The 288,358-nt window shown below is 43.6% G+C and overlaps 1 protein-coding gene across 1 annotated transcript; it reads left to right on the top strand.

The window, feature by feature from the left end:
• Nucleotides 1-93,757: 93,757 nt before the first annotated feature.
• Nucleotides 93,758-222,579, top strand: LOC124711820 (leucine-rich repeat extensin-like protein 3). The gene is made up of 3 exons (XM_047242047.1): nt 93,758-93,902; nt 172,384-172,605; nt 221,279-222,579. Exons 1-3 carry the CDS (start codon nt 93,855-93,857, stop codon nt 221,327-221,329), a joined length of 321 nt encoding a protein of 106 aa, XP_047098003.1. The 5' UTR covers nt 93,758-93,854; the 3' UTR covers nt 221,330-222,579.
• The last annotated feature ends 65,779 nt before the right edge of the window (nt 222,580-288,358 follow it).

Here is a 288,358-nt window from a genome sequence, read left to right as displayed (position 1 = left end):
TCTACAGACGTTAAAGTAACCTCTGCCGTGCCACAGGGGAGTGTTATGGGACCATTGATATTCACAATATATATAAATGACCTAGTAGATAGTGTCGGAAGTTCCATGCGGCTTTTCGCGGATGATGCTGTAGTATACAGAGAAGTTGCAGCATTAGAAAATTGCAGCGAAATGCGGGAAGATCTGCAGCGGATAGGCACTTGGCGCAGGGAGTGGCAACTGACCCTTAACATAGACAAATGTAATGTATTGCGAATACATAGAAAGAAGGATCCTTTATTGTATGATTATATGATAGCGGAACAAACACTGGTAGCAGTTACTTCTGTCAAATATCTGGGAGTATGCGTACGGAACGATTTGAAGTGGAATGATCATATAAAATTAATTGTTGGTAAGGCGAGTGTCAGGTTGAGATTCATTGGGAGAGTCCTTAGAAAATGTAGTCCATCAACAAAGGAGGTGGCTTACAAAACACTCGTTCGACCTATACTTGAGTATTGCTCATCAGTGTGGGATCCGTACCAGATCGGGTTGACGGAGGAGATAGAGAAGATCCAAAGAAGAGCGGCGCGTTTCGTCACAGGGTTATTTGGTAACCGTGATAGCGTTACGGAGATGTTTAACAAACTCAAGTGGCAGACTCTGCAAGAGAGGCGCTCTGCATCGCGGTGTAGCTTGCTCGCCAGGTTTCGAGAGGGTGCGTTTCTGGATGAGGTATCGAATATATTGCTTCCCCCTACTTATACCTCACGAGAAGATCACGAATGTAAAATTAGAGAGATTAGAGCGCGCACGGAGGCTTTCAGACAGTCGTTCTTCCCGCGAACCATACGCGACTGGAACAGGAAAGGGAGGTAATGACAGTGGCACGTAAAGTGCCCTCCGCCACACACCGTTGGGTGGCTTGCGGAGTATAAATGTAGATGTAGATGTAGATTAGTATTTGTCACTTATTGTCAAGATTTAATTTTATGGATACAGTACAATTTAAATTATGTCAATAAATAATATTGTTATTGACTATTGTATCACGTTTTATTCAACGTACGAGGGTCACTCCAAAAGAAATTCACACTATTTTTTTAAAAAAAATCAGTTTTCATTCTGCATGTGTGAAAGTTTTACAGTTTGTAGATACATCCTTCCCGTTTGTTTTCAAACCTAGTCCAACCTGTTCCCATGAGTGGCGCCTTCACAGCATGTCTTCAAGATGGCTGCTGAAAACGAGACAGTGGGTGTGGTGTCACCGCCAGACACCACACTTGCTAGGTGGTAGCCTTTTAAATCGGCCGCGGTCCGCTAGTATACGACGGACCCGCGTGTCGCCACTGTCAGTAATTGCAGACCGAGCGCCGTCACACGGCAGGTCTAGAGAGACGTACTAGCACTCGACCCAGTTGTACAGCCGACGTTGCTAGCCATGGTTCACTGAGAATTACGCTCTCATTTGCCGAGACGATAGTTAGCATAGCCTTCAGCTAAGTCCATTGCTACGACCTAGCAAGGCGCCATTTATTCTTTGCTATGTATCTCATGAAGCATGTATAGTAACAAGACCAATGTTCACCAATTGGGGATTAAAGTTAAGTATTCCAGCAGCTACGTACTTTTCTTTATAGCATTCATTACGTATCCTGTTTCAGACCTCACGCCAGCCTGCTTGAGTTTAAGCGCGTGCCTTTCGGTTACCCGTCACTGTGGACTGGCTGTCTTGTCAGTCCACAACAGTGGGAAACATCCACAAGAGATTGAAAAATGTGTATGGAGATGCTGCTACCGATCGCAGTGTAGTTAATCGCTGGGCAAGCAGGTTACGTGATGAAAGCAGGCACGGCAATATTAAGGATTGTCCTCGCAGCGGCGGGCCTCGTACTGCACCCACTCCAGACAATGTGCAGAGAGTTAACGAATTGGTGACTGCTGACAGACGCATCACAGTGAACGAATTGTCACGTACGTTGGGATAGGGGAAGGAAATGTTTGCAGAATACTGTAAGTGTTGGCGTTAAAAAAGGTTTGTGCCAGGTGGATTCCCAAGATGTTGACAGTGGCTCACAAAGAAACAAGAAAAACCGTATACAGTGAACTTTTGGAACAGTACGAGAATGGTGGAGATGAATTTCTTGGAAGAATTGTGACAGGTGATGAAACAAGGCTCCATCATTTTTCACCAGAGACGAAGAGGCAATCAATGGAGTGGCATCATGCAAATTCACCCAAAAAAAAAAAAAATTCAAAACCACACCTTCTGCTGGAAAAGTTATGGCTACGGTGTTTTTCGATTCGAAGGACTCTTGCTTGTGGATATCATGCCGAGTGGAACCACCATACATTCTGATGCATATGTGACGACACTGAAGAAACTTCAAGCTCGACTGAGTCGTGTTCGACCACATCGGCAAAAGCAGGATGTTTTGCTGTTGCACGACAATGCACGGCCACATGTCAGTCAAAAAACCATGGAAGCGATCAGAAAACTCGGATGGACAACACTGAAACAGCCGCCTTACGGTCCTGACCTGTCTCCAAGTGACTATCATCTCATTGGGAAACTGAAAAACTCTCTTCGTGAACTAGGTTTGAACATGATGACTCCCTTGTGCACGCTGCCAAACAGTGGTTCCAACAGGTTGGTCCAGAATTTTACCGTGCGGGTATACAGGCACTGGTTCCAAGACGGCGTAAGGCAGTTAAGTGGGATGGAAATTATGTGGAGAAATGAAAATATTGTTCCTAAAGGATATATCTACACACTGTAAAACTTTCAATCATGTAGAATAAAAGATGGATTTTTAAAAAAATAGTGTGCATTCTTTTGGAGTGACCCTCGTAGCCGGCCGCGGTGGTCTCGCGGTTCTAGGCGCTCAGTCCGGAACCGCGCGACTGCTGCGGTCGCAGGTTCGAATCCTGCCTCGGGCATTGGTGTGTGTGATGTCCTTAGGTTAGTTAGGTTTAATTAGTTCTAAGTTCTAGGCGACTGATGACCTCAGAAGTTAAGTCGCATAGTGCTCAGAGCCATTTGAACCATTTTTTGACCCTCGTAGATATAAGACTTAAAATTTTACTGAAAGTTTGTGAAGCTAATTTTCGGGAGCGTCGAAGAATTTTGAGAAAGATATGTTGAGATGGTTTGGACATAGGGAAAAGATGAACGAAAGAAGGGAGACGAAGCAAGCATAGAAAACGATTGTGGATAGGAGATTTAGAAGGGGTCGGCCTCTGGAACGTTCCTTAATCAGACAGACAATTTTTTCGTCAAAGACCAGCTTAGGAGTACCCTAATTAAGTTAATAACGATGTATCTACGTATATAAGTTGAAATAATTTGATTCTTCTAAGCAATTTCGGTCGTTGTACTGTTGACGTTTGGCTCTGTTGACTATTGAATTCGCCGACCATTTGCATAAGGGACCCGTGGTCATAATCTTGTATTTCCTTCGTTTTTAACCTCCTTTTATTTTTGTATCTGTACTGCACTGTAAATACCTGTACAACAGTAGAAATGACGACGTTGTGTACTGTGTGACTTTTGTGAAAAAACAAACATGTTCCCCACACTCACGGTGCTTGCTGTTGACAGCAGTAACGCCCAAATTACTCTTCGTCCTCAAGCTTGCATTCAGTACTACTCTGTTCTGTCTCGGGCTTGTTTCTCCGGCAGTGTCAGTTATATGCTAACAGTGATACAGGGCAGTGTTTACAGGTTTTTCCTATGAAGAGTATGTCGGTATGCACCTCGCATATGGGTTCACTCAATGCAGTGGACGAGAGGCAGTACAACGCTATCCTGGGATGCTTCTGCATCATCGGCAATCGAAGTGATATAAATGTACGTGTTTCGTAAAACCTGTTGCATTACTGTGTGTTTGGTGATTACGTATTACAGGCATTTGCACTGTTGTGAAGTTATTTTCACAGAAACAAAGCTAACAGGTTGACAAAGCAGATAAATCATAATTATCCTATTACTTTATAACGAGCCACTAGAGACCACGGCACCCTGAATCCAAAATACTCCGTAAATATCCCTGAACAGTTTTGGTATTTGTGAGTGGTGTTCGGGCTGATCCTGTATGAAAGATGTAACAGAACGTCACTGACGAACTGCAACGGTTTATAGAGGCTGTCTTCAGGAACAAGCTGAGAAGAGGAACCCATGTTCGAAAGAGTTACTTAGCGACAGTGCGGAATTTCGAAGTTATAAAGTGAACGTCTGCCGCTGGGTCACCTCTTAGCCAGCGAACGTCACATTAGCGCTGTGACAGACTGTAACCAATAGTGTTGTGACTGACGTGGACGCATTCGAAGTCATCTAACAGTGAATTCTGCGAACCCATTGGTGGAAGCTGCATATACAGTCTCATAACGTACAATCTCACGTTTGCGGGCTGGCTCAGTGATTAGACAACGAACGCCTGTTCGGGAGAACGGCGTTTTTAACCACCGTCCGCCCATCCAGAATTAGATTTTCTGTGACTTCCCTAAATCGCTTAAGGTAAACACTGTTGAAATCTGGTTTCGCAGGACAGAGCGGATGAGGTTGTGGAAAGGGCCCAAGACCAGTTACTGTTTATTGCTTTTAAAACACAAACAAATTCCTCTTTAAAACAACAAGAATCAATTCAGGCTGAGGGCCCAAATAACTTCTCAGTAACAAAGGGTTTAAATAATTCATTTTAAAACACTAATGATTTAGACAAACGGCTGAAGGCCTTACTTAAGTAAAATTAAAATATCTTCTAGATTGAAAGCCCAAATAATATTTCGAAATAATAAAAGGCAACCTTTAAAGACAAGCATTTACACAATACAACAGGAAGCCATCTTAAGAAAAATTGAAATATCTTGACGGCTGCAGGCCCAAACAATTATTCAAAATAGTTAAAGACAAACCTTAAGATAAGCATTTGCACAGTACGACTGAAAGCCATTTTAAAAATTCAAGATAATTAAAGAGAAACCTTAAAGACAGGAATTTACACATTGCAGCTGAAAGCCACAAATTTTAAAACAAACGCGGCTGAAGGCCTAAATTCAGAGCAAACCAGAACTTTAAATAAAACGCGGCTGAAGGCCTAATCTTAAAATACTTCACATAAGGTTCGTCTGAAGGCCATAAACTGAACATAGACAAAATTAATGCACGGCTGAAGACCTGGCACAGTACTTGCGACAAAAGAAAATCACAATCTCAAACAACAGAACAGTGGTGCTCAGAAGGGTTCCAAGGGTCGGCCTGGGGAGGAAACTAACATAAGTTTAGGTGAGACACGCAGCCAAACGTAATACTAAATAATCGGATGGCAACACGACCTAGGGTCGGCTGAAGGACCAACCAACAACCTAATCAATTCCCTTCACCCGACCAACGGCACGACAACCGAAAATATCAGCGAGGACGAAGATACCAGCAGCACTACGTCTTCAAATATTGGCGTCTAAATACAACAAAGGCGCAATAACTACTCAAAAATATGAACAAACACAAAGTTGTCGAACTACAAGCCGTCCCGGACAGCATCAACACAGCGAGGAAACACACACTCGCTGCTCTGTCGCAACTGACCGACTGCCCACTCCAGTACGCAGACAGCATTCATCTGCTCAGTGGAAATCACAGAAGCTACACACAGTTCCACGTAAACACTTGCACCAAGAACTCCGACAATCCTAAAACCAATCACCGTGGAACAACAGGGAGAAAATGACAAGTCGACACACACACACACACACACACACACACACACACACACACACACAGAGAGAGAGAGAGAGAGAGAGTTTCCGTAAGTGGTCGGCGACCAGATAAGCGACGTCCGAGTTGACGACCGACCGAAGGACCAACGGAGGTCGTCTCCACTCAAATTATGAGTGTCGGCAACGGTCGGGCGAGTCTTGGTTGTCCGGAGCTCACTACAGCTCCCACCCGACTCAACTCGTTGTCCGTTTGGAACTCAAGAGACACGGTACCCAGGTACACTGGCTCGGACCCGCCCACTCTTGACAATCGACGACGACATCTCTGCACGAGGAAGGAACCGACCCACGTCCGACAAGATGACCAACTGGCGAGGCCCAGAAACGGTCAAAAGACCAAATACACGTCGCCCAATGAGACGACCAACCGAACGACTAACCGACGGTCGTTGCTGCTCCAATCTCCTTCCATCGGACATTTCATGTGTGTGTGGCCAGCGGTTGCCAGATACTGGCTGACCGCGCCTCACTGGTGCTCCGTCCCCGACTGAGCTCCAGACACACGACGACCCGGAAATAATAGCGGTCGCTCCAGAGATGGTACGACAGCGCCCTTATCGATAAGCGCTGCTGCTGCCATTCACAGGCAAGCAAACCAGCAACCTAGAGACGCCAGTAAATCGAATTAAAAGAAAAGCGAGGCGACAGAACAAAAAAGAAAACGAGATGACGAGCAATAAACAGCATAACCGCGAGCCGCGCAGGGCTCATCTGCGACGGTTCCTTTGGAAAGCGTAGGACCTACTTCCCTCCGCATCCTTTCCCAATCCGATCTTGAACTCTGTCACTAATGACCTCGTTGCGACGTGACGTAAAACTAATCTTCCTTATTTCCTTCCTCCGCAGTCGTATCTCAATGCACTTTCGCTAGAAAACGTCGTATCCGGATGCAATTCCACCTGTGAAAATAGGTTTGATGACCAGTGGCGCGTTATCTCGGAACGCTGAAACGCTCTTAGCTAGGATGTATACACAGGCCATTTAGTTATTCTGTGCTAAAAGTGTTCAGTAGTTACAAGTAAAGCATAAGAGCCTCGTTTGCTTTTTGTTGGTCAACGCAAAAACCCGATTTCAGTGTTGCGCTGAAGACAGCTGCATCGTGTAACTCGTCAGTAAAACCGGTCTGGTGGCGTGAAGAGGCTCATCGGTTTCTGCCAACCCCACCTGTTTCTTGACTGTAGTGCAGCTGTCTGCTCGAAATATGTGGGGCAGCCACATGTTACACGGTAGTATGAGGTCACTAAATATTAGAACGTGCATCTGTTGTGTACAGAATCTTTATACGTTATTTCTTTTATTTTATCCCTTTTTTACAGTGGCCGAAACTGGCGCCGTCCAACAAGAACATTCATATCCGAGAAGTGTGTCTCAGATCTCTTGGCACAATTCTTAAGTGACTGATTGGTACATCGCTTTTTATTTCTCACCTATGAGGTATTGTAGATTTGAACGGCAGAAGACTTAGGGAAGTGCTGGGAGACCTGCAGAGGATCGACAAGTGGTGATCTGACTACGGTTAAACAAGTTTATATCAAAAATTTTACCATTTTAATGCATCAATATGAGAAGAAATATAAAATCAGTCTGTCTTAAAAACAGGGTTTAATCTGAAAGTGATCATTGTTAGTCAGTGTCGTTTATGACCCAAATGAAGAAAGTCATGTTACTGACAGAGTTGAGTTCAATAATGCTACGAACGTCACTTCGTGCACAAGTTAATGTTTTTTCATAAACCTGTTAAGACCAGGGCCTGTGGAGGAGACACACCCAATTTACTACGACAAAAATCGAGATAAGCACGTTTCTTTACTGTTGATCACAGTTACTTTTCCCTCTTTAAAACATTATACGTTTGTTCGTCAGTTGATACTGACAGAAATGACAAAAAATTCAGTTATCTATAGTTCATTATCTTGTTCGAAGCCCTATGTAGGTACGGTCGCAGGTTCGAATCCTCCCTCGGGCATGGATGTGTGTGATGTCCTTAGGTTAGTTAGGTTTAAGTAGTTCTAAGTTCTAGGGGACTAATGACCACAGCAGTTGAGTCCCATAGTGCTCAGAGCCATTTGAACCAGCCCTATGTAGGCTAACTAAAGCTTGTCTTTCATGTATTACATTTTTTCTGTGAAAGCTGAAAAGAAAATGATAACTACATTATTATAAAGAATTTGTTTTGACAGCTGCCAAATGGCTCTCTTCGACCATGATTTTTGAAAATAATTTCTTCAAATAAGTAAATACAAATTAGGTGGCGACCTTCACTCACTCCATCGGCATTCGTGTTCTTCCTCTACTGTAATTTGTAAAAAACACTTACTAACCAATATTATAACATAGAAGCAAACTGAAAAGCTTTTTTTTTTCTTGTTTCAAACATTGATTAAAAACACTTTAGCGAAAACATGTTTTTATAGAGAAATTGTATCAAACACTTTTTAAGACGTGGAAACACCTAGCTTTAAACACTCCTGTTATTCATAACTGTAGGACCGACCGACAAAAAGGTTCCTGAAAATAGTGGGTCTAACTGTTTTAACAGATCGCTGAAAAGTGGATCATTTGCTCATGTAGATTATTGTCACTGAACCTTAGTATTCATATGAAAGGCAACATCGTTTGTACCGTTTTCCGAGCGTTATCGTTACGTACCTTCTCAATTTCTATATTTATATGATCACTAAGAGAATTCTTGTTAGTGAACTGAGTTTAGCTTCCTTTCACAAAAGATTAACATCTCTCTGCGACGTTTGTTTCGACATGCCAGAAGGCCAATTAACACACACATTATACCCGCGCAGAGTGGCCGCGTGGTTTGAGGCGCCATGTCACGGATTGCGAGGCCCCTCCCGCCAGAGGTTCAAGTCCTCCCTCTGGCATGGGTTTGTATGTTGTTCTTAGTATAGCATTTTGAGTTCGTTAAGTAGGCTAGGGACCGATGACCTCAGCAGTTTGATCTCTTAGGAATTCGCGTACACACACACACACACACACACACACATTATAAAAGTTTTGGTACAGATTTATTTTAAACACAATAACATACGTATGTGAGCTGCAGATTATCACGAATCTTTCTCAACTGACATACGTAAATTCGGCCGCTCTGGGTGGTAACTTCCCGAATGAAATTTGGCACTTTTGCGACACGCCTTTCAGTTAGGGGAATCCGGTGCATACTAACATATAATGCACTCAGTTCAAATCACAGTCTACATAAAGACTGATGCGTGCTTTAATATTGTCTATGCTCGGAATTAATTGTACAGAAAAAAATGTTATCTTATATAATAATGTTTTTTTTAGTTAAAAAGTTAACGTGAGAATTTAATTATCTCCACTTTTAAATGAGGATTGGTGAAGTTTTGACGGACTAATTTGTTCCACTTTGAGATCACGTAATTGATGAACGTTCACTACAACAGTAATTTTTTGGTAGTAGGACCTAGGCTGATCACATGTAATGGAATTCGATTTGAACTGTTCGTATCATTCTTCCATATACTTACCCATGGCTACTTCACACGGGAATGATATTCACGATGAAGGTGGGATACATGCAAATGCGAAAACGACATTTGATATGAAAAGCAGGTTCCTGGACACTGGTTTCAAATACATCGGACAGAGCGTATCCACTGCTGGTAGATGTGTGTGTGTGTTGATAACCGGCTCTGTGCACCTGAAAAATCTAGTAGTTACTCTGACTCGGCTAACTGAGGCCATTACCAAGGCTACAAGCGGCGTAACAAGGTACAGCGTGAACTGTCGTGGGGGTGACCAATTTTTCGTTTAGTGCGATTATGTCAGCGGATGTACGAGACTGAGCAGCCTCTTTGCCCGTAGCTAAGCAACGGCCTACTTTGCGTCCCACCTGGGGTCACACGCGCTGTCTGACGCTTCCTGGACACTTAGAATTCGCTGCTGCAAGAAAAAGAAAATAATAGCGGAATAATCGCAGGAGATAGAGACTGTTATGTTATAGAGGACGTTAAACGAGCCAAAGCAAAGCAGGGAAAAGAGAGTGTTGACTATCGTGGACTAAGAAAATATGGCATTATTAAAGTTGAAGGAAAACAAAAACTTATTGCACCAGTAACAGGAGATAACAGCGCTATTTTGTACTATGCCCATACAGAATAATTGTCCAAAGTACAACACGATATTCACTTGAAAATAGGACATGGAGGTCGCACACGGATGGAAAAAGAACTGCAGTTTAAGTACAAAAAGTCTCCAAAGAGGTAATTACTTCGTATCTTCGCTTGTGCAAACCTTGTCAGACTAAATTGTCTAATCCTAAGAAAGTTTTAGTTTCCAAACCTCTAATATTTAAAGATTTTTAATTCTAGATGCCAGGTAGAATTGATAAACACGCAAAGTAGCCTTGACGGGGAGTAAAAATTCATACTCAGTTACCAAGATCACTCAACCAAGTTTATATTATTGCGATCCCTGAAAAGGAAAAGAGCAGAAGAAATTGTTCACCATTTGCTTGACATCTTTACCACTATAGGTGTTCCAGGTGAGCTGCAATCAGATAATGGTAGAGAGTTTTCGAACCAAATTGTTAGCTAAACAACATGTGGCCTGAGCTGAAATTGATACATGGAAAACCAGGACATAGCCAAAGGCATGGTTCCATCGAACGGGCCAACCAGGTTGTTTAGAATATGATAATGACGTGGATGCAGACAAATAACTCACCACATTGGGCTGAGAGTCTTCGATTCATCCAGTTCATGAAAAACCGTACTTTTTATCAAGGAATTCAACAGTCGCCATACGAGGGAATGTTCGTCTGTAAAACAAAAGTGGGGACTGAATACTTCAAAACTGCCTAAAGAAATTATTGAGAACTTGGAGGCAGAGGAAGACCTAGAGAAAGTCAAACAAGATATGGAGGATGCTATAAATTTAGGGACTACTACCAACAATGCGACTTCGGCCGTTGAGGTCGAACCATCGGAAAGTCGATACCAGTTCCCTCACAATAACAAGGCGAAAATATTTTGTGTGGATTTTGAAGAAGCGTGTAGTGCAGTTCACTGTTGTATATCCTGCGGCAAAGATATGCATGGAGTCTGTGGAAGAAGTAATGAAGTAAATATATGTAGGGAAAATCATTTGCAAACTGTGTTATAATAAACAAGAAATCAGAAGGAAGAGGGCAGGAACTCACGACAATTTGCAAGCACAAGGTGCAAAGGTGTTTAAAAATTCAGATGCAAAATTCTCACCTGCTGAAGTTGGAGACAATGTTCGCATCCGTATACCAGATGTTGACAGAGGTCGCGGATATCTTAGAAGGGTTCTTGCAGTTGTCGTGAACGTCGAAGCCACTTTCTACAAGCTGGGAACAGAACACGGTGTTCTGAAGCAACTACATTCCAGAAACTAGCTCTCTATTCTGCACGAGAAACTGCCCACGCAGGAATGCACAGCCAGCGAAGAAAAATTATTACGAAGCATATCATCTTTATAGCCACTGGCCAGTGGCCAAGGAAACAATGAAACTGCTCTACTAAATGCGCCACAAATCCCTACAAATGCAGAAATAAGAAAATATTGTGTAATTTCAAATGTCGTATAAGATTTTCTTGTTTTATTAAGTGAAAACCGTTCGTATTAAAAATGTTCGTAAAATGAATATATTGTATAAAGTTCATATTTTTTTATAAGTGAGAGTGATAGAACAAATAGATCGCATAAGCTTGAGTTTACGCGTATTCATTCACTCTTTATTTAGCTTCCCATTCTGGCCGACCTGTCTAAGCCACTTCGCAAACTGGCCGACCGGATCCCGAACTCAAGAAAAGATCGGACGTTGACCGGTCAGCTTACGGTGACGTTGGCCATTTTCTGACTTATGCAAATTGAAATTGTTCTTTATTCGAAGTTTGACCTATTGGTCCGTGCCACTTCGCGAAATGGCCGACTGAATCGCAAAATCAGGAAAAGATCGGATATTGGCCGGCCAATTTGAAACAACATTGGCCACTTGGTGACTTGGCCGGCCAGTTCCCGCTTTGGCCGATTTCGGGATTTGGCAGTAACAAATACATAAAAATGTATAAAAAAGTGGCTTTTCGTTATATTTCTTAAAGTAAAAAAGGACCTTCATTAATGAAACACAGTGTGTGGTTCGTTAGTTTTTGGCAAACTACCTGTTTTTTTTGGGGGGGAGGGGGGGGGGGATGAATGCAAGGCCAGCTGGCAATCAACAATTGTGCTTAGCACTAGCCTGTCTCCGATTTCCCTATGGACAGCATTGCCTCTGGCCGTATTATAGGTCTCCAAGTCTTTTGTCAGCACGTTTCTGTCGCCTATATTTGAGTGTAACCACAGCACCTAAGATTAAATTTTTGTAACTCCGTCATACAGATGTGGATGTGGGTTGCTGCTGACCAGTAACTCGTAAAGAAAATATACCAACAGCCGTAATTTTTTTTACATCTACATCTACGTGATTACTCTGCTATTCACAATAAAGTGCCTAGCAGAGGGTTCAGTGAACCACCTTCAAGCTGTCTCTCTACGGTTCCACTCTCGAATGGCACGCGGGAAAAACGAGCACTTAAATTTTTCTGTGCTAGCCCTGATTTCTCTTATTTTATCGTGATGATCATTTCTCCCTATGTAGGTGGGTCCCAACAGAATGGTTTCGCAATCGGAGGAGAAAACTGGTGATTGAAATTTCATGAGAATATCCCGTCGCAACGAAAAACACCTTTGTTTTAATGATTGCCACTCCAATTCACGTATTATGTGTGTGGCGCTATCTCCCCTATTTCGCGATGTTACAAAAAGAGCCGTCCTTCCTTGTACTTTTTCGATGTCATCCGTCAGTCCCACCTGATGCGGTTCCCACACCGTACAACAACACTCCAGAGTATGGCGGACAGGCGTGGTGTAAGCAGTCTCTTTAGTTGACGTTTTGCACCTTCTAATTGTTTTGCCAATTAATCGCAGTCTTTGGTTTGCTCTACCCACAACATTATCTACTTGATCCTTCCAATTTACACTACTAGCCATTAATATTACTACACCCCGAAGTTGAAGTGCTACAGACGCGAAATTTAACCGACAGGAAGAAGATGCTGTGATATGCAAATGATTAGCTTTTCAGAGCATTCACACAAGGTTGGCGCCGGTGGCGACACCTACAACGTGCTGACATGAGGAAAGTTATATGGAATCGGTGGGTTCAGGAGGGTTAAAACGGAACGCCGTGCTGGATCCCAAAGGCCTCGTATCACTAGCAGTCGAGATGACAGGCATCCGCATGGCTGTAACGGATCATGCAGCCACGTCTCGATCCCTGAGACAACAGATGGGGACGTTTGCAAGACAAAAACCATCTGCACGAACAGTTCGACGACGTTTGCAGCAGCATGGACTATCAGCTCGGAGACCATAGCTGCGGTTACCCTTGACGCTGCATCACAGACGGGAGCGCTTGCGATGGTGTACTCAACGACGAACCTGGCTGCACGAATGGCAAAACGACAGTTTTTCGGATGAATCCAGGTTCTGTATACAGCATCATGATGGTCGCATCCGTGTTTGGTGTTTGGTGTTTGGTGACATCGCGGTGAACGCACATTGGAAGCGTGTAATCGCGTCGCCACACTGGCGTATCACCCGGCGTGATCGTATGGCGTGCCGTTGGTTACACGTCTCGGTTACCTCTTGTTCGCATTGACGGCACTTTGAACAGTGAACGTTACATTTCAGATGTGTTACGACCCGTGGCTCTACCCTTCATTCGACGCTGCGAAACCCTACATTTCAGCAGGACAATGCACGACCGCATGTTGCAGGTCCTGTACGGGCCTTTCTGGATACAGAAAATGTTCGACTACTGCCCTGGCCAGCACATTCTCCAGATCTCTCACCAATTGAAAACGTCAGGTCAATGGTGGCCGAGCAACTGGCTCGCCACAGTACGCCAGTCACTACTCTTGATGAACTGTGGTATCGCGTTGAAGGTGCATGGGCAGCTGTACCTGTACACGCCATCCAAGCTCTGTTTAACTCAATGCTCAGGCGTATCAAGGCCGTTATTACGGCGAGAAGTGGTTGTTCTGGGTACTGATTTCTCAGGATGTATGCACCCAAATTGCGTGAAAATTTAGTCACATTTCAGTTCTAGTATAATATATTTGTCCAATGAATACCCGTTTATCATCTGCATTTCTTCTTGGTGTAGCAATTTTAATGGCCAGTAGTGTAGGTTATTTGTAGTTGTAATCACTAAGTATTTAGTTGAATTTACAGCCTTCAGATTTGTGTGACTTATCGCGTAATCGAAATTTAGAGCATTTATTTTAGTACTCACTTGAACAACTTCACACTTTTCTTTATTCAGAGTAAATTGCCACTTTTCGCACCATACAGATATCTTATCTAAATAATTTTGCAATTCGTTTTGGTCATCTGATGACTTTGCAAGACGGTAAATAACAACGTCATCCGCAAACAATCAAAGACGGCTACTAAGATTGTCTCATATATGGTTAATATAGATCAGGAACAATAGAGGGCCTATAACACTCCCTTGGGGAACGCCGGATATTACTTCCGTTGTACTCGATGACTTCCCGTCTATTACTACGAACTGTGACCTTTCTGACAGGAAATCACGAATCCAGTTACAAAATTGGGGCGATATTCCATAGGCACGCAATTTGGTTAAAAGACGCTTGTGAGGAACGGTGTCGAACGCCTTCTGGAAATCTAAAAGTATGGAATCAATTTAACGTCCCCTGTCGATAGAACTCATTACTTCGTGAGTTTAAAGAACTAGTTGTGTTTCACAAGAACGTTATTTTCTGAATCCGTGCCAACTATGTGTCAATAAATCGTTTTCTTCGAGGTACTTCATATTGTTCGAATACAGTATTTGTTCCAAATCCTGCTACAAATCGACGTTAGTGATATGGGCCTGTAATTCAACAGATTACTCCTTCTTCTAAAAATTTTATTGCTCTAGCAACCAGTATTGACCCTTCGTTAGCGACGTCTTCAGGCCCCCGACGCGAAAAACGAATAGGAATATCGCAACATTGGCACAACTGTTGTCGTGTCTTTGGAGTATACACGTTTAGTATAGAAGCCCAGGGTATTCAGGTCAGCACACATTCTAAGACGGAAAGAAAACGCATCACGAAGGAAATATCCGAATGGGACGGAAATCGGGGGATGTGACGTACATGTGCAGACAAATGATTACAATTTCAGAAGAACTGGATGATTTGTTCAATAGAAAGTGCTTCACAAGTTGGGAAAGTCAGTAACACGTTGGTCCGTCTCTGGTTCGTACGCAAGCAGTTATTCGGGTTGGCATTAAATGATAGGGTAGTTGGACGTCCTCCTGGGGGTTATCGTGCCAAATTCTGTCCAATTTTCGCGTTAGATCTCCAAAACCTCAATCTGGTTGGAGGGCATTGCTCATAATGCTTCAAACAATCTCAGTTGTGAGAGATACAGCGACCTTGCAGGCCAAGGTAGGGATTGATAAACACGAAGACAAACAGTAGAAACGCTCGCCATGTGCGGGCGGGTATTATTTGGCTGAAATGTAGGCCCAGGATGGCCTGCTATGAGAGGGGAAAAACGGGTTGTAGAATATCGTTGATGTACCGTTGAGCTGTACGGGTTCGACGAATGGTAACCAATGGGGTCCTACCATGAAAATAATTGGCAGCCCTGGTTTTACATCTACATGGATACTCTGCAAATCACATTCAAGTGCCAGGCAGAGGGTTCATCGAACCACCTTCATAATTCTCTATTATTCCAATCTCGTATAGCGCGAGGAAAGAATGAACACCTATATCTTTCCGTACGATCTCTGATTTCCCTTATTTTATCGTGCTGATCGTTCCTCGCTATGTAGATCGGCGTCAACAAAATATTTTCGTATTTGGAGGAGAAAGTTGGTGATTGGAATTTCGCGAGAAGATTACGTCACAACGAAGAACACCTTTTTTTTAATGATTTCCATCCCAAATCCTGTATCATTCTGCGACACTCTCTCCCATGTTTCGCGATAATACAAAACGTGCTGTCTTTCTTTAAACTTTTTCGATGTACTCCGTCAGTCCTATCTGGTAAGGATCCCACACCGCGCAGCAGTATTTTAAAAGAGGACGAACAAGCGAAGTGTAGGCAGTCTCCTTAGTAGGTCTGTTACATTTTCTAAGTGTCCTGCCAACAAAACGCAGTCTTTGGTTAGCCTTCCCCAAATTTTCTGTGTGTTCCTTCCAATTTAAGTTGTTCGTAATTGTAATACCTAGGTACTTACTTGAACTTACGTGTTTTAGATTAGACTGATTTATCGTGTAACCGAAGTTTAACGACTTCCTTTTAGCTCTCTTGTGGATGACCTCACAATTTTCGTTATTTAGGGTCAACTGCCACTTTTCACACCATTCAGATATCTTTTCTAAATCGTTTTGCAGTTTGTTTTGATCTTCTGATGACTTTATTAGTCGATAAACGACAGCGTCATCTGCAAACAACCGAAGACGGCTGCTCAGATTGTCTCCAAAATCATTTATATAGATAAGGAACAGCAATGGGCCTATAGCACTACCTTGGGGAACGCCAGGAATCACTTCTGTTGTACTCGATGACTTTCCGTCGATTGCTACGAACTGTGACCTCTCTGACAGGAAATCACAAATCCACCCACATAACTGAGACGATATTCCATAAGCACGCAATTTCACTACGAGCCGCCTTATGGTACAGTGTCAAAAGCCTTCCGGAAATCCAGAAATACGGACTGCATCTGAAATCCCTTGCCAATAGCACTCAACATTTCAAGTGAATAAAGAGATAGTTGTCGGGCCGTATGGGTGGGGCGACAGTCATATTGGTATCGCACCGTTGTCCAGGGTGTCTCCAGACACGTCTCCCTCCTGGAACCTCGTTGACTGACGTAGAACTGTCTTCACTAATCAATCCTGCTCTGAACTGAACTCCGATTATCGGCGGTGACGTGTATGGAGACGCCTTTGGTTGTCATCCGCGGGACCCTTACAACACAGCGCTAAGTCGACGATATTCTACGCTCCGTTTTATTTTTTGTTGCCCTTCGTGGCAAGCCATCCTAGGCTTATATTTCAGCATGACGATACCCACCTGCACAGAGCGAGGGTTTCTATCGCTTGTCTTCGTGCTTACCATACCCTACCTTGGTCGTAAGATCGCCGGATATTCTCCCAGTTACCCTCCAACCACATTTAAAAGAGATCAACACGTTATTAACTTTCTTAATTTGTGAAGCACTTTTTTTGAAGAAATCATCCAATTCTTCTGAAATTGTAAACATTTGTCTGTACATGTACATCACATCTACCTATTTCCATCCCATTCGGATAATTCCTTCGTGGTGAGTCGTTTCTCTTGTCTTAGAGTGTACATGGTACGTATTCTATGTGGTCAACGTTTGGATGTTTCCATTCGTTTTTCGCAGAGGAACCCGAAGATGATGCTAATGAAGCATCGAAACTGATCCCTTAAATACTATTTTAGAAAAAATTACGGCTGTTGGAATACTTTTTCCCCTAGTTAACATTAAAAATATTGAAAAGTTTTTTCAGAGACCTACTTAAACAACTTATTGACCTATTTAAATTATTAAAAGAAGCAATTGTTAGCTCGTACCCTGCTAAATTATGCCCTTGGGAAGATAAAAAGTGTCTTTTAAAGGGAGCTAAGAAGTGACCGAAGACGAACTGACGAACCTGGCGTATCTAATATCTAGCATAAACAGGTGTATCTGCTTACTCAGCAGCTCTCATGTGGAACGGAAAATAACCAGGGTACTGGAGATGGCAGTCAACGTCAAGATACTGGACAAATACAGTCACTGCGGGTAAGAGATCGGTACTACAACAGAGTCCGCGAATTTAAATACGTGGGAGCGCTTTTCACGGAGAACTCGTCATGCGAAATGGAGATCAATGCAAAGATCCAGGCAGAAAGCCAATCCTTCTGCAGCCTAACGCAACTGTTTCGATCCAGATGTCACTCGAGACGGCTCAGGATTAGGCTATGTAAAGCCTTGTTTCAGCCCGTGATAATACGAGGGTCGTTTGAAAAGTCCGTGCAAGGTCAGAGAAATTGCACCACCGGCGCGTATCGAGGTCATGTTTAGTTAGTAACATCTTTGGAAAGAACGCACACCAAGTTTCAGCAATATTGGTCTATTTCTTTGCGCTTGGCATTCGTGTGAATCAAGGAAGTCGAGTGATCGTCAAAAATAGACGAAAAAGAATTTCGTGTGGTGATTAAACATTACTTTATGAAAGGCAAAGCGCCTCAGGAGACTAAAGAGAAGCTTGATAAACATTATGGTGACCCTGCACCTTCGATTTGAACAGTTTATAAGTGGTTTCAAAATTTTCGGAGTGGCCACATGGGCACAAGTGATGCTCAACATTCTGGACGCCCTGTGGAGGTTACGACACCAGAAATCATTGATAAAATCCATGATATGGTGATGGATGACAGAAGAACGGGTACATAACATTTTGCATAAACATTTGGACATGAGAAAGTTATCCGCAAGATGGGTTCCGCGATTGCTCGCGTTTGACCAAAAACGGAATGTTTTGACGTTTTGCAAGGATGATTTGCAGCTGTTCAGGAAGAACCCGCAAGACTTTAAGCGTCGTTTCGTCACTGTGGATGAAACGTGGATACATTATTTTACTCCTGAGACCAAACAATAATCTAAACAATGGGTTACCAAGGTAGAATCTGCACATAAAAAGGCGAAGACCATTCCTTCAGCTGGAAAGGTTATGGCGACTGTCTTTTGGGATTCGCAAGGGATAAACCTCATCGACTATCTGGAAAAGAGTAAAACTATTACAGGTGCATATTATTCATCGTTATTGGGCAGTTTGAAAACCGAGCTGCAAGAAAAACGCCGGCGATTGGACCGCAAAAAAGTCTTTTTCCATCACGAAAATGCACCAGCACACACCTCAGCAGTTGTGGTCGCAAAACTATTGGAAATAGGATTCCAACTCGTTTTACATCCCCCCTATTCTCCAGACTTGGCTCCCTCGGACTACTGTTTGTTCCCCAATTTGAAGAAATGGCTGGCGGGACAAATATTTTGTTCAAACGAGGAGGTGATTGCAGAACTAATAGCTATTTTTCAGACTCGGACAATTATTATTATTCGGGAGGAATCAACAAATTAGAACAGCGTTGGACGAAGTGTATATGTCTAAAAGGAGACTATGTCGAAAAATAAAAATGGTTTACCCCAAACACGTAAGTAGTTTTTATTTTTGCACGGACTATTCAAACGCTCCTCGTATATTTCTGTGAGAGGTGGAGTATCCGAAACTACGACTTTCATTAACTTCTCGTGTTTGAGAGAAAAGTGCTGTAAGATATTTGGTTCGAGACGCAAACACGGGTGAATGGGGACTCAGACACAACCAGGATGCCAATATAGCAGCACTCATTAGAAGCAAGCGAGTACAGGGGCTGGACATTTGGCTCGGATGCAGAGCTTAATTTTTATAATTTTAAAATTTTGTGGGTCGGGACCCAGCTGTTAACGTAGTTTATCGTAATCGAAACGAGAGAATCACAAGATTTAATATACACTAATATCACTTCGGTCAGTTTTTCTGCTCGATACTTATCAGCACAAGTCGGTAGTCTTCTTGACTATGACGTCATGTTTTCAACTGCTGACAGACGGAACATTCAAACAGTTCCATTTTAGCTGCTCGGTGAACTTGTGTCCATTATTAATTAATAAAGCATTTACCGTCGAACGACGATGAAAATATTCCTTGCCCATCAGCTTCGCGGAGAATTACGAAAAAGAACACACGATGTTACATGAGACACGAAGTTAGACGTTTAGTAAGTGCTTTAAATAACACTTGACTTCTTCTAAACATTGAATTGTATTAAAACTGGACTTCACCAAACTTTAATTCGGTGTGCTATTTTTACCATAGCAGCTGATCGGAGCGTTGCTCCGTACGCACATTTGCTCAGTACCTGTGGCTTAAATTACGCCACGGAAGAAACAAAATTTCGTGAAAGCACATTATAAATCGCTCACGTTCAAACACTGCTTGCATTAGCTATTTCTCAATGACACACAACACGGGACGTCGCCATGTTGCTAGACCGCCGAGGTTGCTGGAGTCGAAACAAAAGGCGATATGTGAGGATCACAAATTCGGAACGAAGCCCAAATTATCTTGGATATACTGTACACGCACACACACGCACACACACACACACACACACACACACACACACACACACACACACACACACACAGACAGATTACCTCTGCCCAAGGCTGTGCCCATCGCATCACGCTGGATACTCCTGTCACGTTCACTCGTTCCGGCGCAGCGGCAAATTATAGTTACGTTCCGTCTAGTACCCGTATAGTATTCAAAATCTCCTGTGCCGACCTGTTCCAGTTTAAAAAAAAGAAGTCCCTGTGAGGTATCGGACGCCGTTACGACCGAAATAAAGCCCTCCTCAGATGAAAGACGACAGGTGGCCACGGAAGCTCCTGGATATCATCCCTAGAGGTTGGACACCCCTGGAAGGCCAAGGATGAGGTGGAGGGATCGCTTCCATGAAGACTTGCGACAATCAGCGATAGATTTGGTTGGATGGTAGATGACAGCGATGAACAGAAAACGATGGGAAAAGAAACGTAGCAGCGCACTGTCTGCTTGGTCTGATCGCGTAAAAGGAACTAACACCTCATCTTCAGGCTACAATGACAGTACAAAAACATTTAACAAAAGATCACATAGATATTGACCGATTCAGTGCATAAATCCATGCCAGAGGGCGGTCACCGTCACACTAGTAAGTGGGCTCTTCCTGCCAAGTTATTTGTATATTTGTCTTGATTTTGTAATCACTGAAATAACATCACATACACTCTCAATCCGTGAAGTTTTGTTTCCTCCTCTGTTTCTCCACATTTTGTTTTTCTTTTTCAGGCAGCAAATAAAATTCCACTATCTTAGCTTTCGTAATGATTAATTCCTTCCTCGGGTGGGAGAGAACGTTAAGTCAGAGAATGTTTGGAATGTTCAAAAAAGAAAGTTTGTCAGCTCTCAGTACAGTATTAGAGTGAGTTACCGCTAGAGATTTTCCTTATGCGGCCCGCCACGGTTCCACTCCAGTGCCAACGTTTTCATCTCAGAGTAGCACTTACAACGTACACCCTTAATTGCAGTATTTGCTAGATGTATTCCAATCCCGGTCATCCTCTACAGTTTTTACCCTCTACACCTCCATCTAGTAGTACTGTAGAAGTTATTCCCTTACGTCTTAACAGATGTCCTATCGTCCTGTCCCTTCAGCTCGCCAGTTTTTTCCATGTATTCATCTACTTGACGATTCTACGGAGAATCGCCTCAGTCCTTAACTTATCAGTCCATCTAATTTTCAACATTCGTCTGTAACACCAAATCCCGAATGTTCGATTTTCTTATGTTCCCATTTCTCCTCAGTCCATGGTTCGCTACCATATAATGCTGTGCTCCAAACGTACAGTGCGTTCTCAGAAATTTCCTCCTCAAATGAACGCCTATGTTTGATACTAGTAGACTTCTCTTTGTCAATACTGCCCTTTTTGCAAATGCTTATCTGTTTTTTGTGTCCTCCTTGCTCCGTCCATCATTGGTTTTTTGCTGTCTAGGCAGTAGAATTCCTTAACTTCAACTACTTCGTGACCAACAATCCTGATGTTAAGTTTCTCGCTGTTCTCATTTCTTCTATTTCTCATTACTTTCATTTTTCCTCGCTTTACTCTCAATCCATATTCTGTACTCATTAGACTGTTCATTCCACTCAGCAAAATATGTAATACTTGTTCACTTTCGCTCAGGATAGCAATGTCATCAACGAATCGCGTCATTGATATCCTTTCACCTTGAATTTTAATCCAACTCTTGACGTTTTCTCTTATTTCCCTCATTGCTTCTTCGATGTATAGATTGAACAGCAGAGTCAAAAGATTACATCCTTGCCTTACACTTTCTTAATTGGTGTACATCGTTCTTTATCTTCCAGTCTCCGGCGCAGCGGCAAATTATAGTTACGTTCCGTCTAGTACCCGTATAATATTCAAAATCTCCTGTTGGTTCTTGTACGTACTTTAAATTAGCCGCCTCTCCGTTACCTTACTCTTATTTTTCTCAGAATTTCGAACATACTGCAGCATTTTACATTGTCGAACTCTTTTTTTTCCGAGTCAAGAAATCTAATGAATTGTCTTGATTTTTCTTTAGTCTTTCGCCCATCATCAACTACAACTTCAGAAATACCTCTTTGGTGCCTCTTCCTTTCCTAAAACTAAACTGATTATCATCTAATAGATCGTCAATTTTCTTTTCCAATCTTCTGTATATCATCCTAGTCAACAACTTGGATGCGTGAGCTGCTAATCTTATTGTGCGATAATTCTCGGACTTGTCAGCTCTTGCAGTCTTCTGAATTGTGTGGATGATGTTTTTACGAAAGTCTAATGGTACACCACCAGTCTCGTCCAATCTATACACCAGCGTGAATAGATGTTTCTATGCCACCTCTCCCACCGATTTTAGAAATTGCGGTGGAATGCCTCATTTGATATTAAGTCTTCTACAGATCTTTGAATTTCTGATTCTAATACTGGATCCCCTATCGCTTCCCTATCGACTCCTATTTCCTCTTCCATAACATTATCAGACAAGTCCTCCCACTCACAGAGGCCTTCAGTGTACTCTTTCCACCTATTCGCGCTCTCCTCTGCTTTTACCGAGCGAGGTGGCGCAGTGGTTAGCACACTGGCCTCGCATTCGGGAGGACGACGGTTCAATCCCGTCTCCAGCCATCCTGATTTAGGTTTTCCGTGATTTCCCTAAATCGTTTCAGGCAAATGCCGGGATGGTTCCTTTGAAAGGGCACGGCCGATTTCCTTCCCCATCCTTCACTAACCCGAGCTTGCGCTCCGTCTCTAATGACCTCGTTGTCGACGGGACGTTAAAACAACACTAACCTAACCTAACCACCTAACCTCTGTTTTTAACAGTGGAATTCCGTAGCATTCTTAATGTTTCCGCCCTTGCTTTTAATTTCACAAAAAGTTGTTCTGACTTTTGTGTGTGCTGCGTCAGTCCATCCTACGATCATTTTGTTTGTCAATGCCTTCACATTTTGTATGCATGCATTTAGCCTCAGCTTCCCTGCACTTACTTTTTATTTCATCCCTAACTGACATGTATTTCTGTATTCCTGATAATGTGTTATAGCCGTAAATACGTAAATAACTGTCAGCCCCTTCTCTTCTTAAACAAAGAGGTGGTAGCTTCCTCAACAGCCGTTAGCCGTGATGTTAATGAGCGGTAGATACATCTAGCAGCAACCACATCCCCATCCCGTTACGGTGCACATCCGGCGAGCGCGGATGCCCTAGGCTTGGCAGCCGTGAGTCGGCCTTGTCCCGGCAAGGTCGCCTCATCTGGAGATACACCTGCTGCACTCCTTCCGCACCGGCGAAAGCCGCCTACCTCCCTGCGATCCAGGCCGCGTTTTGCATCCTCCGACCCGGCACAACGTTCATTACGCCGCAGACTCACCAGAGTCGCGCTCCCGACAGCACAAATAACAGCCACTGGTGTTTTTTTGTGTGTTAATGGCGAGCTACTTCTCTCTAACCTACTAAGTCGAATCCACGCTGCATCGTCCGAATCACCGCTCTCCCGTTTACGACGCCGTGATCATAGTCCGGAGAGATTGTCCAGATGTCAGTGTAACATGCAAGGGAATCACCAGCGGTGGGATAGAGTTTTTGAAGCCATCCATACGGTTATGTAGGTTAAGATCCCAGGTATCACACACTGCAGCCATTCGCTCTGGTTGGCCCTCATTTGCGAGTAACTGACGAAAAAATATCCGATTTTTGTGTAACTCTCAATAGCGTTGAAAAAGTTGCTGTAAGCTGTCTGGTTGCCTGCTGTAGCTTCACCTGGAAGAAGATGTTGGTTCGAATGTCGCCAGGAGCAACAAATATTTTTATTTTTAAATGTTTATCGAAATGACTTTGATCATTACTTTTATTCATTTAACTGATTTAAATGAAATTTTTATTTCCACATTATTTTAATCACAATATCCACTTCTTCATTTGCTCTCATTTTTCTTCCTATCATTCTTTTTCCACTTGAAATCTTCGATCATTTGTTTTAATTAATTTTCTGTATTAATTTCGATTTAATTTCTTTTGTTTTATCACCCTACTTTTTCGTCCACATTATTGCGTTCATTATGTCTATTTCTCATTTGGTTTGAATTTCGTTAAACTTATAAACAAGTCTTTCATTTAAATCTTCATCTGCGTTATTTCTCCACTACTGCAATAGGTATTTAGATTGTGTTTTAAATGTTTGTTTGACGATTACCACGCAAAAAGATCGTACAGTTGTTACAGAAAAATACATTTTTCACACCACTGCACAATCGATATAAATAGAGTATTTGGTCTTTTGCTTTTTAACTGATGATCCAAATTATTACATTATAAGAAATAAATATAATTAATTCATATTCACAAAAAGTCCAATTGGAAAAAGAATGATATGAAGAAAAATGAAACAAATGAAAACAGTCCATACAGCGATTAAAATAATGGCACAAAGGAATAGAAATAAAAATTTACATTTAAACCAATTAACTGAATAAAACTAATGATCAAAGTCATTTAGATAAAGATTTAAAAATAAAAAATGTACTGCATCTGACAAGATTTTAACTCTCAACCAATTGCATATAAAGATATTAGCCCATCCATAACACCACCCAGCAACAATATGTAATTCCACTTTTTTTAATGTTATTGAGCATCGCGCAAAATTCAGAAAACTTTTGTCGTCCGTCACTTGCAGACGAGGGACCAATGGTTGCAGGGTGTCGTATCTGGGATCTTAACCTACGTCACCGTGCATTTGATTTCAAAACGTCGATCCCACCGCTGGGGACCTCTCCTTGTTAGTGCACACCGCCGGCAGATACGTAAATGGTTATTATAGCTGCAAAACTGTCACAGGTAGGACGGCCACTACTGTCCGTTAGCATAGTTCGTGTTTATTGTTGTTACCAGACCTTGTAGGCCGTCAACAGCATCAGATGATGAAGTATCAGTGTGAACAACATGAGGCGAACATAACGCGTCTGGAGTGAGAGAGCGTTATCAGCACCAGAATTTGAAAGTTGCCTCATTGTGTGGTCTCCATTTGTCGGGCTGATATAATGGTGCAATATGCAGATTTGTAGAACAGTGCCGGCCGAAGTGGCCGCGCGGTTCTGGCGCTGTAGTCTGGAACCGCGAGATCGCTACGGTCGCAGGTTCGAATCCTGCCTCGGGCATGCATGTGTGTGATGTCCTTAGGTTGGTTAGGTTTAACTAGTTCTAAGTTCTAGGGGACTAATGACCTCAGCAGTTGAGTCCCATAGTGCTCAGAGCCATTTGAGCCATTTTTTTGTAGAACAGTCAGGTGCGGCAGTGGTCCAGTGTTGAACTTCATGGGGACGTGAGGGCAGACATACTGCCGTCAAAGTGCTAATCGACCACGTCCGACCACCACAAGGTAGGGTGGCCACACTGTGCTCCAATCACACGGTAGCTCCTTAACATCTGCGCCTGCCATCCGAGAACAAGTGACGAACATTCTGCGTCATCGTACACCACTGATCAGTGTTTAGGACCAACCGGCTAGGGAGTTACCGTCCCTTGCGTAGACTGCCGTTAACAGCGGAACGCAGACGGTTGCATTTCGAGTGGTGCCTCGCCTCGGAAGCGTGGACTACTGAAGAATTGTGCCTCACTATGTCCACCGATGAATCACGGTAAGGCGGCGACCTGTGGAAACGTTCCGTTCTTCCAGTGTCTTGGAGAGGCACAGTGATGTTGCTCCTGGTATGAAGGTGTGGGATGCCAGCAGATATGACTTCAGGTAACGACCAGTAGTGCCTGAGGAACTCTCACAGCATAGTGGTACATCACGGAAGCCTGCCTCCTCATAAGGTACCTCTCATGCGATAGTATCGTTGTGCCATATTACAACGAGACAATCGTCGACTACCATAATACTTGTCTCTGTGAACTGTGTGGATGATGATGAAATATTCTCGTGGCCAGCGCAGTCCCTACATCTTTTTGTGACAGGACATGCGTAGGACCAGCATTGAGGAAAAGCTAATTTGATAACTGTTAAAAGTGTGGGATTAAAAATTACAGGGGCGGGGCGGGGGGGGGGGGGGGTGCATTGCTCGGCTGCAGTAAACAGGCTCAAGCAAATGTAGGTTCCAATACACAGATATGAAGGGACTTGCACAGAATATACTAGCGTGGAGAGCTACATAAAACCTGTCTTCGGGCTGAAGACCGTAACACTAGCAAAAAAAAGGCAATATTTTGAGGAGATGATGGCTTGCAGCTTTAAGAAATTTTTGGAAAATCGTGCTTTGCACACACCTATATTCTCACTTTATTAAACAAGTAGTTTTGCTCAAAACAGGACGATCCTCAGATATGATGTGACATCATTAATCAGATGCATGACGAATCATAGCTATAAACAAGCATAAGGAGTCAACACCTTAAAACCGATTGTAATACTGTGTGCTGTGTGTTCTTCAGTATTATATTTGGATTTAACATGTTGGTTTGTGGAGTGAAGCTTGTTTATAGTTGTGATGTGTCATGCATCTGATTAATGATGTCACATTAAATCGAAGGACGATCCGTTTCTGACCGGAACTGGTTGTTTATAAAGAAAGAGTACAGTTGTGTAAAAACCGTGATTTTCCAAAAATAACAGAAGCCATCTCCAGACCGTGACGGCTATGACGAAGAGGCAGCGTTGGCCCCACTGATGGGGGACTCTACCTCATGCAGGTACCGGTCAACTGGGAACAGTAGACAACTTTATGCAGCTAACTCGTAACTAGAGCTCCGACACAAACAGTGCTGTTGCCAGCTTGCAACTGTGATGAGCAAATGTCTGCTGACAGTTCTGAAGCTACATGACTGGAAACAGTAGTCGTCTATATAGCTGCGGCAACACTAAAGCTAGGCGAAAAACGTATGCAAAATAGATTTATGTGGTTGGAAGCAGGCGCGCCTGGCCCACTTTTTTCAGAGCTATTCTTTTACCATACGTAGAACACAGTGGAATATGTGTATGATGAGGTGGCTGCAATCGTAAAGCAACACCTGATACTAGGAGCAAGTCAACTGTGAAACCAACTTCGCGTATTACAAGATGGCGTGTCATCATGTGTGTCAATGCTTCCTCCTCACCAAGGATCTCTTAAGGAGAAGATAGTTATTTAACGGAAAATTCTCGTGATACGTAAATAAAAAGCTACTTGTTCTCTTTTGAGAGCAGTTTCTTACAAGATTTTTTTTTACGTCCCATCACTGATGTGTCTTCAGAAATAGAGTTGAGGAAGGAACCTGGCCGTGTCCTTTTCAAAGGAAACGTTTCGTCCTTTGCCTTAACTGAATAAACGAAAGCACGTAGGAGATAAATATGGATATCTGGTTGGAAATTTTAATTCTAGAAGATGAGTCTAATTCCTTTACCACTGTGCCATCTTGTTCAGTGAGGGTTGATTGTGTTGGTGCACTGTATGTCGAACTAAATAGATACTAATGTCGTTCAAAGTATACATCAGATTTTCATTACATATTCTGTGCCCTCTAAATACCTTCGAATGTAATATATAGAATAAATTGTAATTGGACTTTAGTTGTGGACGAAAGGATGACGCCCCAGAATAAAAGTAAGAGAAAACTTACAACTTTTTGCTGGTATTATGTCTGTTTCCCATTTCCGCGCAGGAGAGTTGTTAACTAAGCCTGGATTTTAGTTACTGGCTATCATTGCTTTTGGCATATCAAGTACTTTAGCATAAGATTTGAGGTATGGAATCATGTAATGTGTAAAACGAACACCAGTCGCCTTCGGGAGAAATGAGTTTCGAATCCCCAACCGGGTACTATGTGGTGTCCTCAAATTGATTTACATGAATGTCGGGATGTATATCTTAAAAACGGTCCAATTTCGTTCCCCATCTTTGGTCAGCTTGTACTTGTGTTCCGCACTTAATTGCCTCACCATAAACTTCTTTGCTTCGAATCCTATAATTTATGCTCTGTGTATTTCTACGTTGTAACAGAGTGACGTGTTTCTGAGGAAGTAGTGGTCCCATCCGGGTTTGAATGAAAGTGAAAAATTGGCATCGAACCTTAGACTGATAGATGTACCTACCCCGCTGCGCGAATTCGAACTGGCTCATTGTAGACAGCAGAGGGCGCCATTATCAGACTGTTTCACAGGAATTAAAGCGATCACAGACTGCGGTGTACCGCAATGATCGTCGCTGGCTTTGCTTTTCACTTAAACTTCATAAGAAATCTCCCAATGAGTTTGCATGACGGTACAACAAACTGTCATATTTTCCAGTGACACAAGCAATCTAACCCCGTGTCTAAATCTTTCCAGACACTGATCATACCTGAAAAAGCTTACAACCTATTCACAGTAAGCAGCTTAAGTCTTACAGAGACTCATAGTATACAATATCAAACTATCAAAAGCGATCTGCTAGCACTGGAAGTAGCCATTAAGATTGGTAACACAATACTGCTTGTAAACTTCATTCCTAGGAAGTTTACAACTGGATAACACTTTAAAACTCATTCAGTACAAAATGGCTCTGAAGTGGTGAAGAGGCCGTGGGAATTGGGTGAAGGTGACAAGCAATGGGTGAAGGGGAACAACTCTTCAACTTCATATACATTTGAGGTAACAGTATCGAACAAATTTAACTCGTTACCTGAAGTAGATAGGGAAGAGCCTCAACCAGCTGAAGGTCGTAGGGTGCAGCAGACTTTTAGCAAAGAAATTCAATGAAGGTCAGTACCAAAAGAGATTAGGAAGAAAAGAGATTTGGTGCTAGGAAGTAACCATCGGTGGTCGGGGGGGGGGGGGGTGTAGACGCAGGTGCACAGGAAACAGGAAAAATTAGGAAATTAGGAACAGGGAACCAGTCCTGGATAACACCTTAAAACTGAGTCAGTACACACATGAAGTAATGAAGAAGTTCAGATGAGCATGTTTTATTCTTAGAGATACTGTTACGTGTCATTGTTTTGCATAGCTTGACAGTGGCACGTAAAGTGCCTTCCGCCATACACCGTTGGGTGGCTTGCCGAGTATAAATGTAGATGTGGGTGTAAATTTAGTCCAAAAATTTTACCTCAGTAATTAATTTCCCAACATAGGTAAATAAAGACATTAGGATTCTGATTGATAATGTTTTCTCCGGTGAAGCTGAAAGCAAGAAAATAGCTGTTTCCCAGTAGCAAATGCACACTCTGATCATGATGCCGAGTTACGAAAATAACATAGTGCCTTACAGTATGGATACTCCTCAGTGGAAATCAGTTAAGATGATTAATGACTCAAGGACAAATGTTTTTGAGTATAGTTCAAAACAGATGACGTGGAATGAGATTCATAATGAACCAAATGCTAACCTAAAATTTAATTTATTTCCTGATAAATTTATATCATTATTTGAAAAGAGGTTACCACGTAAACTAATTATAAAGGACTTTAAATACGCGCATAAAAAACCATGGATCACTAGAGCGATTACAGTATTTTGTGAATGGGAAAGGGAAATGTATGTTGTGGCAAGAACAATCAGAGATCGTGCAGTAGCTGCACATTACAAAAACTACTCAAAATTACTAAAATAAAGGTCATTACAAACTCGAGAAACATGCACATGATGTCAGAAATCAGTAATCCCGACAACCGGCTTAAGGCTGTTTGGAATGTAGTGCAACGAGAGACAGGACAACCTGCCGCAGAACAGATTCACCTCAGGACTGAATGAAGGGGCTATAAATGCCGAGTAGCAAATGTGTTTAAGAATCATTTCTTAAATACAAGGTGTTCGGAAGTTCCCGTTACAAACTTCTAGCACTTGTAGAGGGGAATGAGTACATAATACTAGGGTTGGAACTTAAATAGTGGCAGCTATTTATTCACAACCGATACAAAAGAGTTACATGTTTTCACCTGTTACCTGTTACAGTCCCATCGACCGAACAGAGCAGCCACAGCTTGCGCTGTATGCGCCCGCGCATTGTCGTGCAAGATGATGGGTGGGTTGCGCAGAAAGTGTCGCCGCTTCTTTCGCAAAGCTGGTCGCAGGTGATGCTCCAAATACGAACAGTAATACGACTTAAGTCCTTGTAATTTTAATTTGATTCCGAAGATAAAGGAACCACTTCGTGGCATTCGCTTCAGAACTGTTCCAGATATTCGACGGTATACTACGCCTTCCACATCGCTGGCAACGGGTTCTACACGACGCTGGTGACTACTTTGAAGGACAGTAACAGCTGCAAACATGAAACTCTGACCGAGCGAGTTGGCGCAATGGTTAGTACACTGGACTCGCATTCGGGAGGACGACGGTTCAATCCCGCGTCCGGCCATCCTGATTTAGGTTTTACGTGATTTCCCTAAATCACTCCAGGTAAATGCCGGGATGGTTCCTTCGAAAGGGCACGACCGACTTCCTTCCCCGTCGTTCCCTAATCAGGTGAGACCGATGACATCGCTGTTTGGTCTCTTCCCCCAAACAACCTAACCATGAAACCCTTTTGTATCGGTTGTGAATAAGCAGTTGCCACTATTTAAGTTCCAACTCTTTTGAATAGAAAGTCGTGTCCGTAAAAGTACTCCGTCCATTCTGCAACGGTTTCAGTTCAGATTATTAACTCATCCACTTCTGCTTGAGGAACTGAACTAGGCTTGACACAGTATAATTATTAGGCAACAATTCGAAAGGCAACATAACGAAACATCCATTTTCACTCAAGCCCATTTGTTTACATTAACACTTACACATTACGTGATTACATTATTCCAAAACAAAACAGAACCCAGCATATTGTACGTACAGAACAGTACTGATGCATTACAACAGCGGCTCGATGTGGCAACCACCAACTGTGTTACGGACATTGTACCTACGAAGCATATTTGGGTCACACTTTTCATCCCACCTGGTGTCACGTCTATTTCTAGCGCAGTGGCTAGAACTCGTGCCAGCGGATCTTCCTCTTTCTCTAAAGGAGTCTCGTAAATTATGCTTTGCATACAATCCCACAATAAGTTGTCCACAGAAGTTAAATTTGGCGATCGCGGCGGCCACGCGGTTTTACCACCTCGGCCTGTCCATCTTTCACCATATTGTCTGTTGAGATGTCTCCGAACCGCACGTGAGAAGTGAGGTGGTGCGCCTTCATGCTGAAACCACATTTCCTGACGGACTTTCAGTGGCAGAGCTTTCAAGAACGAGTCCAATACGTTCTGTAAGAAGAACAAGGATGCAGGATCAGTTAGCTTCAGTGGAATCACATACGGCCCAATCTACGATGTTCCCCCAAGTGTTAGCGGATTTCGTGACTATGTGTCTTCGCGCTGTAGCGCTAGACGATTTTAGGGCTGAAAAAAAGACACTGTGATTGCAACAAAATTAATATTTCTGTAATTATATTATCTATGTAATTTAAGCGAACAAGGACTCGGAATCTTTTGTTCTCTCTCTTCTTGGTCAGCCATTATCTGGTACGGTCAAAAATAATTATTACTTTCTCAGTGTTATGCAGAGATGTTGTTATTTCTGCTCATTTTGCATAACAATAACTATTTAATTTCATTGTGTTTGTTATTACGACTAATCATACCTTATTTTCCTCAGCTTTTTTCAAGAAATTGATAATTAAATGTGGCTTACTTTGTGTGGGGATGTCTGTTAGTGAGTGATCGCGTATTAACGGCAACAATCAGTGCAATACCTTTGGTTTACTTTCAGAATAGAACTTGCATCTAGAGTTCACAAAACGAAGTCCGATAGCTTTTAGGCGTGAAACACGTCCCAAAATTATATTCGCCAACAGACAATCCCGGTAGAGGAGCCTAGCTTAAAAAAAAAAATTATCATGATGGTGGTATTTAAAAAAATATTTTTACATGATTTTTCAAGTACGTAATTTTTCATTATTTAATTGAAGATTCAATCAGCCAAAGTCAGAATAATATAAAATTAAATAACAATTACAAAACCCAACAATAAACAATAATATAAAAAGCCACCATTAAAAATCACAGGACCGTCCGGAATACTTGCCCACACCTTAATTTCAAACAGGTGATGAAATGTCTGACATGCGTGGCACGACGGTTATCATCTATCCAGACATGGCTGTTCCGCGAATTCGAAGCACAGTTCCTAATGAACTTACATTCATCTGCGAACAGAGCTCGACTTGGAAACAGGGGTGGGTCGATGCAACGGTGAAGGGACCACGTGCAGTGGGCAATGTATTGTGGAAAATCGGCTGGACCCATAGCGTATCCTTGTAAGTGGTACGGATGCAATTGCTCACGCAGAACGTCCCAGACGATACTGTGTCTAACACGCATTGTATGGTCTATTGTTGGAGTGCTCGTTGACGAGCTCTCTTTAACGCCGTGCAGTGCATCTTCTTCAAATTCGGGCATGCGATGTTGCCGTGGACCACCATATTCCTGCCTTCTCACGCTGAAGGTACCTGTTTCTCGGAACCGCTGCGTAAATTAGGCAAAAAGTTTGTGCGATGGGGGGAGGGGGGGGGGGGAGGGAGGGGTGGTTGGGCTGCGTAGAGGAAAACATGCCAGATACAACGAACTGCCAGCTCTTCTGTTACCTCGAGCTTCGCTGTACACAAGCAGCATGTCTGCGTTTTCCGAAAACGTGTACCCAACCATGTTTACCGTATCGTAGACGTCCAGGTATTGTATAGGTCTCACAGCTAGGCAGGCGTTAACGACATCTGGTGACCGTGTGACGCAATACACGTCACACTGTCTACCCTGCTGCATACTAACACGAAGTACTCTTGAGACTTTTCTCTTTCTTTCAGCAGAGGCGGATGAGTTACGCATCTGAACTGAAATCGTCGTAGAACGGAAACGGCAAGTTTCCGGATATAGGTTCCTGTTCGTACTCACACCCATCCGAAAGTCCTAAAAGTTTTTAACGGGGATTTCCAAACACCTCGTATACTAGAGAGGGTAGGAACAAACATTTCAAGAGCAAAATCACAGCAGTACGTTGAAAATGTGACGCTCATAAAATTTAGTCATATGAATGTATCATCAACTTCTCCTTCTGAAATGAAGAAAATTATACATTCTCTCAAAAATAAAAGCTTATATGGTTTTTATAGTATTTCCAATATAGTACTAAAGATTTTTTTCCCATATAATAAGCCTTGTTTTATATGAAACATATAAAGCATCACTAACTTAAGGCATTTCTCTAGAGAGACTGAAATATGTCATTACAAAACCCCTCTTTCAGAAAGGTGACTAGACAGATCTTATAGCTACCGACGTGTTTCTCTGCTAATATCGTTTTCCAAAATTTTTGAGTAGGTGATGTATTCTAGAATAGTATCTCACATTAGCAACAACAATGTCCTCAGCTAATCATAGTTTTGGTTCCAGAAAGGTTGCTCTACTGAGAATGCCACTTATGTTCACAAACCAGATTTTTTACTTAAGTAGTAAAATAGCGCCAGCTGGTGTTTCTTGATACCTGCCTAAGGCATTTGGGTGTGCGAATCATAACACTCTCCTCGGTAAATTGAAATTTTATGGGATTGACGGTAGAGACAACCGATGGATATTGTCAAATCTAACCAAAAGAATGCAGAATGTTGTACTTAGTAATTCAACCAATATAATCTGGGGCCATAATTCTGACTGGAGAGTTATCACGTATGGGATTCCACAAGGCTCAATCTTAGGTCCACTACAGTTCACTGCATATGTAAATGATCTTCCATCTAACATACTGCAAACAGAATTGGTTCTTTTTGCAGATGATACTAGTATCGTAATTAAGCCTAGCGTATATACAGAAGCAAAATAAATGGTAAATAAAGTTCTTAAAAGTATCAGTAATTGGTTTCTGCCAAGGGTCTCACCCTCTGTTTTAAAAAGACACAATGTATTCAGTTCTGCACATCTAGGGGTACTATATCAATAATAAGTGCAACACGTGACGAGGAAATAATAATTAGGGTGAAAACTTCAAAACTCTTAAGATTCCACATCGATGAGATTTTAAACTGTAAAAACCACACTTTGGAACTCCTAAAACAACTTAGTTCAGTCACATTTGCACTTAGAATCATTGCAAGTCTTGGGGAGAAACCAATCAGTAAGTTGATATATTTCGTATATTTTCATTCAATAATGTCAAAAGCAACAATGATGAACGTAATTACAGTACCAGAAGAAAAATGACATTCCTTACTCCACATCAAAGTTGTCTTTAGCTCAAAAAGGGGCGCACAATGCTGCGACAAAAATTTTTCGTCACTTTCCCAGTGATATAAAAGTCTGACAGACAGAAAAGTAAAATTTGAACACAAACTGAGAAAGTTTCTCCCTCGAAACTCCCTCCCATTCGTAGAAGAATTTCTATTATTGTATTGTGTAAAAAAAGTCAGATTAGCCACTCCTACAATTCCTCTAATTATACAGACTGAAGCAGTGAAATTTTCTGTTTACGACATGTCATGTAGCATAGTTCATTGTAAGGCTTCATGACAACTAGGAACGTACTGAAGACACACCTACGTCGTTATAGTTGTAGTTGACTATTATCTTTCAAAGATATCAAATTACCAAATAAATATTAAATCACCAACAGAAGATAAGGAGCAATTATTTAACCTGTGCCGTGATAATCGCGGCACAATAGAGGTCCCTCTCCTCCCATTAGGTAGCACCTAATCATCAAACAGTTTTCCCACTATGGGTGAGAGGGCGCTGGAAACAACAAAGATTTGATGTTAGTTTCAGAATATATCCCTTCTACTTGCTTTTTTTTTATACAATGCCGTTGTCTGAATTTTACCCTTTGAACATTTTTTTAATTGGTTTGACCTTCTAACGACCACATAAAATAACTTTTATCTTCTACCTTATTTCCTTTCTTTCTTTTCAGTCCTTCTTCAATCTTCCGCAATTTTTTCTCTTCTTTCTTCTGTCCACATTGCACCTCTTTTTCTCTTTGTTTTCTCCTGGAAGCTTTTTAATGTTTTTTACTTTTGCTCTGAGCTTTCCTCTTTCTCCTATTTCTTCTCCTATTTTTCCATTTCCCTCAAGTATGCTTGAACTTCTTTGATCCCCGCCGTTGATGCTTTTGGGCTTCTGTCAAAAAAGTTAACAATTCTTTTCTATTCTACATTGTGCTTAATATTCGTTCTATTTTTTCCTTAACTTCTTTATTACTTCTTAATTTCCATTTCCCGTTGTCATATTTTCGTCCTAAGACTACCTGCCTTTCCTTCTTTTCTATTTCACATAATTGTTTGGCTGTATTTAACGAAAGGTATTCTGTAGCGTAAAGGCATTCTGGTCCAATGAAAGCATTTCAGTGCCAGAGTTTTGCATTTATGGAAATAAAGTTTTTGTTGTACAGTCCTTTTGTTAGTTGAAAAGCCATCTCCACTTTCCTTTCCCTTGCTATTTTAGTTACTTTGTCCACAGAATTTTATTGTTTTATTTCACGTAGATATTTAAATTTTGTGGTCCTTCTGTGATCAGTTGCCATGTATGTCGGTGTCTCCTTCGTATCTGTCATATAGTCTGTTTTTCCAGCCGATATACATAGGCATCCTTTCCTTCTTATTCTGTTATTTTCTTACATTCCCTGCTTACCTTTCCTAGTACACAACTGAAAAGCAATGGGGATAATCCATCTCCCTGTCTTACACCAGTTTTGATGTCAAAAGCCTCGAACATTTCAAATAAAATTTTAATTTTGCATATTGTATTTGTTACTGAGTCTTTCATCACTGTCACTGATTTATTGTCAGTTTCAAACTCTCCTAGGGAGCTGAATAATGTTCCCCTGTCGAATCTTAATGTTTTTCTGAAGTCCAATAGATGTTAAATAATTGCTTTTGGCTCTTATTCTTCTATATCTGATCATAAATATTTTGATATTATTGTCTCTTAATACCCAGCACGTATAATCGAATTCTCGTCACAGTTCCATTTGGTTTCTGTAATAAAGTTGTGTGAGCTAGAAAAAAATATCTGCGACGCAACAACTGCCGGCCACATCCTTTCCACAGCTCAATGCTTTTGCAAAAATTTCCATGTCAAACGTAACTGGGGAAACAACAGGTATTACTTTCTTTTTTCGCAGTAGCGACTTTCCTTCTAATTAACTAAGTTTGAGCATAAAATACCTTGACCCATTCTACATACTTTCTTGATGGGATGTATGGAATACGATGAATGTATGAATGAATTAATGGATCTAACTTCTTGTCTTCAAAGCTAAAGCTCTCTGCACAGCGTAAAAATAGCAGGTCGCGAGATTAATGCATACTTTGCGTCACATCATATTACATCAGACGTGATAAAGTACACGTAGATGTAACGGGAAGCAATGGAGACCAGGCAGTATAAGGAGAAGCCAGTTGCCATAAAAATGTGTGTTGCTGAGGAGTTGTGCAACCGAGGACTTAAGCGAAGGACATAACTAGAATAGATAACGTCGCGATTCCAGTGTTGGTAGTGAGGTGAAAGGAAGAGGATACAAGGACAAGGACAAGGAAGCGACTGGTTTATGGCAGATGCGGAGGTTGCCTGCAGTAGCAAACGTCCAGTAAACACCGTCGTAAGGTAAAGGGCAAACGCACAACCAGGGTGAGGTAACAGGCGTTTTGAAACAGCGCAGTAGAGAATTGACTTGAAGATCATTTTCATCTACATGCAGATGCAACTTACAGTGATTAAGATGAGACTGAGGCTGTGACAATAATGCATTTCACAGATAATGTATGCTGCAGCGAATCTCACCCATTTTCAGATCAATGTACAATCATGAAAAGATACTTCGTACGGTCTACTCGTTCGACTTGGCCCAGCAAATGAAATTTTTAACGAGTCTCGACGACCGAAGATGAGGGAAAAGTTTTAGTAAAACTGAGAGATAGCTGATTGACACGCTTTGTGAGCAGGAGAGTGTTAACCATCATCCAGAGCACTAGATGTGTGGACTACAGAGAAGCTGGCAGTTTTATTACTTTGAGAAATACTGCAACCACCTACTTTTTATACACATTCTAAGATAAAAAAAAAAGACACGCCATGAAGGAATTATCCGAATGGGACGGAAAGCGGTAGAAGTTATGAACATGTACAGACAAACAAATGATTACAATTTCGGGAAAATGGGTAATTTATTCAAGATAAAGTTCTTCACAAGTTGAGCAAGTCAACAACGCGTTGGTCCACGGCTGGTCCTTATGGGAGCTGTTATCGGACTGGCACTGATTGACAGAGTCGTTGGATGGCCTCGTGAGGGATGTGTGCCAAATTCTGTCCAATTCACGAGTTAGATAGTCCAAATCCTGACCTGGTTGGATGACACTACCCATAATTCCACAAAAGATCTCAGTTGGGGAGAGATCTGGCGAACTTGCTGGAAAAAGTAGGGTTTGGTAAGCACAGTGACAAGCAGTAGAAACTCTCACCGTAGTGTAAACGCGGGAAGGTTTGCCATGAAGGGCAGCAAAAGAGTGCCACGGATGGTGACTAAATGGGGTAATGCTATGAAAATTAATGGCACACCAGACTATCACTCCTGATCGTCGGACAGTATGTCAGGATACAGTCAGGTTGGTACCCTACTGCTGTTTGGTGCTGGTCATCGGGGCTCAGTTACAAGCGGCACTCATCACTGGAGATCAGTTCTACTCCAGTCAGTGGCTGGGTGGCCGAGCGGTTCTAGGCGCTACAGTCTGGAGCAGCGCGGCCGCTACGGTCGCAGGTTCGAATCCTGCCTCGGACGTGGATGTGTGTGATGTCCTTAGGTTAGTTAGGTTTAAGTAGTTCTAAGTTCTAGGGGACTGATGACGTCAGAAGTTAAGTCCCATAGTGCTCAGAGCCATTTGAACCAACTCCAGTCAGTGAGTTTCGACCGGATGTCCCGGACACCACTGTAAACGGGCTTGTTGGTATCCAGAGTTCAATGGTCGTCAACGCAAGGGGCGCCTTGAGCTCAGTCCCTTTCTGTGAACCGCCTATCAACGGTCCTTATGGCCAGTGAAGCATCTGTGGCTGCCGAAAAAGGCGACGCTTCTCATGCTCTACCGTTAATGAAGGCCGCACCGCACTTATTTTTATGTTTCCTAAAAGGATTCCTTCCAGTGTCCCAGATAAGTCTGTTCTTATGGAGGATAGCCGCGCCCCCCAGACGCCCCCTACAAAGGACTGAAACTAAGAGAATTCTGCATTCTTTGCCTACTCTAAAGAGTAGTTTTCAGCTCTGGATGAATTTACGACTCTCTCCCTCTTCCTTTAAGTAAATTCTCTTGTTGTGATCCGCCTAGAAAAAGCTCTCCAAGGCTGCTGAAAACAAGACCCTCAACATAATAAAAAGGAAGCAAGAGAAATGTTAAATTATATACGCAGTCAGTGGTAGTAATGAATATTGTCTGTAGTTATCATGCAACATTTACAGTTTCAGCTATTTTGAACATGGGGACGTGCATGTAACATTATGAAACACGTTGTGTGACACTTTAGGATAAGCTGCCGTGTAACAACTAGAATGAAACAGCTCTTTTTCAAGGCTCATCAATTACAGTTCACTTATGCAGTTTCCATTTTAATTCAAGGTCACTACACGTGTATTTTTACCTTATTTGAAAGCATGTAGGAAGAGGATTCGTAATTTTCCGTTACGTCCCTTGCACTTTTATGACTTTCGAAAGTTCCTACACGTCTTTTCCAGTGAAAACTAAAAATATCACAACAAAATTCTGAATAAAATTTTGGGAAATTACAAAAATAACTTATTCTTGTTACTTTTTTTACAATTTTATGGAGAACAAAATGTAATACAAAAACGTAAATATATTGAAATTAAGTTTCTACTTCGTCAAATTATCTACAGTTGTCATTTACATTCAACGTTATGTCTAGTTTGACAATCGCTGCAGATCGATCGTGGTTTCCTTGGAGCTGACTGATGATATCATTGATCATGTTCCAAATTGAAGAATTCTCACACATTATGCCGATAATTGGTTGGTGATTGGTAGTTCTTATACGTCCTGTGTATTTCAAGATGTTTTCTTAAGAAAAAGGGACTCTTATTTGAAAAAATAACTGCTTTTATGACATCATCGACAGTTTTTCTTTTGTACTGTTGCACAATGTCATGTAAAGAGTGTGATAAACATGAGATGTATGGAAGAATCAAAAACATGTCAGATGACTTCATATTTCAAGTATTATCCACTGCTATGATAATGATTTTAAACTTGAAATTATATTTGGTCATAACAGCCTTTACCCAATTTGACATTTTTCTATAGTTTGCTTAATTCCGACTGGATGCATTCTAGAGCATACAACTTTAATTGAATCTCATCATCTACAAAATGTGCCGTAAATGCATACAAAATAATTTTATTTATGGTTGTCTACTTGTCATGGACCATCAGTAACAAATCTAGTAACGACATTAATACCAACCAATGACTATGTTATGAATAAAAGTAACACACTCCTATAATAACGTTATTTTTAGCCTATTTCTACTATACAACCAGTATGAATGTTAGCAAACTACAAAAATTGGTTATGCATGTTGTTGACCTTGTACTATTTTTTCCACATTTCGTTGTATTATGGTTTGTAGATGCATGAAAATTACTTAAATGCAGAAAAAGCAGTAGTTAAATAATAATAGTAACAGCTAAAAGTGAATTCGATGTCATTATATATATATAACTCCGCCAAAGCCGGTCCCAAGCCCGGTTGAAAAAGGAGGAGGGGGAGGAGTAACACCTCGTTAAAAAACCTTGGTTCACCTGGCCCAGGTGATAGTACCTCGTGAGGGTCCCTAGCCAGGGAAACGGTGAAGACCTCAACGGCAGTGAAGGCGGCGATGAAGATCATCAGAACGGCGGAACTGGCGGAAGAGGCAGGCTTTTGTATAAAAGCACCAGACTGTAGCGTCTGTTCCCACAGCGGGCGGCTGCAAAAGGCGCCTGTCCCACGTGTTAGTGGCGGCATCACTTATAATTCTAAGCTAAATGCTTGAATTTTTATCATCGAAAGGTTCAACTACCTTTCCCCAAACCAAACTTTAACCTAAGACATGATGGTAAATTTCAAAATGGAAACTACTCCAGGAAGTAACCAATCTTCCATCGCTATTCATGGCGGTGCAACTAGGCCTTTGGATTCTGGAGAGCCTAGAACATCATGTAAGGAAGAGTCGGAGCTTCCGAGTACTTCTTCAAAGATAAGACCCAAGAAAAAACATCTACTGGGGACTCTGAATATCAACACACTTATGAAAGTTGGAAAACTAAAACACCTAACGGACGCTCTCAATCAACGCAACATACTTATATTAGCTCTTCAAGAAACAAGGTATCTGGATGAAAATGCATTTGAATCAGGTGGATACAGGATCTACAAAGGAAAACCAGCCATTAAAAATTCCAATAATACGACTATATTAGGGACCGCATTTATGGTCAAACAGCAACTTACGGAATCAATAACTAATTTTAGCTCCCCTTCAGAACGAATTTCATTTCTGACGTTCAAGTCAGGCAATAAACGCTACACTATTATAAATGCACATGCACCTATTAACCAACATAACAGAACAAATGTTGACAAAGTGGAAGATTTCTGGGAAATGCTTGAACACGAAACATCCATATTACCTAAAGAACATATAAAAATTTTAGTGGGAGACTTTAATGCACAAGTTGGCAAAGAAATAAAATTTAAATCAGTAGTTGGAGATTATCCAGCACATGCAAGAACCAACAGAAATGGGGAAAGACTTATAGATTTTTGTAGACAGTTTAATCTAAGATTAATGTCGACATGTTTCAGGAAACTTGCAAGAAAGAAAAAAACGTGGGTATCACCTAATCCAAATCAAGGTGAATATCAGTTGGACCATGTGGCAATAACGACTCGCAACTACAAGGAAATCTTGGATGTCAGAGTGAGGAAGGGCCTAAACATAGACTCAGATCATTATCTGACAGAAATAAAGACCATGTTCCAACCAAACAAACCTAAACCAAAACCAAGCAGATTTCCAAGAGTAAACACTAAATTTCTCCTGCAAAAGCAGGACAAATTCTGTCATATACTAAACACAAGAAAAATGGATAATTGGGAAGAAATTAAAGAAACAATGATAGAGTCAGTTAAAGAAATGGGACAGCCACGAAGAATACCAAAACACAGATGGTGGAATGAGCTGTGTGATGAAGCAATTGACAATCGACTAAAGGCATGGAAAAAATGGACCAGCAATAAGAAACACGAATACTGGGAAGAGTTTAAGGAAGAAAGGAAAAAGACAGCAAATATCATCAGATCAGTGAAAAGAAAATATGACAAAGACAGATTAGAAGAAATGGATTCTGATTTCAAAAGGAACAACACTAGAGACTTCTATAAGACTTTCAGAGAAGTTTTAACAGGATTCCAGTCACCAAGTTTACATTTTAAAGATAAAAATGGAAAAATGGTTTTAAGCAATAAAGAGAACTGCCAAATCTTAGCTGAATACTTTGAAAATCTATTAAATTGTGAGGAGCCTAATGACAGGTTACAATTTCAAAAACCACAACATGAAAATCCACCGTCGGAACCACCTACAGTAGAAGAAATAGAAAAGATTATCAAAGCATTGAAGAATAACAAAGCACCAGGTGAGGATGGGATAGTGGCAGAAATGTGGAAACTAGGGGGCTTATCCGCATGTCAGAAAATTCACAAAGTAATTAAAGACATTTGGACAAAAGGAATCATACCCAGTGACTGGAAACAAGCATTGATCCGCCCTCTCCATAAAAAAGGAGATAAAACAGACACCAACAACTACAGGGGCATATCCTTGTTACCAGTGACATACAAAATACTTTCTAAAGCACTTTTAAATAGAATAGAGGAACAAGCAGGACCTAATATAGGAGATTATCAAGCAGTATTTAGAAAAGGTAGATCATGTGCAGAACAGATTTTAAATTTAAAAACAATTTTGAGAGTGAGAGCTATACAAAATAAAAATACAGTAGTTACTTTCGTAGACTTCAAGAAGGCCTACGACTCAGTTGACAGACAAACACTATTCCAAATACTTTATGAATCAGGGATAGATGAAAACACCAGAAGACTTGTTGAACAATCGCTCACAGATACAATATCAAGAATTAAGTTTCAAGGCGAAATTTCTGAACCATTCAAAATCAAAACAGGAGTTCGACAAGGTGACGGACTGTCCCCAATTCTCTTTAACTTGGTTTTAGATAAAGTAGTAAAAACATGGGAAAACACATTAAAAAACAGAGGCACAAAGGGTATAAGCATGGGCCAAGGAAAGAACAAATTTGAAGTAAAATGTTTAGCCTTTGCGGATGATATGGCATTGATAACTGAAAACCGAACAGACGCAACAGTTATGCTTGATATGTTACACGAGATTGCTGAAAAGACTGGGCTAAAAATATCCTACGAAAAAACCGAGTATATAGAACACAAACATAATACAGAAAAGTTTATGAAAACAAAGTATGGAAAAATTAAAAGAGTTGATAGATTCAAATACCTGGGGGAGTGGATCCAAGCCAATGGACTGGATAACACAACAAATAAAAAAAGAATAAAAAAGTTGGAATTTGCATATAAATTAACACAAAACTACTACAATAAGAAATCAATATCCATACAAGCAAAGATTAAACATTATAATTCAGTTATTAGGACACAAGTAACATATGGATCAGAGTGCCTAACATTGAATAAGAAACGCGAATTAAGAGAACTAGAAAAAAGAGAGAGAAAAATATTAAGAAAAATTCTAGGTCCTGAGAAAAACAAGGAAAACAGGTGGGTTAAAAGGAGAAATGAAGACCTATACAAAAATACAGAAAAGATCACAGATACAATGAGGAAGAGACGGCTAAAATTTTATGGACATTTAAAAAGAATGGAAGAAACACGAATTACAAAGAAAATTTTTAATTACGTTAGTAAGCTGAAAAACACCGTAGGATGGATAGAAGCAGTAAAGAAAGACGCCAACAAAATAGGTGCTACAGAAGAAATAATACGTGACAGGAATAACTTTAGGCTACTTATAGAAAACGCAAACTATGAAGAAGATGCGCCAAAACCTCGACCCAAGAGAGTGTGGACAGATGAGCAGAGACAAGCAGTTGGCGAGAAAATGAAGAAGTACTGGGAAGAACGGAAGAAAAACAAACACCATAAGTCTTAAGTTGTATGCGGTCCATAGCTGGCCAAATTCATAATTTAAAAAAAAATAATATATATATATATATATATATATATATATATATATATATATATATATATATATATATATAAGGTGTTGACGCATAGTGGAAGAAATTAACAGTTTTATTTAATGTGACGAGCTTTAAAGCATTGACAGATTCACTTACGTGTTGTTGCAAACGAAAACCAGTTGCGAGGTTGGCTGTCGCAAGAGAAATTAAACCAGGATCTGGCTGGGGATCAAATGACAATGGCAGGCTGGAAACAGAATCATTAGATGAATGCAATCGTGATGGGCTTCCTGACCCACACTGTTGCAGAACTTTAGACATTTGTTCACGTTTTATATTCCTGACATTGTCAGTAGGGGGGTCATCTCAATGTACGGTAACTGAAGAAAACTTCACAAGCCAAGATCAAAAAAAAGTATTTCACTGGACGACCGGTTCGACAGAGTTATACTGTAATCATTGGATCTTATGCTTTAAAATATTACAACGTGCTGTACTTTGGATGACCGCTTTCGACGTATGATGCGATGATCACAGCGTAGCTCTGTCGAAACCACTCATCCAGTAAAATGTTTTTTTAGCGATCTTGGTTTGTTACTATCGTCTTCAAGTTTAATGAGGAGCCAGAAGAATAGAAAGTTATTGCTGGCGGTAACAGCATTTTCCTTTTTTTATCCAGTTTGGTAAAATGATACCATATATCACTTGAAATTCTTCTAGGCAAAGCGGTTTAGTTATTTCCTATAGTTTTCAAAACTACTTTATACGGAAAAATTAAAATAGTGACTATGAAGATGCACTTTTCAAACAGTAAAATTTTAAAATGGAAAAAATATACGCACAGTGCATTCCATAATCTATAAATACCCTAATATATACATAAAATTTAATAATGTAACATACATACATACTATTATTGTCACAATGAACAATATACACAGTGAGCTGAACTCGATTGGAGAGTGGTGGCTGTTAATATTCAAGTCAAACTGTGAGCTGAATCAGTGAACAAGCCAAATCAGTGAGTAAGGTAAGAATGCAAAGGGCAGGGTGACTTTAATCGCCTTCTGATCCACTATGTGTTGAGTCAGGAGCACCGATCAGCTGCCGGAAACTGAATCAGTGAATGAGACAAAACTGTAGTGACTCGTGAGTCACCTGTGATCCTTTCTGATTTGGAAGTGGTAGGGGAGCCAAGCATTTTTGCATTGAAGAGCATCATCTCCTATGATGAAGCGTCAAATGATATGAGCTAGAAGATCGTTGCTCACTGTGTTTTCCAATAAAAAGCAAACCAACAGGCGAAAACGTGTTTTCTGGGTTAACACAGTGTTCTAAGGGTGTGATCTTTCTTTGTTTTCTGTTCTTTTCATAGTTGACAGAAGCTGTTCACAAAGTAAAGTAAATAAATTCATACATAAAAAACTGTGTATAGCATGTTTTTGCAGCATAGTCTGTGTCATAACGATTAATTCAGCATGTTATTTGGAATGCTGGTGCAGCAGCCTGCCCTAGAATGTTCATTCTGTGCACTGACGCCATGGTAGTGGCTATTTGGATTCGAAGAGCTACCACTCCTTTTTTTCAAGCCACTCTGTGAAAGATCCTAGCTCCTTGACTAAGTTAAGTCGTTAATCGCTCATCACCAGAGCGGTCAGCACTACCATCCCCGTGTTGTGCTCCCAACTGGACGGCCACAGCACTGTCCTACTGCTCGCTTGTCCTCTTGCCAAGCTGCCAGCGCCGATGACCAGTTGTCCCATGGAGACGGGTGGAGCTAGCTGCAGGCTCATTTATGATTCCAGTGCCCTCTCTAACGCTTCGATAAAACTGATTTCATGAGAACCACCACGAATTCCTCTGTTGAATGTATTCCAGTCTCTGGCTCCCCCTATAGTTTTTACTGTCTACAGTTCCCTTAAGTACCATGATACTTAAACACATGTCCTCTAATCTTGATACTTTACCGTATGTCCTTTCATCTTGTCCAACAGTGCATACAACTCAACGACTCTGCGTTCCTACTGCATTCTCCATAAAGAGCTAGAATATGTTGACAGAACAGAAAGGTGTAATTTCTGTGTAATTCCTTTGTACTAAGTTCGTAGAGGGTCTACACGTTTTCCTTCTTATTCAGTGTGATGTATTTCCTTATTTGGATATAGAATCACAAACCCACATAAGGTGGAGTGAGTAGAAAAGCTGTCAATAGCCCGAAAGTTAGTTTTCGCATCAAAGTGCATCGTCCTATTGGAGGTAGTTTACCATGTCTCTCTCAGAACTTTGAGCTGATATAGGCGGATCCTACGGTTTTATGTGGCCACCAAAGTACGGTGCAACACGGCACATTAGTAAAGATTTCCAGAGGTCAACAAAATCGACAGATGTGAAGGTAATTTCAGATGTACTTCAAAGAAGTGTAATAGGACAGATACCGTTTAAAATATACAGGGGTGAACAAAAATAAGAAGCCCATTTCCAAAAGGTACCAATTTCGAAAAACTGAAAAACATAAGAACTGACATCTTGGGTTGTAGGGTGTTCTGCCGGATATCAGCGTCGTACTTGCACGATATTTCGGTCACGTAGCTCGTAACCTTCATCAGGTGCGACCTGAGACTGCTCCTCGAGTGGACCTGGTCCAGTATTTATGCCTATGGCCTTCCCCCTCCACCAACGGCTGCAGGCGCTTCCTCTGTGGTCCGCGCCCATCCCCTGCGACCTGCTGGAGCGTTGCTGCCCCGTTTTCCGTCCGCTGCGGTTCTAGGTGTTCCCTCTGCGGTCCGCGCCCACCAACCCCGCTCCTGGGGGTTTCATCTACGGTCTGGGGTACCAAGCGTTCCCCCTGCGGTCCGCGCCCGCTCACCACGACCTGTTGGAGCGTTGCCGCTCCGTTTTTCGTCCACTGCGGCTCTGGATGTTCCCTCTGCGGTCCGCGCCCACCAGTCCCACTTCTGGGTGTTCCATCTTCGGTCTGGTGCTCCTGGCAGTCCGTCAGGGGCTCGTTTTCCATCTCCATGTCTCAGGTTCTTCTGTTTGTGCAGTGTTGCAGCTGGCCCCGTTGCTCCTTTAACAATTACAGAGGCGGATCCCAGGCTCTGCTTAGCTGGTACCCTGTGTCACGGTTCATAAGATCGTCAGCCATTTTAATTTCTATCGATTCTCGTATAACACTGTCCCAAAATCTGGGTGTTTGTGCTAGAATCTTGGTATCCTCATACTTCATGGCATGATCTAGTTCTAGACAGTGTTCAGCAATGGCTGACTTAGTCACCTGTCTTAATCTAGTGTGCCTCTGATGTTCTTTGCACCTGATCTCCACAGTTCTTGTCGTCTGCCCAATGTAGGACCTGCCACATTGACAAGGTATATTGTAAATCCCTGGTTTTCGTAACCCCAGGTCGTCTTTGACACTCCCCAGCAGTCCCCCAATCTTGTTGGATGGACAGAAAACACACTTGATATTGTGTTTACGGAGGATCCTACTGATTCTGGCAGAAATAGAGCCAGCATAAGGCAGATATGCCACCTTCTTTGTTTCATCTTGGTCTTCTTCAGGAACCTGTGGTATGGTGGCTGGTTGGAGTGCCCTCTCAATTTGTCTGTCCGTGTATCCATTCTTGGAGAAAACTGTTTTGAGACGTTCTATCTCTATAGGTAGATTCTCTTGGTCTGACAGGGCATGTGCTCTGTGGACCAAAGTCTTCAGAACCCCATTCTTCTGTGCAGGGTGGTGACAGCTGCTGGCCTGCAGATATAAATCAGTGTATGTTGGTTTTCGGTACACACTGTGGCCAATTGATCCATCTGCTTTCCTCTGGACTAGTACATCCAGAAATGGCAGCTGGCCATTCTTCTCGAGTTCCATGGTGAACTTGATATTAGGGTGGCATGAGTTAAGATGTTCAAGAAACTCGTTGAGCCTGTCCATCCCATGTGGCCAGATCACGAAAGTGTCATCCACATACCTAAAGAAGCATGTGGGTTTAAATGTGGCTGTCTCCAATGCCCTCTCCTCAAAACTCTCCATAAACATGTTGGCAACCACAGGGGACAGTGGGCTGCCCATAGCTACACCTTCAGTTTGCTCGTAATATTGGTTTCTGTACAGGAAATACGTGGATGTCAGTGTATGACTGAACAGGTCCAACAGAGCACCGTCAAATTTCTCTGCAATCAGTTCTAGTGAGTCCTTCAGTGGGACCCTGGTGAACAGCGATACCACATCAAAACTGACCATGATGTCCGAATCTGTGATGTGCAGTTGCTTGAGGCATTGCAGGAAACCTTCTGAGTTGCGGATGTGGTGAATACATTTGCCCACATATGGAGACAGGAGACCTTTCAAGTACTTGGCTGTTGTGTACGTAGGTGCCCCAATATTACTGACAATTGGACGTAGGGGCACGCCCTCCTTGTGTATTTTAGGCAGACCATACAGTCTAGATGGCACTGGCGCTTTTTCCCGTAGTTGTCTGATGATCTTATCAGGCATCCCTGTTTCCTTCAAGAGAGCACTAGTCTTCTTGGCCACCTTGTCCGTGGGGTCACACTCCACAATTCTGTATGCAGGGTCCTCCAGAAGTTGGCGTACTTTCTCATCATAATCCACCCGCTGCAAGATGACAGTGGACAGGGGGAAGGCCATAGGCATAAATACTGGACCAGGTCCACTCGAGGAGCAGTTTCAGGTCGCACCTGATGAAGGTTACGAGCTACGTGACCGAAATATCGTGCAAGTACGACGCTGATATCCGGCAGAACACCCGACAACCCAAGATGTCATTAGATCGCCGGGAAAGCCTGAAGAGTTACAACATAAGAACTGTTATGTACGCCAAACCGTACTATATCTGTTATATATTTCCCCTTGAGACTTGCGGTTCATGGCGAAGAGTACCAAATCCAGGCTTATTTCGTTTCCGACAACTATCAAATCACGACAGCTAATCGTTGCTCTTCTTGGTAATGACGTTTGTTTGCATGACACTGGGTGTTGTGAGGAAGTGTCTGGCGCTGTATTTCTTTTTTTTTTTTTAATTGCGAATTTTTAATTGAATTATGGAGTCTGATATATGAAATGAGGTGAATAATGTGACTCACTAACAGAAACTGAAAATCCAAGGAAAAGGGTATGTGGACCGGAAAAGTGGAACAAAAATGTCGCGAAACAAAATAAACATGCAAAAAAGGCTAGTATTAGGCCTTGAGTTAGTTGTGAACAGGACAGTGGCTTCCGCAGTGCTGAACGTGTATTACCAACTGAAATTCAAGAGTTCCATGGCAATTTCTGTGAGAATAAAGATTCTATTTCACAAAAGAGGTCCAGACATTGATGTAATTTCACCAGAGAGGTGCATACCCAATCAGGGAAATGGTAAAGGTGTCAAGAACACAGTGTCTGTAAAATGTAATGAAGAATATCAGACTGGAGTGTGTGTCGAAATACATTTCTAAGTGTATTTAATATGTTAAATATGCTTGCCATCATTGGTGACGATGTGACGCAGACGCATTACCCGATGAAGTGTCGGAACATCGATGCTGTCGGTAACCTCCTGAGTGGCTGTTTTCAGCTCAGCAATGGTTTTGGGGTTATTGCTGTACACCTTGTCTTTACTATAGCTCCACAAAAAGGAGTCGCATGTTTTCAGATCCAGAGAATATGGCGGCCATCGAGGCCCATGCCAGTGGAATCTGGATACCCCAGAGCAAGAATGCGGTCCCCAAGCTACTCACCCAGAACATCAAACACTCCCCTGCTTCGTCGGCCGCTGTGGCCAAGATGTTCTAGGCGCTTCAGTCCGGAACCGCGCTGTTGCTAAGGTCGCAGGTTCGAATCCTGCCTCGGGCATGAAAGTGTATGATGTCCTTAGGTTAGTTAGGATTAAGTAGTTCTAAGTCTAGGGGAGTGATGACCTCAGATATTAAGTCCCATACCGCTCAGAGCGATTTGAACTCTCCTGCTTCGATAGGGTCGAGTTCCGTCTTGTATAAACTGCGTCTTGTCGAAGTCAAAGTAACTTGGGATAATGGGAATAAAATCATGTTCCAAAATCTTCACATACCGTTCGGTAGTCATAGTCCCAGCATGGAATATCGCACCGATTATTCCGTGACTGGACATTGCACACCACACAGTCAGCAGTTGAGGGTGAAGAGACTTCTCGACCGCTAAATGCGGTTTCTCAGCCCCCAAATGCGCTATTTTTGCTTCTTGTCGAATCCATCCAAATTCGTCGCTAAACCAAACCGTGCACGCGCATACGAATTCCCATTATGTCCCGCTGCCAACTAGGCACTTTGAACATCCTAACGCGAACGGTTCAGAAGTTATAGCGATTTCATTTCATATAGTTCAATAATTGTCGTCCTGTAAGTAACGGCAGGAAAAGCAGGTTCCAGGCTCATTCATTGGAAGAATCTTAAGTAAATGTAATTCATCCACGAAATGCGTGGCTTACAAAAAGTTGTTCGACCGATTCTAGAGTATTGTTCATCAGGATTGGACGTTTACGTGGTTGGATTAATGGAAGAGACAAATGAGATCCAACGAGGCAGCGTGTATCGTCACAGGATTGTTGAGTCGGCGCGACAACATTAAGGAGACGCTCAATAAACACCAGCGGCAGACGGAACAGGAGAGGCGTTGTGCATCACGGAGAGGTCTAAAATTAAAATGTCCAGAGAGTACGTTCCAGAAAGGGTCGAGAAACATACACTATATCATCACAAGTATTCCAACACCTGACTGAAAATGAGTTACAAGTTCGTGGCGCCCTCCATCTGTAATGTTGGAATTCAATATGGTGTTGGCCCACCATCAGTTTTGATGACATCTTCGCCGAGCGGTCTAAGGGGCTGCAGTCATGGACTGTGCAGCTGGTCCCGGCGGAGGTTCGAGTCCTCCCTTGGGCATGGGTGTGTGTGTTTGTCCTTAGGATAATTTAGGTTACGTAGTGTGTAAGTTTAGGGACTGATGACCTTAGCTGTTAAGATTTCACACACACTTGAACACTTGAACACTTGATGACATCTTCCACTCTCGCAGCCATACTTTCAGTCAGATGCTGGAAGGTCTCCTGGGGAATTCTTCAAGGAGTGCTTCTCTGAGGAGAACTATCAAAATGGTTCAAATGGCTCTGAGCACTATGGGACTTAACAGCTATGGTCATCAGTCCCCTAGAACTTAGAACTACTTAAACCTAACTAACCTAAGGACATCACACAACACCCAGTCATCACGAGGCAGAGAAAATCCCTGACCCCGCCGGGAATCGAACCCGGGAACCCGGGCGCGGAGAACTATCGATGTCGGTCGATGAAGCCTGGTACGAAGTCAGCTTTCCAAAACATTCCGAGGTGTTCTGTAGGATTCAGGACAGAACTCTGTGCTGGCCAGTCCATAACAGGGATGTTACTGTCGTGTAACCACTCCGCCACAGGCCGTCCATTATGAACAGGTGCTCGATCGTGTTGAAAGCTGCAGTCGCCATCCCCGAATTGTTCTTCAACAGTGGGAAGCAAGAAGGTGCTTAAAACATCAATGTAGCCCTGTGCTGTGATAGTGCCACGCGAAACAACAAGGGGTGAAAGCCCCCTACACGAGAAACACAACCACGTCATAACACCACGCCTCCGAATTTTACTGCTGGCACTACACACGCTGGCAGATGATGTTCACCGCGCATTCGCCATACCCACACCCTGCCATAGGATCGCCACATTGTGTATCGTGATTCGTCACTCCACACAACGTTCTTCCACTGTTCAATCGTCCAATGTCTACGCTCCTTACACCAAGCGAGGCGTCGTCTGGCATTTACCGGCTTCATAGGTGGCTTATGAGCAGCAGCTCGATCATGATATCGAAGTTTTCTCACAACCCGCCTAACTGTCATAGTATATGCAGTGTATCCTGATGCAGTTTGGAATTCCTGTGTGATGGTCTGGACTATTACATTACACATTACGACCCTCTTCAACTGTCGGCGGTCTCTGTCAGTCAACAGACGTGGTCGGCCTGTGCACTTTTGTGCTGTACGTGTCTCTTCACGTTTCTACTTCACTATCACATCAGAAACAGTTGACTCAGGGATGTTTAGAAGTGTGGAATTATCGCGTACAGACGTATGACCCAAGTGACACCCAATCACCTGACCACGTTGGAAGTGAGCCCCATTCTGCTCTCTCACGATGTCTGATGACTACTGAGGTAGTTGACATGTAGTACCTGGCAGTACGTTCCAGAGCAATGCCCCTAATATGAAAAACTTATGTTTTTGGGGGTTTCTGGATACTTTTGATCAGATAGTGTATTACTTTCTACCACACATGTCTCGCCAAATGACCACACAAAGAAAATTCCAGAAATTCGAACTAATACGGAGGTTAACAGACAATCAATTTTTCCACGCGTCTTTCTCATATGGAACAGGTAAGGCGGCAACAAGTAGTGGTGCAAGCAGTACCCTCCACCAAAAACGTTAAGGTGGCTTTTGGGGTATGAAGGCAGATGTAGATCATGTATTACTGGTGGTGGAAAAAAATACGGAAACATCAGTACAAATGCTGTCCAAGCCTGCAGGTTGCGCTGTTTCATTTGACCACGAACGGCATCTGTGTAATGTCCTCAATACGTTGCAAGTGTCAGTCATTGTCATAACAGTATTGTGTGTGTTTATAAGTGTGTTATCGAGGAGGCCAACGCATTATAACGGGGGAAAACATATGTTGCACGTACGTTGAGTGCTTCCGTAACCAAGAGAGCCGATATGGTCGTGTTTCAAGAGAGACCGTATCAAAGATTTATATCGCAGTCAGGGAAAGCGGAAAAACATCATGCGCTAAGTCACAACTAGGACGAAAGGGTGTGTTGAGTGATCGTGACAGGTGATCATTGAAGAGGATTGTCACTAATGATAAGAGCACAAAAAACACTGCAGAACTTGCGAACCCTCTCAGCACCAAAACGTCACGAAGGGAGCCCCATAAGCAGGGAATTTCGGGGTGAGCTGGAATACCACTCATCAGTGATGCAAATACCGGTAACGGGGAAACGTGGTGCCGAAGACATAACACGTGGGCTGTCAAACAACGGAAGAACGTCACTTGTTTCACACTCTTTCCAACTTCTGGTTGAGTTTACGTCCCTAGAGTGAAACATAGCGGGGGTTCGACGATGATTTTGGCGGGTTTACCATGGTATTCCATGGGCTCCATGGCTGCTCTGAAACGTCGCATACTGCCAAGGATTATGTGACCATTTCGGCTGATTACGCCGTTTCTTTGCCAGTGGTGACGCTGTGTTCCGAGACGACAGGGCCCCTGTTCAAACAGCTCGCATCGTCCGGGACTAGTTTTGTGGACACGAGGATGCCTGTCTCATCTCACTCGGCCGCCACAGACACCAAATCTTAATGTTGTTGGTGCATTGAGGGTCTGATTTGAAGAGAGAAGCGCGTGATCGTTATCCACCTCCATGATCGCCATCCGTATCCACAATCGTTACATAAACTCAAAAAAAAAATGTTCAAATGTGTGTGAAATCTTATGGGACTTAACTGCTAAGGTTATCAGTCCCTAAGCTTACACACTACTTAACCTAAATTATCCTAAGGACAAACACACACACCCACGCCCGAGGGAGGACTCGAACCTCCGCCGGACATAAACTCCCATCTATTTTGCAGGAAGAATGGTATAGTATTGCCTTGAAATGTATTCTGACCTGTATTCATCCGCTCCAAGATAGCTGAAAGATGTTTTGAACGCCAACGGTTTCCCTACACCATCTCTTTGTGAGTTAACGAGCACTGCGGTCTCATTTAAATATATGGCCGAAAGAGTCAGCCTATAGGAATTGTGAAACGAACCCTGTCGTGCCACAAAGGGCGCAGATTCATCAGGAGATGGAGAAACTTACAGGCGCCTAAAGTCTCTTGAGACCTAAGCGCTGTAGTGTGCGGGTGAGAAAGACGGGAACCTACGTCATAGGGAAACCAAGTAGAAGACATTTGTGGCCAAGGAGACGTAGCAGTGTTAAATATGGCGGACCTAAGATCAGCCATAAAGGGAAGCTTTTATGAAAACTATTTAGTTCTGTAGTAGTGCAGGGAATCAAGAAACAGTCATTTTAATCTGCCATCCTCCATAAATTTTCATGGTGATCCCAATAAAATCTGATTATTGATCATATCATTAATATTTTAGGATTTACTGTTAAAGTGAAATTAACAAGTTTTGTAACAAAGACCTGAGTGCTAAAATCTGAACGCTTTGGTCGATCTTAACGATCGATATTTCATGTAGAAGAGCATCGTCAAAATGGCAAAAGTTGTAAATATGTACTCTGTAACTTTGTTTGTTTAAAAGATATAGTAAATTAAAATTATCAGTATTTACAGTTAAGCATCAGATCATTTCCTCCACAAAAAACACATTGAGCGATGACAGTATGCCACCTTATTGAATCATTAGGTAATAGAACATTTGTTGTAAAGTTTAGTGCATAATAGTTACATTTGTTCTTTATTTATTTATCAGAAAGCATATTGGTGCAAGGCTACTGGCCGTGGCATTCAGAGCTAAGAAGAAAATTGTACTGGTTTTATGTAAAAGAATTTAACGTTTATTATGTAATGAATGTTATTGTTACTTCGTTTAAAACGTGAAACTGGTCAAGCTTTGATTATTTAAATATGTTAAAATGTAAAATAATGTAGAATAAGTTGTAACCAATCAGATGGACAGCTTCAGGAAAGGGTATTGCCCTAGTCTGTTGAGCGAGGATATTCGGCGCGCGGGAAACGCGGCCGAGGAGGGTCAAAGGGACAGTGCTGTGCAGACGTGACAGCACACAGTTCGGCGGGAGACACCAAAGGGTACAGTTAGGACTGAGACGCGAAAGCGGACAGTGGGTCTTTAGGCAGCTAGAAAGTGAAACGACGTAGAAAATTTCACGTTGTGTGGTATCAGGGGACCTAGTCTCTGAACGGTGAGCAGACGCGCGCGTAGTGTGAACTCTAACTTTTCGCGTAGATAATTTGTATTCCACGATGAGATTATGAATGATCGAACTGTGTCAAATGGATATGCGCTGGAGTGTAACAGTAACTCTAAATACGACCACTTTCGCTATTAGTTTGTTTTTTTAAATAAACATTATTCTAACCAAATCGCAGCTGTGTGGCCTACATCATTTACGGGTCGTTAATTTAGTTCCCGATATTATTATTACTGTTATTATATGTTATGTTAACTTTGTACATCGCAAACTTGACATCAGCCAGACAATTTAACCAAAGGGTCACAAGTGTATAATCGAGGGCGTGTAATGCGGTGCCTGAGATTCAACCCCTAGACGAGTTTGAGCCAAGACATTTCGACGAAGAGGAATCGCATGTGAGCTCGAACATCTTAGGGATGTTAGCTCGCATCATGTAAGTGCCAAAAATGCTATGTATGGACGGGCATCGAGCACGAGACCTTTAGATTCATAGCCTTCCGCTATACCATTTTTTTATCTCCTTTTGTTCCTTCTAGTTAGTTCCATTCGTCCGGAGCGGACGTCCCATGACGCTCGATCAGTTCCATAGTTGATCCATTAATTCACCTTTTTTATTACAGAGAGCAGCTGACTCTCTGACCGAACACGCTGAGCTACCGTGCCGGCGACCAATGAGCTACAGAACTCTGTGTACTATGCCGTTGACAACAGGTAAATCATACTGTTTACCAGACTACTAATGATATTTTGGAGAGAGATGTGTAGCTGCATTCATCACTTTTAGATCTACGACATCGGCAGCAGAAATTACTAGAGTTCCAGTTGAATAGGCGAATCTAATACCGACTGCTCTACAACGAATATAGCTTTGACAGATACTATACGGCCTTTAGTGAGGACGTTCTCGCAATTCATCTAAGTGGAAACAAAACTGCGATACATTGAACGGTTCCGGAAAATTTTAAGTGAACGGCTTAGCCGACTCACACTGTGTGCATCACAGGGTAACTGGAATTTTCTTGAGATATGACGGATGCTGCTTTCACGTCTTACCATATTTCTTCATTAAGAAGACTTGCAATGTCTTGTTTTTTCAGATTATCATCTTTATTATCTTATACCTATTCGCATATTCAACAAGCACATCCTTTGTCTATCAGGTGTCGATATGGAACCGTATGAATGACTTTACGGGCATTAACAAAAGCCATGAACCGCGTCGCCACTATTTACAAACTACACGTTCTCGGGAACGAACACACAAAGCTGAGTTTCAGACGCTCGGAACTTGCGAAATTCGTAAGGACTTTTCTAGACGAATTGATCATTGTACAAATTAATCACTATTTTCGTGCATAACTGCTGTGATAATGGTACTCAATTTCCGTGTCCTTTGCTTTATTTTTTCTCAAGTCCGTTGTAGCATTTCTCATCGATTTATGTAAACCAGCCTACGCTCTCCAAATTATTCTAGCAAAACTATACTTCATTTTTAATCGTGAAAGAAAAGGAAGGCCATGTGACTGCTGTTTGACTGATGTACCCAGAAGTAAGAAAGAGCTTCATAGCTCTACGAGTTACTTAGAGGGATCGTGTATTTAAGTGAATGCAGCATTAGGATCAACTCCCTCTAGTCTCCTGATACGATCTGCAAGCATATGTTTACTCTTTCTTATAGACAGAATACAGGCAATGAGGACGTATTACCTCACTTGTCTGGTCTAACATCGATACATAATGAAGACGAATGAAGGACAACAATCACTTCGAACATATTCAGGATCATCAGGATTACCCGAAGGTCTCTGCAACACTAAGCTTCCTTTTACTTGCAGCAAAATCAGACAAGGAATAAGAAAATAATATTATTAGCTTATCTGAAAAATGATTCGCCTTGTAAATTGCGCTTGCATCGTCTTCCGACTTCGGAGAGAATACATGAGCGCATGGGAAATTTCAGAGGAACATCTTAATTTGCAGAAATGAATGTGAGGTGAAAATGATTCAAGATAAATTTAGAATAACTTATTATTATTCAATAAAAAAGTGAGAAATTGTCGCAGAGAGGTTACATTTATCCTCAAATGGATCGCATAGATAACAACTGAATTAGTACAAAAAAGGATGCCGTATCAACCTAGATTCCAGTACCAATAATGAATAAGTGGGACAGCAGCTTACACCATGGGCTACTTTCACGTTCACGGATGAATACATGAAATACCAATAATGGTCCTTGGGCATGGGGCAAAGACTCTCGGTTTAAACAACGGATTTAACCTTTGGTACAAGGATGGTATATCTATAAAGCTAGAAACTCTGCGAACGAAATGTTACGTCAATTTGCGTGTGTGAACTCACCATAAACTACAGTACGTTGCAGGATAGAAAACGGCTATCAAACTGAAACATCAGACAAATTTATCGAAGTAGTGAGGACAGTGTCCTCCTCAGGAACGGAGGGTTCCAAATCATTGGAAAAGAGCACAGGTAAGCCCAGTTTTCAAGAAGGGTCGTCCAGCAGATTTGCAAAACTATAGGCATATATCTCTGACATCGATCTGTTGTAGAATTTTAGAACATGTTTTCTGCTCGCGTATCATGTCATTTCCGGAAACCCAGAATCTACTCTGTAGGAATCAACATGGATTCCGGAAACAGCGATCGTATGAGACCCAACTCGCTTTATTTGTTCATGAGACTCAGAAAATATTAGATACAGTCTCCCAGGTAGATGCCATTTTCCTTGACTTCCGGAAGGCGTACTATACAGTTCCGCACTGTCGCCTGATAAACAAAGTAAGAGCCTACGGAATATCAGACCAGCTGTGTGGCTGGATTGACGAGTTTTTAGCAAACAGAACACAGCATGTTGTTTTCAATAGAGAGACGTCTACAGACGTTAAAGTAACCTCTGGCGTGCCACAGGGGAGTGTTATGGGACCATTCCTTTTCACAATATATATAAATGACCTAGTAGATAGTGTCGGAAGTTCCATGCGGCTTTTCGCGGATGATGCTGTAGTTTATAGAGAAGTTGCATCATTAGAAAATTGCAGCGAAATGCAGGAAGATCTGCAGCGCGTAGGCACTTGGTGCAGGGAGTGGCAACTGACCCTTAACATAGACAAATGTAATCTATTGCGAATACGTATAACGAAGGATCCTTTACTGTATGATTGTGTGATAGCGGAACAAACACTGGTAGCAGTAACTTCTGTAAAATATCTGGGAGTATACGTACGGAACGATTTGAAGTGGAATGATCATATAAAATTAATTGTTGGTAAGGCGGGTGCCAGGTTGAGATTCATTGGGAGATTCCTTAGAAAATGTAGTCTATCAACAAAGGAGGGGGCTTACAAAACACTCATTCGACCTACACTTCAGTACTGCCCATCAGTGTGGGATCCGTACCAGGTCGGGTTGACAGAGGAGATAGAGAAGATCCAAAGAAGAGCGGCGCGTTTCGTCACAGGGTCATTTGGTAAGCGCGATATCGTTACGGAGATGTTTGGCAAACTTAAGAGGCAGACTCTGCAAGAGAGGCGCTCTGCATCGCGGTGTAGCTTGCTGTCCAGGTTTCGAGAGGGTGCCTTTCTGGATGAGGTATCGAATATATTGCTTCCCCCTACTTATACCTCCCGAGGAGATCACGAATGTAAAATTAGAGGCTTTCCGGCAGTCGATCTTTCCGCGAACCATACGCGACTGGAACAGGAAAGGGAGGTAATGACAGTGGCACGTAAAGTGCCCTCCGCCACACACCGTTGGGTGGCTTGCGGAGTAGAAATATAGATGTAGATGTAATGCGTCTAGCCTCAACACTCGCGGAAACACCAGTGCTCAAATTCTGCCACGCTGACACTAAATTGGTCAGACTGCTACTTCTCCAAGGTATAGCGTATATCTTTTACCTTTGCTACGCATCGAAAGACTGTGGCATTCGTAGCAGACTAAACACGAGCACGGTGTATTTTTGCACGTCGGCAACGAATAATATCTCGCAAAAAAGATAACTGAATTAAAAGACGTTTTCTAATGTACAGCTCTCACATATGAATGAAAATGCAGATTATTTCAGAAAACTGCCTGAGAGCCTTTATCATTTAGCTACAATATAGCAGGTCAGCAATTGGAAGCAGTTAATTCCATAAATTATCTGGGAGTAGGCATTTGGAGTGATTTAAAATGGAATGATCATATAAAGTTGATCGTCGGTAAAGCAGATGCCAGACTGAGATTCATTGGAAGAATCCTAAGGAAATGCAATCCGAAAACATAGGTAGTAGATTACAATACACTTGTTCGTCAACTGCTTGAATACTGCCCACCGGTGTGGGATATGTACCAGATGGGATTGATAGAAGAGATAGAGAAGATCCAACGGACAGCAGCGCCCTTCGTTACAGGATCATTTAGTAATCGCGAAAGCGTTACGGATATGATAGATAAACTCCAGTGGAAGACTCTGCAAGAGAGATGCTCAGTAACTCGGCACGGGCTTTTGTTGAAGTTTCGAGAACATACATTCACCGAGGAGTCAAGCAGTATATTGCTCCTTCCTACGTATATCTCGCGAAGAGACCATGAGGATAAAATCAGAGAGATTAGAGCCCACACAGAGACATACCGACAATCTGTCTTTCCACGAGCAATACGAGACTGGAATAGAAGGGAGAACCGACAGAGGTGCACAAAGTACCCTCCGCCACACAGCGTCAGGTGGCTTGCGGAGTATGGATGTAGATGTAGAAGAAATCATCTCCAGTCGTCAGTTGACTAACAATGTCTTCTTGTAACAAAGTTGGGGCAGTTTATTACTCATCTTCAGGCTAATACTGAACCATTTCGCCAAGGTAACGTTGTTACTCGGTTCTTAACCCGCGAAGATTTCGTCAGTTTCAGACGCAGTCTTTGTTAGCTGTCGGAAACTAGTGCTTGCTGCCAGGTGCAGCGCGTGTCGCGTGTACTTGATCTACGCCGCCGGCCGCTTTCCTGAGGTGCTGGTGACGCAACGAGCGTTGCTATTGGCGACGCCCCGCTGGCGCCTAGCTCCGGACACAACGCTTTTTCACTGAGCGCGCTCTGGTCGGCGGCCGCTGACTGGAGGCAATGACCGAGTAAAAGGCTCGCGCCTACTGGGTGAAGGGGAGGCTCGTGTTACAGCTCTCCAGATGCGGAGTAGCGCCACTGCACGAAATTAATCGCTAAATTATATGTCCCTTTATAGCGCTAGCACAGCATATTTTCTGACGTCTCGATGCTTTCCCAACCTGCGAAAGTAAAGGACACGTTATTTTATGAAGTTTAGCATAACCATAGGCAACTTAGGCGTTATCTAGAAACGCATGGTAGAAACTAAATGCAAAATAGCTTATATCGACTCGGGCAACGAAAAGCGCAGTAACGAGACAACGCCAGAAAAATGGCTCGTTGGAAGTTGTACAGTTGTTGTTGTTGTTGTGGTCTTCAGTCCTGAGACTGGTTTGATGCAGTTCTCCATGCTACTCTATCCTGTGCAAGCTTCTTCATCTCCCTGTACCTACTGCAACCTACATCCTCCTGAATCAGTGTATTCATCTCTTGGTCTCCCTCTAAGATTTTTACCCTCCACGCTGCCATCCAATACTAAATTGGTGATCACTTGATGCCTCAAAACATGTCCTACCAACCGATTCCTTCTTTTAGTCAAGTTGTGCCACAAACTTCTCTTCTCTCCAATCCTATTCAATACCTCCTCATTAGTTATGTGATCTACCCATCTAAGTTTCAGCATTCTTCTGTAGCACCACATTTCGAAAGCTTATATTCTCTTCTTGTCCAAACTATTTATCGTCCATGTTTCACTTCCATACATGGCTACAATCCATAGGAATATTTTCAGAAACGACTTCCTGACACTTAAATCTATACTCGATGTTAACAAATTTCTCTTCTTCAGGAACGCTTTCCATGCCATTGCCAGTCTACATTTTATATCCTCTCTACTTCGACCATCATCAGTTATTTTGCTCCCCAAATACCAAACTCCTTTACTACTTTAAGTAGTAACCTAATTCCCTCAGCATCACCCGACTTAATTCGACTACATTCCATTATCCTCGTGTTGCTTTTGTTAATGTTCATCTTATATCCTCCTTTCAAGACATTATCCATTCCGTTCAACTGTTCTTCCAAGTCCTGTACTGTCTCTGACAGAATTACAATGTCATCGGCAAACCTCAAAGTTTTTATTTCTTCTCCATGGATTTTAATACCTACTCCGAATTTTTCTTTTGTTTCCTTCACTGCTTGCTCAATATACAGATTGAATAACATCGGGGAAAGGCTACAGTACAGTATTGTACAGTATTAACACCGATACCATGAGTACGAAGACAGTGGCAGTAGGAGTAACATAGAATACAAGCAGCCCTATTGCATCAATCAACACAACAAAGGTAGTGGTGACAATAGTGAACATTTCTTGTTTTGAATTAAGATATTTTTACACAATAATATCGAATTAAGCTGCCTAATGCGTAAAAATACACCATCTCACCATCATCATTTTCTAGGACCTTTGTCCCACTTCAACATGGAGCCGGCCTTGTTACTATGGATTTGGCGATGTTTGTGTCGCCGGCCAGTATGGACGAGCGGTTCTAGGCGCATCAGTCTGGAACCGCGCGATTGCTACGGTCGCAAGTTCGAATCCTGCCTCGGGCATGGATGTGTGTGATGTCCTTAGGTTAGTTAGGTTTAAGTAGTTCTAAGTTCTAGGGGACTAATGACCTCAGATGTTAAGTCCCATAGTGTTCAGAGCCATTTGAACCATTTGATGTTTGTGTCGGAGGGTGGCCGGATTCCCTTCCTGTCGCCAGCCCGTACCCCCCCCCCCCCCCCCAACCCCTGGGCGGAATAAGAGTACCCCAACTGTCTGCGTCCAGTGTAAGGCATGAAATAGTGCGAACGTTTTTCAAATATCTGCAAGTCGTTTAAATGAGGCGGGACATGGGTACCTGCCCGGTATTCACCTAGTGCGATGTGGAAACCGCCTAAAAACCACATCCAGGTTGCCCGGCACGCTGACTCTCGTCGTTAATCCGCCGTGCTGATTCGATCCAGGGCCGGTGCACTTACCCGAGTCCAGGAAGCAGCGCATTAGCGCCCTCGGTTAACCTTGCGGGTGTAAACGTACATCATCTTGTCAAAAGTATTCGGAAAGTCCTATGTAATGCGGAATTAACTCCTACATGCCGCGAGAGGATGATCCGCCAGTGTAAAAGGAGGTGGGGAGTACCGTGTTGTCAGTAGAGAAGCGGTAGCAGCAGTACAAGTCAATCACAACAGCTGAGAGACTTCGAACGTGAACTACTCATTGGATGTCAGCTAGGCAACCAATTCATCGGGGGCATTTCCATCCTTCTGAAACTGCCCGAGTCATCTGCTAGTGATGTGATTGTGAAATGGAAACGCGAAGGAAAAACCGCAGATAAACCAACACGAGGCACACCTCATGTAATGACGAACACGGACCGTCGAGCAATGCCGAGGTTAGTTACAGAAAAATCGGATGAAATTTTCGGAGAGAATCACTCGTGATTTGCAAAACGTTCCCAGCAGTCCAGCTAGCACGATGACTGTCCCTATGGAGTTAAAAAGAATCCGCTGCAGTGGTCGAGCAATTCCTCATAAGCCATAGATATATCTGCAGTCGGCGTAATTGACACATCAGACGAAGTAAAGTGCGATGCCACTGGACAGTGGATGGCAGGAAACGAGTGATTTGGGAGTGTTCAGTCACACTGTTCACTGTAGCAGTCTGGTGGAATGGTCTGCGTTTGGCGAATGGACGGAGAACCTTACCTGCCATGATGTGTCGTGCCAGCAGTTAAGTACAGAGGAGATGGTGGACTCCAAGGTCCAACATCAGTGCCTTCTCTGCTTTCGGCTCTGAATGGGCCGCCATTCCTCCACAGACACTCAGACATTGCGTTCAGTGTGTCTCCAACAGAGCTCAATCCGTCATACAGGCGAAGAGTCGACACACTCCACATTAATTTCCACTAATGTTGATCAGATAGTAAATTTACAGTGTTGTGAAACTCGTATCGGGTATTACGGTCCATATTCAACGGTGTGATTAAAATAAGCAAAACTGACAAAAAATTTGACACCCCAGGTGTAGTCTAACAGTCTGGGTAGCCGTGTACCTTCGCCTCTGGATTTGACAATAGGCTCAAATCGGCGAAGAATATTTACCACTTGTTTCTTCAAGTATGGCGTGTCCATTGGAAATTTGTGCTAAGTCCCAATGGGACTAAACTGCTGAGGTCATCGGTCCATGAGCTTACACACTACTTAATCTAACTTAAACTAACTTGCGCTAAGGACAACACACACACCCATGCCCGAGGGAGGACTCGAACCTCCGACGGGGGGGGGGGGGGGGGAGGGGAGCCGCTCGGGCCGTGACAAGACGCCCAAGACCGCTCGGCTACCCCGCGCGGCTGGCGTCTCCAGGTACTCATTATTGACTGGATTCTGTAGAGCTACCATATTAAGCGGATGCTGTCTGTTTCATTTCACCTGCTGATCCAATTAGTACAAGAAATTTTCTGTGCCAGTGAAATGCTGGTTGTCAAGTGAATACGACTGTTGCCATCTTGGAAGATGGTTATGTCCACAGCATACTCAGCATGCCGAACTAGAAGAAAGGCCAGAACTTGCTAGCACAGCATGTGAAATAAACATCTATATTCTTTTCCTCAGAGACCTAAGAAATACAGCCACTTTTTGGTACGAAAACGTCTCCAAAATATCACGAAACCATCTTAAGTCTGAACCACGTCTCCATAGACCGCATGTCAGACGCCCATGTCGCATGTCATACGTTGGTTAGTTCTCAAGACCATGGAAGACCGGTGTATTGAGCATAAGTAACAAACTGTTACTGAAAAACTTTACCTTCGTACCAGTCAACCCATGGGACAAACTTAACAACAGAGAGATTGTGGTGTGCTCTGCTATTGTGACAGTGTCATTCATGAAGCAACTGAGATTAAATTAGCAAATTAGAGACAGAGGATTTTGCTCAAATTCTGCTTGGAATCCTGTTCTCTCTTTGGTGAAATAACAGAGGAACAGAGATAATACTACTTGCTAACTTGTTGGTGATTAGTATTCTTTATCTATTACTTCTCATGTAGGTCATCTTCGGTTGTGAGGTGGTGCTAGCTGTTTAAAGTGTGTGTGTGTGGTCTTCCTGCATATGGCATATTATGGTTCTTGTTTGGTGAACCGCACCCCCCCCCCCCCCCCCGCCGCCGCTGCTCCCCCCTCCCCCCCCCCAAAAAAAACCTATCGATTTTGTAAATTTCTTGCACAGCACTCTATCGCTGCATTTGTGATTTGAATATCAGCAGTTGTTGGAGATGTCACCAGGCTGCATTTCCGTAGGTTCTCTGAACATTTTAAGGGCCGGGAGAAAATCAAGTTTCATAAGGAAGCCATGTTCACGTAGCGTTTTTAACGGAGTAATTTCATTACCCAGGAGGGCGGAAGGAGAAATCTGTATATCTTTTTTGAAGGACAGACCCTGCAATGCGTGTAAAGCAGCAGAAACGTACTGACAAACCGAAGCTTCGGCACATGCCTTCGGGCGGGCGCAGATGACGCAGCTAGTAACAGCTTCGCCGGAAGAAAGCAAATACCAGATTCCTTGCTAAGACCTCAAACATACCTATAATCTTCTGGAACATCGTTAGAGTTTAAGCATAGTGAAATATTCATTTAGCAATGCCGTATTTTCATGCGATTGCAGTCTTTCTCGGCGTATTCCACTGATCAGTTCTTCTCGGGTTATCAGCCGAGTGGTGGCATCGTCTTGTCGCAACGTTTCAACGAGTTTCCTACCCATCATCTTCGCCAGAAGGTCTTCTGGCGCAGATGATAGGTAGGAAACTCACTGAAGCGCTGAGACAAGACGACGCCACCACTCGGCTGATAACCCCAGAAGAATGCCGTATTTACTCATTTCATCTTCATTTCGGCTTATATAAGGGACAGCCAAATGGAAACGAGACAGATGGATGAAAGTAAATACACTGTTCAGTATTTCAAAACTAATTGGCACAGCTGTTAACACATTTACCTCACGGTGAGACAAGATGGTTAACTCATGTAGGCAAAAATGTTTGCACAGGCCGGCAAGTGGGAGAATTATCGCACAATCAGCTCAACAGCTCATGGATCCAAGTTGTTGACAGCAATAATATACAGAAGAATGGAAACGAAAATTGAGGATATTTTGGATGACGATCATTGCTTCAGGAAAGGTAAGGGCGACAGAGAGACAGTTCTAACATTATGGTTGAAAATGGAAGAAAGACTGAAAAAAGTCGAGGCACGTTCACAGGATTTTTCGACCTGGATAAAGCATTCGACAATGTAAAATTATGCAAGATGTTCGGAACTCTGAGAAAAATAGGGGTTAGCTACAGGAGGAGGCGAGTAATACACAATACGTACATGAACCAAGAGGGACTAATAAGACTGGAAGACCAAGAACGAAGTGTGTAAGACAGGGGTGTAGTCTTATGCCCCTACTGTTCAATGTATATGTTGAAGAAAAGTTGAATTAAGATTCAAGGTGGAAGGATATCAATGTTAAGATTCGCTGATGACACTGATATCCTGAATGAAAGTGAAGAAGAATTGCAGGATATGGATTGAGAGTAAATCGGAGAAAGAAGAAAGGAACACGAAGTAGACGAAGGAATTCTGCTATGCAGGCAGCAAAACAAACTACGACGGGCGGAGCAAGGAGGAAATAAAAAGTAAACTATCACATGCGAAAAAGACATTCCTGGCCAAGAGAAGTCAGCTAGTATCAAACATAGGCCTTAATTTGAGGAAGAAATTTCTGAAAAAAATGGTTCAAATGGCTCTGAGCACTATGGGACTTAACTTCTGAGGTCATCAGTCCCCTAGAACTTAGAACTACTTAAACCTAACTAACCTAAGGACATCACACACATCCATGCCCGAGGCAGGATTCGAACCTGCGACCGTAGTGGTCGCGTGGTTCCAGACTGTAGCGCCTTCTATAGCACCACATCTCCAGGGACTCCAGCCGTCTTCTCTCTTCTCTTACAACTGTCAAAGTTTCACATCCGTGTAGTGCCACACTCCAAACAAAACCTTTCATGGTACGTTTCCTTATTTTCAGACTGATGTTGTTGCTGGTGAGTAAGTTCCTCCTCCGATTAAATGCAATTTTGGCCTTTTGTATTCTGCTCGCAATTTCTTTCCGGCCTGCCGGCCGGTGTGGCCGTGCTGTTCTAGGCACTTCAGTTTGGAACCGCGTGACCGCTACGGTCGCAGGTTCGAATCCTGCCTCGGGCATGGATGTGTGTGATGTCCTTAGGTTAGTTAGGTTTAAGTGTTTCTAAGTTCTAGGGGACTGATGAGCACAGATGTTAAGTCCCATAGTGCTCAGAGCCATTTGAACCATCTTTCCGGCTTCTATCATCCGTTGTGATTTTGCTTCGCAGGTAAGTAATTTCCTCTATCACTTCCAGCTCCTCTCTTCCAATTCTCATTCTCAGAGGTTCATATTCTGCTCATGTACTGCATACCATCACTTTAGTCTTTTTCTTGTTTATTCTCATTCCATGCCGACTCCATAGATTTTTTTTTTCATTGTTCTGAGGACTTCAGCTAGATCTTTTGTCTCCATGACTATAACAATATCATCTGCCCATTGATTTTGATCCCCGCCTCAGTAGTTTCTCAAACTTGGTCTATAGCTTCCTGGATGTAACCATTGAATATAAGAGGAGAGAGAGCACATACTTGTCGTGCCCCTTTTCTAATAATGTCTTCTTGTTCCTGGTGCCCGTTTCTAATCACTGCCACCTCATTCTTATAGAAACTGAGTATCACACAGATGTCTTTGTACTTTATTCCATTTTTCCTCACGACTCTGAACGTCTCTTGCCAGCTAACGTTATCAAATGCCTTTTCCATGTCTACACAAGCAATATATGTTGGTTTATTTTTCTGCAATTGCTTTTCGATAACGAGTCTCAGTACCAGAATCGCCTCTCTTGTTCCCAGTCCCCTTCTGAAACCAAACTGATCTTCACTCAGCATATCCTCCACCTTCTTTTCGATTCTCTTCAGAACTATTTTTATGGCAATTTTTGATGCATATGATATTAGGCTTAGAGTTCGGTACTGTTCGCATTTTGCAGCTGCTGCCTTCTTTGGTATAGGAACAATGATACATTTCCGGAAGTCTGTCGGTATCTCTCCTGTGTCATAGATGGACCTAATAAGTTTAAGTAGTATCATTTTCATGCTGTCACCAGCATTCTTTATTAGTTCTGCAGGGATATCATCAATACCCGTTGCTTTGTTGTCCCGTAGTTCTTTTAGAGCTCTGTCAAATTCTTCTTGCAGAATGTCATCTCCGTTGTCATCTTCGTTTACTTGCTCTTCTCTTCCTATTACTTCCTTCGAAAGAGGTAACAATAAGTACACTAAAATAAAAATCATAACTGTATCACCGAGCTACAGAGGTGTAAAATACCTCAGATACAGTACATCCACTGCTGTCAGATGTATGTAAGTTGATAACGGGTTCCGCGCGCATGAAAAGTCTTGTAGTCACTCTTTCTCGCCTAATTGAGGCCATTACCAAGGGTACAAGTGGTGTTACACGGTATTAGCGTGACGTGTCTTGGGGTTGTGATCAATTTTTCATTTGGTGCGATTATGCCAGCAGATGTATGGAACTGAGCAGTCTCTTTGCCCGTAGCTAAGAAACGGGCTATTTAGCGTCCCGGCAGGGGGCACGCGCGTTGCCTACAGCGTCGACATAATGCCACCCCTGATCAGCTGGGTCTCGGTGGTTACCGACCGGTAACAGAAGGATGGCCGTCCAACGGCAGCGGTTGGCGCTTCTGTGGGACATGGACGCTTCCAAGCAACCCTGCCGGAATGAGTAGTACTTTGGCTGAAAATCTACTTCGCCAATCTGTCAGAATACATTCCTGAGAAATACGCATCTGGTAGAACAAGGCCTTGGTAATGCGCCTGCTGCGTCGTATCTACAGAAATTACAGGCAGGGTAGACTGGCTGAGCTATGTGGACTTGATAGGTGAGAATTTTAATGAGCAGACTTTACGAGGAACTATTTAGAGTTATCTGCTGCGCTATAGAGTTCTTATGCTGCCTATTAGGCTTCAGTTAACCGTTGTGTTGTTAAGAGACTTTTAGCGGTAGTTATGCTGATAAACTTGGCTTTACTTCATGCTTATGCTTTTCTTTTTTCTTAGTGTTCTCTTGAGAATTTATGAATATGACGAGAGATTTCTGTAATGTGAATTCATCCTAAAGGTAACTTCAATTGTCTGTCTTAGTTGAAGCCGTGTAGGGAGTCTGGCTAAAATTTCATTCACACACCTTTTTGGGGTAGTTTTAAATCAAGCCATGTACCAATGATCTCCATCTACTCATGTTACAAAGATTCCAATTTATTGGGTGTGAGCCCAGTTGGTAATTCAGGAATGTTATTTATTCTCCCCTGGGCACGCACGGTTAATATGTAACTTGTCGTTGAAACCAGCAGGGTTTTTCTTTCTTAATTTTATTTAAACGTATTTCATCGTTGCCTGCTTGTTTTACAGTGTTCTTTACTAGTGGCTCATTGTCTGTTCTGAGCTGATAACTTCATTTGAGAGTCATTGGTATATAATATTTGCTAATGGAGATGGTTTTCTCTCTGTTTTCGTTCGCATGTGCTTGTTTAATCTATGTTGGAACAGAACTACTGAAGAGCTTAAACTCAACAGTTGGTTATCCCAAGTTAAACTGTACAGTTTCTGAAACTTCCTGGCAGATTAAAACTGTGTGCCCGACCGAGACTCGAACTCGGGACCTTTGCCTTTCGCGGCCAAGTGCTCCACCAACTGAGCTACCGAAGCACGACTCACGCCCGGTACTCACAGCTTTACTTCTGCCAGTATCTCGTCTCCTACCTTCATATCAGCGCACACTCCGCTGCAGAGTGAAAATATCTCATTCTGGAAACATCCCCCAGGCTGTGGCTAAGCCATGTCTCCGCAATATCCTTTCTTTCAGGAGTGCTAGTTCTGCAAGGTTCGCAGGAGAGCTTCTGTAAAGTTTGGAAGGTAGGAAACGAGGTACTGGCAGAAGTAAGGCTGTGAGTACCGGGCGTCAGTCGTGCTTCGGTAGCTCAGTTGGTAGAGCACTTGCCCGCGAAAGGCAAAGGTCCCGAGTTCGAGTCTCGGTCGGGCACACAGTTTCAATCTGCCAGGAAGTTTCATATCAGCGCACACTCCGCTGCAGAGTGAAAATATCTCATTCTGTTCAGTTTCTAATTCTAAAACTGTACTGACCTTATCCTTGCATTTATGGAACTTTCTCTGACTTACTAAACATGTACAAAACAAATATAAAAATATCTAAAGTACCATATTTTTATAAATAAATTGTCTTTTATGGTTCAGATGTTATTTTTTGGAACTTGACACTTTGTCACTACCAGCTCCTCGCTAGCTACAGCAATTCAAAATCGAAATTTGGAGCACCTAACAACGGCTTCTAATTCAATGCAGCATGGCAGTCTCTTTCTTAAAACCTTGCTTAATATTACATAGTTTTAACTACAAACTTTTGTGGGAGTCTCAACGTACCACTCCATATTTCGGCTCACATATTTCTCTGTTACCATTTTCTGTGTGCATGGCGCCTGTTACTCACTTCATCGATGAAATGGAGTTTTGTCTGGCATAGTTGACAGAAGTGCACTCTTACAGAAATTGGTGCCTGAAGATGGAACTGCAGCATTCTGAAATCGATCACACTGTAAATAAACTACCATCAATTAATTTTAAACGGACTCATTATATGAAATTATAACGAGATTGACCTCATTGCTTCTGAAACTGGCCGTTGAAACTTGTAATGTTTCGAGTTTTCCCATAATTTTGGTAACTTTCTGCAAGCGTAGGAACCCTAACCCCAATTTCATCTCGAATGAAATAAATAGTCTTCTTACTGACTGCCATTACTTGAAGTTGAAGTTAATGATCACAGCGAACTTTAATCTAAAATCTAAGGACTGATTTTTAAAGATGTCAAACCACTTAAGTATTTCTCTTTACTCATTATATTACACCACTGGCCAACATCTCCGTCCTCATTGTTGGATTCATTCACATATTCTCGCTTCACTTTAGCAACACGCAAATTTATCTAGAATGCAAATCATGTGCAAATTTTACGCGACACACATACCGCAGGCTTTGGTAGAAGTGAAAGGCAGGTCAACAGCTTTTTAATATTCCACCACAGCGAGGGTTCGATCTAGAGTCCTTTCACCCGCAGTGGAACACCTCGCCGCTAGGCCACCGCGGACGCAGTTAATTCCAGTGACGTTTACGTGTCTCAAGCGGAGATCGAGTGCAGCATCCATTTTTCATTCACCCACTGCTACAAACAAAAACCTTCAGTGTTTTATAATTAAGGTCTAATGCAAAATAATTATGATGGTAAGGCCTGTCTCCTAGAAGCAAGTCTTCAAACTTTTCGGTTAATTTCACTAAAAGCTATATTTAGGCCTGCGATTCACGGTATATCGACTATAAAAAGAGAGAGGAAATGTACACTGGTGCAAGAGATAATGGCCACCTATTTAAAAGCTTGTTCATCCACATTTGAAACGCAGCAAAGCAACGATTCAGCGTGGCCTGGATTCCACAAGTTGTTGCCACACTTCCGGAGATATGTGGTACCAGTTATCTACGGACAGGTCTGACAATTCCCTTTAGTTACGGGCCACAGACTGATGGCGGGGAACTGGCGCCCGATGGCGTCCCAGATGTGTTCCATTCCCTCCAAATCAGGCGAATTTGTTGGTCAGAACATCAACTTGAATTCAATATCGTTCTCCTGAAAGTGATGTAGTACGATTCTGGCTTTGTGACACGGATAGTTGTCCTGCTGGAAGATGCTACTGTCGCTCGGAAAGACTACAAGCTTGAAGGGATAAAGTGGTTCGCAGTAATGTTTATATAGTGCACAGCTGTATATAGTGCTACAATTTTTGTCACAGGTCCCATGGAGGTCCAAATGAATATCCTTCTCTACAGCATAGCTCCACCAGCTTGCGCCCGCGTCGCAGTGCACGTTAGTAGCAGCTGTTCACCTGCATAACGACATATTGGGCACGACCATCGACCTTGTGTAACAAGCTACGTATTTGATGTGGCCAGACGACACCTTATCTTTGATCTAGGGTGCTGTCTAAATAATCTTGTGCCCACTGAAATCGTAATTGACAGTGTCACTGAGTCAGTACAGGATCTCCCCTGTGGAGCCGATTACTCAGCAATCTGCTCTGAAAAATGTGCTCCGTAACACTTGTACCTGCACGAGCGTTATTCTCTGTCATCAGATCTGCCACTGATCGCCGTCTGTCCGGCTTTACAGAGTGAGCAAGCCTCCGAACTCCACATTCTGTGATTGGGGAAGGTAGTCCAAAGCCTTGTTGCCTCCTCGTTGTGTCTCTGCCCTTCAGACATTTTGGATCTTAGTATCGGCCCAAGAGTACAATCACACTAAACAATACTGTCGACACAGGGTACTGTATGGGCCAGGATGAACACAACAAGCAGGCCTGGGTGGCTGACGACTGAGCAGACAAAAATGGTACGAGGCCCACGGTGGTTGAGCCCAGCGTTAGAATAACCCCACCCAACTTACCATAACCTGTAGGTAAATGCTTCCGCCAGTGGATCTGCCAGTAGAATAGTCATGTGTTCCCCCCCCCCCCATGGCAAATGTCCACTCATTTCCCGCCATCGTAAATCAGTCCCACTGAAGAGGTCACATAATGCCGAATGACCAGGCTTTGGGCCATGATCTCCAGCACAGAACTGGAGTGAATAGTGGTTACCTGGGAGCAGAGCATCCACTAAAGAAGAAACGCTGATGCCATTGATCTACTGGGGGAGGGGGGGGGTATAAGGTGTGAAGGCTGAGGCAATGGTCAGTCCACCAGCAGCAGCAGAAACAAAGCTACTTCCACCAGCAACGGAGGAGGGGATAGGAGCTGCATGAGGAGTAGGAGGCTAGATCAAATTCCACGGGCTTCACATTGGTAATCGTGGGAGCAAGTCTCGCTGTGGGCCAAGGCTGCAAGAGAAGAGAGGTAGACAGAGGGTATGAAGGGGATGGCAACAAAGAAGCACCCTGCTACAAGCGGGAGTACAAACCTGGAACAATGTCGCGACATACACCGACGTCCAGCTGACTGAAAGACTGCAGTGGTGATGACGCTATGGGTCATGGGTGCAATTGATTTACGTGACAGGTAAGCTGCTCCCCACCAACATCCACCACAAGCAATTGTCATCCTTTGTGGCCCACCACAACTCCCACAGCCATCCCTGCTGAATGCCCAAACGGTTGTCCCAGGGGAAAATGCAGGAGGCCACAGTAGTCTGGGGCATGCAGCTCAGAGCACAAGAGATCTACTATTCCCTATGGCTGCCACCCGTGTAAACGTTATGCCAGACTGCATCCTCTGACTGGCGTTGCCCACTGCATAACCAGAAGACTATGCATCGTCTCAGGAAAGGCAGACAGATTTCTTCAATTGAATCTTGAACGTATGTATGAAGTGCTCCACCTCTAAGTTAGAAGCCGGGTGAAACAAGATGATAGTTAAATGCTAGATACCACTGCAATCACAAAAGTCTTCAATCTCCTGTGACACAAATAGCCAATTCTTAACGAACAGAAGGGTCCTGGAGGATCCGTCAGTGCCACAAATAATCGAAAAATCATATACAGTGGCAATCGATCACATGGAACACAGCTTTGAGACGTATGGGGAATCTGATAAGGTTTTGGCCACCAAAAAGGGCTGCCCAAAAAGGGACCCATAAAAGCGACATCTGTGCTGCCGCAAGGGTGCTCCAGGACCAGCCAAGGGGAAAACTGTAACAGCATAAAAGCAGAGTTATGTGCACAAGTACCGCGAGCTCACACCAGATGTTCGAAGTCGTGGCCGATCGCTGGTTAGTAGATGTGACGTTGCACCAACACCTTTATACTAGTCACGTCGCGGTGCGACACGTGCAGCAGCTGGAGTATGCGAGGACACAATGCTGAGAGGACGACCCGATCACGGAAAAGAGAACTTTTATACAACGCCAGATACATACGCTCCATCCACACGCTCTGACCAACCCACGTGGAAAGCTGAACGATTTTCTAGAAAGGCGGGTAGGCGGCCATGGCAGTCGCGACCTCTCACGTTGTCAACGAAAACTCCAACAAGGTCCCCTGCAAGGTCTCGTCCAATGTGAACACGAGAGCTTGCTACCAATCAAATTCCGGATCGGGCCACCCCAGCAGCCGCGCCAGTGCATCAGCATTTGCACGTTGAGTGATGGAGCAGTAACAAATGTCAGCAATAATTACTGTGAAAGAGACCCCACCTCTTCAATTAGTGGCCAGTATTATCAAGTAGCTTGGAAGGCACAGTTGGCTTATGGTCACGGATGAGGAGGAACCTCGCCCCAAGAAAAGAAAAGTGATTTTTTTTAAATTCCGGCAACAATAGCCAGTGCTCCTTCTCCACCTGTGAATATGTTACGACGAGGTAAGCATCTACGAGGTGTAAGCGATGGGCTGTTTGATGCCACCTGCGTTCAGATGGGACAGAATCACTCCAGTGCCTTACGTATTTGAATGCGTCATAGACCAGGGTTAAACGTTTACCTGACGTAAATGATGCCAGACAGGGAGACGCGCGCAAACACTGCTTGAAGGACTGGAAAGAACATTGGCAATCCGCAGAACAGACAAACTTAACGCCCTTTTGAAGAAGCCAGTTAAGAGGATGGCATATGCGCACAGCCTGGGAAATTAACTTAGCATAATATGAAATCTTGCACAAAAACGGTTGGAGCTCCTTCAGGTTCTTGAATCTGAGCAAGTTGTTGATGGCCTTGATGATGCCCTCTGCAGGGAGAAGGCCACCTTTGCTAAGCACATGTCCCAAAAAAAATGGTTCAAATGGCTCTGAGCACTATGGGACTGAACATCTGAGGTCATCAGTCCCCTAGAACTTAGAACTACTTAAACCTAACTAACCTAAGGACATCACACACATCCATGCCCGAGGCAGGATTCGAACCTGCGACCGTAGCAGTCGCGCGGTTCCAGACTGCGCGCCCAGAACCGCGAGACCACCGCGGCCGGCCACATGTCCCAAAAAACTACACCTTTCCACGAAGGATATTCTCCAGAAGGCGTTGGAAAACCGTCTATAGGCTTCGTAAATGCTCCTCTCGCGTACAGCCTATAAACTAAATGTCATCAGACTAGTATCGCAGCAGGGAATGTCCTGAATCGGCTACTCCAAATAACGCTGATAAATTCCCAGCACAGGCGCGATTCCAGACGGCAAGGAATTAAGTTGGGAAAGTCCGAAGACGGTTTTGTGAACCAAGAAAGTCCGAGGAACTGCGTCCAACGGCAACTGCAAGTATGTGTCGCGCAAGATGGTGCGTGAAAATACTAGCCCCCTCACAACTTCGCCAACAATTCCTCGAGTCGCAGAACTGGATAGGAATCCGTGACAATTGCGTGTTCACGGTCAGTTTAAAATCGCTTCAAAGCCACACGGCGGCTTCTGGCTTCGAAATCACCACCATAGGAGTAACACACTGATTCGGCGAAATAGGAGAAACGATGCCATGATCCTGCCAATTCTGCAACTCTGTCTTCACCATGTTGCGCACGGAGAAGGGAATGAGGCGGAAGCGACAAAATTTAGGCACCGCCGATGGCTTAAAAGAGAAGTGTGCCCTGAAATTTCTGCACGGCCCATGGTACTCTCATATTCCTGACTGTGAAACCGCAGTAAGTAGTGCAAATCTTAAAAAGGGGCTGATAGAGACATTAAACGGACTTCATCAGTTATCTGTCCGCCCCGATAGCTGAATGGTCAGCGTGTCGGACTGCCGTCCTAATGGGCCCGCGTTCGATTTCCGCTCAGAGACTGGGTGTTGTGTTGTCTCCATCATTATTTCATCCCCTTCCGTTGCGTAGGTCACCCAATGTGGCGTCGAGTGTAATAAGATCTGCACCAAGGCCGTCGGACCTGCCCCGTAAGGCGCCTCCCGGCCAACTACGCCAAACGCTCACTTCCATCAATTATCTGAAAGAGAATAGAAAAAGCGCGTTACACAAAAATATTTTGCGACAATGGGGAATTGACCTCTGACAATCCCCAATGAATGGAGGGAGAGCGACACCGTGGTCCCGAAAAATGCTGGAGGCGGGAATTACGACCGATTGACGTGTGGACTAGCTGTGTAGCGACGCCACTGCACCGGAATCGTCAACGGCGTCAAGACACGGAAAGTCGGCGGAGGAAAAAACACCTGAGGAGCGCCGCGAGGCACTGGGATTTGCTTCGATGCGTACCTAATAGCGCCATCTACCAATTGTCGGAATAAACGTCCCTTGCGCCACTGTAAGCTCATGTGGTTCCACAATTTGGGCAACGGCGGCTAAATATGGATCAGACGAGGTAAACACCGTAGTGTGGACGTCAGGGTCAGGTGCTAACAGAATTAGCCCATCGGCATACGAAATATTGCGAGAGATCCTGCAAGTCGGCGATCCACGTCGCATACGACTGCTCAGAGTGATTCTGCTGCTGGTGTAAGTAGACTGTTGAGGTTTTTATGTTGGTAACGCCAGGTAGCGCTCTGTATGAAAATCACTGACAGTGCTGTGTGCAGTCTGTGGCTGGTTTGCATTGTTGGAATTTGCTATTGTCGTGTTGGGCAGTCGGCTGTTAACAGCGCGTAGCGTTGCGCAGTTCGAGGTGAGCCGCCAGCAGAGGTGGATGTGGGGACAGAGATGGCTGAGTTTTGAGAGCGGATGATCTGGACGTGTGCCCATCAGAGACAGTAAATTTGTAAGACTGGATGTCATGAACTGATATATACACTCCTGGAAATGGAAAAAAGAACACATTGACACCGGTGTGTCAGACCCACCATACTTGCTCCGGACACTGCAAGTGGGCTGTACAAGCAATGATCACACGCACGGCACAGCGGACACACCAGGAACCGCGGCGTTGGCCGTCGAATGGCGTTAGCTGCGCAGCATTTGTGCACCGCCGCCGTCAGTGTCAGCCAGTTTGCCGTGGCATACGGAGCTCCATCGCAGTCTTTAACACTGGTAGCATACCGCGACAACGTGGACGTGAACCGTATGTGCAGTTGACGGACTTTGAGTGAGGGCGTATAGTGGGCATGCGGGAGGCCGGGTGGACGTACCGCCGAATTACTCAACACGTGGGGCGTGAGGTCTCCACAGTACATCGATGTTGTCGCCAGTGGTCGGCGGAAGGTGCACGTGCCCGTCGACCTGGGACCGGACCGTAGCGACGCACGGATGCACGCCAAGACCGTAGGATCCTACGCAGTGCCGTAGGGGACCGCACCGCCACTTCCCAGCAAATTAGGGACACTGTTGCTCCTGGGGTATCGGCGAGGACCATTCGCAACCGTCTCCATGAAGCTGGGCTACGGTCCCGCACACCGTTAGGCCGTCTTCCCCTCACGCCCCAACATCGTGCAGCCCGCCTTCAGTGGTGTCGCGACAGGCGTGAATGGAGGGACGAATGGAGACGTGTCGTCTTCAGCGATGAGAGTCGCTTCTGCCTTGGTGCCAATGATGGTCGTATGCGTGTTTGGCGCCGTGCAGGTGAGCGCCACAATCAGGACTGCATACGACCGAGGCACACAGGGCCAACACCCGGCATCATGGTGTGGGGAGCGATCTCCTACACTGGCCGTACACCACTGGTGATCGTCGAGGGGACACTGAATAGTGCACGGTACATCCAAACCGTCATCGAACCCATCGTTCTACCATTCCTAGACCGGCAAGGGAACTTGCTGTTCCAACAGGACAATGCACGTCCGCATGTATCCCGTGCCACCCAACGTGCTCTAGAAGGTGTAAGTCAACTACCCTGGCCAGCAAGATCTCCGGATCTGTCCCCCATTGAGCATGTTTGGGACTGGATGAAGCGTCGTCTCACGCGGTCTGCACGTCCAGCACGAACGCTGGTCCAACTGAGGCGCCAGGTGGAAATGGCATGGCAAGCCGTTCCACAGGACTACATCCAGCATCTCTACGATCGTCTCCATGGGAAATAGCAGCCTGCATTGCTGCGAAAGGTGGATATACACTGTACTAGTGCCGACATTGTGCATGCTCTGTTGCCTGTGTCTATGTGCCTGTGGTTCTGTCAGTGTGATCATGTGATGTATATGACCCCAGGAATGTGTCAATAAAGTTTCCCCTTCCTGGGACAATGAATTCACGGTGTTCTTATTTCAATTTCCAGGTGTGTAGGGATTACTGAAAGTCAGATATTGTGTGTGAGTTTAAGCACAGTCATTTATAATTTTTCTAAGGGGACGTTTCACTGGTTAAACTGCAGCCATTTGATTTCCAAAATACTGCGTAAGTAACCGACAAAGTTCGTCAAATTGAAGTTTCACCGGCTCAGTGGAGGGCTTGAAATTTTACATAACATGATATAACCCCCCACTACTGGGCAATAGCAAGGCGGCTTTATCGAATGGATTGACGATACGACTTACTTGGCAGTGTAGCTAGAACTGGCGCAGGTAATTTTCCCACCTTTCCATGGACTCAAAACGGCGTCGAGGGTGTGGGAGAAAACTCCACAGTGGGCGCCTGGGTCGCCACCTGTGCTGAACTGATGAGAAGCAGTTCCGCAGTTTGGTTTAGAACCACCTGCATCTGCCCATGTAGCCGCTGCTGCTACTCCTTTGTAGGCGTAATTGTTCCTGCCAGCATTGCAGGAATGACGGGTCTGTGGTGACCAAAAGTTAAAACTATGAAATGAAAAGATAAAAACAGAAGTGTGCCAAACACTATTATTCCCCACTCCCTTGGCTACAAAACCTTATTTTTCAACATAATCTCTGTACAATGCGACGGCATTACGCCAACTTACTTAGAGGGCTTGTATGCCCACATCACTGGTCGACGTCGGAGCCAACGTCTTGCTGCATCAAGAACCTCCCAATCATCCACATACTGCTTCCCGCAGAGTACATCCTTCATAGCGTCAAACCGATGGAAGTCGGAAGGTGTGAGATCAGGGCTGTAGGGTGGATTAGTAAGAGCAGTTCAGTGAAGTTTTTTCAGATCCTCTTGGGTGCACATACTTCTAAGAAGCTAGTTGAGTAGCAAGTGTTTGGAACCGTAGATCACCTCCAATGAGAGTGTCCGCAAGTTCCAGCATTGCAGGAGTCACAGCTGTGGGCAGCCGGCCAGCACCTGGGAGATCGGACAGAGTTACGTGACCTCGTTGCGATGATGAGAGCCGCCACGCGCAACGACTCGCCATTCTTCTGTTCAAAGCCAGGTCCCCGTAGACATTCTGCAGGCACCAATGAATATCTGCGATGCTTTGGTTTTCCGCCGAAAGAAACTCAGTGACAGCTCTCTGCTTGAAACGCACCTCCATTACAGACTTCATTTTTAAGACTACGTATAGCGCCGCCATCTATCGGAACTTCATGAAACTATAGTGGCTGAAGCGGGAATATTCCACACTGTCCCACAACAATACCGCATTTTTCCAATCAAAATTAACCGAGAAAAAAGGCTATTGCTTTAGTTATTCAAAGTCTCTCGTATCTGCACACACGTGGCAACATCCCTAAACAAAGCTGTTTTCGAAAGGTACCGAACAGGCCGATGGTGGCTCGACAACAAGCTCGGGAACAGAACGCCGCAGGAGGGAATGAAAACTCGCCGTGCGAGTCAATCTACGGGTAAGCAGGAAGTCCGAAACCTCTTAGAGACGGTCACAGGGATGAACACAACATATTACACGCGCGGGCAACTGATGACTGAGCACAAGGAAACGGCCCACGGGACGAGATGCAGTGCGAGGTCTGCATTGCAACTACTTGTCACAACTGATCATTACAACTACTCTGCCCGGCGTCTATGTCAGCGGGTCTTCCAATGCAACATGTCGCGTGCGCCCTCCCCCTCCCCCCCCCCCCCCATGGCTGTTTTCAGCACTAGTACCCTGCGCTACCCACGCCAGCTTGTCTGCTTCCATTGCGATGTTGCTGACGGGGATAGTGAACTACAATACTGACCTTTAAAATTGTACACCAAGAAGAAATGCAGATGATAAACGGGTATTCATTGGACAAATATATTATCCTAGAAATGACATGTGATTACATTTTCACGCAATTTGGGTGCATAGAGCCTGAGAAATAAGTACCCACAACAACCACCTCTCGCCGTAATAACGGCCTTGTTACGCCTCGGCATTGAGTCAAACAAAGCTTGGATGGCGTGTACAGGTACAGCTGCCCATGCAGCTTCAACATGATACCACAGTTCATCAAGAGTAGTGACTGGCGTATTGTGACGAGCCAGTTGCACCGGCCACCACTGACCAGACGTTTTCAATTGGTGAGAGATCTGGGGAATGTGCTGGCCAGGGCAGCATCCGAACATTTTCTGTATCCAGAAAGGCCCGTACAGGACCTGCAACATGCGGTCGTGCATTATCCTGCTGAAATGTAGAGTTTCGCAGGGATCGAATGATGGGTAGAGCCACGTGTCATAACACAACTAAAATGTAACGTCCACTGTTCAAAGTGCCGTCAATGCGAACAAGAGGTGACCGAAACGTGTAACCAATAGCACCCCATACCATCACGCCAGGTGATACGCCAGTATGGCGATGACGAATACACGCTTCCAATGTGCGTTCACCGCGATGTCGTCAAACACGGATGCGACCATCATGATACTGTAAACAGAACCTGGATTCATCCGAAAAAATGCGTTTTGCCATTCGTGCACCCAGGTTCGTCGTTGAGTACACCATCACACGCGCTCCTGTCTGTGATGCAGCGTCAAGGGTAACCGCAGCCATGGTCTCCGAGCTGATAATCCATGCTGCTGTAAATCTCGTCGAACTGTTCGTGCAGATGGTTGTTGTCTTGCAAACGTCCCCATATGTTGACTCAAGGTACGAGACGTGGCTGCACGATCCGTTACAGCCATGCCTGTCATCTCGACTGTTAGTGATAGGAGACCGTTGGGATCCAGCACATCGTTCCGTATTACCCTCCTGAACCCCACCTCCCCCCGATTCCATATTCTGCTAACAGTCATTGGATCTCGACCAAAGCGAGCAGCAATGTCGCGATACGATAAACCGCAATTGCGATAGGCTACAATCCGACCTTTATCAAAGTGGGAAACGTGATGGACGCATTTCCGCTCCTTACACGAGGCATCACAACAACGTTTTACCAGGCAACGCCGGGCAACTGCTGTTTGTGTACGAGAAATCGGTTCGAAACTTTCCTCATGTTACCACGTTGTAGGTGTCGCCACCGGCGCCAACCTTGTGTGAATGCTCTGAAAAGCTAATCATTTGCATATCACAGCATCTTCTTCCTGTCAGTTAAATTTCGCGTCTGTAGCACGTCATCTTCGTGGTGTAGCAATTTTAATGGCCAGAAGTGTATACATGCTGACGACATAGCATACGTACTGCTGGCCAGCTTCGCCCATTCCAAGATGCTTGTTCTCAAGCGCCGGGCCACAACAATCTACCCTTTGCCGAAGTCACTCACATAGTGGATTTCTCCAAAGCGTACCGTCACAAGAATGAGTGCTCCATTCGTCTGTGCTGCGCTTGTGTATTGTTCTTACCGCGCCCGCAATGCCTGCAGGCGTGGTGTGCAATGACCTTAACATTTGAAATAATTAGTGTACATCAGTGGCGAAGCGTTTTCAATACACAGTAAGTCTCAAACCCTTAGGATAAATTATAGGGCTGGTATAGGCTCCTAACCTATGCACTCTGAGGTTCCGAAGTAACGGTTAGAAATAAATAATCAGGTATCTGTAAACATAAATAACTTACACTTTAAAGCAACTTATTTTTTTGCGTCATCACTCTGCTGACTGGTTTGATGCGGCCGGCCATGAATTCCTCTCCTGCCCTAAAATCTTCACCTCTGAGTAGCACTTTGCACCCTACGTCCTCAGTTATTTCTTGGACATATTCCGATCTCTATCTTCCTCTACAGTTTTCACCCTCTACAGATCTCCCTCTACTACCATCCAGGTTAATCCCTGGCGTAGAAACGCATGTCCCATCATCCTGTCCTTCCTCCTGTTGCTGTTTTCCATATGTTAATTTCTTCACTGATTCTGCGGAGAACTTCCTCATTGAGATTTTCACTCTGCAGCGGAGTGTGCGCTGATATGAAACTTCTGGCAGATTAAAACTGTGTGCTAGACCGAGACTCGAACTCGAGCTTGGGTAGCTCAGATGGTAGAGCACTTGCCTGCGAAAGGCAAAGGTCCCCAGTTCGAGTCTCGGTCCGGCACACAGTTTTAATCTGCCTGGAAGTTTCAACCTCCTCATTCTTTATCTTATCCATCCACCTAATTTTAACCATTCGTCTGTAGCTAATCTCAAACGCTACGATCCTCTTCTGTTCCGATTTTCATACTGACCATGATTCACCATAATATAATGCTGTGCTCCAAACGTACATTCTCAGAAATTTCTTCCTCAAGTTAAGGCCTATGTTTGATACGAGTAGACTTCTCTTTGCCATAGATGTACTCTTTCCTTGCGTTAGTCACCTTTTTATATCCTCCTTGCTTCGTCCACCATGGGCAATTTTGCTGCCAGTGTAATCCAATTCCTCAGCTTCGTCTACTTCGTGATCGCCAGTTTTTATACTAAGTTTCTCACTATTCGCTTGCCTCGTGCGTCAAGGATTATTTTGCTTCCAAGGTAGCAGAATTTTTCAGTTTCGACTACTCCGTCATCATCAATTTTGATGCTAGGTTTCAAACAAAAAAATGGCTCTGAGCACTATGGGACTTAACATCTATGGTCATCAGTCCCCTAGAACTTAGAACTACTTAAACCTAACTAACCTAAGGACATCACACAACACCCAGTCACCATGCTAGGTTTCTCGCTATTCTCATTTCTGCTACATCTCATTACCTTTTTCTGTTTCCGGTTTACTCTCAGTCCATATTCCATACTCATTGCACCTTCCATTACATTCAATGGATTCTGTAATTCTTCTTTACACTCACTGAGGGCAGCAATGTCATTAGCGAATCTTACCATAGATATTCTTTCACCTCGAATTTTAATTCCACCCTTAAACATTTCTTTTATTTCGGTCATTACTCCTTCGATGTGTAGATAGAATAGTAGGAGCGAAAGATGGCATGCATGTCTCACAATCTTCTTAATCGGAGTTCTTTGTTCGTGATCTTCCAGTATTATTGTTCCCAATTGGTTCTTGTACATATTGTGTATTACCCATCTTTCCATATAGCGTACTCCTACTTTTCTCAGAATTTCAAGCATCTTCTGCCATTTCACACTGTCGAACTCTTGCCCTGTGTTGATAAATCTTCTTAGAGTATCGCGGTTTTTCTTCAGTCGTGCTTCCAGTAACTATCGCAACGTCAGAACTGCCTCTCTGGCGCCTTTACCTTTCCTAAAGCCAAACTGATACACATCTAACTGATCTTCAATTTACTTTTTCATTCCTCTGTATATTATTCTCGTCAGCAGCTTGGATGCAAGAGCTGTTAAACTGATTCTGTGATAATTCTCGCTCTTGTCGGATTTTTGTGTCTACGGATTTGTATTGATGATATTTCTCCGGAAGTCTGATGGTACATCGCCAGTCTCATAGGTTCTACACACCAACTTGAATAGTCGTTTGGTCTGCACTTTCCCCAACGACTTAAGAAATTCCGATGGATGTTGTCTATCCCTTATGCCTTATTTTATCTCAGGTCTTCTAGAGCTCTTTCAGATTCTGACTCGTGATACGGGATCCCCTACGTCATCCACATCGACTCCAATTTCTTCTTCTATCACGTAAAGTCCTCCCCCTCATACTGAGAGGGACTCGCATTTGGGAGGGCAATGGTTCAAACCCGTGTCCGACCATCCTGATTTAGGTTTTCTCTGATTTCCCTAAACCGCTTTAGGCAAATGCCGGGATGGTTCCTATGAAAGGGCATGGACGCTTTCCTTCCCCATCCTTTTTTAAGCCTAGCTTGTGCTGCATGACCTTTTTGCGGATAGGACGTTCAACACTAATCTCCTACTCATCTTCGAGGCTTCAGTGTGAGACGTCCCCATCGAAAAATTATGACTGACTGTGCTGGTAAACTTCTACGTTATTTAATTTTCAAACAGCTTAGCAAAACTCAACGTACTCAAACAATTTTCTCTTTACTTATTCTAATCATGACTAAACTGACACACAATATTTTTAGCGCAACGCAATCTGACTTTCAAAAATCCCTACAAAAGAATGGCCCTCATTAACAATAACCTATACCTTTCGTGAATCATTTACCTTACAAAAATCTTCGTTACTCGAACTACTGCAACTATATATATATATATATATATATATATATATATATATATATATATATATATATATATATATGAGACATCCATCTTTACGAATTTCTTTTTTCTGGCGGACACACGTCCAGATCGTCCGCTTATAGCAACCTCTCAAAACTCTGGCATCTCTCTCTCCACATCCACCACTGCTGGCTGCTCACCTCCAACTGCCCAACGTTACGCGCTGTTCCTATCCAACAGCTCAACACTACAATAGCGAATATTCCAACAAAGAGTCCAACCAGCCATAGACTGCACACAGCGCAGTCAGCGATTTTCATACACAGCACTACGTGGCGTTACCAACATAAAAACCTAAACAGCCCACTTACAAGTGTACTCTTTCCACCTATCTGCTCTCTGTTTTGTGTTCAACAGTGGAATCCCCAAAGCACTCTTAATGTTACTACACTTGCTTTTAATTTCACGATTGCTTCTTCTATGTACAGATTGAACAGTGCGGGAGAAAGATTGCGTCCCTCACCAACACATTTTCAATCCGAGAGCTTCGTTCTTGGTCTTCCATTCTTATTGTGCCCTCTCGGTTCTTGTACTTACTGTATATTACTGGTCTTTCCCTCTAGCTGATTCCGTTTCTCTCATAACTTCGAACATCCTGCACCATTTTATATTGTCGAAGGCTTTTTATAGGTCAAAAAATCCTATGAAGGTGCCACGATTGTTTGTCTTCGTTCAATCGCAAAGCAAGAACTGCCTCTTCGGTGCCTTTACTTTGCGAAAGTTAAACAACGTCACCTAACATATATTGAAATTTTTTTCCAAATTTTCTGTATATTATTCTCGTCAGAAACTCGGATTCGTGAGCTGTTAAGCTGATTGTGTGGTAATTCTCACATTTACATGCACTTGGTGTCTTCTTTATTGTTTGTATGACATTTTTCCAAACGTCTGACTATATGTATCCAGACTCACAGATTCTACACATCAACCTGGAGAGTCGTTTGATTGCAACGGCCCCCAAAGATTTTCGAAATTCGGTAAGCGAGTATTTTTAGATCATAAGCTCATTGTCAGACATGGATATGTCAGGTGGTTCGAGGCTTTATGAGGTAAATGTTAGTAAACTGCTTACTTCTCGTAACAAACAACTACCTGTCGCATCTCTTTGGTAGAGTTACTGGGCTACATGCTGCTAGTTCTGACCTCACCAATCTCAATACAGGGTTCTTCGACTGTTGCACTTGTCCAAGTTTCACACTGATAGAAGACATCTATTCTGGTCACGAGTTGCCCAAGATCCTATTCTGTCCCTCAGCAACTACTACGATCGATGAAGTCTACCATAGCGTTGAATCAGCGTGGAAAGACGTACTCATATCTGTCGCCCAAGCTCTGCTAGACCTTACGCCCACTCTTGTTAGAACCATCTTTGCTACCAGAGATGGCAGCTCTGTCTACTAAAATTCGCATCCTGTACACAAGCCACCTACAAACATATTCATTTATTGTCACTGTATACGTAAAATGTGTAAAATTTGTGTAATATCCTCCTTGATGTTTCAATTTTATTGGCCGACAATGTAGACTTTTAACAATGGATGAGGACCATACTGAACACATCCTGTTGTGTCAACTGACTGGTGGATTGTTCTAATTTTAATCAATACTATTTATGTAAAAATATGCTTTAAACACCTTACATAGTGTCGATAACTGATTAGTGTATGGAGAATGAAATTTGATATTAGTGTTGCTGTTGAGGTAGACAGAGAATGGAAAGTTTGAAAAATAGTAGTCAGAGATCACACACTCCTCTCGAGCAACATCCACGGACCTGACGATCTTAACGTCCCCAGCTTATCAGTGGTGACCCATGACCTCACTCTACAAGACACCAATGACAAGTGCAGCGTTTAAACCACAACGTTGACACGTAGACTGGTAGCAAGGGAATTACCTTACCACCTCACACACTATTGCCAGCCAAATACTGGTGATGAGAATTTCTTACTGTAGTGGGATGGACTGAAGCAGAGCTTGGAGATAAGAACAGCATGCCAAGAAATGGACATCGGCAACCTCTGAACGTTACGCCTCAACAGCAGCAAAATGCTTCCGTGAGACCGTTCTGGGACCGGCCGCCGGCCGCGGTAGTCTAGCGGTTCTAGGCGCTGAGTCCGGAACCGCGCGACTGCTACGGTCGCAGGTTCGAACCCTGCCTCGGGCATGGATGTGTGTGATGTCCTTAGTATAGATAGGTTTAGGTAGTTCTAAGTTCTAGGGGACTGATGACCACAGATGTTACGTCCCATAGTGCTCAGAGCCATTTGAACCATTTTTTGGGACCGGGCTTCGAGAAGCCACTCCAATTTAGCCGACTCCCACGTCGTCGATGCTCGCTGCCAGCTGCGAAAGACGCCTCGGACACTGCCTATGTTCCAGAACTTTCGGAGTGACACAGCGATTGCCTCGAAGTCAGCAGGAAGCAGCGGTGTTTAAACCCCTCCCGGACAAGTCATCCTGGCCAAACAGCTGTGTTACAATATGACTTGCAGCCAGTGTTCTTCAGCACTGTGTCGATGACGCTAACGATTCTACCGTTGCCAGGCTCCGAACATCTGTCCGCCGCCTGGGCATCCAGTCGCTCGGGTACCCTACCGCCTTCTCGGGACTACGAAGCAGAAGATCAGACAAACATCGCCGCCCCTCCCGAGCGACTTCCTTGTCGTACACCAACGTGCGTACGCCAATAGTCTGAAGTATTCCCTGCGGAGCAGATACGCCGGGTCGGTGCGCCACGGGCAGGGAAACGCGGGCCTTCGTTTAGATAGCACCTGCAGCGGTAGCGCTCGCACAGCTATTTCCTCCGCGACATGCCGGAGGTCGGCGAACTAGGTGGCGCTGAATGACTTATTCGCTTCGCTTGCTATAGACGCTAAGAGCTGCAAGGCCCATTGTTTACAAACAAACAGTAATAAAGAATGAGAGACCTGAGTTTCTACTAACCAGCCAGGGTAGCCGAGAGCGCTAACGCGCTGCTTCCTGGACTCGGGTAGGCGCGCCGTCCCCGGATCGAAACCGCCCGGCCGATTAACGACGAGGGCGGGTGTGCCGGCCAGCCGCGATGTGGTTTTTAGGCGGTTTTCCAAATCCCGCTAGGTGAATACGGGGCTGGTCCCCACGTTCCGCCACAGTTACACGCGTCGCAGGCATCTGACACACGTCCGCACTATTTCCCGATTTACACTAGATGCAGATAGCTGGGGTACACTGATTCCATCCCTGGGGGGTACGGAGTGGCGGCAGGAAGGGCATCCAGCCACCCCTCAAACTAACCTTGCCAGATCTGTTCTAACCACGCCGACCCTGCGATCGCTGTGGGACTATGGCGTAGGCGAAAGAAAGAAAGGAGTTTCTCCTGGCGTATACAACTTTCAAATAACTTTAGGGAATTTAGCCAGGTAACACTCTCAGCGACCGCCAATTTATATATATATATATATATATATATATATATATATATAAATTCAGCTACTGCAAGCTCTTCGTGAAGGTGACAAACAACAACCCGTGGAGTTCTGTAATTGGAGGCAAGATGGGGGGTGACTGTTTTCTTCCACGCTTAGTGTTTAGTGACGAGGGAACATTCCATTTAAATGGTAAGGTAAACCGTCATAATGTGAGAATATCGCGTGCGGAACAACCACATGAAGTTGCACAACATGAAAGAGACTCTCCAAAATTAAATGTGTTTTGTGCAGTTTCAAGGGAAAAAGTGTACGGTCCATTTTTCTTTGCTGATAACACTGCTACAGGAAGCACATATCTCGATATGCTTGAGAACTTTCTTTTCCCACAGTTGCAGACTGATTCGAACGACTTCATTTACCAACAGGATGTGGCACTGCCACACTGGCATCTGGATGTGCGGGAGTTTTTAAATCTAAGGATTACTGAACGATGGATCGGTAGCACTGGACCAAATGATTCATCCCTACATTACTGGCCTCCAAGATCACCGGACCTGATTGTATCTGATTACTTCATGCGGGGGTTTATAAAAGACTCTCTTTATTTGCCTCCATTACCAACAACATTGAATGAACTGAGACACTGCATAACAGCAGCTGTGGAAGCTGTAACTCAAGACATGCTCGCTGCAGTGTGGGAACAGTTTGAATACTGCGTAGACATATGCCGTGCTTCTCAAGGAGAGCATGTACAGGGTGCTACAAAAAGGTACGGCCAAACTTCCTCACACACAAATAAAGAAAATATGTTATGTGGACACGTGTCCAGAAATGCTTAATTTCCATGTTAGAGCTCATTTTAGTTTCGTCAGTATGCACTGTACTTCCTCGATTCACCGCCAGTTGGCCCAATTGAAGGAAGGTAATGTTGACGTCGGTGCTTGTGTTGACATGCGACTCATTGCTCTACAGTACTAGCATCAAGCACATCAGTACGTAGCATCAACAGGTTAGTGTTCATCACGGACGTGGTTTTGCAGTCAGTGCAATGTTTACAAATGCGGAGTTGGCAGGTGCTCATTTGATGTATGGATTAGCACGGGGCAATAGCCGTGGCGCGGTACGTTTGTATCGAGACACATTTCCAGAACGAAGGTGTCCCGACAGGAAGACGTTCGAAGCAATTAATCGGCGTCTTAGGGAGAACGGAACATTCCAGCCTATGACGCGCGACTGGGGAAGACCTAGAACGACGAGGACACCTGCAATGGACGAGGCAATTCTTCGTGCAGTTGACGATAACCCTAATGTCAGCGTCAGAGAAGTTGCTGCTGTACAAGGTAACGTTGACCACGTCACTGTATGGAGTGTGCTACGGGAGAACCAGTTGTTTCCGTACCATGTACAGCGTGTGCAGGCACTATCAGCAGCTGATTAGCCTCCACGGGTACACTTCTGCGAATGGTTCATCCAACAATGTGTCAATCCTCATTTCAGTACAAATGTTCTCTTTACGGATGAGGCTTCATTCCGACGTGATCAAACTGTAAATTTTCACAATCAACATGTGTGGGCTGACGAGAATCCGCACGCAATTGTCCAATCACGTCATCAACACAGATTTTCTGTGAACGTTTGGGCAGGCATTGTTGGTGATGTCTTCATTGGGCCCCATGTTCTTCCACCTACGCTCAATGGAGCACGTTAACATCATTTCATACGGGATACTCTACCTGTGCTGCTAGAACATGTGCCTTTACAAGTACGACACAACATGTGGTTCATGCACGATGGAGCTCCTGCACATTTCAGTCGAAGTGTTCGTACGCTTCTCAACAACAGATTCGGTGACCGATGGATTGGTAGAGGCGGACCAATTCCATGGCCTCCACGCTCTCCTGGCCTCAATCCTCTTGACTTTCATTTATGGGGGCATTTGAAAGCTCTTGTCTACGCAACCCCGGTACCAAATGTAGAAACTCTTCGTGCTCGTATTGTGGACGGCTGTGGTACAACACGCCATTCTCCAGGGCTCCATCAGCGCATCAGGGATTCCATGCGACGGAGGGTGGATGCATGTATTCTCGCTAACGGAGGACATTTGGAACATTTCCTGTAACAAAGTGTTTGAAGTCACGCTGGTGCGTTCTGTTGCTGTGTGTTTCCATTCCATGATTAATGTGATTTGAAGAGAAGTAATAAAATGAGCTCTAACATGGAAAGTAAGCGTTTCCGGACACATGTCCACATAACATATTTTCTTTCTTTGTGTGTGAGGAATGTTTCCTGAAAGTATGACCGTACCTTTTTGTAACACCCTGTAGAACACCTATGGAAAGGTACAAAACAGTTCTGAATTTCCCGTTCATCAAAAACCAAAATTCGTTCTATATGTTTATTAGTTTCAGAAATATAGACGTGCCAAATCAGATGATTCTTCTAGATACACCCTATAGTACACTGTTACGATTCGTATTGCTTTTTTAAGCAATACCTGCGTTACAGAGTGAGTTGCAGTCAACGAGGTGAAACATAGACCTTTAACCTTACTTGAATTATCGAGAGCGTCTCCCAATCCGTGTTTCTAATGTACGAATATTATAGTGAAGACCACAACACTTGTACTTCCAACAATATTCTAAGTCTAGATTTCTCCAAATTTATTGTAGGATTTTACTATCTTTTTACACCACTTACTGTGCGATGGGAAGCGTCACGGGCCCTTAAATTATCCTCGGTTCCCGCTTTGCATGTGCTGACCAAATAGTAATCCAACAGTGACAATCTTTTAGGAGACACTTATTAAAAACGTTAACTCGGAATCTGATTTTTTCTCAAATTTTTCACTGGTTTTTCTGTCCAAATTTAACATACAACTTAACTCGCTCACTTTCTTATAAGCCAAAATGTAGCTTCCACATCAAAAGTACGGCAAGTGAAGGGATAAGAATGTATGTAAACCTGAATGTTAATATTTCTGATTACGTGTTCTGATATATTCGATTTGTAACCAACCTGTTATAGATTTTATTGCGGTCTCCAGTCCAGGAAATTTTGCCTTGCACGTGAATGTCAACTTTTGTGTCCAAAGTGTCCGAAAGTTGCTTTATATTGGATACTTCCATTCGTTAATGTCATGTTGAATGACTATCTTACACATTCTACTATTAACGCGAATTACGAGGGCCGTTCAGAAAGTAACCTCCGGTTGATTTAAAAAAATACACCAAGTTAAATAAAAATATTTTAATATATACATCTTACAACTACATCTTTGCGCTATTTTTCTACATAGTCTCCATAGCGATTGAGGCACTTATCGTATCTCTTCACAAGCTTTGAAATTCCTTCTGCATAAAAATCACCCGCTTGTGCCTGGAGCCAGCCTGTGACCGCATCTTTGAGCTCTTCGTCGTCATCAAACCGCTGTGACCCGAGCCATTTCTTCAAATGCATGAAGAGGTGATAATCACTTGGCGCCAGGTCTGGGCTGTAAGGTGGATGGTTGATAACGTCCCACTTGAAGGACTCAAGAAGGGCCGTTGTTTTGCGAGCAGAGTGAGGACGGGCGTTATCGTGCAAAAAAACGATACCGGAAGTCAGCATACCACGGCGTTTGTTCTGTATAGCCCGTCGTAACTTTTTTATTGTTTCACAGTACACGTCTTGATTAATGGTCGTACCACGTTCCATGAATTCAACCAACAACACCCCTTTGGCATCCCAAAACACCGTTGCCATCAGTTTTCCGGCAGAAAAATCTTGCGAGGCTTTTCTTGGTTTGGTAGGCGAATTTGAATGTGCCCACATCTTTGACTGTTCTTTTGTCTCAGGGTTCACGTACTTAATCCAGGTTTCGTCACCGGTCACGATTCTGTTTAACAATGGTTCTCCTTCGTCCTCATAACGTGACAGAAAGTCTAATGCAGAGGCCATTCTTTGAGTTTTGTGGTGGTCGGTAAGAATTTTGGGCACCCATCGTGCACAGAACTTACGGTAACCCAATCTTGCTGTCACTATCTCGTACAAGAGAGTCTTAGAAATCTGTGGAAAACCAGTAGACAACTCCGACATTGAGAAACGTCGATTTTCACGAACTTTTGCATCAACTGTCTGAACGAGTTCGTCAGTCACCAATGATGGTCTACCACTCCTCTCTTCATCATGAACGTTTTCTCGTCCACTTTTAAATAAACGTACCCATTCACGGACAACTCCTTCACTCATAACTCTTGGTCCGTACACGGCACAAAGCTCACGATGAATAGCTGCTGCAGAATATCCTTTGGCTGTAAAAAACCTTATGACGGCACGCACTTCAAATTTGGCGGGGTTTTCTATTGCAGCACACATTTCAAACTGCCACAAAAACTAAACTAGCGCAAGTACGACGTTCACTCGACCACGGCTTGATGCCGACTGACCTGTTGAGTGCGTGAACGCACAGATGGCGTAGCTACTCCCCCCACAACCCGCACTGTTACTTTCTGAACCGCCCTCGTATTTTAGCTGAAACTACTTTATAGATTGTTATGCAGTCACAACTGCAATTTAATATATATGTGCACTCAAAAAGAAATGAAAACGACTGAACTTATCACACTGTCATTGTCTGCAGAAGGAGATGATGTCCCTATAAGTCTACTGAGCTCCCAAACTCGCCGTTAGAGGGACAAGGGTGCGCACTCACGTGAAGAAAGAGCGAGCAGCTCACGTGTCGAACCTCCACCGCACTCAGCCCTTCTGAAAACCGAGAAATAAAATCCTTAAAGGAAGAACAATAGCGAGTAGTGCGTTTCCTGGTAGTGCCTGAGTGCAGGGTAGGGAGATTCACTGAAGAGTGGCGCAGCACGTCAGTTGCCATTCCAACACTCAATCCGACGTCTGTGACAGCTGCTACTGCCGTAACTCGCCGGTCTTGAATAATGATGGCATCCACCTGCTAGACAATAGTATCGGGAACGAGGTGTAGTGTTTCAGTCTGTCCGCCTTGACACTTGGTACTGACATGCAGTGCTCTTCGCACACTTATGTCATTCTTCATTGAATTTCCATTCTCCACACTCTTTCCGCTATCAGGAAATGCATTACACCTTTTTCCTCTTCTTTTACAACCTCCACTTCACAGTTTTGAACACTACTGAGAGCAGTGGATAGTCGACGCGTGCACGCGTTCGTCTGTCTTCTCGAAGGTGTGCGTCCATATCCGTCTAATAGCGAGTTCATCGGCTTTTTTAACCTTTTTTTATTTTTTTTAATTTTTTGTTCCTTCTGGACGATTATCGGTTTCGGTTTTCCTCGCATTTTGAGCTTTGTTACAGTGTACAAACTTTGAAATACTACGAAAATAATGAAGTACACTGTCATATTTAGACTATTGATATCTCATCCAGAATGACACGCTTGGGCCTAGATATTCTGTATTTTGTCGATTACAGTTACTTTCAACGAATAAATTTAAAAACCACTTGGATATAACTTCCTGGGAATGACTACTTTTCGGCTGCCTTGGAGCCTTGAGTAATTGTTCAAATTCTTGTTTTATAAGTAGTTTATTTTTCGGCACAATGAAACACAGTTTCATTCAGAAATTACCGGTTTCAACTGTCATATTACCGGTTTCAACTGTTATTGATCATCTTCAGAGAGTAATACGAATCCAGTAGTTCACTCGAATCACTAAGAAAAAACCGCACTGGTTTGGAAGTGGAGTGTCCAGAATCAGTTTAAGGTAATTGGACATTATCCCTTCGAACCAGATGTAGTCGGTGAACGTGTGTTTGCCTCGACTGGGACCGCACATCAGCCAACAGACGAGGGGGTCTTGCAACATCAAAGAGAAAGTATTATAAGGAAAAAAGTGAGGAAACGATATCGAAAGAAACAAAAAAAAAGCAAAGACGATTTTTGAACAGAAATAAATTTTATCATGAAAATTGGTGTAAGGAGGAGCTATATAATGTTGATGGTTATGAATAAACTGAAGTCTGCTTTTATTGTAATGACATATATTACTAACTGAGATCATGGGATCTTGAGTAAAGTGCTATCAATATCAACATTCGATGATAGTGTGACGACATTTCCGTCCCACCAAATAATACTTTGTCTACGGGGAATGAAAAACAGCGCTGTTCGATTCGAATGAATTATTTTAGTTTTAATATGATCTGAAGTATGTTAACTCTCAATAATGTGCTGAGCTTTAATTATAACATCAGCTGAATACGCCGATTTACCTCCATGGTGAAACTCTGCACAGTGTGTCCTTTATCCTCACAAGAACTCGAATTACTGAGTGTGGCTTCTTCAGCCTCAGAACATCTGACACGAAACGATCAGTAGTTGCACATTACTGTGCTGTGCCTTTCGAATAACCGTTAATGTGAATAAAATGTATCCACGCAGTCACGTATCTTCATAGTTGCTGCAGAGCATAGTTATTTGAGTTTCCACTATTTTGGACGATGACAAATTATAATGGCATCTTCCAGCAACTAGGCATTCCACGTAAAAAAATAGTTCAAATGGCTCTGAGCACTATGGGACTTAACTTCTAAGGTTATCAGTCCTCTAGAACTTAGAACTACTGAAACCTAGCTAACCTAAGGACAGCACACACTCCATGCCCAAGGCAGGATTCGAAACTGTGACCGTAGCGCCTAGAACCGCTCGGCCACACCGATTCCACGTAAATCCTCTGAAAACAACAAAAATTTACCATACTCGCAGAACATCTCACTAACTACCGATGTACACCGTTCGAGCACATTTATTGTCCGCTAAAGAGATACCTATGTTGTTGGATACTTTCACTTTTAAGATAAAACGTGTGTTTTGGTGTCGCGTAAGGCTGTGACCCAGTAAGTGAAAGTGTTAGGTACCTTTTCCGTCACTATTTTTTCTTAGTATTTCTTAACTGCAGCAGGAAGCTGGTACAACTTTAATCTAAACAGTCAGTCTTATACGTGGACACGTTAGAACTCTAAAGACAAGCAGACTTATAAAGTGGTTACATTGAGGAAGAAACACGGACACGTGATTTACATCACGAAGTACTCTTAGCTTGGCTCTATACGCACAGCACAGGCGTCAGCACCGGTGATATACATACATGTTAACGGCCAGTGCACAGACATCGTAGGGCGCCGGTGAGATACGTTGAAGACTTCAACGCACGGTTGGGCGACGAACCCTGTTTAGTGTTTAAGCAGCCTTGTAAGAGTCCGTCTGCGTTTCACTCACTCGACTGCATCATCAATTGTAGCTTCTAATGAGTTTCAGGTACGAGGCGCAAGGAATTCTCAGAAGGCAGTCAGCTGAAAATACGACGCGAACTGGGAGCGCGTGGCTCGCGGCGTGTGGCACAGGTCGCGGAGGCGGCGGCGGCGAAGGCCCCCTCCCCGTAGTAGGGGAACCGCCTCCACCTCCGCCCCCTGCACCGCAGCCGCGGGACTTCGGACGGACGCCGCGGAGACGCCGGCAGTCGCTTCACGATAGCGCCACGACGAGCACGCCAGCGCCTCTCCGAGATGAGACCGCACAGCGTTCTGGTATTGCTGCTGCTCCTGCACGCGATGGTAAGCCAAAGGATGTCCATTCATTCACTCTCCCAACTCGGAAACAACGTCTCATTTGTGAACAGAAAGACTACGCGGGTAAATTCCACATGTATTACGACTGTTATTCTCGTACTTATCTGACCCGAAATGATAGAGAACATCCTGACACATTGGAAGTTCTCATGCGGCATAAGAACCGGCAACTGTCTCTAACACAGGGCAAAAATTTAGACAGACACGCTAGTGAGAACATGAACCAGTCACACCGTACCGATATATGAAATCTTAAGCACAGCTGGAGGAGTTTTTCATTTTTAATAAAAATAATTTTCAGGCATCAGTAATGAAATGTATTCATTAGACAATCTATATGCTTACCTTTTTGATGATAGGAACTTGTGCCATTTAATTGTTAGTCGACCAGAAAGCTGTATCTTGTCTATAGAAGAAAATGTTTACCAAAGAGATAGTCATTCTAGCCTCCAGTTTAGTTTGGACGCACATAGTTTTTACAACGTTAAGATATGTCTCATGAATAGAGGATGGCAATACATATGTCTAGTGACTTGCTGAAGTGGTGTTAGACGCTTATCCTGTAAAAACTTAGCACAAGGATTGTTGGTTAAGGCTGCTGTCGCGCTTTGCCTGTCAGTAGATGGCCGGTAAGGAGAGGCGAGATGATACCGTAAACTCAGTCATCAGATTGGGTGCAGATCTTCCGGGTAAATTCTAAATATCTCCTAGAGTCTCACGAAGTGAGCACGTGTGACACTGTTGATGGTGATCCATCAGACAGATAAAGATGGTCAACCCGGAGGGCCTCTTGGTGCTATGCGGAACAGTGTACCATGCGTCGATACTGCTTGAACACTCCTCCTCCTTCACTGTCATAGGCAAAACCACAAACATGGTACTGCACTCTACGCGCTCTCATCAGCAATGATGTAAAATGAACAACTCCACTTGATGCACCCTAAACTAAAGCTGCCGAAATGCCATTAGGCTGAGAGGCGTACACCAGGCGGCGAATGACAGTACATAATGAAAACCACAGTAACGTCCTTGGAAAACTTGCGTGTTGTACTGCATCGATAAATATGGTTTTCGGGTACTCGACGTTTCTTTTCTCCCTTCGGCTAATACTTACCGTCGAGTTTTGATGAAATTTCTTACATTAGTGAAGAGAAATAAAGCAGTCGTAAAACAGTCTTCAGAAGACGCTATTTTTGTTGTATATCTAAGGCATTTCTCGGATTGTGTTTTTCTATTCTCATATATTCCTTAATATTGTAAGATATTTTATTTCAACTCTTTGAACTCCTTAGTTTCCCTTGTACTTTTTACTTGTGGTCCCTGCTCCATAACATTTTACTTCTTGACTCTTCCTTCAGTAATGCCCTAGTACGCTGTTATTTGTCTAGCACCTTTTGAAAAAGCCATACAATTTGTTTTCAGCTCATTAATGTACTAAGGGTCATACCCAAGGCAATAAAGTGCATTCCCTTCTTCAGCATATAATTGTCCAAATCTATTTTTTCGACATTTTTGCCGCGAAACGCTAGTGCTGAAACCAGTAATGCGAAAATTGTAATTTTTTAGCGATCTTGGACGTAATAAACAGTTACATAAAAATTTAAAATTGATTTAAGAGATTGCAAAGTTACCTTTTGCATTACGTCAATTTTTAAAAAAAGAGGAGGTGTTTTCGACAAGTCGTTGTAATTCAATATATTTATCCCAGGGTCAGAACTAATCGTTGTCTAACAATTTGGCTCACATTTGTATGTATAGCTATTCCATCATTCGCAGCTAATGTTATTAAGCGTTATTAAATGCAAAGATTTGTCTAGAAGAGTCAGTATACTTCAAGGAGAACGACACCTGCTAGTAGCACAATGCGCTTATTTGTTAAGCGGCGAACGTCCATTATCATTGTTTTCTTGTGTAACAAGGTTTTAGCAAGAGAAAAACGAAACTATTTTAAGTGATAGGCGTACATGGCATATATCTCTGATAAATACGACAAGGAGCATGAAGTAATTTTAAAATATTACGTGTTTCTTCTTATCCCGTGTCACCAACAAATTGCGTAAAGTCTCGGAGACGCGAGTGCATTAAGCACGGTCGAATCGGTTTCGAAGACCGAAAGGCGAAGGAACTTTCATCGTATGTAAGTCGGCAGCTGAGACAAAAATTTTACTGAGTTCTCAGGGAATTGCAGTAAGGATTACATATATAGGAAAATCAGTCAAGAGAACGAAATCATCTGCTCACTTGATTGTTGAGCAAAAAGCTGTCGTATACGGTAATAGCAAAATCCAAACCGAATTTGCAAATTTTGTTTTGGGATATTTTTCAGCGATGAGGACTGCACCGTGTTTCTCTCCTCACTCGTCCTTTGGACATAACTGACAAATGGACTGAAATCCTGATACGCAGATCCAGCCCGACTTTCGACGTCGATTGCCTGATATTAAACTCCGCTTGAATTCTAACGTTCATAAATGCATGATAATATATAATATCTTACTAAATTATAGTATAGTTAAGTATTAATTACTCTAAAATTCTGTTGCAGTGTGTTATGAACACAGGCTGCTCAGAAATTTCATCTTCTTGTAAGACTTCCAGGAAGTATTTTCCTTATTCGCCTCAATTAAACTAATGTGTGTCTGCTCTTTATCGAACTACTCTGACACAGTTTTGCACCCTGTCGTAGGCACTTTATTTGTCGCAACGGTTGACTCTAAGCGATGGTGGTATTTCAAGAATCCACTCGCTCACATCAAAACCTTAAGTCTGCAGTCAGTGGGAAGTCCTGTGCATGGAGTACTTCTGAGATACTGTGTTACACGTACTTGGCCGTAACTGAGCTACACAAACACACTCAAAAGCGATGAGGTATAATGACGGACGCACTTTGGGTGTGTTACTGGCTTTGAGTAGAGCAGTACTCGAGTATGGAATGATGTCACAGTCACGTCGGTCACAGTGAATTGGCAGAAGAAGTCTTTCACATACTTATTGTCCCAACAAAAGTCCTGAAATGGCTATGATAGCCAATGTAAATATGTAATTTTTTTGTCTTTTAGAAACATGAACACACACACACACAAACACACACACATACAAACTGAATAGTGGCATATGAGTGGGGGGGGGGCAAAATAACAGAAACTGATTAATAATTGCTGCTTGAATAATTAAAAAAATTATTGGAAGGAATAATTGAAAGAAATTAGACGGTAATTTATAAATCTGTACACATATCCTGGGTGAACTCTAACTGGTACTAATATCAACAGACTTTCAATGTCAATACATCTAAGATCAATACTCAGATTTTTGAGTTACGTACCGCTTCGCATTAGTTCCACCGTGCGTAGCGCTGATTATGAAAATGCAGACACATGATCGCCCCTCCGCTGCTCGTGCAAATTGCTCTTCTCTGCTTCGAACCTCCTGATGCAGGATTCTCGCCGCGGGCGAAATGATGAACAGACGCGTATCATCGATGTAAATCTATGAATAACCGTGTCCTTCCTAATAACTTTTATAACACTTTTTAATATACGGTTGGAACATACATTTTTAAACAAAACAGGTACACAAAGAAAAAAATGAAGAAAGAAAAAAATAATAATATCTTTCAACATAACACACACATGCGTGCGCTCTAAAAGCTTCTATGCTGTGTATAGAACTTGTTGGCATTCAAAACAGCTCCCAGTAGTCACGAAATGGACAAATACAGATCACATATGGTTTTGAAGGTAATTTTGTACCTTTATTCCTCGACAACAGTGGCAAGTTCAGATAACGACGATGGAGGTGAATAGCTATCGCTCAGTCTTCTCTCCAAAGCAGGCCCCTAAGATTCAATAATATTTAGATCTGGTGACTTTGATGGACATAGGAAATGCGACAACTCATCCTCGTGTTCACGAAACCAGTCCTGGACGATTGGAGGTGCGTGAACAGGGGCCCTGTCGGTTTGGAATACACCATCACCTTTTGGGGAACGAACACCTTACGATGTACCTGATCAGCCTTATAGTCACATAATACTTCACAGTAATGCGACATTGCAAAGTTCCCAGGGAACCCAAGGAATACCTCACCGAATCACCGCCATGTTCCACTCTAGGGTAGTAATCTCTGCCAGAAGTTGGAATCAGTGTGAAACAAGACTCATCCTACCACATGACATTCTTCCATTTCTCCATCTTCAGGCCTTATAGTTGTCCGCCCTCCGGTAGCTGAGTGGTGCCGGCACGGTAGCTCAGCGTGTTCGGTCAGAGGGTTAGCTCCCCTCTGTAATAAAAAAACTGAGTTAATCGATCAACAACGAACTTAAACGGATGTCTTACGACGTCCGGCCCCAGCGGATGCAACGAACAAAAGCGAACAAATTGAAATTTAAAAAAAAAAGTGGTCAGTGCGACAGAATGTCAATCCTAAGGGTCCAGGTTCGATTCCCGGCTAGGTCGGAGATTTTCTCCGGTCAGGGACACGGTGTTGTGTTGTCCTAATCATCATCATTTCATCCCATCGACGAGCAAGCTTAGAAGTGGCGTCAAATCGAAGACTTGCACCCGGCGAAGGGTCTACCCGACGGGAGGCCCTAGTCACACGACATTTACATTAGGTGTTATGGCTTCGATATCATATTTTCCTGCTATTAGAGACACATGCATCACTGATGCGTGGTTTTAGAGTTCCAGCTCGCCCTGCTTTTCACTCGCCATGGAGCTCCCCTCGGGTACGGCAATGCGGCATTCCGTTCTGCAGGAGCTTGCCGTCGTCTTATTTTTCGTTATAAAAACAACGCTTCAACATCGTCTGTCACGATCACTCAACACACAGTTTCGTTCGCGTCGTGAACTAACAGCTGATTTTTTTCGGTTTTCCCTGTATGCAGTGCAAATCTTCGGTACGGTATCTCTTGAAACACCAAACATTTCGTCTCGCTTGGTTACGGAAAGACCCACCATACGATAACCAACAATTTGCCCATGTTTGAATTCACTTAGCTCCGGCATAACGCACTCACAGCTACACAGAACGCTGTTCTGACCACGGCCGACACTTGCAACGTATTGAGGACATGGCACAGGTGCCGTTAGTGGTCATATACTCCAGCGCAACCTGCAGACTTAGATAGTACCTGCATTTAAGTTCAAGCATGCATTTCTCGCGGTGTTCCGTCATTTTTGACCAATCCCTGTACATTCACCCAGCGCTAACAGGAACTGGAAATTTAAACTAAAGAACTGTAGTAAACCTAAACAAAAGTGACCAAGCCTGGATTTGAATCCTGCTTAGTCTGTTAAGACTTCATTGTTTTATTACAGTCGTCATCTTCGGCTGAAGCGTCGCTATCACTAGTAGAGGTACTGTTCGTGGAAGGATCAGTAGTGGCACTTACCTTAGTGACTGCAATTTGCTGCAAAACACCTATCGCGTGAAACTCTCAGCTTGCTCGTTTAGATTACGGAACCCAGAAGGCTGTGGACAGCGGAGTTCAGGCTAGTATCGTAATGTCGACAAGCAGAAAATCATCGATTAAGTACGACGCTTACTGAATATGGGAACAAATGGCTATGTATAGGTGGTGCCTGTTCTATCGGCAGCCCCTACTAATCAAGACTTGCCCGAAAGAATAGACACCACAATACAATTACGGTGATGACGGCCAATGATCCCTTCAGTGCAAATGCACACCAAACTCGAACTCAGCAGAATCGGGGAGATGCCGCGAGTAATGACGCTAATGGGCGGGGGACTATATCAGTAGTGTGTGGTAAAAGTTGAGAATTACGGTCTGACAGCAGTCGTACTGAGGTAGTCTGTGCGGTTGTGAAGACCACTGCGTCCAGGTGGCGTAGTGGTCGGAGCATCTGCATAGTAAGCAGGAGACCGGAATTCGAATCCCGGTCCGGAACAGATTTTCAACTTGCCGCCTTGACAAAAATCAATGCTCACTGGCAGCTAATGTCTGATGTCTTTGATTCCTTTGTGGAATAACCAAGTGATTACTAGGTATAAGAAACAAGTACGTCCTTTTAAAAAGCGAGACATCAACAGAAACGAAGGTAGCTTCGGCTATGCGCCAAGGAATAGGACCGCTACTTTTACGTTAAAGAAAATTACAAAAACTGTATTTCATGGCACAAACAGCAAATAGTCGTCAGCCTTAAGGCTCGTGCAGATAAAATACAAATAATCTTTCTTCCTGCCCTCTATCCGCGAATGAAAGGGAAGAAACCCTAAACTATTCTTCGATATAAAACGAAACATCTGTCACACACCCGACAGTGATTCGATGAGTGCAGATGCCGATGTATATGTGCAGGACGTTCTAAAAACGTTCATTCTGTTTCACAGCATCAGGACTTCCAATAGCATGTCGATAGGAACTTGCGGTGAATTTCAACTTACGCGTAGAAGTACAAACTTCTTATCTTCGAAAAGACCATCAAGTTTAACAATAGCACATCTTCTAAATATTTGCACATACAACTAAGAGGTTTTACACTGGTGTGCAGTACTTGAGGACGGAAGTATCTCCCGCATGATGTGTCACTCATAAATAACAAAGAAAGATAAATTTGGAAATTTGTGGTAAGGTCTTATGGGACCAAACTGCTGAGGTCATCGGTCCCTAACCTTACACACTATTTAATCTAACTTCAACTAACTTACGCTAAGGACGACACACACACCCACGCCCGAAGGAGGACTCGAACTTCCGACGGGGTCAGCCGCCCGGACCGTGACAAGACGCCTCAGACCGCGCGAAAGACAAATCGTGAAAATAATGCCACAGTGTGATACAGAAGGTAGTTGAAACAACTACGCAATGAGACGAACAGAAATGGCACTTTTGTTCGAAGACAGTAATACTACACTACTGGCCATTAAAATTGCTGCACCAAGAAGAAATGCAGATGATAAACGGGTATTCATTGGACAAATATATTATACTAGAAAAGACATGTGATTACATTTTCACGCAATTTGGGTGCATAGAGCCCGAGAAATAAGTACCCACAACAACCACCTCTGGCCGTAATAACGGCCTTGTTACGCCTGGGCATTGAGTCAAACACAGCTTGGATAGCGTGTACAGGTACAGCTGCCCATGCAGCTTCAACATGATACCACAGTTCATCAAGAGTAGTGACTGGCATATTGTGACGAGCCAGTTGCTCGGCCACCATTGACCAGACGTTTTCAATTGGTGAGAGATCTCAAGAATGTACTGGCCAGGGCAGCAGTCGAACATTTTCTGTATCCAGAAAGGCCCGTACAGCACCTGCAACATGCAGTCGTGCGGGTCGTAACACATCTGAAATGTAACGTCCACTGTTCAAAGTGCCGTCGATGCAAAAAAGAGGTGACCGAGACGTGTAACCAATGGCACCCCATACCATCACGCAGTATGATACGCCAGTATGGCGATGACGAATACACGCTTCCAATGTGCGTTCACCGCGATGTCGCCAAACACGGATGCCACCATCAGAACCTGGATTCATCCGAAAAAAAATGACGTTTTGCCATTCGTGCACCCAGGTTCCTTGTTGAGTACACTCTCGCAGGCGATCCTGTCTGTGATGCAGCGTCAAGGGTAACCGCAGCCATGGCCTCCGAGCTAATAATCCATGCTGCTGCAAACGTCGTCGAACTGTTCGTGCAGCTGGTTGTTGTCTTGGAAACGTCCCCATCTGTTGCCTCAGGGATCGAGACATGGCTGCACGATCCGTTACAGCCATGCGGATAAGATGCCTGTCATCTCGACTGCTAATGATACGAGGCTGTTGGGATCCAGCACGGCGTTCCGTATTACCCTCCTGAACCCACCGATTCCATATTTTGCTTACAGTCATTGGATCTCAAAAAATGGTTCAAATGGCTCTGAGCACTATGGGACTCAACTGCTGTGGTCATATGTCCCCTAGAACTTAGAACTACTTAAACCTAACTAACCTAGGGACATCACACACATCCATGCCTGAGGCAGGGTTCGAACCTGCGACCGTAGCGGTCGTGCGGTTCCAGACTGTAGCGCCTTTAACCGCTCGGCCACTCCGGCCGGCCATTGGATCTCGACCAACGCGAGCAGCAATGTCGCGATACGATAAACCGCAATTGCGATAGGCTGCAATCCGACCTTTATCAAAGTCGGAAACGTGATGGTACGCATTTCTCCTCCTTACACGAGACATCACAACAACGTTTCACCCGGTAACGCCGGTCAACTGCTGTTTGTGTATGAGAAATCGGTTGGAAACTTTCCTTATGTTAGCACGTTGTAGGTGTCGCCACTGGCGCCAACCTTGTGTGAATGCTCTGAAAAGCTAATCATTTGCATATCACAGCATCTTCTTGCTGGCGGTTAAATTTCGTGTCTATAGTACGTCATCTTCGTGGTGTAGCAATTTTAAAGGCCAGTAGTGTAAAATCACCGTGATTCATGATGGTCCTCTGGCTATTACAACAGGTGGGACATGGCTCTTAAAAGGGTGTGTGATCACCACGGACATACGCTGTGCAGCATGATCCCTTTCTGGCCGCAAGATAGGTAAGGAGTCGTTATGCTAGGGCGTCTATTTCCTCCATTCCTGCCGGCCGCGGTGGCCGTGCGGTTGTAGGCGCTTCAGTCCGGAACCGCGTGACTGCTACGGTCGCAGGTTCGAATCCCGCCTCGGGCATGGATGTGTGTGATGTGCTTAGGTTAGTTAGGTTTAAGTAGTTCTATGTTGTAGGGGACTGATGACCTCGGACGTTAAGTGCCATAGTTCTCAGAGCCCTCCTCCATTCCTCTTGCCAACGCATTTGTCACAAGCTCGATACGATTTACGTCCGAGGAACGGACAGGCCAGTCCATTCGCCGAATAAACTCTCGTTCCAGGTGCTCCCCCACATGTGCAGTTCGATGCGGCCGCGCATAGCCATCCATAAAAATGAAATCAGGAAAGAAGGAATTCTTAAAAAGTCACGTATGAGGAAGGAGTACAGCGTCACAGTAACATCGATCGGTGAGTGTACCGTGTTTAATTGTTTGTAGGTCATACGCCCATGAAACATGAAGCCTCACCACACCATAACTCCTGTACACCCAAAACGCTCATGTCCGATAATATTCCTGGGTGCAGTACTTGTTCCCACGAGGGTACGTCCAGCATTTTCAAACACGATCGTTTTGGTAGTGCTCGTAAAAAGATATTATGGTGTGAGGATGTATATGTTGCATCGGTCTACTGACTACCAAATGGACGAGTGGTTCTAGGCGCTTCAGTCCGGAACCGCGCTGCTGCTACGGTCGCCGGTTCGAATCCTGCTTCGGGCATGGCTGTGTGTGACGTCCTTAGGTTAGTTAGATTTACGTAGTTCTAAGTCTGATGACCTCAGATGTTAAGTCCCAAAGTGCTTAGAGCCATTTGAACCTTTTTTTCTTTTTACTGAACACGGTACATTCACCAGTGGACGTTACTGTGACAGTGTAGTCCTAGCCCATGTTCGTCTTTTCAGCAGTACATTCGGCCCCTACTTCATTTTTATGGATGACAATGAGCGACGCCGGCCGGTGTGGCCGTGCGGTTCTAAGCGCTTCAGTTTGGAACCGCGTGACCGCTACGGTCGCAGGTTCGAATCCTGCCTCGGGCATGGATGTGTGTGATGTCCTTAGGTTAGTTAGGTTTAAGTAGTTCTAAGTTCAAGGGGACTGATGACCTCAGATGTTAAGTCCCATAGTGCTCAGAGCCATTTGAACCATTTTGAACAATGAGCGACCTCTTCGAAATGCACTAGTGGAGGAGCTCTCAGAATGAGAGGATATTCGGCGAATGGACTGACATCCCCGTTGCTCCGGGTCCGATTTAAATCGAACACGAGTGGGATGCTTTGGGAGACGTATTCAAGCGCGCCCACATGCTCCAACGACCGTTCAGCAGCTGACAACCACGGTCGTGGAGGAATGGAACTACCCGCCACATGAACTTAACCAACCTTGTAGTCAGCATGAGAACGCATTACAGAGCATGCACTGCCGTCCACGATGATCACACAGCGGAATAAGGACGAAGTTGCGCCTTTTTAATGCCAAGCGGCCATCATGGATCGCGGTGTCTTAGGGACAGTCATTGCCTTCGAACAAAAGTGTCATTTTTGCTCGGGTCATTGCATATTTCTTATAGTTACTTTCTGCACAATGCTTTAGAGTTCTTTCTATGTACGGTCCAGGTTTCATCGAGCTGTGTTGCATGGCAGTGACATATCATACGGAAGTTACTTTCTTCTTTATGTTTTGCACACGACTGTATTTATAATTATGCTTAGGATCGAAGCTGCTATTTACCTTTAATAAATATTCAGTGTGCCCTCCACACCGGAGCCGTGGAAAACTTCCAGACGACAGTCAAACTCCTCCCATACCTTTGCGAGAATGACAGGAGTTACTTCGCTCACTTCTGTCGCAATGCGGGGTGTCGCAGTTCGCTTAAAGTTGTTGGAATGGGAGGCATGCAGACTAAACGTTTCACAAGCGTCAGTCCAAAAGAAAAAAAAGCAAAGGCAGGAGGAACCGTTCTATAAGATGGGGAAGTCAATTGTATAATGGGAGACACTTGAGGCCCAAGGAGGTGCTGTGCGGTACTCTCGCCAAAAACCACACCGCACATTGCAACTGAACCGCACCTGTTGAAACGAAGAACCCATAACGCCTGTTGTTGCTGTGTTACCACTCTCCCGCTCTGATACATGTTGGGTAATGAACGACATGGCAGCGAGGCTGCTGCCTCAAATAAGATCTCCACCAGCATCCACATAAACCATAGCTTGTGGCATCAAGTTGCGATACGTAAGAGAACATTCAGCCCAAGTTTCTACTTTCGTTCATATAGAAGAAACAGTAATGAGAAGGAATAATCTTTTTGAAACGACCTATCACAGCTGTATATAGGGATGCAACGCCGTCAGAAAAACCTTATGATATAGGAGCAAATATCCCGCTACGAAGCGGAGAACTTTTCAGACGTTTTAGTTTGTAATGTAGGAAATGCATAACACAAGAACTGACTCTAATGCAATTTATTTACAGACCAGTTTCACTCCAACAATTATAAAACCAACATTACATAGCATACGTTTTTCGAAATCCAAGGAGCATAATTAAATTTTCGAAAAATGTATGCTATGTAATGTTGGCATTACAATTGCAGATTTGACTACCGTGACCATAGTCCGGTCAATAAGTCAGCATGATGACTGGGTTTTGTGTGCTGTCCTTAGGTTAGTTAGGTTTAAGTAGTTCTAAGTTCTAGGGGACTGATGACCATAGCTGTTAAGTCCCATAGTGCTCAGAGCCATTTCAACCAATAACTCAGCATTCATGTTATACATTTCCTACATTTTATATATATATATATATATATATATATATATATATATATATATATATATATATATATATATGCGCTGATAACTGCCTAAACAAGCAAGATGTTCGATAAAATTTGTCTTATTTGAATGAATGTTGATTTTTTTTAATGAAACCCTTACCAGCCAAGATCGTACACAAAAAATCTGATAACTAGTTCCGGCCGTTACTGGACTTCTTGAGATCAAGATATACGGAACAGTGTCTAAGATAAGAGATAAGAGGACACTTTGTCAATTGTCAGTTACCTACGAAAGGAAACGTCAGCTTCGAAGTCATACTTGTAACATAAGTAAATCGTATGTACAGACAAGCACTGTTCTCGTGCCTACAGAGTGACATATACAATAGCCATGCTCTCTGGTGACAGCGACATTTAAAATTTCCATAAGGCGGCCAGTAGTTAAATTCTGTATACAGAACGCAGCTTCCGCATTCGTAGAATAATAAAGAAAGATCTTGTAGCCTCTTCCCCCCCCCCCCCATATTTTGCAAAATCTTAATTGAAACAGTTTAACAGTTTTCAACTTTAAGTGAAAAAGGATGCATCGAAAAGATAACACCTCATACCCTTTACTTCGTTTATTGAGGTCATAAGAGACACACTTCCTAACAATAGCTAGACCTAACAACGCTCATACTAGTAGTTAAAAATAGTTGCACTTTCACGCTGAAATTTGCCGTTGCGGTACTGCTTTGCCATATTAAACTGTCACAGTAATAAAAGCTTACAACAACCTTAATAATAGTGCAAATAGTAATACAGTCCGCCAAGGGATGCATCCGGCTAAGTACGGCGATACTGAGTTATCCACTGATTTCATCTGCGATTACGCGCACCCTCCGCGAATAAACAGATTAATCATTCACTGTTTCCTCCCACTCGACGTAAAACGTCCAGACTCATATTTTATAAACATCTACAAACTGTTCGTATATTTTATGCTTGGATCGACTGTGTACGACCCTGCCACGCGAAACATCAACAGCGGCTCCTTCCTTGCACAAACGCCTGTGAACAATACCGCTAGGTCATTACTGGCAGAAAAACAGGACTATGCTTCCAACCGAAAATGGCACGCTCAGCTTCGAATGTTCCAGAGAATCAGCGACGCGTGTGGGCTACGGAGAACTGCGTCACGCCACTATTTATGGGGTAGTACGCCCTACAAGCTATTCGAAGAGACTTCAGAAAGTAAACTACACAAGTCGTCCCATGTTAAGACCGCTGCATAAAAAAAATAGTGCGTTGCACAGAAGAGAATACACATTCCGGGTTTCCTGCAGACATACCGGGTGGTTATAATCAAAGTACAGCTACTCACAGAGGTCCAGTGTGCGCTGAAATTATTGTATGACAGAAAAACTTGGTAGGTATTCTAGAGCGTTAACACGGAACCGATCTACGCTGGAAAAAATTAGTTCCAGTTATAGACACCAGGTGCAAATCTGGCATTGTGAATGCAAGAAAGACGCATAGAAATGTTTCCATATTAATGCAGTGGGAACGGGATGTGGGTACAAAAGGTGAAACAAGTAAGAACGCCATAATGATGATTTTATTATTAACCGCCGCTTACACAGACGTCGACGAGATACTGTACAGCGCCAGGTATACATCTGGTGGCCAAAACTGGAACCTTTTTTTCAGCATAAATCGGTTCCGCATTAACACACTAGAATATTACAGCCTACACTGAACCTCTGTGAGCAGCTGCACTTTAATTACAACCACCCGGTAGTTCTGCTACGGTATGGGCTACAGGTGCAATGGAGTGTGCAATTGAAATGGCGCTGCTACCGGCAACGTACGCGGAACAATACGATTCTTGTGGACAAAATGTCTAAATTGCACACAGGTTCACCACGAAATGCTGGTGGTATGCAGACCAAAGACAACATCCCGTACAGGCGTAATAAAATGGTTGAACGAAAAAGAGTCCAAGTTGCAAATTTTTACTTTTTATTCATTCATTAACTAGTTTCGTGTCGAGACCCATTTTCAAGACTGCCGGCCGGAGTGGCCGAGCGGTTCTAGGCGCATCAGTCTGGAACCGCGCGACCGCTACGGTCGCAGGTTCGAATCTTCCCTCGGGCATGGATGTGTGTGATGTCCTTAGGTTAGTTAGGTTTAGGTAGTTCTACGTTCTAGGGGGCTGATGACCTAAGATGTTAAGTCCCATAGTGCTCACAGCCATTTGAACCATTTTCAAATCATCATAACAAAGTCGAAATTGGCATTTCTGAATATGTCAAAATTTTGCAATGAAAATTTACAGTGCACGCAGATAAATGTTCATTGCATATTTTTGACATCTTCGGAAATACCATTTTCGACTTTGTTATGATGACTTGAAGCCAGCGCCCTTGCCACAGTGGTAACACCGGTTCCCGTCAGATCACCGAGGTTAAGCTCTGTCAGGCTGGGCTAGCACTTGGATGGGTGACCATCCGGTCTGCCGTGTACTGTTGGCAAGCGGGGTGCACTCAGCTCTTGTGAGGCAAACTGAGGAGCTACTTGATTGAGAAGTAGCGGCTCCGGTCTCAGAAACTGACATACGGCCCGGAGAGCTGTGTGCTGACCACATGCCCCTCCATATCCGCATCCAGTGACGCCTGTGGACTGAGGATGACACGGCGGCCGGTCGGCACCGTTGGGCCTTCATGGCTTTTTCGGGAGGAGTTTATTTTTTAGTTTTATGATGACTTGAAAATGTGTCTCGGTCCGAAACTAGTCATCGAAGGAATAAAAAGTAAAAATTTGCAGCTTGGACTGGTTTTTCGTTCTACTGGTTAACAGAAGTTGCTGACCCAAGCTACTCCAGCATACTGGAAGCTCGTAAGTAATGAAATGGCTGGATAAACGTGAGTGGTGCTAATTGGGAAGTCCAGACTTCGCACCACCCGATTTCCACCTTTACGGCAAGCTGAAAGAACACCTGGATTTCTGTCGTCGAGGAAGTCAAAGATCGGTAGAAACTTTCGACCGATGTTTACCGAGACTTGGTGCTGAAAAATAGTGTCATGTATCTGTGTCACTTTGAATGGCAGTGCAGAGTTCAGTAAAAGTTACTTGGCGTGCCACAATAATGTGTAACTTACTTTTTGATGTTCCCTCGTAGCCCTACACAGTGCGTTCGGAAAGTTGCAGTGCAATTGTCCGCGGACTACGGATGTATATTACGTTTGAAGTTCAGAACAAAGTTGGTAGAACACAAGTTGGAGAATTCTTTTATCATAGATACGTGATTGTTCATTAATTCATTCTACTGTTGCGTAACTTTTAACTGTCTGGTTCAGTTGATGAAAGCTACGGAACGCAATTTGTAGTGTTTAGATCTGTGGTCGGCCACATACGTACGTATATTATTATTAACTGGTAAACTACACTAATTAGTATGTTATGAGTTACCAGAACAGTAGCCACAATAAGTGCACTATAACTTCGCCAATAGAATACTTCGTTTCGACTGTTCTGTTATTTAAGATTGCTGCGACCCTTACCGACCTCAAAGATTTGATACTGTTACTTCCTGATGAACTGTTATGTTTTATGTTTGAGCGAGTGTTTAATTGATTAATAACAAATAGTTCAAATGGCTCTGAGCTCTATGGGACTTAACTTCTAAGGTCATCAGTCCCCTAGAACTTAGAACTTCGTAAACCTAACCAACCTAAAGACATCACACACATCCATGCCCGAGGCACGATTCGAACCTGCAACCGCAGTGGTCTCGCGGTTCGAGACTGTAGCGCCTAGGACCTCTCGGCCACCCCGGCGGGCGATTAATAACAGTAATTGAGCCTATACACTGGCAGAAAAAACTTGACATCAACAAGGAGTTGTGCGACATAAATGAAAGTTGATAGGAGTGTTCCTACATCTTAAAGAAGATGTATATACAGATTTCATGCCAGTCGCACAGGAGTGGCGCTGGTGGTGACAAAAACGCCATTGTCAATATTGGGTCTTGCCCACTCGTCTCGTATAGGGTGCCTAAAGCCGTCGGCACACGGACCGTGCATCCGAGCGTTGAGCGTTGAGCGTGCCGAGTTTCTGACGTCATAGCGTGGAATACCACGTTTGGGAGCCTTTCCGAACGTGCAGAGCAATATCTGGCATGTCAGATATTCTGAGCGTGCGTCTGAGCGTTGACCAATGAGATGGCACAACGCCACCTACGTCACACGCACGCCGTCTCCCTTCAGTACAGAGTTGTGAGGCGCCATATTGGCATTCATTTCAAGCCTATATGTCGTTTCTGAGCACCAGCAAACTGAGAATCACTGGAAAACTCGTTGTTAGTTGTGTGATTCGTTCCAATAAAATAATGAGAAACATCATATTCGTGGCAAAAGAATTATTGTAACTTGCGTATTATGAGAGTAGGCTATTTGAAGGCAGCGACACACTGAAGATCCACCCTAAACACATTGTTCTTGGCACAATTTGTTATAATCAAATTTCAATTAATAGCATAATTATCTACGATTGACGTTTTTTTCAAGGTGTAACACAAGATTAAGTACAAGGAGCCTGTTGTTGGTTTAGCGTAATGAGTAGCGTCTCTGTCCTGTATTGAGTCTGTAAATGCAACAGTGATGAATCTAACTGGAATTTTTATATTTTATGAAGTTGCCAAGACCGTTAAGAGTTATAGTTCATTACTGATAACATGATGTAATATGTTTAAATTTGTTTTTTTGTTTATTCTTTGGTACCAAAGATGTGATGATTCAGAGATAGCTGCTAAGCAAAAGTCAATAAAGAAGTCTTAAGCAGGCCAAGTGGCGTGTGTTCTTGGTGATTTAAAATTATACTAAATATCGTCAAGCACTATCTTTTGGGAACTGCCGCAAATATTACGTTACAGCAGTTATAAGTCTTTGTTGGGGCGGTAGTTCGCGTCTTAACACTTCCAATTTTTTTCCCTAACATTCGCGTATTTATTAGCTACTGATTCTTTATTATTAGTTTAATATCACTATATGCTATAATATTTGATGTTATGTAAATATAAGTTCACCTTTTTTTGACTTTGTTCTATTGGCTTAATCTACAGGACAGCTTGCACTACTTGTATAAAGATAGTTTGCTGCTTTTTCTTTTACGCTTCGTAATTCACATGTTGCAAAGATTCTGCTACTGGGTAGGAACAGAGATCAAGTAAGACTGACCTTGGGGTTTTACTAAAATGTGGGAATGATGAAATAATGTGTATCTCATGCGGAGAAGTATTCCAAATTTGTACCGCACTGTTTGTAATGGAACTTTAATAAGCCTGTGTCCTTATTGATCGGACATGGTACTTTCCTTTTCGTGGACAATGGAGAAAATGTGCGTTTTAACAGAGCTAACGTGGGAATTTCACGCGCGCCCGTTGAGTAAACAGTGTGATTTACGAACTAGAAACATCCCTCAACTGCTGGAGTGCGTTGTGATCGCGTATACCACGTTCGGGCCCACGTACAGTATGCACAAGTCGCATCGTTTCTGAACGTTCAGCAGCACGTTGAACTTGGCACGCTCAACGTTAACGTTCGACAGCACGGTCCGTGTGCCAACGGCTTAAGGGATGCTGCGTTCTCGGAATGCTATGCAACAATTCAAGCAAATTACATTAGTAGTTTTATTTCTATAAAGAAAATTGACAATACTTGTATTTACAAAGGTGTCGCAAACGATGGGCGACAAAGTCCGAGTTCTTGCTGTACACAATGTTCCTGCAAGTTGACACACGTCACAAATAACTGAAGTGCAAGCGCCGGTCTACAACTGAGCCTATAGTGACCACTAATGGCCGTAAACTGAGCCGATCTGAGCGGCCGAGGCTGTCAGGAGCGGCGCTTATATCCTCCTCTTGTAGAGGCCGCTCCTGTCGTGGTGCGGTCCTAATCAGAACACCATTGGCCGACGTCGTTTTACCGCCTTCTCTGGTCTTGCGTTCTGCACCTTCGTTCCGGCGTTTGTGGTTACGCCAGAACAATCAACACCTCACTGAACTTGGACGAGGTCGTGTAATAGGACTACGAGAGGCTTGATGTTCCTTCTGCGATACTGCAGAATGACTTGCCAAGAATTTGGCCGCTGTACATGATTACTGGCAACTGTGGCCACATGAATGTACGGTCGCAAGAAGACCGGGCTCTGGACGGCCACGTGACACTACAGAGAGGTAAGACCATCGCGTTCGGTGTATGTCTCTGGGACATCGTACTGCATCTGCAGCAGCAGTTGCCACCGCAGTGACATTGCGAATTGTTTCAAATCTGTCACTTCAAGAACAGCTGCGAGCCAGAGGCCCTGTAGCGTACGTTCCACTGACCCCAAACCACCGCCATTTGCGACTTCAGTGGCGTGAAGCAAGCGCCCATTGGAGGATACAGTGGAGGTCTGATGTTTTCCGATGAAAACTGGTTCTGCCTCGGTGCCAGTGATGGTCGTGTGATGGACAGGAGGAGACCAACTGAGGTCCTGCACCCAACCTGTCTGTGTGCTAGATACACTGTACCGATACCTGCAGCTATGATCTGGATTGCGATTTCGTATATAGGAGTATTCTCGTAGTTATCCCACGCACCTTGACTACAAATTTCTGAGTCAGTCTGGTGATTTGGCCATTCACTAACAGCATTTCAGTGGGTGTTTTGCCATGGGACAACGCATCCCACATACTGCTGCCGTAACACAACATGGGTGCAGTACTTGTTCCCACGAGGGTACGTCCAGCATTTTCAAACACGATCGTTTTGGTAGTGCTCGTAAAAAGATATTATGGTGTGGGGATGTATATGTTGCATCTGTCTACTGACTACCAAATGGACGAGTGGTTCTAGGCGCTTCAGTCCGGAACCGCGCTGCTGCTACGGTCGCCGGTTCGAATCCTGCTTCGGGCATGGCTGTGTGGCAGGGTGTCGGCATATTGCCTTGGCCAGCTCGATCACCAGATTTGTCTCCAGTCTAGTATACATGGGACATCATCCGACAACAATCCCAGCGTCATCCGCAACCAGCATTAACCCTCCCTGCAGTGCAACAAGCATGTGATCATCCCACAAACTGGCAGCCGACACCTGTACAACATCATGCATGCACGTTTGCATGCTTGTATTCAACATTCTGGCGGTTACAACGGTTATTAACGTAACAGCATTTCACATTTGCAATCGCTTATCTCGTGCTTGTCCGCCCCTGGTAGCTGAGTGGTCAGCGCGACGGAATGTCATGCCTAACAGCCCTGGTTCGATTCCCGGCTGGTCAGAGATTTTCTCCGCTCAGGAACTGGGTGTTGTGTTGCCCTTATCATCATCATTTCATCCACATCGACACGCAAGTCGCCGAAGTGGCGTAAACTCGAATGACTTGCACCAGGCGAACGGTATACCCGACGAGAGGCCCTAGCCACCCAGCATTTCCATTTCCATCTCGTGCTTGCATTAACCTATGATCTTGCAATGTTATCACTTAAATATGTTGCCTACACAAATGTGTTCCCGAAATTGCATTACTCTACATTATTTATCTTTTTGGTGTATAGATTTTTTCCGTCAGCATATTTAAATGCATTATCGAATATGAGACACGACCAGAAATGTTTAATGAACGCTTTTGTCATTTTTCTTCTTTTCGTTGTATTGCATTCAACAGCCTTCATTTAAGTCCATTTTCCTTGCCACAAATGAGTACAGCATTCCAAGATGACTTCTCTATAACTCGTTTTCATAAATCCATGTTACTCCCGTGCCAAAATTTATACAACAGCAGATGGTCATTACAAGTAGCGTACATCCATGCGTAGCCAGTACTGAAAGACAAACAACAATAAAAATTTCTCCTTTCGCAACCTCTAACCCTGCAGTGACCGCGCTGCTTACCCCTCTGCAGGTGATGTAAGCAGCCAACTTTATTTAGCAAGGCCGAATTCACCAACTTAAATTAAAATTAAGCACATCTTTATCTATTGCTATCTCTAAGTATTTTTGTTTGTTCCTAAGCAGGAAAACTACACTTTCGAGAAACTCCCAACGTTAGTTGACGTTTTTGGATTCGACTGTTAGTTGCTTGATGCATATTGTTGTAAAATACGGCTGAGAACCGCTGGCCGCACGAATACTTGATTCGGGCTGCAGTTTGGTGACCGCTGTTTTAGATGCTTAATTTGCTTTTAAATTATGGCGCTTTGAACGGAGGAACGTATTTTTCTTGTTGAATATGTATTTCAACAAGACGATAAACAATACATATTTAGTGCAGGAGGCATTTGTTGAAAAACACTTGTACCTCCTCGGAATGCGGTTCGTCTACTTATTGAGAAATAATCTCAGTTTCGGTGCGAACAACACTGTTCTTTTCGTTTAACTGCGCTAGTCAAATCAAATCAATATTGAGAAATTTCGAGAGACAGGCTCACTGTTAGATGCCAAAGGAACTGGAAGACCTCATAAACTACCAGAAGTTGTTGGATATTTTTGACTCTGTGCAAGAGAGTCTAGAGAAATCATTGCGGGAGTTGGCACTATAAAGAAGATATCGGGCTTTAAACACATATAAAGCGGTTAGGCAAACACTTTGTAAAATGAAGGTTCCGCACAGCAGTTGCTGAATAAACAATCTTTTATTTCATATACGACTGGTTTCGGAACACTTAAAGTTCCATCATCTGGTGTAAAAAATAAGATCACTGAGCCATCTGAGGTCATCCTCACCCCATGGAACATAAATTCCGTGTCAAAAGAATACAAGGAGGGACACAAATTCCATAAAAACCGATCCCCACTGTTACCCGACCGTGAACACTGACAAGCAAACATTGAAATTGTCCTCGTATAAAGAGACAGCAGTGCAGGATTGAAAGGTGCGAATCATGGTAAGACAGGCCGTTACTGCAAATGGTCTACATCTTTTATTGAGAGGTATATCAGTGATGTTCTTGATGCCACCTTTTATTCAGACGAGGCCTTATTCCTCATCTCTGGTCACATTAACACACAAAACTCACGATTTTAGTCAACGGAGAATCGTGCTGTGCTTGAAACACCATGCATGATCATAGCATTGGAGTATGGATAGCAATATTCAGACGGCACGATATTGAACCATTATTTACTAAAGAAACCGCGTGCATTGAAAGTTGTAGTTTAATGATCCACAACTACATTTGACAGGTGAAGGAAGGCGAAATGAACTGTTGAGGTTTCAAAAAGACTTCGCTACTGCTCGCACAGCTAACAACATTATACGTATCGTGTGACAGTTTTTTGGAGAACATGTCATCTTAGGAAACATATGCCGCCCCCCTCTCTCCCCCGTCGCTCACCGGACTGTACTCCGTCAGATCTTTTTCTTTGGGGAGCACCAAAATCTTCAGTCTATTGCAATCGCCACGAGCGCTTTGTGGCTTAAAAATTGCATAACTGCGTACGTGAGAAACATATCACAATCAGATATGCAGAAAGTGATCTCCAATGAAATTAAGTGCGTTCATACTTTCCATCATATGACGTAACAGCACAGCAACTCTCCAAATACCCTGTATTTTTAGCATGGTTTCCTTTCTGACTTTACGTTTTAATGTTCATTGCGTTTTAGCACAGAAATGTCTAAACCTTTGAAACTGCAACATCGTCTGAATTCGTACATTTAAGTTATAAATTTTATGCTTGTCATAAGTTGCAGAACTAGCCCTCTTGGAAGAAGACAAGCAATGGGAACATGGCTGACGAAAAGATCACACAGCAGTAGGATTTTTTAATTTCAGATTTTTATGGTAGGTGAAGTTCAGGACACAAATAGCAGTCTCCCAAAACATATCGATGCAATTCCCAAAAATTCTTGAGAAAATCTGCCTTGAAGTTTTCCAAGGTTCAGCAATAGACTAAATTAAGATCGATTTTTCTGGCAGACATGGTGGCGCTGTGGTGTAGAAGGACGTTCATAACAAACAGCTTACGTTAGATGTTAGGACAGAATCGCAGAGTATAGATAATGTAACGATTCCAGTAGGATACATGTAGTAAACAGAAAATATGCCATGACGAAGGCGGAGAAATTTCTTTTTTATTTCTTTAATTTTCCTTAAAAATAAAAAATAAACGCAGTTTCTGTGGACAACAACCTATTGGATTTAGGCATAATATCAGGATTCTTTCCATTTATGAAGAAGCATACACTTAATTTTTAGAAGGTAATGAGAGAAAGGATTTCAGTACGAGAAATTATATTTTAAGGATGAAGGAATATATCACCGTCAAAGGGGACTTCACTCAATCAACACTTTTCGTTTTCAGTTTCACAAATTGAAAAATTTTCCTCGTAATTCATTGTTCAAATGAAATGAAATTTAATTTAACTAAACAAAAAATGGGAATTTGACACATCAAATGAAGTAGTTACGTTAGTTACTTTCTTCTATTTCCCAGAAAAATTATTATGTTTAAAAAAAAAAACAGGATTAAAGATGCGGAAGCCATGGCGAGAAGGCAAGTAAAGGTGACCGAATGGAAAGGGTATGAGGAGAGGTGAAACTGGTGGAAAGCTCACTCTTCATATAGGGGTCCTGGGTTCAATTCCTGGCTCTTGCAAATTTTTTAAACAAAGGTGCATGTTGTACAAATATTTCCGTGAAGTGTGAAATACCTAAAGACTGAAAAACGTCAGTAGCGTTCCAGGCTGTTAATTACTGGATCACTGGTTGGAGTCTCACTTTGCTCATTGGTTTTTTCGTTTTTTTTTTTCATTTCAGTCTCAATATACCTTTCAATTGAGTCATCAGTCTTCTGAATAGTTTGATGGAGCCCTCCTCAAGTTCCTCTCCTGCACCACTGTTAATACTCTGAGTACTTTTGCAACCTATATCCTGAATTATTTACCGTACGTATTCCAATCTCTGTCTTCCTTTAAGACCTCTACAGCTCGCTCTCGAACCATATAAATTATTCCCTGATATCTTAACAAATGTCCTGCCATCCTTGACCATCTCCTTGTCAGTGTTTTCCACCTATTCCTTTCTTCGCCAATTCTGCAGACAACCTCCTTATTCCTTACCTACGTCATTTAAGTATGAAACTCGTCAAATACATGCTAATTACCATGTATTTAATTTCATTTTTGTAACTCTCGTCTTCTTATTTCTAATCACATATTGACACAAAAATCCATGTTTCATCGCAAATATATGTTCTTAATTATCGATGTTTTACACATATCAAAAAAAGTTTTGCGTCACCTCGGTTCCGTGAGTTCCGGAACCTGTACGGAAAATTGGAATAGAGATCAACATCATTTCCGCCCTTTTTATTGCTCATGAAAACCACACATTACATGTTGTACCACCATACAGCGAGATCTTCAGTCGTGGTAGTCCAGATTGCTGTATACACCGTTACCTCTAATACCAGTAGCACCTCCTCTTGCATTGATGCATTCGTCGTGGCATATTATCCACAAGTTCATCAAGGCACTGTTGGTCCAGATTATCCCACTCCTCAACGACGATTCGGCGTAGACTCCTCAGAGTGGTTGGTGGGTCACGTCGTCCATAAACAGCCCTTTTCAATCTGTCCCACGCATGTTGAATAGGGTTCATGTCTGGAGAACATGCTGGCCACTCTAGTCGAGCGATGTCGTTATCCTGAAGGAAGTCATTCATAAGACGTGCATGATGGCGGCGCGAATTGTCGTCCATGACAATATGATCGGACGATGGCGTTCACGTATCGTACAGTCGTTACGGCGCCTATCATGACCACCAGCGGCGTACGTCGGCCCCACATAATGCCACCCCAAAACAGCAGGGAACCCGCACCTTGCTGCACTCGCGGGACAGTGTGTGTAAGGCGTTCAGCCTGACTGGGTTGCCTCCAAACACGTTTCAAACGATTGTCTGGTTGAAGGCATATGCGACACTCATCGGTGAAGAGAACATGATGCCAATCCTGAGCGGTCCTTTCGGCGTGTTTTTGGGCGCATCTGTACCGTGCTGCATGGTGTCGTGTTTGCAAAGATGGACCTCGCCATGCAGCCTATTGCGCACAGACTCAGTCGAATCACGACGTCCTGTGGCTGCACGAAAAACATTATTCAACATGGTGGCGTTGCTGTCAGGGCTCCTCCGAGCCATAATCCATAGGTAGCGGTCATCCACTGCAGTAGTAGCCTTTGGGCGGCCTGATCGACACATGTCATTGACACTTCCTGTCTCTCTGTGTCTCCTCCATCTCCGAACAACGTCGCTTCGGTTCACTCCGAGACGCCTGGACACTTCCCTTGTTGAGAGCCCTTCCTGCCACAAGGTAACAATGCGGACGCGATCGAACCGCGCTATTGACCGTCTAGGCAATAGTGAACTACAGACAACACGAGCCGTGTACCTCCTTCTGGTAGAGTGACTGGAACTGATCGGCTGTCTGACCCCCTGCGTCTAATAGGCGCTGATCATGCATGGTTGTTTACATCTTTGGACGGGTTTAGTGACGTCTCTAAACACTCAAAGGGACTGTATCTGTGATACAATATCCGCAGTCAACGTCTATCTTCAGGAGTTCTGGGAACCGGGGTGATGCAAAACTTCTTTTGATGAATGTATATATTGTCGTTAATAAAAATTGTTTAAATTTACAAACATTACTAATTACACTTCAGGGAAATGTTCATGGAACATGCACCTTTGTTTAAAAATTTACTTGGTCTGCGATTCGAACCCAGGCCAGCTGTACGGCAGCCAAGCATTCTATCACAGAACCATGAAAGCATTTCGAAAAATAGTTTTTTTATTCAGTGTATTAGACTTGCTCGGAAAACTTCAAGGTTGATTTTGTAGAGAATTTTTGAGAGTTGCATTGAAATACTTTGGCAGTTGAGATATTTTAGTTCCTGAAGTTGGCGTAGCATAAACAAAAATCTGACAGCCGAGTGGTCTCCTTGTTAGCCACAACTGGACTCGAACTTTGGACCTCTGGCTTTCGCGAGTAGGTACTCTACCAAATGAGCTTCCCATGTTCGACTCGGGGTCTGTCCCCACAGCTCTACTCCCCCAGTATCCCGTCTCCTACATTCCTTACTTTACAAAAGCTCTCCTGCAAAACTTTCAGGACTACCACTTCTGTCAGAACGGGTTAGCGAAGGTCCAGGGTTCGAGTCTCTGTCCGGTAAAAAGTTTTTAGCTGTCGTGAAATTTCAATAAGAGACCTTTTTACTGTTTTAAGCCCTTACTGTTGTAAAAAAGGGGTCGTAGCACTGGGAGCTGACCTGCGATAAGGCTTTTAATTCAGCGCCAACGAGAGATGATACTACGTGAAAGTGCGTGGTGCAGAGACGGACCGTGATTCACAGCGGAGGCGCCGAAGACGCTCGGAAGGCAGACCTTGCGTTCAAGGTGACCGAGCCGGGCTCTCGATTGTAATCGCGGACAGCGAGACGGAGACGTGTTGCCGTGGCCGCTTCTCTTCTCTCGCGTTGCAGCGCGAGGAACCTAATTGCGGCTCCGACAACCACGCCCGGTGGTCATCAAAGTGCAAACGAAACACCCCAGCGACCTTCGGCTGGGCAGCATGTATCGGACCTGTCGTAATGACAGCGTCGGAGGCCGAGTTGCTCAAAATCGCTTCGCATTGACCTTCAATGCCAAGGCCCCGTGCGTGCCGTTAATTGGGCGAGTCATGCGCACCGCGGGCAGAACAGGTTCGTGCAGCGGGCGTGGGCCCAGTGCTGAAGGAGTGCCGCGTGTCATCTGGCGCAACGCGTCACGAAAATACAAAGGGTGGGACTCGACTCGCCTCGAACCTGCCCCTCTCAGGGTCGGGGCAGGGAAATTCGTTAGCGCCTAGCGGTACTCGCCGCCGCTAATTCCCAGCTTGCGGCCGCAGTAATGCGTCTGATCACAGGCTGACGCAACAAGCGCCTCCTTTTGTGGACGTACCGTACAGTTTCGTGATACTTGTTACGAATTTATGGCGAATTAAATTACGCCACCTGACAATCAGGTGTACAGGTACTCTGCAGACGAAGTTGCGTAGCATTGGTCCTGCGGCATTTCCTATCATTTTATGTATAAAAACGATTAAACTACGAGCAGTAGAGAGTATTCCATGAAGTTTCGGGATTGCAGCCAGATTAAGTAGACTTTTTGCCACGATATTTCGGCTGACAACCATTCAGCCGTCTTCATATGAGTGTTTTGGACTGGAGATTGCTAGTTCCTATTGCTAACTTTATACCAAAACTTATCGCGGCGACACATGTGTACATGGACAATATTTTGTCAAAATTAGGCTAATCTTAAGGCAACATTATATCAAATTACTCTTTCTGCCCATCTTCATAGACTTGTGCTTTTACCGTGCGGGGTGGCGCAGTGGTTAGCACACTGGATTCGCATTCGGATGTCGACGTTTCAAACCCGTGTCCGGGCACCCTGATTTAGGTTTTCCGTGATTTCCCGAAATCGTTTCCGGCAAATGCCGGGATGGTTCATTTGAAAAGGCACAGCAGCCTTCCTTCTCCATCCTTCCCTAATCCTATGGGACTGAGGACCTCGCTGTTTGGTCCCATCCCCCGAATCAACCAACCAATTTGTGCTCTTCTCAATTCAGCAAAGGACTATCTGCGCCGGGCCCGCATCTCGTGGTCGTGCGGTAGCGTTCTCGCTTCCCACGCCCGGGTTCCCGGGTTCGATTCCCGGCGGAGTCAGGGATTTTCTCTGCCTCGTGATGGCTGAGTGTTGTGTGATGTCCTTAGGTTAGTTAGGTTTAAGTAGTTCTAAGTTCTAGGGGACTGATGACCATATATGTTAAGTCCCATAGTGCTCAGAGCCATTTGAACCATTTCTTTTATCTGCGCCGGCCGCTGTGGCCGAGTGATCCTAGGCGCTTCAGTCTGGAACCATGCGACCGCTACGGTCGCAGGTTCTAATCCTGCCTCGGGCATGGATGTCTGTGATGTCCTTAGTTTGGTTAGGTTTAAACAGTTCTAAGTTCTAGGGTACTGATGACCTCAGATGTTAAGTCTCATAGTGCTCAGAGCCATTTGAACCACTTGAAATATCTGCGATTGCGGATAGCTGGAATGTGTAGATACCTTGCCAGTGTGTCAAAGCGTACGTTGGTCAGACAACGCGCACAGTGTGTGGAAGATGCGCTCAATATCGTCACCACACTCACCTTTCACAGCTCAATAAGTCAGCTATGACCTAGCATAGTGTCTCCACAAGACCTTCCATGGATTATTTTGCTATTATTCTTGGCCTCGACGAGATTCTTCCGGGATTCCATTGTTAAGGAACAGGTGGAAATACGTTTATCGGAAGATCTTATTAATCTTGATGGCGACCTTCATCTGGATAAGGTGTAGGCCTCAGTGATTTCTTTAACTTCTTCATAACGAAAACATTTTTTGACTAATAACATTTGTATGGAGTGTAGCCATGTATGGAAGTGAAACATGGACGATAAATAGTTTAGACAAGAAGAGAATAGAAGCTTTCGAAATGTGGTGCTACAGAAGAATGCTGAAGATTAGATGGATAGATCACATAACTAATGAGGAGGTGTTGAATAGAATTGGGGAGAAGAGGAGATTGTGGCACAACTTGCAAAGAAGAAGGGACCAGTTGGTAGGACATGTTCTGAGGCATCAAGGGATCACCAATTTAGTATTTGAGGGCAGCGTAGACGTTAAAAATCATAGAGGGAGACCAAGAGATGAATACACCAAGCAGATTCAGAAGGATGTAGGTTGCAGTAGGTACTGGGAGATGATGAAGCTTGCACAGGATGGAGTAGCATGGAGAGCTGCATCAAACCAGTCTCCAGACTGAAGACCACAACAACAACAACAACAAGTCTAGGTACAGTTAATTTTACTAATTTGGACATCTGAACTTTAGCTCCGCGAGTACGCTTTCTGACTGAGAGCGCGCATGTAGTGTCACAGGGAAAGTACGGCCAACTTGCCAATGAGACCGCCATTTTGGGCCCACTGCGCCGCTGATGATACATGTATCACCAGCTGCGCAGTGGGCCCAAAATGGCGGCCACTGACAAGTTGACCGTACTTTCCCTATACAGAGCTTTAATCGCATGCGCCTGTGTGCCATACATTGAGCAATATCGCAAGAGCGAGAGAAAGTCAACATAGGTCGTTGATGTAGCGGCTGCCATTGTGCATGCGTTTTTGGTATAAGGTTAGCTATGTGAACTAGCAATCTCCAGTGCAAAACATTCGCCTGAAGATAGATAAATGGTTGTCAGCCGAAATATCATGACAAGAAGCCGGCTGCAGTCCCGAAACTTCATGAAATACTCTGGACCCCTATAAATTAAATTAAATTGCGCCACATTTTCATATTGCGCATATCATCGACGATCGATAATGCATTAATCGAAATGGCAGCAGTCCAGGAGTTTTGGTCCCAGGGTTCACTTGCATTGACACTGTGCTCCACATACAAGTGATAAATCAAAACAACTTTCCATAAATAACATTTATTACGTAAACACAATTCACATATCCAATCAGTCATATCGACTTGTCTCAACCACGTTTGTCCAATAGTGGTAACTTTGGCAGGCAATCATAAAAAATACATTCATTGTAGGATACACGACCTACCCCAACGTTAACTCAGCCTGAACTACCCTTACCGTCTCTCGAAAATCTGTTTATAGACACCAGTTCAGTGGGTGTGAAATCACATATTATATATAACGCATAGTAGAAGCACGCTGCCTTACGGCTTGAAATATTTTAATTTATATTAGATGTTACATCAGCCGGCCGAAGTGGCCGTGCGGTTAAAGGCGCTGCAGTCTGGAACCGCAAGACCGCTACGGTCGCAGGTTCGAATCCTGCCTCGGGCATGGATGTTTGAGATGTCCTTAGGTTAGTTAGGTTTAACTAGTTCTAAGTTCTAGGGGACTAATGACCTCAGCAGTTGAGTCCCATAGTGCTCAGAGCCATTTTCTTACATCAAACAGTTTGCGCTGTGTTATTACAGTAATCGGAATGTATAGAGTGACTCGAAAGTCAGTCAATATTCAAAAATGTAGTACTTTATGGAATAACGCAGGTAGAGAGGTAAAAACTGACACACATCCTTGAAATAACATGGGGCTTTATTGTAACAAAAGACGTGTACAAGATAAACAACAAATGGCGCTTCACATGATACAAAAGCAATAGTTAGCATAACAATTGGTTTTTAGCAAAATAGATGTTCTTCATAACTAGTGTTCAGTTTGTTGCCCGTCATTCATCAACAAAACCTGTAGTACGGGGCAATGTTGTGACAGCATTGTGCAGCATATCAGTAGGTATAGTGATCAATTGCTGACGAATGTTGTCTTCTAACATTCCTAATGAGGTCGAAAGATCGCAGTAGACTTGCGACTTCAGGTAGCCCCACAATCAATAATTACACGAATTGAGGTCTGCGTATCCGGAAGGCTAAACACGACAGATAAGTCGGTTCAGCACGCGATCCTCACGAGAGATATGTGGAAGATATCTTCCACAAGTGTAGCAATATTAGGTGGAGCGTCATCCTGCATAAAAATCGTACCTTCCAGCAGGTGCTTATGTCAGGCTGTGAATTATGTGACTTCCTCCTTCTCTACAAATTTTCTACACGATTCTGATGCAGCGTATCTGACGTTTTGCTGCCCAGTGCCATCTGTTGACCAGTTTTTGCAATTGTTTCTGGTTTCAATAAAACCCCACGTCATTTCAGGCATGTATATCACTTTTTCTCTCTCTACCCACATTATTCCTTGAATTATTGAATTTTCAAATGTCAACGGACTTTTGGATCACCATGTATATTAATGTGATGGCGTCAATATTTGAGTCCTCTATCCCTTCTACAAACCGCTCTGCCGTCTTAAAGAAATAAATATAATTTTTCGAAAATTAAAATGACAAAATTGATGTGCAAAAATCTCACTTTACAGGAAATTTGTGCTCATTCCAAAACTGGTCTAAGATTTAGCAAGTCTATAATACTTCTGAAGTTACGGAGAATTTAATACTGAGATTTAATATTTAAAAAAAATAGTTCACCTGGTGCGGTTAGTTTGCGTAAAATACATTCCTTTGTCTTCTAGCACTGGCTGAATGAGCATTACCTTTCACAACAGTCTTTTAACAGAATTTTGATATTGTACCACAACTTCTGTCGTTGACACGTGACAATTTTGGAATTACGATGGTAACCCCAAAAGTAAGGTCTTCAATTTTTTTATAAGTACATAGACCTGTTTATTTCTACAATGGTTTACATCAGTTTACAGCTTGAACATTTTGCTATTTTTCGACATAACCACCATTTCTCTCGATACATTTTTGTAGATGCTGTGGCAGTTCTTGTATGCCCATGTCATACCAGCTCGCCGACATGCTGATTAGAAAGGTATGAACCTCTTCTTTCACCTCTTCTTCGGAGCTGAATCGGTGGGACCACAATTAACGCTGACAGGTACTGTGAGACTCTGAAAAAACTCAATCGGGTAATTCAGAACCGGAGAAGAGGAATGTTGTGCAAGGGCGTACACATTCTCCATGACAACGCTCGCCCACACATCGCTCGACAAACCGTTGCTCTCCTGCAACAGTTTCAGTGGAAGAGAATCACCCACCCACCCTATAGTACTGACTTGGCGCCCAGTGACTATCACCTGTTCTCTAGGTTAAAAGAACATTTGGCCGGAAAGCGATTCAGCTCCGACGACGAGGTGAAAGAAGAGGTTCATAACTTTCTGTACAGCATGGCAGAGAGCTGGTATGACATGGGCACACAAAAACTGCCACAGCGTCTACAAAAATGCATCGAGAGAAATGGTGAGTACGTCGAAAAATAGCTAAATGTTCAAGCTGTAAACTGATGTAAACCATTGTAGAAATAAACAGGTCTATGTACTTGTAAAAAAATAGGAGACCTTACTTTTGGGATTACCCTCATACATAAACGTCTAAAACACAATTTCAGGACTGTCTGGTATCCATGGAATCAGCAATCTCTTAGCAATGTAATGCTGTAAACTGTTAAAAAAGAGGTCTTGTGGATAGAATTATTGAAATTACGCATTAACAGAAATTCAACACAGTGTCGTAAACGAAAAGGGGAAACTCCTTCACTTCAGGCACAAAAAGAAACATTTCAGCATCTGTAAGGCGCAACCTTCCAGTTTTTCCTGCCTCACATCTTCTCGAGGCATGCTCCTGACAAGTCTGCGAACATTTTCTTGTGGAATTTTTTCCCGCTCCCCAGTAAGGACCTCTGCAAGTTGTTCAAGAGTCTGAGGTGCTAACAGGACAGGCCCGAAGTTGCCCGTCCAGCATCTCCCATAAATGCTCGACTGCGGTCAAGAATCAGAGCAGGGCGGCGCAATGTTAGAATCGCGAGGTCCTGTAACGTTCCCATGCTGGCTGATGGTGAATGCGCCCTCGCACTGTCTTGTTGTAGAATAAACTGGAGACCCATTACAACTGCACCCAGCACGACGCTTCATTATAACGTTCATCACGACGACGATACACACTTATACGTCCGTCGGACCTTGTTAGACGAAAGCGGAATTCGTCTGTAAAAAATACATTGCGCCAGGAACGCATTGCCAATGCGTGTGTCCGTGAGCAATTTGAAGTCGATCTCTCATTCGCAGAGCAGTTATTAGAGGAACGCGATGAGGTCTTCTTGGTCTTAAATTGGCCTCTCGGCGTCTGTTGCGTATTGTGCGGTCACTGGTACTGCAATCAGTTGCTGCTCCTAGATGTTAAAAATGAGCGTATGGCGTCAGTGGCCGGGATTTCCCAGGCGGAAAGTTCGGCCGCCAGGTGCAGGTCTTATTGAGTGCGACGCCACATTGCGCGACCTGCGCGTCGACAATGGGGATGAAATCATGATGAGGACAGCACAACACTCAGTCCCTGAGGAGAGAAAATTCCCCTCCCCAGCCAGTAATCAAACCCGGGCCCCGGTACGTGGCAACCCAACGCGCTGACCACTCATACTGTGAAACATCCCCTTAGAAAAATTAGTGAATTGCTGTGCTGATAAACCTCTTACGTTATTTGATTTTCAAACAGGTGAGCAGAACTGAACGTACTCAGATATTTCTCTCTTTACTTATTCTGATCAACACTAAACCGACACACAATATTTTTTAGCGCAACGCAATCTAACTTTCAATGATCCCTACAAAAGAATGGCCCGGACTAACAATAACCTATACCTTTCATGAATCACTTACCTCACAAAAATCTTCATTACTCGAACTACTGCAACACAGCGAACGTCAATACTGCCACCTAAATAAAAGATTCTAATCACTGAAGGCACCAACTACTGATCGGCATAGTTAGCAAATGAAAGATTTTTATAGAGAACAAACAATGTATTTACCTTAATAATGTTCATATATATATATATATATATATATATATATATATATATATATATATATATACCCGTTACAAATGGTTCAAATGGCTCTGAGCACTATGGGACTTAACTGCTGAAGAGGTCGCGCGGTTCCAGGCTGTAGCGCCTAGAACTGCTCAGCCACTTCGGCCGGCTTTACCCGTTACACCCAGTATGTTTCAATTACAGAGTATATACACAGTACACTCGATCAAATTCTTCTCCTTCGAACTGTTTTGAGCAGCACACATATATATATATATATATATCAGTTCATGATATCTAGTACTAAAAATTTACTCTTTCTGATGGACACACGTCCAGAACGTCCGCTCTCAAAATTCTGACATCTCTCTCCCCACATCCACCACTGCTGGCGTCTCACCTCCAACTGCGCAACGCTACGCGCTGTTCACATCCAACTGCCCAACACTACAATAGCGAATATTATAACACTGCAAACCAACCACAGACTGCACACAGCACAGTCAGTGATTTTCATATAGAGCGCTACGAGGCGTTACCAACATAAAAACCTGAACAGCCTACTTACAACTGCTCCTAGATGTTTTTTGAAAGTCCAGGGCAATCGCCGAAAAAACAACCACATATCGGTCGTCGCTGGCCGATGTTTCCCGTTTTCTCCCTTGCCCTGGCTTTCTTGTGTGTGTAGCAGTTTCACGAAATTGTTTCCAAACCCTCCTACCAACAGATGAAGTCAGATAAATCTCTGCAGACACTGCACGAATAGTCCAACGCTTCTGCATTAATGTCACAGTCCGAACACGTTCTGCCTCAGTCAGATGCCTCATGTTGACTGATGGAACGTACAGAAAGAGACGCGCTCGTCACTTACACTCACTAGACAGCAGAGTGAAATATTGTTCGACCATTTCACTCTTCGGCACAGCACAATACATTTGAATACTGCTACTCAGCGACGGCTTTTCAAATGTATTGTGGAGGATTGTTATCGTTATTAAAACACGTCGGAAGACTAAGAGCAACAGTATACGGGGTAATCAAAATATCCACGGGTGTACTGCCGGTCTACAGTGTCCAACGGGCACAATATTTCGGCGATCATTCATGTCGCCATCATCAGGTGTTCTATTGCTGACTAAAGACGCTGTACTGAATAACATTATGTCAGTGCTTGCATCATTTGCTATTGCTACTGCAAGTCGTATGATTTTAGGTAGGTAGTATCTCAAAGAACAAGTGACAATAGCAAGCCATTAATGCTTATTTTCCCCTGGGCGGCAGATCACGTGTTCACGCGTGGACGCTACACGGACAGGCTTACTCCACTTAGTGGTGCAATAGCAGCCATGCAGAAAACATCACGTCGCGAAATTCTGTGACGTGTTTGTGTGAAGATTGTTTAAGGCAGAGAAAATAAGAACCAGTACACATCAGTGTGTACATATTAAGGTTCCACATATAATAATGTCTGTACTTATACCCGTTACAAATGGTTCAAATGGCTCTGAGCACTACGGGACTTAACTGCTGAGGTCATCAGTCCTCTAGAACTTAGAACTACTTAAACCTATCTAACCTAAGGACATCACACACATCGATGCTCGAGGCAGAATTCGAACCTGCGACCGAAGCGGTCGCGCGGTTCCAGACTGTAGCGCCTAGAACCGCTCAGCCACTTCGGCTGGCTATACCCGTTACACCCAGTATGTTTCAATTACAGAGTATATACACAGTACACTCGATCAAATTCTTCTCCTTCGAAATGTTTTGAGCAGTGTATTATATTTATTTTTTATTTGAATGGCAGGTAATAACAGAGGGAAAGTTAAGCGAAAAATATGAAAACGTAAGCACACCACACAAAGAACAGTCATCTTCAGGAGACATTCTGCTAATACCATTTCACACCACTTCCAGTCTTAATAATTGCGTTCTTTCAGGGAAAGAGAGAGTCTACAATAATGTATGCCGTATCCAGATGAAGCCACTCATTGATGACTGGATCCCGTACAACTACCATATCGTGGGGAAGTCCGTCCCCGTTAGCTGTGTGGTCAGGGCGGCGGAATGCCACGCCAAGGGGTTCGGGTTCGATTCCCGGCTGGGGCAGGAGATTTTCTCTACTCAGGGACTGGGTGTTGTGTTGTCCTCATCATCATTTCATCCCCATCTCCGACGAGCAAGTCGCCCTATGTGGCGTCGAATGCAATAAGTACTTGCCCTCGGCGGCCGAACTGTCCCGGATGGGAGACTCCCGGCCCACGACGCCTTACGACTCATTCCCCTCGTGGGGAAGCTGCGTTTCACTTGCTGCTCCGAATAGTCCGAGGAATTTTACTATCTGTACTGCCCTGTGAACATGGACTGGAAGACCAGAGTGTCCGCGGCGTGCTGATCATGAATACGTAGAAGAAAGGGCTACATATGGTCACCGGCAGTGTTGAAATAGACACCCTAGTTCATGTTGGTACCCTAAATGAGCTGACCGGCTCTTGCTAAGAAAAACACTCCCAGAAAAATCACAGAATCATCTCCCACCAGAACTACACAAGCCACATAATGCGGCTTAAACGTCTCTTTGAGCTGGCGTTGTACTCTAAGCCTTGGGTCATTTGTACAGAGACAAACTCGTGAGTCGTCGGAGTAGACTATACGCCTCCAGTCAGCTGTCATCTAGTTTCTGTATTGTTTGGTCCACTGAAAATGAGTACATTTACGTGTTGGTGTGAGAAATGGCCTTTCGAGAGGTGACCGAATCCGTTTGTCCATTTCATGCAGCTCTCTTCACAATGTTCGCTCAGAAACTAGTTGAATTGATTCTGAATTCACTAACAGCATCAATTGGTGCCGGTTTTGAAACAGATAGCCACTGCCAAAGTGTGACAATCGTCTTTGGTACATGTCACTTAACATCTGTTTACAACCCCCGTTACATCACGTTGCATGACTACAGTGGTACACCGTTCTTTGTAGACACTTTGTACTGCTCATGTTGATACACTGGCAAATCAGGCATCTTCAGTCGGGGTGTGGTCATGATCACGTCCAAACACGATACGTCCTCTCTGTCATTTTGTCACGTCTGCATGTCTGTACATCTCATTGTTTCCACACACCCTATTGGAACAAACGCAATACTTCAGTGCAATGGAAGGCTCACATGCCGAGCAGGTACCAGTTTTATACCATCTACAACGCTTCAAAGCAACCAGTGTTATAGTTTGAAGGGCTGACGAACATTTTGTCCGGAGATTTTACGTTAGATTCGTAGATTTGTCAAATACTTTTGGTAACATGAAATGGAATAGTTTTTCTTTCCTAGGCAGTGTGACATCACCAACAGGAACAGAAGGGTAATTCACTCTCTTGATGCGATGTAGACTGTAGTATTCAGCACTGAAACAATGTTACAAGAGGTTAAAATGAGCAAACATGTTAGGCAGTGATGCTCATTGTCACCACTTTTACCGTGTATTAGGTGTACAGATAAAGATACTCCAATCATTGGTACCTTAATATGTAGACAAAATGGCTTTGAGCACTATGGGACTTAACATCTATGGTCATCAGTCCCCTAGAACTTAGAACTACTTAAACCTAACTAACCTAAGGACATCACACAACACCCAGCCATCACGAGGCAGAGAAAATCCCTGACCCCGCCGGGAATATGTAGACACTTCGGTGCGTTAGGTGTTTCTACTCTGCATCTAACAGTCTTTCCAGAAACATGTTACCTAATTTACTAACTGATGTTTCCTGCACAGTCATAACTGCCCTACGAAGTGGACTATACCTACCAGTAGAGACAATTCGTTTAGCGCCCACGTGTGCGCGCTTCAATTCCTGACCTGCTGCCTAGGGGAACATAAACATTAATGATTTACTTGTGTCTTGCGTACTTGGAGGTACTAACCAACCAAAAAACATACTACGTAATTACGAGGGTTGGAACTCTAATAGTTGCAACTATTTATTTACAGATCGTACGAAATAGATACGTGTTTCAAATTTTTACTCACCTTCACAGTAGTCACCAGCATTGTGTATAACCCACTGCCAGAGATATGGAAGTCGTAGGATACTCTTAGCAGTGTCAGTTGTGTTGATAGTTCGAGCGGCGGGGTCTGTTGCCCCACGAATTTGTAGCAGTTCTGAAGCGAGTGCAGTGAACTGTTTCTTTCGGTTTAGAAATCGAATTGAACTTTCGAGGGCATAGGTCATGGGAGTTCAGTAGGTGGTATAGCACTTAGCAGCCCCATCACTCAATCAAATCAGAAACAGCTTGCGCTGTACGTGCTTGAGAATTGTCCTGCAAAATGATGGTCAGGTAGTGCAGAAAGTGTCATCACTTCTGTCTCTAATCTGGTCGTAGGTTGTGTTCGAAAAATGAACAGCATAGAGACAGAAATGATGACACTCAGCAAACGGAATTATTCATGTGTATCAAAGTGTTGCTAGCAGCCCAACTAACAGTACGTAGTGAGTCAAAAAAATGAGGTACAATGGCTCAGCAGCTGCTTACAAGCCACACGAACTGTAGTCAATGCTAAGCGATGCTTGAGATTGTGTAAAGACAGTGGATCACTGGAAACGGTTGATTTGTTATGATGGAGCACGCTATACCTGTGGCAATCAGATGGAAGGCTACGGGTTTGGTGAATGCCTGGAGAACGTTGCCTGCCATCAAATGTAGTGCTATCAATGAAGTGAGGATGAGGTGGATTTAGAGCGTGCCCCTTCATTGCGCTTAAGAGAACTCTAAATGGTGAAGGACACTAACACATTTTACAACATTATACACTGTGTACAATAAAGGTGGTAGACGATGACTGTATCAGCGTGACAATGCTCTCTGTGATAAAACAGCATCTGTGAGGCAATGGTTTGTGGACAGCAACATTCCTGAAAAGGACTGTCCTGGCCAGAGTCCTGAGTCCAATGGAACACCTTTGGGATGCATTAGAGCGTCGATTTCACTCCAGACACCAGCGTCCAACAACACTACCCTCTTTGGCTTCGGTTCTTGAGCAACAATGGGCTGCCATTCCTCCACAGACACTCACACAGCTCACTGAGTGTCCCCAGTAGGGGTCAATCCGTCATAGAGAAGAAGAGAGGAACACCACATATTAATGTCCACTAGTACACGACCGAACATTTTTGAACAGCTATTCTATCTCGTCGGTCGGACTGCACTGTATTCATGGTTTGGGAAATTTATTTTATTTCCCTTTGTGGCCGCATAGGCTTCTTTTCGACAAAGTCGTCAATTAACCTCAGGGAGGGAAGTGGCGTCGGCCATCTGTCTGTGGATCGTGTAAACATTTTTTCTGTGGTTTAACTTATTTTAACTGTTTGTGTACTGTCTTTTCTGCGGCGGAGACTAGGGACCAAACAGGCATTCGCCTAATCAAGCATGGGAAAATGACCTAAAAATCACACTCAGATTGGCTGGTGTACCAGGTAAACAGTTGTTAATCCGAGTCGTGGAAGCTACTGAAAGGTGCGTTAAGATACTCAAACAAGTCCTGGCCAATAACGTAAATGTTCAGTCGTTGCAAATTATTTTTCTTCGGCAAAGTGTGAGCGTTTTACCCGAAAAACAACTGTTCAGTTTAGTTGATTGTGGCGCTTTTGTTTCGACTGTAATCTCGTCAAGGAAGGCAGAGTGTAAATGCTGATTCCAGCACATAGCCTTTCCCTCTTCGTAAGACGAAGGGGGCTACGAAGTACAGTTTCCCCAACCGTCAGACAAAACATTATCAACGCCGCATATTCTCTTATTCATCGAAGAACTGCGAACATATATGGATACCGTTGCACAGTCCACTGCTCATGAAGTACCTGCAACCTGCTCTCTGCTCCTCGACAAACAGATCCTGGAGTCGAAGAAAATGAAAAAAAAAAAAAAAAAAAAAAGTTCAAATGTGTGGGAAATCTTTTGGGACTTAACTGCTAAGGTCATCAGTCCCTAAGCTTACACACTACTTAACCTAAATTATCCTAAGGACAAACACACACACCCATGCCCGAGGGAGGACTCGAACCTCAGCCGGGACCAGCCGCACAGCCCATGACTGCAGCGCCTGAGACCGCTCGGCTAATCCCGCGCGGCAGAACCGGCTTCCTCCGAACCAACTGATTCGCACATCTTTCGTCAGCACGCTCTGTTAGGAGAGCCAAAGTGTACGTGCTGACATTCTGCTGCTGTCAAATAAATCGTGAAGTATGGTCGGAGAAAGTACAGGTGGGACGGGCGTGACAACGATTGGGCGTCACTTCCCAGGTAACTGGAGCCTCATAAAATTACGGTGAGAGAAAGTGAAGCTGTGCAGGCCTACAAGCAGTCCAACACCATGGAAAGGTCAACACCAGAGTTCTGTCTCCGCTTTCCCTATGTCGGCAGAACATATTTTGCGCATCTGTTGTCTCCTTTCTGAAGATAAAGTGCCAGGCGTACCCGGCGCTGCGCCTTTGAACGTTACCGCATACATGCTAGCCACTTGCTCGCAGATATGCAAATGTCCTTCCAGAGGAAAGTGTGAGCGTTTTGGCCAACGGGCAGACTTATGTACTCTCTTTTCATTGAGAGAGCAACGTCTCTAAAATGTGACGCACGATATACGTTTGGCAGTAGGATATCAAAAGAAGTTCGTAATTGGATTTGTTGATAGGCACGGCGCAGCATGTCAGATTGAATGGAGAGTCGTCAACTGATATAAAAAATCGTTCAAATGGCTCTGAGCACTATGGGATTTAACATCTGAGGTCATCAGTCCCCTAGAACTTAGAACTACTTAAACCTAACCAACCTAAGGACATCACTCACATCCATGCCCGAGGCAGGATTCGAACCTGCGACCGTAGCGGTAGCGCGGCTCCAGACTGAAGCGCCTAGAACCACTCGGCCACACCGGCCGGCCAACTGATATACAAGTAACTACAGGCGTGCTCCAAGGAAGTTTATCTTAATACGAGGCCAACCTTTTCTTTCCAACCTCCGACTGGTAGCGAAATCTAAGCCACAATGAAAATCAAAACTGTTTTATTTGCGACAGTTAGCTACACCTTCCAGTTACTTCTCTACATAGTCGCGCTCCTACTTAAGACTTTTGTCGTAGCGTAGTACTATCTTTCCCTGAGGAGGAGGAGGAGGAGATTAATGTTTAGCGATCCGTCGACAACGAGGTCATTAGAGACGGAGCACAAGCTCAGATTGGGGAAGGATGGTGAAGGAAAGCGGCCATATCTACATGATTACTCTGCAATTCACATTTAAGCGCTTGGCAGAGGGTTCATCGAACCACAATCATACTATCTCTCTACCATTCCACTCTCGAACAGCGTGCGGAAAAAACGAACACCTAAACCTTTCTGTTCGAGCTCTGATTTCTCTTATTTTATTTTAATGATCATTCCTACCTAAGTAGGTTGGGCTCAACAAAATATTTTCGCATTCGGAAGAGAAAGTTGGTGATTGAAATTTTGTAAATAGATCTCGCCGCGACGAAAAACGTCTTTGCTTTAATGACTTCCATCCCAACTCGCGTATCATATCTGCCACACTCTCTCCCCTATTACGTGATAATACAAAACGAGCTGCCCTTTTTTTGCACACTTTCGATGTCCTCCGTCAATCCCACCTGGTAAGGATCCCACACCACGCAGCAATATTCTAACAGAGGACGAACGAGTGTAGTGTAAGGTGTCTCTTTAGTGGAGTTGTTGCATCTTCTAAGTGTCCTGCCAATGAAATGCAACCTTTGGCTCGCCTTCCCCACAATATTATCTGTGTGGTCTTTCCAACTGAAGTTGTTCGTAATTTTAACACTCTGGTACTTAGTTGAATTGACAGCCTTGAGAATTGTACTATTTATCGAGTAATCGAATTCCAACGGATTTCTTTTGGAACTCATGTGGATCACCTCACACTTTTCGTTATTTAGCGTCAACTGCCACCTGCCACACCACACAGCAATCTTTTATAAATCGCTTTGCAACTGATACTGGTCTTCGGATGACCACACTAGACGATAAATTACAGCATCATCTGCGAACAACCTAAGAAAACTGCTCAGATTGTCACCCAGGTCATTTATATAGATCAGGAACAGCAGAGGTCCCAGAACGCTTCGCTGGGGAACACCTGATATCACTTCAGTTTTACTCGCTGATTTGCCGTCTATTACTACGAACTTCGACCTTCCTGACAGGAAATCACGAATCCAGTCGCACAACTGAGACAATACCCCATGGGCCCGCAGCTTGATTAGAAGTCGCTTGTGAGGAACGATGTCAAAAGCTTTCCGGAAATCTAGAAATACGGAATCAACTTGAGATCCGCTGTCGATAGCGGCCATTACTTGGTGCGAATAAAGAGCTAGCTGCGTTGCACAAGAACGATGTTTTCTGAAACCATGCTGATTACGTATCAATAGATCGTTTCCTTCTAGGTGATTCATAATGTTTGAATATAGTATATGCTCCAAAACCCTACTGCAAACCGACGTCAATGATATAGGTCTGTAGTTCGATGGATTACTCCTACTACCCTTCTTAAACACTGGTGCGACCTGCGCAATTTTCCAATCTGTAGGCACAGATCTATCGGTGAGCGAGCGGTTGTATATGATTGCTAAGTAGGGAGCTATTGTATCAGCGTAATCTGAAAGGAAACTAATCGGTATACAATCTGGACCTGAAGACTTGCCCGTATCAAGCGATTTGAGTCGCTTCGCAACCCCTAAGGTATCTACTTCTAAGAAACTCATGCTAGCAGCTGTTCGTGTTTCAAATTGTGGAATATTCCTATAGAAGGAACCATACCGGTATTTATCTTAAGCGATTTAAGGAACTCAGGAAAAACCTGAATCAGGATGGTCGAAAGCGGGTTTCAGCCATTGTCCTCCTGAATGCGAGTCCTCTGTGCCAACCACTGCGCTACTCCACAGGGTTTCCAATACCGTCGTCATACGTAGAAGGCAGCCGCATGTGGTTTCTGCCAATTCCCTACGCTTGTCTGCAGTTCGTTGTCTGTCCCAAAATGTTGTCTTCATAGCCAGCGAGCCATGTAAGCGAAGAGATGAGAATCAGGGGAAGCCAGGTATGTGGGGGGGGGGGGGGGGGGGTGAACTAACACTTGGCAGCGAAAACGCTACAGGAGTGTCTTCGTTGCATCTGCAGTACGCAGCTGATGTCATGAAAAAAGAAACGCACGACAATTACATTATGTGTGCTGCATGAAATCAGGCAAAACTCTTCAGCAAGCCTTCACACTTCACGGGAAACGCTATTTTCTAGGCCTCTTAATGAGCTCACAGTGCGCTCATAACTGAAAAGTACAACTTTCGGGCTTTCTAGAGACAGTGGGCAAACATGTGCGCAAAGGTTCAGCGGATTTACACTGTGGTTTTAATTTTGCGATCGATCGGAGGTTGAGAAAATATGACTTGCGTCTACAGTATTGCACCTAACAATTGCATTAAGTGGTGTAGTTGTAGATGATGTGATACGTTGGTCTTTAAATTGACAATAAAAGAAAAAGGGCGTTATTGTTTACAGTCCCATCTACTATGAAGTCGTTGTAGACGGACAATGAAACACCAGCAAATCTCATATTTTAAGGACAAGAAAGCACACCCGCAAGATATCAGTTCCAGCAATCGATCCCGTGCGAAATATGGGCCTTAATTCTGATGGTATGTTGTTATGGCCTCCTGAAAGCAAGGCTTTTAAACTGTCGCGCGCACTGGCTGTTTGCCACTCTCACCTCTCAGCTGCAGCTGTCAAATGCTTCAGCACGAAGTACTGTGGTCTGACAATCCATGCCCTTGTATTCCTGGAATGTTCAAGCTGAGGGAGAAGGAGGCGGGAGTTGGATACATCTGTCAAACGTGTTTTGATATGTTGTTCGGCTACACATGTTATTCAAAAAATGGTTCAAATGGCTCTGAGCACCATGCGATTTAACTTCTGAGGTCATCAGTCGCCTAGAACTCAGAACTAATTAAACCTAAGTAACCTAAGGACATCACACACATCCATTCCCGAGGCAGGAGTCGAACCTGTAACCGTAGCGCTCGCTCGGTTCCAGACTGTAGCGCCTAGAACCGCACGGCCACTACGGCCGGCATACATGTTATTCTACGCGAAAATAGTAAGTAATATGAGTACACGACATGCCAACGTCACAGCTATATTTACGCCTCAAAATCAAAATCAATAAACCTAAGCAAATGAGGAAGTGAAATGAAAATTAGTTTCTATCCACGATTTAATCATGACAACCACCTTGAAGACTAGCACATCTCCTGCATGGGTATTTCGCTTTAACAGTACAAGCTTTAAAACCCAAAGAAAATAACGCACAACAGCGATGTTAATAATTAAACGTCCGCCCCTGGTAGCTGAGTCGGCAGCGCGACGGAATGTCATACCTAACGGCACGGGTTCGATTCCCGGCTGGGTCGGAGATTTTCTTCGCTCAAGGACTGGGTGTTGTGTTGTCCTTATCATCATCATTTCATCCCCATCGACATGCAAGTCGCCGAAGTGGCGTCAACCCGAAAGACTTGCACCAGGCGGACGGTCTGGCCGACGGGAGGCCCTAGCCACACAGCATTTCCATTTCAATAATTAAACAACACTATGCTACATCTTTAGTGACACACGCATTCGTTTCGTTCAATTGCAATGCATTTGTGAATTGCAACATAAGGGTGTTCAAAACAAAAAAGATTTCGGGCTCCACCTACTGCTTAAAAACCGCGTTCTTTGACACAATGAACAAAGCACGTTAGCAATGTGAAAACAGTATTTCACAAGGCTCTTACTCTTTCTGCTGTACAGGACATCACGCGCAGGCATTAGGCGGCTGCAGCGGAGTGGCAAACACTAGGTGCTCACGAATGTTTATTAGCAGCACATTCAGGCGGCCATAACTGCGAACTATAAGAACTATGGCCCAAATTTTCGCGCAGGATCGTTCGCTGTGGCTGATATTTCTTGCAAATGTGCTTTTTGCTCCTTAAAATACTCTGATGAGCCAAAACATTATGACCATCTGCTTGATAGCTTGTTTGTATACCTTTGGAACGAAGTACATCACTGATTCTGCATACGAGGGATCCGACAGTTTCTTGATGGGTTTGTGGAGGTATGTGGCATTAGATTTTTACGCACAGGACAGGTAATTCGCGTAAATAACGGGTCGCTGATTTTCGTACACGGTAATGGAGCCCGATAGCGACTCAGACGGGTTCAATATGATTTACATCAGGTGACTGACATCAACATGATTCACTATAATGTTCCTAGAACCACTGTAATACGCTTATGGCTCCGAGACACGTACAATTATACTGCTGAAAGATCACATCGCCGTCGGGGAAGACATCAAGGGGAGAGATGCAGGTGGTTCGAAACTGCCAACGTGACTTCGATTACTACCATATGTCCTATGCAAGCGCAGGAGAATGTCTCCCATAGCGTAATACTGCTCCCACCAGTCTGCGTCCGTGGCGCGCTGCACGTTTCGAGCCGCAGTTCACTTCGATGACGGTGTTTGTGGAGACGACCATCAACCCTGTGTAGCAAAAATTTGATTCACCCGAAAAGCCGACACGTCTCCGTTGATTGACGGTCGAATTCTGATGGTCGCGTGCCCACTGTAATCGTAATTGGCGATGTCGTTGGGTCAATATGTGAACACGTAAAGGGTGGTCTGCTGCGGAGCTCCATGTTCAACAATGTACCATGAACAGCGTGCTGCGATACACTTGTGCGAGCAACAGCATTGTGCTCTTTCGGCAGAGATGCCACAGATGACCATCTATCCTAGTTTACAGAGCAGGCAAGCCTCCGAACTCCACGTTCTGTGGAGAGTCATGGATGTCCAATGTAGAAGTTTCACTGTCCTAGCTCTTTCCCTAGATGCTCACGACAGTAGCACGTGAACATTCCATCAGCTTCGCCGTTTTCCAGATAATCGTTTACAGGCTCTGCGTAATAATAATCTGTCCTTTGTCAAAGTCGCTTATCTCAGTGGATTCCCCCCATTTACAGCCCATATCCTCGCTAGGGTGATACCCCGTCCGTGTTTGCTCCGTTTATGTACTCTGTTACTGCGTCACGTGCCGCAACCCCACCAGCCGGCATCCAACATCGCGATGCATGGTAGTTGTAATACTTTGGCTTAGCATTGCATAAGGCCAGGTTATGATGTTTCCTTGTGAATACGTGCTATAATATGGCTAAGATGGGCCATGAATTCAATCTATTATCTTTAAAGTGACCACCAGGGCGACAGTCTAAAGAGATTTGGGAAGATGACAGGAAACCTAAATTTTGGTGGCGGGACAAGAAATTAAACCCTGAAACTATCATTTCGCTAGCGAGTCCAGTGGCTTAACCAGTGCGTCACCTTGATTATAATGCTCACATTACGAGAGCCTAGTCTACAGCCAGCCGCTGTGGCTGAGTGGTTCTAGGCGCTTCAGTCTGGAACCACGCTGCTGTACGGTCGCAGGTTCGAATCCTGCCTCGGGCATGGATGTGTGATGTCCTTAGATTAGTAAGGTTTAGGTAGTTCTAAGTCTAGGGGACTTATGACCTCAGATGTTAAGTCCCATAGTGCCTAGAGCCATTTGACATAGTCTACAAGCACTGCTTTAGCGGATCAATACTACTGCATCGTCCTTGCCTAAGGAGACATTTTATTTGTTCCGTGATATATGGCGGTGGGAGGCAACATGTTTATGCTTCTAGTTGGGTGACTGTGACACCTATTATCCATTTCTGCTACTCTATCCTGTGCAAGCTTCTTCATCTCCCAGTACTTACTGCAACCTACATCCTTCTGAATTTGCTTAGTGTATTCATCTCTTGGTCTCCCTCTACGATTTTTACCCTCCACACTGCCCTCCAATGCTAAATTTTTTATCCCCTGAAGCCTCAGAACATGTCCTACCAACTGGTCCCTTCTTCTTTGCAAGTTGTGCCACAATCTCCTCTTCTCCCCAATTCTATTCAATACCTCCTCATTAGTTATGTGATCTACCCATCTAATCTTCAGCATTCTTCTGTAGCACCACATTTCGAAAGCTTATATTCTCTTCTTGTCCAAACTATTTATCGTCCATGTTTCACTTCCATACATGGCTACGCTCCATACAAACACTTTCAGAAACGACTTCCTGACACTTAAATCTATACTCGATGTTAACAAATTTCTCTTCTTCAGAAACGCTTTCCTTGCCATTGCCAGTCTACATTTTATATCCTCTCTACTTCGACCATCATCATTTATTTTGCTCCCCAAATAGCAACTCCTTTACTGCTTTAAGTGTCTCATTTCCGAATCTGATTCCCTCAGCATCACCCGACTTAATTCGACTACATTCCATTATCCTCGTTTTGCTTTTGTTGATGTTCATCTTATACCCTCCTTTCAAGACACTGTCCATTCCGTTCAACTGCTCTTCCAAGTCCTTTGCTGACTCTGACAGAATTACAGTGTCATCGGCGAACCTCAAAGTTTTTATTTCTTCTCCATGGATTTTAATACCTACACCAAATTTTTCTTTTGTTTATTTTACTGCTAGCTCAATATACAGATTGAATAACATCGGGGAGAGGCTACAACCCTGTCTCACTCCCTTCCCAATCACTGCTTCCCTTTCGTGCCCCTCGACTCTTGTAACTGCCATCTGGTTTCTGTACAAATTGTAAACAGCCTTTCGCTCCCTGTATTTTACCCCTGCCACCTTTAGAATTTGTTATAGCTGCCCTGAGCAAATCGAGTGGGAATGAGAGAAACTTTCAGTTCAAGTGGCATTCAACTTTCATGGTTCATATTGACCTATAATTACTAAATCAAAGAATGAAATAAATTTTCTCATTCTAATGACCCAGTTGAGAGCGATATCGAAAGTTTGGTCTTTAGTAAAGCTCTTTTGAAACTCTTGTGTTAAGAACTGTCAGGAAAAATGTTAGCTGCTAATGACTCACGATGCGCATCACGACGGTGACAGAGAGTGGGTTCCCAGAAGTTGCAGAGACCAACCTTCTATTACACTTCAGAAAATGGACATCATCAACATTCAATAAATGTTCAAAACAAACCATTAACTTGCAGCAAAATGGTTCAACTGCTCTGAGCACTATATGACTTAACATCGGAGGTCATCAGTCCCGTAGACTTAGAACTACTTAAACTTAACTAACCTAAGGACATCACACACATCCATGCCAGAGACAGGGTTCGAACCCGTGACAGTAGCAGCAGCGCGGTTCCGCACTGGAGCGCCTAGAACCGCTCGTTCATAGCGGCCGGCGAACTGACGGGATGTGATGGCATGCAACAGATTTCGAAGCTATCTATCGTGGAGCTTGTCGTGAAACTGGCTATCCTTTAAGGCGTAGCTGCAGATAGCGCGGTAATGTGTTTTACGGACATGGAAAAAACAAACATCAGGAGGTTGAATTTGTCGATTGGTCAATTACAATGTCACACACTTTTCAGGAGGAATAGTTTGTTCTAAAGGAGTATGATTTTTATACTCAGATCAGAAATTAAGCAAAAGCATGTTATTGAGACCAGCTATTGGCCGAAAGCAGTGCTCATACAATACCTGTATTCCTCTTACGGCCATTATCCCACTCTTGCTTGCTGTGACGTAAATAAGAGCCACTGTCCTTGTAAGATCACGCACATGAGCAGGAATCGTAGAGGGCAGAGCACATCCAATTTCTAACAGTACAATAACATTCCAGCCAATTTACCATCCAGATTAACAGTCGACATAATTGTATACGAATGCGTTAAGGCACTGATGTCAGTTGATCGTGATACAACTTTTTTGGTACCTCTAATTTACAGGGTTCCTTTCATGTACATCTCCTTTTCAAATCCCGACTGATCGGAGTTGGAAGCAAATCCCTTACTCGACGATGGGATAAGCTTGTTTTTACTATCTACAAATGTTCGGGTCGCTTCTGCAGTTTGCTGTGCATCACCAAGCTAACGCTTTGTCTGAAATATCGTTATATTACGTCTTCCAGTACTATAGCACTGGTTAAGTTATGCATCCATTGTTTCCAGTGAAATCACTGTAATCTACATCTACATCTACATCTACATGATTACTCTGCAATTCACATTTAAGCGCTTGGCAGAGGGTTCATCGAACCACAATCATACTATCTCTCTACCATTCCACTCTCGAACAGCGCGCGGAAAAAACGAACACCTAAATCTTTCTGTTCGAGCTCTGATTTCTCTTATTTTATTTTGATGATCATTCCTACCTATGTAGGTTGGGCTCAACAAAATATTTTCGCATTCGGAAGAGAAAGTTGGTGACTGAAATTTCGTAAATAGATCTCGCCGCGACGAAAAACGTCTTTGCTTTAACGACTCCATCCCAACTCGCGTATCATATCTGCCACACTCTCTCCCCTATTACGTGATAATACAAAACGAGCTGCCCTTTTTTGCACCCTTTCGATGTCCTCCGTCAGTCCCAGCTGGTAAGGATCCCACACCGCGCAGCAATATTCTAACAGAGGACGAACGAGTGTAGTGTAAGCTGTCTCTTTAGTGGACTTGTTGCATCTTCTAAGTGTCCTGCCAATGAAACGCAACCTTTGGCTCGCCTTCCCCACAATATTATCTATGTGGTCTTTCCAACTGAAGTTGTTCCAAATTTTAACACCCAGGTACTTAGTTGAATTGACAGCCTTGAGAATTGTACTATTTATCGAGTAATCGAATTCCAACGGATTTCTTTTGGAACTCATGTGGATCACCTCACACTTTTCGTTATTTAGCGTCAACTGCCACCTGCCACGCCACACAGCAATCTTTTATAAATCGCTTTGCAACTGATACTGGTTTTCGGATGACCTTACTAGACGGTAAATTACAGCATCATCTGCGAACAACCTAAGAGAACTGCTCAGATTGTCACCCAGGTCATTTATATAGATCAGGAACAGCAGAGGTCCCAGGACGCTTCCCTGGGGAACACCTGATATCACTTCGCTTTTACTCGATGATTTGCCGTCTGTTACTACGAACTGCGACCTTCCTGACAGGAAATCACGAAACCAGTCGCAATTTGCGTCGCGCGCAATTTGATGTGCATAACATAGTAGATCACTACCATGCACATCCTGTAAATTTTGTCGAGCACGCTTGAAACGCGCAGACACCAGTTTTTGTAACAAGTGTGCCTTGTCCTCCATTGAATATCCGTAGTTTTTTTATGCGTTACACAGTCTTATTGCTGCAGACTTTTTCGAAATCCGTTTATAATTTTTGTACTATGCTGCGTATGATCTTCCGTGTATCTAATTATGCTTAGTGTCTGCTCTTTGGACAACAACTGTCCCTTATTTCGTTCCATTTGAAACGGAATTTGCGGCTCCCTGTCCGACAAGGATGATGAATTACACGGCTCGACACCTGCTCCGGTATCACTTACACGTGTTAAGCAAGTATCGTCATCATTGTAGTTCTCATGTACATTGTCCGCACAATCAAGTGTATACGACATCACACATTCCACTGACTCATCTTGCAGAAACGCTAATATTTCATTCACCATTTCTTTCTCCCTCTGCAAAATCCCTTGGGTTCTTTTCTGACTAAATGTCAACTTCGGCAACTGTTTCAGATATAATGCAATGTTTGTTTTAAAGCTTCCTGGCAGATTAAAACTGTGTGCCGGACCGAGACTCGAACTCGGGACCTTTGCCTTTCACGGGCAAGTGCTCTACCGACTGAGCTACCCAAGCACGACTCACGCCCCGTCCTCACAGCTTTACTTCTTCCAGTACCTCGTCTCCTACCTTCCAAAGTTTACAGAAGCTCTCCTGCGAACCTTGTAGAAATAGCACTCCTGAAAGAAAGGATATTGTGGAGACGAAGGTAGGAGACAAGGTACTGGCAGAAGTAAAGCTGTGAGGACGGGGCGTGAGTTGTGCGATGTCTCCGCAATATCCTTCCTTTCCGGAGTGCTAGTTCTGCAAGGTTCACAGGAGAGCTTCTGTATAGTTTGGAAGGTAGGAGACGAGGTACTGGCAGGAGTAAAGCTGTGAGGACGGGCCGTAAGTCGTGCTTGGGTAACTCAGTCGGTAGAGCACTTGCCTGCGAAAGGAAAAGGTACCGAGTTCGAGTCTCGGTCCGGCACACAGTGTTAATCAGCCAGGAAGTTTCATATCGGCACACACGCCGCTGCAGAGTGAAAATCTCATTCTGGAATGTTTGTTTTGTTTATTGTTTCCATTACTCTGCTCAGTATCAACACCACTAGCACTATAGCAGCGTTGTGAGTTACTCGTCGGCTAAGCAGTTAACCCATGCTCCGTAGCTTCATGCTGTGCTCACCAATGGATACCTCCAGTCGCGCTCCCTGTTGTTCAAATGTTCAAATGTGTATGAAATCTTATGGTACTTAACTGCTAAGGTCACCATTCCCTAAGCTTACACACTACTTAACCTAAATTATCCTAAGGACAAACACATACACACCCATGCCCGAGGGAGGACTCGAACGTCCGCCGGGACCAACCGCACAGTCCATGACTGCAGTGCCCTTACACCGCGCGGCTAATCCCGCGCGGCTCTCCCTGTTGTCATTAGCAGCCAATATTATGATTGCATAGCAGACAATATGTGGAGCGTCGTATGCCGTAAACATCTTCGGTCTTTTGCGACCTCACACTTAAGGGGATTCCTTGTCAGATAAGTCTGTCACGACGGTCTCACGAAAAACGATTCGTTTTTAACAACAGATGCCAAAAGTCAGTCACTTGTGCGGCCGGAAGCTATTCCTGTTGATTCTGTATGCGGCGGACATAAATACCCCCAACGATTTATGAGCAACAATAGCAATAATTTCATTGTAATTAAAGATTTTGAATTAGTTCATGTTGAAGTTTGTTCAGATTGGATCAGTGAGCAAGTGCTCGATTTTGGCAATCAGTAAAGAGCGTCTCGTCTGGAAACAGCAACATAGTGTTCTAAAGATGCAACAGAAATAATGCGCATTTACAGTTAAAATGTTTCGTCCGAACTGTGATATTCCGCAGGCTGTATGTATTTTTCTTTTTTTCGTTTTTAATTTGGGCCTAAGGTTCCGTGTTAGTGAAGTATGTTCAGAAGGACAAATGTGCGAGAACAAACCAACAGTGACCTAGTGGCAGGTGCAATACAGTGTATTAGGGGTATAAGTGGAGATATTTTGTCGGTGACTGAGGACATTGTACCGAATAACGTCACACAGTATTTGCTTCATTTACAGACTAATGCCTATAACTATTACGAGGATTATGTTTTTAGGTTGGTTAGTACCTTCAAGTATGAGTGACACAAGCAAGCAATTCATTGGTTATTTTCCCCTGGAGAGCAGGTCAGGTATTGAAGTGTGGAAGCGTGAACGCAAAATGGATAATCTATACTGACAAGCGTAGTTCACTTTACGGAGCAATTACGTCCGTGCAAAAATATCGTATAGTACATTATGTGATGTGTTCGCGGGAACATAATTAGGTGCCGAGAAAAAAAAAAACAACTAGCACACTGAAGTAGGTACATATTAAGATACAAATTATCAAAATATCTTTGCCTATATCCCCAACACCTTGTATACTATTCTTCTTCATATAACAAAATCAAAGGAAACCCTAACATCAGAACTGGGGTTCGAAATTTTATCATCCAGAAGACGAGTATAGTGATCCACCGCTGAACTAAACCTGTATCCCATCTTCCGGTTTGACGCTTGTGAGCAATCGTGGACCAACGGTGTTAGGCAAAACGCATGACTGAGCTAAGGCTAGCCGCGCGGAGTGGCTGCGCGGTTCGAGGCGCTATGTCGCGGATTGCGCTGGTCCTCCCGCCGAAGGTTCGAGGCCTCCCTCGGGCATGAGTGTGTGTATGCTGTTCTTAGCATAATTTAGTTTAAGTAGTGTGTAAGTCTAGAGACCGATGACCTCAGCGGTTTAGTTCCTTAGAAATTCAACACATCTTAACATTTGAGCTAAGGCTATAGAATTTCAGGGTGTATCAAAATTATTTTGACTGTTACATACGAGAAACTCCATGAGACAACTGATGTCATTTGATCTAGTTATTTACAGAGTGATCTGCAACAGCGCTATTCAGAGCCGAAACACACATTTCACTTTGAATAGATAGTATCACATGTTTTTATTCATTCCATCAGTTCGTCGATTACATGAACCTTATGCTGGTCTCTACAGACTGAAGGTAGAGGACTGTGGAACCCACTGTAATGGTCTGATACGTTTCATCCAGCGACCTGAAAAGTAGCAATGTAAATGCTTGAAAGTTTTATCAAATGTGGAATTGGCCAGTAGATCTCATGAGAGGCGGACTCGCCAGTGTAAAAGAATGCTGGAACTATTGTGCTGTCAGAAGAAAATCAGAACAGTAGAATGGCTCAGTCTGGAAAGCTAAGTGACTTCGAACGCGGACCAATCATTGCATGTAATCTTAGTAACAGGTTAATCAGGGACTTTTAAACCCATCTAGAGCTCCCCAAGCTGACTGTCCGTGAAGTGATTGCGAAGTGAGATGCGAAGGAAACACTATACTATACCAAGATCAGACAGACCTCTTGTACTGAGGGACAGGGACGTCGAGCTTTGCGGATGGTGGTTGTCCAAAATGGTATGAAATCATCGGAAGGAGTCACTCGTGAGTTACAAAGTGCCACCTGCAGTCCACGTGCCACAATGCGGGCAGGGAGGCAAAAAGAACAGGGTACAGAGGTCGAACAACTCCTTCTAAGCCATACATTACTGTAAGAAATGCTAAGCGACGCTTGTTGCGGTGTAAAGCGTGACACCACTGGACAGTGGATGACTGGAAACGAATGATTTGTGATGATGAATCACTTTATAACCAGTAGAGATTTGATGGAAGGGTTTGGGGTTTGGGATTGACGAATGCCTGGAAAACACTGCCTGTCGTCATGTGTACCAACAGTGAAGGTATGGGAAATATGGTGTTAGGGTGTGGGGATGTTCGTGGATGGGATGTGGTCCCCTTATTGAGCTTTAGAAAACGATAAATGCGGAAGTATACGAACGCATTTTGCAACGTTGAGTATTGCCTGAGGTGGAAGAGCAGTTCAGAACGGATGACTGTTTTATCTGGATGACAATGTACCCTGTCATTATGCAACATCCATGAGGCAATGATTTGTGGACAAAAATATTCCTGAAATGGATTCGCCAGCTCAGAGTCCCGATCGTAACCCAATGGAAACCTTTGGAAAGAGAAAGTCAGCTTCTCTCCAGATCCCAGCGTCCAACATCACTACCTTGTCCGATTTCGGCTCTTGAGGAAGCTTGGGCTGCCATTCCTCAGACATCTCATCGGAAGTGTCCCTTGCAGAGTTCAAGCCGTCATAAGGACAAAGAATGGACTCACCATATACTAGTGCTTTTGATCAGAAAGCTTAATGTAATGTCGAGCCGTCTTACTGCAGACACACTACCAAAACGATCTGTTGTGAGCGTTCATCAATGATATTTGGCTGCAACATTTCAAGGTAGACGTCTGTGAATTATCGGCGCGAGTAAATATTCAAATGTGTGTGAATTCCTAAGGGACCAAACCGCTAAGGTCATCGGTCCGTAGACTGACACACTACTTAAACTAACTTATGCTAAGAACAAACACACACACCCATGCCCGAGGGAGGCCTCGAACCTCCGGCGGGAGGGGCCGCGCAATCCGTGACATGGCGTCTCAAACCGCGCGGTCACTACGCGTGGCCTTAAAATAAATCACATTGGCACAGTCATAGCGCAGAGCATATAATCACCTAAATCGAGTCACGCCAGCGTTCACATGTGGCCAGAGGTTCCTATACACACCACAAGACGTTCTTTCGTTGGTCTTGGTGTGGGTAAAATCACTTCATCGCAGAATAGCCGTTTGATGCAGATTGGCGGGCTGGACATCCAACGGTTTTGCTAACACATGCTAAGTTTCCGTGCGTTCGTTATTTATCATGGTGTTAGTGCTGCATTGCTTGCATGTGATCTGTTTTTTTCGTGAAAATTAGTCATTATTTTTGCAGACAGCACCGTAGACTCGCATCCGATGGACTCTTGAACAGAGCTTTCTGCTCTACAGTAATGTTCACGACACTTCTGCCTGGCTCAGTTTTTTTTATTTTTCCTGCTGGAGGCCATGCAGCCATCACTCAGCGTTTTAGAAATTTTCTAGTAGTCGACTCGCACGTATTCGTCCTCGAATAAGTCGAATTTATCATGCGGTACCATAAATGTTTAGGCGGTTTATTGAATGTCATGCTAGATCATTGTACAACGAGCAGCGTCAAACACTTTCATCACGGATGTCATAGATTTATCCGCATCAAAACAATTTTGAAACACCCATTACCTGCCGACAACTGATTCACGTGCTGCTTAGCCTTGACACGGCGACGCTTTAGTTAATCTGTGTCTATAGGCACTAGCGCCAGCGGGGCGTTAAACCCATTCATAACAGGCAATGAAGTCCACTTAAGGCACGAACAATTGACGCGAGAGCGAACGAAGGTCGTGTTGTTGCGCCGAGCTTTTGCGGTTGGCAAGCACTCCATCGGTGAAACCGCAGGCGTAAATGTGGCAATACGAGCCAATAACTGAACCTGCGGGCCTTGTTTCAGTCCGGAACATCGACTAAGCGAGCGGTTTATCCCGCCGCAGACGTGAACAACTCTAGTTGTGGTTCGCGGCGCACCACCCCTTTCTTGTACCACACGCAGAATATACGTTGCGAAAAGCCATGGCATTAAAATCTCCAATCGTTGATTTACATTCAGTGCATTGGCTTTCTGTAACTGTACTGACGGTTTAGGACACAAGTAGGAAGAAAAGCTAGTTATAACAATTTATATTCTATTTATTGTTGTTGTGTCTAGGCATGCACAGAAGCACGGCCCGTAACGTCAGAGATAAACTACTATAGAGGCATCACCATCAGGTCATCATCAAATCACAGCCAGCCTTCATAGCGATCCACCTCCACTGTGTTGTTTGCAGCCAATCACCCCGAATGCCAGTTTACATCAGAGCCTCAAAAATTCCATCTCCGCAGGTTTTTTTTTCAACTACCTCGTGACCTCCTTCCGTTGAAAACAAAATCGAGTAGTTTATACGCTATCGCTGGGCGTCCATTCGATTGGCATGGCTTACCCACAGAAGACACTTGCTGCTCACGGGTAATGTACACTCAACAGTGACACACGAAGCACTTAGTTCACCCATGCTGTTATGTCATTCATCGTTTATCTCTGTCTCTTAGAGAAATAGTATTTAATATACGCCTATATAGATAAATTCCATACCTAGTACCAACATTTAAAAGAAAGCAAAACCCGCAAGATTGGCGAGTTTACAGAAGTTCAGAATTGTGGTTTAACTTCAATGCGAGATGCTTTTGATACTTCCCACAACGAAACTCTGTCCTGAACTCTCGCAGAAGACCCAAAGATATTCTGGTCTCATGTAACGCACACCGGCGATAAGACGCAATGAATACCTTCACTGGGTGATAATTCCTCTGTCAGTGCCTCTAAAACAGAGTTAATAACAAGTTTCCTGAGATTCCTCAACCAAAGAAGACAAAGTTAATATTCCGGAATTCGAATGAAGAACAACTGGTATCATGAGTAACTCAGAAGTGTCTATAGGCACTAGCGCCAGCGGGGCGTTAAACCCATTCATAAGTGTAGTGAAGCAGCATAAATCACTTAATAAATGAAAGGTATCCAGTGCAGACTGTCTACCAATCTAGTTACTTTCAGAGTAGTCTGATAAAATAGTTCCGCAAATAACAATCATATACAATCACCCGCTCATCAAAAGATACGTATCTAAAGGCTGGGAAGGGCATAGGTCCCACCACGACCCAAAAAAGGAAATTGGAGCGATCCGCTAAATTACAGATCTATATCACTATCGCCGCGGTAGAATTTTGGAACATATACTGTGTTCTAATATTATGAATTACCTCGAAGAAGACGATTTGTCGAAAAATGGCCAACACAGAGTGAGAAAATGTCGTTCTTACGAAACAGAACTATCTCTTTATTCTCACGAAGTAATGAGTACTGTCGACAGGGTTCATCATATTGATTCCATATTCTAAGATTTGCAGAACACCTTCGACATCGCTCCACACAAGCGACATTAAATCACATTGCTTACCTATGGAGTATCGTCTGAGTTCTGCAACTGAATTCGTGATTTCTTATCACAAGTCATAGTTCGTAGTAACTAGCAGCATATATTCGCGTAAAACAGAAATAGTATTTGCCGTTCCCAAAAAAGTATGACTGGCCCTGTGCTGTTTCTGATCCACATTAACGAGTTACGAGCTACCCTGAGCAGCCCTCTTACACTTTTTGCATATGACGCTGTCATTTACCGTCTTTTAATGTCATCAGATGATCAAAACCAATTGCAAAATGATTTAGGTAAGAGATCTGTTACATGCAAAAAGTGGCAATTGTTTCTAAATAATGAAAAGTTTGAGGTCATCCACTTGAGCACTAAAAGGAACCCGCTAAAATTCTGTTACAGGGTAAAAAACACAGGTCTAAAGACTCTAAATTCAGCTAAATACTTAGGCATTACGATTACGAATAACTTAAAATCGAACGATCACATAGATAATGTTGCGGAAAAAGCAAACTAAAGACTGTGATTTATTGCCACAACATCTAGAATGTGCTACAGATCTGCTAAAGAGAATGCTTACACTACGCCTGTCCGCCCTGTTCTGGAGTATTGTTGTGAAGTGTGGGATCCGCATCGGACGGGATTGACGGAGGACATAGAAAAAGTTCAAAGTAGGGCGGCTCGCTTAGTATTATCGCGAAATAGGGGAGAGACTCACGAATACAAGCGAGTTAAGTTGGCAATCATTAAAACAAAGGCGTTTTCGTTACAGCAGAATCTTCTGAAATTTCATTCACTATCTTTCTCCACAGAGTGCGAAAAAACCTTTTTGGCGAAATACGATCATCAAAATAAAATAAGAGAAACCAGAACTCGCACGGAAGAATTGAAGTGTTAGTTTTTCCCGCCTGCTGTCCGAGAGTGGAAGGTATGGAAATAACTTCAAAGTAGCGCGGTAAACTCTCTGCAGACACAGTTGTGAGTTGGAGAGTAATCATGTAAATATAAATATAGAACTTCAGCAACTAAGTTTTGATTTAACAGATTGTCCAGAGCGAAAATCAATTTACTGCTCATTTTAGGCTGAAGAGTCAAAAAAACTGGTACACCTGCCTAATATCGCTTAGGTCCCGCGCGAGCATGCAGAAGTGCTGCAACACGACGTGGCATGGACTCGACTAATGTCTGAAGTCTGATAAACCAATACCAATCGCCGTTATTTAGGTTTTATTTTTAGGCTACCAGTTTCGACAATGCACAACGCCATTTTCAGGCCTGCTTCAATCGAGTAACCTTCGTGTTACAAAATACAGCAGCACTTTTAACTGGTCTCGTAACGATTATTACGGGCATGCGTTATCCTTGGACAATTGTCAGCAACTCAACTCCAGACAGAAGATGGAGTTGCATTCAATGTCTGAAGTAGTGCTGGAGGTAACTGACACCATGAATCCTGCAGGGATGACCATAAATTCGTAAGCGTGCGAGGGGATGGAGATCTCTTCTGAGCAGCACGTTGCAAGGCATCCCAGATATGCTCACTAATGTTCATATCTGGAGAGTTTGTGACCAGTCGAAGTGTTTAAACTCAGAAGAGTGTTCCTGCTGTAGCAATCCTGGACGTGTGGGGAGTCGCACTGGAATTGTCCAAGTCCTTCGAAATGCACAATGGATTTGAATGGATGCAAGTGATTAGATAGGATGCTTACGCACGTGTCACCTGTCAGAGTCGTATCTGAACGTATCAGGGGTCCCACATCACTCCAACTGCACACGTCCCATACCATTACAGAGCCTCCACCAGCTTGAACAGTCCCCTGCTGACATGTAGGGTCCATGGATTCATGAGATTGTCTCCATACCCGTACAAGTCCATCCGCTCGATACAATTCCAAACTATACTCCTCCGACCAGGCAACATGTCTCCAAAAGCCATATCGATGATGATTTCATTGAATGGTTCGTACGCTGACGATGATGGCCCAGCATTGAAATCTGCAGCAATTTGTGGAAGGGTTGCACTTCTGTCACGTTGAACGATTCTCTTCAGTTGGAACGAGAGGATACTCGGCGAATGGACTCGCCTGCCCAATTCCTCCGATTTAAACTTCATCTAGCACGTATGGCATGCGTAGGAGAAATGTATTACAGCACGTCCAGTCATCAGGCCGGCCGTTGTGGCCGAGCGGTTCTAGGCGCTTCAGTCCGGAACAGCAAAGCTGCTACGGTCGGAGGTTCGAATCCTACCTCGGGCAGGGATGTGTGTGATGTCCTTAGGTTAGTTAGCTTTAAGTAATTCTAAGTCTAGGGGACTGATGACCTCAGATGTTAAGTCCCACAGTGCTTAGAGCCATTCAGCCATCAAACGCGCTGATGTAGGAATGGAGCTCCCTACCCCAAAAACTCCCTACCAACCTTGTGTCTAACATGATAACGCACTGTAAAGCATGGATTGCATCCCTGCTGATCACACATCCTGTTAAAAACCATGTGCCGCCTTTTGTAATGTCCAGAAGTCCTTCAAGAATCGCGTTGACTTCAGTGAAATTATTGTCTTTGAATAAAAGTGTCATTTCTCTTCGCCTCAATGCGTATTTCTTTCAGTCACCTCTTGTATTATACTGCAGCCGTTCTTTCTAGTATGGTTCAAGTTTCCTCGAGGTATGTTACTTGTCACTCACATATTATGCAACTGTTAATTTCGTCCTTAAGTTTTGGATCACATTACACTAATGATTTTGAGGTTCTGTCTGTGTGGAGCTGAAAAAGCGCAATTTATGTTTGTTGCGTGTTTCTTTGCAAGCATAACGCTGCTGAACATGCTACAGTAAACTGAGGTAAAACACCTACGTAAAAACACAAATTGCATCTTTTCATTTTTATATAGACATAACCAGAAAATCACTAGTATGATACTCATATGTTGCTTTCCAAAAATCACTAGATAATTTTCAAATCTTAGTCGTACATTCGTTGGAAGTTATTCGATTATCGTAGACAGCAGAGCAATGTGTTTTTACAGCTTGATGTAGTTTTCGCATCAGCTAGGCAATTTTCAACTGGTTGATAACGACAGATTTACAGTCATTTAAGTCTGATCTCACCGTTAGGATCTTGTCCAAGATAGCACAGAGCAAGCCCGGCCAGTCGCAATCATTCTTAAATATGCACTGTTAAGACTCTAAACACACGTAGGACGACTATCAATCCGCCTACATGACAACCTCTACTACATCCTCAGTTTGTTTATTCGCCCGCAACGTACGTTAAAGATGTAATTTGGTAGATATACGCTCTGTGATCTCCGATATTACATTCCGTACAAATGCTACTTACAGAGCCTTCATTAGCTGCTGCGTGCTGCACATTTTATGTTGTTCGGCGTTACCGCAGGTGGTCGTTTCGTGCAATGCTTTCATGAAATAAGTACGTATCGCTTAACGTACTAATAGCTGTTACATGTCCCATCGGATGGATGCTGGTGTTTACGATGTGAAAAGCATTACTTCTGTACTAGCGCTCAGGTTAAGCAGCATTAGCTCAGAAAGGGGAGAAGATACGCCATTCCATGACAGTTAGCTTTTACACAACTGAGTTCCAGCAGAAAAAAGGTGCTATATTTGCCGGTAGTTTCCAAGAAGTCTCTCACTCGAGAAACAGTGTAACATAATGCAACGGCTATACGGAGAAGGAAATTTTATTTGTGAGCCTGTCTGAACTGGTTTATTATTCCTCAGTTTCTTTAAACAACACAAAGTATCTTGAAAATTGCAGCACCATTAGGGAATCAAACCCAAATAATTAAATTTTATTTATATGTAATCTTGATTTATACCAAAATATTTTGTATGTACCTAATAAGAAACCGAAAATAAAGTTATGAACTCAAAACTTTCAGACAGTACTGATTGCTCCGTGACATTTCGGGCGAACTGCCGAATGTCTGTGAATTGCTACCACGACATTTCGGCGCAGAGTCTTCTGACCATCTTCAGGTGAATACTGGCGAAAATACACCGATCTTCACCGTATAAGACCCCGCCAGCATATGCGTGTTGTACCGAGCCGCCACTGAGCATTCGCTGCTTGAGCGCCGATAACCTAAAATTATAAACTGAGTTTCCCGAACGAAGAATAGTCGTCTCAGAAAGTACAGAGAGTGCTACAGACTTAAAACTGCTGAATAAGAAAGTGGCGATCTACACTGAAAAGCCAAAGAAACTGGTGCATATACCTAATATTGTGTAGGGGCCCCGCGAGCACGCAGAACTGCCGCAACACGACCTGGCGTGGAATCCACTTATATCTGAAGTAGTGCTGGAGGGAAATGACACCATGAATCCTGCAGGGTTGTCCATAGATACGTAAGGGAACGAGGGAATGATCTCTTCTGAACAGCACGTTGCGAGGCATCCCAGATATGCTTAATAATGTTTGGTGGCCAGCGGAAGTCTTTAAGCTCAGAAGAGTGTTCCTGGAGCCACTCTGTAGCAATTCTGGGCGTGTGAGGTATCGCATCGTCCTGCTGGAATTTCCCAAGTCAGTCGGAATGCACAATGGACATTAATGAATTCAGGTGATCAAACAGGATGCTTACGTACGTGTCACCTGTCAGAGTCGTATCTGGACGTATCATGGGTCCCATATCACTCCAACTCCACACGCCCCACACCATTACAGAGCCCCACCAGCTTCAACAGTCCTCTGCTGACATCCGGCGTCCGTGCATTTGTGAGGTTGTCTCCATAACCGTACACGCCCAGCCAGTCGATACAATTTGAAACGAAACTCGGGCGATCAGGCAACATCTTTCCAGTCATCAGCAATCCATTGTCGGTCTTGTGTCGTGCAGTCATCAAATCATCGACTTCGGAAGCCTATATCGATGATGTTTCATTGAATGGTTCGCACGCTGACACTCGTTGATGGTCCAGCAAATTAAATCTACAGCAATCTGCGGAAGGGTTGCTCTTCTGTCACGTTGAACGATTCTCTTCAGTCGTCGTTGGTCCCGTTCTTGCAGGATCTTTTTCCGGCCGCAGCGATGCCGGAGATTTGATGTTTTACCATATTCCTGATATTCGCGGTACACTCGTGAAATGAAATGGTCGTACGGGAAAATCCTCACTTCGTCGCAACCTTGGAGTTGCTGTGTCCCATCGCTCGTGCGCTGACTATAATACCACGTTCAAACTCACCTAAATCTTGATAACCTGCCATTGTAGCAGCGGTAACCGATCAAACAACTGTGCCAGACACTTGTTGTCTTATTTAGGCATTGCCGACCGCACTGCTGTATTCTGCATGTTTACATATCTCTGTATTTGAATATGCATGCTTATGTCAGTTTCTTTGGCACTTCAGTGTAAATGACAGCCTGTGTACCATAGATGGGAAATTTCGGCGAAAACGAATTTCGAGAAGGTATAAAGTTAAAGTGATCATCCGTCCGACAGCGAAAGTTTTGGCACTTTTGGGATCAATCAAAGACAACGGGAGAGTTGCGCAAGGCAGGTGTTTGTAGGACTTTGAGCGAGTGTGGCAATTTTTATACAGGGTGTCCCTCTCAAGAGTCGTCGGGCACATTTACTCTGGTGTTTCGTCAGATATTTGCAATTTCCTTATTGTAAGGTGTAGCCGGAGTCAGCCCAAACATATGCTGCTCCCCACGTCTTTCATACGACGTCCAGCATCTATGGAAAGTGTCGGTTTGTTTCGCCTTATCAAGAAAATTATTTTTAGAGTGGAATTTTACGTGCCCATTCGATAGCGCAGTCCCAAACTAGTTTAGTTCGATATCCATTTTACAGAAGTGTATTAAGAGGGATAGAAAAACGCGAAGAATAGACGGTATTCCAGCAACGACAGCATTGCCCTGCCTCACGCTGAACCCTACCGTCCTGCAGAAGCGCTGATCATTCGCTGCTAGAGTGCTGATTATTATACAAGTTTTACTGTTTCTGTTAATACATATAGATAAAACGACTAACGTGCTGGACTAGTTTTGGACCACTGTATCGTACAGGCGCCTGAAGTTCCAATTTAAAAATGAATTTGTTTCTGATGGGAAACAAACAAACGCTTTCTGTATGGGAGAGGTAATGAGTAGTATTTGTTTGGGCTGACTCCTGCTACACGTTGAAAAAATGAATTGCAAACATCTGTCTAAACACCAGATAAAATGCCCCTGACGACCCACAGCAGAGACACCCGGTATAGGGCAACCGAGGCGTACGTTTAAAAATCGCAGCGAAGTACTTGGCTCCTCCAAACCAGCAAGTACACTATCAACAAATACTATATTTCTACTGGTCATTCGATTAAATACAGCAAAACTAAGGTCAAACTTTTGAAGCACTATCATCAATTAATAAGGTTGGCGTCTTCCAGTTCGACTCTTCATGGAATCGTGTTACAGGCGTCGATCTGCGATTTTACAGTGCGAAGATGGTCGACTGATATCGCTGGGGTGAGCTTACATCACGTAGGACGCACGGTGCAGTGCACAAACTTCCAGCAGAAACCCATGCGCTCAAGCAGCATGAATGCAGCGACAAATGGCATGTGTCGATGGGGTCTTTAACACGGGGCTCAATATGATTTCGCCAGTATTCACATGAAGATGGCCGGAAGACTCTACACCGAAATATTGTGGCACATACAGACAACCGACAGTTCGCGCGAAAGCTCGACTATTTACTAGTTGTTGTCTTCGGTTTTGACTGTATGATCATTTTTGATAGCGCATGGAATGCAACTGTGTCGTAATGTAAGGTTCCTACCAGCAGTTTCACGTCTATGAATACGTTCGACATAGGTTACTGATAGCTTAGTATCCGCACAGACACCCTATAAAACAAACGGACAGAATACTTATAAATTGTATTTTCATCGAACAACGGAGCGTCGCGAGCGTGTTTTTTGGGCCCAAAACACCCATTGGTCGCCAGCAAGGGACGTGATTGGCATTCGATAAGCCAGGAAGCCACCGAAAATTAAGACAGGCGTGCATTCGGAACGTGTTTCGGGCTGTACGGAGCGCTAGCACCAGGGCTTGCCAAGTCAACTGTTTGCATATAAAGCGGGACGCCGGAGGAAATTTCAATGAAGACAAGCGGGGCGCCGCCCATTCCTTCTCCGTCTACACTTTCCCGCTGTGGGGATTACGAAACGTAATTTCCTAACTGTGACTTCGGCTGCCTAGAGACTGCCAGTATTGGCAGATGTTAGGCGACAGTTCTGAAAATTGTCTTGTGATGCATCTGGGCGATATCGTGATAGCGGTCGATGGCAAATGCTCTAGTGTCCAAAAGGAGGAGGAGGAGGAGATTATTGTTTAACGTCCCGTCGACAACGAGGTCATTAGAGACGGAGCGCAAGCTCGGGTGAGGGAAGAATGGGGAAGGAAATCGGCCGTGCCCTTTCAAAGGAACCATCCCGGCATTTGCCTGAAGCGATTTAGGGAAATCACGGAAAACCTAAATCAGGATGGCCGGAGACGGGATTGAACCGTCGTCCTCCCGAATGCGAGTCCAGTGTGCTAACCACGGCGCCACCTCGCTCGGTGTCCAAAAGTCAACCCTAATTAAGAAAGATTGGTTAATTCCGCAACAGGAAGTCGAAATGGTTATAAAACAGGTCTTTAGTGAATCACAAAACAACAGCATCCAAAAAACATTACTAAAAACTTTCTGAAAGTAAAGATACTGCAGACCTTACATCAGGTTTACTGTGTATTTGAGTTCCAGAAGCTGGACTCGGTGACAGACATCCAGAAAAAGATGTCTCTCTCACGGCAGGGCCTAGACTGTCCCCTTTACTGTAGGGTAACAAAACAGGAAAACTTCTTCCACAAAAACAAGACAGTTAACAGGGGCTGTGGCACATTTGCTTAGCAGCCACATGATAGCCTATGTGATCCGCCTGGCTGAAAATGACTTACAAGGTCGTAGTGTCCTCCATTGACAATGCTGGAATTCTATATGGTGTTGGCCCACCCTCAGCCTTGATGACAGCTTCCGCTCTCACAGACATAGGTTTCTTGGGGAATGGCAGTCCATTCTTCACTGTGTGCTGCAATGAGGAGAGGTATCGATGTCGGCCGGTGAGGCCTGGCACGAAGCCGGCGTTCTAAAACATCACAAAGGTGTTCTGTAGGATTCAGGTCAGGACTCTGTGCAGGCCTGTCCATTACAGGGATGTTATTGTCGTGTAACCACTCTGCCACAGGCCGTGCATTATGAACAGGTGCTCTATCGTGTTGAAAGATGCAATCGTCATCCCCGAATTGCTGTTCAGCAGTGGGAAGCAAGAATGTGCTTAAAACATCAATGTAGGCCTGTTCTGTGAAAGTGCCACGTAAAACAACAAGGGGTGCAAGCCCCCTCCATGAAATACGCGACCACACTATGACACTACTGCCTTCGAATTTTACTGTTGGCACTAAACACACTGGCAGATGACGTTCACGGGACATTCGCCATACCCACACCCTGCCATCGGATCGCCACATTGTATACCGTGATTCGCCACTCCGCACAACGTTTTTCCACTGTTCAATCGTCCAATGTTTACGCTCCTTACATCAAGCGAGGCATAGTTTGGCATTTACCAACGTGATGTGTGGCTCATGAGCAGCCGCTCGACCATGAAATCCAAGTTTTCTCACCTCCCGCCTAACTGTCATAGTACTTACAATGGGTCTTGATGCAGTTTGGAATTCCTGTGTGATGATCTGGATAGATGTCTGCCTATTACACATTAAGACCCTAATCAACTGTCTGCGGTCTCTGTCAGTCAACAGACGAGGTCGGCCTATACGCTTTTGTGCTGTACGTGTCGCTTCACGTTTGCACTTGACTATCACATCCGAAACAGTGGACCTATGGATGTTTAGGATTGTGGAAACCTCGCGTGCAGACGTATGACACAAGTGACACACAATCACCTGACCACGTTCGAAGTCCGTGAGTTCCGCGGAGCGTCCCATTCTGCTCTCTCACGATGTCTAATGACTACTGAGGTCGTCGATATGGAGTACCTGGCAGTAGGTGGTAACATAATGCGCCTAATATGAAAAACGTATGTTTCTGGGGGTGTCTGGATACTTTTGATCATACAGTGTATGTTCTGTAAGAGGCTGACCAAAATCTCTCTTAGCAGTCAAACTTATTCCTAATATGTTGTATGGATGTCAGAAAGATCTTCTGATGATAGTTGAAGGTTTGTAATTCATCTCTCCAACTCAATCCAGACATACTTTATATGACTGCCTGTTGTTTTTGTTGCTGTTGTTGTTGTTGTTGTTGTTGTTGTTGTTCTGGTTTTCAGTCCAAAGACTGATTTCATGCAGCTCACCCTGCTCGTCTATCCTGTGCAAGTTTCTCCATCAAAATGTAACTACTGCGATCTACATCCTTTTCGACCTGCATGCTGTGGTCAAGCCTTGCTCACCTTCCACAATGTTACCTTCACTCCCTCCGCGCGCACACACACACACTTCCTTCCATTACCAAATAGACTATTTCTTCATGCCTCAGGATGGGTCCTATCAACGGATCCCTTTTTTTAGTCAAGTTGTGCCATAAATATTTTTTCTCCCTGATTCGAGTCAGTATCTCTTCATTACGTATCCAACCTATGAATCTAATCTTCAACATTCTGCTATAGCACCACATTCCAAAAGCATCTATTCTCTTCTTGACTTTTTGTACAAGGTTACCCTCAAGCAGGAGTTCATGTCAGATGTTAACAAATCTGTCTTTTTCAGAAAAGATTTTCTTGGTATCGTCTGTATTTTATATCTTCTTTACTTCGACCATCAATACTTATTGAACTTTGATTTTATCCATACTGGATGAGAGGTCGTGGTTGTGAATGTAAGTGTTAAAAAATATGTTGGCTCAACCACTTGTTTATAGTGTAAAACACTAAGATTGACGCGTTTCGGAAGTCAAGCTTCCATCATCAAAATAATAAAAAGTAAAAGAACCTGTTAAAACTCGCTAAAATGGAACATGCACTAGGCACAATAAAATTGATAGCCACGATGTTTTAATTTTATTATCAATTTTATTGTGCTCGGTGCTTGTTCCATTTTAGCGAGTTTTAACAGGTTCTTTTACTTTTTATTATTCTGATGATGGAAGCTTGACTTCCGAAACGCATCAATCTTAGTGTTTTACACTATAAACAAGTGGTTGAGCCGATATATTTTTTACCATCACTTATTGATCTGGTCAAATACCAGAATTAATCTACCACTTATAGAGTCTCACGACCTAAACCAATTCCCTCCGTGTCGCCTGATTTAATTCGACTACATACCTTTACCCTTGTTTCATATGATAGAAGCTGAAGAAACACATGTCCCCTGCTTACGAGACAGATGTGCTAGCCATTTCAGCACCGTAGCAGTTATTTTACTTTTGTTGATATTCATCTTACAACCTCTTTTCAAGACACTTATCCATACCATTCTATTGATCTTCCAAAAACTTTGGAGTGTGTGACAGAAATATAATGTCATCATTAAATCTTGGTTTTTATTTCTTCTCTCCTAACATTAATTGTATTTCCAATTCCTCTTTTGCTTCCATTAGTGTTTGAGCAACGTGCAGATTCAGTAACATAGCCGGCAGGTTTCTTGACGGCTCCAGATACAAATATTTAATTGATAAACAATGTCAAGCTCATCGAGAGCAGAATACTGCAAGCCAATAACAAGAACAAAGTCCAAGTACAATTAAGGCATAATGGCGTGACTGACAGCAGCTCATGGAATGGCTTACACTACGCTGAGTCACAGCTGCCGGCCAGGCCCCGCAGCTGCGAGCAGCTCGGCGTACGTGACATGCCAATCACGCCCCTGGTGGTTATCGTCTATCGGGAGTTGTAGAACATCTGAGCGGCGATCGATATCGGCCATTGGTGGAGATATTAAAATAGGCCACAATACTGTCTCTCTTCATTCTCAATTAGTGCTTTCCTTTCATATCCTTCGATTCTTATAACTGTTTCTGTATAAGTTGTAGATAACTTTTAGCTCCTAGTATTGTATTCTTGCTACATTCAGAATTTCAAGAAGTGTGTTCCAGACTGCCTTGTCAAATTCTAGCTCCAAGTCTATAAATGCCGTAAATGTAGATCTCCCTTTCTTCACCTGTCTTCTGAAATACGTCGTTGGGTCACTATTGCCTCGCGTGGCCTTACAATCCTCTGGAACCAAAACCGGTCTTGCCTGAGGCTGGTTTCTGCCATCTTTACATGCGATGTATTCTTTCCCTACAATGACGTTTTTCCTGTAGACTACGGCAATGCAGATCAGAAATATCGTCCTTGAAAAGGGTGTTTACACTAACTGCACATTCTAAGTAATCTCATGTGTGATATACACACATCAAAAACAGTTTTGCATCACTTCGGTTCCGACAGTTCCGGAAACTGTACAGAAAATTGGAATAGAGATCAACATAAACATCGTTTCCGCACTTTTTATTGCTCATGGAAACCACACATTGCATGTTCTACCTCCATACAGCGAGACCTTCAGAGGTAGTGGTCCAGACTGCTGTACACACCGGTACCTCTAATACCCAGCAACACGCCCTCATGCATTGATGCATGCCTGTATTCGTCGTGGCATACTATCCACAGGTTCATCAAGACACTGTTGGTCCAGATTGTCCCACTCCTCAACGGCGGTTCGGCATAGATGCCACAGAGTGGTTGGTGGGTCACGTCGTCCATAAATAGCCCTTTTCAGTCTACCCCAGGCAAGTTAGATAGGGTTCATCTCTGGAGAACATGCTGGCCACTCTACTCGAGCAATGTCGTTATCCTGAAGGAAGTCATTCACAAGATGTGCACGATGCGGGCGCGAATTGTCGTCCATGAAGACGAATGCCTCCCCATTATGCTGCCGATATGGTTGGACTAACGGTCGGAGGATATCATTCACGTATCGTGCAGCTGTTACGGCGCCTTCCATTACCACATAATGTCGCCCCAAAACAGCAGGAAATCTTCACCTTGCTGCACTCGCTGGAAAGTGTATCTGAGGCGTTCAGCCTGACCGTCTGCCTCCAAACACGTCTCCGACGATTGTCTGTTTGAAGGCATATGCGACACTCATCGGTGAAGAGAACGTGACGCCAATCCTGAGCGGTCTATTCGGCATGTTGTTGGGTCATCTGTACCACACTGCATGGTGTCGTGGTTGCAAAGATGGACCTCGCCATGGACGTCGAGAGTGAAGTTGCGCATCATGCAGCCTATTGCGCCCAGTTTGAGTCGTAACACGACGTCCTGTGGCTGCACGAAAAGCATTATTCAACATGGTGGCGTTGCTGTCAGGGCTCCTCCGAGCCATAATCCGTTGGTAGCGGTCATCCACTGCAGCAGTAGCCCTTGGCCGGCCTGAGCGAGGCACATCATCGACAGCTCCTGTCTCTCTGTATCTCCTCCATGTCCGACCAACATAACTTTGGTTCACTCCGAGACGTCTGGACACTTTCCTTGTTGAGAGCCCTTCCTGGCACAAAATAACAATCCGGACGCGATCGAACCGCGGTATTGACCACCTAGGCATGGTTGAACTACAGACAAGCCGTGTACCTCCTCCCTGATGGAATGCATTGAACTGATCGGCTGTCGGAACCCCTCCGTCTAATAGGGGCTGCTCATGCTTGGTTGTTTACGTCTTTGGGCGGGTTTAGTGACGTCTCTGAACAGTTAAAGTGACTGTGTCTGTGAGACAATATCCGCAGTCAACATCTATCTTCAGGAGTTCTGGGAACTGGGGTGATGCAAAACTTCTTTTTGATGTGTGCATATTCTCCAAATGTCAACAAAGAAGGTCGAAACATCCGAACAGTTTGATGTTTTCCCACTCGACGACCTCAGCAAATACACTGAGGTTCAAATGGCTCTGAGCACTATGCGACTTAACGTCTGAGGTCATCAGTCGCGAACCTTCGAGCGTAGCGGTCGCTCGGCTACAGACTGTAGCGCCTATAACCGCACGGCCACTCCGGCCAGCTAAATACACTGAGGAACAGAACTTCTCTGCATATGAGTTATCTGTTATACACTTTTTTGAGAGTCTAAAAATTTATGTATAGTAATGAAATTTGGGAGATATTTTTGCCAAGGTAATATAGTTTAATGATTAACATTGCAAGACCACAGTTAGTGTGCTGTAAGTGCCAGATAATCCATTGCAAATGTGAAATGCTTGTACGTTGATAACCGGTGTAATCGCTAGAATGTTGAATGCAAGTGTGCAGACGTGCTTGCCTTGTGTTGTACAGTTGCCGGACGTCAGTTTGTGGGATGGAGGCCCATGCGTCTTTTACTTGGTCGGTCAACGCAGGGGTCGCTAATGGTGTTTGTGGATGACGCTGGTGTTGTCGAGTGATGATGTCCCACATGTGCTAGACCGCAGATATGGTAATAGAGCAGGCCAAGTTAACATGTCAACACGTTATAGGGCGTGTTGGGTTACAACAGCGGTATGTGAGCGAACGTTATCCTGCTGGAAAACATCCGCTGGAGTACTATTCATGAACGTCAGCACAAGGGTCGAATCACCAGACTGACGTACACATTTTTCAGTCAGGGTGCATGGTATAATCACGAGTGGTCCTGATGTCATGCCAAATCGCACCCCAGCCCCAGACCATAACTCTACATGTAATTCCAGTGTGTCTAGCACGCAGACAGGTTGTTTGATTGCCCCCAATCAGCCTCCTAACCAACACACGACCATCACTGGCACCGAGCCAAGGCCATCTCTCATCAGAAAGTACGACAGACTTCCACCCTGACCTTCAGTAAGCTCTCGTTTGACACCACTGAAGTCGCAAATAGCGTTGGTCGGGGTCAGTGCCACGTGGCCGTCCAGAGCACGGTCTTATTGCGACCGTACATTATCATGATCACTGCTGCCGGCAATCACGTACAGTGGCTCTATTCCTGCCAAGCCTTTCTGTAATATCGCAGAAGGAACATCCAGCTTCTCGTAGCCCTATTACACGACCTCGTTCAAACTCAGTGAAGTGTTGATAATGGCGTCTTTGTCGCCTTAGAGGCAATCTTGACTAACATCAGCTCACCACGTCCAGTCTCAAAGGTAACTAACACACACGACCGTTACAGTGTGTATTTAAAGTAAACATGATTTACATCCTCATAGTGGCGCTACTAGCGACACTCTTACGCGACGGGCGCGAAATTTGAACAGGCGTCACCTTTCAGATGTTGAAACACGCCTACGAACTTCCGCTTATGTCGCACAACTCCAATGTGTTGCGATTCTTTTCCCGTCAGTGTATATCTGGACGAAACGCATCGAGCACAACGAAAAATAGGCTGAGAAATTGTTGTGTACATTGTTCCGCGTAGTCAGCGCGTACACAACTTTCCCACTAGAGCGCGCCCCGCTAAGCACAACAGCGCAGGCGCAGCGCTCGTCCGACTCCGCACTACGAGATGGTGCTGCCATAGAGACGGACCAAATTCTGCTTCCGCCGATCCGCGTATTAATATGTAACGCAGCCAATGAGATTGCTGCTAACGTAGAACCTTTTCTCCTCGCAGATCACACTCGCGCAGTGATACATGAATGCGCGAGGTTTTATAATGCGTGTACAGACCTCCGATTAGTCAGTCTACATTTGTCTGTACCAGTCTATAGTCAAGTTTCAGTCTGCGCCTAATAAGATTACCATATTCCTGTACATAGCCTTGAAGATAAATGTATAGACTCTTTTGTCAAGTATCAGAGATATATGTATGAGAATAAGATTAATGTACCAATACCAAAGGAACTTGGGACCGATGACCGTAGCAGTCTGGTCCCTTTAATCCCCCAAACCAACCAACCAACCAAAGGAACTTCAGATTGTCAATTGTAAATAGCATCCAGAACCAAGTTAAGTCATTTTTATGCTTGTTATTATTTTAATAAATGTGTGTGAAAATTAATCAAGTTCTGTTTAAAGTTGGTCACCGTCAATCTGCTACTCTAAGCGTGCAAGTGGCATTTCTATCGTCTGACCTAACGGCAGAAGATAAACACGCCATGATAAGACCACGAGACATCTTGCTGACAGTCGCCTACTTCGTTAGAGCGACAGGTCAAATAATCTGATGGTGTCTTACAGTACGCACACTACAGAAATAAACTTTTATTGTTGCAAAAATTATTTATTTCACCGTATGATTTCGCCTTCGTAATTAGGCAGCTTTGGGAGCTATTGTTGCCGTTATAAATTTCGGATAAAGTAAATATAGTCGGCCAATTTTACGGGGATTAATGACACGTGAAGTAAGTCTGCATGGCATTGTTTTGTATTTTTTGCGAATAGAGAATAGAGTTCTGTGCATGGTGCAGAACACATTACTCGCGAGCATGTCAGATTTATCGCCTCGCTGAGACCATTCTATGTAAATGCCCGTCGACCTTGAGGGCACAGCAGGCTGTAATCTGCATTGGGAGATTTGCCAACTTGGCACCAAATATACATTTCTATCGGACTGCATGCCTTTCCTTGTTTCCCCTTACTACTGTTTCGGCTACCATGGATGATGGACGCTGTTGACATTCTTTCTAATACAAGAACAGGTACTTTGTCTTTACTATGAAAGCAATAAAAATTGTACCGTCACAGCTTTAATTTTTTCCTACATAGCTACATTGCTACTGATGTCATTTTCCTAAATTCTTCAGCGTCTTGCACATTTTATCACACGTTTTGCAACCTGTGATCTTCAAATAATCTTAGTTTCATTTAATTTCCAAGCCTTTTCTTGTGGATATCTCTCCGTAATACCCACTATTCACAATGTGATTTCTAAGATAAATGTAGCCATGAAGTTGTTGTTTTCAACTAAGTAGGATACACCGATGGTCAAAACAAATGATTAACGTTCAGACGCCAGTATGGTGTCCCAATTTAGATTTGCTATAGCTATATGTATTCTTTATAAATCTCCGTATCAGAGGGTTTTTTTGTGTCAGATATCCCCGAAAGTCTCCGTTTTTAAACTTGTACAAGAAAGACAAGGAAGCGTAATAGTATACTTTCTTGCACATGTTTACTGAATAGTATCTGCCATTAACTTTGGATTATTTCCAAAAACAAGAAGAAACATCCAGACAGTACGCGATTACAACGTTAGTGGTAAACGTGTCGAACATGTAACATCTTTTAAGTGGCTAGAGGTAAAAGTACGAATCCATAAACGTGGAATGAGTAGTAGAGAAGACGAATGAAAGACGTTAGATTTGCTGAAAGGCTGCGGAGAGAGTGCATTGCATCTGTTAAACAGACTGCAAACAGAACTCTAATGAGGTGTATTCCAGAATACTGTTCAAGTCTTTGGGGTCCTTGTCTAGTCAATCTGAGGGAGGACGTACTTGAAATTGGTTGTCATTCTACAAGAATTTGTCGTTCTGCAAGGATTCCAACAGACTGGGATGGTCTAAACGAAAGTGTAACAGAGTTTCTGAGAGAGTATAAAATAAATTCGTTGGAAGACATTTAATAAAACCTTTAAGAAGCTCTTGAGTAAATCTATGGATCTTATAAATAAATTTTCCTCCATTTGAGTCTCATCTTTATCTACGATAATGATGGAATCTGAAGAAATAAATTGAAGTTCGTGCCCTGCTGGGGGATTTGAACGTAGGTCTCCTTGCTTAGGAGACAGAAATGCTAACCATTACACCACCACAGCACGATGGCCAACATTCCTGCACACACTACACAAGTCTAATGCCCTCCCCAACACAAACTTCAATCTCAACCATTGTGCTGCGGTGGTGTAACGGTTAGCATTCCTCCCCAGGAAGCAAGGAGACCTGGGTTCACATAATGGCTGTGGCACAAAATTTAACTCATTTTTCAGATTCTATCTATTGAGTAAATTTATTCATAGATAATCACTGTTCAAAATGCAGTGTAAAACATTTCTGCTCCCCTTGTTGAAAATCTCATATAGTTTATGGTAAAAATCTTATGAGTTGTTTGGTTGCGTCATACTCTGTTTCAAACTTCTACGAGACTCGAATTTTCCATCCCTTTGCTTGGATCCACTTGTGGACGTTTCAGGTGTCCTGGGTGGCCAGCTACCAGAAGAAGCCTGTGGATTATGACACGGCCTAACTACTCAGGTTTTTACCTTCACTGATAATGGACAAGAAATGGAAACACATATTAGGATACACATGGCGACACACACACACACACACACACACACACACACACACAAGCACGACGTGCTTGGCTCTGTTGTGTGGGCACATAAGGTTTGTGCCTCGATCACAGTCGTTCTTATTATTTGTTTGGTTGTTTTTATTTTTTTTTTTTTTTGTGACCCACCGGTGGAAATAATTTTCATGCCTGAAAAATGATGATCTGACGAGTTCTTGAAACTGTAGGTTCTTTCATAACTGGTTGGAGAAATCAGTTCCAAGGCTGAAGGACAGAAGATGCACGTCAGCTACAATAGGACCAGACCTAGTAAATCAGTGTGGTGTTCTAACTAACATTCAAACTGATGGCAGCAAGTGGAAGAGAGCGGCGACTGACCAATATTGGCACAATGTGCTCTCCGACTGTATCGCACAAGGGCTTTTGGAGTATACAGGAATTAGTAACACGTACATCTGTACTCCGGAAGTTACATTATGGCGTGTAGTGGAAAGAACATAGTGTACTACACCACTCCCCCCCCCCCCCCCCCTTTCCTATTGCATTTGCGAATGGCGTGCATGTAGAACGATTGGTGATAAGCATTCATGAGAGCTCGAATCTCTCTCATGTCGCCTTCCTGGTTTCTTCGAGAAATTTACGTAGGAGGGAACAGTATCCTGGCTGATTCTACTAGGAACGTATGCCTTCAGAATGTTAATAGTAAGCCGCACTGTGATGCAGAACGCCTCTCTTGTAGCGTTTGCCGCTGGAGATGGCTCTACGTCTCAGCGACACTTACGTGCTTACTAAACGAACCATCCCTGAGTCCTATCTGGTAATGGTACCAGGCCGATGAGCAATACTGAAGCATCGGATGAAAGAGAATTACGTAAGTTACCTCTTTCGTAGGCAATCCAAACTTTCTGAGGATTTCTAATCGTTCAGTCTGCCATCTGACTTTCGTAGGACTAATTTTATGTTGTCGTTGCACCTTAAATCGCTGCATCTGCATACTTACAGATATTTAATGGATGTAGGTATTTTTAGTGACTGTTTCGCAATCGTTTAATCATACAGTAACAGATATTTCTGTCCATTTATGTGCAGTGCGTTAGATTTGTTTACGCTGAAGGTCAACTAGCAATCCTTGCACCCCGCGTCGATCACCTGGACGCCTTCCTCCATTTCCTTACAATTTTCTAGTTTTGCGACTTCTCTATACACAACAGTATCACCCGCGAAAACCCACTAGGTCATTTATATACACTAGGTGTCCAAAACGGAAGTAACTTTCGTCTGATGTATCACTGCCAAGTAACATATCTCGGTTAACTTAGATCGTTCATAGACAGAACTGGTGCAGAACAGCACAGGAGGTAACTCAAAGAAATTCGCAATAAGATGTGTTGCCAACTCTCGCCATACGAGAGTATGTTCAGTATTGTCGAGTATGATCGTAATCGTGGACAGGTGTTATGGTGTGGGGAGCCATGACGTTGCATGGGCGTAGTGACATCTTTGAACGTATTACACTCACTGGTCAACCTTGTTGTGACACTGTACACCTTATCCACGTGCGTCTTTCCGGGGGTGCATTCGGCCCTGACTTCAGTTTTATCGATAATCAGGGGCGACCACACCGAACTGCGCTGGTAGAGGACCTCTTAAAACGAAGGATACTCGGCGAATGGTTGGCCAACCCGTTCCCCGACTTAAATCACATCGAGTACATGTGGGATGCGTTGGCGAGACATATAGTAGCACGTCCACATGCGCCAGAGACCATCTATCAGTTGTCAACCATGGTGGTGGAGAAGAGGAACGCCCTATTGCACGCATGGGAGGAAGTTGTACAGCATGCATTGTCATCCGTGGTCATCACACTATCTGTTAACCCTTGCAGTGCACCCCTTAATTTGAGGAAGAAATTTCTGAGAATGTACATCTGGAGTACAACACTGTACGGTAGTGAAACATGGACTGTGGGTAAACCGGAACAGAAGAGAATCGAAGCATTTGAGATGTAGTGCTACAGACGAATGTTGAAATTTAGGTGGACTGATAAGGTAAGGAATGAGGAGGTTCTGCGCAGAATCGGAGAGGAAACGAATATGTAGAAAACACTGATAAGGAGATGGGACAGGATGATAGGACATTTGTTAAGACATGAGGGAATGACTTCCATGGTATTAGAGGGAGCTGTAGAGGGCAAAAACTGTAGACGAAGACAGAGATTGGAATGCATGCAGCAAATTATTGTGGACGTAGGTTTCAAGTGCTACTCTGAGATGAAGAGGTTGACACAGGAGAGGAATTCGTGGCGGGGCGCATCAAACTAGTCAGAAGACCGATTACCAAAAAAAAGTGCACCCCTGTGAAATTGTCACACGGACTGTACATCACAATCATAGCGACCCTGGATCATTTGTTGGAGAAATTGCCTGAATACAGAATATTTTATAAAGAAATTGGACTCTCATGTACCAAATTTTATTTCATCTGTCATGTACTTTTTCAATAAATGTTAGTATTAAAGCACCCAGAATTCGAAACAAAGAAAAAACTGTCGTGGAAGCTTCTCGGTGATGGAACTTGAAAGTCATCAAGCTCTAAAGATTTTACTTGCAGTTTACTTAGGTGAAGATACTGTTCATTTAATGATATGTGCGTATTCCACAAAAATTTGAGACGTCCTCAATTATTGATAATTCCATTCGTTTATGGCCTCTTCTATTAGCGTCAACTGTCTTCCATCAATGACCATTCTTACCGTGGAGGACTGCTTCTTCTTCATCGCTGCCTGAACATTCGGCAGACTGATCAGTTTCGGCATTGTCCATAACTGCTGCAGGAGCGTCAGCTTCAGAATCACTTTTACCAGGAAAGTCACTTCTACATCTACATCTATACTCCGCGAGCCACCTTACGGTGTGTGGCGGAGGGTACTTATTGTACCACTATCTGATCCCCCCTTCCCTGTTCCATTCACGAATTGTGCGTGGGAAGAACGACTGCTTGTAAGTCTCCGTATTTGCTCTAATTTCTCGGATCTTTTCGTTGTGATCATTACGCGAGATATATGTGGGCGGTAGTAATATGTTGCCCATCTCTTCCCGGAATGTGCTCTCTCGTAATTTCGATAATAAACCTCTCCGTATTGCGTAACGCCTTTCTTGAAGTGTCCGCCACTGGAGCTTGTTCAGCATCTCCGTAACGCTCTCGCGCTGACTAAATGTCCCCATGACGAATCGCGCTGCTTTTCGCTGGATCATGTCTATCTCTTCTATTAATTCAACCTGGTAAGGGTCCCATACTGATGAGCAATACTCAAGAATCGGAAGAACAAGCGTTTTGTAAGCTACTTCTTTCGTCGATGAGTCACATTTTCTTAGAATTCTTCCTATGAATCTCAACCTGGCGCCTGCTTTTCCCACTATTTGTTTTATGTGATCATTCCACTTCAGATCGCTCCGGATAGTAACTCCTAAGTATTTTACGGTCGTTACCGCTTCCAATGATTTACCACCTATGGCATAATCGTACTGGAATGGATTTCTGCCCCTATGTATGCGCATTATATTACATTTATCTACGTTTAGGGAAAGCTGCCAGCTGTCGCACCATGCATTAATCCTCTGCAGGTCCTCCTGGAGTACGTACGAGTCTTCTGATGTTGCTACTTTCTTGTAGACAACCGTGTCATCTGCAAATAGCCTCACGGAGCTACCGATGTTGTCAACTAAGTCATTTATGTATATTGTAAACAATAAAGGTCCTATCACGCTTCCCTGCGGTACTTATGTCACTTTCAAGACTGAGTTCTTCTACCATCTACCGTAGTAAAATGTTATTTAACCGTGCCATTTTCACGTTAATTTGCTTGACACTTAGTGAATGAACAGTTACTCAATATGTACTTCCGGGTTACAATGACCCTTCAAAGTATACTTCTCTCAAGTGCTCTAGTAGGTCTCACTCAACGCTGAATTTACATTGGTGGGAGCGGGATGTGTCCGTGCGATAGGGCATCCACTGTAGCGGACAAAAAACACCAGGGTTGGACTGACACTTGTAGGGGTAAGAATCATGTTCTATCTTTTGTAATGTCCAGGAGACCATTATGAACCGCGGCGACTTCAGTGAAATCACTGCCTCTGGGTATAAATGCCATTTCTGTTCGTCGCTTTGCGTATTTGTTTCAGTTACTAATGTACCATACTGTAGCAGTTCTTTCTGTGTATGGCCCAAGTTTCACCGAGCTATGTGTCTTGATAGTGATGCTGAAACGTCCCCTTTGAAAATTAAGAATGACTGTGCTGGTAAACTTCTATGTTATCTGATTTTCAAACAGCCGAGGAAAACTGAACGTACTCAGACATTTCTCTCTTTACTTATTCTAATTATCACAAAACTGGCACATAATAATAATCTGACTTTCAATAATCCGTCCAAAAGAATGGCCCTGACTAACAATAACCTATACCTTTCATGAATCACTTACCTCACAAAAATCTTCGTTACTCGAACTACTGCATTACAAAATGGTTAAAATGGCTCTGATCACTATGGGACTTAACATCTCAGGTCATCAGTCCCCTAGAACGTAGAACTATTTAAACCTAACTAACCTAAGGGTATCACACACATCCATGTCCGAGATAGGATTCGAACCTGCGACTATAGCGGTAGCGCGGTTCCAGACTGAAGCTCCTAGAACCGCTCGGCCACTCGGCCGGCTACTGCAATACAGCGGGAGCCACTACTGCCAGCTAAATAAAAGATTCTAACTACTTAAGGCACTAACTACTGACAGGCATAGTTAGCAAATGAAAGATTTTGATAGAGAACAAACAATGTATTACCCTTAATAGTGTTCAAAAGTCATAATATACAGGGTGTTACAAAAAGGTACGGCCAAACATTCAGGAAACATTCCTCACACACAAATAAAGAAAAGATGTTATGTGGATATGTGTCCGGAAACGCTTAATTTCCATGTTAGAGCTCATTTTAGTTTCGTCAGTATGTTCTTCCACCTAGTCTCAATGGAGCACGTTATCATTATTTCATACGGGATACTCTACCTGTGCTGCTAGAACATGTGCCTTTACAAATACGACACAACATGTGGTTCATGCACGATGGAGCTCCTGCACATTTCAGTCGAAGTGTTCATACGCTTCTCAACAACAGATTCGGTGACCGATGAATTGGTAGAGGCGGACCAATTCCATGGCCTCCACGCTCTCCTGACCTCAACCCTCTTGACTTTCATTTATGAGGGCATTTGAAGGCTCTTGTCTACGCAACCCCGGTACCAAATGTAGAGACTCTTCGTGCTCGTATTGTGAACGGCTGTGATACGCCATTCTCCAGGCTGTATCAGCGCATCAGGGATTCCATGCGACGGAGGGTGGATGCATGTATCCTCGCTAACGGAGGACATTTTGAACACTTCCTGTAACAAAGTGAAGTCACGCTGGTACGTTCTGTTGCTGTGTGTTTCCATTCCATGATTAATGTGATTTGAAGAGAAGTAATAAAGTGAGCTCTAACATGGAAAGTAAGCGTTTCCGGACACATGTCCACATAACATATTTTCTTTCTTTGTGTATGAGGAATGTTTCCTGAAAGTTTGGCCGTACCTTTTTGTAACACCCTGTATATCAGTTCATGACATCCAGTCTTACAAATTTCCTTTTCTGACGGACACACGTCCAGATCGTCCGCCCTCAAAACTCTGGCATCTCTCTCTCTCCACATCCACCACTGCTGGCAGCTCACCAACTGCCCAACGCTACGTGCTGTTCACATCCAACTGCCCAACACTACACAAGCGAAATGGTTCAAATGGCTCTGATCACTATGGGACTTAACATCTCAGGTCATCAGTCCCCTAGATCCTAGAACTACTTAAAGCTAACTAACCTAAGGACATCACACATATCCGTGTCCGAGGCAGGATTCGAACCTGCGAGCATAGCATATACAAGCGAATATTCCAACAATGAGTCCAACCAGCCACAGACTGCACACAGCACAGTCAGTGATTTTCGTACAGAGCGCTACGTGGCGTTACCACCATAAAAACCTACACAGCCTACGTACAATACACCACGGAAAAGTTTATTTCGTCGTCAGGCTTTGGTCACCAGTGTGGTAAGACCTGACAACGTTTTGATATTTACGGGGCGCTTCCCGCCGCAGCTGACCGGTGGCGTGTGTGCTTGCAGACGGCGTCGCTGGCCATCATGGTGCCGTCGGGCAAGCTGGAGCCGATCACGCCCCCGGACCCCGCGCCGCGGCCGCTGCCCGCCTACCCGCTGGTGCCGCCGGCGCCCGTCTACGAGGACCCGGAGCCGCACACCAACCTGGTGCTGCCGCCGCCGCCCGCCAGGGCATACCAGCCACCCTTCGGCTTCAGGCTCAAGCCGCTGCCCAAGCAGCGCTACCCGGTGAGCCCAGCACTCTCTCTCGCACGCCATTACCAGCGTTATGCAACTCCGTGACATCTGCTATCGTAATGGTTCCCTCATTCATGGGTTTTCAGTGTACCTCCGTTATCTGCATTACCATCATCATCAACAACACCACCACCGCACCACCTCATGCCCCAACTCCAACATCTACATCTACATCTACATGATTACTCTGCAATTCACATTTAAGTGCTTGGCAGAGGGTTCATCGAACCACAATCATACACTATTGGCCATTAAGAAGAAATGCAGATGATAAACGGGTATTCATTGGACAAATATATTATATTAGAACTGACATGTGATTACATTTTCCAGCAATTTGGGTGCCTAGATCCTGAGAAATCAGTACCCAGAACAACCACCTCTGACCGTAATAACGGCCTTGATACGCCTGGGCATTGAGTCAAACAGAGTTTGGATGGCGTGTACAGCTACAGCTGCCCATGCAGCTTCAACACGATACCACAGTTCATCAAGAGTAGTGACTGGCATATTGTGACGAGCCAGTTGCTCGGACACCATTGACCAGACGTTTTCAGTTGGTGAGAGATCTGGAGAATGTGCTGGCCAGGGCAGCAGTCGAACATTTTCTGTATCCAGAAAGGCCCGTACAGGACCTGTAACACGCGGTCGTGCATTATCCTGCTGAAATGTAGGGTTTCGCAGGGATCGAATGAAGGGTAGAACCATGGGTCGTAACACATCTGAAATGTAACGTCCACTGTTCAAAGTGCCGTCAATGCGAACAAGAGGTGACAGAGACGTGTACCAATCGCACCCCATACCATGACGAATACACGCTACCAACGTACATTCACCGCGATGTCGCCAGACACGGATGCGACCGTCATGATGCTGTAAACAGAACCTGGATTCATCCGAAAAAATGACGATTTGCCATTCGTGCACCTAGGTTAGTCGTTGAGTACACCATTGCAGGCGCTCCTGTCTGTGACGCAGCGTGAAGGGTAACCGCACCCATGGTCTCCCAGCCGATAGTCAATGCTGCTGCAAACGTCGTCGAACTGTTAGTGCAGATGGTTGTTGTCTTGCAAACGTCCCCATCTTTTGACTCATGGATCGAGACATGGCTGCACGATCCGTCACAGCCATGCGGATAAGATGCCTGTCGTCTCGACTGTTAGTGATACGAGGCCGTCGAGATCCAGCACGGCGTTCTGTATTACCCTCCTGAACCCACCGATTCCATATTCTGCTAACACTCATTGGATCTCGACCAACGCGAGCAGCAATGTCGCGATACGATAAACCGCAATCGCGATAGGCTACAATCCGACCTTTAACAAAGTCGGAAACGTGATGGTACGCATTTCTCCTCCTTAGACGAGGCATCACAACAACGTTTCACCAGGCAACGCATGGTCAACTGCTGTTTGTGTATGAGAAATCGGTTGGAAACTTTTCTCATGTCAGCACCTTGTAGGTGTCACGACCGGCGCCAACCTTGTGTGACTGCTCTGAAAAGCTAATCATTTGCATATCGCAGCATCATCTTCCTGTCGGTTAAATTTCGCGTCTGTAGCACGTCATCTTCGTGGTGTAGCAATTTTAATGGCCAGTAGTGTACTATCTCTCTACCATTCCACTCCCGAACAGCGCGCGGGAAAGGGAACACATAAACCTTTCTGTTCGAACTCTGATTTCTCTTATTTTATTTTGATGATCATTCCTACCTATGTAGGTTGGGCTCAACATAACATTTTCGCATTCGGAAGAGAAAGTTGGTGACTGAAATTTCGTAAATAGATCCCGCCGCGACGAAAAACGCCTTTGCTTTAATGACTTCCATCCCAACTCGCGTATCATATCTGCCACACTCTCTCCCCTATCACGTGATAATACAAAACGAGCTGCCCTATTTTGCACCCTTTAGATGTCCTCCGTCAATCCTACCTGGTTAGGATCCCACACCGCGTAGCAATATTCTAACAGAGGACGAACGAGTGTAGTGTAAGCTGTCTCTCTAGTGGACTTGTTGCATCTTCTAAGTGTCCTGCCAATGAAACGCAACCTTTGCCTCGCCTTCCCCACAATATTATCTATGTGGTCTTTCCAACTGAAGTTGTTCCTAATTTTAACACCCAGGTACTTAGTTGAATTGACAGCCTTGAGAATTGAACTATTTATCGAGTAATCGAATTCCAACGGATTTCTTTTGGAACTCATGTGGATCACCTCACACTTTTCGTTATTTAACGTCAACTGCCACCTGCCACACCATACAGCAATCTTTTCAAAATCGCTTTGCAACTGATACTGGTCTTCGGATGACCTTCCTAGGTGGAAAATTACAGCATCATCTGCGAACAACCTAAGAGAACTGCTCAGATTGTCACCCAGGTCATTTATATACATCAGGAACAGCAGAGATCCCAGGACGCTTCCCTGGGAAACACCTGATATCAATTCAATTTTACTCGATGATTTGCCGTCTATTACTACCAACTGCGACCTTCCCGACAGGAAATCACGAATCCAGTCGCACAACTGAGACGATACCCCGTAGGCCCGCAGCTTGATTAGAAGTCGCTTGTGAGGAACGGTGTCAAAAGCTTTCCGGAAATCTAGAAATACGGAATCAACTTGAGATCCCGTGTCGATAGCGGCCATTACTTCGTGCGAATAAAGAGGTAGCTGCGTTGCACAAGAATGATGTTTTCTGAAACCATTCAGTGTCACAGTCCCAGATTCTGCTCGGTCGATCTACACTGAAGAGCCAAAGAAACAGATACACCTGCCTAATATCGTGTAGGGCCCCCGCAAACATGCAGAACTGTCACAACACGATGTGGCATGGACTCGACTAATGTCTGAAGCAGTGCTGGAGAGAACTGACACCATGAATCCTGCGAGGCTGTCAATAAATCCGTAAGAGTACGAGAGAGTGCTGATCTCTTCTGAAAAGCACGTTGCAAAGCATCCCAGATATGCTCAATAATGTTCATGTCTGGGGGGGGGGGGGGGGTTGGTTACCAGCGGGAGTGTTTAAACTCAGGAGAGTGTTCCTGCAGCCACTCTGTAGCAATTATGGACGTATGGGGTGTCGCATTATCGTGCTGGAATTGCCCAAGTCTGTCGGAACAGGCAATGGACATGAATGGATGCAGGTGATAGATAGCATGCTTACATACGAGTCACCTGTCAGAGTCGTATCTAGACGTATCATGGCTCTCATATGAGTCCAACTGCTTATGTCCCACACCGTTATAGAGCCTCCTCCAGCTTGAACAGTCCCCTGCTGACATGCGGGGTCCATGTATTCATGAGGCTGTCTCCATACCCGTACACGTCTATTCGCTCGATACAATTTGAAACTAAATTCGTCCGCCAAGTCAACATGTTTCCAGACATCAACAGTCCATTGTCGCTGTTGAGGGGAACAGACGAGTCATAAAGCTTTGTGTCGTGCAGTCATCAAGCGGTCGTTCGGGAAAATCCTTTCTTCATCGCTACCTCGGAGATGCTGTGTTCTATCGCTCGTGCGCCGACTGCAACACCACGTTCAGACTCACTTAAATCTGCCATTACAGCAGCAGTAACCAATCTAACAACTGCACCAGACACTTGTTGTCTAATACAGACGTTGCCGACCACAGTGCCGTATTCTGTCTGCTTACACGTCTCGTTATTTGAATATGTATGACTACACCAGTTTCCTTGGCGCTTCAGTGTATTAGGACTGGTGGGGGGAGGTGAGTGGGGGGAGTGAGGGAGGAGATGAAGAAACTACGAAAATAACTTCCCAGTGAGTAGCACAGTTTCTCCCACATCACCATGACTAACATCATAGGTACAAAGAGCTAGGGTTGTACTTCGTTTTTGACCTGAAATCATCTTTCCACTCAAGACACAGAGGAATTAAAGTGATAAGCTGCCAGTGGGCATCGATTTATACCAATGGGGCAAGTAGAAAATTTGTGCCGGATTGGGATTCGAACCCTGTCCCAGCTTACTAAGTACATGCGCTGACAGCTACGCCATCTGGACACAGTGTTCACTACAATCTCACTGACTATCCTAGCACGCCTTCCGGCATACCCAAATCTCAACTTATACCACACACTACTTAAGTAGTTCTCTTGCCCACTAGCCTCATTCCTCGAGGCATCTCGCCGGCTCCCGTAGGAGCTCGAGCTTGATGTGCGGTCACATTGAATGGATCATTTGCCATCATCGCCGTAATTTTATATATGGTATGTATTCTTTCCGATATATCAGAAAAAACAGACGCCACGTACATATACATCTGTTCATTCGTCGGTCGAAAGTTCTTGTGTGAAGAAATATCATCAGTTTTGAATCGATAATAACTACGAGACTAGTAATGTGTAAACAGTGGTTGAGTCAACAACGGATATATCATCTTTGTACATTTTTATGGCGCTGTATTTGTTTGCCTGTGACGTCAACCTACAGAGCAGGCGCATGCGCGTGATTGTTACGAATTAGCTTTCTTTAAAGCCATAAACTGGTGTAGCGTTTAGTTATAACATTGATTTGTGCGTAATTGTGATAAGCTTTCCCAGCACTATAGCACTATTCGCAGAATATAAGTGAAAATCGGTATTAATTGAAAATTACATAATAAATAGGCTCGAAATTATAAAAAAGCGCAAGTCAGAGAAAAATTCGCATCGAAAGGAATCCTTAAAGCCTAAAAAGTCCAGTCCCGACCGAATACAAGACCTACAGCAGCGTCGAAAAATAAATGAGAAGAAGGCGCAACGCGATTACGTAGGTGGCCCATGGGACATACAGCAGCCACCGACACTTGAGATTTGTGATTCATCTATCCTGTAACCGCTATAAAACACTGTATTATCATTGTATTAAAGAGATTAAATCAATTAAATAATGTTCAGAAACGAAACAGTTCTTACGATTTTATCCCGATGTTTTCATGAAGAAGAATCTACGGTGCGAATGGGAAGAGTCGTCAGTCTTCTAACCTTCTTGCCCACTTTGATGAAGCCCACGACTTCCTCACCTCTACAAACGTCATCATGTCGTACTACCACTTACACCAACACCTCAGCATTTGTTGGATGCATTTCATTAACTGTCTTCACCTGCAGTTCATGCCCCCTACGGCGCCCTCTAGCACCATGGAAGTTATTCTTCTAATTAACGTTTTCCACGTAGTTCTTTCCTCTGAAGCGGTCCTCCTGATTTCATATTTGTTCGCTTACCATTTGGTATCCTTCTGCAGCATCACATTTCGATTTGCTTCTTTTAAGGTTTTCCCCAGCCATAATTCGCTTCTCTTCATTACTCTGCTCCATGCGTGCATTACGACACATTCTTCCTCCTGTTAGGGCCTACGACATTTGTGGTCTTCTTTTTTGTGAGGAATGCCCTCTTTGCGTCTACTAGTGTTCTTCTTATATCTTCCTTGTTTCGTCACACTTTATTTTTCACCCTAGATAGCAGAATTTCTTCTTTTCATCATATACATGGTCCCTAGTTTTGATGTGTTTATTATTAACCTCATTTCAGCTATTCGGCATTACTGTGTCTTCCTTTGGTTTACATTTCTTTGATCCACTCTCAGTCCATACTCTCTGCTCGACGCCACCTCTCACATTTTGTTCAGTACCTGTCAAAAACCAACCATCAGACTCAAGCCACATCCAAGTGAAGAGCGTATTCCTTTTCACATAAAGCCACCAGCATCGTTTTTCAAGTACTATTCGGTTTACCATCGAGGTTTTTTTATCATTTAGGCTTCGAGCTAAAGTCTCTGTGCGCACTACGTGGCGAGCTACAAACACTCCCACGCCACCACCACTGTCACAACAACCACCATCAACAACAACAACAAAGTTGACATCTTTCCTAGGAAACACAAGCAGTTTATAAACATACACCTCACAAGAAACGCTCATTCAAAAAGTCACATTGCCTGAAGTATTCATTCCCGAGCATTGAGTTCTTATCTCAAATTGCTCAGTTTAAGGTCCTCTGCCTATTAGATAATTTCGACCATAAACATTTGAGACTCCTAAAATATCACTCATCAATGATGACGTGTTGTGGACCGCTCCGCTGCGGAAAGTTAGGAAACTACTGCGAAAGCAAAGAGAGCTTCATTGCAAATTTAAACGCAGCCAAAACCTCTCAGACAAACAGAAGCTAAACGATGTCAAAGTTAGCATAAGCAAGGCTGTGCGTGAAGCGTTCAGTAAATTCCAAAGTAAATTTCTATGTACCGACTTGACAGAAAATCCTAGGAAGTTCTGGTTTTTCCAAAGCTGTTTCACAGTGGAAGACTACACTGCAGTTCCTTCTCTAAATCCTCGCACGAACGAAAAAATGGCTGACATCGAAATAAGTGCCCAAGGAATAGAAAAGCAACTGAAATCACTCAACAGAGGAAAGTCCACTGGACCTGTCGGGATACCGATTCGATTCTACACACAGTACGCGAAAGAACTTGCCCTCCGTCTAACAGCCGTGTACCGCAAGTCTCTAGAGGAACGGAAGGTTCCAAATGATTGGAAAAGTGCACAGGTAATTCCAGTTTTCAAGAAGGATCGTCGAGCAGATGCGCATAACTATAGGTCTATATCTCTGACATCGAACTGTTGTAGAATTTTAGAACATGTTTTTTGCTCGCGTATCATGTCATTTCGGGAAACCCAGAATCTACTCTGTAGGAATCAACATGGATTCCGGAAACAGCGATCGTGTGAGACCCAACTCGCTTTATTTGTTCATGAGACCCAGAAAATATTAGATACAGGCTCCCAGCTCGATGCCATTTTCCTTGACTTCCGGAAGGCGTTCGATACAGTTCCGCACTGTCGCCTGATATACAAAGTAAGAGCCTACGGAATATCAGACCAGCTGTGTGGCTGGATTGAAGAGTTTTTAGCAAACAGAACAAAGCATGTTGTTCTCAATGCAGAGACGTCTACAGACGTTAAAGTAACCTCTGGCGTGCCACAGGGGAGTGTTATGGGACCATTGCTTTTCACAATATGTATAAAAGACCTAGTAGATAGTGTCGGAAGTTCCATGTGACTTTTCGCGGATGATGCTGTAGTATACAGAGAAGTTGCAGCATTAGAAAATTGTAGCGAAATGCAGGAAGATCTGCAGCGGATAGGCATTTGGTGCAGGGAGTGGCAACTGACACTTAACATAGACAAATGTAATGTATTGCGAATACATAGAAAGCAGGATCCTTTATTGTATGATTATATGATAGCGGAACAAACACTGGTAGCAGTTACTTCTGTCAAATATCTGGGAGTATGCGTACGGAACGATTTGAAGTGGAATGATCATATAAAATTAATTGTTGGTAAGGCGGGTGCCAGGTTGAGATTCATTGGGAGAGTCCTTAGAAAATGTAGTCCATCAACAAAGGAGGTGGCTTACAAAACACTCGTTCGACCTATACTTGAGTATTGCTCATCAGTGTGGGATCCGTAGCAGTTCGGGTCCAGTTGACAAAGGAGATAGAGAAGATCCAAAGAAGAGCGGCGCTTTTCGTCACAGGGTTATTTGGTAAGCGTGATAGCGTTACGGAGATGTTTAGCAAACTCAAGTGGCAGAACCTGCAAGGGAGGCGCTCTGCATTGCGGTGTAGCTTGCTGTCCAGGTTTCGAGAGGGTGCGTTTCTGGATGAGGTATCGTATATATTGCTTCCCCCTACTTATACCTCCAGGGGAGATCACGAACGTCAAATTAGAGAGATTCGACCGCGCACGGAGGCTTTCCGGCAGTTGTTCTTCCCGCGAACCATACGCGACTGGAACAGGAAAGGGAGGTAATGACAGTGGCACGTAAAGTGCCCTCCGCCACACACCGTTGGGTGGCTTGCAGAGTATAAATGTAGATGAAGATGTAGAAAGATACAGTCCCTTGTTTGATCATAGTACCCACGTATATCATGACTCTACATCCACTGTAGTTCTCAGGATCTTAACCAGCATTAACAACTGCAGGACCACCTCGATTGTCATTCAACAGTAATGGTAAATGCTGCTGACAGACTAATCCCAGATTCCTCTTGCGACTTATCATGAAGTGACTCACTGCCACTTCTAGTTAGACTAGCTGTCGCGTGTTTTGCAAAACAGCGGCTACTCTAGATCTAGCACGTTGTCATAATACTGTAATGTGACGCTACAGAATACGGCAGACTCGATGAGTTTATTACTGTCATTCCGCATCCATAAAGACCCGCAATGATCTTCAGGACCAGAGTTGGGTGGTGTTTGTCGTGTGCCCTGACTTCAAAAGGCACCGGTTTAGAATCAGTTTAGTGTTCGACGGGGTGCCTCTGTTTCTGGAGCGCGCAGAGCGAGATATACATTTGGCACGGGCCGATTGGTTCCGTGAAAGCTCTCTGTGGTCCCGGGCCTCGACCCCAATACCGCATAGTGTGCCGTCGCTCGCCGTGGCGTATCGTATCGGCGCACCAACAGATCTCCTTTGTCCCCTTTTGATGCGTGTCCGAGATCTTTCTGAGCGCTGTAGAGGTGGTTCCGTTTGTAAGGCTGGCGCTCACCACAGCGATTCGATATTGCAACAGCGACGGGGACCTTGTACCAAGCTCCACTACACAGAGTCGTAAACTTATCACGGGCGCCTTCATTACAATGGCAGGAGATAAAGTGAGGTTCTCGATACCCGCTAGAATGCAAAGGGGGGAAATTGACTTTATTACTAAATTTCACAATTTTTGAATGCACCGCAGTTAAAAATGTATTGAAACATAATGACACTACCGCATCAGTTTTGACCGCTGCACAATCCCAGATACGAGATATATCGATATTAGCACTTCCGGTACTGAAAAGCAATTAAAACTACTTCAGGCAAACAAACCACAGTGCTCTGACGAAATTACCGTTTTCATTGAAAACGCATTGGAATAAATTGCTTTCCTAGTCGTATTTATCGAGAATCTCCTTCGCAGTGGATAGACCCCCTGTGACTGGAAAAAGCACAGGTCACTCCTGTTTAGAAAAAAGTAAAAGATCGGCTGCACAGAATTACAGGTCAATATTGCTGCTATCCTATAGCATATTTTAAGCTTAAAATTATGATGTTCATATAGAAAAACAGGTTTCTCTCAAAGAGTCAGCATGGATTCCGCTTCCTTTATTTATACTGGACATACGCTGTCTAATCAAATGTATCCGGATATCCCTATGTAAAGTGGAACTGACCGCTAGATGTCACGGTCGGCGGACCCGCCCATACATGGTATTCGGAAATTCCCTTTACAAACTTCTAGCATTTTTGGAGGGGAGTGAGAAGACAATATTTCGAATTGGAACCCCGTGCTACAGCCATCTGAAAACATGTTGGTAACGTGACCACTTTTACAAGTAATCGATAAGGTGTGACCCAGTTTACCATTTGTTTTGCAGCCCAAGAAATTGCTCTTGTACTCGTTGACGGGTTCTCTTCAATGTCCTCTTCCAGTTTGGGTGTTCGGCGTCTCCTTGCGGCACTACAATCATGCCTGCTGACAGTGAAGGAAGCAGATGCGTAATTGCGATGGAGTCAGACGTTGTGGAGAACGATCTGTATAAATGCAAAAAGCAGCTCTTCCATTACCGTGAGCTCCGCCATTCAGAAGGATCCTGTCGGTGTAGCCTGCAAATATATATTCAACCATTCAGAAGGTTCATATCGATGTATTCTGCAAACTTGTATTCAACCGTGTTGCTCTAAAATTCAAAGATAGTAAATGGGGGCTGGGCTCGAGCGAGGCCAGAGAGTAGAGTGGACGTCAAATAACATCAGCCTATCCGATGTAACCAACCCCCTCACCATGACTACCCTGTTGCATACCTACCTAGCAAACATGTTTTCAGACGGCTTTAGCACGGAAACGGTACCTTTCCTGAGATGAGTTCTTATTCAAAGTATTTGGAACTCACTCCTCTCTAGAAGTCGTAGAAGTTTGTAACGGGATTTCCCGAATACCTTTTATAAAAAGAGGCGGGGAGGATTGTATTGACAGTAGGGAAACAATAACAGCAGAATGGATCGGCCAGGAGAACTCAGCGACTTTGAACGTGGACTTGTCATTGGATGTCACCTGAGCAACGAATCCATTACGGGTATTTCAACCCGTCTAAAGCTGCTCAAGTCGACTATTAGTGATGCGACTGTAAAGTGGAAACACGAAGGAACAACCGCAACTAAATCTATACCAGGCAAAACTAATGTATTTATGGACTGCGACAGAGGAGAATTGGTGATGGTGGTTGTAAAAAGTTACAGGAAATCTGCAGAAGAAATCAGTCGAGCGTTCGCAAGTACTACCAGCAGTCCAGCTAGCAAAATGACCGTGGGTAGGGTGTCAAAAAAATGGGACACACTGGTCGCGCAGACCCTTGTAAGCTGCACTCTTCTATGGTCAAAGTTAAGCGTCGCTTGAGCTGGTGTAAAGTGCGTCTCCACTGGACAGTGACCGGAAACGATGGATTTGGAGTGATGAATCACGCTATAACCTGTGCAAATCCGAAGGAAGGGTTTGGTTTTTAGCGAATGCCTGAACAATTTACTTGCCGCCAAGTGTAGTGGTAACAGAGAACTACAGAGGGCATGGTGCAGCTGTGTTTTTCGTGGTTTGTTGTGGCCCCCTCATTACGCTTAAGAAAATTCTAAATGCAGAAGGATATTGACATATTTTACGCCAGTGTGTACCTCATACAGTAGAGGAACAGCGCGGAGACCATGGTTGTCGGTATCAGCATGACAATGCATTCTGTCATAAAGTAATATCTGAGGCAATTTTTATTCTATGATAATGCTCCTAAAATGGAGTGGCCTGAATCCAATGGAACACCTTTGGGATGATTTAGAACGTCGATTTCGCTCCAGATCCCAGCGTCCAACATCACTACCTTCTCTGGTTTCACCTCTTGAGGGAGAATGGGCTGCCATTTTTTCACGGACGTTCAGACACCTCATTGAATGTACCCATAGCAGATTCCATGGTGTCACAAAGGTGAATGGTGGACACATCCCATATTAATGTCCACAGACACTTCTGATCATATAGTGTATAGCAGAAAATAGATGCAATTATGTAACTGGCTCTAGCAACATTTGATCAACAGAACCCACTACGTTGTACAGGGCGGTAAAAGTACTACCGAAACAAAAGTAAAATCGGGTACACTCTAAGAAGGAACAACTGCCTTGCCGCAGTGTATACACCGTTTCTCGTCAGATCACCGGAGTTAAGCGCTGTCGGGCGTGGCCTGCACTTGGATGGGTGACCGTCTGGACCGCCATGTGCTGTTGTCATTTTTTGGGGTGCCCGCAGCCTCGTGATGCCAATTGAGGAGCTGCTCGACCGAATATCAGCGGCTCCGATCAAAGAAAACCATCGCAACGACCGGGAGAGCGGTGTGCTGACCAAACGCCCCTCCTTTCCGCATCCTCAGCTGAGGATGACACGGCGGTCGGATGATCTCGATGGGGCAGTTGTGGCCTGAAGACGGAGTGTTCTAAGAAATCAGGATAGGACCTGTAATGTTCTGAATGCACATAAACGATGTCTCAGGCAGGATTAGCAACACTACATCACTTTTCGCTGACAATGCTTCTGCCCACATGAAACTATCGTCGTTGGACAATCTAAGAAATTTGCAGAGAGACTCACAAAATTTCCACGTGACCTAATGAATATAACCGTTTTTAAAAGAGAATGTCAATTCAAAGTTGTCCCATACCCAGGGAATGAGCACAGGGGAGCAAATGCATCGCCGCTCTAGGCAATATCCAAGATGGTTAACAGTTGCCTTCTCCCCTATTTGTTATGAAGTACCAAGTGTGTATCTCTGTCGTGTGGCTGACTGTGATCCGTGCTTGTAAAGTGTAGTGTCAGGGAAGGGAGAGGGTGAAACCCGGCGTTGGCACATAGCCTACTCTTCGCGAATAGAATCAAGGGAGCCACTTAATAACGTCTACATCCGACGGATGGATCACCGTCAACAGTGTCAACAGTGTCAAAGGTCCCAACTTCCCAACTTCATGAGATACTGTGGAAAGGTTTGGAATTTAATCCAGAACATCAGCACGAAGGCTGGTGATCAGAAATTTCACGAGACCACCTCTCCTCACCTTGCCGGCCACATACTGGCAGCGAAAATTTTTTCACTCCTGGTACTCGAACCGGATCACCTTCGAGTCGACTACCATCGCCCAGGAGTGCGTTAGGGATCTCGGCTGCGATGTGGGACTTAAATGTGGCAAAACGCATAATATTTCTTACGACAAAGAGAAAAAACGCGATAGTATCCGATTACAAGATTAGTAGTGATCATCACACAAACTGTATTAGAATTTAGGGATAATACTAACAAGGAAACATCACCAACTCGACCTTATATTTTAAAGAGAAAAAAAGCACATACAAGATATCCGACACAGAAATCGATCCCACGTGAAAATTTGGTCAATAATTCTGATAATACGCAGTTAGGACTTCCTGAAAGTACAGCTTTTAAACTTTCCCGTGCACCGGCTGTCTGTCACTCGTTCCGACCCAGCGCAGTCTCCTAATGGCCGAGCGCCGAGTACTGTACAGTGAAGTGAGTAAGGAGTTTGTGAACTACTGTTTATGCATTGTTTCTGTCCTGTAGCTGGTGCCAGAGATATCTTTGCTACGAGCATGTTTATGTTACGGTTCATAAATCCTGTGTAAATGAATGAAACGAATTAGGGTGCCATTAAAGAAGCTGTGTAGCTCTTTTTGATTATTAGTATTAAAGCTATGCAGGTTTTTTATTTTTATTTATTTTTTACTTTTTTTAGTGAAACACATTTGCAAGAGATGCGCTACTCTTCAATGTGTCTTCACCAACATCAAAAATAAAGAGTTAAGCAAGTGGCACAAAAAGTATCCATTCTATGGCAAAACTGAGCAGATGACAATATGAATAGAGACTGATGAGTTTGTGGTGTAGGAGCAGAAGACGATGTAAGCCCGTGCGGCTTTCGCTACGCAGTATACATGATTTGGCTTCCTGGGAAATAAGTGTCTTTTTTTTTAGATATTATTCTAAACATAGCCATTACGGGCTTCAATTAGTCGAGTCCTGGCCTCGATCTGAGGGCCACCGAGTCCTGGGGCAGGATACGCCCGCGTCTTTGCAGACAGAGCTGCTGACGTGACCTTGAGGATGACGTGACCTTGACGCGACGTTCGGGCGCCGACCCGGTCTGCAGACGACGCCCGCTCGGCACTGGCTGGCTACGGCGCGCATGCGCGAGAGCGGCCCTCGTTGCACGGCAAAAACAGTCTGCTGAATGGCTTTCACCCAGACAGCATAACATTGTGGAGACCGTATCGCCAACAGCTTTGCTCGCCTCATTAGCTTTTGAGCCACGTGAACGCGACTGCGGCCGGACTTCACACCAGATTAAGACTTTGTTTAGGAACACAGCTTTTGTCCCTCAGTATTCGTTTCGCGACCAAGTGCTTAACGAATCGGCTACATGAGCCCGATTATCGGTTCAGTTAGCAGCAGAAATAAGGAACTCACTTCTCTCTATGTTTTTACAAATTTTGTTCCCCTTCTTTGAAACTTGTGGTTTAACATTTGCTCAAGGAGCTTCAGTTAATAAACGTTTACTTTGGCGTTATCTGCTGCGACTTTTGAAGCACGACTTTGAAGAAAACATCTTTCGTAAATGAAAGAAAGGTAGAAATCGTTTACCTAACTCGAATCCCGCACTTGAATTTCTCTTTACGCTCTGAATCATTCAGGTATAAATTTCGCATAGTTCCACGAAATTTCAGGCAGTCTCATGTCAGTAACTTGTTAGTGTCCTTCCTAAGAGCAGTCAGACGCATTTTATCCTATGTTTTGTCAGATACTGCAGTTTAGTTTCAGCAGTTTGTAGCAGGTGTCAGCCCAAACAAATACCATTCATCACGTCTTTCCATGCGACGCTTATTGTCGACGAAAGGCTTCAGTTTGTTTCTCATTACAAGCAAAATAATTTTACGTTGCCATTTAGTAAAGCGGTGCTATCGCTGCTGGAACACTGGTTACTCTTCCTGTTCTGCTGCCCCTATTAATACATGTCAATAAGCCGAATATCGCATTGGACCAATATGGAACCGCTCTGTCGAATGGGTGCGTAAAATGCCGCTTTAAAAATCATTTTACTTGTAGAGGGAAACAAACCGACGCATTCCTTCCACACTGGACGTCGCATGGAAAGATGTGACGAGCAGTATTTGTCTGGCCTCACTCCAGCTACAAATTACAGAAACGGAACTGCAAATACCTGTCGAAACATCAAAGAAAATGCGCCTGACGACTATTAGGAGGGATACGGGTATAAGATTTGCCATACTGGCACAGAATCTTATAAAAACCTGCCTTATGCAACTCTAAACAGCAAACGACCAGTACAATTCAAAAGTGCTTAGTGAGGCACCGCAGCATGAACGCCTCGTCCAAGCTAGCAAATCAAACATCGCCGAAAATTATCTTTATGCTGGTCACATGAAAAATATAAATGAATCAAAAATTATGACCCGCACTTAATACTTTCGAATCTCAGTTATTAAAGAGTCAGTGAAAATACGACTTTCTGACGCCTTTAGCAATCTGAACAGTTATTTCCAGTTAGACGCTGCATGGAATCTTATCATAGAAAACTTCATGCTCTGCGTAATCAGCGTCGTTTTGTAATTCTTTAACGAGTGAAGTATCAGTGAGTCGTGATCTCGGAACACTCCACAGATTTGTAGCAAAGGTGCATGTGCTCAAGCAGCAATTGCAAACTAACAACTGGGTTCACCACGTATGTGCAGTTGAAATAGGGGAGTTCCCTATTCTATCGCCAATGTACTCCTGAAGATGTCGAAAGACATAGCATCGAAACATCGTGGCTGAGAGTAGTTGATCTCCTTTGAGTTGATCGACCTTTTCCGCAATTGGTAAACGGTCCATTTTCACACGGGTAATAAATCACGAAGCAAATACTGTCCGCACTGGTGGAATGTTACGTGATACCACGTACTTATACGTTTGTGACTATTACAGCGCCATCTATCACAAAGCGAAAAAAGTGGTCCAACTAAAACATTCATTTTTTTTACGTATTACACGAATATGTAATAAAAAAATGGGGGTTCCTATTTAAAAAAAACGCAGTTGATATCCGTTTGACCAATGGCAGCGCCATCTAGCGGGCCAACCATAGCGCCATCTGGTTTCCCCCTTCAAGCTAGACGAGTTTCGTTCTTTGTAGTTTTTTCGTTTGATGCTTATTTCGTGAGATATTTGGCCCGGTCACTATCAATGGACCACACCTGTATGTATATGTCAGCAATACAACAATATGTAACTTGTTAACACATACATTACTTTGTCTCTTATCATCAGAATATTTCGTATATGAGGTGTTTCAAAATTACTCTGACAAACTTTGAGGGGATGTAGAAAGTGACCTGAGGAAAAATTGAGGATAGGAACCCGTGGCCAGAAACGTCATACAACGTCGCTATAGAACCTCAAAGTTATCATTGCCGACACCGGTATATGTATGTATATTTTGGATGATTCCGTGATGAAATTACAAACTTTTAAAGGTGCTAGTATGGACCAAAGCAAGAAAAGTGTGTCCAGGAAACACGAGCTCTTAAATGCATAACTGAGGAGCTATGAGCAATTGGTCATCTTCACTACTGTGAAATGCATCTCCTCTATTGAACAAGTGGTCTTAGCTCTTAAGCTGTGCATTTTAGAGGGCACGTTTACTGGACAATTTTTCTTGTTTTTGTTCATACTACCACCTCTGAAAGTTGTGTATCCTACAATCTTAGCACCCACAATACCGGTATATGCATTCCACTGTCAGGGGTACCAGAACGATCTTCGCTTATAACTTTCGACTCTTTCCTTTCCGGACCATGTCCCCTTACCTTAAATTGTTAAATTCGCCCGTCTCCATCATCTCTGAATGTTTGAAACCTCATCACGGAATGAACATGTACATACATACTTACACTACTGACCTTTAAAATTGCTACATCACGAAGATGACGTGCTACAGACGCGAAATTAACCGACAGGAAGAAGATGCTGTAATATGCAAATGATTAGCTTTTCAGAGCAAGGTTGGCGCCGATGGCGACACCTACAACGTGCTGACATGAGGAAAGTTTCCAACCGATTTCTCATACACAAACAGCAGTTGACCGGCGTTGCCTGGTGAAACGTTATTGTGATGCGTCGTGTAAGGAGGAGAAATGCGTACCATCACGTCTCCGATAGCGGTTTATCGTATCGCGACATTGCTGCTCGCGTTCGTCGAGGTCCAATGACTGTTAGCAGAATATGGAATCGGTGGGTTCAGCAGGGTAATACGGAACGCCGTGCTGGATCCCAACGGCTTCGTATCACTAGCAATCGAGATGACAGGCATCTTATCCGCATGGCTGTAACGGATCGTGCAGCCACGTCTCGATCCCTGAGTCAACAGATGGGGATGTTTGCAAGACAAAACCATTCTGCACAAACAGTTCGACGACGTTTGCAGCAGCATGGACTATCGGCTCGGAGACCATGGCTGCGGTTACCCTTGACGCTGCATCACAGACAGGAGCGCCTGCGATGGTGTACTCAATGACGAACCTGGGTGCACGAATGGCAAAACGTCATTTTTTCGGATGAATCCAGGTTCTGTTTACAGCATCATGATGGTCGCATCCGTGTTTGGCGCAACGCGGTGAACGCACATTGGAAGCGTGTATTCGTCATCGCCATACTGGCGTAGCACCCAGCGTGATGGTATGAGGTGGCATTGATTACACGTCTCGGTCACCTCTTGTTCGGATTGACGGCACTTTGAACAGTGGACGTTACATTTCAGATGTGTTACGACCCGTGGCTCTACCCTTCATTCGATCCCTGCGAAACCCTACATTTCAGCAGGATAACGCACGACCGCATGTTGGAGGTCCTGTACGGGCCTTTCTGGATACAGAAAATGTTCGACTGCTGCCCTGGCCAGCACATTTTCCAGATCTCTCACCAACTGAAAACGTCTGGTCAATGGTGGCCTAGCAACTGGCTCGTCACAATACGCCAGTCACTACTGTTGATGAATTGTGGTATTGTGTTGAAGCTGCGTGGGCAGCTGTACTTGTACACGCCATCCGAACTCTATTTGACTCAATGCCCAGGTGTATCAAGGCCGTTATTACGGCCAGAGGTGGTTGCTCAGGGTACTGAGTTCTCAGGATCTATGAACCCAAATTGCGTGAAAATGTAATCACATGTCAGTTCTAGTGTAATATATTTGTCCAATGAATATCCGTTTATCATCTGCATTTCTTCTTGATGTAGTAATTTGAATGGCCAGTAGTGTATATAGGATCCGGCGCCATTAACTTCGATGGCTGTAGCGCCGTTAGATGACGTCTCCGGAATGAGTTGGTATCCCCACTTTGGTCTTCAAGACTCCTTGTACATCTCCTACTAATTTGTCGGTGTAATTTTGTCGGTGTAATATTGAACTACCCTGTACAATAAAAGACCTGATAGAATTCAAGTGGCAATAGCTATTTGCTACAGATTTACCCCATTTTTGATACGGTATGTTGCATTTGCGTAACTTAACTTACTGGCACCACTTTACGTTAACGGTGGCTTTTGTGAAATTTTTAAAATGCAACGGAATCTTTACAAAGTCTAAGAAAGTGCAATGTGCAAATTCTATGTTCAATCCTAGAGTATTTATTAGTTCTGTATCTCCTATATATGACATTATCACGTGCTGGATGTAGGTCTGTATCTAGAGTGTAGTGCACGAGCCGGGTACATGTTGCGAGCTGCACAGAGATTGGCATAGAGTACTTGTAATCGTGACACAAGGTCGCTCGGGAAGAATGCGGCAATTCTGCAAACCAATAGGAGTAATGCACGACTGCTGTATTAGTCACTAAATAAATCAAAATAAATATCAACTGATAAACCAATGACTTTATCTGCTGCGTTTCGGATAGAATCCATCCTCAGATAAAAAATGGCTATGAGCACTATGGGACTTAACATCTGAGGTCATCAGTCCCCTAGAACTTAGAACTGCTTAAACCTAACTAACCTAAGGACAACACAGACATCCATGCCCGAGGTAGGATTCGAACCTGCCACCGTAGAGGTCGCGCGGTTCCAGATTGAATCGCCTAGAACCGCTCGGCTTCGCCGGCCGGCCATCCTCAGATAGTCATGAACACCTTGGTAATCAGATATACAAAGACAGGACATTGAGTATGCCGTGACACCGTTGTTTGTTACATGCCGTCTTTATATGCACTGAAGAGCCAAAGAAACTGGTACACCTGCCTAATGTCGTGTAGGGGTCCCGCGAGCACGCAGAAGCCCCGCAACACAACGTGAAATGGACTCGACTAATCTCTGAAGCAGTGCTGGGAAGGAACTGACACTATGAATCCTGTACGGCTGTCCATAAATACGTAAGAGTACGTGGGGATGGAGATCTCTTCTGAACAGCAAATCATCCCAGATATGCCCAATAATGATCATGTTTAGAGAGTTTGGTAGCCAGCGGAAGTGTTTAAAATCAGAATAGTGTTCCTGGAGCCACTCTGTAGCAATTCTGGACGTGTGGGGTCTCGTATTGTCCTGCTGAAATTCCCCAAGTCCGTTGGAATGCACAATGGACGTGAATGGGTGCAGGTGATCAGATAGAATTCTTACGTACGTGTCAGCTGCCAGAGTCGTTACTCCAACTGCACACGCCCCACATCATGACAGAGCGTCCACAGCTTGAACAGTCCCCTGCTGACATGCAGGGTCCGTGGATTCATGAGGTTGTCTACATACCCGTACACGTCCACCCGCTCGATACAATTTGAAACGAGACTCGTCCAACCAGGCAACATGTTTCCAGTCATCAACAGACCATTGTCGATGTTGACGGGCCCAGGAGTGACGTGAAGTAATCAAGGGTACACGAGTGGACCTTCGGCTCCGAAAACCCATATCGATGATGTTTCGTTGACTGGTTCGCACGCTGACACTTGTTGATGGCCCATCAATGAAATCTGCTGAAACTTGCGGAAGGGTTGCACTTCTGTCACATCGAACGACTCTCTTCTGTCGTCGTTGGTCCCGTTCTTGCAGGATCTTTTTCTGGTCACAACATTGTCGGAGATTTGATGTTTTGCCGGATTCCTGATATTCACGGTACACACGTGAAATAGCCGTACGAGAAAATCCCCTCTTCATCGCTACCTCGGAGATGCTGTGTCCCATCCCTCGTACGCCGACTGCAACACCACGTTCAAACTCACTTAAAGCTTGATAACCTGCCATTGTAGCAGCAGTAACCGGTCTAAAACTGCGCCAGACATTTGTTGCCTTATATAGGCATTGCCGACCGCAGTGCCGTATTCTGTTCGTTTAAGTATCACTGTATTTGAATATGCATGCCTGTATGTGCCAGTTTCTTTGGCGCTTCACTGTATATCTGATCACAAAGACATTTACGACAATCCGAGGATGGGTTCTACCCGAAATGCGTCAAGTTACGTCATTGGTTTATCAGCTGGTGGCTTCTTATTTAGTGACCAATACAGCAATTGTTCAGCACTCTTGTTGATCTCTTCCTTACAACTTGGATCAATTGTTTCCTTCCCTGGCAACTGCGGAACGGTTTCACACTCTTCTCGGACACATTGTTTCTGCTTTTCTGTCGAAAACTAGTTATCTAAAAACCTAAATTGTATTGGATGCAGAGGATGCTAAACGGATATTTTGAGATAAGTTGCCAATGGTAGACTGTGAAAGATCTTAAATGAACCACGTGAGTGAGGCACGTTTCTATAAATTTCTTATTTTGCACAGCAAAAATTAACCTGCTCCGTTTGTGGCACTCCCTTCAAAACCAACACCCTGTCGTCTGCGATAAGTCCGTGGCGTAATTAACCTCAGTTCACAGTCAATGACTGGTTGTCAGAGATGGAGTATTACTTGCTACAACTACTTGAAGACTTACATTTGATATAAGCACACGAGACAAAAAATTAATCACCCATAGGAGGTATCACGCTAATACCCGGTAACACCTCCTCTAGCATCCATACAATTCTCATTTCCGCAAGGATGTGTGTTCACAAGTTACTTTAGATATGCAGTAGTCTGCTTAATCCACTGCTTGATTATTAGATACCAAAGTGCGAATTACTGACTGTCACGTTTCACCCGCAATTTTGTGGGATTAAGATCTGAGGACGGCGATGAAAAGGAAATATTACTCGAATGTTTTGGATAAATGATTTCTTTACGGTTTCCGTAAAGGCGTAACTTAATAATACAGCATGAAGTCGTTACACCTTTTGGTAATCAAATGCCTTCGGAAATAAACGTCTGCAATTGATTCGTCGAATTTTGCAGTGGTTATGGTTTCTACAGCGATGATTTTTGTAGAAGTCGACCAAACTCGATTGCTTTCCAAGAATCACACTGCTATGCGTAAAGTGACTGAAGATATGTGAAACACCATGAGAGAGAGGCCTCCTTAGACATACACAAGACTGGAGTACATTCGATTTAGCTGTGAAAAAGACTTGTTTCCGATGGATTCTTCAAAATTTGACCGTAGCTCACAAAACAGGTTCGTGACTACCGGTGTAAGGAAATGCACAACGAAGTGCATGGAAGAAACACAAAAGGCTCATACAAAATCATGACAAGAGACGAGACTTGGATGTTGGAGTTGGAAACTCAGTAGGAGTCCAACTGTTTGGATGTTCCAAGATGAAACAAAATCAACAAAAGCTCTTCGTTCCTAAAGCACTTCCAAGAGAGTGATTGCACATTTCTTTGGTTAGGATAGAAGAAAAGTTAATGCTGAAAGACATACAAAAATTTGTTTGTCACAAGTCAAGGATGAGTTTATTTATTTAACGTGTGGCAGATAGCAGTAATACATATACAAATATATAGACAATAATAAACAGGAATATAAATCTGCAATTTATATAAAAGAACATAGAGGACATAATAAGCAACATGGAAGAAACACACAGGCTTAAGATACGTAGTATATGACGCTAGTTGTTGATTACACATCGATGTACAGATCTTGTGTTCATGAGGTGTGGCTTCCATAAAGTCCTCAGCTGATCCATCATATTTTCTTATCGGGTACAATTTCATGAGATGCTCCAAAGTCTGCTCAGATGCTCCCTAGTCACAACTTGAGCTGTCCACAAGTCTCCATTTATAAAGCACGGCCTTCCATCTTGTGCGGCCGCTTTGGATACGGTTGAATCTATTCCAATCTTTTCTCGAACTCTTGCAGTGCTTTTGACGGATGAGTTATGAGGTGATGATCACCAAGTTCTTCCAGTTCTTTTCCACGTGTTTGTTAGGTTAAAGCTGTCCTATCCTCATGCATATCTGTTGCCTCATATTGGCTTCCCTGATTTCAAGCATGAATTTGGTAAATTCATGACTACATCTTCATAGCTAATTTTTTACATGCTCTAACTTTAGTAATTTTTTCCATTCTTCAACTGTTGTTTTTTGTCGTCTTAGCATTGGTGGAACTATGTTATTGAAGACAGAGAGCAGTGCTATCGGATTAGACCTTAATCTACCGGTGATTATGCGACTTTGCACGTCTATTTTGTTGGTATGGCGCCTTTCTTACCAGACCAGAACACAGTACTCTGCAGTGGTGAAGGCTACTGACGTTGCTTCTGTTCGCAGTGAGGGTGTACCTCCACCCCTAAGAAGTACCACCCAACTTTTTAATAATTTCGTGTTTTAGTTTCTGACCAACAATTTAAGATGTTTATTGTAGGTTAAAAACCTACGCAGCTTAAGGTCCAGATATTTAGGATGAAAGTTGTGTTTAACTCTCTGTTGGTTGCCACTATTAAAGTTCCAACCCTTTATTTTGCTCACTCTAACGCCAATACCTACGAAACATGATTTTTCGCCGTGTGGGCGCGGGTATTATCATGCTGAAGTAGCACGGGACGTTTTTATAATAGTTTTTGCTCATTTCAGACTCTACACTACTGGTACGCACCAAAAATAAGCAAAAAATGCTCGAGTATCATGTCGTTTTTGGAAACCCAGAATCTACTATGTAGGAATCAACATGGATTCCGGAAACAGCGATCGTGTGAGACCCAACTCGCTTTATTTGTTCATGAGACCCAGAAAATATTAGATACAGACTCCCAGGTAAATGCTATTTTTCTTGACTTCCGGAAGGCGTTCGATACAGTTCCGCACTGTCGCCTGATAAACAAAGTAAGAGCCTACGGAATATCAGACCAGCTGTGAGGCTGGATTGAAGAGTTTTTAGCAAACAGAACACAGCATGTTGTTATCAATGGAGAGACGTCTACAGACGTTAAAGTAACCTCTGGCGTGCCACAGGGGAGTGTTATGGGACCATTGCTTTTCACAATATATATAAATGACCTAGTAGATAGTGTCGGAAGTCCCATGGGGCTTTTCGCGGATGATGCTGTAGGATACAGAGAAGTTGCAGCATTAGAAAATTGTAGCGAAATGCAGCAAGATCTGCAGCGGATAGGCACTTGGTGCAGGGAGTGGCAACTGACCCTTAACATAGACAAATGTAATGTATTGCGAATACATAGAAAGCAGGATCCTTTATTGTATGATTATATGATAGCGGAACAAACACTGGTAGCAGTTACTTCTGTCAAATATCTGGGAGTATGCGTGCGGAACGATTTGAAGTGGAACGATCATATAAAATTAATTGTTGGTAAAGCGGGTACCAGGTTGAGATTCATTGGGAGAGTCCTTAGAAAACGTAGTCCATCAACAAAGGAGGTGGCTTACAAAACACTCGTTCGACCTATACTTGAGTATTGCTCATCAGTGTGGGATCCGTACCAGATCGGGTTGACGGAGGAGATAGAGAAGATCCAAAGAAGAGCGGCGCGTTTCGTCACAGGGTTATTTGGTAACCGCGATAGCGTTACGGAGATGTTTAGCAAACTCAAGTGGCAGACTCTGCAAGAGAGGCGCTCTGCATCGCGGTGTAGTTTGCTCGCCAGGTTTCGAGAGGGTGCGTTTCTGGATGAGGTATCGAATATATTGCTTCCCCCTAGTTATACCTCCCGAGGAGATCACGAATGTAAAATTAGAGAGATTAGAGCGCGCACGGAGGCTTTCAGACAGTCGTTCTTCCCGCGAACCATACGCGACTGGAACAGGAAAGGGAGGTAATGACAGTGGCACGTAAAGTGCCCTCCGCCACACACCGTTAGGTGGCTTGCGGAGTATAAATGTAGATGTAGATGTAGATAGCTGGTTATCAGGCCATAGCAAAGTAAATTTCTTGAGAAGGGTATGGACTCTGACTGATGACGTTGAGACCCTTAACAAATGTTACAGAATATGGCGTTTTTGTCTGAAGACTGAAGTTTATGCTTTTCAACTCAAGAATAAGTCCTCCAATTTTCGGAACACAACCTACGACCAGCTTAGAGACAGAAGTGATGACACTTTTGCAGGACCTGACCACCCTTTTGCAGGACAGTGCTCAAGCACGTACAGTGCAAGTTGTTACTGATTTGTTTGACTGATGGGGCTGCTAAGTGCCATACCACCTACTGTACTCCCGTGGCTTAAGTCCTCGTAAGTTCAACTCGACTTCTAAACTGAAGGAAAGACTTCACCGCATTCGCTTCAGAACTGCTACAAATTCGTCGGGCAATAGACCGCGCCGCTCGAACTGTCAACAGAACTGGTACTGCTAAGAGTATCCTATGACTTCCACATCGCTGGCAACAGGTTATACACAATGCTGGTGACTACTTTGAAGGCCAGTAAAAAGTTGAAGCACGTATCTGTTTTGTACGAGCTGTAAATAAGTAGTTACCACTATTAAAGTTCCAACCCTCGTATGTATGGAATTGTTTCGAACGCATCAAAATTGTATGATTTTAAAGTTGAATATTTTGAGAAAGAGTTAAACGATTTGTACCAAAATATTATTTTATTGTTTCCTGACTAAACTATCCCTGACAGTACAGCACTTTTCTGCTATTTCTAACAGCAGCTATTTTGCTAATTCCAGCAGTGAGAGTGGCGTACTGTTCCGGCAGCAAATTCTGCATAACCTTCATCCCCCCCTCCCCAATCCTTACTCGATCGTTCCACATACTCACGGCAGTAATTCCATTCCTTCCAAAACTTCCAAGGGCACCGCGTCCATTTTTCCACTTGCTGATCTCAATTTACCCGCAGTTTATTTATTACCCATTGCTAATCAGTGTTCCCCTTATGGTCACAATGCGGCGTTACAAATTGGTTCGCAGTTCTGGATAACGGAATCAGACGAATGTTTCAGAGTCGTTCTTTACAGAGCTGCTCTGTCTCATATCTCTGACTAGCTGAAAGTACGACATTACAACTGACTGCCATTTAAGGGAAAACACCTCTATACATTTCCACTCGCCACCATTATAGCAACTAATCCAAGGTCTGGGTGTGAACAATTTTCTGTACTCACAGCAGAAGATCTACTGAGCTAGATAAACGCGAACGCTCCTTTGTACTTTCCTTGACCTAGAGTTTTGTGTAAAAGAACACGACCTCGGCTCGAATTGCGACTTTTACAAGATCAGCTAACTGATATAAAACAAAAAAGTAACAAGGGCGTACACAATGTTCAAATGTCGCGTAAGGAAGTGAGAGTACCGAGACTGGATTAGAGTACTGTCGGTGAGCGAATAAATACTCCAATGCGACGCAACAGGAACCCTGAAATATTATTATGCATTGTAGTTGTGGTATTCTTTCGGTGTTTTCGCGACTGTCCGCGTACGTCAGACCAGATGTCGTTGTTATTGATAAGGAGGAAAGAAGAAAGTCATATTTCATCGTCACGTCGATATCGATGTCAATCACAAAGTCCTATCGCAGGAGTTCATGGGTTGGGCAGGAAATCGGAACCAGCTGCAGGATGGCAGGAGGGAGGAGTCGATTAGCTGGTGGTAACTGGTAAGGATGTTGTCGTGCGAGTGAAAATTATTCACACGCAACTTTTATGACTGAATATATATCCATCGCACAGGTAATTCGGATTTCTTTTCCTACTTGCATGGGACCGTATCTATTAGTAACTAGGAATAACATGACTAGTAAGTTTTATGCTGAGACTAATATTCAGTGTAAGTGTCTGAGTGCAATTTTGTTTTCAAAAAAAGAGTTTTCAATTTTACATCTCAGTGAAACGTTTACTTTAATCTGACTGCGTACAAAATGTAACATGACGTTCACGAGTGGCTGTATGTAATAGTTACTTATATTGCATATGAAGCTTCCGTGTTCAAAGTACCTACGTGCGTAATTACGTAGACTGTATACAGTCCTTATGCACAATTCGCATCTGACCTAGCACATGTTATAACTATATTGTTGTGTAAAATTTATCTGTAATATCAACGCTTACACTAGCAATGAAAAACAATTACACAGCCACTGAAACAAAAACAACTTCACAACGAGAATGTAATCTGAAAAGACAATCACTTTTCCCTGAGTGAATAAACAATGTTCAACTCTAACCCTAATAATTACATTGGCTTACCTGTATGACAACGGATAAGTAAGCTATGCCTTGTAACTGCATGCCATCGCTGCATGCTGAAATAAAATTACCCAGATTACTCTTGCCATATACAATGAACAGTCTGACCTCCCGAATTACAATGTGATGCCGTATTATATCGTTTCAAAACTTTTAGACAGCAAGTGGGATTTTGGAGGTTTCATGCAGAATACTTCGACAGTTAATTTCACTTCAGATTTCTATTTGTTAGCGGAAGTTAAAAGATAAAAATATATCTACGTCGTAAGACATTGTTATTAACAAAAACTTGATATTTGCAAATAAACAGCAAATTTACAAGATAATTCTATAACCAAAACTTTCATCAAGATTAATTCTTTAAACAAGATTTACATTCAGTAAATGAAACGGGGTAAAGAGTGGTGTATTCCTTTCCTGATTTCATGCATATACGAGATAATTAAACAACAATGTTGTGGTAGTCAAAAAATAGATTTATCAAAACATACGAAGCAAAACTAAAAATGTTCTATAAGCACGACATCATACTTTCCGCAAAGCTACCGCACGCTGCTGGATATTACTTTCTTTGATAAGTTCCAAATCACATCATTCCGAAATCAGGCTTCCACACCAGTACTCACGTCTTCTTTCAACCACGCTCGGCAACCAAGTCCCCTCCTCTGCCGCGAACTGACTACTTCACAACAACATAAACTTTGGAATCCCCTTCATACATGCACTCGGGTAAAGTCTTATCTGTGACCAATGTCGCACACAACAACCTTTTAAAAATCCTCCCAAATCTCATTACAAAATGCAATAACAAGAACATATTTGTCACTAAAAAACAGGTACCAGAAGTAAATAATGGAGCTTAGCAATGTGCACATGATTGGAGTATTACATCTAAATCTACATACATTCTCCGCAATCCACCATACGGTGCGTGGCGGAGGGTACCTCGTGCCACAACTAGCATCTTCTCTCCCTGTTCCACTCCCAAACAGAACGAGGGAAAAATGACTGCTTATATGCCTCTGCACGAACCCTAATCTCTCTTATCTTATCTTTGTGGTCATTCCGCGAAATATAAATTGGCGGCGGTAAAATTGTACTGCAGTCAGCCTCAAATGCTGGTTCTCTAAACTTCCTCAGTAGACATTCACGAAAAGAACGCCTCCTTTCCTCCAGAGACTCCCACCCGATTTCCTGAAGCATTTCCGTAACACTCGCGTGATGATGAAACCTACCAGTAACAAATCTAGCAGCCCGCCTCTGAATTGCTTCTATGTCCTCCCTCAATCCGACCTGATAGGGATCCCAAACACTCGAGCAGTACTCAATAATAGGTCGTATTAGTGTTTGATAAGCGGTCTCCTTTACAGATGAACCACGTCTTCCCAAAAGTCTATCAATGAACCGAAGACGACTATCCGCCTTCCCCACAACTGCCAATACATGCTTGTCCCACTTCATATCGCTGTGCAATGTTACGCCCAAATATTTACTCGACGTGACTGTGTCAAGCGCTACATTACTAATGGAGTATTCAAACATTACGGGATTCTTTTTCCTATTCATCTGCATTAATTTACATTTATCTATATTTAGAGTTAGCTGCCATTCTTTACACCAATCACAAATCCTGACCAAGTCATCTTGTATCCTCCTACAGTCACTCAACGACGACACCTTCCCGTGCACCACAGCATCATCAGCAAACAGCCGCACATTGCTATCCACCCTATCCAAAAGATCATTTATGTAGACAGAAAACAACAGCGGACCTACCACACTTCCCTGAGGCACTCCAGATGATACCCTCACCTCCGATGAACACTCACCATCGAGGACAACGTACTGGGTTCTATTACTTAAGAAGTCTTCGAGCCACTCACATACTTGGGAACCAATCCCATGTGCTCGTACCTTAGTTAGGAGTCTGCAGTGGGGCACCGAGTCAAACGCTTTTCGGAAGTCAAGGAATATGGCATCCGTCTGATACCCTTCATCCATGGTTCGCAAGATATCATGTGAAAAAAGGGCGAGTTGCGTTTCGCAGGAACGATGCTTTCTAAAGCCGTGCTGATGCATGGACAGCAACTTCTCTGTCTCAAGCAAATTCATAATATTCGAACTGAGAATATGTTCGATAATCCTGCAACAAACAGTTGTTAAGGATATTGGTCTGTAATTTTGAGGATCCGTCCTTCTACCCTTCTTATATACAGGCGTCACCTGCGCTTTTACTCCAGTCGCTCGGGACTTTACGTTGGGCAAGAGATTCGCGATAAATGCAAGCTAAGTAAGGAGTCAATGCAGTAGAGTACTCTCTGTAAGGATCCCATCAGTACCTGGCGATTTATTTATTTTCAACCCGTCCAGCTGCTTCACAACCCCAGGGATGTCTATCACTATGTCCTCCATACGGGAATCTGTACGAGACTCAAACGGCGGTATGTTTGTACGATCCTCCTGCTTGAAAGATTTCTCAAATGCTAAATTTAAAATTTCAGCTTTATTTTTGCTGTCTTCCGTTGCCAGGCCAGACCGTTCAGTGAGTGACTGGATGGAAGCCTTTTCGACCCGCTTACCGATTTTACGTAAGACCAGAATTTCCTTGGGTTTTCAGCAAGACCTTTTGCTAAGGTATGACAGTGGTAGTGGTTGTATGCTTCGCACATAGCTCTTTTTACAGCAGCACGAATCTCTACTAACTTTTGCCTGTCCTCATTCTCCCGATCTTCCTTGTACCGCGAGTGCAACTGTCTTTGCTTCCTGAGCATTCTCCGAATTGCGCTGTTAAATCACGGTGGGTCTTTTCCGTCCGTAACCCACTTTTTCGGTACATTAGAACAGTGTTCATCATTTTTAACATGACACCTAGCTGTGGGTGGAAGATGTCCTGAAATTAAATAAAGCAATGCAGTGGAGCACACACATACAAATTATACAGAAAACATGGATACAGCACATTACTCTGCTGCAGCTAGTCGCCCCAAGAAATACGTTATGAAGGGCTTCCTAATCCGAGTGGACATGATGTAAGATGCCGCAAGGGAGAGTAATGACGGGACAGGGTCGCGTCATGGAAAGCTGCTCTCATGGTGAGGCGATGGCGGTGGATCGGGAAATACCGCGTGACTCAACTGAGGACTGACAAAAAATAATAAAAGTAACAATGGTATGCTGCCGGCTGTATAGACTCGTCATTCCAATTTTTCCGTTGAGCAGGTCTCCCACACCTAGCTCCGGACACCGTCTCAAGAAGCTTTGACCTGTAAAAGCCGCCCCCGACGCTTCAATAACCTAAGACAGCGGCGAGCGTCCCCTACGGCTGGTAAAACGTGGCCCTCTTTACCGCCAACGTTTCCGAAGCAGCTTTCCCGCTGTTATTTGCAACATAACTATTTATTCACTGCCAATTTCACGACCTTTTCTTCACTGTGCATTTCCTCCGTTATTAGCAGCCGCGATTCAGCTTCATCAAAGCTGTCTAGTGGAAGATGAGTCACTGCTGCACAACACATGCGGCGAAATCATCGTACTTCTTTTCTCTCTCTGTATTCCTCCGTTAATCCCAGTTCTCGTATTTTCTTCCGCAGACATTGGTAGAAGTGAAAACAGCAAAGGGATTTTTCGGGGAACACTGTTTTCATAGCTTAAACTGAAGCCATTTCAAAGTCTAGCCCTACAATTTTCGATAACTACCCAGGCATTCTTTTTCAGTCTAATAAGAATCTGTGATCATTCGTGTTGCCCTTCTTTGTATTCGTTCAGTATCCTTCCTTAGTCCTCTTTTGTGCGTGTCCCATGCATATGAGGAATTATCCTGCCAAACTGTAGGGGTTTGCATGTAATTCGTATTGTTTCTTAAATTTATCATACAGTGCTACCCTGGAGAATGGATAAAAAGGAGTCTGGCGTCTGACAGGAACAGAAGCAAAGGGAGCAAAAATAAACAAGTTGAACTGAGTGTACAAATTTTGAAAGTCTACAGCGGGAATAGTTCTCCGATAAACGCAAAACTTATCCATTACCAGAAAGTAAAGAGGCTACAACGAAGGATTCTTTGACGGATATTGCGACCTCGAAGAACAGTAGACGGTGAATATATAAGACTAGGGAACAAAGAACCATGTAACCAGACAGAATCTCTGACATCATCAGAAAAAGATGGAGCATGTTCTTCCTACATGTGCTTAGACTAGACCAGAGGAAGTCGATACATCAGATATTACAATTTCTTATGAACAAGAGAAGCAATTTTAGCTGGATCCATGACGTACAAAAACATCTAGGAGAAGTGGGAATACAAGAAACATAGCTTTGCAACAGAGTGACTTTCAGATCAAAAATTGAGGCTTAAAAACAAAGTTTCGAGGACAGATCTAGAGCGACAGGAATACCATCAGATACAGAAGAGCGAAGAAACTTGCATAGTATGAGAATGAAGCAATATTGGACAAAGATAAAGACCAGAAGAAACGAATGTGAACCGAATTAACGTGATCTGCAGTGGCCAAAACGTAAAAAAGAAGCTATTGCAAGTTTTTCTCGTTTGTTGGTGCTATGTTTTCGATAGATATTCTGAACGAATTTCTAATTATTGTGATTAAAGACATACCTAAATAATTCCAACACAAGAACACTTGGCTCCAACAGCATAACAATATGTCAAAGTGTAGATAGTCGATTGAAATCAAAAGTTTTTTTTTTTTTTTTCATTTGATGTGACTGTCTTCTGACGCGCTTCGGTAAGCGTGAAAAATATCAGGATGCACTGAAGTTCAGTTCCACATTAAACTTAAACATGTCTCACTAACTGTCTGAGTAGGTCTGATCGCGAATCGGAAAATACGCATACTAGTTGGGGTCGGTGACCGCTGTACTTGACGATAGGAGTACAGCTCAGCTGAAAAGCATGCGTGTCGCCGAGTGGCTCCTTCACTGGACTACTTTGCAGCCGGCCCCTGGCTAGATGACTGGTAATGCCGCGTGGGTCAGCCAGGCCACTCGCTTATACAGTCGCCGCAAAGGGCGCCGGGCGAACACAGCGCGTGTGGCAACACTCTCACACCGGAGCCTTTGTACGACGTCAGGGGCCGGGCTGACACGGCGTTTCCTCGCCGCTCGGACACAAAACTGGGCGAGAAAGCCGCCTATTCGTCATCCTGGACAATCTCGGACGCCCATAGGGCGTGTATTCACTTTCCGTGAGGGTTTTTTTTCTGCTGCGTGAAACACTTTCAGTATCACGAATGAAATACTTCCTGCATACGCAATCGGCGGTCTCTAAGCCAGGGAATGGTCGGCACAAAGCTTCCATGCTGCACTATGAATAGGCAACATGCATATTGCGTTACTTTTTTACTTGGCCTTACGAGATTACACCGTCCGGATAGCCGAGAGCGTTGTCAGAACGGTAGTTCAGCGTGTTCGGTTCCATGGCTGGCTGCCCCCTGAAATAAAAAAACTGAGTGAAGTATTCAACGATGAACTTGAAGGGGTGTCATATGATGTCCGCCCAGCCCAAATGAAAAAAAAAGAAAAAACTTCCGCTTTCGGGACACAAGGAGGCGCAACTGCCCCGGATCGATCCCACCCGGTGGATTAACGGGGAGCCAGTTCGCCTGGATGTGATTTTTAGGCGGTCTCCACCGCAAGAAGGTAAATACCGGGCTGGTACCCACGCCCTGCCTCAGATCCAGGGTACGCTAACATTTCGAAAACATGCTCACACTTAAACATGAGGTTTACTCGACACACAGATGGGGCACAGACATATGGGGCAGATTAATTCCATTCCCGAGGCAGTGGTGGCGCCAGGAAAAGCTTCCGGCCACCACCTAGCACTAACAGAGGTCCAAGCGACGAAACAAAGCTGACTGCATAGACAAACGGGACAAAGAAGAAGAAGAACCATGATCAGATTAGTCTCTTCAGGTTCAAAAATGTTCAAATATGTGTGAAATCTTATGGGACTTAACTGCTAAGGTCGTCAGTCCCTAAGCTTACACACTACTTAACCTAAATTATCCTAAGGACAAATACACACACCCACGCCCGAGGGAGGACTCAAACCTCCGCCGGGACCAGCCGCACAGTCCGCGACTGCAGCGCCTGAGACCGCTCGGCTAATCCCGCGCGGCTGCCTTCAGGTCCTCTCTTACAGCGGAGAGCTAACTGTACGTACGAGGGTTGGAACTTAAATAGTAGCAACTATTTATTCAAAACCGATACAAAAGAGTTACATGTTTGAACCTGTTACTGTCCTTCAAAGTAGTCACTAGCGCTGTGTAGAACCCGTTGCCAGTGATGTGGAAGGCGTAGTATACCGTTAGCAGAGCCCGTTCTGTTGATGGTGCGAATGGAGCTGTCTAAAGTTATGGTGTAGGACTGTAATGGTGTTATCCTGACGCATTACGTTCCTCCACGGAAGACCGTCAATGTAAAGTATTACTGTTCCTTTTTGGAGCATCACCTACGACCTACTTTGCGAATGAAGCGGGGACACTTTCTGCGCAACCCACCCACCATTTTGCACGACAAATCGCGTAAGCTGTGGCTTCTCTGTTCGGTCGATGGGACTGATAAGTACTGTACCATCCACCATACTCCCCAGACTTAAGTCCTTGTGACTTTGATTTGATTCCGAAGACGAAGGAACCACTTCGTCGCATTCACTTCAGAACTGTTCCAGAGATTCGACAGGCAGTAGACCGCTCCATTCGGACCATCAACACAACAGGCTCTGCTAACGGTATACTACGCCTTCCACATCGCTGTAAACGGGTTCTACACAACGTTTGTGACTACTTTGAAGGACAGTAACAGGTGAAAGCATGTAACTCTTTTGTATCGCTTGTGAATAAACAGTTGCCACTATTTAAGATCCAAACCTTGTATTACTGTCACAGAATAGTCTCAATTACAGTTATACATATATGAGATATTATCATCAGGTTCATTATAATCATCAACACAAATAACAATAACAGTGAATAATAATCATAAATAATAATTATGATAACAATAATAATATACATTAACTAACACAAAGATATTAATTAGTTTTATTTATGTTTAATATTATCATAAACTGAAAGGAATAATGTCATGGAAGAAGACTGAAATTGCAGTGCTAGTAACCGTTAAGAATGAGCAGGTCGTTTCTATAGAGGGCTCAGTAGACACAGGGGAGGGAAAGTCAAGAAGGGTTGATTACAGTGACCTGCAGACAAGTATGTGGAAGAGAGAGCAGTTTAGATAGCTAGAGGAGCATTAAAAGTCTTTTGAAGGTGGAAATGAGTGTAATTTCTCTGATATTTTCAGGTTAGATCTTTCCAGAGTCGGGTTTTTAATACAGAAAACTATTTTGAGAATACGTTATTTAGTGGCATAGAGCGGATTTGTGTTGACTTGCTCATACTGTGTTCAAGGGGCGTTCTGCAAATACTGAGCTTGAAGGAGGACAACTTCTCAGCCCAAATCGCATTTGTGAAGCCTTCATTTCGATAGTCATGTCGGGAAACAGAGTTACAATCATCTGATCTCGTTAATGGTTAATACAATAGACCAATTAGAGCTATAAATGTACTACGTATGTTACTTAACTGAATAGTTCCCAATGCGTCTTACAACTATCTGGCTAAATCAAATGTGAAGTATGTTTATATTTTTAATTGGGCACTAGTATTAACCTTTTCCGGGATCAGATGATGCTCCTCTGTTTACTGAAACCTGTAATCGCAAAGCCGGCCGAAGTGGCCGTGCGGTTAAAGGCGCTGCAGTCTGGAGCCGCAAGACCGCTACGGTCGCAGGTTCGAATCCTGCCTCGGGCATGGATGTTTGTGATGTCCTTAGGTTAATTAGGTTTAACTAGTTCTAGGGGACTAATGACCTCAGCAGTTGAGTCCCATAGTGCTCAGAGCCATTTGAACCCTTTTGTAATCGCAAATAAAGGTTTTACAAATGCGATCTTGGCTGAGCATTTGTCTTCCTTCAAGTCGTACAGAGAAAACTTTCCTTTATTGAAAGTGAGTGTTCCTGTAGTGCGGTCCAGAAAGAAGTTTTAAGACTTGAAAATAGTTAAGAAGAGTGCAATGATTGCGCAGACTATAGATCAGACGTATCGATGACAGTCATCTCTGTTAGTGATGTGTCGTATACACAGTGTTCACCACATAACGTTGTGGGTGCCTGTATAATACTTACATATGTTATTTATTTATGTGCAGTTGTATCTGAGGTGCTGTCTTGGAGAAAGAGCGAATGAAATTATTCGGTGAATCATGCAACTGATGCGTCATCATACCGTTCTGTCGCGTCGGCTGGTAAATGTAGGATGGGCAAGACTCTCGATATCAGCGTTGGGAAGAAAGGAAGATTAGCGAGTAACGACACATCAACGACGAGATCATTAGAGATGGAGAACAAGGTCGGATTGGGGAAGGATGAAGAAGCAAATCGTCGGTGTCCTCTTTAAAGAATCATTTGCGGGAAATAACAGGAACTCTAAACCTGAATGGCTGGACGGGGATCTGAACCACCGAAACGTGTCCAATGTGCTAACCAATCCGCTGTCTCTCTCGGTAATTTGAGTGGCATCAGATCGTGTAACCCCAGGGAAATGCAGCCATTGAGCTTTTCACATGCCACTGTGTCAATGCCACACTGTGAGTGCTTCAATTCCGGAAGAAATCACGGTGGTCAGAGACAGCTTCTGTTAACAACGTGATGGTGACTGCAGTCACCGCTGGCAGGATCTGCAATTATCTTGTCAAAAGAACCGCCCCAACGTTCACCTACTGCGGTTTGAAGAAACCAGGGAAAACAAAATTATGATGACCGAGCGAGCATCTGGTTGCCACTTCTCTAGAGTAATAATCTGGTGTCCTAACCACCGCTCCATTTCATTCGGCCGACATTTCGTACTGTTATGTCCACCTGAAGGTAGAAGGGATAAAATACAGGAATAAGATATGTATCCTCCCCACTACATTTGTTTCTGTATGAAATTTAGTCCGACTTTACCTCTATAAAAGGAACTTACGTATTATCAAAGCTATGTACTCAAGAACTGTTGGCAAACTTAAATTCGTAAGCTAACCTGTGACTGAACGGAAGGTAATTTGAAATGAACTGTAACTGATCTGAATACAACTTATCTTTATATTACATGCGCAGCTGCAGTAAAACAGTTTTTTGGCCCTAATCAAAAGTTCCACTTACCTTGCATCTTCACAACATTGTTGCAGATTGGGCTCTGAGCACTATGGGATTTAACTTCTGAGGTCATCCGTCCCCTAGAACTTAGAACTACTTAAACCTAACTAACCTAAGGACATCACACACATCCATGCCAGAGGCAGGATTCGAACCTGCGACCGTAGCTTAGTCGTATACGTAGCCAGTGGAGAAATGAAGCGAGGAATCTTAGATTTTATGGTTAAGAATAGTGGAAAATTATTCTTCAGTAAATCCACGTAGTGTGCTAAAGTAGCGCCTAGAACCGCTCGGCCACTCCGGCCGGCCATTGTTCCAGATTCCTCGAAAGCACAAAAGCGGACAGCAAGCATGCAGCGGCTAAGCTAGATTTCTGTTTCTAAATAAATATTCAAGCTCTTGCGTTCCACTTGGTGCAATGTGGTAACGCGTAATGACAAACAGTGGGATGGGAAGAGTAACTATTCCTAAAAATGAAATTCCAAGACATCGATTTTAGAATGAAGTAGACTTCTTCTTTCTTCTTCTTTCGTTTACGCCATAGTCCCGCAGCGACCGCAGGGTCGGCGTGGTTACAACGGATTTGGCAGTGTTAGTGTTAGGGATGGCCGGATGCCCTTCCTGCCGCCACCCCATACCCTCCAGGACGGAATCAGTGTACGCCAACTGCCTGCGTCTAGCGTAAATCGTGAAACAGTGCGGACATGTTTCAAATGTCTACGACGCGTGTAACTAAGGTGGAACGTGGGGACCAGCCCGGTATTCACCTAGCAGGATGTGGAAAACCACCTAAAAACCACATCCAGGCTGGCTGGCACACCAGCCCTCGTCGTTAATCCGCCGGGCGGATTCGATCCAGGGTCGGCGCGCCTACCGGCGTCCAGGAAGCAGCACGTTAGCGCGCTTGGCTACCCTGGTTGGTTTAGAATGAAGTAGAAAATGTCTTCAAAAAGACAGAGTAAAGCTTCTCGTGACCTTCACTCATAACACTGCTCGGAACAATAACATGCTTTAAAAATTGAACAATGATTTAAAAAAGTACAATGTTAACAGAGAATTTATAAAAAAATCAAACAGCTTCATCAGTTGATATCTTAATGCATGATTCAGTGAAGTGAGGTGGTCTTTCTCTCAGCTCTGAGCAACTGAACAAAGTTAACTAGCTGCAAATAATAATTTAAACTAACTAGGTGCGCAGCGCTGCAGTCTTACCTCAAACTTCTTCTCTTAAAAAAATAACATTATTCAAAATTTATATTCCTTTAGCCTATCAATATGTAAGGTGGTCAAGTCATTTTTGATTTTTGTATGTTATCGATGTGCACGTCAGATAGAGAGCAAGTTACGCTACTGCTAAACAATCTTTGGTCTTCTCATGGCACAGTGCCTCTGCACAGTCTGATACATTCTTAGTTGAAGTGTGGTAGATGATGGATGTATTCAGTTTCAGTTGTCTGTGTTGACTTGTTATTATATCTGTTAAATGAAGGAAGATTGTAAAGGATACCAAAGATGAGTTTCGGCGTTAGTCTCGCTTACCTCTCAATGTAACAAATTTAGGAGCTGCGCATCATGGTATACGTGCGGTTAAAGAGATGTTTGATGGGTCTCAAGTATTACCTACAAAATACTCTGCTAATGATTTTTGGAGCACATCACACTTTCCAGGTGATCGTGTCTCTAAGCTTCTAGTTGGTGACGGCTTAGTCGTATACGTAACCAGTGGAGAAATGAAGCGAGGAATCTTAGATTTTATGGCTAAGAATAGTGGAAAATTATTCTTCAGTAAATCCACGTAGTGGGCTAAAAAGGTTCTCTGCGAGTTGTTGTCTTAGTAAGTTGCAAGACGCCTCACCCACCTAAACCAGAAAGTATTTTCTTCTCATGTTACTGGTTACCTTACTTTGGACGCAATAGTGTTGTGTATTAACTGTAAATGTGTTCGAGTTGGGAATCTGCGTTGAGCACACTGTCGAGTTTGTGTTGTTGATGTCGATAAGACAAAGAACCAGTTGCGAAAACGTAGCCTATTCCTCTCGAGTAGCATCGACGTCCGACTGGAGTTAACGATCCTACCCCATAGATGGATCACCATCCACAGTGCCACATGCCTTCACTCGGTGAGATGAACCCGCGTCTGCAGCCGCAGTCGCTAACGCACTTCTATGCGATGGCGCTCGGCTCTGAGGTATGCTGGTTCGAATCCTGGTGGTGGATGAAATTTTCATTGCCATATTTGGCCGGCAAGGAGAGGAGAGGTGGTTGCGTAAAGTTTATGACCACCAACCTTTGGTCCAAGCTCCTGGATTAAACTCTAAACTTATCCAAAATGTCTCATAAATTGAGGGCATGTGAAGCTGTTGATGGTGGTACGCATATCGAATGGGGGCATAAAGCTCGGTGGTCCCTTACATCTATAGACATATTCCGCAATCCACCAAACGGTGTGATTCTGTATTGCTGTCAGTCATTTCTTTTCGTGTTTCACTCGCAAATACAGCGATGGAAAAATGACTCTCTATATGCCTCCATACGGGCCCTAATTTTTTCGCATTTTACCATCGTGGTCCTAAAGCTAAATGTACATTGGTGACTGAACAGTCGTTCTGAGATCATCTTCAGAAACCAGTTCTCTATACTTTCTCTATAGCGTTCCTAAAAAAAAAAACAAAAAAAAATTGTCTTACCTCAGGGATCCCCACTCGAGTTCCCAAAGCATCTTGCATGTTGTTCGAATAGCAGACCGCCTCTGAATTACTTCGATGTCTTCCTTCAATCTGACCTGGTGCAGATCCCAATCACTCGAGCAATACTCAAGAATGTGTCTCACTAGTGTCCTATATTATGTGGCCTTCTCTATAACCCAGCCATCAAAGCCATATGACATAATTATTTTTATCCCATAGATGTTATGTTATGTTAACTGGGGACCTAGAAACGACGGAGAAGCTCTGTCCCCGCCGCAGCCGCAGTGGTCTGCAACCCCACGACGACTACCGCTGTCCACTTCACCCCTCCGCCGCCCCACACCGAACACAGGGCTATTGTGCGGTTTGGCCCCCAGTGGACCCCCCCCCCCCCCCGCCCCCCCCCCCCCCCCCCCCCCAGGGAACGTCTCACACCAGACGATTGTAACCCCTTATGTTTGCGTGGTAGAGTAACGGTGGTATACGCTTACGTGGAGAACTTGTTTGCGCAGCAATCGCCGACATAGTGTAACTGAGGCGGAATAAGGGGAACCAGCCCGCATTTGCCGAGTCAGATGGAAAACCGCCTAAGAACCACCCACAAACTGGCCGGTTCACCGGACCTCGACACAAATCCGCCCGGCGCTCCTTCCCGCTCGGAAAGCCGTGCGTTAGACCGCACGGCCAACCGGGCGGGCATCCCATAGATACTGCAAAGGAGTTGGAATTTACCCTGGACACTGTCGTAGAGTCTGCCTATCAGCGACTGTACCTAAACGCTTGTCCTCTCGGTGCTGGCAAAATGTTAGTAATGATACCCACCTTCGTAGCTGGGATCGCTAACGCACGCTTTTGTGACGGCTCTCGACTCGGAGGTACCCGGTTTAGAGCCTCATAGTGGGAAAAATTGCCACCACCAGTATTTGGCACGCAATGAGAGCATTCAACACTCCCCTTGTGTTAGCAAGACTGATCACAGAACCTATTCGTGACAGACTGAACTCTGTGAGGTTGTTGGTGGAGACGCATCCGTCCGTCGTAGAAAACTAAGACTGATAGACGATTGCAACAAACGGTATGCTTATTGTGAAAGCTGTAAGAATTTTATGGATAAGTTTCGAAAAGCTGCCATCAAATGGCGCCGCACGCTAAGCAGCTCATACTGCATCGGTGTGCATAATTAAACTCGCCCTCTGCAAGCAGTCTTTACGATCACATCAAAATCCTTTCGAAATGTCCACCACAGTATGGAGGCGGCGCTAACGAACAATGAAATTTGCCATCACATCGTGCAGTGTCTCAACGGAAATGGCTTCAGATACCACACAGATCGTTGATTCAAGCTCGTCCAGATTGATGGGATCGTTATGGAGGAGTGTCGTTTAATGTGCCCCACGGAAAGTAGTCATAAGGAGTCGTAAAGGGGTATATGGAGCTCAGTCCATCTCTGTGCCGGTAAATATGCGATAACCCAACGCAATGACTATTCCTGAAATAGCCATCAAGAAAGCGAAACACCTGTCCTGTGAGATGGGCCCTGGTCCCATCTTGCATGATCCACTCGGTGCTTGGTCGTTCCTCCAACGCTTGCTGTGTGGCGATAAACTGATCGTATTTCGCATGAAAAAAGGGCCAATAATGCTTGTGCAGCTAACTGCAGCCCGAATAGTAACTTTTGGAGAACACTGTGCTTTTGCTTCATGCAAATGGGGATTTTTGGGAAACCCAAAATCGCCAGTTTCGTTTACTCACAGTGCAAGTTCTGTCTCAGTATTTTCTGTGCACTGTAACCCTTCAAACCAGTCTCTGCTACAATTTATCTGACGGATTTCCTTGGATTTCTTCTGCACAATTCCAGAAACCGTGCCGACATTTTCAGGTGTAGCTACAGTTTGACCAGGGGCCAACGTTACCCGTATATCATCGGCCACGCTGCCTGTCCTTGTCCTTTGGAAAAGCTTGCGAACAGTTTTCGTATCGGGTCCTTTTAGATCATTAAACCGTATTTGAAAACTGCGCACTGTTTCCATAGAACAGTGTTCTAGCCTGTGGTGTTCCAGTACCAGGAAAACACATTGTTCAATGAAATACATGATTTGACCTCCTCCTTCGGTACGCTGACCTCCTTTCAGGTATCAACAGTGGAACTGATCGCTCTGAGCTGGGCGCACTATTTATAGGCACCAGGCAGCACTTATTGCTAGTACAGCGCCATCTGGTAGCAACTTTTCGAACTACACTCCTGGAAATGGAAAAAAGAACACATTGACACCGGTGTGTCAGACCCACCATACTTGCTCCGGACACTGCGAGAGGGCTGTACAAGCAATGATCACACGCACGGCACAGCGGACACACCACGAACCGCGGTGTTGGCCGTCGAATGGCGCTAGCTGCGCAGCATTTGTGCACCGCCGCCGTCAGTGTCAGCCAGTTTGCCGTGGCATACGGAGCTCCATCGCAGTCTTTAACACTGGTAGCATGCCGCGACAGCGTGGACGTGAACCGTACGTGCAGTTGACGGACTTTGAGCGAGGGCGTATAGTGGGTATGCGGGAGGCCGGGTGGACGTACCGCCGAATTGCTCAACACGTGGGGCGTGAGGTCTCCACAGTACATAGATGTTGTCGCCAGTGGTCGGCGGAAGGTGCACGTGCCCGTCGACCTGGGACCGGACCGCAGCGACGCACGGATGCACGCCAAGACCGTAGGATCCTACGCAGTGCCGTAGGGGACCGCGCCGCCACTTCCCAGCAAATTAGGGACACTGTTGCTCCTGGGGTATCGGCGAGGACCATTCGCAACCGTCTCCATGAAGCTGGGCTACGGTCCCGCACACCGTTAGGCCGTCTTCCGCTCACGCCCCGACATCGTGCAGCCCGCCTCCAGTGGTGTCGCGACAGGCGTGAATGGAGGGACGAATGGAGACGTGTCGTCTTCAGCGATGAGAGTCGCTTCTGCCTTGGTGCCAATGATGGTCGTATGCGTGTTTGGCGCCGTGCAGGTGAGCGCCACAATCAGGACTGCATACGACCGAGGCACACAGGGCCAACACCCGGCATCATGGTGTGGGGAGCGATCTCCTACACTGGCCGTACACCACTGGTGATCGTCGAGGGGACACTGAATAGTGCACGGTACATCCAAGCCGTCATCGAACCCATCGTTCTACCATTCCTAGACCGGCTAGGGACCTTGCTGTTCCAACAGGACAATGCACGTCCGCATGTATCCCGTGCCACCCAACGTGCTCTAGAAGGTGTAAGTCAACTACCCTGGCCAGCAAGATCTCCGGATCTGTCCCCCATTGAGCATGTTTGGGACTGGATGAAGCGTCGTCTCACGCGGTCTGCACGTCCAGCACGAACGCTGCTCCAACTGAGGCGCCAGGTGGAAATGGCATGGCAAGCCGTTCCACAGGACTACATCCAGCATCTCTACGATCGTCTCCATGGGAGAATAGCAGCCTGCATTGCTGCGAACGGTGGATATACACTGTACTAGTGCTGACATTGTGCATGCTCTGTTGCCTGTGTCTATGTGCCTGTGGTTCTGTCAGTGTGATCATGTGATGTATCTGACCCCAGGAATGTGTCAATAAAGTTTCCGCTTCCTGGGACAATGAATTCACGGTGTTCTTATTTCAATTTCCAGGAGTGTATTTCGAAACTTCTGCATAACTTCTCTATAAAACTCTTAAAGCTTTCGCAATAAACATGGGGTTTGTTGCACTCGTCTATCGCTCTTAGTTTTCGAGCTGTTTATTTTTGAAATCATGGACTATTTCGCTGCACACCTTGTACATCACTAGGCAATGCCCTATAGCAATCCAACCACTATCACTAAACTGGACCACGAACATTGCTCTCAATCACACTGCAGAAGGCGATCGCCGTGTCATTTTCAGGCAGTTGGCCCGCCAGTGGAGGGTAAGCCAGACCGTGTGGAATATTCTCCATGACAATTGTCACTTTCCTGATCACTTACAAAAAGCGCAGGGCTAAGCCTAGAGACAGACTTTCCATGTCGGAAGCAAGTTTGTCACTGGTTTCTTCACCAGACAACCTCAATTCTGGGATTTGTGCCAGCCATCCTATTCACAGATGAGACCACCTTTACGCGGCGTGGTTTCTTCAACTTTCATAACTGTCATCTTTGGGATAGTATGCAGGACCCCCATGGTATGGTGACAGTGAATCATCAGCATCGGTGCAGCCGGAATGTGTGGGCTGGGACAATTGGTGACTGTATTTTGGGACAAGTCTTCCTTCCATGTCACCTAACAGACCGGAACAATCGGTGTTTCTTGCAAGTGACTTTGCTTCCCCTGCTGGAAGAAATTGCATTAATAATTCGAAGGGTTACGTGGGTGCTACATGATGGTGCTCCACCCAACTTTGCCGGTAACGTCCGGACGTATCTCAATCGTTTCTTCCCTGATTGATGAATCGGACGAGAGGGTCCAATTGCATGGCCTGCTCATTCACCAGACCTCAACTGATGCGATTTCTGGTTATGGGGCCCTCTGTAAAGTATCGGTTATGCAGAGCCTATTCCAGATGGGGAGAGACTGGAGCAACGTATTCATGCGGTCTTTGACACTGCTCGATGCTGCCTGGTCGATATGAACGTGTGAGGCAGATCATGCTACGGCGCGTACATGCATGCATTGAAGCACGTGGAAACCATTTTCAACACATACCGTAACTGTGGCTGCGTGGTACAACACGTACAGGGTGTTTCAAAAATGACCGGTATATTTGAAACGGCAATAAAAACTAAACGAGCAGCGATAGAAATACACCGTTTGTTGCAATATGCTTGGGACAACAGTACATTTTCAGGCAGACAAACTTTCGAAATTACAGTAGTTACAATTTTCAACAACAGATGGCGCTGCGGTCTGGGAAACTCTATAGTACGATATTTTCCACATATCCACCATGCGTAGCAATAATATGGCGTAGTCTCTGAATGAAATTATCCGAAACCTTTGACAACGTGTCTGGCGGAATGGCACATGCAGATGAGATGTACTGCTTCAGCTGTTCAATTGTTTCTGGATTCTGGCGGTACACCTGGTCTTTCAAGTGTCCCCACAGAAAGAAGTCACAGGGGTTCATGTCTGGCGAGTAGGGAGGCCAATCCACGCCGCCTCCTGTATGTTTCGGATAGCCCAAAGCAATCACACGATCATCGAAATATTCATTCAGGAAATTAAAGACGTCGGCCGTGCATAAACCACGAGGTGTTCGCAGTGTCGTCTAAGGCAGTTTGTACCGCCACAAATTCACGAAGAATGTCCAGATACCGTGATGCAGTAATCGTTTCGGATCTGACAAATGGGCCAATGATTCCTTGGAAGAAATGGCGGCCCAGACCAGTACTTTTTGAGGATGCAGGGACGATGGGACTGCAACATGGGGCTTTTCGGTTCCCCATATGCGCCAGTTCTGTTTATTGACGAAGCCGTCCAGGTAAAAATAAGCTTCGTCAGTAAACCAAATGCTGCCCACATGCATATCGCCGTCATCAATCCTGTGCACTATATCGTTAGCGAATGTCTCTCGTGCAGAAATGGTAATGGCGCTGAGGGGTTGCCGCGTTTGAATTTTGTATGGATAGAGGTGTAAATTCTGGCGTATGAGACGATACGTGGACGTTGGCGTCATTTGGACCGCAGCTGCAACACGGCGAACGGAAACCCGAGGCCGCTGTTGGATCACCTGCTGCACTAGCTGCGCGTTGCCCTCTGTGGTTGCCGTACGTGGTCGCCCTACCTTTCCAGCACGTTCATCCGTCACGTTCCCAGTTCGTTGAAATTTTTCAAACAGATCCTTTATTGTATCGCTTTTCGGTCCTTTGGTTACATTAAACCTCTGCTGAAAACTTCGTCTTGTTGCAACAACACTGTGTTCTAGGCGGTAGAATTCCAACACCAGAAAAATCCTCTGTTCTAAGGAATAAACCATGTTGTCTACAGCACACTTGCACGTTGTGAACAGCACACGCTTACAGCAGAAAGACGACGTACAGAATGGCGCACCCACAGACTGCGTTGTCTTCTATATCTTTCACATCACTTGCAGCGCCATCTGTTGTTGAAAATTGTAACTACTGTAATTTCGAAAGTTTGTCCGCCTGAAAATGTACTGTTGTCCCAAGCATATTGCAACAAACGGTGTATTTCTATCGCTGCTCGTTTAGTTTTTATTGCCGTTTCAAATATACCGGTAATTTTTGAAACACCCTGTATTAGACCGCAGTCTCTGTAACAATGCGCCGCCCGGGGTAGCCGCCAGGTCTCAAGTGCCTTGCCACGGTTCGCACGGCTCCCCCCCTGTCACAGATTCGAGTTCCCTCTCGGGCATGGGTGTGTGTATTGTCCTTCGCGTAAGTAAGTTTAAGTCAGATTAAGTAGTTTGGTCCCACCGGAACTTACCATCACCACCATCTGTAACAATGCATGATTGAATAAAATGGTCTCTAGTATGAAAACCATGCATTTCCGGACATCAGTTCATTAGACCTTTTTTGTTCCGTATCAGTATCCGGTGGAAAAAATAATCATGTATAATATGTAATGGTCCATTGTTGTCTGTTTGCTTTAAGAACTAATTCGGGAATGATATGTTCCCCTTAATAAACCAGCTGAGCAAGTCACAATCGATTTAATACAAGACCGTCCTTGGAGGCTGCGTGAATAAACGGGTATACATGCTGGTCGACCGAAGTCACTTCACGGGAAGAAGTACGCAAAGCCACCAATATTATTAACAAGCCACACAACTGGAATTTGACCGAGAACGAACTCAAATTTTTCTCATTTATTTATTCTGTTATACATTTGTGTAAAACTTCTACGGACATGGATGGCGAAATTAAAAGAAACCAAATAGATAAAATGAAAGTGCCTCTTAAACTTCAACTATCGATTTCTCAGGAACAGTCGCATGACTACAAATAATCTGAGACACTTGTTCACTCATTTTGACTCCTCTTGCACTGGGTGAAGTTTCTGGCAAATCGGGTAACGGTACTTGCCATGTTCTCCTCGCTAGCGACACCTGTGCGAAGCTGGGGCGAGTCGTTAATTTACTTATTTTGTGTTCTCTTGTTTGATGTTTCCTTTTTTGTGCTGCGTGTACTTTGGACAACTGTTAAGAGCGGCGATAGATAATGCGCCGACTTTTCCACACAGAAAGCCGCCCCCCATCTAGATTTTTCGATTTGGTAGGCGAAAGTGCGCACACGCGACACCAATTACCGGGCAAAAGCAAAGCGGTGAGCGGTGCTGGCGATAGGGATCTGAAAGTCCACCGGCCTACCTCACTTACCTGCCCGTACAGTATACGTGCGATGGCCATTCTCTAGCCAGCGCTAGCCGCATAAACAACGGGCGTAAATCAGACGCGGAGCAGATAAGCGGCGACTGTCCTCGGCGAGTGGCTGGCTGCGCACGACACCCCCACCCCCACCACAGCTGCCGACGCGCGGTTTTTCACTTTTTACGGCCGCCTTTCTACCTCACAAGTTGTCCAGCCTGGCACCTGACATTAGCGGTGATATCAGCCCGCAGATTATGATTGATTCTGTTTCGCATTTGTGGCTTTTGCTTTATGAATAAAACCGTCTAGATCGCTGAATGAAATGTTTTAACTTATTACGCCGTTTCGGCATCTGCCATCATCAGACATCTGCAATTAAGATGAAATGACCATAAAGAGTGACGGAGGTTAGTCGTATACAATATCAATCTCCAGAAAATTAAAAAGTTAAAAAATGTTTTAATTGGTTCACTCAACAAAAACCCCGTGTAACTAGATTTAAGATTCACAGTCAATAGTAAAATCAATGCCCAATCTGTGTGCCAGTTAACAACTACACTACTGGCCATTGAAATTGCTACATCACGAAGATGACGTGCTACAGACGCGAAATTTAACCGACAGGAAAAAGATGCTGTGATATGCAAATGATTAGCTTTTCAGAGCATTCAAACAAGGTTGGCGCCGGTGGCGACACCTACAACGTGCTGACATGAGCAAAGTTTCCAACCGATTTCTCATACACAACCGCATTGGACCGGCGTTGCCTGGTGAAACGTTGTTGTGATGCCTCGTGTAGGGAGGAGAAATGCGTACCATCACGTTTCCGACTTTGATAAAGGTCGGATTGTAGCCTATCGCGATTGCGGTTTATCGTATCGCGACATTGCTGCTCGCGTTGGTCGAGATCCAATGACTGTTAGCAGAATACGGAATAGGTGGGTTCAGGAGGGTAATACGGAACGCCGAGCTGAATCACAACGGCCTCGTATCACTAGCAGTCGAGATGACAGGCATCTTATCCGCATGGCTGTGACGGATCGTGCAGCCACGTTTCGATCCCTGAGTCAACAGATAGGGACGTTTGCAAGACAACAACCATCTGCACGAACAGTTCGACGACGTTTGCAGCAGCATGGACTATCGGCTCGGAGACCATGGCTGCGGTTACCCTTGACGCTCCATCACAGACAGGAGCGCCTGCGCCGGCCAGTGTGGCCACGCGGTTAAAGGCGCTTCCGTCTGGAACAGCGCGACAGCTACGGTCGCAGGTTCGAATCCTGTCTCGGGCATGGATGTGTGTGATGTCCTTAGGTTAGTTAGGTTTAAGTATTCCTAAGTTCTAGGGGACTGATGACCTCAGATGTTAAGTCCCATAGTGCTCAGAGCCATTTGAACCATTTTTTTGAGCGCCTGCGATGGTGTACTCAACGACGAACCTGTGTGCGCGAATGGCAAAATGTCATTTTTTTTTCGGATGAATCCAGGTTCTGTTTACAGTATCATGATGGTCGCATCCGTGTTTGGCGACATCGCGGTGAACGCACATTGGGAGCGTGTATTCGTCATCGCCATACTGGCGATTGGTTACACGTCTCGGTCACCTCTTGTTCGCACTGACGGCACTTTGTTCGCACTGACGGCACTTTGAACAGTGGAGTTACATTTCAGATTTGTTACGACCCGTGGCTCTACCCTTCATTCGATCCCTGCGATACCCTACATTTCAACATGATAATGCACGACCGCATGTTGCAGGTCCTGTACGGGCCTTTCTGGATACAGAAAATGTTCGACTGCTGTCCTGGCCAGCACATTCTCCAGATCTCTCATCAATTGAAAACGTCTGGTCAATGGTGGCCGAGCAACTGGCTCGTCACAATATGCCAGTCACTACTCTTGATGAACTGTGGTATCGTGTTGAAGTTGCATGGGCAACTGTAGCTGTACACGCCATCCAAGCTCTATTTGACTCAATCCCCAGGCGTATCAAGGCCGTTATTAGGGCCAGAGGTGGTTGTTCTGGGTACTGATTTCTCAGGATCTATGCACCCAAATTGCGTGAAAATGTAATCACATGTCAGTTCTAGTATAATATATTTGTCCAATGAATACCCGTTTATCATCTGCATTTCTTCTTGATGTAGCATTTTTAATGGCCAGTAGTGTAGTTTAATAATTATACAAATATACAAATTCTGCCGACAGACAGCGTTTGTAGGGTGGACGTTGCCTTCATATTTTACTTTTATTTCATTATTACTGTATTTTTCGCTTCCACTTTTATCTTAAAAATACTTACTTTAAATTTCAAGTACACACAGTCAAATTATAAAACACTATTAAAATGAGAATAATTGCATAGTAATGACTTTTAACTTTTCAGATGGGGAAATCTTCATTTTGTATTGCTTAGGTTCTTTTCATTCCGGTCTGTACTAAACACAGAGCCTCTCTCTCTTTCGTGTTAGTTTGCAGCAGTACGCTATTCACCTCTTCTGCCGCCTTCCTCTTCATTTCCGCGTTTGTAGTACGTTTTACATCACACATAATCTGCCACAGGTACGACATCCTTGTTCGTCCCTGCCGATTATTTCCAAATAGGTCCTTCTGGTATTGTTCCAATGATGTTGGTGTGTCTTTAAGTTTCTCCTATGAATTTCTCTCTTCTTGTTTGGATGTGCCTCCACAAAGATCTGTTTCCTGTACTCTTCTCAGTACCTCTTCATTTGTAACTCTGTCTTTACAGATGATCTTCATTATCCTTCTGTAGCATCAGAGCTTCTAGCCTCTTCCCTCTTGTCTTCCTGTTGCTCAAGTGTCACACTACAAACAAATGCTTTTATGATCCGTACCCTTATTTCCAAACTGATGTTCTTGCTAGTGAATAAGTTCATTCTCAAGTTAAATGCAACTTTGGCCTGTTTTATTATGCCCACAATTTCTTTCCGGCTTCTAACGTCCCTTGTGATCCTGCTTCCCAAATACGTAAATTTCTCTATCACTTCTAACTCCTCTCTTCCAATCATCATTCTTAAAAGTTCATACTCTTCTTCATTACTCCATACCATCACTTAAGTCTTTCTATTGTTGATTTTCACACCATACTGACTGCTGAAAATCCTTTCCATTTCGCTGACGACCTTCTGTACATCTTGTTTCTTCGCCGTGACCACAGTGGTATCATTTGCATGATGCAACATGTCTATTTCTGTCTATTAATTTTGGTCTGCACCATAGTAGTTTCACGAACTACGTCTATAGCTTCCTGGATGTAAGTATTGAATATGAGAAGAGAGAAAGCACATCTCCGTATCACGCCTTTTCTAATATACGATTCTTGTTGCTGATGAAAATTCCTAAACACAGCCACCCCTTTATCTTAGAAGCTGAGTATCACCCGCATGTCTTTGTATTTCAGATCTGCTTTCTTCAGCACTCTGAACGTCTCTTGTCAAATAGCATTATCAAATCCCTTTTTCGGATCTACAAAGACGATATAAGTTGGTTTATTTTTCTGTATTTGATTTTCGATAAGAATCCTCAGTGACAGAATCACCTCTCTTGTTCCTAATGCCCTCTGAATCCAAAATGATCTTCTCAGCATATCTTCCACCATCTCTTCAGTTCTCTGTCCAAGGGTGCTGCAAATATCGAAGGCATAGCACAAGTTTTACTAGTTCAGTATCTCATTTTCCTGTAATGAGATGTTCTTGTTGACAAGACTTGTACAACGTCTATATGTTGCTATAATTGCTAACAGAGAACTTCAATGCTCTGTTTCAGTTGTCTTCGACGGGATTCGCCAAGCACCTCGATTACATCATGGGCTACTAAGGCGCAAGCGGAGAAGGGAACCTCGCTGGCACAGCCTGTGTCGGCACCCCGGTACCTGGCATCTCCGACGCGTCGACACAGGCGGCACCGTATCTAGGAGTTCATCACCATCGGCATAAACCCACTTTACACTAAAGCCCCACTTTCCATAAAAAGTGCGCAGTCTAGCAGAGGGAAAATGTTTCGCAGTTCCCTTGTATCTGGCGGATCTGCGAGCTGTAAATAGAATTAGTAGATACGACTGAAATCATCATCTACTGTGCAGAGGAGCTAGATTCAACTCATTGTATTAATTTCGGAATTCAGTCTGTCAGTACGACAGACACCATTGCCATATGTTGACTACCACATCTTCTTCTCCTGTATTAATCCAACACAAACTTTTATTACCTTGTATTTCTCCTTAAAATTTAGATTTACTTCTGGTTGGGTATCTAATAGACCCAGTGCTGTGTTTGTTTGCTATGTTGGTGCTGGAAAGCGGGCGGGGGGGGGGGGGGGGGGGGGATGACTTCTGGGCGAATCTACAAGATATTGTAGTACTATGGAAAATGATATGAAAAAATTTAATAACTGAATTATGTGGTGCAACTTCGGAGTTGGTGAAGTTGCGAAAAACCTATCTCGTGGTATGTTAGTTTCCTGCACTCAATTTATTCTTGTCCGCACTGTGTCTTTCTGTTGATAAACAAGTATTACTTCCCTCCAAAAATAAACAGTGTATTGAGAGACAATTCTAAGAGCATTAACAGTAAGAAGGACTGCTGAAAGTCGATCAGCGTAAAGTACATTCACTACCTTTCATGCTTCCTCTTCACAATATTCACTGCTGCTGTATATCATAAATTATTCATGGACTGAAAATTAAGTTGCGCTCTGATGACGTAATAACTATTATAGGTAAAAATAATCTGATTGTTGTGAACTTTGATTGTGTATGTATCGTAAGTTATTTGTTTGTATAATTAAAGTGTTAAGTTTGATATATTGTAAGATAGTTCTTAAGCGTGTCTGTTAACATATAGTTAAGTCTGGCATTATTCGAACTGATGCCAGAGGTATATTAACGATGCTTACAGGTGAGAACTGAACTATTGTAGTTAAAAATTGTAAATAAAGAACAGACGACAAAAAATACTATTGTCTGAACACGAGAAAGAATGTGTCTAACTTTCTGTCACTTGTAAGAATGATGAAAATGAATATCATAATCGACAAAGAAATCAATAAACTGATTTTATCCTCGAGAAGACGATGTAGAAGTATTAAGAACATTTTTTTTTACCTCTTGGAGTGTGTTTGAAAAACTTCTGAGAGGTTTCCTCACGCCGAAACAAAGACTTACTTCAACGTACGTTAGGCAATCAGTTTTTTTTTCAATTATTATTAAACTGTACAGCAAGGGTTCCCAAACTATTCTTCCGAGGGAACACTTTGATGATCCTGGTGTTCAGATGAAACACTTTATTTATTTCAAAGGACAATAAAAAATTTTTAAAATGAAAAAAAACTTGTTTTATTCAATATTAGTTCAGTTTTTAGTCCGTTACGACAATAACACGGAAATCACATTAAAATTTTTAAAAAATAATTAGTACAGTGAAAATATCGGAAAAAATCGTCATGTTATTAATAGTTTTTCGCGGAGCACTTATTCACTTGCCACGGAACACCGAGGAACTCAGTTTGGGAAACATCGTTGCACAGTGGCACAGACCTGTTCTCACACCTTAAGACTAAGCGCTTTAGTTTTCAAGACAAGGATGTGAGTAAAACCCATATTGAATCCCTACGGCGGGTTAACGACGGCTGGTAAGGTACACTTGCTATCCTGAACGTAAATTTTAGGCGGTTTTCTACACTCATTTACGCAAATGCTGGGCTGGTAGAATCTCCACCTCAGAGAATACGATACGCAGACAGTGAAAGTACAACACACACAACAAAGTTTACACGATTCATCGACAGATGGTGCACACGCTTCCCTCTCTTAGGTTAATTAAGGACTGTGACGACAGGAAGTACATTTGACCATAAAGTTAAAATAAATTTGCAAATCATGAAAAAGTCAAACCCTGTACAATTGAGGAAGGGAGATGAAATTGTACAACGACAAATTTTCTATTTGCAATTGTCAGCTCATAGTAATTGTTAACGATGTTAGTCACTCATAGCAATTATTCAAAAAGCGTTTCTGTTTCTTCCGCGCATGCTTGAACTCTGTGTCACGAGCTCTCCAAGACCCCAAATATTGAGAGAAACTTTCACAAGTTTTCCACAAGTATCAATGAGTAGGCGTTGGTGCGTTTCTGTTTTGCAATTTGCTTTTCAGTTTACTATGGGTTTACTTTTCGTTTTCATTTTTATCGGTATTTCACTGTAGCTGTTTAAGTTTAAATATGTCATTTTGTCATTTGGAGATAGTGAGTGGAACTGTGGATGCTAGAAAATGGGGTGACAAGTGGAGAAATTGGACCATTTCCGACGTTTTCTTCTGTTTGAACGCAATAGAGGGGTGACAGCAGCAAGGCACCGTGAAACATTTGCGCCGTATATGAGGATAATGCATTGGACAGAGTACGGCAAGAAAATTGTTTTCTCGTTTTCAGCAGGATCTTTTTGACATTAGTGACTCTCCACGTTCCGGAATACTTTCGCGGTTTGATCATACACAATAATCCACGTCAGTGTACTCAAGAAGTCGCAAACGTGAACTGTGATATTCCACCCTCGTAACGACGTATGCAAGCGGTGGGGGAGGTTCAAAAATCGGTTTTGTGGGTACTGCATGCTCAAAGCCAAAGTCAAAAATCACTGGATGACATCTATGTACGCTCGTCGCTCGAAGAAACATCCATACCCAAAGACTGGAAAGTTGCACAGGTCACACCAATATTAAAGAAAGGTAGTAGGAGTAATCCAAAAATTACAGGCCCATATCGTTAACGTCGATATGCAGCAGGATTTTAGAACATATATTGTGTTCGAAGATTATGAATTACCTCGAAGAAAACGGTCTATTGACACACAGTCAACATTGGTTTAGAAAACATCGTTCCAGTGAATCACAACTAGCTCTTTATTTACATGAAGTGTTGAGTGCTATTGACAAGGGATTTCAGATCGATTCCGTATTTCTGGATTTCCTGAAGGCTTTTGACGTTGTACCGCACAAGCGGCTCGTATTGTAATTGCGTGCTTATGGAATATCGTGTCAGTTATGTGACTGGATTTGTGATTTCCTGTTAGAGAGGTCACAGTTCGTAGTAATTGACGGAAAGTCATCCAGTGAAACAGAAGCGATTTCTGGCGTTCCCCAAGGTAGTGTTAGAGGACCTTTGCTGTTCATTATCTATAGAAATGATTTGGGAGACAATCTGAGCAGCCGTTTGCAGATGACGCTATCATTTATCGACTAATAAAGTCATCAGAAGATCAAAACAAACTGAAAAATGATTTAGAAAAAATATTTGAACGGTGCGAAAAGTGGCAGTTGACCCTAAATAACGAAAAGTGTGAGGTCATCCCCATGAGTGCTAAAAGAAACTCGTTAAACTTCGGTTTCACGATAAATCAGTCTAATCTAAAAGCCGTAAATATTTCCCCCCCCCCCCCCCCCCCCCCCCCCCCCTTGAATCATGGACCTTGCCGTTGGTGAGGAGGCTTGCGTGCCTCGGCGATACAGATAGCCGTAACGCAAGTACAACCACAACGGAGGGGTATCTGTTGAGAGGCCAGGCAAACGTGTGGTTCCTGAAGAGGGGCAGCAGCCTTTTCAGTAGTTGCAGGGGCAACAGTTTGGATGACTGACTGACATGGCCTTGTAACACTAACCAAAACGGCCTTGTTGTGCTGGTACTGCGAACGGCTGAAAGCAAGGGGAAACTACAGCTGTAATTTTTCCCGAGGGCATGCAACTTCACTGCAGTAACATGGAGAGCTGCATGAAACCAGTCTCTGGACTGAAGACCACAACAGCAACCTAGGTATTAAAATTACGAACAACTTAAATTGGAATGAATAGATAGAAAATGTTGTGGGGAAAGCTAGCCAAAGACTGCGTTTTATTGGCAGGACACTTTGAAAATGTAACAGACCTACAAAGGAGACTGCCTACACTACGTTTGTCCGTCCACTTTTACACTGCTGGCCACCGTAAATGCAACACCAAGAAAGACAAGAGATAGCACAACAAAATTTATTTTGTAGATAAGATGTTGACCAAGTATCAAATGATTACGTTTACAGACGTCTGTGACATGTGGTTCCTGCCAGAATCAGTAGCCAGAGTAGCCGCCATTGTTGGAGGTCACCGCTGCCACAGGTCTCGGCATTGAGTCAAAGAGACGTTGGATGTGTTCCTGGGGCACAGCAGCCCAAGCAGCTTCCACACGTTGCCAAAGATCATCTGGTGTGGCAGCTGGGGATGTAATCTGGGTCACTCGTTGAGCAACCATGGACCACATGTTTTTTATCGGCGAAAGATCCGGAGAGCGAGCCGGCCAGGGAAGCAATTCAATCTGGTTATTGACCAAGAACCTTTGGACAATGCGTGCCACGTGTGGTCGCGCATTATCCTGTTGAAATATGGCTGTGGCCGAGCCCTGAAGGTAAGGAAGGACAACTGGCTCCAGCACCTCGGATATGTAGCGCCGGCTATTTAAGGTACCGGCAATGCGTGCGAGAGTAATATCCAATACCGCCCCATACCATAATACCCGGTGCAAGACCAGTGTGGCGGTGCATAATGCAGCTGTCCAGCATCCTCTCTCCACGGTGTCTCCACATTCGAATCTGACCATCGTGGTGCTGCAGACAGAAGCGTGCCTCGTCAGTAAAGACAACGTCATTCCATTCTGCCGTCCACATCCGTCTGTCATCACACCATTGGCGACTGAGACGTCTGTGGTTCTGCGTCAATGGTAGACGAAGCTATGGACGTCTTGCGGACAGACCACTCTGCTGTAAACGGCGTCGAATGGTACGCGCAAACACTGGATGATGCGTTACAGACGCAATGTGCTGTGCTACGGTTCGAGATGTCACTGAGCGATCCGTCACTGCCATGCGCACAATTTGCCTATCAGCACGTGCAGTGGTGCACCGAGGTGAATGCGATCGACCACGTCGGTCCGTCGTACCCTCCTGCATCCAACGGTCACATATCCGCATTACAGTTGTTTGGTTTCGTCCAACACGACTAGCGATTTCTCTGTGTGATAATCCACAATCTCGGTAAGCCACTATCCTTCCTCTGTCGAACTCGGATACTTGATCAAAAGATGTTCACTGTTGTCTACGAGGCATAACTGATCGTCTTGTGAAACAACCACAAGGTAAACACACGTGCCGAACGTACACTCGTCGAAATCGCCAAGTCTTAAATGGCGCTATGACGTGGCGCACAGGCGCGCGTGATGTGCGTCTGCGCTGAAATTCTAATCAGTTACATATCTCATCGCTGCAAACCCATGGTGTAAATTTCACTCGATTCGGATGCTTCCTTCAGGGTGTTGCATTTACGGTGGCCAGCAGTGTAGAATACTGCTGCTCGTTGTGGGATCCTTGCCAGATAAGACTGACGGAGTGCATCGAAAAAGTTCAAAGAAAGGCAGCACGTTTTGTATGATCTCGAAATATGGGAGAGTGTCACAGAAATGATACAGGATTTGTGCATTAAAAGAAAGGGGTCTTTCGTCTTCACACGAAATTCCAATCACCAACTTTCTCCTCCGAATGCGAAATAATTTTGTTGACACCGACATACATAGGGAGGAACGATCACCACGATGAAATACCGGAAATCAGAGCTCGTACGGAAAGATATAGGTGTTCATTCTTTCCGCGGGCTATACGAGATTGAAATAATAGAGAATTGTGAAGGTGGTTCGATGAACCCTCTGCCAGGCACTTAAATGTGATTTGAAGAGTATCCATGTAGATGTACAATGAAACACGTATGTAACGTAGCAGCGATGGCGAGGCATTGCAGCGTCTCTGACCAGAGAGTATGCGCTTGACCGCGCGAGTGTTGCGAGCAGTTCGCTAGTTGTCGCTATGCAGAGCAGTACTCTGTCAGTAGTCGTTGCAGTCAGTAGCTCTGTTCAGTGGCGTGCAGTCAGTAGTCGTCGTCATGTAGAGCAGTACGCTAGTAGTCGTCATGCAGAGCGGTCGGTCAGTGGTAGCAGCCCAGTGCGGTTGTGTGATGTAGTCTGTCGGCAACACTAGTCAAGATGCTGAATGAGGTATATTGTTAATTAAGGTAATCTTCAGATAATGTAAAGTTTATTTATTGTAATTAATTTCCAACAAGTGCCCCAATAATAATTTTAATTTCAAAAGCAATTATACAAAAAAAATTTATTTTAATTGCACTTCCCATTTCATTCCACTTCCGTTAAAGAGAAATTTCAGTTAAATCACAAAAAAAAAGGAATATTATTGTTTGCAATGCAGTTCCTCCAAGCCGTGCGCAAGAATAAGAGCAGAAATTTGACTAGCAGTTACAATGAGGTAAGACTTTAATTCTGATTGTTTTATACAGGGCCAAAGACCGATATTTCGGTTTAATTGAATTTCATTAGCACTGAATTGTTTTTCATTATTTTTGTGGGAGCTTACACCAGAGTCAGATTGCGAATTTCACATTTTTGTTGCCTTTGTCAGTACATTTCATTGCAGGGAGGTTATTCTTGGCTCCTATTCGTTTATTATTTCTGTCTTTAAAATTTCAGTGGAAAGGTTACACTTAGCGGAATGTCCATTAGGATTTCTATTAAGTATTGTCATTTCTTTTTAAAATTTTGTGGGGAGGTTACAACAATTAGCTGGTGACCAACACCGAACATTGCTATCCTGTATCGACACTGGTGACGAGAAATGGTTCCTAACATAAGGAAAAGAAAGGAATGGTTGAGCCCAAACAAGCAGCAACTCCCCGTACAATGACCTGTGCGCATCCATAAATGACAGTATTATGCATCTGGTGGTACAGCTACGGCGTAGTGTGCAACGAATTGCTTCCTCGAAGTGTAATCATCACTGCTAAATTTATTGTCAGCAACTGAGACGTCTTGCAGACGCAGTCCAAGAACAACGACCAGGAACGCTGCGTGAAGTTATGCTACTCCACATAACACTCTCTCGTATTATGCTAAACTGACAAAAAACTCTGTACAGGAGCTGGGTTTGGAAGTGATTCCGCACCCACCTTATTCACCTGATCTTGCGTCTTCAGATTTTCACATTTTCCGCTCTCTATCCATCAACTTTTAAGGAACTTTCTTTCTGGATGAAAATGCGCTCCGAACATGGCTCGACTAGTTCTTCGCCTCAAAACCATGTGATTTCTACAATCGCAGAGTCGATCCGGCGTTGGCAGACTGTTATAATAATCAAGGAGATTGTATTATTGATTACTGAAGTCTCTATTACGGCTATCTGTTGTGTTCGTTACACTTATAGAAAAACGCTACGAACGTATGCACCAAGCCAACATAAAATAACACTTGCATAAAAATTCAGTAACGCAGAACGATTGTTATGGAGAAGGACCTAAACTGACATGACTATTTCATATCAGAAAGGAGATGTCGAAATGAAATTTCCATATTTAATTACCCTACATCACATCGTAACGGATACAAGGTATATTTCTTTCTCATCGTGCTTTGTGTTGACATCTGCCCGATTTATACTTCTTTAATGTTAACTTTCTCATCAACTTCTGGCTCCTGAACCCCGCACCCTGAAAACTATGCCTCCTCTTTTCTCCACTAATAGTCATTTCGATTAATTAGTGCAAAACTTGTTAAATGTGTATTTCTGTTCTCCTACAAAAAATTTACTTCTCCCTTTCAGCTACAGATCCAAGACACTTGGTTTATTCTCAAAATCCTGTTATGACATGGTGCTAAGTGTAACAAAATGATGATGATCGACCTAAATTTAATAGTAGAATTGATCATGTATGCAATTGGAGGCCTGAGCTCGTTTCCTTACAAATGTTGCTATTTGAATATGTTGGTCAAAACTGACGTAATTCCAAATGTAACATACAAAAAAAATATTAATTTACTGTTCAACTCCTCCACTGTATTATTTTCTGAGTCGAGCATCCACAACAGTTCGTCATCTATGAAAATACATACAGAAACTTCCGAAGTTATTATATTGCAACACTGAATTTACTTACTCACAGACACGGCAGAAATACTGACCGATTACGTGATTTCAGGCACCCATACGTACATTAGCCTACGAGAAAACGATAACTGAGTAAACGAAAACAAGTCACACAAAAATGAATACAAAACAGCAGAACGATTGTCGACCATGTGTCAAACTTGAATATGATTTCAGATGGGTGAGTATACTGTTGCAAAAAAAAATACCAGCAAAATTGTAACAAATGAACCAGAAGCAATATTAACTTTGTGATGGGCTTTGTTGATATAGTGCGTAATACCGAGACAGTTAATGATTGTCACAGAATTTATCAGTACCAGTTTTTGCAACATTAAGTGCAATGTCGTATCACTTATCGAACACTATTTTTATATAGTGTTATACTAACGATAAGGATTTGGAATCAATAGTACTGGTGGAATTATGTTAATAATCTAGAGAATAGACAGTTAATGACTGTCACTGAATTTATCAGTTCCAGTTTTTGCAACATTAAGTGCAATATTATATCATTTACCGAACACTATTTTTATACAGTGTTATACTAACGATAAGGATTTCGAAATCAATACTACTGATGAAAATATGTTAATAATCTAGAAAATTCACTACCTCTCAGCTTTGAATTACAAAACAAAATAAATTTTTCGTTAAACTGATCCTGTAAATGATTATCCTGTTTGATTCTATGATAATTAAATAAATTTCAGCAGTACCTATAACTTAATAAAGGTAGGGTAAGATGAAACAAATTTTATTAATTGCGATATCAACGATGTGTACACACATTACTTTTCACTTACTACAAGAGAAATATCTCTTTTTTTTAAAACAGAGAGCAGTTAATATACAATCCGCGCGTATGGGAGCTTGCTTCCCGTAAGTGTCCGTCACAAAAGTCTTTGCGATTTATCTTGTGGCTGAATTTCAATATTACGTAACAACAGATGGCTATACCGGCGTTGTGCGATCTTAAATTTGAACACGATGACTCCGGCTCTTTTTCCATCCGTTCCAGGTAATGTTCTGACCAACTTTCCTATTGGTTTTATCGATGAAACTTTAATATCGTAGGTTTCCTATTACAAGACGTACAGGTACACTACGTGAACATACGCTACATGGTTAATTATATAATCTAATTGCACGTTCTGCAATAAAGTTCAGTTAGTATTAACGAGTACACTGTTCAAAAACACTTGAAGAAGTCCTAGAGAAACGAAAAGATTCGAAATGCGTTACATCACCGTCAGACAGAGGTTCCGAAATCAGATATTGGATTGTAAGGCATACCCAGGAATGGATATAGACCCGCATAAAAATTTAGTAATGATAAAGGATAGGGTAAATTTTAAGAGACTCGTCTGCAGGACTCAATTTTCAAAGAAATGAGATTCTGAAGAGCTGAGGAATAATAAGAAGATGTGTTCAGAGTTTTCTGACGCTATAGGTTGTCCAATTACGGATACCACAGTATGCAGATCAGTTGAACAGGAATGGACATCTCCAAAATGGTCATCACAGAAGCTGGTCAGACAAACATAAGAACAAGAAAAGTAGCAGCGAAGAAAACGTGGCTAAGAGAAGGAAAACTTCAGTTGATAGATGAAAGACGTAATGACAAATACGTTCAGGGATACTCACAAAAGAAACTCCCCATAGGACCCCCCAGCTTTGACCGTTAACGATTTCTATTTTGCTTCTTTTCTCTCAGTTCAGTACATCTTCCTGTTTTAATGCTTGATCTGTGTTCAATTCTTGACTGGCTATCCGCTGGACCATCTTACACTAACTCTGAGTAGGGTACGATGAGGAGTTTCCTAGTCAGTAATACAGAAGTATAAGTCACTCAGGAATGAAATAAACAGGAAGTGAAGGAAACCCAAGGTGAAATGGCTGAAGGAAAAATGTGAACAATTCGAAAAAGAAATGGTCATCGGAAGGACTGATCATCATGTAGGAAAGTGAAAACAACCTTCGGCGAATTAAAAGCAAGAGCAACATTAAGATCACAACGGGAATGCAAAGGAGAGAACAGACAGGCAGAAAATTCGGAGCAGTTGGTGTGCAGACACCAGTCCCTCAACAAAGGACGCTTCTACAGGTTTCTGCACTTCGAACGCCTTACGCCTCATGACAAACGTCAAAGTTACAGGAGGCCTAGCGTTTGTAGTCGTGTCACTGTGCAAGCTACGATGAAAGGGATATTCCCTCAGTGCGTTATGTTCGGTAACGTACACTACCTGATCCGGAAACCTTTATGTAATGCGAAAACTATCACTAGGTGTCACGAAAGACGGACCCGCCCATATAAAAGGAGTCGGGAGTATTACATTGCTCGTATAACAGCAACAACAGCAGAATAGGTCGAACAGCTCACTGACTTCGATGGGTGACTAGTCACTGGATGACACCTCAGAAAAAAATTGTCAGGGATATTCCAACGCTTATAAAAGAGCTCGAGTCAACTTTCGGCGGTGTGATAGTGAAGTGGGAACACGAAGGAGCAGCCACGGCTAAACCAAGGTAAACCTCAAGCACTGATGGACTGGGACCGCCAAGCATTGCGCGCAAGGTAGCGAAATCAGCGGAGACAATCACTCGAAACTTCCAAACTGCTTCCAGGGATCCAGCTAGCACAATGACCGTGTGTAGGGAGTTGTCAGGGACTGAGTACGTTGGTCGATCATCCCCTGATTAGCCGCACATTTCTACAGTCAGTGCTAAGCCATGCTGGAGGTACTGTAAAAAGTGACACAAACGGACAGTAGATGATTGGAAGCGAGTGATGAATCACATCGAACCTAATAGTAGTCCGATGGAAGGGTTTAGGTTTGGCGAAGGCCTACAGAACGTTACATGCTATGATGTGTATGTCAACAGCCAACTACGGATGACGTGGTATTACATATACATCATATACATACTTCGCAAACCATCGTACGTTGCGTGGTGGAGGGTATCCTGCACCACAAGTAGTCGTTTCCTTTCATCTACATCTACGTGATTACTCTGCTATTCACAATAAAGTTACTGGCAGAGGGTTCAATGAACCACCTTCAAGCTGTCTCTCTACCACTCCACTGTCAAACGGCACGCGGGAAAAACGAGCACTCAAATTTTTCTGTGCGAGCCCTGATTTCTTTTATTTTATCGCGATGGTCATTTCTCCCTATGTAGGTGGGTGGCAACAGAATGTTTTCGCAATCGGAGGAGAAAACTGGTGATTGAAATTTCATGAGAAGATCCCGTCGCAAGGAAACACGCCATTGATTAAATGATTGTCGCTCGAATACAAGTATCATGTCTGTGACATTATTTCCCCTATTTCGCGATAAAAAATACTCGCAGACAGAGCGAGCGGAATACGACTGTCTACACGCCTCTATATGAGTCCTAATTTCTCGTATCTCATCTTCGTGGACCCCACGCGAAATGTATGTTGGCGGCAGTAGGATCGTTCTGCAGTCAGTTTCGAAATGGATGTCTTCTTCCCTTCAGGGATTCCCACTTGAGCTCCCGCAGCATATCCATAACACTTGCATTCTGATCGAACCTACCGGTAATAAATCTAGCTGCTGGCCTCTGAATTGCCTCGATGTCCTCCTTCAATCCGACGAGGTGAGGATCCCAAACACACGAGCAGTACTCAATAGGTCGCACTTGCGTCCTATATGCGGTCTCCTTTACCGATGAACTACACTTTCCTAAAATTCTTCCAATCTTCCCTACCACAATGCTGACATGCACGTTCCATTTCATATCGCTTGGCAGCGTTACGGCCAGATACGAGGTTTGGAACTTTAACAGTGGCAACTATTTATTTACAGCTCGTACAAAATAGATACGTGTTTCAAAGTTTTACTGACCTTCAAAGTAGTCACCAGCATTGTGTATAACCCATTCCCAGCGATATGGAAGTCGTAGGATACTCTTAGCAGTGCCAGTTGTGGTGACAGTTCGAGCGGCGCGGTCTATTGCCCGACGAATTTGTATCAGTTCTGAAGCGAATGCCGTGAAGTGTTTCCTTCAGTTTAGATATCGAGTTAAACTTAAGAGGGCTTAAGTCAGGGGAGTGTATTAGGTGGTATAGCACTTATCTGACCCATCAGCCAAACAAGTCAGTAACGGCTTGCACTGTACGTGCTTGAGCATTGTCCTGCAGAGAGTGTCATCACTTCTGTCTCTATGCGGTTCATTTTTGGAACACTACCTACGACCAGCTTAGAGACAGAAATGATGACACTTTCTGCAGGACCTGATCATCATTTTGCAGGACAATGCTCAAGCACGTACAGTGAAAGCTGTTACTGATTTGTTTGGCTGATGGGGCAGATAAGTGCTATACCACCAACTGCACTCCCCTGACTTAAGTCCTCGTAAGTTCAACTCGATATCTAAACTGAAGGAAACAGTTCAAGGCATTCCCTTCAGAACTGCTACAAATTCATCGGGCAATAGACCGCGCCGCTCTAACTGTCACCACAACTGGCACTGCTAAGAGTATCCTACGACTTCCGTATCGCTAGCAACGGGTTATATACAATGCTGGTGACTACTTTGAAGGTCAGTAAAACTTTGAAATACGTATCTATTTTGTACGAGCTGTAATTAAATAGTTGCCACTATTAAAGTTCCAACCCTCGTATTTAAACGATGTGACTGTGTCATCTGGGACACTACTAATACTGTATACGAACATTACAGGTTTGTTTTCCCTATTCATCCGCGTTAACTTTATACATTTAGAACAACCTTCTATTCATCACCAGCTGGAAATTTTGTCGAAGTCACTTTGTATCACCCTACAGTCACTTATCTTCGACATCTTTCTGTGCACCACAGCATTATCAGAGATCAACCGCAGATTGCCGCCCACCTTGTCTGCCATGTCATTTAAGTATATGTAAAATAGCAGCGGTCCTATCGCACTCCTGAAGTTACTCCTGTCTCCGAGGACAACTTGAGAAGTCTTCGAGCCAGTCACATATCTGGGAACCTACTCCTTATGCACGTACCTTCGTTAACAGTTTGCAGTGGGGTACCCTGTCCATTATAATTATCCGGGCTGTTATGCCGTGGTCGGTTGATGAATTCTGAGGTGATTCCCAACGTTTCGTCTCCGACTGCGGGAGACATCTTCAAGGGGGTCCGTAGCTTGATGGAAGGTCCAACACACACACTGGCTCGCTACTGACTGCCGCTAAATTCCGTGTCCGCGCGCCCCCGCGCCGCGGCGTGACGTCACGTGTTTTGAAAACGTCAGTGCAATTGGCCGCTGTCCGTCGCCGTCGATCGCCGTTGCCATCACCCAGTAGTGGACGAGTGGTACACATCTTCTTTAACACCGGCATCCATATACCGTTTAATTTGACGCCCTCCTCCTTTCGGTTGAAATTATTTGGGTGTTTAGCGATTTCGATTGCCTCCCTGTAGAGCCTTTCGTAGTATCCGCTCGTGGCCGCTAGTACTTGGATCTCCTCAAAACGAATATTGTGATTCCCTGGCTGGAAAGCATGCTCCGCAACAGCTGATCGTTCCGTTTCTCCTCTTCTACAATTTCCCTTGTGCTCTTCCAAACGTTTAGAAACAGTTCTTTTGGTGGTACCCACATAAACATCCCCACAGCTGCATGGGATCCTATACACTCCAGATTTTTCCAATGGTTTGCGAGCGTCCTTGGCAGGCCCAAGGTATTCCTGTGTCTTCCTGGTGGGCTTGTAAATTACGGTAATATTCCGCTTCGTCAAGATCCTCCCTATTCTTTCCGTTACATTTTTAACAAACGGCAGGAAAACCTTAGATTTTGCAGTAGCCTGTACGTCAGTATGATTTCTGCGTGGCTGCCTCAACGCACGTTTTATTTCGGCGGACGAATATCCGTTCTTCGTTAGTGCATTGTGCAGATGTTCCATCTCAGCGTCGAGCAACCTGAGTTGAGAAGAAGATGTGTACCACTCGTCCACTACTGGGTGATGGCAACGGCGATCGACGGCGACGGACAGCGGCCAATTGCACTGACGTTTTCAAAACACGTGACGTCACGCCGCGGCGCGGGGGCGCGCGGATACGGAATTTAGCGGCAGTCAGTAGCGAGCCAGTGTGTGTGTTGGACCTTCCATCAAGCTACGGACCCCCTTGAAGATGTCTCCCGCAGTCGGAGACGAAACGTTGGGAATCACCTCAGAATTCATCAACCGACCACGGCATAACAGCCCGGATAATTATAATGGACATGATATTTCCGCCCGTGAAAGTTTACATTTTAGTATCAGTGGGGTACCCTGTCGAGGTGGACCAAGGACGGAAAAGACCCACAGTGGTTTAAAACGAAATTCGGAAAATGCTGAGAAGCAAAGGCTGTTGCACTCTCGGTTCAAAAGAGGACGCACAAAAGACGACAGGCGAGGATTAGTAGAGATTCGTGCGTCTGTGAAAAGATCTATGCGCGTAGCATACAACAGCTACCACCGCCGTACCTTAGCTAAACATCTGGCGAATACCCAAAAAAAAAAAAATGATCCTATGTAAAACCGCTAAGCGGGTCTAAGGTTTCCATGCAGTCACTCGTTCATCAGTCTGGTGTGACAATAGAAGGTAGCAAAAGCAAGGGCGAAGTTATAAATTCCACTTTTAAGAAATCGTTCAAGCAGGAGAATCATACAAACGTACTGTGTTTGACCGTCGCACAGAGTCCCGTGTGGATGACTTAGTAATAAGCATTCCTGGCCTATAGAAACAACTAAAACAGTTTAAAACAAAGTCTCGTCCGGATGGAATCGCAATCCGATTTTTCAAAGGGTACTCTACACCATTGGCCCCTTGCTTAATATAGATTTACCGCGAATCTCTAGGCCAGCGCATAGGGCCAAGTGACTGGAAAAAAGCGCAGGTGTATAAGAAGGGCAGAAGAACAGACCTGCAGTACAGAGATGTCCCTCGTGGTTTTGGGAGTGGTGCACTGAAGAAAAGGAGAATGGTATGAACACAGTATACAGTGTAAGTAGGCTGTTTATGTTTTCTTGTTGGCAATGTTACGTAGCGCTCTGTATAAAAATCACTGGCTGTGCTGTGTGCAGTCTGTGGCTGCTTTGCATTGTTGTAATACTCGCCATTGTAGTGTTGGGCAGCGGCAGCTGGATGTGAACAGCGCGTAGCGTTGCGCAGTTGGAGGTGAGCCGCCAGCAGTGGTGGATGTGGGGAGAGAGATGGCGGAGTTTTGTAATTTGTCATGAACTGCTACATATATTATGACTATTAAGGTAAATACATTGTTTGTTCTCTATTAATATCTTTCATTTGCTAACTATCCCTATCAGTAGTTAGTGCCTTCCCTAGTTTGAATCTTTTATTTAGCTGGCAGTAGTGGCGCTCGCTGTATTGCAGTAGTTCGAGTAATGAAGATTTTTGTGAGGTAAGTGATTTCTGGAAGGTATAGTTTAATGTTAGTCAGGGCCATTCTTTTGTAGGGATTTTTGAAAGTCAGATTGCGTTGCGCTAAAAATATTGTATGTCAGTTTAAGCACATACATGTATAATTGTTCAAAGGGGACGTTTCATAACAGTACTGTGTACAGTGTTCAGAGACGATGATTCTGCCAGAATGACAATCCATCCTGCTTTAAAGCAGCATTTGTGAGGGTTTTGGGGACAATAACATTCATGAAGTGGAGTGGCCTGCTCAGATTCCGACCTGAACCCAATGGAACACGTTCGGAAAAAAAAATTGGAAATTTGTGAGAAGTTCCTATGGGACCAAACTGCTGAGGTCATCGGTCCCTGTGTTTACACACTAATTAATGAAACTTAAACTAACTTACGCTAAGGACAACACACACACCCATACCCGAGGGAGGACTCGAAGCTTTGAGGGGTGGAGCCGCGCGAACCGGGCAAGGCGCCCTAGACCGCGCGGCAACATGTTCGGGATGAGTTAGAACGCCGACTTCGGTCCAGGCCCAAGCGACCATAGTCACTATCTTCCCTGGTTTCGGGTCTTAAGAAATAATGTGCCGCCAATCATCGTTGAAAGTGTACCCAGCAGAGTTCAAACCATCATGACGATGAAGCGTGAACACACTCGATACTTTTGATTACATTGTGTTAGCGCAGCATAATTATTAACACTGAAACAAGCTGACTCGGTAGGAACTTGTGTTTCGGTTCAGTTGTTATGGAATGTATTTTCTTCTACGAAAAACGCAAGGAATCTCTTGACCAAAACAATTGTAGCTCTGTGGGACCGCGCAATGATTTCGCGAGCATTGCCGGATACTGGTCTACAATAAACATACTACTCTAGAGGATGTTTTTATGCGGTAGTGAATGACGGTTGATGATGGTGATAAGTATCAATTATTTATAATGAACATTCATTAAGTACTCAGTATACCAATCTCTTTTTAGACAGGCATTAAACAATTCTGAAAAAAGTGTCAAATGTTTTGTGTAATGAGTTGGCTAAAAGTACGAAATGAAGTAGATTATTGAAGCATTTGAAGCGCCTCTGAATGAATCTCGAAATCATGTGCAGTAAATGGAGCTGCACGGTCTACACAATCCTTCACACTTGTACACTAAATATCTAAAATTCTAAGTTAAACCTTGAATTTTCAGTTCTCAGTCTGCACCTCACTTCTGTATGCTTTCGAATTTCATTCAAAGGCGCATCAAACTGTTCTCTAATCTGTTTCATTTCTTACTTTTAGATAAACCATTTCACAAATTTCACAGTTGACCTTTTTTCCAAACTTGTTTCATTTCAAACATTTTTACGGACAATTATCATACCAATGTAATTTTTTATGCACAAAGTAGCTGGGCCTTGGAGAGATGAACTTCTTAATACATCATGTACATAACTACCAGTAGCTGTTTCCATTTTACCTCGGATCTCAAATTATGTTTTTCTTAATTACTATTTAAAAAGCGTTGGTAGGTTGCAGAAAGTTCTTTATTAATTCACCAACTTGCAGTTTCTCCTTCTCTTTATCCTCCACTCTTTTCCTAGCACTGTTCTGTCACTATCAACTATGTTCCAGTGTCAATTTTTCTCTCTCTTTCTCTCACTTTGCCACTGTCTCCTTCGCTCTTTCTACATCTACATAGATACCCTGCAAATCACATTTAAGCACCTGGCAGAGGGTTCATGGAACCACCTTTACAATTCTCTATTATTCCAATCTCGTATAGCGCGCGGAAAGAATGAACACCTATGTCTTTCCGTACGAGCTCTGATTTTCCTTATTTTGTCTTGGTGGTCGTTCCTCCCTATGTAAGTCGGTGTCAACAAAATATTTTCGCATTCGGAGGAGAAAGTTGGTGATTGGAATTTCATGAGAAGATTCCGTCGCAACGAAAATGCCTGTGACACTCTCTCCCATATTTCTCGATAGTACGAAACATGCTGCGTTTCTTTGAACTTTTTCGATATACTCCGTCAGTCCTATATGATAAGAACCCCACACCAAGCAGCAGTATTCTAAAAGAGGGCGGACCAGCGTAGTGTAGGCAGTCTCCTTGGTAGGTCTGTTACATTTTCTAAGCGCGTGCCAATAAACGCAGTCTTTGGTTAGCCTTCCGCACAACATTTTCTATGTGTTCCTTCCAATTTAAGTTGTTCGTAATAGTAATACATAGGTATTTAGTTGAATGTACGGCTTTTAGATTAGACTGATTTCTCGTGTAACCGAAGTTTAACGAGTTCCTTTTAGCACTCATGTGAATGACCTCATACTTCTCCTTATTTAGGGTCAACTGCCACTTTTTGCACCATTCACATATCTTTTCTAAATCGTTTTGCAATTTGTTTTGATCTTCTGATGACTTTATTAATGGATAAACGACAGCGCCATCTGCAAACAACCGAAGACGGCTGCTCAGATTGTCTCCCAAATCGTTTATATAGATAAGGAACAGCAAAGGGCGTATAACACTACCTTGGGGAACGCCAGAAATCACTTCTGTTTTACTCGATGACTTTCCGTCAATTACTACGAATTGTGACCTCTCTGGCAGGAAATCACAGATCCAGTCACTAGGCAACAATCACTGCCTACTATCGCAAAGTATTTAGTACTTTTCCGTCGCCTTCCCACTGCCACTGTCTCCTTCTCTCTCAGCATAAAAAACGTGAATATGTTTGGATGCCAAAATGTTTGGGAAAATTTTTAGAGGTGCTGGGGAAGACAGAATGAGGCAGCTGGTACCCCACTTTTCAGTCAGAGTCTTTTAAACAGGAGCACATTCGCCTTTTCGACTTCTGATATCAGACTTTCCCCGCTGGTTCCCTTCTTTTTCCTGCCACAGTAGAGTATGTCACTCAAATGAAAAGAACTTTACGGGTCAGTCAAATTGTGATACTTAGATGAAACTGAAATAACGCGAAACCAATTTTGCATCTCAGGACAGATGGTACGTGCACAAAACTTTTACATGTGCTTCAGTACTGCAACACTGCGTTTCAAGAACGCTTCTAATGACAATGGAGCATATTTCTCCGTGCTAAGTCACTTTATAAACTACGTTCTCGCCTCACACAGGATTTTACGTGTACAAGTAGGATCACTTTGAACCTCTGTATCGCGGAAACGGATAAAGAGGAGAAGAAAATTTTCAAAGTTGTTCGAGATCGGAATCTTTTAAAATACAGTGTAAAAATTTTAGTTATTTGCTGTTCATAGTCGTCTTGGAATCTGCAGATTTTTTGGGGTGTAACCCGATAATGGATAAATTCTTTGGAAATGAGAAGATGACACATCTAGATATATGCCTAGAGAATATAACGTTAACATCTGAGCAATTTTCTGCAGTTATTTATTATGCAGATTTCGCTTCACACCGGATATTACGTCCGTAATTTAGGTGAACATGTAAGTTAACTTTGAACCTTTGTAAATTTTTAACGTTGTTCGAGATCAGGCTCTTAGGAATATGTTGTAAAAATTTCATCGATTTGCTGTGCATAGAAGTCCTGCAGTCCGCTGCTCGGTTTTGGCACGAAAAACTGTTAAGAAAACATTTTTCTAAGGAACCACCCATGAACAAATGGTGCCTCCATAAGCCTCTTAAGTCCCATCGGCGACCACATTAAATGCAAAAAGAACAAACTAATTAGTTACATTTGACTAAGGAGACCGGCCGTGGTGACCGACCGGTTCTAGGCGCTTCAGTCCGGAACCGCGCTACTGCTACGGTCGCAGGTTCGAATCTTGCCTCGGGCATGGATGTGTGTGATGTCCTTAGGTTAGTTAGGTTTAAGCAGTTTTAAGTCTAGGTGACTGATGACCTCAGATGTTAAGTCCCACAGTGCTCAGAGCCATTTGAACCATTTGACTAAGGAGAAGGAAGCGTGTAATACTCATATTTTGACCCTGTAGTTCAGGGTAGTTACAGTAAGACGGTCCTTCTGTTGGGTATATAAATAGCCACTAGCCCAAGGGCTCTCCAAAACGTTTCACTCTTCCTATCTATCACCAACAGAAACCGAGGTATGGGTCCCAGAATAATTCTATTTTTATGTGTGACATTTTGGAACATATTACGTAGCATGCATTCATGCATGCATGCCCAAAACAATTTTGCATCGTACTCGTCGGAATAACAGACACTGCAGTATCATACACTCCTGGAAATTGAAATAAGAACACCGTGAATTCATTGTCCCAGGAAGGGGAAACTTTATTGACACATTCCTGGGGTCAGATACATCACATGATCACACTGACAGAACCACAGGCACATAGACACAGGCAACAGAGCATGCACAATGTCGGCACTAGTACAGTGTATATCCACCTTTCGCAGCAATGCAGGCTGCTAGTCTCCCATGGAGACGATCGTAGAGATGCTGGATGTAGTCCTGTGGAACGGCTTGCCATGCCATTTCCACCTGGCGCCTCAGTTGGACCAGCGTTCGTGCTGGACGTGCAGACCGCGTGAGACGACGTTTCATCCAGTCCCAAACATGCTCAATGGGGGACAGATCCGGAGATCTTGCTGGCCAGGGTAGTTGACTTACACCTTCTAGAGCACGTTGGGTGGCACGGGATACATGCGGACGTGCATTGTCCTGTTGGAACAGCAAGTTCCCTTGCCGGTCTAGGAATGGTAGAACGATGGGTTCGATGACGGTTTGGATGTACCGTGCACTATTCAGTGTCCCCTCGACGATCACCAGTGGTGTACGGCCAGTGTAGGAGATCGCTCCCCACACCATGATGCCGGGTGTTGGCCCTGTGTGCCTCGGTCGTATGCAGTCCTGATTGTGGCGCTCACCTGCACGGCGCCAAACACGCATACGACCATCATTGGCACCAAGGCAGAAGCGACTCTCATCGCTGAAGACGACACGTCTCCATTCGTCCCTCCATTGACGCCTGTCGCGACACCACTGGAGGCGGGCTGCACGATGTTGGGGCGTGAGCGGAAGACGGCCTAACGGTATGCGGGACCGTAGCCCAGCTTCATGGAGACGGTTGCGAATGGTCCTCGCCGATACCCCAGGAGCAACAGTGTCCCTAATTTGCTGGGAAGTGGCGGTGCGGTCCCCTACGGCACTGCGTAGGATCCTACGGTCTTGGCGTGCATCCGTGCGTCGCTGCGGTCCGGTCCCAGGTCGACGGGCACGTGCACCTTCCGCCGACCACTGGCGACAACATCGATGTACTGTGGAGACCTCACGCCCCACGTGTTGAGCAATTCGGCGGTACGTCCACCCGGCCTCCCGCATGCCCACTATACGCCCTCGCTCAAAGTCCGTCAACTGCACATACGGTTGACGTCCACGCTGTCGCGGCATGCTACCAGTGTTAAAGACTGCGATGGAGCTCCGTATGCCACAGCAAACTGGCTGACACTGACGGCGGCGGTGCACAAATGCTGCGCAGCTAGCGGCATTCGACGGCCAACACCGCGGTTCCTGGTGTGTCCGCTGTGCCGTGCGTGTGATCATTGCTTGTACAGCCCTCTCGCAGTGTCCGGAGCAAGTATGGTGGGTCTGACACACCGGTGTCAATGTGTTCTTTTTTCCATTTCCAGGAGTGTATTTACCCACCGACACCGAGCAAACGACTTTTAAGTCAAATGTCTCGCCTGTACAGGAATATACACAATGGAAGTGTGAGTAGAGGTTCTAGACACGTGGTTGATGACATGTGGGAGTTCGGGTCTAGCTGTGAGTCGTGCACGGATGGTCAAACGGAAAGGCAACCACTCGAAATACGCGGGAACTCCGCGTTCGAGTCCAGGTCCGACACAAATTTTCATTATCGTCATTCCATTGTGAAGCTGATGGTGGTCCTTATTAGCTCCTGCAAATACATTTAATTTATTTTATAATGGCTGTAGTCACCGTACTGCCTGCTCCTTCGAACATGGATGCATGTCTAAGTAAACTTTGCGTCGTATTCGGAATAACACAGCCATTAAAACATTGTATCGTGCGTTACATAGAAGCTTATGTGAAGATAAAATACCACCTCTGTTGCTCCTCAGTTTTTCTCTCAACCACTTTCTCTACTACCATGGAGGTTATTCTCTGATATCTTAACACATGTCCTATCATCCTGTTCCTTTTGCTTGTCATTGTTTTCCATAGCTTTCCTTCTTCGCCGATTTTGAGGAGAACCTCCTCACTCCTTACCTATCAGTACACCTAATTTTCAGTATTATTCTGTAGCATCACAGCTGAAATGCTTCGATTCTCTTCTCTTCCCGTTTTCTAGTAGTCCACTTTTCACTACCATACAGTTCTGCGCTCCAAACGTACATTCTCAGAAATGTCTTCTTCAAATTAAGGTCTATGTATGTATTAGTAGCCGTCTCTAGGCCACAAATGCCCTTTTTGCCAGTATTAGTCTGCTTTTTATGTCCTCATTGTCCTTCGTTATCGGCTGTTTTGCTGCCTAGGCCGCAGAATTCCTTAACTTCGTCTACTTCAGGATCCCCAGATTCAGATGTTAAGTTTTTCGCTTTTCTCATTCCTGCTACTTCTCATTACTTCCGTCTTTCTTCGGTCTAGTCTCAGTCCGCATTCAGTACTCATTAGACTGTTCATTCCATTCAGCAGATCAAGTAAGACTTCTTCACTTTCACTCAGGACAGCAGTGTCATCAGCGAATCGTATTATTGATATCCTCTCACCTTGAATTTTAATCCCAGTCTTCGACCTTTCTTTTATTTCCGTCATTGCTTCATAGGTGTATAGATTGAACAGTAGGGACCAAAGGCTACATCTCTGCCTCACACCCTTTTTAATCCGAACACGTGGTTCTTGATCTTCCACACCTATTTTTCCCTCTTGGTTCTTCTACATATTGTATAATATATTACACTTGTTCCCTATAGCTTACTCCTATTTACCTCAGAATTTCGAACAACTTGCACGATTTTACATTGTCGAACTCTTTTCCTAGTTCGACAAATCTTATGAGCGTGTTCTGATTTTTCTCCAGTCTTGCTTCCAATATGAATAGCAGCGCCAGAACTGCCTCTCTGGTGCATTTAACTTTCCTAAAGCCATAAAACTAATCATTAATGTGTAACTTACGTCACAACATTATTTAAAATCGCTGAAGTGAAAGGAAACCAACAGTACAATGATTTAAAAAGTGACTGCTATCTGTAGTTCGCATACAAACGACAAAAAGTTCAACAAATGAAAACGTGGTCCGTTGTAGGCTGTATTCTAATGTTCTTTATGTAATCTGAGTGATTACGTTATTTTGACTTTGCGTCATTTTCAAGCAAATGCGTGACATTAATTTATATAAATCACGTTTTACATCGTGTAAATCTCGGATTCGCAATGTACACAACGTAAAACATGATGTTCATAAGTTGATGTCATGCATGTGCTTGAGATGACGCATAGTCGAAATTAGCTCTTCGCACAAATTACATAAAGGACGTAAATATACTACCTACAAAGTGTCATGTTTCGGTTGCAAAAAAATTAGAGGCTGTGGACCCACACCGAAAACAAAAAAAAATTATGAAGTTGAGCGGCTGAACTGGATGAAAGAAAAAGAAACATCGTACACTTCAGAGACGCTAACTCTGTGCGGAACTACACGGCAGCTCTTTCTGTCACAATGTCCCACTGCTGACAAGAAATAATAGCGCCGCTTCGTTGCTTCTCTGTACTTTTCACTCAAGAAAGGATACTCGTAGTTGAGTTGGTTTTGACTTGGCTTGAAGTTGTCTTCTAATGATTACAGATATGTTTTTCGCTAGAGGCTAGATGAAGTGGACACTGCTGTCGTTATCTATGCAGTTAGAACGTAAGTTGCGACCGCATTCACTTTATATTTTTCCACTGAGATTAAAAAAGTTGCTCATGCAAGTAAAAAAGTATCGTTTCCTGAGTAATATGTTGCGGTGCATATACACACCAAAAGAAGTTTTTCATCACCCCGGTACCCAGAACTCCTGAACATAGACGTTGACTGTGGATATTGTCACAGACACGGTCCCTCTGACTGTTCAGAGATCTCACCAAACACGCCCAAAGATGTAAAAAACCATGCATGAGCAGCGCCTGTTAGACGGAGGGGGTCTGACATCCGACCAGTTCCATTCATTCCACCAGGAAGCAGGTACACAGCTCGTGTTGTCTATAGCTCAACCACGCCTAGACAGTTAATACCGCAGTTCGATCGGGTCCTCATTGTCACTTTGTGCCAGGAAGGGGTCTCAACAAGGGAAGTATCCAGGCGTCTCGGAGTGAACCAAAGCGATGTTGTTCGGACGTGAAGGAGATGCGGTGAGACAGGCTACTACTGCAGTGGATGACCGCTACCTACGAATTATGGCTCGGAGGAACCCTGACAGCAACGCCACCACATGGAGTAATGCTTTTCGTGCAGCCACAGGACGTCGTGTTACGACTCAAACTGTGCGCAATAGGCTGCATGATGCGCAACTTGATTCCCGACGCCCATGGTGAGGTCCATCATTGCAACCACGATACCATGCAGCGCGGTACAGAAGGGCCCAACAACATACCGAATGGACCGCTCAGGATTGGCGTCACGTTCTCTTCACCGATGAGTGTCGCATATGCCTTCAACCAGACAATCGTCGGAACTGTGTTTGGTGGCAATCCGGTAAGATTGAACGCTTTAGACACACTGCCCAGAGAGTGCAGAGACGTGGAGGTTCCTTGCAGTTTTGGGGTGGCATTATGTGGGGCCGACGTACGCCGCTGGTGGTCATGGAAGGCGCCGTAACGGCTGTACGATACGTGAATGCCATCCTCCGACCGATAGTGCAACCATATCGGCAGCATACTGGCGAGGCATTCGTCTTTATGGACGACAATTCGCGCTCCCATCGTGCACATCTTCTGAACAACTTCCTTCAGGATAACGACATCGCTCGACTAGAGTGGCTAGCATGTTCTCCAGACATGAACCTTATCGAACATACCTGAGCCGGCGGCGGTGGAAGAGCGGTTCTAGGCGCTTCAATCTGGAACCGCGCGACCGCTACGGTCGCAGGTTCGAATCCTGCCTCGGGCATGGATGTGTCTGATGTCCTTAGGTTAGTTAGGTTTAGGTAGTAGTTCTAAATTCTATGGGACTGATGACCTCAGATGTTAAGTCCCAGAGTGCTCAGAGCCGTTTGAACCATTTGAACATGCTTGGGATAGATCGAAAAGGACTATGGACTACGTGACCCACTTACCACTGAGGGATCTACGCCAAATCGCCGTTGAGGGATGGGACAATCTGGACCAACAGTGCCTTGATGAACTTGTGGGTAATATGCCACGACGAATACAGGCATGCATCGATGTAAGAGGACGTGCTACTGGGTGTTAGAGGTACCGGTGTGTCCAGAAGTCTGGACCAACGCCTCTGAATGTCTCGCTGTATGGTGGTACTACATGCAATGTGTGGTTTTCATGAGCAATAAAAAGGGCGTAAATGATGTTTATGTTGATCTCTATTCCAATTTTCTCTACAGGTTCCAGAACCTTCGGAACCGAGGCGATGCAAAATATTTATGATCGTTGCCCGATAACTAAGCAAAATTCGTCTCGAACTAAATGAATATGTCGTAAATTGAGAGGAAGAATTTTTAATGATAATTGTACCGATAGTTATCCGGAAAGACATGTAGCGACGACAAGCGACAACCACGGCAGACGTCAGATGATCACCTGATCATTAAGCATACGTCAACAGGGCTCATGCACTGGACGACAGAAGCGCTGTGAAATGTCTTCTCCTTGCTGCTACGTGACTTTTAATTGGTCTGTACTTCTTGTTTTGTCTTGTTTATTCGTTCGTTTGGTTACCGAGCATGGCTTGTGATAGGATATGCTTTATGTTCTTGTTATTATGTTAAATGTGAGAGCGTGGGATTTGTTAGTGTTACTCCGAAACCACACAATCATTCGTGTCTGATTCTTGTTGTGACCTGAACACAATATCGAGTTTGATAGCCTAGTAACCCACAGACTTGCGACAATGGTTACCCCGACGTGATCAGCGCTAGAGAAAACAAACTAGCAACACTAAAGTATTGCGGCGAACCGTCGAGAGCCTGAGAAATTAGTGAAATGATGGCACATCAATAATATCAGGATTTAGCGTGAGGTTATCACCGTTCTGGACACCCAGATCGGCACTATGGCTAGAGCAGGTGGAGGAAAGATTCGTCTGCGCCGGAGTGGCCACCGGTCGTTAGCCAGCTGGACACAGTCGAGGTTCAGGACAATACAGCTTCATCTCCGGGTATGGACCTGTACGCGAAACTAAAGGCCCAGTTAATTCGAAGAGTGTTTCCTCTGCAGAAAGAATGAATACGGCAGGTTCTCACGCAGAAGGACGTCGGCGATAGAAAATAACCCCAGTACCTCCGTCATTTGATGCGACCTGCTTCGAATTTTTCCCCTGCGCCAACTTCTTCATCTCGGAGTAGCACTTGGTACCTACGTCCTCAATTATTTATTGGATGTATTCCAATCTCAATCTTCCTCTACTATTTTTACCCTGTATGACTTCTTCTAGTAAATCTGGAAATTATAGCGTCCCCAGTGAAATAATACGAAAACACTTAAAAAACAGTATTTATAAAGGAGAGACATTTAAAAATTGAATAATATACATTTTTCTCATGTACCCGTTAAATAATAATTTCTCTGTGTAAGTTTCGAGGGCAAAGAAATATAACAAAATGATCTAAAGAGACGACAAGATACGCTCTTTTGTTAATTTTTTAGTCGTCTTCACTTCTTCTCTTGTCGTGGTTGCGTGTAGACGGACATCTTGCGAGTGCTGGCAAATGTAAGCATATTTTTACTAATTAAGCAGATAATATATTGATTTAATATCATTGTTCACTTTTAATTTGTAAGAGGTGATCCCGATTTCATGTCCGCCTTCCTTTAATTAACCTGCATTCGAGTAATTTACAGTTCAACAATCGCAGCGGCCGATGCAGCAAACGACGCCATTACGTGGCCATATTAACTTATAAAAAATTAGCGGAAGCGAAAAACTCGCCCGCTATTAACGTAATATACATTTTTCTCCACAGCCGCCCTACGTTGCAGGAAATAAGTAGCTTTAAGATTCTTATTTTCAGTACCACAGCCGAGAGCCAAGGCCAGGACTCCGACTACAATGCAATGGTTAACGGAGGTAAGCAAAAATACTCTCGCGCGTGTGTGGGCCGCAATTGTAATTAATAACTAAAGATTTTTTGCTTTAAAGTGAACTGACTAGCCGAGGAAATTAATATGAAAAGTTTATGCCATTGTTCAACTTATATACTCATGATGAGATTTTCACTCTGCAGCGGAGTGTGCGCTGATATGAAACTTCCTGGCAGATTAAAACTGTGTGCCCGACCGAGAGCACTTGCCCGCGAAAGGCAAAGGTCCCGAATTCGAGTCTCGGTCGGGCACACAGTTTTAATCTGCCAGGAAGTTTCTTATATACTCATGTTTTAACATTCAGCGAGTCTAATTCCACTGAAGGTTAATATTGTTAACAAAAAGACAACTTCACAAAAGCGTTTAATTGTAAATCAAAATTAAAATGAAGTATCATTTTGATTAAGGCCCACCACGTAAGTCGGAACAATTAACGTTACCAATAAATAATATATTATATTACGACGGCCGACGGACGCGTGAAAATCTGTGGTAAGTTCCTTTGGCACCGGTCGGCCGAAGTGGCTGAGCGGTTCTAGGCGCTACAGTCTGGAACCGCACGACCGCTACGGTCGCAGGTTCGAATCCTGCCTCGGGCATGGATGTGTGTGATGTCCTTAGGTTAGTTAGGTTTACGTAGTTCTAAGTTCTAGGGGACTGATGACCTCAGAAGTTTAGTCCCATAGTGCTCAGAGCCATTTTGAACCTATGGCACCAAACTGGTAAGGTCATCGGTCCCTAGGGTTACACACTACTTAATCTAAGTTAAACTAACTTAGGCTAAGGACAACACACACACCCATATCCGAGGGAGGACTCGAACCTCGGACGGGCGGAGCGGCGCGAGCCGTAGCAAGGCGCCTTAGAACGCACGGCTCCCCCGCGTGGCCTTCCTCTAATAGCATGGAAGTTATTCCCATCATGTCTCTTCTTCTTGTCAGTGTTTTCCATATATTCTTTACCTCATCGATTCTGTGGAGAACTTCTTCATTCCTCACTTCATCAGTCCACCTAATTTTCAATATTTTTCTTCAGCACTACATCTGAAATGTTTCGACTCTCTCCTGTTCCCGTTTTCCCACAGTCCATGTTTCATTACCATACAATTCTGTGCTCCAGACGTACATTCTGAGAAATTTATTCCTCATTTAAGGTCTATGTTTGATACTAGTAGACTTACCTTGGCCAGGAATAGCCTTTTCCTCTTTTCCCGTACTCTATTTAAAATCAGTCAATTGCTTCATATAAATATTGCTTCTTTATTTGTTTATCATAAGTACTCATGTATATTCATATTGTCAGTCAAACGGGAATTAACATTCTCCATTAACAGCAATCTCCTTAAAAACGCCTTTCTATATCTGTTATTTTCATCCTCGTCACTACCACTACTACTACTATTATCTTTTTCGTAACCACTACTGCCACTTTCCATCTTTCTTTTCGCTCCCTTCTCCGATACCTCCAGCCTGTCTTTCACCTTTAGCCCACAGACGCTTGAGTCAGTCACGACCTTGGGCACACCTGTAAATATGTCTTCCCCCGCGAAATCCAGCTTTTGTGCCTCTTCCGGCCAGCAGGTAAACGGAGCGCGCTCGGTCCTACAGGCGGCCACAATGGGACGGACCGGTTCCGGCGGCGGGCTCTTTGTGGCCCACGCGAACGCGCAGTCGCTAACGGCTCACTTCGACGAGTTCTGTGACCTGTTCTGCCAATCGCTGTTCCATATTATCCTCGTCTCTGAAACTTGGTTGAAACCAAACATTTCTTCCGACGCTATCTGAATCACTGGTTACTCTCTCCTAAGAGCAGATCGTGAAACACGACGCGGGGGTGGTGTGGGTGCCTATGTTCGCTCTGATCTGAGACCTACTGTACTATGCACATCGGATGCAAAGGGCGAAGGAGAAGCAGAGTTCTTGTTTTTCGAAATAAATACATCAAATCAGAAACTGCTAATTGGAGTAATCTATAAACCTCCAAACGTCGGTGCCATGTCCTCCTTTCAGTCTGCCCTGTCCTCGCTCGTGACACTGTGTGAACACATAATCATTATGGGCGACACAAACATCGACTTACAGTTAAAATCTCCCTCTGCAGAAAAACTAAGGAGACTGTTCCACTCCAATGATATGAGTTTAACACCACTGGACCCAACTCATCACACGCCACACAGCCATACACTCATAGATATAATAGCAACAAAGCGACCAGATAAAATAATTCGCGCCAATCAGACATCCGCTCCGGGACTCTCTGCTCATGTCGTGATATTCTTAAATTACTCAGTGCATACTACCAAAGAAAAATCACACCTGGTAACCTACAGAAACCTAAAAAATGTTAACCATGACGCTCTTCAAAAGGATTGCTCAGACATCCCTTAGCATTGTATAAGCAATGAACCTACTTTAGACGGAAAAATTCGGGAATTATGTCGCAAAATTATTGCACTGTATGATAAACATGCTCCTCAACGCACTGTCAAGGTACAGAGAGCTCCCGCTCCGTGGCTCACCACTGAATTACGCCAGTTAATGAATAAACGTGATGCTGCACATAGGGCCTTCAAGCGTAACCCAACTCCCGAGGCGTACGAAGCTTTTGGAAACTGCGAAACAGAACCAAGCAAAGCGTGAGGAATGCCAAAATCAAACATGCCCGCTCTGTCGTATGCGGCATATCAAAACCTGCTGCACTGTGGAAAAAGCTGCGCAGTTTCGGTATAGGGAAGCGAAGATCTGACGCTGTTTATCAAGCGCCTGCAGAAGAATTACAACGATTTCTTTTTAACAGCTGTATATTGCCACGCAGCGACAAATTACCAGCCCCAAAATATCAATCTCTCGAGAGACAAGTTTTTCCTAAAACATATCACTACCGGCACAGTACAAAAGGCAATTATGAGAATCTCTTCCGAGGCAGTAGGAAATGATGGAGTGAGCATTGGCATGATTAAGAACGTCGTAGACACTATTACTCCAGTTATCACAGACATCTTCAACCTGTCTCTTGTCAGTAGTACATATCCTACTGAATGGAAGCAAAGTTAAATTCAACCTATACCCAAGACTGACAACCCTAAGTCGCCAGGTGACTACAGGCCGATCAGCATACTACCTGCAATATCTAAAGCCCCAGAATACATCGTCCGTGAACAACTGACGGATTACCTCAAAACTCATAGCATCCAATACAAATATCAGTCAGGCTTTCGAAAGCACCATAGTATAGCAACTGCATTAATCAAAGTAACTGATGACATTAAACATTTCTATGGACAGACGTGAAGCTACCATCCTAACACTGCTTGACTTTAGCAATGCTTTTGATACAGTTGACTTTGATATATTACTAATTAAAATGAAGCAGCTGAATTTCTCAAACAGCGCAGTACACTGGTTCGACAGCTACCTCAAAAACAGAAGTCATTTGTGTGTCGGAAAAGTCATCATGGAAAAACGTGCGCTCTGGAGTTCCCCAAGGCTCCGTCCTTGGTCCATTACTCTTCTCACTGTACATTAATGATATTTCTTCAGTGATTCACTCCTGCAACTACCATCTATATGCCGGCGACATCCAACTTTACGTAAGTGCAAGCCCCAAGAACATTGCTGACGCAGTAGCGAGTATGAACGCAGATCTTTGCTCTGTTTCTCGATGGGCACAGAACCTAGGTCTGAAACTAAAGCCCAAGAAATCCCAGTTTATACTTATATCTCATTCAAAGTTAATCAGCCGGTACTTTCGCGAAACAAATACTCCTCAATGGTACCCAATTACCATACCAAAAAACAGTAAAAGACCTTGGAATAATCTTGGATGAACACCTAAACTGGGAAGAACAAACAGTCACAGCTTGCCGGAAATCGCTCTCCTCCCTTCATGCAATTCAAAAATTTAGAAAAATATTTCCAACCCATGTTAAATAAAAATTAGTCCAAACACTAGCCTTGCCTAATCTTTAGTACTGTGATGTAGTTCAACACGGCACAAATAGTGAAAATTCGAGATGCCTCGAGCTAGTGATGAATGCTTGCGTTAGATACGTGTGCAATATACGGTTGTATGATCATATCAGTCCTTCATACTCCCAGCTAGGTTGGATACGCCCACATAAGGCACGCGATCTCCACACGATGTGCTTACTTCATCGATTTCTTAGCCACTGGTGCCCCCAATACTTATCTTCTCATATTAAACACCTATCATCATTCCACAACCGCAATACCAGATTGGATACGTCTAGCATCTTGGCTGTACCTTTACATAACACAAAATCTTTCTCCGTATCATTCTCCATCCCAGCCATACGACTATGGAACGCGCTCCCCTGTGGTCTGCGTCTTGTCCAGAACCACTCAATATTCAAGAGGGAACTCAAAACTTACATATTAGGGACGGTATAGCCACCACTGTTGTGCCCCTCTCATCTCTTTCTTTCTCCTCTCCATCATAGCTTCGAATTTTACCATTCTATTTCTCTTCCTCTAACCTATCTACATCTCTTTCACCCCATTCTATCGTCTTATGTCTCTGCTCGATGAGAATAACTCACAAGCTGCAAGAATATAACGAGAAAATTCCCAACTATAAATGGGACTGACATTCATAAAAGAAAAATATGTTTACTTTCATATACACAGTCATTACTATTATTATTATTATTATTATTATTATTATTGATTGTTATAATAATTTTTTGATTGTTATAATTATCATTGTACTACTGTTATAATCTCTATTTTTTCTTTAACATTAATACTGTATAACATGTTATATGTCCTTAATGTTCTGTAGAGACTGAAATTTGTTCAATCTGAGTATGCCTGTTTAGGTGTAAGAGAGGGCCTGAAGGCCCTAATCTTGCCAGGTAAAATAAATGCATAAATAAATAAATTACGGGTTGTCTGGGTTGCGGAATACCTCAACTTCATCTACTTCGTGATCACCAGTCCTGATGTTTAGTTTATCACTGTTCGCATTTCTGATTCTTCTCGTTACTTTCGTCCGTCTTCGATTTACTCTCAATCCATATTTTGTTCTCATTAAACAGTTCATTCCATTCAGCAGATCCTGTACTTCTTCTTCACTTTCACTGAGGATAGCAATGTCATCAGCGAATCTTATCATTGATCTCCTTTCGCTTGAGTTTAAATTCCGTTCTTGAACGTTTCTTTTATTTCCGTCATTGCTCCTTAGAGGTGTAGATTGAAGGAGCGAAAGGCTACATCCCTGTCTTACACACTTTTTAAACCGAGCCCCTCATTCTTGGTCTTCCACTCTTATTATTCCGTCTTGGTTCTTGTATATTACCGTCTTTCCCCATAGTTTACTCCCATTTTTCTCAGAATTTCGAAGATCTTGCACCATTTGAAACTGTCGAACGCTTTTTCCAGGTTGACAAATCTTGTGAACGTGTCTTGATTTTTCTTTAGTCTTGCTTCCATTACGAACCGCAATGTCAGATTGCGTCCCTGGTGCCCCTGCCTTCCCTAAAGCCAAACTGATCGTCATTTAACACATCATCAATTTTCTTTTCCATTCTTCTGTATATTATTCTTGTCAGCAACTTCGATGCTCTTGTAATATTCGAAATTGTATGATGATGTTTTTCCGATAGTCAGATGGTGTATCACCAGACTTATACATTCTACACACCAATGTGAATAGTCGTTTTGTTGTCACTTGCCCCAATGATTTTAAAAATTCTAGTGGAATGTTATCTATCCCTTCTGCCTATTTGATTTTTAGCCTTTCAGAGCTCTGATACTATGTACCGGATCCCTTGTCTCTTCTATATCGACTCCTCCTTCTTCTTCAATGGCGTCATAACACAAGTCCTCCCCCTCATAGAAGCCTTCAGCATATTCTTTCCACCTATCCGCTCTCTTCTCTGCACTTAAAAGTGGTAGTTCCACTGCAGTCTTAAGGTTACCGCCCTTGCTTTTAGTTTCAGCGAAGGTTGTTTTGACTTTCCTATATGCTGAGTCAGTCCTTCCGATAATCATCTCGTTTTCGGTTTCTTCACATTTTTTAGGCAGTCATTTTGCGTTAGCTTCCCTGCACTTCCTATTTATTTCATTCCTAAGTGACTTTTATTTCTGTTTTCCTGAATTTCCCTGAACATTTCTTCACTTCCTTCTTTCATCGACCAACTCAAGTATTTCTTCCGTACCCATGGTTTCTTCGCAGTTACCTTCTTTGTACCGACGGGTACTTCTGTGATTGCCATTTTTAGATATGACTATTCCTCTTGAACTGAATTATAGTATCACAAATGGACATGTCCGTGGACGCGGTAGGACACGATTCAGGGCACGAAAATACCAACATCCTGCCTGGAACTTCGACTGCGTGGAGTACTAAATGTGTGGTAATACGAGAGGATTATGAACAAGGTCGACGCACTGAGTAAGCAGATGGGCGAATTGCTCTATGACTGGAACGCTAGAGGACAGTTCCGCAAAAGATCGCGAAGACGTTCCTCAGCGAACTCTCCAGCAGTTAATCATTGAGCCCGGACACCACAGCCGACCGGTGTAGCCATGCGGTTCTAGGCGCTTCAGTCTGGAACCTCGCGACCGCTCCGGTCGCAGGTTCGAATCCTGCCTCGGGCATGGATGTGTGTGATGTCCTTAGGTTAGTTAGGTTTAAGTAGTTCTAAGTTCTAGGGGACTGATGACCACAGATGTTAAGTCCCATAGTGCTCAGAGCCATTTGAACCATTTGAACCGGACTCCACAAGAAATTCACAGACCGTGCACACAAGTTTACCTCGCTTTGTACCTTCCTCAGTGGCAAATGACAGATGGAAGTAATGGCTCCGTATAGTCAGCTGTCGTCCTTGCGCCTCTTCAACATACGCAGCTAGCCGAGACGGAAGTTTTTGGTGAACGTATGTTCCAACTTAAAAATTTTGCCGTTGCACAGATACCGACCAGCCACCTCGTTTTGTCTTTCCGTGGCAAATAATTCAGCCATCGCGACGAATGGCACACAGCACACCGAGTTGTACCTGGGTCTACGATGTGACGGAATCAATTATCAGAGCCGATTGTTTAGTGCATTGTGATCTGGAACCTGACGTCGCCAATACTCGTCTCTCCCCTAACAAGTATGCTGTTGCAAACGCGCAGTTTAATACCATGTTGAAGGAAGGCATCGTTCATCATTCGCCCATCCAGTGGAGCTAGGTCGTCAGCCGCCCCCTTCCCCCCCTTACATTTACTATCAAAGAAGAACGGTGGATAGCGGCCATGTGGTGATTACCGCACTGTGAATGTTAGAATTATAGGGGATCACTACCTTATTCCTTTATTGAGAGATTATAATTATGCTTATGTGGGAAAAAGATGTGTAACGTACAAGATTGCGCGAAGGCATGCGCACTGATCCCTGTAGCTGAAGTATATATTCCGAAAAAAGCTATTATAACGCCGTTTGGTCTCTTCTGAAGCCTGTTTATGACGTTTGGATGACATAGACTGATAGATTCTGTTCTACAAGCTTTGCAGTATTCCTTTGCATATCTGGACGATCTACTCATTTTTTCAGGAACCCCAGAGAAACACAAACAGTGTCTGACTGAGCTGAATAGCCTTGACAATATGGAATAGTGTTCAACTCCTCAAAGTGTGCTTTGGGCCACGCAGATATTACTTTTTTAGGCCACATCGTGTCACCAGCCAGATCAATGCCGTTACCGGAAAAAGTCGAAGCTATTTTAAATAATCCACTGCCGGAAACAGCTAGCAGCTAAAGACTGCGAAGATTACTGCGAGTTTTTAACTTTTAGTGACATCACCTATCTGATACAACAGAACTCCAAGAGCTTCTTACCGCAGCTTTAGTTGATCTTAATGTTAAAGGCAAAACACTGGTGCGGTGGTCAGATTAATAGAAACACGTTAGAATTAGCTAAGAAATGGACAGAAAGTCAGGCCTTCTTGCTTACTCGACTTTAGGAGCACTTTTCGCGCTCGTAGTAGACGCTAGCCAATCGGTGCTGCATTGCAACAGTACGTAGACGAGGCCTGGCAGCCTCTCACATTCTTTTCACGAAAACTCTCTCCGGCTCGGCCACGATTGAGTGTGTATGATGGCGAGTTGTTGGCGGTTTATGAGTCCATTAAATTGTGTCGTACTAAGTTGGAAGCGTTTGATTTCTTCGTTTATACAAACCGTACACCCATGAACTATTCCTTTTGGCAAAATAAGGACAAATGTCCCCTAAGACAATACAATCAACTGGAATTCATAGCCTAAATCATCACTGATATAAGGCATATATCAGGAATTGACAGTGTAGTGTCAGACAGCGCGTCCCGGGTGAGCAGTATCATGGCGATAAAAATGGTTCAGATGGCTCTGAGCACTATGGGACTTAACTTTTGAGGTCATCAGTCCCATAGAACTTAGAACTACTTAAACCTAACTAACCTACGGACATCACACACATCCATGCCCGAGGTAAGATTCAAACCTGCGACCGTAGCGGTCGCGCGGCTCCAGATTGTAGCGCCGAGAACCGCTCGGTCACTCCGGCCGGCTCATTTCGATAGTTCACGCAGCTAGCCCAAGTGCAATATTCTGATCGGGAACTTCAGGATGTTTTTAAAACAAACTACATCTGGTCTTCAGCCAGTCGACGTTCCAGCCAGGAGTGCCTAGTTTTACTGTGAGATTCCGAACGTGAAAACTCGTCCTTTCGTTCCTTCGGCGCTAGCAAGCAAGTCTTTGGAAGTTTACATAACTAACGCCACCCCGTCTTGAAGGCAACGATTAAATTACTAACTAGACGTTTTGTGTGACCTGGAATACAAAAGGACTGTCTAACATAGGCTCGCGCATTCGTACAGCGGCAGCGCAGCAAGATATCTTGCCATCTTTATGCGCCGGTGGGCAGTTTTCCAGACAAGACAGCACTATTCTCGCATGTTCGTATTGATGTCGTAGGCCCACTGTCCCCTTCAGAGAGACAACGGTACCAGGTGACAGTAACAGACCGTTTCACGCTCTGGCCAGAAGCCATTCCGGTGGATAACATTTCTGTTGAGACGCTAGCCGCTGCGTTTGTGTCACGTGAGATCTCTCGTTTCGGTTGTTCGCTGCATATAACGACGCACAGAGGACGGCACTTCGAATCCGACCTGTTTGCCCAACCGAGCAAATTTCTTGGCGCAGTGCACCATAGAACAAGTTACCACCCTGCCAGTAACGGAATGGTCGAACTCTGACACCGGTCACTTAAAGCCGCGCTAATGTACCGTGGATCACAATGGTCATCCGCTTTACCATTGGTTTTGCTCGGCGTACGCAACATGTGCTGGACGCCTCACCAGCAGAGTTGGTGCAGCAACATGTGCTGGACGCCTCACCAGCAGAGTTGGTGCATGGAGAACACCTACGGCTTCCCGGGGAATTCGTCGATCCACGCGCATTTTCGATGGACGCCGCTAATACACTAGAATTCACAACTTTGTAATATAGAAAGACCTTGACCTAACGATTCTTTATTAAGCGTTCTACGTTTCAAAATTTCATCAGACTGAGGCTGTGAAATTAAGTGTAGGAGAAAATTAACGAGCCCAAATATGTACATAATATCGGAGCATGCGCTTCTTGGTTCCTCTCTGAGTGACTTCAGGAGGTTTTTTTGTTCTATGACTCCATTATTAATTTTACGATTTTCTTTTTTATATGTTACATATACATTATTTTAATCGTTACATTACTGATTTCGAAATGCACTTTCGGTCTTACACGCAGTTCTTCACTTGTAGAAATTTATTTGCATTACACACTTACACTACAGTATTACAAAAGGTCTTTTTCTGCCGATTTTGCTGAAGCCAGATCGAATGTTTTCTCAAAATCTTTGAACCCCACTCAAAGTGGGCATTCATTGATTCATTTTATAATTTTGTTCACAACTTGCAAGTGGTTCATGGTGCTATATCCACTAGTAAAATAATCTCATTGCTTTGGCTGGTTACAACCTATTGTATTGTATGTTAACCGGGGACCTAGAAACGACAGAGAGGCTCCGTCCCCGCCGCAGCCGCAGTGGTCCACAACCCCACGACGACTACCGCAGTCTACTTCATCCCTCCGCCGCCCCACATCGAACCCAGGGTTATTGTGCGGTTCGGCCCCCGGTGGACCCCCCAGGGAACGTCTCACAACAGACGAGTGTAGCCCCTATGTTTGCGTGGTAGAGTAATGGTGGTGTACACGTACGTGGAGAACTTGTTTCCGCAACAATCGCCGACATAATGCAACTGAGGCGGAATAAGGGGAACCAGCCCGCATTCGCCGAGGTAGATGGAAAACCGCCTAAAAACCATCCACAGACTGGCCGGTTCACCGAACCTCGACACAAATCCGCCGGTTGGTTTCGTGCCGGGGACCAGGTGCTCCTTCCCGCCCGGCAAGTCGTACGTTAGACCGCACGGCCAACCGGGCGGGCTGGTTACAACCTAACTACAAGATTAATCATTTGAAACAGCAGCCAGCACAAACATAATTTTTTAAAAAGTTTAAATGAATCAAATCGTTATCGATTTCGGATTCTTATTTTCAAATGGTCTCCACAGATTTTGTTTCCCTGATGCGTTTTGTAGCCGTTATCTGTTTTGTATACTGAGACGAACAAAGAAGTTTCCGTTCACAATTCGGTAACACTTACGAGAGAAATTCTTTTGGTTCTTATCAGAAACGTACACGTTTTAACGTTAGTATAAAATGAGATACAGCGACATCTTACGTGATGTATAAGCCTGTGCCACGCAGTCATCGTTTATTTCCGGTATAGATTATAAAAATTTCTAGCTTTGGCTCCTAAAAATTATTTCTGTAATGCTCCTGCAAAAAACAGACAACTTACCTCGTCTTACCGCTGCGCGAATATTCTGCAACCAGGAACATAATAAAATATTTCAAAAGGAAAACTGCGATCAATGCAGAGTGCAATGCATGGTCACAATTACTGATGCAACTACAACCATCTTCTTATACAGAAATTAAATGATCAGGAGGGAGTTAGTCAACAAGCCTTGAGAGCTGTGAAAATGAAAGGAATCAATAAAAACTTTTAATTTACTACATTCTGAAAATTGACGATTTACACACTGACACACTTTACTCAGATTTTTATTTTCCTTGGATAGTTTCATTAGCAAAAACTTTTATTATTCCTTTATATCTGTAATCAATAGTCGTGTATCTGGTAACAGCAAAGATACGAATATTACTTTCAATGTATGCATACACGTACCTATCAAAATTCCTCCAGCGCGCAAGCAAGCATCAATTACCCGCAGCGAAAAGGTAAATTACAAAATATCCTCGATTAACACAAAAATCTGCTCTGGGCCACTAGCACGGTCACGACAGGTTGAGACCTCTCCTGGCACGTGGCTTCTCTCCACGCCAGGCTGCGTTCAACTACACTCCTGGAAATTGAAATAAGAACACCGTGAATTCATTGTCCCAGGAAGGGGAAACTTTATTGACACATTCCTGGGGTCAGATACATCACATGATCACACTGACAGAACCACAGGCACATAGACACAGCAACAGAGCATGCACAATGTCGGCACTAGTACAGTGTATATCCACCTTTCGCAGCAATGCAGGCTGCTATTCTCCCATGGAGACGATCGTAGAGATGCTGGATGTAGTCCTGTGGAACGGCTTGCCATGCCATTTCCACCTGGCGCCTCAGTTGGACCAGCGTTCGTGCTGGACGTGCAGACCGCGTGAGACGACGTTTCATCCAGTCCCAAACATGCTCAATGGGGGACAGATCCGGAGATCTTGCTGGCCAGGGTAGTTGACTTACACCTTCTAGAGCACGTTGGGTGGCACGGGATACATGCGGACGTGCATTGTCCTGTTGGAACAGCAAGTTCCCTTGCCGGTCTAGGAATGGTAGAACGATGGGTTCGATGACGGTTTGGATGTACCGTGCACTATTCAGTGTCCCCTCGACGATCACCAGTGGTGTACGGCCAGTGTAGGAGATCGCTCCCCACACCATGATGCCGGGTGTTGGCCCTGTGTGCCTCGGTCGTATGCAGTCCTGATTGTGGCGCTCACCTGCACGGCGCCAAACACGCATACGACCATCATTGGCACCAAGGCAGAAGCGACTCTCATCGCTGAAGACGACACGTCTCCATTCGTCCCTCCATTGACGCCTGTCGCGACACCACTGGAGGCGGGCTGCACGATGTTGGGGCGTGAGCGGAAGACGGCCTAACGGTATGCGGGACCGTAGCCCAGCTTCATGGAGACGGTTGCGAATGGTCCTCGCCGATACCCCAGGAGCAACAGTGTCCCTAATTTGCTGGGAAGTGGCGGTGCGGTCCCCTACGGCACTGCGTAGGATCCTACGGTCTTGGCGTGCATCCGTGCGTCGCTGCGGTCCGGTCCCAGGTCGACGGGCACGTGCACCTTCCGCCGACCACTGGCGACAACATCGATGTACTGTGGAGACCTCACGCCCCACGTGTTGAGCAATTCGGCGGTACGTCCACCCGGCCTCCCGCATGCCCACTATACGCCCTCGCTCAAAGTCCGCAACTGCACATACGGTTCACGTCCACGCTGTCGCGGCATGCTACCAGTGTTAAAGACTGCGATGGAGCTCCGTATGCCACGGCAAACTGGCTGACACTGACGGCGGCGGTGCACAAATGCTGCGCAGCTAGCGCCATTCGACGGCCAACACCGCGGTTCCTGGTGTGCCCGCTGTGCCGTGCGTGTGATCATTGCTTGTACAGCCCTCTCGCAGTGTCCGGAGCAAGTATGGTGGGTCTGACACACCGGTGTCAATGTGTTCTTTTTTCCATTTCCAGGAGTGTACTACCAGCAATTGTTCGCTCGCCACCATTCGACGTTAATAATATTTCGTAGTTTGTGTATGCACACAACAACAGAATCCGTAGCCAACTTTCCAAAAAATGATATCAATGTCCAAGTTTCAAGTTTGAACATCAAACATCGAGTATTACAGTATTATGATTTATTTTACTGACTTGTCAGTTACAATGTGAGATACAAGATGTAACCCTTTTTACATAACAGCTCTGAGAATGTACTACGGCAATCACAGACTGTGGTAATATTATATTCGTTTAAAATATGAGATAACCTTTTGGGATTAGGGAAGTGGCGTTGACGACTGTTTGCTCAGTCAGAATCATGTAAGAAAAATCATTTGTTATGTATGTGGATCTTAGTCTCCTCCATCAGATTCGTTGTACGCCCTTATCTGTAAGGTCCAAAATCTGCAGGCTGCTTTTACTTTATCAACTATATTGTTATTTTCAGCAAAATGGGTGGGAGACGCCAATTTGCTTAAATTCCTCAGTCGTCGGATATGAAAGTGTTCCTTAATTCTGTTTTCATATATCTGGAGACAGTTTCAGTGAATTATTTGTTATACGAGTATTACGGACAGGACGAGGAGAGATATGTAGTTCTAATAAATTCTGTCTCTTTTCTTGTAAAGTAGTACATTTACAGCGTTTTGGATATTTTTAGGAATCATCTTGTCTAGTATGCAGCCTGTAAACAATTTCTTAGAGATGTGCATAATTTCAATAGTCGACATACTTTCCCTTTCGCTCACAGCTAGGGATATAGCGAAAATGAATTTTTCTGCACCGTTTTCAAGTATACATGCTCAGCGGTGAGGGAAAAGTTCCTGCGTCACTACAGAGCGATGTCATTAAAGACATGTATCGTATCAGTTCAGATCGTTGGGAAATCCAACTTCATTATTCTCGTCCTTATTACTATTTTTATTCGTGTTGTCCCTCACTCTGTTCTCTCCATCACACAGTTAACGAGAACTGATGATAAAAATCAGCTCCACCAAAATCCACTGAATAGTTATTGCACGCCAAATACAGCAAATACTGTGTTTGTTTAGGAATGAAGTTGTAATATAGTTATTTCCTATAGGCTGTGCTTGTTGACGGACTTTACAAGCGTTATTGCAATATCTACCATAAAAATGTAAATAAACTGTAAACAACATAATTGTCTCGGTTGTTTCCCCAGCTTTGGAGATGCGCCTGTCGAATATTGTGTATGCAGCCCACATAACAAAGGCGTGGTGCTTGTTGCAAGAGAATAGGCGCGAGTGCCTTCGCTCTCGCAGTGAGTTCATGTTCATTCCTCTACACTCATCTGCACGGATTATTTTTCATTTGTGGAATAAGCTTCCTAATGTTACTTGTGTCAGCAGTATTGAAAACAGTTGAAAATCACCAGAACAGCACAATGCCTCAGCACACGGTTGAGACACGCTTCTGTATAGAATTTGTAGCTGAGTTAGTCCATGTTTTAACCATCTTATACTGAAGACTCACCGAACAAAACTTTGATCAACAGTTGGACAAAGGCACAGGTCAGACCTGTCTAAAAGGAAGGACAGCAGAAATTATCAACAAAAGTACCATCCAGTCTCGTTGATGTCCATCTGTTGTAGAATTCTAGGACATATTCTGAGATTAAACATAATGAGGCCTCTCAGATCTCAGCTACGGCAAAAGCATCGCTCAGTCGAAACAGAGCTCGCACTTTTCTCTCAAGACAACCTGTAAGCCTTGGGTGGAGGTAATCAGATGGGTGCATTGTTTCTTTACTTCAAAGGAACATTTTACTCAGTACCAAATCAACACTTATTAATTATGGGGCTGAAAAGTCGTCGACAAAAGTAAACTTCAGATGTGTCCCAGAGAAGTATGTTGGGACCCTCGTTGTCCACGTTGTACAGTAATGATTTTGCAAGTGATAATCAAATTGAGAATATTGGCGTATGATGCAGTTATCCATAATGAAGCACTGTCTAAAAAATGTTGTCCTAATATTCATTCAGATATTGATAACATTTCAAAGTGATGCGAAAACTGGCAACGTGCTTTAAAGGTGCACGTCAGGAAGTGAAATAACATAGTATCCTATGACTACAATATCAATGAGCCGCAATTAGAATCAGTCAACTCACGCAAACATATTATGTGATCAAAAGTATCCGGAAACCTGGCTGAACATGACTTACAAGTTCGTGGCGTCCTCCATCGGTAATGCTGGAATTTAATGTGGTCCTGGTCCACCCTTAGCCTTGATGAAAGCTTCCACTCTCGCAGGCATACGTGCCATCAAATCCTGGAAGGTGTCTTGACGAATGGCCGCCCATTCTTTATGGAGTGCTGCTCTGAGGAGAGGTATCGATGTCGGGAGGTGGCACGAAGTCGGCATTCCGAAACGTCCCAAAGGTGTTCTATAGGATTCAGGTCAGAACTCTGTGCAGGAGAGTCCATTACAGGGATGTTATTTTCGAGTATCCACTCCGCCACAGGCCGTGCATTATGAACAGGTACTCGATCGTGCTGAAAGTGGGAAGCAAGAAGGTGCTTAAAACATCAATGTAGGCCTGTGCTGCCATAGTGCCACGCAAAGTAATAAGGAGTGTAAACCTGCTCCATGAAAAACACGACCACACCATAACAACACCGCCTCCGAATTTCACTGTTGGCACTACACACGCTGGCAGATGACGTTCGCTGGTCATTCGCCATACCCACACCCTGCCATCGAATCGCCCGCCACATTCTGTACCGTGATTCGAACTCCACACACTGTTTTTCCACTGTTCAGTCGTCCAATGTTTACGCTCCTTCCACCAAGCGAGGCGTTGTTTGGCATCTACCGGTGTGATGTGTGGCTTATAAGCAGCCGCTCGACCATGAAATTCAAGTTTTCTCACCTGCCGCCTAACTGTCAAAGTACTTGCAGTGGTTCCTACTGCAGTTTGTAATTCCTGTGTGAAGGTCTGGGTAGATCTGTGCCTATCACACATTACGACACTCTTCAACTGTCGGCGGTCTCTGTCAGTCAACAGACGAGGTCGGCCTGTATGCTTTTGTGCTGTACGTGCCCCTCACGTTTCCAGCTTACTATCACATCGGAAACAGTGGACCTAGGGATGTTTAGGAGTGTGGAAATCTCGCGTACAGACGTATGACACAAGTGACACCCAATCACCTGACCACGTTCGAAGTCCGTGAGTTCCGCGGTGCGCCCAATCCTGCTCTCTTACGATGTCTAATGGCTACTGAGACCGCTGATACGGAGTACCTGGCAGTAGGTGGCAGCACAATGCACCTAATATGAAAAACGTGTGTAGCTTTGTCTAACAATTTATAGAGATATGAAATGGGACCGTCGCATAGGTTCAGTCGTACATACTAGAGAATCGGAATTAGTCTTTGAAGGAGATTCCACACAAAACACTCGTGTGACCCATCCCATGAGATTGCTCAAGTGTGTGGGAACCGTACCAAATAGGGCGAAAGAGAGACATTGAACGTATACAAAAAAGGAGGGAGAACGAATAGTCACAGCTGTGTTTTACATCTAGGAGAGGGTCCCAGAGATACAGAAAAACCTGAACTTGCGGATGCGGATGTCAACTATCCCGCGAGAGCCTAAATAGTGTGTGTATATAATTTTATAATAATTTTCTTGTTTTGAATGTCTTAGGACGCGCGTGTGATTTTGTATTGTTTAGTCATGTGCGCGCAGCCTCGTCAGAGACGCTACACGTCCTGGAGACTACTTATGTCACCTTTGCTCTGCGAGGATGCGTGGGTGTATTTAGCGTTTATCGTGAGGAGAGAAGGTAGGGAGTTGTAACAGGATGCCCTGACAGTAAACCTCTACAGGAACGTGGTGCTCCTGGGAATTATTTTATTGATCTCAAGGAAGATTTTATCAATAGAAACGGAATACTATCATTGTGTACTGAATGAGGGGGATTTACTAATATAGATTCTATTTTGAGAAGACTGGGATTCAAGTTAACGAATGAACGTATTTTACTTTATTGTGCAGCATTTAGTTAGGCATTCTTGGTTCAACACAGACTTTCACCAGGAATTTCTTACTATTGTTTTAAAGTTTTGTCACAGTCAATGTTAATGGATCTGAAAGGACGAAAACAATAGAATAATTTTTCATGTTCAATTGTATTTTCGTATTTCTCCAGTGTTGTTTTATATAATTGTAATTTGTAATGACACATTTTTTATTGCTTGCTGAAGCTTCAATGGCGAAATTTTGTAATGGAATAGTGTTAAGGAGTTTTTTGTGATGATTTTTTAAATACAGTTTCTCATGAAAAATTTTTGTCCAGAGAGTACCTCAGATTATCCTCCGTCTTTATCCAGGTTCCACTGCCTGATGAACATTCGTTTTTATGAGTGATAAATTTTGTAAGAACCAAGTTTGTGTTGGATTTATTTAAGAGATCGCATTGCACTACCGCGACTCTCTGTAGTAGTAGCTCAGAAACTAGGGCGCACCGTTTCTTCTTATTCTACGAGTGCAGTTACACTGCATTTTCCATTGTGACACAGGTAAGCCAAATACAGGAGGTACCAGTTTTCAATACCACAGGGTCAGTTAACAGTGTTGAACTTAACTATTCTTATTAAACTTGAAAGTCTTTTTATGTGACAGACAATGTCGATTCAAACAGGGCATATTTCCTTTAAATTCTCGCAGTCAGATTTAGTTCTTAGTTGTGAGCGTGATCATACTTCTTTTCTATGAATGGAATTTTTGGTATGCAACAGCTCATATTCCTTAAGAGACGATACGTTCACAAAGAAACTATTCATAAATTAAGTAAACAGGTACACATTCACATAAAAATCTTTGTCTTTTTTATTTATTAAGATAATTTTCACTTGGTGACTTTCCTGCAATGACACGGCGTCTGGGAATTCTCTGTGAAGTTTTACGTAGTCAGATTAACTGCACCGCTCTCTTCTACCGTATGCTTATAATTTTTCTTTGACGCAGCACCATTTCCTAACTATTCACCTTTCTTTTCAGCTTACTGGGATAGATTTTGTATATCCTTTATTTGTTCTGAATTTTTTGTTATCGCCACTATCATGCCTCGCACTACAGGGAACAGCAAGGCGCGAAGCACTAACATCACACAGAAAAACAATATTCAAAATTTCATTCATAATATTACTTTTATTTCAGCTGATTCAATTGTAGATATCACAGTCTAATTCTGATGTTTGCCTCTTGGACAGTCAACCGACAATTGACACAGACGCTCCACAGCACATGAATTGCAACATTTTTGCAAATGTAAATAGTTCTTTCACTAATGACACCCAAGATTCTAGGTTAAATATTGTAGATTCCGCACAGTCGGACATTAACACTACACGGACGATGTAAAATTTTTCAGAAGTTGTAGATGTTGCTGAAAATACAGAGATACAGTCGGTTCATCACCAACGAATGTTATGAATTATTTGCGGAATAATGATCTCTATCTTCTGCTTAAGCAGTTATTACAAGAAAACAACAAAATACTAGCAAATCACTTCGTCGTGGGACAAAAAGGAAGCATCGACTTACTCGAAGAGAATTTAACTAGAGGAATGAAGGCAAAATTAAGGAATTTTGCTACAAGGGTCGAAAAAGTTGCAGTTATACTGACACTGTTGGAACAACTGTGTTCGCACAGAGAAACTGAGGATGACGAAACACTGAAAGAAATCACAGACACATATAGCACAGACAAAGCTTTAATAATTTCAAAGATTAACAAGGCAGTTCCTGCCACCACGGTTACGAAATTGAAAAGGAAACCACAAAATCATTCGAAACCAATACAACATTTAGAAGCAGAAACACGAAATATTGAACTCAGTACGACACGCTGAAATCACAGTAGATGATCTTTCAAGCAAAGTTACGCAAATCGAGTTAAACACACGTCCAATACGCTTTAGTGATATGGAAGCATTCCGATCTCTAAAACGCTTCGATGAAGGACAAATGGCAGTTAACGAACGACGGAAACAAGAAGAACAAGCGTGGGGTCAAGGACAAACTTGTCAGCCTACCAGATTTTGAAAAATTATTGTTTGCAACTTTAAGTCAATTTTTTGAACACATCTTACAGCAAAATTATCATCTCGTAGAAGCATACAGCCCATCTGCATTAATACAGCTACGCATTTCAAAACTCCCCAGATCATCACGCGTATCATTAGTAACAGCACAACAGAAACATAATAACATAAATGCTTTTCGCCATGTTTTACAACTTCTCGAAATTGAGAAAACTAACAGTTCTTAATAATCAGTAACTTTTTACGCAATAACAGCAATTATCATGATGGATGTAATAGAGGTCAGTCACGATCATTTCATGACAGCAGAGACAACCAATATGGCAATAAGAGACAGAATCAAAATCATTACCGGGAAAACGAGATTTTTAACAGATCTCCGTAGAACCGTTACCAACAAAATCCTAACTTTAACCGTAACAACCACAGTCATACAATAGATGAGATAGCATGAACAATCCTTCACATCAACAGTCTTGGTCACGGTCATACTCTCAGCCTAATAATTCTGGTAATAATAAAGCACAGAGAAACAACAATTTGCACACTCATAGACAGCAGCTACACCAACAAAATCATTACGATCAGAAACAAGAAAACTGTGGTTACAGGGAAAATGACAGATATGGAAACAGAAGAAATGACAACTGAAGAAGGGGCAATTTCAGAAATCAGTAGAATTTTTCATCGAAGGAGTCGGTCGCTTCCATCCATGACAAGATATTTCCAATAATTCTGAACCACAACGATCAGTACAAATAGCACAAGTTTTGTCGCCCAGTACACAGAGATGTGACAGCTAGGGACAACAATAACAAGTAGCCCATAGTGATGCTAATGTGAGACAACACTATGAACTACTCATTCTGACGAGATCACTGAAAGTATTATCTGTTTAGAAGACATTAGGGATACGCTGTTACATGAAAATGAAGAACAACAGAAACATATTTGCCATCCGATTATCACTACAAAGATAGGAAGACACACTTTAAAAGCAGTTGTAGATTCCGTTTTTGTCATCACAGTAATCTGTGACTGAGCGTTTAATTAACGCAGTTCCAGTGAATCTTGTCCAACTTTACCCTTACAAAGAACTAAGGTAAGAGTGGTTGTTCCAGAAAAAGAAGATGATGTCAATACGCAAACGCGTCTGAAATTCACAGTACAAGGTCACACATTTTTCGCAGATTTTTTTTATTGTTTCTTTACTTCCGTCTGAAGTAATTTTTGGAATGGACTCCTTGATGAGACATTTCGATAATTCATGCATTTCTCTTCATAACAACGATACTCTGACCACATTACATTTCGAGCATTGTTTTTCAATAGGAGGAATATATATCAACAGATTACAGTTTTTGCTTCAAATGAAAATATAAACTGGTACATATCAGACTACACTAATACAGATTTCCCTTACGTGATTAGAGACGACGAATCGAACTTAGATATTTCTCAGGCAATACAGGTTAAAGTAGAAAGCTGCGTAGCGGCATCAGACCGAAGTAAGTAACAGCTGCAGCAGATTCTTGAGATTCATATTCACTGTTCGTGGGTTTGTTTATGAGTTTCAGGGGAAACCTCATAATGTAACTGTGGCTACAGAGAAAAGGTAATAGGAAGTGAATCTGCTCCAGCAAGGTAGCAGCTAGCCCTTACAACAGCCAATTACACATTGTACCGAAAAATATGGCTCTCTCCGGCTTGATCTTGATTCGATACATATTAAAGAGATTATTTTAGTGGAAACAGCCAGGCGTCAAACGTTGGATGAATTACTTTATACATTTTACAGTTTTTTAAATATTTACCACTCTTGACTTGAAGTCCAGCTTTTGGCAGATTGAATAACATGCAAATTGTCATAAATACATAGACTTTTTATGTCTTGTAACTTGTTACCAATTTTGCAAACTACGAACTATGTTGTCGACATCCTTATTGCAAAGAAAACTTGGCACCAACATAACAGCGCCCTGAACTCTGCAAAAAACCTTTTCGAATCATGGAATCACAAAAATGTATGAGAGCTACAAAGTACTGTTTTGAAGGTCTCTGTTCACGGAGATGAATAAAACCGCGCTGCTTACGCCCTCTTCACACATTAGATTATGATGGCCCACCAGGTGGGCTCGTATATGATGTGACGCATCAAATGTCGTCGGGCGACAGTTGTTAGCATGTATGGGAGTTGGACTTACGTCCGGTGCGACGACGCGACTTTGTGCCTAGAGCGAACGAGAATTTCTCGAATGTCAATTTGTCGGTGCAGCTCTACAATAGCACTGAGAGCGGTTGGCCGCTTGGTATTTTATATCGACGTCACAGTCGAGTTACTGGTATCAGTGGGATTAAGAGATTCGTGATTTGCTGTCAAGGGCTCCACAGCTTATTGATCATATTGATTCAAGTTCAACAAACGATTTCAGTGTTCAGAATATTTTCAGTTTATACGAAATTGACACTACGTAATTCCTATCTATGTTTACATCTCTTAGTGATTGCAAATAAAAGCATTTACCCACCGGCTAAATACTACTGTACGAGTAAACGAAAGTGAAACTGGTGGTTAGGGATATCTCACAGAGAATAAAAATGATGTCTCTTAAAATATTTGCACTAGAAGCTAAGACAAACGGCAGTAGGTACGATTGGCAACTTAAAGAGACTCAGTGTATTGAGCAACGAAGTAACTATATCTCAGGATATAGCTGAAAAATCACCTAGTGATACAACTCAGATAAGCTATCCGAGTATGTATTAAATAATGAGGCATACTTTTAGCACGAAATTTTATTTATATTTTACGTCTCCCTTAGCAGGACAGAAGTGACTGTACGACTTGATGCAGTAATGGGGTATACGGAAATGAATGTTCAAAATTACTGAATGTATACACTGACCAGAACTTGACTTGGAAGTCACGTACTTAAGTGCGCTCTAAAAAGAATCTTGCCATATGTCTCATCGGAGAAACTGCAACAATAGCTATCGAAATACGTTGTTCGGTATTGCATACTTTCCAGTCACGACAATAAACTAGAATACTTCGAACCGAATCATGCACAACATTTCAACAACTGTTAACTTCGAGTGACATTTTTGCTTTGTAGAGCTATTTTTGTAAGTAACACCATTTTCATCGGTAAATACACTACATAACAAAAGAAGCGAAACCTCCCCAAGGGGAGGACAAACGAAATAAAATTTCACGGCATGGGAGAGTATCCGATTTTATTTGAAATTTGCTAACTTGGCATTACGAGCCTACTTAACGGTATGACGTTGCACTGATTCGGATGGGAAGAGTGTCATAAATTCGTATCCTCTCGTGTCCTAACTGGCCCACAGGTGTTGTAACTGGTCCTTAATATCCTGGAACTACTGGGACGGAGTTGATGTCCGACCTGGTAACACATTACTCTCGCGCATGGAGATCTAGCTGTCCACGGAAATACGACATTATCAGGCAGACGCTTAAAAGTGAAACGTACCATGTGCACTAGAGCATTGTCCTGTTGAAAAACGGCGCCACGATACTGTCGCATGAGAGGTAACACATGAGGACGTAGGCTGTACATGGCGTACCTTTGTGCAGTCAGAGTTTTCTCAATCACTCGGAGATGACCTGATACAAGATGGCTACTTATACCATAATGCCAGGAGTAAAGGGCAAAACAGTGGAAGAATGGGATCCATTCTCAGTCGCCGCCATGCTCGCTGGTGATGGTCATTCAGGGTAGTGTAGAACACCGATTCATCACTGAACACAATCCAACGCCTCGCATCCTCGACTGCGCACCACTCACAAAAAAAAACTTTGTGTTGTGGTATTAACGACAGCCTGCGCATGGGACGGCCACTGCTAATCTCCGACCGATGGTGCGGGATGACAAAGAATGTAGCAAGAATTCAATTTCTTGTTCTCGAACGGCAAGTGTAGATAATAAGAGGTTATGGTGTACTTGGTACGCAGTAGTGCGATCCTCCGTTGTGGTGGTCAAACGTCGTCGACTGGACCCCTGCAGACGAGTATGCCTATCGTCACGTTAGCATATGGCCCAGCGTCTTGTCACTGTCACGTCCAAATGCCCAACGATTCTGGATATTCCACGATTCGACCAGCCGGCCAAATGGAGACCCACAATGACGCCCTTTTCAAACTACTTCAGGTGCTGATAATGCTGTCTCACACGAGTATACCGCAGCCCCGTATCCTCCACAGTGGTCACTCAACATATGACGCATTTACGGCCCTTGCGTATCGCCCAACCAGACGTGGTAACTCGAACAGCGCTAATGCTCTTTGGTAGCCGTTCTACCTGTCAAAGAGAATTGCAAGCCTGTTGTTGTTGTTGTGGTCTTCATTCCAGAGACTGGTTTGATGCCACTCTCGAAGCTACTCTATCCTGTACAAGCTTCTTCATCTCCCAGTACCTACTGCAACCTACATCCTTCTGAATCTGCTTAGTGTATCCTCTCTTGGTCTCCCTTTACGACTTTTACCCCCCACGCTGCCCTCCAATACAAAATTGGTGATCCCTTGATGCCTCAGAACGTGTCCTACCAACAGATCCCTTCTTCTAGTCAAGTTGTACCTCACATTTCTCTTCTCCCCAATTCTATTCAATACCTCTTCATTAGTTATGTGGTCTACCCATCTAATCTTTAGCATTCTTCTGTAGCACCACATTTCAAAAGCTCCTATTCTCTGATTGTCTAAACTTCACTTCCATACATGGCTACACTCCATACAAATACTTTCAGAAATGACTTCCTGACACTTAAATCTATACTCGATGTTAACAAATTTCTCTTCTTCAGAAACGCTTTCCTTGCCATTGCCAGTCTACATTTTATGTCCTCTCTACTTCGACCACTATTAGTTATTTTGCTCCCCAAATAGCAAAAATCATTCACTACTTTAAGTGTCTCATTTCCTAATCTAATTCCCTCAGCATCACCCGAGTTAACTCGACTCATTCCATTATACTCCTTTCAAGACACTGACCATTCTGTTCAACTGCTCTTCCAGGTCGTTTGCTGTCTTTGACAGAATTACAAAGTCATCGGCGAACCTCAAAGTTATTATTTCTCCTCCATGGATTTTAATTCCTACTCCGAATTTTTCTTTTGCTTCTTTTACTGCTTGCTCAGTATACAGATTGAATAACATCGGGGATAGGCTGTCTCACTCCCTTCCCAACCACTGCTTCCTTTTCATGCCCCTCGACTCTTATAACTGCCATTTGGTTTCTGTACAAATTGTAAATAGCCTTTCGCTCCCTGTATTTGAGCCCTGTCACCTTCAGAAGTTGAAAGAGAGTATTCCAGTCAACATTTTCAAAAGCTTTCGCTAAGTCTACAAATGCTAGAAACGTAGGTTTTGTCTTTCCTTAATCTATCTTCTAAGATAAGTCGTAGGGTAAGGATTGCTTCACGTGTTCCAACATTTCTATGGAATACAAACTGATCTTCCCCGAGATCGGTTTCTACCAGTTTTTCCATTCGTCTGTAAAGAATTCGTGTTAGTATTTATTGGAAGCCTAATCACTTAAATACCCACCGATGGAGTATACGTGTATGAAATTACATTGACTTTCGACTACGTCTTTTGGGTGCTTCCTCTTTTTGTCTGGCAGCGTATACTTCTGTATCTAGACGACGTTTTGGCTACTGTCGTCATCATTTAAAATCTTAGAACTTGTAAAACAATGTTCAGTCCAATTTCAATAAGCACGAGCATGCTATTTTTCAAGTTTTCTGAAGCTGCACTGTCGTTAGTATATCGTTTAATAGTGCTCAGTGATTCACAGAACCACCAAAAGCTGCTGTAATGTGTAATTAGCTCAGAGCCATCAATTCGGTCGAGCGACCATCTTAAAGTCACGGATTAACTGTACATCAGGTTAAAGGGAGATTCCGTAGAGTCAAATACATAGCTCAGCATAACTCCAAAAATGAAATACCAGCAAACGTAGTGAGAAGCGCCTGACAGATACTGTTTATGCAACTCCTACAACGACCACGTGCTACAAGTTGCAGAAGCGTAAGGGGTTGAAGGAACTCAAGATAACTCTGACAGTAAGGTGTATGTAGGCCTATGTGGAACTCACGCAAATCGAGAGTACTTACGTACCACATCCTACATAGCAGTGTACTATGAAAAATATGAGCTATTAATAAGCGTCGTATTTAACGACTGAAGCTAAACTTAGATTGAAGCAAATGTGATTCGTTGTTTCAGTGTGGCGTGTTAACTCTTAATTCTTAATACTAGGCGTTTTACAAAAATCAGATCTTTTTTTTCTTCACATGCAGATTTTCAAATCAGACCATCATTATTTTCCACTAGTTGACCATTTAGGTTAGGTTTCGGCAGCACGACGCGACTGAATCAGTTAATAAAATATAGTCACTAAAATAAATGTTCATTTATCGACATCAGTTTAAACTTCCACGGAAGCACAGTAGCTCCACTCCGACAGTAAATGAAATTAAGAAATATATATGATGAGCACTTCTACTTGTTTGGGGAGTTTCTGAGCCGTCGGGTACTCACGTCTTACATGACCAGTTTTTCAGTCGTTATATCCCTGCCATTAACCGCCGAAATGTAAACAAAGGCATACAGACGGCGTCATTTAAAGTAGTGTTGACGGCGCAGTAGTCACACGTTCCGTGGACGACTTCGTTAAATTCCAAAAAATTAAATTAAAGATAGATACCGTTGCGGTGCAATGAGTAAGTATTACTCTTACGTCTGGGATTCATAGACTTCGTAAAAGCCTTGCACTTAGTTCTTACAGTACATATAGAAACAAGACTTTGTGCAAGATATTTGGCTTATGATAGCATACGTCAATGCCAGCGTTTCCTTTAGACTTCACCAGGGTGGAGATAAACTGAGAACTAATTAGGAGTCAGACGGAGGCTCCTATAAGCAGAATGACTCAACGGCTCAAAACAAAGTTTTAGATCACTAAACTGGCAGAATAAAAGTAGAAATTTTTGGCGAGGACGATGTATCCTCCACTGTTACTGCAGATGCATTTTAAAATGGTCGAATCCCGTAACTAGTACTTCAGAATGCACAGTGTATTTTACTGATGATGAAGACGTTATTGCAGTGGATGAGAAAGACTTGAACAACATGGTTAAGAAAGTTGCACAGAGAATATCAGAAACTTAGTTTAACTATTAATTTTCAGAAAACTGCGTGTCTAGTTATTGGAAAATTAGATCGAGAATTAGGTTTCGGGGTAGTATCATCTGTGGATCCTTATAAATATTTGGTAATCTTTTTTACCACTGTTGGATACAGAAAAACCGAATTTAAAAACCACTTTCCCAAAGTAGGCGACCAATTAAAAAATAATTGGAATTTTGTGGGGAACAGATATTAGATCAGAAACGAAGATTATGATAGAAACTTTACCGATATTGGAACAGAGCGACACTGTGGAACAAAATTAAAAATGGAGAGTTGAGAATGAACCTGCGAACCATTGAAAAATGTTCAGTCGAAGCAAAATGATTGAGATGGTATGCACATGTACGTGGTTTGGGAGAGATAGTCTAATAAAATGCTATAATGTATTCTCACTAATATAAAATGGAGACACCCAAAAACAACATGGTAAGAACTATCTCAGAGAGGAATTTTCAAGCAGAATACTGGGGAGGCTTCGGAAGCTGGGACGTGAGACTCACTATAATGTTGTATTAAATCGCAACTGAGAAAACTACTGGCAAGAAGAAAGAGGCATGTGTTTTAATGGAACACAATGCAATCACCGCTTTGTTGACGGCATTGTAGTGTTAATATTTAGTTCTCATAAACAACAACTAACGATAAGAAGTTAATTGAACAAATTTGAAAACTATCCCAAAAATATATATTGTAAAACTCATAAAACAACGTGATATGATCTCCATTTGCAAAAGATTCCGGAATAGTCCCATAATCGTATCTCCGTGAGGGGACTGCATAGGGGGAGATTACCATGTGAAGAAGATTGAATAACCAACGGAAGAATAATGTTCTCCGAGTCGGGGCGCGGAATGTCAGAAGCATGAAAGTGGTAGGGAAGCTAGAAAATCTGAAAAGGGGAAATGTAAAGACTCAATCTAGATATAGTAGAGGTCATAGAAGTGTAATAGAAAGAAGACAAGGATTTCCCGGTCCAATGACTATAGAGTAATATCAACAACAGCAGAAAATGGTATAACGGGAGTAGGATTCGTTATGAATAGCAACGTATGGCATAAACTGTGTTACAGTGAACAGTTAAGTGATAGGATTGCTCTCATCAGAATCGACAGGAAACCAACATCGACAACGATACTTCAGGTATACATGCCGACGTCGCAAAGGGTAATACAGTACGTAAATACGTAAAACCAGAAGGAAAAATCTAATAGTCATGGGGCACTGGAATGCAGTTGTAGGGGAAAGAGTAGAAGAGAATGTTACAGGAGAATATGGGCTTGGGTCAAGGAATGAGAGAGGAGAGAGACTTATTGAGTTCTGAAATAAATTTCTATTAGTAATAGCGAATACTCTGTTCAAGAATCACGAAAGGAGGAGGTATACTTGGAAAAGGCCGGGTGATGCCGGATGATTTCAGTTGGATTACATCATGGTCAGACAGAGATTCCGAAATCAGATACTGGATTGTAAGGCGTACCCAGGAGCAGACATAGACTCAGATCACAATGTAAGAGTGACTGAGAGTAGGCTGAAGTCTAAGAGATTAGTCAATACGCAAAGAAGTGGGTATGAAGGTACTAAGGAATAACGAGATGCGCTTAAAGCTCTCCAGGGCTTTAGATACAGCAATAAGGAATAGCTCAGTAGGCAGTACAGTTGAAGAGGAATGGACGTCTCTAAAGAGGGCAACCACAGAAGTTGGAAAGAAAAACATAGGTACAAAGAAGGTAACTGCGAAGAAACCATGGGTAATAGAAGAAATATCAACTGATCGATGAAAAAAGGAAGTACAAAAATTTTCAGGGAAATTCAGGAATACAGAAATCCAAGCAGCTGAGGAATGAAGTAAATAGGAAGTGCAGAGAAGCTAAGACGAAATGGGTGCATAAAAAAGTAAAGAAATAGAAAAAGAAATGATTGTCGGAAGGACGGACTCAGCGTACACGAAATTCAAAACAATCTTCCGTGACACAAAAAGTAACGGTTGTAACATAAAGAGTAAAACTGGAATTCGACTGTTAAATGTAGAGGAAAGAGTGGATAGGTGACAAGAGTACGTTGAAGGCCTCTATGAGGGAGAAGGTTTGTCTGATGTGATAGAAGAAGAAACAGGAGACAATTTAGAAGAGAGGGGGTATCCAGTATTAGAATCACAATTTAAGAGAGCTTTGAATGACTTAAGATCGAATAAAGCAGAAGGTATAGACAACATTCCACCAGAATTTCCAAAATCATTGGGGGAAGTGACAACAAAACGATTATTCACGTTGACGTGTAGAATGTATGAGTCTAGCGACGTACCATCTGACTTTCGCAAAAAAAAATATCATCCACATAATTACGATGACTGCAAGAGCTGACAAGTGCGAGAATTACCGCACAGTCAGCTTAACAGCTCACGCATGCAAGTTGCAGAGAAGGATAATATATAGAAGAACGAGAAAAAAAATTGAGGATGTGTTAGATGACGATCGGTTTGGCCTTAGGAAACGTACAGGCACCAGAGAGGCAATTCTGACCCTGCGGTTGATAATGGAAGCAAGATTAAAGAAAAATCAAGACGCATTCATAGGATTTGTCAACCTGGAAAAAGCGTTCGAAAATCTTAGATGGTAGAAGATGTTCGAAATTTTGAGCAGAATAGATGTAACTATAGAGACGGATAATACACAATATGTACAAGAGCCAAGAGGGAATAATACGACTGGACGACCAACAACGAAGTGCTCGGATTAAAAACGGTGTAAGACAGGAATGTAGTCTTTCGACCCTACTGTTCAATCTGTACATCGAAGAAGCAATGATGGAAATAAAAGAAAGGTTCAGGAGTGACATTAAAACTCGAGGTGAAAGGATATAATTGATACGATTCGCTGATGACATTGCTATCTTGAGTGAAAGTGAAGAAGAATTATATGATCTGCTGAATGGAATGAACAGTCTGATGAGTACAGAATATGTATTGGGGGTAGGTCGAAGAAAGACGAAAGTAATGAGAAGTAGCAGAAATGAGAACAGCTAGAAACTTAACATCAGGACTGATGGTCACGAAGTAGATGAAGTTAAGGAATTCTGCTACTTGGACAGCAAAATAACCAATGGCGGGCGGAGCAAGAGGGACATAAAAAATGAGTAGCACTGGCAAAAAGGACATTCCTGATCAATAGAAGTCTACTAGTACTTAATTTGAGGAAGAAACTTCTGAGATGTACGTTTGGAGCACAAAATTGTATGGTAGTGAAACATGAACTGTGGGAAAACGGGAACAGAAAGAATCGATGCGTTTGAGATGTGATGTTTCAGACGAACGTTGAAAATTAGGAGGACTGATAGGGTAAGGAACGGGCTTCTGCGCAGAATCGGAGAGGAAAGGAATATGTGGAAAACACTGATAAGAAGAAGGGTCAGGATGATAGGACACCTGCTGAAACATCTGGGAATGACTTCCACGGTACTAGACAGAGCCGTCTAGGAGAAAAATTGTAGATGAAGACAGAGATTGGAGTACATCCAGCAAATAATTCAGGGCGTAGGTTGCAAGTGCTACTCTGAGATAAAGAGGTCGGTACAGGAGATGAATTCGTGGAGGGCCACATCAAACTAGTCAGATGATTGATGACTATAAAACATACAACGGACACACACAAAGAAAATTATACCAACTAACAATGCCCTCATAGAAGTGCTCGATGAGATTTTGCAGTTATGGCAGTTGAAAACAAGCACTGGATGGACATGAAAACAAATTAACAAAAGAGCAACAATAGTCTCGACTGCTGGTAGTAAATTACTTAGGGGTTTCGAATATCAGCCTCATATTTATTAAAAATGGAATGTACAACCAGTATTTATCGGCAGTTATCACTTCTGGCAATGGGACATAAATTTTCAATAATTAACTGAGGGTTTGTTGGTAATGCACAGCTGTATGTTCTGTATTGTGGATACGTAGGGCAGACAGGAAAATAAACAAACGGACGATGGAACAATTGAAGTGGAAGAGGTAATTATTACGTGAAAGTAAGATGGAGTTTGACAAGTCATGTAATTAGGCCAATGAATGGCATATACACGAAGGCCATTACCTTGCTGTGTTTCAAAAGATAAGAAAATTTCAAGGCCAAATGTGAGATAGTTTACGATTTAAGAAAGCGAGAAGCTGCGACATGTATGAGTACAGATTATCATAAAGCGTGGAAATTACTATAGGAGTTAGTGGCGTTTATGGTTGGGGAGGGGGGGGGAGGGGGGAAAATGGAGTTTTCCGGACTTGAGACATCCCCCCAAAGGAATGTGAAATTATAGGCGTGCTCTTCTTAAACATCTGCACACAATGCCGTAATGCTGTGGGTAGAAAACAAGGATAACAGCACCTCTGCTTCCGTATGTGAAGAAGCTGGTTGTATGTTTCAACAATATGCCAAAGACACACAGTATCCGAACGAACCTCCGCACAAAAGAGAGTCGCCGATAGCTGACGTTGGTTCTAGGTTGTGATTGGTTAATACTAAAGAGCGTTTTTTAAATAAGCTTTAATAGCTTATTTATTTAAACAACATACTCTGGTGTGTCGATGGTGACAGTCTTCATCACATGACGATGAACCAGCCAAACATATAAAACATGGCTGAGCCAAGGCTCGGTGGAGCAGATGGAAAAAGAATAGAAAACGCATGGTCCCTACCATCGAGGCGGTGATGCTCTGTGGACGTCAGGAGACTGCATTAAAGGGAAACGGAGATTTGGGGCCTATCGAAGTTGAGAAACAAGATGACAGGAGCATGGATAACTTTCGCACCATTCAAAAATAGCGCGCCAAAGGTGACGAAAATCTACAAGCAAATTTCGAAGTACCTGGTAAAAGCGACAAGTATAAGTGCCCCGATCCCAAATCAGATCATCTGTTGCACCAATAAACAACTCCTGCGAAGAATTATTCAGCACATTAATGATGCCAAAGGTTTCACGGCTTTTGCGGATGAAGCTGCTGACGTTGCTGGAATAGAGTAACTCTCTCTTTGTACCCGTTATATTTCCTCGGACAGCAACAATCGTGAAGATTTCCTGTAATTTGTTGCAGTGTTTGATAAGACTGGTAAAGGATTAGACGGATCTGTTATTGAAAACTTGGTAAAATTTGGAGTTGATGTGTCATTTTTACTAGGACAGGGATATGACGGTGCTACATGAGGCTCATGCATTCATACGACAGGACTACTCTTTGGCTAAAAGTCCTCATTATTCAGCTCAGCTCATAATTTCAAATTCATAGTTACAGACACATGGAACGTCCCACTTATCAGGAATTCAATAGGAACAGTGGAAATGATAAATAATTTCAATGGGCCACCAAAGCGTAGACAGATATTGCATGAATCCCTTGAATCATTAAACGAAGTTCTAGCCAAATGTTTGAAACGTACCACACTCACTAGATGAACTGAACGTCTTCGCAGGGTACAAGCTTAAGGAAATATATGGTTGTGTCGTTTGGCTTTGGGAAAGATTCAAGAATTTGACAATAAGACCGCATCCTGCGATGCCATGATTCTGCTAGAGCCCATCACAAAGGGCGGTTTTGTCATCTGTTCAGTTATACTCTCTGAACTGTTGCCGGCCGCGGTGGTCTCGCGGTTCTAGGCGCTCAGTTCGGAGCCGCGCGACTGCTACGGTAGCAGGTTCGAATCCTGCCTCGGGCATGGATATGTGTGATGTCCTTAGGTTAGTTAGGTTTAATTAGTTCTAAGTTCTAGGGGACTGATGACCACAGATGTTAAGTCCCATAGTGCTCAGAGCCATTTGAACCATCTGAACTGTTTGCGCTGGGTGTGTCCATCTGTCGTCAGCTTCACCGCCAAGATACAGATTTTTTAGAGTTAGTCAACGTTACCAGGGATCTAAAAAGGTAACAACGAGCTAAAACGTTGATGATACTTGCAGCCGGCTGTTCTTGGAAGTCATGGAATAAGCTTCGGTCAATGAAGTCAAACAACCACACATTTCTACCAAGGAAGCACATCCTGCAAATCATGACACCAGCGGTAATGTGTCTTCTACCACGAAGAACTGAAGGCTTAGGTATAACTGATGGAGCTACGAAACGCCATTCAAAAATGTTCAAATGTGTGTGAAATCTTATGGGACTTAACTGCTAAGGTCATCAGTCCCTAGGCTTACACACTACTTAACCTAAATTAGCCTAAGGACAAACACACACACCCATGCCCGAGGGAGCATACTTTATTTTTATGATTTTGAATATGAAATTAGTAAGGATCAATAAAATTAATTTTCAGTGTGAGCTGTTGTGAAACGAAAGGCATTTCAAGGTGCTCCCTTGGTGCCTCGGAATATGTCCTACCAAACTGTCCCTTCTTTTAGTTAGGTTGTGCCACAATTTCCTCTTCTCCCCAATTCTGTTCAGACCTCCTCATTAGTTATCTGATCTACCCATCTAATCTTCAGCATTCTTCTGTAGCACCATATGTTGAAAGCTTCTATTCTCTTCTTGTCTAAACTATTTATCTTCCATATTTCACTTCCATACATGGCTACACTCCATACAAATACTTTCAGAAAAGACTTCCTGACAAACCTGTACTCGATGTTAGCAAATTTCTCTTCTCCAGAAACGATTTTCTTGCCACAACCTATCTACACTTCATATCCTCTTTATTTCGACCATAGTCAGTTATCTTACTTCACAAAAAGCAAGCAGCACTTCGACACATGCTCCATAGACTCAACACCACTCACCAAAGAAAGCTACCAAAAAGAACTGGACATAATAACGCAGATAGCACAAAATCATAGTTACAATAATATCATAGTCACAAAGCTAAACAACAAAATTAAAAGTAAAATAAAAGCAGAAAGCTCCAAACCATAGTCAACAACGCAACGGGACTAAACACGAACATGCAGTCCCATAACAACTACGCAGGATAATCAGAAGAAGATCAAAGAAAACACAAGATGGTACACAATGACATACAAACGCAAACTCACCCATAAAATCACCAACATTTTCGAAAGACAGGGAATAAACATAGCATACACAACACACAATTCTATACAAAAATACACCCCAAAACTGACGAAAAACAGAGACATATACCAGAAAGCAGGTACATATCAGCTACAGTGTAACACTTGTAAAGGCACATACATAGGGCAAACAGGGAGAACATTTGATGTCAGATACAAGGAACAAATGAGAGCCTAGAAATATGAGACAAACCACTCCACATTTGCAGAACACCTCAGAGAAAGTGACCACAAACGAACTACTAGAAAAGATGACATGAAAATAATTAGAATTAACAATAAAAAAACACCTCTTGACCATGCAAGAAAATTACCACATACATAAAACCAAAGCAGATTTTTATATTTTTATGTATCTTGTTGATGTCAGTATGTAGTTTTTCAACATTTGTTTGTGGTTCGTCTATTAAGCAAACGATGTCATCCATATACCTGAACCAATATAATATGTTATATTCTTTTGCTATTATTTCTGTGAAAATGATCTCTTCAATGTGGTTCACAAAAATATTTGCTAAGGCTCCTGAAACTGGTGACCCAATTGGTAATCCATCTTCTTGTAAATATTTTTCATTATTGAAGTGGAAGTAATTTTGTTCTGTTATGAGCTTCATTAGTGTGCATATTTCCTTAATCTGTTCATTAGGAAGTTGACTATAAGTTTTCAGGTTCTTATTTATAATTTCTATTGTTTCTGGTACTGTTATGTTGGAACGCATGTTTCCTATATCAAATGAGAGGAGTGTTGCTGTGTCTGGGATTTTTATATCTTTTATTTGTTGTATTAGCTGTAGTGTTTTTAATGGTTCTGTCTTCTTGTACTTTGAAACTTTCAGACAGTACTTTTAACATGTATCCTGCAAGCTTGTAAGTGGGAGATTTTCTGAAATCCAGTATTGGACTCACAGGAAGGTTCGGTTTGTGGGTTTTTGGTTGGCTTTGGAGGACCAGTGCAGTGGGACTGATCTGTGTCAACTTTCTTTTCTCTGTGTTATCCAGTAAGGCGTTAATATTTTTCAGAGTGTTTTTTTACTTTTATCTGGAATTTGTTTGTTGGGTCTGATTTTAATTTTGTAACGTTATTTTGTGAGATGAATTCTTGTGTTTTTTCAAAGTATTGTTCTTTGTCTATCAGTACTACTGCGTTCCCCTTGTCTGCTTTTGAAATGATAACATTTTCATTTTGAAGTTTTCTCCTAAGTTTTCTATGTGTTGCAGATTCTGTGTTTTTGTTGTTTTTATGTTGTTGTTTTTTTATACTGGTTATTATATTCTGGATAGTTGTCTAATTAATCCAGTGTTGACACTGCTATTTTCATTCCCATCTTCCCTTGTCAAAACACTTTCTGCTTCTATAATTAGATTTTCTAAGTAATCTTCATCTATTTCTGAATTTACATTGTATTTTAATCCTTTCTCCAACAGCTGTCTTTCTTTATTGTTTAACTGAGTGTCTGTAAGGTTCACTAACCTTGGGTAGAATTTGTGTGTGTGTTTTTCTTGGCTGTGTGTAAAGGTATTATGTTGTGACTGGAGTTTTTTTGAGTTGGTTGATTTTTCTTCTATGAACTGTTTCCATTCTTTGTACAGCAGTTTTTGTGTGCTTTTCGATCTTGTTGATCAGATGGGAGAAAACTGTCATATTATTTATGGTGTCTGCGAGTTGTAAATGTGTCTTATACAACTTGTGATTTAACTCTTGTTTTTTAGAGTATAGGGCGCTAGTTGAACTGTTTTTAATCTTTACATTGATATATTTAGGTACAAGATCGTTACATTTGCATATGTTGTTGAATGTTATGTGTTATATGGTTTTATGGATGTTCAGATGAAGTCTTCTGAATTTCTGGTGTAGGCCACCTGGAAATGCCTGGCAATGCGTGAATAACAAGTTTGTTTGTGTGGCCTTCCTCCACAGTAAGCATATAAATATTTATTTGTAAATAAAACTGCATTTTCCTGCTGCTAGTTACTTTATTTATCCCATACATAATACAAACACGTAATGGGTCGCTATATTTACGCTGTGAAAAGCAGTGTACGACGAAATAGTTCTATCGAGTGACAAAAGAACTATATTCCACCACAAAAAAGAGTGAGAAACATGGTGAACAGCGTGTGGAAGGCGAGAACACAAAGATGTGAATATATGGCAGTGATAAAAGTGGTAGTGCGACCTCCAGACCAGATGTGAGGAAACGCAGATCAGCAAATCGTAAGTAATTACTTTTCTTACAAAAAATCGCGAAGTGAACTGTTTGATAATCAATAACTCTCCATGAACCATGGACCTTGCCGTTGGTGGGGAGGCTTGCGTGCCTCATGGATACAGATAGCCATACCGTAGGTGCAACCACAACGGAGGGGTATCTGTTGAGAGGTCAGACAAACGTGTGGTTCCTGAAGAGGGGCAGCAGCCTTTTCAGTAGTTGCAAGGGCAACAGTCTGGATGATTGACTGATCTGGCCTTGTAACACTAACCAAAACGGCCTTGCTGTGCTAGTCCTGCGAACGGCTGAAAGCAAGGGAAACTACAGCCGTAATTTTTCCCGAGGGCATGCAGCTTTACTGTATGGTTAAATGATGATGGCGTCCTCTTGGGTAAAATATTCCGGAGGTAAAATAGTCCCCTATTCGGATCTCCGGACGGGGACTACTCAAGAGGACGTCGTTATCAGGAGAAAGAAAACTGGCATTCTACGGATCGGAGCGTGGAATGTCAGATCCCTTAATCGGGCAGGTAGGTTAGAAAATTTAAAAAGGGAAATGGATAGGTTAAAGTTAGATATAATGGGAGTTAGTGAAGTTCGGTGGCAGGAGGAACAAGACTTTTGGTCAGGCGAATACAGGTTTATAAATACAAAACCAAAGAGGGGTAATGCAGGAGTAGGTTTAATAATGCATAAAAAAATAGGAGTGCAGGTAAGCTACTACAAACAGCATAGTGAACGCATTATTGTGGCCAAGATAGATACGAAGCCCACGCCTACTACAGTAGTACAAGTTTATATGCCAACTAGCTCTGCAGATGATGAAGAAATTGAAGAAATGTATGATGAAATCAAAGAAATTATTCAGATAGTGAAGGGAGACGAAAACTTAATAGTGATGGGTTACTGGAATTCGGTAGTAGGAAAAGGGAGAGAAGGAAACGTAGTAGGTGAATATGGCTTGGGGCTAAGAAATGAAAGAGGAAGCCGCCTGGTAGAATTTTGCACAGAGCACAACTTAATCATAGCTAAAACTTGGTTCAAGAATCATAAAAGAAGGTTGTGTACATGGATGAAGCCTGAAGATACTGACAGGTTTCAGATAGATTATGTAATGGTAAGACAGAGATTTAGGAACCAGGTTTTAAATTGTAAGACATTTCCAGGGGCAGATGTGGACTCTGACCAGAATCTATTGGTTATGAACTGTAGGTTAAAACTGAAGAAACTGCAAAATGGTGGGAATTTAAGAAGATGGGACCTGGATAAACTGACTAAACCAGAGGTTGTACAGAGTGTCAGGGAGAGCATAAGGGACCAATTGAAAGGAATGGGGGAAAGAAATACAGTAGAAGAAGAATGGGTAGCTATGAGGAATGAAATAGTGAAGGCAGCAGAGGATCAAGTAGGTAAAAAGACGAGGGCTAGTAGAAATCCTTGGATAACAGAAGAGATACTGAATTTAATTGATGAAAGGAGAAAATACAAAAATGCAGTAAGTGAAGCAGGCAAAAAGGAACACAAACGTCTCAAAAATGAGATCGACAGGAAGTGCAAAATGGCTAAGCAGGCATGGCTAGAGGACAAATGTAAGGATGTAGAGGCTTATCTCACGAGTGGTAAGATAGATACTGCCTACAGGAAAATTAAAGAGACCTTTGGAGAAAAGAGAACCACTTGTATGAATATCAAGAGCTCAGATGGAAACCCAGTTCTAAGCAAAGAAGGGAAAGTAGAAAGGTGGAAGGAGTATATAGAGGGTCTATACAAGGGCGATGTTCTTGAGGACAATATTATGGAAATGGAATAGATGAAGATGAAATGGGAGACATGATACTGCGTGAAGAGTTTGACAGAGCATTGAAAGACCTAAGTCGAAACAAGGCCCCGGGTGTAGACAACATTCCATTAGAACTACTGACAGCCTTGGGAGAGCCAGGCCTAACAAAACTCTACCATCTGGTGAGCAAGATGTATGAGACAGGTGAAATTCCCTCAGACTCCAAGAAGAATATAATAATTCCAATCCCAAAGAAAGCAGGAGTTGACAGATGTGAAAATTACCGAACTATCAGTTTAATAAGTCACAGCTGCAAAATACTAACACGAATTCTTTACAGACGAATGGAAAACTGGTAGAAGCCGACCTCGGGGAGGATCAGTTTGGATTCCGTAGAAATATTGGAACACGTGAGGCAATACTGACCCTACGACTCATCTTAGAAGCTAGATTAAGGAAAAGCAAACCTACGTTTCTAGCATTTGTAGACTTAGAGAAAGCATTTGACAATGTTGACTGGAATACTCTCTTCCAAATTCTGAAGGTGGCAGGGGTAAAATACAGGGAGCGAAAGGCTATTTACAATTTGTACAGAAAGCAGATGGCAGTTATAAGGGAAGCAGTGGTTGGGAAGGGAGTGAGACAGGGTTGTAGCCTTTCCCCAATGTTATTCAATCCTTATATTGAGCAAGCAGTGAAGGAAACAAAAGAAAAATTCGGAGTAGGTATTAAAATCCATGGAGAAGTAATAAAAACTTTGAGGTTTGTCGATGACATTGTAATTCTCTCAGAGACAGCAAAGGACTTGGAAGAGTAGTTGAACAGAATGGATAGTGTCTTGAAAGGAGGATATAAGATGAACATCAACAAAAGCAAAACGAGGATTATGGATTGTAGTCGAATTAAGTCGGGTGATGCTGAGGGAATTAGATTACGAAATGAGGCATTTAAAGTAGTAAAGGAGTTTTGCTATTTGGGGAGCAAAATAACTGATGATGGTCGAAGTAGAGAGGATATAAAATGTAGACTGGCAACGGCAAGGAAAGCGTTTCTGAAGAAGAGAAATTTGTTAACATCGAATATAGATTTAAGCGTCAGGAAGTCATTTCTGAAAGTATTTGTATGGAGTGTAGCCATGTATGGAAGTGAAACATAGACGATAAATAGTTTGGACAAGAAGAGAATAGAAGCTTTCGAATTGTGGTGGTACAGAAGAATGCTGAAGATTAGATGGGTAGATCACATAACTAATGTGGAGGCATTGAATAGTATTGGGGAGAAGAGAATTTTGTGGCACAACTTGACCAGAAGAAGGGATCGGTTGGTAGGACATGTTCTGAGGCATCAAGGGATCACCAATTTAGTATTGGAGGCCAGCGTGGAGGGTAAAAATCGTAGAGGGAGACCAAGAGATGAATACACTAAGCAGATTCAGGAGGATGTAGGTTGCAGTAGGTACAGGGAGATGAAGAAGCTTGCACGGGATAGAGTAGCATGGAGAGCTGCATCAAACCAGTCCTAGGACTGAAGACCACAACAACGACAACTAACAAAACTGCATCTTTATAGATCCCACTGATGATGCCTTAGAGCAGGAGAAGGCGAAACGCGTATGGGATAAATAAAGTAATTAGCAGCAGGAAAAGGCAGTTTTATTTACGAAACAAGTATTTATATGCTTGGTGCGGAGGACGGCTACACAAACAAACTTGTTAGTTTTTACGTAAATTGAGTTAATTATTGAAATATGTCACAGCCCTTGAATTTTGTAGTGTGACACAAAAGATGTCAGAAATCCCTTTCAGATCAAGACACGACGAGTACTCAAAACATAAGATTCATTGCCAGCATTCTAGATGCCCGTAACTGAGATCCGAGAGGCGATCCGCAATGTCCCTACATAAATCCAGCAGGCCACTTTGCTGTAGTCTCCGATGGCAGAAAATTAGTGTCTCTCCTTCTCGACCGACGTCCCGAACTATTCTCCTTTCCCTTCTTCAGTCTTTTTCCCAAGGGCGCCTCTTCCGCCACCAACGTCATGAAACTTTAGCCAATGAGAGCTCGAACAGCTCCGCACAAACTTACACACTCCGTACAACACTGACATATATGCAAATTGACTATCTTCCCACACTAATAATTCTATAACTAAAATATGTATTCTAATTTATATGTTTTGTCATGATGTGTCTGCTATAAGCGCGTCCGTGAGCGCTGAATAAAAATTAACTACTTCTTATATTCAGTTCCACCAAGGTTTCCTCTCTAGACTCGTTAAGTTACACCCTTACAGCTGTCGATTTTGTTCCTCTAAGAGCGATGTGTTAAGTTCTGTCTGCAAAGAAGTCTTGAATCCCTTCGAAAATCTGGTCCAATATTCGGTAAGCTCACGGTTTTTTCCCGTAAACGGCAGTGCGAAACGGTGTCAATGCCTTCCCGAATTCACGGTACACGACATCAACCTATCTGCCCGTCGATCTTATGGAGGAATAGAGAGAACTGTGTTTGAGAAATTCTTTTTGATTTTTGTAGAAGAGATTTCCATTTTCCTAAAATATAATTCTTGAGCATAATAAACGTTCTGTAATTCTACAAGAAATTGACGTCAACGATATAGGCCTATAATTATGTGCATCTGTGTTGCGAACCTTCTTGAAAATGTAAATGACCTGTGGTTCTCGTATTAGTAGAATCCACAGGTATCTCATCTGCTCCTGATACTTTTCTACTACTAACGATTATAGTTGATTTTCTGTTCTGCGATCGGTTGTCTCAATATCTGCCATTTCGACGTTCGTACGATGATTCACACGAGAGTGAAACAATTTCGGGAGGCTGAATTCAGTATTTCAGCGATCTCTCTCTGTTATCTTCCGTTTTGGTGCCAGTATGGTCAGTGAGGAATGAATAGAGGATTTCGAACTGCTTACGGATTTTACATAAGACCAAAACCTTTTAGG

This window comes from Schistocerca piceifrons, chromosome 8, assembly GCF_021461385.2.
Source record: "Schistocerca piceifrons isolate TAMUIC-IGC-003096 chromosome 8, iqSchPice1.1, whole genome shotgun sequence".
Taxonomy (NCBI): domain Eukaryota; kingdom Metazoa; phylum Arthropoda; class Insecta; order Orthoptera; family Acrididae; genus Schistocerca; species Schistocerca piceifrons.
The sequence above is the reverse complement of the archived record's forward strand: the minus strand, read 5'-3'. Positions and strand labels throughout refer to the sequence as shown.

Bases quoted from the DNA above. Each gene is read 5' to 3' on its own strand.
- LOC124711820 (XM_047242047.1), top strand. From the start codon at position 93,855: ATGAGACCGCACAGCGTTCTGGTATTGCTGCTGCTCCTGCACGCGATG. The intron at 93,903-172,383 runs GTAAGCCAAAGG...GTGTGCTTGCAG, and splicing joins TGCTGCTCCTGCACGCGATG to ACGGCGTCGCTGGCCATCAT. The intron at 172,606-221,278 runs GTGAGCCCAGCA...GCTCTGTTTCAG, and splicing joins TGCCCAAGCAGCGCTACCCG to TTGTCTTCGACGGGATTCGC.